This window comes from Chaetodon trifascialis, chromosome 17 (assembly GCF_039877785.1).
Source record: "Chaetodon trifascialis isolate fChaTrf1 chromosome 17, fChaTrf1.hap1, whole genome shotgun sequence".
Lineage (NCBI taxonomy): Eukaryota > Metazoa > Chordata > Actinopteri > Chaetodontiformes > Chaetodontidae > Chaetodon > Chaetodon trifascialis.
Window position 1 is genome coordinate 6,019,088 of NC_092072.1, and position 286,254 is coordinate 6,305,341.

General features: G+C 44.8%; 3 protein-coding genes across 5 annotated transcripts in view; 2 read left to right on the forward strand and 1 right to left on the reverse strand.

Annotated features, from left to right (window-relative positions):
• Nucleotides 1-95,931: 95,931 nt before the first annotated feature.
• LOC139345414 (ephrin type-A receptor 7) lies at nucleotides 95,932-243,490 on the forward strand. 2 transcript variants are annotated; one of them, XM_070983967.1, is made up of 18 exons: nucleotides 95,932-96,156; nucleotides 133,971-134,035; nucleotides 135,585-136,257; nucleotides 191,012-191,167; nucleotides 195,779-196,108; nucleotides 212,974-213,098; nucleotides 215,753-216,053; nucleotides 217,678-217,786; nucleotides 227,279-227,334; nucleotides 230,958-231,083; nucleotides 231,943-232,128; nucleotides 235,200-235,261; nucleotides 235,732-235,848; nucleotides 236,272-236,358; nucleotides 236,763-236,915; nucleotides 239,202-239,392; nucleotides 239,475-239,639; nucleotides 240,972-243,490. In XM_070983967.1, exons 1-18 carry the CDS (start codon nucleotides 96,078-96,080, stop codon nucleotides 241,084-241,086), a joined length of 3,096 nt encoding a protein of 1,031 aa, XP_070840068.1. In that variant the 5' UTR covers nucleotides 95,932-96,077; the 3' UTR covers nucleotides 241,087-243,490. The 2 variants fall into 2 exon arrangements, with proteins under 2 accessions (XP_070840068.1, XP_070840069.1); XM_070983968.1 differs by lacking the exons at nucleotides 227,279-227,334; nucleotides 230,958-231,083; nucleotides 231,943-232,128; ... (5 more) ...; nucleotides 239,475-239,639; nucleotides 240,972-243,490 and adding an exon at nucleotides 224,900-225,292.
• A 5,076-nt stretch (nucleotides 243,491-248,566) lies between these two features.
• LOC139345854 (prolyl endopeptidase-like) lies at nucleotides 248,567-262,590 on the reverse strand. The gene is made up of 15 exons (XM_070984715.1): nucleotides 262,344-262,590; nucleotides 258,567-258,641; nucleotides 257,007-257,140; nucleotides 256,742-256,872; nucleotides 256,441-256,650; nucleotides 256,206-256,327; nucleotides 255,256-255,361; nucleotides 254,523-254,714; nucleotides 252,680-252,877; nucleotides 252,452-252,555; nucleotides 252,073-252,209; nucleotides 251,192-251,286; nucleotides 250,966-251,097; nucleotides 250,143-250,299; nucleotides 248,567-249,209 (listed from the first exon to the last, which is right to left on the reverse strand). The coding sequence occupies exons 1-15, from the start codon at nucleotides 262,383-262,385 to the stop codon at nucleotides 248,915-248,917; spliced, it is 2,130 nt and encodes a 709-aa protein (XP_070840816.1). The 5' UTR covers nucleotides 262,386-262,590; the 3' UTR covers nucleotides 248,567-248,914.
• Nucleotides 262,591-275,703: 13,113 nt separating this feature from the next.
• prdm1b (PR domain containing 1b, with ZNF domain) overlaps nucleotides 275,704-286,254 on the forward strand; it is an 11,329-nt gene continuing 778 nt past the window's right edge. The window contains exons 1-7 of one of the 2 annotated variants that reach the window (XM_070985459.1): nucleotides 275,704-275,771; nucleotides 276,235-276,559; nucleotides 280,066-280,185; nucleotides 281,590-281,830; nucleotides 283,515-284,446; nucleotides 284,562-284,690; nucleotides 285,141-286,254. The exon at nucleotides 285,141-286,254 is cut by the window's right edge and continues 778 nt beyond it. In XM_070985459.1, coding sequence (XP_070841560.1) covers nucleotides 276,389-276,559; nucleotides 280,066-280,185; nucleotides 281,590-281,830; nucleotides 283,515-284,446; nucleotides 284,562-284,690; nucleotides 285,141-285,716 — 2,169 coding nt within the window. In that variant the 5' untranslated portion in view covers nucleotides 275,704-275,771; nucleotides 276,235-276,388 and the 3' untranslated portion in view covers nucleotides 285,717-286,254. Of the gene's footprint in view, nucleotides 275,772-276,234; nucleotides 276,560-280,065; nucleotides 280,186-281,225; nucleotides 281,312-281,589; nucleotides 281,831-283,514; nucleotides 284,447-284,561; nucleotides 284,691-285,140 lie in introns of those variants that run through there. The other variant, XM_070985460.1, reaches the window with a different exon arrangement.

Consider the following 286,254-nt stretch of genomic DNA (forward strand, 5'->3'; position numbering starts at 1 on the left):
ACAAATTCACAAATCATCTCGCTTGTTGTACTTTCTGCCAATTTCCTCACTGTCTGTCATTTCCTCAGAGCTACAACCCTCAAAACAAAACACTATTGCCTCCCTTTTGTCTGTCTGTTTGAATGGTTTTATTCATCGTGTTTGTGCTTGTTTTTTTTATGTTGTTTGCTCTGTTTTATCAAGAGAGAAACAGGGGAAACGAGCTGAATCTTTGTGTGGAAATCTGAGCGTGTGTGTGCGCATGCAGCGAGAGAGACAGGCAGAGGAGGACAGACAATAACACTCAGGAAAAAAAAGACGAGCTGTGAGTGAAAAAGAGACGTGTGAGGGAGAGGGAGGGAGAGGCATAAACGGCACAAGTAGTTGAGGAGGGGAAATTAAAAAGGCAGGGGAGAGCTATCAGAGAGCCTTTTAATTAGCTATCCTGTTTATCACCGTCGGCAAACCAAGCCGAGGTACTGTCTGTTGTCGTGTCAGGAGAAAGTCGGAAAAGCACTTTTCTCTGAGGCGGCAGGCATGAAGGAGAGAGGAGATGAAAGAGGACGATATGTGAGAGAGAGGGAGAGAGAGAGAGAGAGAGGGAGAGAGAGAGAGAGAGAGAGAGAGAGAGAGAGAGAGAGAGAGAGAGGGAGAGAGGGGGAGAGAGAGGGGGAAGTGAAGAGAGATTCAAAGATCTAACGTAGAGCTTGTTTCACATTCACAGTGAATATGTCACTGTATATGGACACAGTATTCATAAGTTTAGTGTCAGTGAGCACATGAGGTGTGTGTGTCCCAGCATGCATTTACAGTACAGTGTGTTCTTTAAGTTGAAAGTAGGAACAACGGTTCTGTATTATGATACTGGGTGAAATAGTTTAATGTGCTTTTGACACTCCGAATCTTGACACCAAACTAAACCCTAACCCTAACCGTAACCCTAGAAGTGTAGGACATAGGACCCTTGATAGGACTGGGGAATATAGGACCCTGGGAGCATAGAAATGATCATCACTGCATCTGAAAATCAGATGTTGCTGAAACCAGCAGTTGCTGCACGAAATTCAAAGCTTTTACCAAAACTGTGTACTGATCTGATCTTTCCAGATCCTGCCTGAGGTGTCCTGTCTGTTGAGGCACCTTCATCTTATGACACCTTGGTGGCATTCAGACCCCCAACTGCAGAATCACTGAACTAGAGGTAAGGAACAGGGAGGAGAAATGCAACTTCCATCTTTTTTCAAAGCATGCGTACTTGATGATGCAACACCACAGAGTGGTGAAACACTTACTTACATCACATCCCTCCTTGTAAGGAGAGAAAATTAGCTTGGTTGAAGCTTAATGTCTTCTGGACAGCTTAGTGTACAAGTGCAGCCTCAGTTTTTTACTATGCAGAGCTCTTGAGGCAGTGAGTTGCCTTAACCAGTGCACGCCATCCTCCTGGTAAACACCGCACACGGCAACAAGCAGCACATGAAAGCACCAATGAGCAAACGCACCGGCCTCTTTGACAGCTATTAGCTCACATACATGTTTGTGTCTGTTATTGTATTGGATGAGAGTGCGTGTGTGTGCGGTGTATGCTTGCCTATCCATGTTTTTTTTTATGGGCATTCATGCATGCACTGAAAGTACATGTGGGATGTTGGGACTTCATAATATACCCTGTGGTGCCAGAGCATCCATTCTCACTGTCCTCCAGTAAAGCTAGCTAGATCTAATTGAATCTAATTGGGACAATTAAAGTGAAATTGGACCACAAGAATTTATTGAACCAGTTATCTGTAGTAATTAGGCAGTAATTGGCCTATTGTTATCTTTACAAGTCTCCTGGAAGGGGTGACAAAGACCCAGCACACAGACCTTTAAGTGAGATTGGCACATAGTGCATAAAGAGACACAGTCTTCCTGTTGGTATTTTCCCCCTTTCTACATATACACGTTAACTTTGCCTTGATCTACACGTGCCGACAGTATACGGACATGTGCATGTTTGTCTTATACTTATTTCCTTTAGAGTGTGTGTTTGTATTTCAGTGCATCTTTACTTCATAGGAGTGTACCTATTGATGTCAGGCTTGCTGAAAGTCGTCTATGTGCAGCAAACTCAACGAGGGCCCACTTGCACATAGAGGATGATGATATTCTTTTTTCAATCATACTCTTTCATCTTCTTTCAATTTTTTGTCATCCCTCTTCTTTCATCCCTGATCTCATGCGGCACATTTAAATATCCTTATTGCTCTCATTTCGATTCAAAAATAATGCTTAAGATAATACAGTAGAGTAAGAATAAGAGGGAACAAGGAAAGGAGAAACTGAGTGAGAGGAAACAAGACTGGAGAGGTTGATGAAGAGCAGGAGAGAAATTAGATGAGTGGCTGTTCCTGGTAAAGTCCTGATTTACATCAGAAAATGCATCTTGACTTCTTGGCTGTAATGATCTTTTGTTCATTACTGAAGCCAGTGCATGAGAGACACTTTACGAGTGATTCTGCACATAATGCGATTCAACATGGTCGGTAGCAAATAAAGCCAGATCATATATATCCATGATTTTTGGTGTGATTGTTTGATACCATGCCATTATTCTGATGGCCCATCGTTCCCTGCGTTTTTTTTAGTTGACCTTCAGTTTGGGTGCCCCTCTCCAACTACCTTGAAGATTAACCCCAACCCTTTGATCCCCTCAACTAATGGTTCGCCCTCACCTCAATCATTTCTTCCTTTACTCGTCGCCCCATTTTGTAGTATCAGGTTAGCTGGAGCTGCTTTTATTCCTCTCTGTTTCAAGGGATTCCAGATGAAAGGGAAAATCTTAAGTGACAGACATCAGCCCATGCTTTGCCTGTGGCTCTAAACTGCCTCACCAATGGATTCAGAGTATGTGTCATTGAGGAAAATAATCTCACCAAATCCAGCTTTACATCACATTACCGCACAAAGACACTGATTATCTATAAATTCCTTTTCACGCTATCATAAAAACACCTCAGCAGATATTTATGGGCAGTCTTGAGTTTTGGCCCTGCACCACCTGAAACTGTTTGTTTTGCACAGTTTGTACTTTGTAGCCTGGTGCATATTGAATTTGATTTGAATGCATGAAAGTTGTCACTAAGACATCACTTAATGACTTCCATGTTAATTACAGCTGATTGAAATAATGTAGATGAAGAATATGTATATATGACTCCAAGGCTCAGAGAGAGAACACGCTGGGAATATAAAGGTGGCGCATTAGTATGCTTTCTTAAACTAGAAATTCAAATCAAATGCAAAATATTCCATTAAAATACCTAATGAGCTGAAAACAATACTGAATGTCTTCCTGGGGAAATGACTTACCTCCACTGCAATCCCAGAATAGTGCAGCGCAGCGCACAGGGAGCGCTGCTCCTTCAAACAATAGAAGACAAAGTGATGACATGTTATCGTGGTATCGTACCTGTGAGGATGAAATGAAAGAGCACACACATCCATGAGACCGTCGCCATTAATGAAACTTTTAAAAGGAATATCCTCTCTAAAATGAATGTGGAAACAAACAGTGATTACCCGTGTTTGGTGTTCCTTTGTTTTATTCCACAGCTGCTTTGCTGCTCTTATGCAGAGGGTGAATGATAACAATAACTACGTGGAATAGCTCTTTCACTGCACATAAGGGCTTGTGAGTATTTATTGAGACAGACTTGAAAAAATCCAAATCTACCCTTTTCGTTTGAACTCTGTCAGCCCAGTTGTTGTGTCTTTAAACCTGCCGCACATGTGGAGGCAGGGGGTCTTTTCCAAACTCACTGTATCTGCATGGGGCCACCTCTGCAGCACACAGGCACAGCTGGATGACAGACTCACAGTGATGCCTGAAGTGTGTTGAGGACCGTAGAAACTCCCCACCAACTTCACTGCTTCCCCCTTTTCCACTCAGTTCTCCCTCCCCACGTTGCCATATTGTCTTCCTCGTTGTGGCTAAAGGTACATCCCCTGCCACCCTCCGCTCCCACCTTTTGCCTTTTATATTTGTCAGCGGGGGCCCGTCCCTTCTGTCCTGTTGCTCTCCTTCTCCCACGTCTTCCCGGCGACAGAAACACTCCTAACCCACATTTCTTTCTTCCTTTTGACTCCTGTTTCGCTCACTCTGTTCTTCCCTGAGGATTCTGTGTAAGGAGCTGCCTGAGGTAGCTTCCTCATCAGGGTGCCCCCTACCTCCTTCTTTGCCTCCTCTCCTTTCTCCCCTCCCCTCCTCCCTCCATTTTCCTTACTATTCCATCTTATCCCCATGGGATTCCCAGGCCTTAATTATTCATTGTAATTTGTAGATTAATTCTGCATGGCTACCTCCGTCATCTCACACACACACACACACACACACACACACACACACACACACACACACACACACACACACACACACACACACACACACTCTCATTCCTCCGCCTCTCTGTCTCTTTATTTCTCTACCTTGCCCCACCTCAGGCACCCCTCTGCTACTTACCTCCTCCTCCTCTTCATCTTGCCTTTCTTGTCTCTCTATCTCTTTTCCTTTCTTTTTCTCCCCCCGTCTCCTCCATCTTTCTCCTCCCCCTCTGCCGCGTACTTCATCTCTTTTGTTCTCTTTGCATCTCTTTCTCAGTCTCCTTCCTCTTCTCTCCACCCTCCCTTCTGGGTCTATACTAGCCTCTGGTTCTCTCTGCCTAACTCTACCTATACATACTTTACTCCACACTCGCTCCCTCCCTCGTTCTCTCCCCTCTCCCTCCCAGTGACAGGTTCCATTATCATGTTTCTCACGGCTCGCCTGCTCTCCTCCTGATGGATGACCTCACGCGAATATTAATTTACTGTAGCATTAACAATATCACATCTTATTCTACACTTACCTCTCCTCCCCCCACTTCCTTCTCCTTCCCCCTCCCTCTCTACCTGCTCTATCCTCCAAACACCCTTCAGCTAGTTCTCTCATTTTCTTTTGTCACTTCGCTCGCTCTCTCTCTCACTCCTCTCAGGTCTTCATCTCTCTCTGCACTTTTGGCTAAAGTTAGCTCCCCTCATTCAAAGTAAATTTCTTCACATCATTGCATATGCATTCAAAAAGACAATGAAATATGTCTACCAATGGAGCAGTTCTATTAACTGATTGTAGCTTATCATCTTTCCATTTTGAATGCCAGTGTTATCTTCACACAAACACAAACCTGTACTGTATGTACACTGCAGGAAAACAATAGTAAATGAAGTGGCATTTAGCGAGGCACCGTGAAGTCGCTCTTTCTGAAGCCAAATGTTGAGGCAATCTACATAATTCATGTTGCGCATCATGACTCGCGATGCATAATGGAAACGCAGAGTGAAAGGTGCTTGCACGTTATATAGATCGGCGGTGTGAGCGGAAAAACTGTTGACATGAGAGGAGATGGAGGGGGGAGAGGAGGAAAGATGTGGAAAAGATGAGCGCTGATGAATGCGAGCAGAACGGGCTGTTGGCGCCAGCACTCGTTGCTCATACACTCTTTATCTTTTGCCTTTTCTCATGCTATCTCGTCTCTTTTCCACCTCCTTCCCCCTCTTTCTTTCTCTACTTTCCCTCCTCGCATTACACCCATTTCTCACTCCCTTCCTCTCACCCTGTTCTCTAAATCCCACTTTTTATCCTATCATCTCTCCACCTGTCTTGAGAGGCTCATGTTCACAGTATTTATCATCCCCTGTCTAAGTTCATTTGATCAAGAGGACCCATTTCAGGACTTGGCTGCTGCTGCTGCTGCTCTGAATCAAGCCAGATCTATCTAAACTCACAGAGGCTGATAAATACAATCTATTTTTTTCAGATTAGATGTGTTCTCTGTTCAGAGTTGGGTGGAGCCGTGCTGGGAATTTGCTGAGGTCACCAAACTCCTTATAAGAGTAATGTAGGTGTAAATTGTCCCACCCATACAGGTGCAATAAAATGAGCAGGAGAGCCGGGGAGATGTCAGTCAAGCGTAGTCTGTGCACGCCCACACAGCTCTTAGAGGGGCTCGAGTTCAGGTGCTGAAATAGACATCCAGTGCACAGTATAAGATGGATACTTTTGCAGTATCTGTGCACTGGTCTACATCAGGCCTGTACAGTGTGACAATTTCCGTCGCATTTGCTACTAAAAATCATTCTGTGCGAAGAGAAATATGCATCCACTAGCACAAGTGCCACGGTGTTGCGCTGGTATCATGTCTAAAAAAATTGTGGGGAAAACTAGGCTATATTACTGTCCTTGTCCTATTCATCAGTTGTTGGAACAATGCTTCATGGGAGTTGCAGTTCTGAGTGTGTACTGTCAATCCGAATACAAAAGAACTACATTTCCGGGTAAACGTTCCCACCCTCGCTGATCTGTGCTGGGAAACCGTAACTTTTGTATCATTTTTGTGACAAACCAGCCGCAACAACTAAGAATAACAAGAAGACTCAAGTAAAATGAAGAGGTATTTTTCTCTAGTTTCTACCTCGGTAGGTCACAGCAATGAGGATAAAAGACGCCGTTTGGAGGAAAATAGTACTGCTACAGCATTTACGGAGTCTGAATCTTCGTCACTCGTCGCTTCTTCATCGGACCTGCCTGTCTCCTCAGATACAAAAATGAATTGCTTCAACCCTCAGTGGTTAAAAGATTTTACCAGGCTTGTATATATTGTATGGCGGCAGGCGAACGGATGGCCAGCACAGACAGTTCACTGATGCGCATTGAAAATATAACACTGTCGATTTTTCATGTTTAAAAATGTTTAAGCTCATCCTGTTGTGTTCAGGTGGAGGAAAAATGAAGGTTAAAGAATCAGTTTAATTGTTCAACATTGTTAGAATTTCTTGTCAGTATCAAATGAATTTAGCCAATAAACACGTTAATCAACTTTCCAACTGTGTGTGCTACTAAATTTTTCTTTGTGCTACTAAAATTTTTAACTTGCTAGCACCAGTGCTGCCACCTAAAAAAGTACGCGTACAGCCCTGGTCTACATGCTTCTGCACCTGTCTATGGTCTGAATGATAATGCACACAAGGTTGACTTTAAATCCCTGCCTGGCAGATTAATCCTTGCTCTAAAATAATTTACATTAGGTATTTAGATGATACAATGAGTACACATCTGCCACAAAGTAAAATACCCAAACAGATGGACCACTCACACGTGCAAACAAATTGATATTGAATACTTGTAGGGAAATGAGGAATAATTCACCTCTTATTTACTGCATCTGTCAATGTGTGTGACAGTTTTAGTGATGACCTTTCAAGCCAGTGAAGTAACTGTGGAAGATAACAAAGGATCAGCAGACTACAAAGATAACGAACATGGCAGTTTGATGGGAAAGAATAGTCACAAATGGGTTATTAGTGAAAAATAGGACTAAGTAGTGTCTGTGTATTTGTTCGTGTGTGCACAAGAGATGTAAGAGAGATGGAAAAAGCCTGACAGATGAGAGGGCCATCATGTGAGAACAACAAAAGCTTTCTGCATGAATACTATAGTGAAAGGTACAGTATAGTGTGTGGTGTATAGGAGCCGAAAGGAAAAGAGGCGTGAAAAGGAGCAGAGACACTGAGAATGATGCGTATAGAGCATATTGCTGAATATCAGAGGAGTTAATGTGCACAACAGGCAAAGTGTCCATTAGGCACTGGCGAAGATGATTGGACAGAGAGGCATAACTAGACGTCAGTCAGCTTGAGTCAGAACTGACATATCGTGGGTCCAGTTCTCGGCAGTTTGTCTAATATGAAACCTGAAAGCAAGACTGCATCACAGAGCGGCACAGCAGAATTCATCCATGCATCTTCACATGGTTCAGTGATTTAGAGATGTAAGCGTATCTGGTCCTATGTTCTCCAGTCAATATTGTGTTCACCTTAAACCCAAACCTAGAGCTGGGGAACATAGAGCCGTCGGAGAGCACATATGTAGATCTGCAACATAAGATTCTGTGAATATGAGACCCTTTGTCATGTTCCCATTGTGTGCCGTGTAAATCTGAGGAATGACTTCGTAGAGGCTTCTGAAAGGAAACTGCTGGAGGTACCACGCTAACACACCAGCAAGCATGCTAATGCTAGTTAGTCACAGTAGTACTCAGAGCTTTTGTCCTGTTAACTGTACTTCCCCTCACATTTTGTACATCATTTTAAGCCATCCAGCTCGTTAACTATCAGGTAGCAAACTCATGAACTTGGTCTCCACTAGTGTCAAAACTGTCGATTTTTCAACATGCTGAGCTGGATGAAATATATGGTTTATCATCTATTGTGATGCTGTGCATTCATATTTCAGTAGATTGTCATGTTATTTGGTAGTTAGTTAGAGTTTGCTCTCTTGTGTTTGTCAGCACCTAAAATAACAATCATGCAGCAAGTTCTTTGGAGGACTCTTACTTTGATAATGTGCACTTCTTATGGTCTGCTGTACGAAGCCAAGGATAGTGTCTGATGCAGGATAAATGACTGAATACCTCTTCAATAGCTACTGTATCACCTTTGTCCTCCATGTGAAAAAGTTTCTTCATCCTTGAGCAACTATTCTCCTGCTGAGTTAAGTGTCACTTTGCCGCAGTGTCTGTTAGTCTACCTGCCAGCCTTAATGTTCTGGAGGTAGTGCACTGTATCGTAATTTATGACCGAAGTGCAAACAAAGCTCGGTGCTGTTGTGAAGCCACACTGAGCCTTAGCAAAGAGAGGATTTGTGCAAGAAACTTGATTAAAGGTAAATAAGGTATGCTTTCCTAAAAATGTTCAAATGAATGCGCCACCTGTGCTAAGTGTCTGCGCTTCTGTTAAGCTGTTTCCTATCAGTACATTTGATTATTGCTTTTCTTTCATCTTGTCAGTCCACTGAAGGGAGTTCATCGTGAAAACTAATTTTGCTCTTGTGGTGTTTAATTTCTGAGTGCACTGACTTCACCATCGTGCTTAAGTGAAAGCAGGTGCAATGGGCACAGATGAGTGAGAGCAATTTCAGAGATACATTTAAGCCGCTGGGTTGTCAGCTGAGATTCTGTGCTGCTGCTTCTTCAGACTGTTGGCTCAGACAGCAGACAGACTGACACACACGCAGCCGAAGCCGCTCGAACACAGTCATATGCAAAGGCAACACTCACTGACTTGCTCCCTTGTTTGCGTGCTCTGACTCAGAGGAATAGTTTAAAATAAGACGGCAGTACAAATTCATCATGTGTTTGAGCTTGTGCAACATCAGACGTGTACCTCTTGACACATGCATGTAAAATATCTCCACTTGACACACACCCAGCTCCAGACTGGGAGTTAACAGCTTTGGCCTCAAGCAAAAGCCTTTCACCTCTCCTTCCTCCCTGAGCACTCTGGATAGAGACTCTCCTCCACTCCTGCTCACTCTGTCTGACAGATTCAGACTGGGGAGACCAACTTAAAGCTACACTTACACACTCTGCTGGGTAAAACACACTTCAGTTGTGAGGAAAGACTGCGTGCCTGCTGGGAAACGTTTCATTTCAGTCGTCTCCAGAAGAAAGGAAGTGCTGTAGCATGTTCCTGATAGCACAGGGATCTTGGCCTGACTGAGGCCTCAGATGTTACAAATATTTAAGCTGCTTCCCTAAAATAACTGTCTTTAAAACATGTGTTCAACAGGTGCACAACCCCCAAACAGCCCGTTGTTTTATAGTAGTCTTCTGGTGGTCTTGCTTAAAAACGTTAGCGTGTTGCGTCAGACGGTGACCTTTCTCAGCTCCAGCACCAACATCAACCTTCTTTCTCTTCGCCATGTTTACAGTTGTGCATGGAGGAGTGCTCTGTGCTCCTATTGGTCAACATATGGAACAAAAAAATTCATGCAAATGTGCATGTTTCTGTCATTTCCTGTGGCGTCCACTGTGATACACGCACAGGATTCAAACGATCAATTTTTGTACCCGTTCCTAACGCTCTACGTCTGTGGGGTCGGGCGATTACTGGGCTGATATCTGGTAGCTTAATGACTTAAAACTGGATTTGAAAGATTGAAGATTGGGCTGTATGTTTGTAGTTGACAATAAGATTCATGACCAAAGCCAGCAAGGTGCCAGTCCATCTTTCTGACTTCCCTACCTTCTGTGATGCTCAGCTGCAAGCCCATTCATTCTTACTGAGGATGGAAATCTTACATGAGGAGTCACAAATATACTTTAATTTTCCAAAAATAATTGTGTAGAACATCAGGTTTTTAGAAAACCAGTGTTGGAGTTCTGCTGTCAACTCAAACAGGAGTAAATTATGAACGGTGTGTGTGAATTGAGTAAAAATGAACTTCAGTGCCTGAGTTCACTGTAATAAAGAAACATGTCCCCCAGTGCAGAGGTTTGGCTGTTTGATGTATCTGAGTTTTTGGACAACAGTGAGGAATGAGCTGTTTGAGGCTTTGACTACAAAAGCAGGACTCTTTAATACGTCTTTAATTTGTTGTTGGTTTTGGTCTCGTCATGGGATTTATTGATGACAAGAAAAACATGAAACAATCCATTTTATCTTTTGTTAAACACTAATACAAAAAAAAATCTACTCGCATTGTCAAAACAAAGCATTTTTATGTTTTTGATGGACTCTAGCTGTACATCATATATCCTGTTTTTTTATCTTCACTTTTTGTAATTGCGAGATTTTCTGAGCTGCGTTCATTCAAGATTATCAAGCACACCTTGTTTGCTGTTAACTAACCAAACACATTTTAAGACCTGCTGGAATCGGGGTTGCACTTAAGTAAAATGTTTTTTCCAGCATGTCATGGGATGGTAATGCTGCAACAGGTCATGAAGCTGGCACATTTTGAACGTTGCCAACCTTTCTTTCTTAGGCCTCAGATGTCGACAAAAGCACCCCCACAAACCAAGTCTCAACCTTCAATCAGCCCTTTGACGCTCTGCCTGGAAGTGAAGACCAGCCAAATGTCCTCACTCCCAAGGTCTAAAACTCCAATTTGTTCTCACTAAGATAGCTGTACAAGTAAACACACACACACACACACACACACACACACACACACACACACACACACACACACACACACACACACACACACACACACACACACACACACACACAGCACTTCTTTTGGCTGACAAGATCACCCAGGACTGACACAGCTGTAATGGCCACTCCAGGCCATTACTTCACTAAACCCCGGGGAGAGCAAACCGACTGATAAAAACATAAGAGCAATAGAAAACCTAAGTGAGCGTGGGAAGAAAGAGAGAATGTAATACTGATATATTTTCTAAATCGATTGATGACTGAGTAAATGTCCAATTAATCTGCTTTATGATAGCAGGATGAGCTCTGCAGGATGAAATATGTATGAGGGTCCTTCAGACAGTTCTGTGTTTAAAAATTCTTTTCATCCTGCACCCTGAGGAAGTGTGTCAGATTAGTCCCTCTGTGTGTGTGTGTGTGTGTGTGTGTGTGTGTGTGTGTGTGTGTGTGTGTGTGTGTGTGTGTGTGTGTGTGTGTGTGTGTGTGTGTGTGTGTGTGTGTGTGTGTGTACTCCATACCTCCTGCTCAGACCTCTAGGAAACTCTCACTCAGGGGTACAAACACAGAGGGGAGTGGGCTTTATTTCCGGATAAACACGTAAACATAACAATAAATATGCATAAATGGGCAAATCACGTGGATCGTCCATCTTCAGAAACAAACACATGCAATAAATGTAGAGATACAAACATACACACCCAGAACATGTACTCAGGTTCCTCAAACACTTCTGCAAACAGGGACGGTGCAACCTGTAATACACACCACACAACGCCACTGCCTCCACGCCAAAGCAAACACACACACACAGCTGAGCAGGAGCAGAGACTCAGGCTGAGTGATCAATCGATCTTGATTTCATCTAAAGCCAATAATGGGAGACGATCCAGAGGCTGTGTGGGCAGGGTAATCAGTGTGTTTAGTTACACCACACCGGTATGTCCCCTGGGCCCACTACTGCTGCACACACTTGTTTCTGTGTTTGTGTGTGTGTGTGTGTGTGTGTGTGTGTGTGTGTGTGTGTGTGTGTGTGTGTGTGTGTGTGTGTGTGTGTGTGTGTGTGTGTGTGTGTGTGTGTGTGTGTGTGTTGAGAGTAATCCTGTTTCTATTAGAGCAGTACAGCTGTTGATGGTGTGCACTGTGTGTGGCGCCCATATAGACTATGTGTTTGTCTGTGTGTCACTGTACACGATCGGGTTTCTAGTTCAGCTTGTCCTCCAGCCTTTTACAATACAACTCTGTTCTGCAGCAGCACAGCACGCTTCCAGTCACCTCGTAGCTGCTGTGGTAACTGAAGCTGTAAATGTTGTGATATGAAGCAAAAATCAGGATCTACTTTTCCTTTTCTTCTTCTGTAGATGCAGCATTGTTATATTGCTGCTCCACTGTTTCATGCCTCCGCTGCACCAGAAATCCTCAGATTTCAAAATCATCACGTGTGTCTAGAGGATGGTGGCACAGTGGTAACACTGTCGCCTCACAGCTAGAAGGTCCCGGGTTCGATTACCGCCCGGGACACTGTGGGCGCTGGGGGGCGTGTCCTTCACCATGCCTTCGGTGCCTCTTATCTTATCTTGAGGAGACAAACAAAGTCATTACGACAACATAAGTGCCATCTTACGTGAGAGGCAGTTATGGAACGACGTAACGTTCCACGAGTACAGTGCTACTTTTACTTGTAATCTTGTTACACCCTCTTTAAAAAAATAATTCAATCATCATGATTTTTTATCAGAATATTTAACATTTACACTGTAACTCTGCACGACCCTGCTGGATGTACTGCATTTTTTTTGTACATAATGTGTGACTTAAAATAGAAATTGAATGTGATTAAAAACACAATTGTGAAGCCTGCCAGAAATGTCCTTAATCTTTTCTGACACAGAGACTGTCATCTACTCTCAGATAAATAGAGATGCATGTCAGTAGAAGTGCTGCTGAAAAGGCTGATCTTTCAATGAGTGAACAAAACAGTGAAGCTTTTGTGTGACGTTCATGCACAAATTGTAATTCTGTTTTTTTTTTTTTTTTTTTTAAATATATATATATTTGTTCTTTTTGTCTCTCAAAAGCAACCTTCAAGCCATAGTAGGGGTGTGTTTTACTGCATGTCTCATATTAAAAGCACGTAATTCCAATTTATTCACGCCACTGGCTTATTTACCAGTTTATTTGATCGCAGCAGATTTTGAGAATATTAAAAACCCTTATCGTACCTGATTGAATTTACATTCCCTTCCCCTGTCCCGCTGTGTTTCAGCTGAATTAAGTCCATCATTGTGCGATTGTACAACATGGTGAGAGTTCTGATCAGCGAGCCAGAAAGGCTCTGATTCTCTGATCCTCTTATCTTCCCTCCATATTTATAAATCCGAGATCTATCTCTGTTTTTTATTCCCCGAGTTCTGCTCTGTAAACTTCCACATGCTCCAGTATTTCCTTTGAGCGCGTGTGTCTCTGTGTGTGTCCGAAGTGGAAAAGCCATGATGTCTGGCATTAAGCTTTAATTTCCATGGAAATAGGTTGCGGGAGAGTGCCCGGAATGAGATGGGAATTTCAGAGGCCCCTGCACACACCATTTGGAATTTACCAGCCGGCTTTTTGGTACACAACATGCACGCAGACACAGACAGACCCCTCAGACTGCTGCATTCATGCTATAATGCAGGATGGCAACATTAAAATCAGTACGCCGTATGAGACGCATCTACATGTCATGAAATTATTAAAAATGCACCCAGTTGTTACTGATAAGAAAAGAACAGGCTTTCGTATTTCTAAACACCTCCCAAAGAAATGCTGCAGATGGAACGGTCAAGGCAAAATACAGTCTCTTAAAGTGTGCCTAATTTGAACTGGCTCAATAAGATCCTTTTCCAATATCTTCCCCACACCTGGGGCCTCTGCTGCTCTCAGACACTGCCTAGAAGGCATGCAAAGCACCCCGTTTCAGAGACTCACACAGTCACAGAGGCAAACATACAGACATCTGTGCATAGAGGGTGTAAAGAAAAAAGTTTTAATATTCCCAAATAGCACATGCTGCCATTGGGAGAGTGTAGCTCAGTGAGGTAGAGGGAGAGGATCATATATGATACAATGTGGGGGTATTAATAAACAGGTGAATAGATGCAGTGAGGGTGAAAGGTGGAGGACGCAAGAAGGGTTGAGGAGGAGGAGGAGCAAGGGGAAAAAAAGGGCATAAACAAAAGTAAAGAAGCGGGACTTAAATATTCATAAGCCGGAACCAGACAGGCCTGTCGCTTTCATGTGCGCAAGGAAACAAGAGAAGAAAGCAGGGAGGGAGGGATGAGGGAGAGATGAGAGGGAAAGCGATAAAGGCAGTAAATGAGAAATGAGGAGGGGAATAAAAGTTTGCCGTTAAGTTTGAATATAGGGCGATTTCAAGCTCAATTACAGAACACATGAAAGCTTGAGCCTTTCACGTCCTCGCTCCTCTCCTCTTTCTCTTCGTCCTTCAGTTTTTTTCTTTATCACTCCATCCCTGTCATCTTTAACAGCCGCTTCCCTCTCCCTCTGCCTTAAACTCATGCCCTCTGTCTTTTCCTTGACTTCCTCATGTTTCATCTTTTCTCTCTGTTTTCTTGCTTCTCCTCCGGAGGGCATCTCTGTGACTACGAACCTTTAAGTAAGCAACAGTCTGGCTGATTTCAGTACATTTTCAGAGTGTGGGCACAGCCAAACCCAGGCAACAATATCTTTGAATATCAGAGTCAGAATCAGCTTTGGTGGCCATGTGTACACAAACAGGGAATATGACTCAGTTTATTACATCGCTCTCAATGCACGTACACAGGAATAGACATTACGGTTGAGAAGAAGGACAACAACAGTGAACAAATAACATATATCCAGTAATGAGATGTGCTTTATTTGGCTTGCAGACACGTCAGGTAACTTGCAAAGGAAAGTTAAATCCACCGCTCTTCATATGAGAGGTCCCGACTTTTCTGGTGGTATTATAACAGTGAAGGCCTGCGAACCAGCCTCGGGCCGGGAGAGGAAGAGGAATGAAGGGGAAAATGGATGACAGGGTTTGAACTGAGTGGAAGAGAAGGTTAGAGAAATGACTGAGTAGGAAAGGAAGAAATAAGAGTCCCTGGTTGAAATAAGAAAATACATTTACTTGTCCATATGGGAATTGAGGAAAATACTATATGTTTGAAGTTAGAGGCCCGTGTCTGTCATTTAACCCACAGTACTGGCTCCATTAATTAACTGTCATTTCCAAATGTTAACAAATGCCTCATTCCAGTGTGGCAGCTGACAATAAAAATGATTTGTTTGATCTGTCTCCTCTAACACAAAACCACCGTCCACACCTAGCGCACCGAGTTAATAACCATGCAGTATCATTGCCAAAGATTAATAGGGCTATTAATATAGTCATTAAACTCCAGCCTGAAAAATAGATGACAGTTGTCAGCCCAGATAGTATTCTATTCCATTTCAGGGTGCTTTGAAGCTCCTTGGGGTGCCAGAGTTATAGGTGCCGCTGGTGCTATCAAGAGCTAACAACATCCTTTGGCATTTACACTTCACTGGTTTCCAAACTATGAGCGCTGAACACATCTGCACGGTGGCAACCTATCAGGCGTGCAATGTCCTTATCACAGCGTTTTGAAAAGCAGCTTTTGAAAGATAAAAAAAACACCCTTAATACAACCAGAATATCAATTTGAGGTCACTCGAATGGATGAAGTATGTTATGCATTGATGCCCTTATTTGGTTGAGAACAGCTGACAGGAAATGAGGTGGGGGTGACCTGCAGCAGAGTTTTCCAGCTGGACTTGAAACAGGCTTCGTCGTCAGAATCTTAAACCCCAAGACAACTGGGTCACACCTGTTTTAGGTTGCTTTTTATTTTGTTATTTTGTTTTATTATGTCAGCACAGCGACAAGTAGGACAAGTGGTGATGTTTTTGCTTAATGTAGACAATAGAAAAGCTGATATTGTAGTTATGAGCATGTCTGATTATGATTTTGTAACTAACCGTTGGTTTGAACCCTGTTCCTCTGCAGTGTATCGTTTCTGGAGATCTTTTATAAAATAGAGGCTGGGAAAGTCTAGGCTGGCAGTTTTGTCCAGCTCCCTCAAGTGAAGACTTCCATTTTGCTGATTTTGATTCTTAAAAAAAGCAAAGCAAGTCCTGCACGTGGTGTGGTTTCTCATAGCCGGGTCCACTTTAGATCCAAAATACTCTGATTTGTAAAGCTCTGATGCTAACAAGACTCTTACCAATCCTTTCATCACTTCTCAGGCTTGTTATTAGCAAAGAGCAATGTGCAAAACACTTGTTGGGAAGTGTCTCATCTTAGCCGGGACCATCACTTTGGGTAAAATGATGTCTGATGATATAAATGCAGCTATTGCGTCTGTTGTCTGGTTAATATACTCTCTGCAAGCTGGTGCCTGCGCTCAAAGATTGTTTGTGAGGGAAAAAACATCACTCTGTAACGTCTGACTGTGTCCAGCAAGACCAGCAGAGTGGTGAAAATCTGTCAGTTGAATTTCAGACATTATATCAATACTTTAAGCAGATCAGCTTAATAGTTCTGAATCAGGGTCTGCGGGATCTGTGGTTGTTGTAGCCCACACCTGTCATTTCATTGTGTCATATACATTTATATGTAATGCTGCTCATCTCATTTTCAGATAGCTATGGGTTATGAACATTAATTAAACTGCTGTCTGCCTTCTCAGCCAACAAAAGGAAATTACAGATTTACTTATCTATTACTTTAATTACTTGCAAATGTTGATGGTTGAACATAATTTGACTTTGATTTGGCATGATCAGAACGATCAGCGTCAGGATAAATAGCTCCCCCACAACCATGTTGGACTCACTCAGAGAAAACTGCACTTCAGAGAGACACAAAGTATTTTTTGACCTTTATATAACAAAGAAAGTTGACTAAGAACATATTCTTATCTATAGCAACAGCCCGGGGGAGCAGTATGTGGTCAGACAATTACTATTTAAATCATTTCACAGTTGTATGAAGATGGAGTTGAGTGCTTGAAGGCTCTCTGCCTGATTCACTCCTGACCTCAGCTAAAAACAGCACAACCAGTGTGATGATAGAGCTGCCATTTCATAATGTTCCTGTCAGTACATGAAAAGATTGTTGCCACAGCTTTAGCTTTTCCTTAAGTGAACAAAAGAGTTGCTTTAGTACCAAATCCCCTCAGCAGCAATCATAACTGTAGTACTTGTGGATCTCAAAGCACCTCTGAACATTTTGACCCTTTGGGTTTTCAGGTTTGTGTTTGTCACATACGATAAAAGAGCATATGTCTTTAGATTGGAAAACAAAACCTAGAGATATTTCAGAAATGAACATCTGTATGCAGAAAATTTAGTTTTGGATCCAGATCAAATCATCTTAATCTCCCTGAGTGTTCCTCAAATGTACGTTTAATAAACAGGCGTTACGCCACTCCAGCAGTGAATTAGTCGCAACAAGAAAGCTAGATTCACAAAAAAGACTTGTTACGCTGTCCTTCGTGCCTAGTGTCACCAGTGAAAGAGCAACATTTATGATCAATGTTAGTGCAACACAGCAGTTAAAGAAGTAACCGTACACGTAGAGTCCACATGAGTACAAAGAGTCAACATGTAACAGTTAGTCCAGCAGTAAATGAACATTTTCTCAGACAGGTGCACTGCTCATTAGCTTCAGGCAGCTAGTATAATGCCTACCTTGGTTAGCAATTCAAGGGTAATTACACCCTCAAGTTTTGCTAAAACCCTCCATCCCAGCATATTTATGAAATGCGACAGAAGACTGGGGGAGCAGTGTTCACACTACGTACTGTAGCAGTGATGAAGAGCTGGTAGTCAGAGCTAACCAGCCACAGGAAGCTGCTGTGAGACTCTCTGTGTCTCTGATGGAAAGACTGCTGGAACGACAGTCACCAGGAGCACATGTGTAACCGTTTGAGAGACTTTCTGTGCGGGTAACTGTTGAAGCTCAGATAGCAGCTCTGCTAGCAGAAGCTCTCTGGTGTGTGAGTCTGTGGGGGAGCATCAGAACGCAGCTGCGGCCATGCTGTTTATCACAGTTAACGTTGCTGCTCGTCAGCCCTAAATAACTTGTTAAGCTGTGAATGTAGCACTGTTATCAGCGGGGCCATGTGTTGTGTTTACTGCCGCTGAAGAGGAATATTTCGAAAGAGGGGAAATGTACCTCCAAGTCTTACCTATTACATCACAGTGAGGAGGAGCCAGAGATGTTGGCTTTCAAATCACACACATACAAGCTCATTTTCAGCAGAAGGTGCAGATTTTACACGCAATACTTGTACTGTAGAAAAGAAATCTATGTATTAACACCATAATAAGACATCAATCTTTGTTATTATGCGCACAGTTAAAGAGAATGTGCCGTTTCCTCCTCTAATTAATCACAAAAACCTAAATCACAAGTCAACAATCACAAAACAGCTGTATTAAAGAGTAGCTACCCATAATGCAACAACAGGGGCATTTGGAGAGAAGATAAAAATCAATATTTGCTAGGACACAGAGGCTGCATGTGACTGTCAGTGTCAGTTAAACTGTAAATGCACCAGTCGTGTTTGCTGCTGAATGTTCAGTTGAAACTAACTGCAGGTGGCAGAAAAACTCCTGTTTTACTAGTTCAACCTCAGTTTTCTGCATATGCACAAAAGGGTTAAAAGATGCACGGTGTGAAAATCTGAAAAAGATGAGCAAAGGTCTCATTTAAGAAGTACAAACTCAGAAATACTGGTTAAACAGTCCAGACTGTGCTTAGCATGCTGCTAATGGCGCTGTCTTTATCAGGTTACATACTGTATTGCACATAGGATGTAATCTTGTTGCTTTGCTCCACATGAACAGAATGATAAAGCACTGGATTATAGTCTTTTATGGTATATCTCATATCTCATCCGCTTGATGTGGGCGATAATGCCTACATCCCTTCACTCTGGGATTTAATGTGTCATTGTCTTGTTCGTATAGACTTGATGGGATTGCCTGTCCTCAGGTTGATGTCAAAACATGCAGAAATCTATTCAGGCTCCCTGCTATCACCTAATGATCATGAGTCTTATCTTGATCCCTCTGCGCTGACTGTTAATTCACTTCATGTGTGCATGCTGCACTTCACTTCCTTTTAATGTCTAATTTCATTGTCACTGCCACCACTAATCATGTGTCATGGTGGTAGGGTCAGTGCCAGCAGCTTTTTTTTTTCTTTCTTTTTTTTTTATATCTACAGTGAATTTTGTGTTGCACTAACACTAATCAAGTTTGTGGAGCAGTCGTACAGTGCATTAATGTGATAGACAGTACATATGCTCTAGTATAAACTGTATGTATAATGTACACACATGTGGAAGCTTTCCTGAGACAAATTGTGGGGGGCAGGATAGTCTTTGGTAGTAATGCATTACTTAGTAGGTATTGCAATTTGAAAACTAGTAATGACAGTGCAGTACTCTGCTATTTCAACTTTGGGGGGAGAAGAAATGCATGTTTTGTTAATGCTTGTTTACATGTTGTATATTCCTAGCTGGATTGCTAACATTAGCTACGGGTTAGCCTACATTTGGGAATCACTTGGTTGTTTTTTTTTTTTTTTTTTTTTGCTGCACTGTGAGGACAGGACTTCTGCAGCGCTGCATTAGTCACTGAGGATAATGTTAAGCTTGCTGTTAACTGTCAGTAAATCCCTCCAACCCGTATGCTTGTTAAAGAACAACGTCTCGTTTTCTATTTCGTTGTGTACTAAATACAGAGGATGTGATGTGTGAATGAGAGAACCTCAAGCAAGTCCAGTGACCATTGTAAAGCACTTACAAGTACCATGACCCGGTCGTGCTGTCGAGCAATTTGTTCAGTAATCTAATTGCTTTTTTAAAAATAGATTTTTCAAGTAACTTTTCCAACAGTTACAGCAAGTCACAGATATATTGCAGACAATTAGTCTGAATACCAATGCAAAAATCACTGAGCCCCACAAAATATACAGTTGTATTGCAAGACAACATCCTATTGTTCTGGTTTCCAGTAAGTATCCTGAACAGAGACTCCATCCCTCTCTTTCAGGTGTGCTATTTGGCTGAAATTAAACCCAGTCTCCCCCCACAACTGAGATTACAGAGAAATAGCTGACACAGTATAACTGATGACCTCTATCTACCTGTCTGTCTTTCTGTCTCCCCTCTCCGTCTCTCTTCCTGTCGCAGCTGTGATTGGATGAAAACCACTGACATCATGAACCACTTTCTCATTGTCTCCTCCAGGCCTCAGAGCTCAATAACAGCGCCCCTCGACTTTGTACGCAATCAATCATTCTATCGATCAACCAAACAACCAATCACTCTTACATTATTCAGGACACTTCTCGTTCAAACAACTGACAAACAGTACACTTCACAATCAGTGACAGACAAGCCAGTTGGGATTCAGAGTTTCACGCAGAGCACCCCGCAGAGGCCCGACTTAACGGGACAGCCTCTGTAACAGCAGGGGGTGGCGGATTTTCCACGAAATAGAAGGTGTGCAGGATTGTGGATTGGCTGCTGGATTTTGGTTTTGGCTCATTACAGCATGCATGCAAAGACGTGGCGGTGAAGCCCTGGCTTTTTACATGTTGATCCCTTGTTTTTCTCCTTTTTATTCCAGCAACAAAAGAGGCAAATGCATAAACTCTTACAAATAATGTGTAATAATGGCTGCCCTCATTTGTAGAAGATGTAGACGTAGTAAATGACTACAGCAAAGAAACATGTTCATGTTACTAAATATTGATTGATTTTAAGATTTTAAGGTTTTCTTGCTGTGTAGCTGCGGTACCTTGGACTTTGGGGAGGTCACAAAAAGTGAAAACATGTTTCAACTCCACACATTTATACTGATAATCATACATTATGTGGAAGTAATGGAAGTCCGCTGCCCTGAGGCTCTTCTGAAATGATTTAGTAAAAATTACCTGAACAGGGAAAATAAAAATAATTTGTGTTCGTACGTCCTTGCAGCACGAGGTCAGGCGTGGGTGTTACTTCGTCTGTGGTCACCTGTTAAGGAGGTTAAAATCCATTTAAATAAGACAGGAAATAGTGCACGGGAACTTTCTTTTCACTGTTTGAACACCCTGAGGGTTGTTTTTTCTTTCTTCTCGGCAAAAGAAGAAAAACATTCTGACATCTCTCATGAAAATTTTTGACTTATAACTTCAACTAACTACGCACAAACAACAGGAAATCTTGCTGGGGGATGTATGATTCTGGATTTCAATACCAACCCCTGAATTACTTTTTCTTCTGGTGTCACATGAATCTACAACTTTGAATAAAGCACACAGGCATCAAACATGCCTACAGGCACACATTCATGCGCACACACACACACCTAACCTCGTCATATATAGACACTGTGACTCGTGGTTTTAATGAGGACTTGAGGCGGCTCAGTTACATTGTCTGAGGTCTTCTAGAGAGCTGATTAGTGTTTCACTCTACCTACAGTTGAATTAATTCAATGATAGTCTGAATTATTTCATTCTTTTCCAGTCTCACAATCGCATAACAAAAAAGCTTTGCATTTATGCCGAAGAAATTCTCACCTCCAAACAGAAGGCTCATCCATTTTACATGTAGCACAAGGAAAGATGTGTAAAATAGAGGCTCGAGATGTTGGAAGACTAAAGCCAGAATCTGTTTAATGAATAGGGGAGGCAGGGGAAATGCTTTTGTCACACACACTCAGCTCATTTGCAACTAAAATGTTTTTCAGTTTAATTGATTTCTTAGGTTTTTCTCCAACTTTGCTCACAAAAATGATTGTTTTCAATTAATTAGATGTTTCAGTCATACCTGTGCAACCAAAATCAAATATTCATTGTAAGAGCTGAGTGTGTCTGCACCATTTTCAAGTCTTAGTTTTGTAGAGCAAACACTTTGGGTTTAAACAATAGAGTGGCCTTCTGGGGGAATGTGTGTGCATGCATCGATGTTAACTGTGTCCCTTTAACTCAGTTCTTGCTTTCACACCCTGCTGACTTGGTTGTGTCTGTTTGCTGTGTGAATTCACGGTTCTACAGGTGTAACTGTACCCGGTTTCAACCTGAAATACCAGAAGTGGAGGATCCTTCCCTGACATTTATATCCACTATATGGCAGCCTTAACTTTCCTGGTTAGTTACAGTTAATACAGACACAGGTTGGTGTCAAACTATATGCCTGCTGACACTGTTCAGCTGAGTCCACGGACTTGAAAAATGTCATTTATGACAGCATCACCCGAAAGTGTTCATACACAGAACAAGGCACAAACAGACTTGAAGTCCCTCTCCCCACATCGCTCAAGCTGCCTCTCACTGCGCATTCAGACTGTGCCAAAGCAATGACTAACAATAGGAATGTTTAGTCCTGTAGATATGTGACCATCCTCACATGTAGAAAACGAAGAATTTAAGCAAATGAAGCCACGCTACAATGTGCCATCAGGAATTATCAGCTGCACCAGCAGTTTTTGCACATAACTGATGGATTGTCGTCCAGGGCTGCAGAGGGCTACTTAACAGCGATGGCCCACTACATCACTCCCAGGTGGGAAATGGAAAGCCTGGTCCTGCAAACTTGCCCTGTTAATGCAGAGTATACAGCATGCGTACGGCAGAGAAACTAAAGCAAGTCGTATCACAGTGGATTATTTATTGTATACTTGAGAGTATACAGGTCAGCACTCTCACAATGGAGCATTATTGAAATTTGTGTTATTTATCTTTAGTTTTCCATATTGATAATATGCCAGTATTTGAGTGCCTTAGCTGTAAGAGTAAGAATTATGGCCAATGAGCAACTGCTGAATGTTTACATATTCAGAATAAATGACAGAAATGTTGTTTGCTGCATTTTCTCTTCTGCACCGTAAACATACGAACCGTGGCTTCAGAAGCAGGCTGCATGTGAACCCCTCAACAAGGTTACTAACCATGGGGCCTTTATATAAACCATAATGATTGTGACACTGTGAATGATAAGGTGAATAAAACATGACTCTGCTGCCTTAGATATTTTGCAATTATATTTATTGATTGTAAGGGTTCATTTGAGAGTAGATCAATACAAAATGACAGTGTGCATCACTGTGTGCTGCCTTCATAAAGGTAATACTGAGTTAATGCAGGTTGGTGCTCACACAGCTGAAGTCAGGTCACCAGATCTACTGACTGTTTAATGAGAATTCAATTCTGAACAGCTGAATTCATCCCTAAACACATAAGAACCAGTCTCTTACAGCTCATTTGTGTCTGCAACATAGGGGAGATTGTGTTCCCATATCCCGGTGTTGCACTGGTTTCGGTGAGTCCTCCTAAATTAGCAAACCTGTATAAGGTGTGTTTGTGTGTGTTTATGTGCTTTGTGAGGATTTCTAAAGGAATAAATGAACAAAATGATAGTTTGCATTAATGATGTGCACAGCCTTTATGACTGCATGGGGCCCTCGGCTTTGGTGAGGCTCATCAATAGCAATTTCCTTGAACACAGAACGACAGGAAGGACTCAAACCTTTTTGGTACAAAACATGCACACTTACACACACACACATACACGCACACAAACCATTAGCATTGATCAAGACACTCTGTTGTTCTTGGCAAACATGATGACAGAAAAAATGGATGATCCCTTCACACACACGCACACACACAAAATGACAGACTCCCAGTCTCCATGGAGCCCCACTGGAAATAATTCATGATTGGCTCCTATTGTTAAAGGCTATGTCAAGCACCAGCCTGTGAGCTGCAAGGTGATGAATAGCAAAATAAACAGATATTTACCCCCTGACAGCTCCTTTTCAATTAAAGGGAAACACTCATGATTTTCAACATTATCAGCACCAATAATTGTTTGGTTAACGCTCCATTAGCAGGCATGGTGCTGTGCTGCTGCAGCAGCAGCTAGAAATTCATTGTTGTCACATCGGAGGAACTTGTTAGCCTCATAAATACTGCAGACTAAAGAGATTCAATTATAGTTTGACAAAACAATCACGACTTAAGGCTCGCTCACTGGCTATTTTGTGCAGCTTTCAATCATGTTGCATGGCCTTCATTCACTCAGTTACCATGGAGATGGTCTGTTGTCACATGTGTTAAGTATTACTTCTTGTACATCTTGCCATATTTGTTTAAAAGTTAAATCCTTTCTTGACCTTTGAATGCCCCAGGATTTCAATTATACCACATGATGTTCACCACGATGATTCATCATAACTGCTACTGAACTGGCATGTCAGCACCTCTACCTGCAAGGCAGTGTGGGATTGTTAAAAGCTCCAGATAAAACTATAAGTTGGCCTTGAATTGGGTTTGTTTTGTCAGAGTTGTTTAGGTCAAGAATGAAATCCAGTTGAAATTCAACCCCACATCACAGTAGACCTCCTCTGTGTAGACTCTGCCAGTTTTTTTCTTTGATTGCACATGAGTTAGAGAAATGACGGCAATGTCATTAGTTATAGAAATGTCGTCCATTAAAAATGATGCTATACTTACCTCCGTCACACAGTTTGAAATGAAACATGCATCTTGGCTGAAAGCATCTTCGCTACAGTTACACTTGAAAAGAGTAAAATAAGTTAAAAAAAATCCTTTTTTTTCCCCTTTTTATTTTATCTCTTGCAGTAATCCTGTATTTATAGACGTGGAGGCCAATTTGCATTATTGGTTCAATCAATTCTTTGCTTTAATCTGTGCATTTTTCACCCAGAATCCCATGTTATGCTATGCTTTCAGCCATCGTAAAGGCTACTATTAAGCTAAAATGCTAAAATGTTAGGAATGTTTGCTGCTTGTGTTATGGAGTCCAGTTTTTAGAAACATAATGGTATGAACATTAAAAGCACTGCTGCGACTGCTGTAGCCTGGTAATTACTCAGTCTATGACCTGTACAGCTGTATCCATCCATTGGCAGTGTACCACTCTGTAGGTTGCGAGGTCTGCAGTATGAAAGGTGGGTCCAAAGGTTTTTCTCACAGAAGGCATTTTAATTTGTCGAACACAAGTGTAAGTAATAAAATTAATAATGGCCATATTCCATTAAAGCGGTCTTATTCATCGCACGGCTCGCCGAGCTTTAATCAACGGCATGCATGGCAGCAAATAATTACATGATAACACAGCCAATGCACAAAATTCCTAAAACACTCGAATCAGCTGCATTATTCATACACAAGATGGTAGCATAGGCTGCAAACACAGGATCTACCCTAATCACTGCTGGGTTGCCAGGTTTGGCAGCTCTCTGGGGCACCACAACAGCAAATGATCTGTACAAAACACTGCACTATAAGCATGCAGCCTGAGATATATATATATTTCACAGTGTTGTTCAAGTATATATCTGGCACCAATCTGACAACAGTGCTCACTCATGAAGAAGCGTTAGTAGTTCAGTCGTTGAAGGGTCTCACATTAGCTCACATGTAGTGTACAAACAATACAAATGGATCAGCTTCTAATTAAAGCCCCACACCGGATGTGCAGTAGATTTTGGTCTTATGACTGTTTATTATTGTGCGGTGAAACAGGTCTGTTGTGTGTGTCGTGGCTCATTGGCATGTCGTCTTCAAATGTAATGGAGCCATCAGTGATGTTATTAGTTACACCTGTGCTTTTCCTGCCAGTGAAAATATCGGTGACACATAAAGCGAAAGAGATCACTTAACACATCTCCGTCCCACTCGATCATTTTAGACACCATGCTTCTTTGTCTTCAAACTCACAGTCCAGTGAGACCTTCTCATTCCTGTGGCTTTTGTGCAGAGACATGTCCAGCAAAGGCAAAACATCTGGAAACTGTTGTATTGTATTCTCAACCTATGCGTGTGACAGTGTGCATTAATGGAAAAGTGGGAATACAGTAGCTGCATTTAAACAATAATTAACTACCTAATTAGTAAAAACTGCAATACGTGCACTGATCAGCATGATATATTACATTAGCCAAGGCAGCGGTGTGGGTGCAAGCTGTTTTTAATGGATTTTTGAAAACAACGTGCGCAAACCTCTACGAGGTAGAGCGAAGCTGCAGCAGAGCAGCAAATTGAAGACTTTTCATTAGCAATAATGACAATAGGAAATAAGTTAAATTACAGCAGCTGTTATCCTTTAAATCCTTTAAATAAACACTGACAGGATGCTCTGAAGACAGTGAGGCACATGATGAAGGCGGAGACGATAGGTGAGTGTGGGGGTCCACTTTAAATGCCCATGATGGTGTCGGTCACATGTGAAACCTTGTTAATAGTATTCAGCCCAGTGATCAGCCACAGCAGGACCCCCGCCTCTGTGTGTGTGTGTGTCTTTTTTCAAGCTGTCGTCCCAGCTAACTCCTGAATAATTTATGATATACCTCAGAAAATCACATCTTTAGAATCACACATTAACACACCGGGGGCTCAGGGTGATGGGACAGAAAAAAAAAAAGAAAAAAAAAAGCGTAAGAGAAGAAGACAGGAGCGAGCACCTGATCACCCACCTGTGTGTGCGTCTTTTGATATGTACAATTTATGCTACCGCCTTTAAATCTCCTTTCTTCAGCCCTTGAGCCATCAGATGGTGAAATGAGTACTGCAGTAGTAGGGAGTAACACATACATGGTGCTGGATCCAGCACAGGTCTCTGAATCACTGCACATTAACACATAAAGAGGATTAGCACTTGCTATGCGGATTCTCCTCCAATCGCAGGGATGATGCAGAGTCTGACCACTGTTTCTGCTGGCTATGTAAACATTGTATTCAGCAAAGTGATTGCTGAGATCTTTGAATGTTGCCTCATTGCTAAAAACCTCTCCAACAGGGCAACATACATGAGCAGTCAGACACGTTTTAAACAAACTCCCAGGTTAGACAAATTTGACTGGAAGAGAAAATTAAATAAAACTGTCCATTGTGAACGTCCACCACAGCTTACGGCCCAGCTTCTGGTTCCACTCTGCCATAGTTATGTGCATAAAGGTTTATTCGACATGACAGGCTTGCTTACTTGTAGTTTTACCTCCAAGTACAGTGGTAGCTTATTTTGCCAAAAGTGCTTGTTTTCTACCTCTGTGCTTGTCTGCCCACTCCTGTTCGTTCTGCTTTTATCTTTACGTGACTAAGAGAACTGATGGTTGCAATCAACCGTATTTTTCCTTTAAACAAGTCTGTCGGCTCGTTATATTTAAGTAACTTTGTGTGCAATATTTTGTGCTTCACAAGCCAGTTTGCAAAAATGTGTGTAACCTAGTGATTACTACAAGAAGTGACTCACATTCGGACGCATTAGCGAGCATCCAGAGCACTTTTCTTACTGCCTGCCATCCTCTCCGGCTTTTTTCCCTCCGCTCCGATCGACCTCGGCCCTGCTGAATAAATCAATACATTTATGTGCTTGAATTTATCGGCGAAAGCGGGAACTCTGCTTATTTGAAATTGGGGTGAAAGTAAATTCTGTGACAGCTGCGTATTTATAGTACATTTCAACAACCCCGTCACATCCAACTCTTGCTCTCTCTCGCTATTTGTGCCCTCATCGTGCCAGTTAGTGCTTTCTCTATGGCCTGCTTCCATGGTGCCATCAGCGCAAAGATGCTGCTTGCGTGCGAGCGCAGATGTGCCCATCATTTGAGGAATGGCTGTTAGGTACATCCTTTCATGAAACACTTTTTCATGACAGTTTTTTTTTTTTTTACGATGCTGACATTCATGGAGGTAACAGCTGGCAGGCACCACGCAGTCACAGACCGTATTCCAGGAGGGATTTAAAGGGAGATTAAAGTTAGTTGGCATCCAGTGATTGTACCATGTATTATCCACACGATTCCCCTTGTTAATGAGATGTGTAAAAAAAGAAAAAAAAAAGTGTTTGCCGCACAATTTAGCTGAACAGTGGATGTAAACATTTTTAACACCCTGCTTGTTAACTGTAAGTGATTAAGTGTAAAATGCTCTGTTTTTCACTAAGAGGATCTTTCCTTCATTACAGCTAAACAAGGTATAGGAACTGATACCTTTCCTTAAAGCGACAATGACAAAACACAATACGCACAGTCATAAAATACGTTAAGAAACTTAAGAAATGTGAATGCATTTGGGCTCCAGGTACTGCAGACAACTGTGAGGGAAGCTCTTTGAGTTTAATGAAGCTTCTGTTGTTTGTCACCCTCCTCAGTCTGCTGTGAGTCTGAGTGAACTGAATAGGATAATGCAGCACATCTGTTCGGAGGGAGCTGCTAATGTAGAGTAAACAAATCTCTGACAAATTGATCCTTGCTACAGTTATATGATAATTTTTGTTTTCTCGTGCTTTGTTTCTTTGCTTCTCCATCCTCACCGTGTTTCACAGGCTGAGAATGTATTTGCGGTGGTGGCCGGGGAACAGCTGACAGTTTGCACCAGCGTTGCATTTATAGCAAACTTCTAAGCGAAGTGGAGTCGTTTTTTCCCCTCCAAGCCTCTTTAGCCACACACATTAAGCTGTTAGCTGACATTTAAATCAGTCTGCAGGTTTGTGGTTTTCCAAGACTTTGATAGACTGACAACAAATCTAAAATTCTAAAAAGGTGCGGGTGAATATATTTAGGTGAGCTCATTAGTGGAGCAGCTTTTTCAGTTTTAGAATTGCTGAAGCCTTTTGAGTGTGATTTTATGAAATGATTGCTGTTGCATCAAAAAACATTTTCCAATATGCCAGCTATACTTAAAGCAGATGAAAACTTGGATTAAGGTTAGCGACGGAGAGAAGGTGAGGCACAAGTAGTGCTTATATTTTAGTAAGATTTGATTTGGCGCACTGGTCTCAAAATTCTCAAAAACCCCAACATAGTGTTTGATGGGCGTTGATTTATGCCTCCCTAACAGCTCTCTTTACTTTCACTCTGGTCTGATGCAACATGCTGATAAAGCATTTAACAGAAGGAAAATCCAGAACTTTTCTCAACTAAACTTCGATGTACAGATCCTGTTTGGGAAATGATTGATGATGATTGAGGTTGTAGATAATTTCCGTAGATAAGTATTAGTATTAAAAAGGCTACAAAACTGGGTCTACCCCTTGTCGAGCTACCTTTGCATAATAGTCTGCCTAATATCAACATCAAGTCACTTTTTGGCCTGTTTCCCAAAACCGCACCTGCTGAGAGGCCACTTCATTAACATTACAAACTTGAGAACAAATATGGCAGCAAATTATTCAATAGCAAATGTCTGTATTTCTTCCCCTGCCCCCCTAGTGACCCCTCTGCTGTAGATTTACGTATCACTGACAGCCCCTCTCCCCTCACTGCGACAACAAACTGACGAGGCATCAATCTCTGCTCCCCAGCTGAACGCTGCGGCACAGAACACCCACGGAGATGCCAGACGATCGATATTCAGAATAAATTCTACCTTCCACTTCCTACTGGCGCCGTGGGAGAGAAGGGATGGAGAGCAGACACGCTCACACTGGTGTGTGCACGCACAGTTACACACACACACACACACACACACACACACACACACACACACACACACACACACACACACACACACACACACACACACACACACACACACACACACATCACACCGGTGTTAGGGAGGGCAGTGCAGTGGGCATGTCAGCGTGCTGCAGGCAGGCAGGCAGTGAGCAAAACCCCCTGTGGTGAAACCTTAAAGTGTCATTAGCTTCCTCTGTTGCAGACACCACCTGCCTGGCTGCCATTCAGCATCTTACATACATGCAGCGTGCCCTTGAATGAAGTAGAAAGCAAGCACATCCTAAGAGTACGAAATGAACTTAGACTGCACCGCTTTGTTCTCCCCTTTTTCAAATCAGTCAAATCTGTGTGTTATTAAGAGCACACTTTGTGTGTTTGCAGGCTTTTCCTGCTGGGCTGCTGTTCAGCTCTGTTTAAAAAATGGAAAAACATGACTCAACACATAACAGGTATCCTAAAAGCATGCTGGGTAACAGTGGTGCTTTGACGTGTGCACGTGCACACCAAAACTGGTGTTTTTGTTGACGTGACTCACTCGTTCTCCAGTCTGCAGACTTCTGCAGCTCGCCCAGCTGCATGCAGGGCGTATGTAATCGAAGTGCACTCTCGTTCAGCCCTCCACTGTCACTGTTAGGTCTTAAAAAACCAATTGACGACAGCTATCAGCACCCCACTTTTTCTCCCCCTCACATAGTTGTTCAAGTTGAATTTCTGCAGAGGACTTGAACGCTGCGTCAAAACAGACGGGGAAGCTCACTCCAGCGAACTGACATCTTTCTCAACTGAGCACCAGCTCATAAATGTTTCTGTTGTGCTCTATCTGTGTGTGTGTGTGTGTGTGTGTGTGTGTGTGTGTGTGTGTGTGTGTGTGTGTGTCTGTGTCTGTGTCTGTGTTTGGGGGGGGTCCATGCAGGCCCTAACCCTAAACCCTGAAGGTTTGTGATGTTGAAATGGAAGCAGCATCAACACGTGCTACCTGAAATGATGCTATAATTAAACAGTCTGCCAGCTGTTGGGATGAAGGACCTGTCGTAGCGTTCTGTCTTACGCACTGGATGCAGCAGTCTGTTACTGAAGGAGCTGCTTAAGCCCCGCACCGTCTCATGCAGGGGGTGGGATGGACTGTCCATGATTGATGGCAGCCTGGCTATCATCCTCCTCTCACCCACCTCCTCGACGGTGTCCAGAGGGTAGTCCAGGACAGAGCCAGCTCTCCTCACCAGTTTTAGTCTTTTCCTGTCCCTCTCAGAGCTCCCACAACCCCAGCAGACCACTGCATACGATGCCACCACAGGATGAACAACAGTGTCCTCCATCCTGCAAAGGAACTCAGTCTTCTTAGCAGGTGGAGACGACTTTGGTCCTTCCTGTACAGGGAATCTGTTGTTTGTCCAGTCCAGTTTATGGTTGAGGTGAACACTCAGGTATTTGTACTCACTGACAATCTCAATGTCCAAACCCCGGATGTTCACCGGTGTGATCCCTGTACTGTTACATTCTACCATAAGTGGTTGTAATTGAAAAGGTAATAGTTAAAAAGAAATGATGTGCAGTGTAATTGAGAAGCAGCCACTCTAAACCAAACAATGATGTGGCATGACTGTTCTCTCTCTCTCTCTTAGTTTTCTAATCTCTCCCTCTCTCTGTCTCTCTCTTCCTCGGCTTCCTCTTCCCCCCAAAGCGCTAGAGATCATCTTTTCTCTCCCTTTGATCCTAACAAACCACATCTGGAACAATTCCCATGACAGGAAGGCGCAGAAGCCAGAGTGACGCCACCATACACTCGTCTCTGAAGAATTTGCTGAGCAAATGTCACCCTGGGCACATACATACACATGAGCACAAACACAGTCTGCCTCAGCATTACCTCTCTGTCACCTTCCTTAATAACAACCACAGTACATGACGGTCTTAGAAATGCTCCAGAGTGTGAGCCGGAGGAATAATCCTGGCATTAATCCAGACAGTGCAGACAGACACGTAGGTGGAAAGTGAGGCTCCCTCGTCACTGCTGGCTGCAAGAGGACAGTTCGTCTTGAGATGCTTTTGGTTTAAGGGCGCAGGACAATTTAAACCACAGAGGTCAGACGCAGGCCAGATAAATGCTCACACTCCCAGTCTCTGCGGCTGTGAAGGTGCTTCCTGCATCACACAAGGACATGAGAGCACTGATCAAATTCCAGCAAGGTCAAGAGGATTGAGCGCTGAGCGAAGGGCAAGTTAACACACGACTGTAATCCGAAAAACTGGCGAAAAACTGAAAAACAATGTTTCATGCGAATAACGACTGATAAGGCTGAACCAGTAAGAATATATAAAGTTGCCCACAGCAGAAAATGTACCTAAACACAACACCACCACCAACAGAAATACGTGTTTCTCATAAAAGAATTCCAACCAAGGATCGATCAACAACACTAAAATCAACACTAAAATCAAGAAATGACTTGATGGTGCTGCTGCTCAGGTAGGTGGCTGAAGTATAATGTCTGTTTTCAGGCAAATACAATAAAAACAACAAAAAAGAACAACAAAAGTATCTCTCATATTGAATGAATCTAACAAGATGATATAAAATATGCACAACACCAAAGTTCCTGAAACCATAAAACTTTATTTCTTTGATATTTCTCTACGTTTTCCTAAACCGTTAGTTCTTTTTCAGATTCAACCACGATGATCATGGGACTAACTTTCCCCTCCAACCATCAAAAGTAAAATTCAGCCTCAGATTGCACAGATAACATTCTGGTGATGTTCTTTGGAAAGCTGGAATTCAGGTGCAGATTTTCACCGACCTGAAAACCCGTTCGGTCGAGTTGTTGTCTCGTTCTTGCTCTCAGGTGAACACACGAAAACTCTCGGTTCTGGCTTGTTGACCATCCTAGCGAGAACTCCTGAGGTGCTTCGTGACTTTCTGATACTTTGTGGAACTTTTCAGAGCGAGAGAGGAAGAGGAAGCGTTACAGAGAGGAAGAGGGAGCGTGGGTGTGTTTGTGCACGTCTCAGCTTGGGCAGTAGGAAAATGAAGTGGTATTATATATATGAACACAAGGCTGTAATATAAGCTGCGGTACACAACTTGCTTTATTCCTGTTGCATCAGCCAGCGTAGGCTGTCCTCTCCCGCTCTGTGTTTATGCAACCGGTTATCAGATATGAGCCAGCCTTCTTATCATATTGTATGTCTCCAGGCTGTGAGTGGGTTCGCTCAAACTTTCCCCAAACTAAACGATTGAAACGGAGCAGAAACTTTAAGTCCTCAAGACTCGTTGCCCGCCGTGTGAACCCCAAATGCTCAAATCCCATTTCTGCAGTGTGGAGAAATGGAAAAAAATGGAGGGAAGCAGATGAGCATAGGGGAAGAGGGGGAAGAAAAGATGTTGGGGGAGGCAGGGGAGGGGGTTGGCATGCTCAGTTGTCTTAGTAGATAAGAAATAAGCTCATATAGCTTGAAATCTCCCTGGATGTGCTTTCAACAAGGTGCATAAGCAGATATAAATATATTAATGGCAGCAGCATCCACATTTATTAAAGAGGGAATCCGCCATATTTCCATGGTGCAGAGGATGGCACCCTGAGGGGTAATGAATGACACAGTGATTCATCTGTTGTGTGTGTGTGTGTGTTTGTGTGTGTTCCGTATGACTCTTTAAGGCACGTACACATCTGTGAGCTGTCATGGAGTTTGTGTGTCAGTCAGAGGAGGGCCAGATGTTTTGCTGCTGTCATGCTATCTGTCTGGTCTTAACAGTAGTTCGTTCTCTCGCCGTCACGTCACGATCCCATTGCGCCTGTTTAAGTAATACCCAGAATTCACTGGCAAGCAGAGTCAAAGTCAAGCACGTCAGTTTACTGAGAGTCACCGGTGTTTCGTCTCTTCATTATTTGCTTTCAGTTTCTCACCTCGCCATCCTCACACAGGTTTTCATTTGTCTTTTGTAGCCTGCCTATGGGCTCTTTTATTATTCATGACCTCCATATTGTTTTTGGCTGATGCAGAATGCATGTTTCTCTCTGATGGTACCTATAATGTCCATATGTTCTCCTCTCCAAAGCCTCATCTTCAGTTTAGCAGGGCTGAACTTCAGGATTACTGGAGTTTACTGCATTCATAATTAATGTCCACTTTAGTCTCATCATATAGTTGGTTTATGCTCGGAGACAAAGGGGGATGGGGTACAAAGGTCGTGAGCCGATCTCAGCTGACACTGGCGCCCTCTGTTTATTCACTGCTGTTCTCTTTTACAGGTATTTTCCCGCTGACCCAGACTGCGAAACTCAAGCACACAGCAGGCTTTCTCTCTGGTTTTAGAGGTGGGGCTAAAAAACATAGAAATGCTTCATTAAATGCAATGTTATCCACTCAAAATTTCACTCTCGTAAAAGTTAACAATTACATTAAAATATCCTCATTCTCATATTGGATGGATTAATCCAATTAAATCCCCCAAATTGGATTTAATGAAATAATAAAATCCCCCAAAAGAAGCTAAATTAAGTAACAGATACCCATGTAAGGCTTTTCAGTCCCCATTAGAAAGTCCTGTGCTATGTCCAGACTTCCAGGTTGAGACGTTATATCTTTAAATTATATCTGAAATATATTGTTTCATTAAGTAACTTTTGAAGATCTAATGTTTTAACCTGTCTCCTGTTGAGTTTAAAATCCTAATCTGCAAAGTACCTGACAACCAGCAACTGGAAGAAATACAACATTTGAGGTAACAATAAATGCCCCGAGACAACGCGCAGCCGTGGGAGTGTTGACTCGTCCTTTGGGATCAAAAGAAGAAATGTGACCGACGGTTCACAACACCTCAGTTTGACACAGGAGACTCGAGTTTCTTCCTGTTTCCCACCAGCAGTTAAGGATGGCTTCTTTTAGCCATGACCACAACCTTTCCGTGCCCAAAGAAGTTGATATTGAGCCTAAATTTAACTCATTTCTAAACAGATATGATATCTAAGACTATCTAAGATTTTGGTATCTGAAGCTTTCCGTTTGTAGTCCAAATAGTTCTGTCTGTAACATCTTAATTTCCCCAGCTTGGGATCAATAAAGTTATATCTTCTCCTTTCGTAACTTATCTTATCCAAATAGTACTGACTGATCATGTTTCAGCGGGCTTTGGTTGCATGCAGGTGAACAGTCCTTGTGGAGAGCAGAGGAGGTGAACACGCTGCCTGAAATGCTGCGGTGGAATTATCTTATCATTAGCTTTTATTTCACACATTCATCTGCTTCATTCGCAGGTATCTGTTTATAGAGATTAGCCACAAATGTCGTGTTTGTGTCTCTAGTTGCTAATCGAACTGTAAGCGATGTGTGGCGCGTTGAAGAGCAAGCCTTGGGCCAGATATCTGTTATTTGTTATCCGGATATCGGACGTGTTTGTTTGTGAAGGGAGATTACAGATGATGCATTTGTGGTTTAATTAGTAGAGTTTGTTAAGCGTTTCCCCCTGAAATCCCCAACAAAGAAACTACAGCACTGAAAAGAAATCGTAGCGCCTCCAGCCTGTGCTTACAGTCGCTACATGGCTTGAGTAAATGTAAACTTCCACTTATCTGTAGAGGTCACTGAAGACTTTTCTGCTTAAACAAACACATATATGCACCGGTAGTGCTTAAGAAGTACAGTCAGCACTCATAAACAAGTGGTGCTGCTGTCATGTACTCTGTTGGTTTCAAGTCCCTTTATTTATCAGCTTCCTTTCAGTAGAAACGTCTAGAAACAGGCACACGACAAGCTAACAGGAACACATCTTTTCTGTAGAAACGAATAATTGGAAAGGGCGTCTGTAAATGGGAACAGTGTGTGCACAGTGTTACCTCGTTTTACCTCTGTACATTATGTATCCTGGTGAGAATCCTTCCTCTCGATATGGATTTGTTTTGTCTTGCCTTAATTTACTGTGATTGACAATACTGACCCCCCCTCGCAGTGACCTTCTCTATCTTCTCTGACTTTGCTTCAGAGTGACGGCAGGATGATTGTCCTGCTCGTCTTTGAGAAGTTTAAGTCTGCTTTTCTTCTTTCTGGTCCTCCCCTCTGCTGTTTTCTCGCAGCTGCCTTTCTGCCGGCCCCTTCCCCTCTCTCTGGCTCTTGCCATCACCCACCCTGATATTATAAGTCACAGAATTCTCTGCCAAGTAATCTACCTCATCAAATGTGATGATATGCAAATGACTTGATTATAACATGACAGCAATCAGCGGGGGTCTTTTTAGCCATCATACTGGATCTAAAAATGGCTGCCAACCTTCGTGCGCGCTGCAGAAACGACACCAAAGCCAGGCGTTAGTGAAATAAGGTGACTCATTATGCGTCAAGTGTGATTATGCCTCGACAGTCAGCATGTAAGATGTGTATAATCCTTATCATCTTTGCTCTGAAAAAACCTTGTATTTCTGCATGGCTGCCTCGACATCAGGAAAATGGACTTTACTGTAGAGGCACGCTAATTTTTGTTACTTTTTTAAAATAAATCCTCAGATTAACATTAGAAACGACAACAAAACCACGGAGAAGTGAGCTTCTCAGCCACCAAACATCTCATTAAAGTACCATTTATGCAGAGTTCATGCGTGAATCATTCTCTATTAATCACCGACGATGTCTCACTGATACACTCTTTGTGAGCGGGGTCAAGGTCAGTTCCAGGGGTCAAGTTAATTATCCTGCACTCGCGGCCTGATTGTCATCCATCCTTAACCTTTGACTTCCCCCTTGACCTTGAGGACCTCTTATGCGTCCCGCATTTTGTGTGTGCGTGTTTGTGTGTGTTTGTACTCATGAGCCCATATCTGTGTGTTTCGGCGTGGGTGTGTGCGTGCTAAAGACCTGTCTGCACACCAGACACCGAAGCGGTTTCATTAGGAGTGCCGGTTCCCAGGAGGGGGGCATGTGAATAATTACCAATTAGACAGTTGTCAAGAGCCAGTTGTGGTGCAGCGCTGTGGCAGCCATGGAGGGTTAGGGTGGGTGTGTGCAAGCCTACGTACTTGTTTTACATGAGTATGAGTGTGTGTGTGTGTGTGTGTATATATTTTTTCTTTTGTGTGTGTGCGTGCGTGAGCTTCTCTGATTGAACTCCTCGAGCACTGGAGCGTGCGGTCGTGGCTGTTAAATACAGAACGTTGTTTAATCTAATGCTTCAGTCACTTGCAGGGGTTCTTGTCAGCTTTGTCAGCTAATTATAAAGTAGCCACGTGGATTACACACTCTTTGTCTCTCTCTTTCTTTTGGTATCACATCCTTGTCTCCCTCTCCTCTCCTCTTCTTAAGTTTTCTGTGCGACACGAGCGGCCTGAAAGACATGTTGACGTCTTGTTAAATAGCTATGAGTGGTTTCAGGGTGGGGCGCAGTGCGTCGTCTAAGTGACCTTGTTTTTCTTGTGATTTAAAAGCTTATTTGCCTGCCATGCCTGCGCAGAACCCGCGACGATAAACAGCCTGACCTTTCTCAATAAATACCCAACTCTGTGAGATGCGTTGCCGTTTTATGTGTTTCTGAAAACATTCTGCTAAGCGTCGCCCTGGTCTGTTTTGGCCGGAGCTGAAGGTTTATATACTTAAAAAGACTATTAAAACTTATTTTATGATTTGAGAAAGATGCACATTTCGACCTGAAAATTGAGCGTTTCAGCTCTTAATTCCTGGAAAAGCTTGATTTGCTCTTACATTTTACTGTTTAGTCACATTTTATTGTTGGCCTCTGCCTCTGTTTTATTCTCTCTACCTGTATTTGCTGTTTTATTTGATGTCTTATTAAATGTGTCTCTTATAGTTTAATTTTATTGAAAAGCGCATTGCAATGCTATTAAGAACGGTGCTATAAAAGTAAATTTTACTGTCGGTGGTATTACTTTTTGGAGGTTTTTATGATGTAAATAGTGTTGCAGTGTGAATCAGATAAACTATAATCATAAAACCAATCTCACAGTCGCAGAGAGGAGCAAAAACAGATACCTTGCATTTCTGTTCCTTATCTGTATATATATATCTGTCTGTATCTGGACAGTCAGGCTGCAAAGGCCTCTACATCAAGCGCTGTGTGCTTATATTGTCCACTTTCTGTATGAATGATTTATTAGAAAAAAGACAATGAAGTGGCAGAAAAGGCTTCTCTAACAAACAGCTTGATGAAAGAGGCCGATGTCGTCTTATTCTCCCAGAATTCACCCGCGTCAGACTCACCTCATCCACCCTCTTCATCCTTTGTTTCTCATATTTCCCTCGGTTTTTCATTACGCCTGGCTCGTTCCTCGACAGGGCGAGATGGGATAGGAGTTAGTTGCGTGATACGTTGCCTCTTTTTTTTCCCCCCTTCGCTTCTTCCTTCTCTCACCTTATTCAGCTTACCTTTTTCTTGATCTCTCCACTCCTTTCGCCCTCCTCTTCATCTTTTTTTTTTTTTTCACCTACAGCAACACTTTCCCACTTCTGTCTCATTCTTCTGTTGCTCTTCCTACATTTTTCACTGTTCGCCCCGAGAGATGAGGAGTATTTCAAAGAGCTGGGACGTAGAGAGAGGAAAAAGAGAAGTGTCAGACAGCGTGCTCTGGCTTGGACTATCATAACACGTTACAATATTTCTCAATTTCCTGCTCTATTTTTAATTTTCTCTGCTTCTCGCCTTTGTGTGTCTGCTTTTGATGCTGTTGTCCAGGAAAACAAAAGCCTTCAGTTTCACAAGCCGCTCTCCTCGTTTTACTGGTTCATCTCTTTTTTTTATTGCTCCTGTTGTCTCTCCTGCACATCTTTATGTACCACCTCCTATCTCTACCTCCCACGCCAGGAAATAAAAAAAGTGAGGAGTGCACCCACCTTTTCTGTCTTTTCTGCTGTTCTCTGTCTGTCGTAATGTTTCGCTCTTTGTTTGCCACCACAGCTGCATATAAAGCCCGGGGCAACAAACAAGACCCTGTCAGGGGGTCAAATACAATGCTGAGAAGAGGTCTGGCTGTCATTTGAAATACGTAGCCATGCTGGCTGCTGTTATCTGGTCAGTTTCAGTCCACATTTAAACTAGTGTATGGTTTGCCACAATTTTTTTTTCATGTTCCTCACATATCAGGTCTTGAGACTAACGCCATCTCAAGACTTCTTCCCTGCAACTCCTGAAAGTTTTTTTTTTATATATATGTATGTAGAACTACATGCTCATGAAAAATATGATGATTCAGACCAAAAATGCAATGCCAGCTCTTCATACTTGGCCGTCTTCAGTTTCGATACTCAGCGCTACCTGATACAAAAAGCGGAGACATGGAGACAAACAGCGAGACACAAGAGAGATACTGCCAGGGACATCTTGAGATAACCAAATGAAAAGTGTTATTTTAATTTGATGAGCACGCTCCCTGAAGCTCTCGAACAATTACAAAGAAATCTCCCCGCGAGAAACGCCGTCCGTCTCAATCTTCATCGCGTGTTGTCAGTCGGCGTGTGTGTGGAGCACCCATATGTTCAAAATGGTACATCGCTAAGGTGTTGCTCAACAGGATGTGAAATTGTGTTTGAGAGAAAATTATGAGTTTGCTGTGTGTGTGTGTGTGTGTGTGTGTGTGTGTGTGTGTGTGTGTGTGTGTGTGTGTGTGTGTGTGTGTGTGTGTGTGTGTGTGTGTGTGTGTGTGTGTGTGTGTGTGTGTGTGTGTGTGTGTGAGAGAGAGAGTACAAGATTTCCCCTGCTGGCTGAGCATGTCAGCCCTGTCAGAAAATGAACTCGTCTCCCAGCCTCACGCCACCGGCTGCTGCTGCTGTTCTCTCCTCTTCCAACTCCTCCCTTCACCTCCTCCACACCTCTAATACGTCCATCAAACACACAGAGAGAGAGAAGAAGAAGCTCAGACATCCTCACATATAAACTTACCCTCTCACACACAAACACACATTGCATGACACTCAACACCCACAATCCTTTTTCATCCTACAAATCGAACACAAGCACGGCAAGTCTGCGTCAGTTTGTGTGGTTGAGATGAAATGCGGTTCTTGAATTCTCATCAGGAGATTTGCAAAGTGGTTCAGGGGATTGCAGATTAACATTTCCCAGATTAGAGTGGTGCAGTGGGTTACTGTGACTTAAGTGCAAACCCCATCGTGACTCGCTACCAGCACACTGAGCAGACCCAGTGACCCGGTCCCCTGCTGCTGTTTCACTCTCTTGCTTCTCTTTTTCTGCTGTATAAGAAACGGGATATGCTCAGATGTATGCAGCAGATCTGAGCTCGCAGGTGACTGAAATTACTTCTTAGCGTGACATCATCCAGAGCTGATTTAATAATAAAAAGCTGTTGGTATATTTATGTCAGATGACCTAACCAGGACATATCAAAAATTCAATACCGTTGACATGGTAATGGCTATTTTTGGAAGGCTTTCAGCAGACAAACACACATCCAGCCCCAGTGCGCCTCATTCGTTTCCATTAAAAACACGAGAGTCATTAGAGGACAGGGCCTCGGCTCCCATCGAGGACGCTGAGGTCATGTCAGTGTATTTACTCTGGGAATTTATATCCTTTGTTTTAAATATCTAAGTTGTGGTTATTTATTGCCAGATTCAATTTATTTTATACTGCATGTATCTAACTTTGATTACATTTAGTTTTAAACAGAAAGAAAGAATTCAGTATTTCCCCGCCAGACGTTTATTCAAAGCAGATACATTAGATTTTCATCTTAAGAAATGAAACGTAAAACATAATCAGTTAACTGAATGAGATTTGAAAAATCCAAATAATTGAAAGGATGTAATGTTTTTATTTTTGCCATCTGACCTCGGTTACAGAGAGAGAAAAATACCTGTTTATAGTCAAGAGCAGTCTGCTAATTATTCCAACCTGAGCTGTAGCTCAAAGCCCACTGTCACTGTAGCTTTAATGTAAAGTAATACTTCATAACGGCATTGATCATTTCAAGTTAAAAGTGATATTTATAGTTTGGGCTAAAACCTGATCCAAATCCACAGTGCACACTTAAAAATGTGCTGGTAATTCAAAAGGTTTGACAGAAAGCCCACCACCCACCACCAACATGTCGACTGCCAAGCAGAATAGCACACAAGGTACACAGAGAGGAGATCATCCTCCCCAAAACTTGACATGTTCCTTTAAAAGCCAGTCAGAGCGGTGCCAGGTGGCCAACATCCAGATGTCGGTGCGCTCAGTCCTGTTATTTTATATTATATCTGTGTGCGTCTTTGTCTGCATGAGTAATTGTAATAAGTGAAAGTGTGCTTCAGTGTTAGGCCTGGACCGGGCAGAAAAACAAATTTGACTGAACCCGATGACCGTCCCAAAGTCCTCTTTCATTTAACGATTCCTCTACTGGATTTAGGGGCTGTCACCATCAATTAACTTCCCTCACATCAGTCACAGCTGGAGAGGAGCAAAAGGTTGGCAGCGGGGAGGGCGGGGGGACCGATAGATCATGTGGTTGAGAATGAGGCACGAAAACAGAGGAGGAAAGCGAGGGGAGAGGAAAAGACAGTGATATACACACACATGCGCGCACTCCAGGCTGACTGCTACAGTACTGTGGATGAATGATGGTGGTGGTGGTGGCAGCGGGGGGCGGGTTGTATAATTTGATTTGGATTTAGTGTTGCTTGGAAGAATGACACAAATTCTACAGGGATTAATCCGGCTTTAATTCAATCTGGCCGCCGCAGCCTGAAATAGCCCCGCTCCGGTCCTGCTGTTCCTCTGTGAAAGCACAGCTGCACCTGGCATGGGGTCCAGAGGCCGCACATGTAGGTGTGTGTGTGCGTGTGCGCGTGCGTGCAGCTCTATGTGTGTGAGCATGAGCTAGAATATGATTGTGCTGAAGTGTGTTTAATCATGTATGGATTAGTCTGTGTTTGCAACTACTGGGTCTGGTTGAAGAAGAGTCAGAACAGTGAGATACAGACATACAGCTGCATGATGTCTGCACTTAAACGCTATGTGCAGAGACTTTCCAAATCTCAGGGTGGCAGTTCAGCCTTATCTGGTTACAAGATTATTCCAGTTAGAAAGATCTGCGACTGGTATTAATGATATTCAGAGAAAACATGCGACAAGTCACTGTTTGTGTATTCCCACTGCATTTCCTGGACTAGTTTCCTGTTGTCTGTCTTTCAACGGGCTCTCCTCCGAGGTTCTGCAGCTACAAGTGCAGCTTGTTTTTTGGCTATGATAAAACATGTTTGCAAACTCGTCACAGTGTCTGAGGCACGAAGCTTAATTAATTGCAGAAGAAGGAACTGTGTGTGTCTGTAGGCATCAGTGTACGTATGTCATTTTGGGATTAGAGTGTGTGTTTGTCTTACATTTGTTTGGTAGGCCTCTTTCCAATGTCATGTTCAGCCAGCAGGGAACATATAATACTTTTTTCCTCAAACACACACACACACACACACACACACACACACACACACGCACACACACACACACACACACACGCAGTCATCCGCATTATTTGGCTCGCTGCCTACTGTACAAGCAAACAGTTCGCCACAGTTTCCTCCTAAAGGGCTGCTTTTCTGGTGATTTGGATCCCACATCTGATGTTAAAACATTCCTAATCACAACTTCTGTGGTCTCTTTACATCTGCACCTTTACTCAAAAGGCCTGTGGACATAATGACTGAGAGTTTATGCTGATATCAAAGCAGTACCGTTCTCAGTCCAGACCATTTAATGTTCCAACGAGGATAAACTGGATAAAAATAATGTTACGTGGGTCCTGAGACTTATTAAACAAAGCATTAAAAGCTTAAAACAACAGTGCTGGCCCACTGTGTGTTTGCAGCAGTGGACAGAACAATAATAATAATAATAATAATAATAATAATAATAATAATAATAATAATAATAATAATAATAATAATAATAATAATAATAATGCATGGAAGGATCCTGCTATTTGTACAGCCTTCAAAGTAAGAGTATTACTGTTTGTGCCTAAACATTAAATTCAGGATGATCCTGGAGAAATAAAGATGTGCCACAGTGCTGATCCATAGAAATAATAGGAGAAACTTCATCTGACTTATCAATGTGCACCTTTCCCCTTTTCATTTAGAAGTCTACCCATAACCAGACAGTTCTTATCGTATTGTATCTCAATGGCAAAGTTGGCATTTTGGCTTGAAGAAAGTGTGGTGTCAGAGTAAAATGGAACATTCTCGGCTTCTCTGTGAAATAAAGGAAAAAGTCATAATGAGAATCCTTTTCTAGTCAAAAACCTATGCAAGACATTTGTCACCGTGTGCCCGATGGTCAGCCAGGGAGTAGCGGCCTTTGTAGAGCGCATCAGGTGACTTCTCGATAATAAATCAGCAACAGATGCTTTCAGTATGATGACATGTGACAAGTACAGTATGATACATAGTCTGGATACTACTGCTTAGAGATAGATGGATAAGGACAGAGAGGAAAAGGATAGAACAGAAGATGTGACTGGAAACAGATATGAGCAGTACTGAAACGTACATTTTAAATACATCTGAGCCGGCAGATAAGGGTACAGGGTTTGGGTTAAAGGTACCCTGTGGAGTTTTTGACCACTAGTGGTGCTGCAGACGTATGCTCATATCTTGTACTCTGCTAGCATATATGAAGATAATAATTTCCCAACACTAGCATGCAGGTGAAGCTCTGCACATGGCTGCTGACTGCAGAGGTTGATTATGCAAATCTTTACTTCATGTATGCTACAAAACACAAAGACGAACAGCTGTAATATATTAGGGACAAAAATAGATCATTGCTTTCAATAATGACAATGAAATCTTCCAGGATGTTCTGGATGAAACCCCAGAATTCTACGTTTAATATCATAGAAGACAAAACAATTGAGCAAATATGCATGTTTGAGAAGCAGGAACCAGTTATTTACTGTTTACCGACTAATTGACATCCAATTTTACATAAACCTCAAATATGTATATATTACATTATGTGATATTATAGACATATATATAGTTTTAAACCATTGCAATTTGGAGTTGGTAGTAATAACAGTGAAAAGTATTATTACATTTTTATATAATTTATATATATACTAAACAATATTTTATATATATATATATACTAAACACCTGTTTTTGGAAATCATTTATGATTAAATGCATTCAACACTGTTGTGTTGCCTCAATGATACACATAAGAAATTTTGACAAGAAACACTAAATGTAAACAAAACTTTACTGTTTGTTTACAAGGAAACCCCACAGGGTGCCTTTAATGTTCAGGCTAGGGGTGAGGATGAGGGTAAAGGTAATTGGCCTCTGGAGTTTAACTTCACTGAAAACACTGTGAGGCAAACATCTTTGTAGAAAAACAAAAATAATCTTAACACAACATGCTTAATGATAACAAAATGTACCTTATGCACCGCCATGAAAGACTCTTAAATACCAACTACTGTTTCATTTTTTGCTTCTATCTCAGATCAAAAGGATTCACATGGAAAGCAAACACTGACCCACATTTTTACCAGTCCTTTTTATTCCCGTTGGGGCTGCGTTCATGCTAAAAAATATTTACACTCTCTGTAATGCAAGGTGCTTTGGATGAAAGCCTCCACTAAATAGCTGATATTATGTTGTGTTACTCACGTTTGGATTCACCACTGCAGCCACCAATTAGGACACTCATTATGACTCATTAGGAATGAGCCTCACACTCGGGCGCCAGAGGCTTCGTTTCTAAAGATGAGCCTTATGATAAAATTTCATCATACCAATATTTGTCTACAGGAATTCATGGCAAAGAACTTATTTATGAGTCCCGGCCTTGATGATTCATTTTCGATGCTGTGTTTCAGAGGCAGGCTTGAAATATTTTTCCTCACTTTCCCTCTTGCCAATGCTGCGGTGTTGCCGAGGTGAGCTGAGTGCAGATCAACATTTTGCTCTTGCACAGTTTATCACACCAGTAAAGTTGAGACGCTGGACGACTTTGAGTTTGAAGTAACTTTGCCAGCTGAAGTTCAGGGAATTACCCAGGCAGCATTTCTCCAGGCAGCCATGGATCCGAACATCAACCTTTCATTCACCTGCTGACTGCTTTTATCATTTTCCTTCACGCTGATTGACTTAGAACAAAATTTTTGTCTAGCTTTGATGTCTTTCCAGAGATCTCTTCAGTGTAGTCCCACATCTTACAAATCAAACACACAGGCACAAAAGAAAATACCCTTTTGAATATATCCACACTCACTGCATAACGTGGGCTCTTTCCATTTTTAGTTTAGACTTTTCATCTCACACCATCAACAGGTCAAAGTTTACATTATTCCAATATTTTGCTTTATGACTAAATGCCCTTAGCTTCAGCTGCACTTGCATGTGAAGGTTAGCATTTAGCTCAAAGCACCACTGTACCAAAAAGAACAGTCTTGTTTTGCCTATAATAATAATAAGAAGAAGAAAATGTACACACATAAGATCAGAAACTCACACAATCAACACTCACGTTACATAAAATCAATTCTAAAACACACAGGAAGCCAAAGCAGAGACTTTAAAATCGGTGTAATATGAGCTCTCTTTCTGGTCTCCATCAGCATTTGAGTGGCTGAGTTTTGAAGTAATTGTAATTGGAAAATACTCTTTTTAGGGAGACCAGAAAGAAGAGCATTGCAGTAATCAATCCTGCAGGTAATAAAAACATGAATAAGTGTCTCTGCATTGGCTTGAGAGAGAAACTGGCATACTTTGGCAATGTTTTTTAAATGATAAAATGCCTTTCTTGTGACATCCTTTATATGAGCCTCAAAATTCATTTCTGCGTCAAATGTTATGCCAAGATTTGTGACTTGTTGACATGGGCTTAAAGAGACGGCTTGTAGTTTGTTAGCCAGTTCTGGTCTCCTGTACCAATAATAATCCTGGTTGAGCTGTAGAAAGTTCTTTGCCATCCAAGATTTAATGTCTGAAATACAGTTAAAAAGGACATCAAGTGGCCCTGTGTCATCAGGAGACAAGGCGATGTAAAGCTGTGTGTCATCTGCATAGCTGCGAAAGTTGATGCCGTGCCGTCCTGATGACATTTCCAAGTGGTAACATGTTTAGGTTAAAAAGGGTTGGACCTAGAGTTGGCCCCTGGGGAACACCGCATTTCATTTGATAAAAACTAGATGCGTGTTCACCCATGCTGACACAGGATTTCCTGTTCTTCATGATAACATTTACCTCATCATCTTCAGCTTTCAAAAGCACTTCATTTTAAAAGAAATCACCATTTTGAAGCAGATGAGTTGTAGAAGTAGATGCAGAGCAGACTATCTTGGAATTGCTTGTACTTGTTGTAGCAAACCACACAGCAGTTGCAGAGCTGTTAGCCACATTTTGAATTTTTCCACAGTGGAGATAGTGAGTAAAATGTTATTAGAGCAAATACTTATAGTGGACAAAAAGTGTAAATAGGACCCTGTTTGACAGACTGTCCTTCAATATCATTGAACATCTGGAGAAATTGTGAATGCATAAATCAGAATCAGAATCATAATTCCTTTGTTGATCCCCAAGAGGAAATTGTTTTTGTTGCAGGTGCTCCTTACAAGAATAAAATTAGAAGAGAAAAATAAAAAAATATATATAAAGAAAACTAACTATAAAAGACAAATATACTGAGAAACTATAAGTATACACATAGACAAAGCAAAAAATAAAAAGAGTATTGGGAAAGAGTATATACAGAAGAATGTGCTTTGTATATTGAATTAGGTCAACAGTGAACTGCAGTATAAATATGTGTGATCTAACAGGGAGTGGAAAAGTCCATGGGCCATTCAGAGGGAGGAGTTGTACAGTTTGATGGCCACAGGCAGGAATGATTTCCTGTGGCGTTCAGTCTTACATCTTGGTGGGATGAAACATGATGCATTGAGTTATTGCGGGGCGTTCAGCTTGGAATATTTAGATAAAGTAGTCCCAGACTCAGACACACCCAGATTCACTCTCCTCCGTCCTGCTGCAGACCATCCTGCTGCTGCCCTCTGCTCTCATATCCACTCACACACTGGCAGGCGGGCCTGGCCTCACCTCGGTGAGGTTCTGTCCTCTGGCCTGAAGCCTGCTGGACTGCTGCAGTTCATCACAACACACACATATGCACACACATAGAGAAACGCATGCACAAGCGCTGGCCTCGCCTCAAAGTATTTTATTCTCTTGTGCTCGCGGCCCTTGTATCTCTGTAGGCAACGCTTATCCAAAATCTCTGTGAGCTTGTGTGTGTGTGTGACTTTAGATGAAAAGTTAATACCTGCACACATGCAGTAAGTGTTTAAATGCCCTTTTGTTGTGGATAGATGTACGTCAGAGCAGTGTTAGTTCTGCATGGTTAGCTAGGTGACTTGGCATTTAGGCTGCTGCTGATAGCAGCACCCTCTGGTAAGGAGTGTGTGTTTTTTTGTTTGTGTGTGAACGCGTGTGTGCTTGCTAATCATGTCCCATGGTAGCAAAAGAAAGACAGCTTGTAGAGGAGACTGAGGACGCCCATTAGCTTTATCTCCCAGGGACTGTATGATTATAAGCGTGTGTGTGTCCTCATGTAAAAGTGGGTTGTAATTTGTTTGTTTCCATGTGCTTCTGAGCATGTGTGTATGTGTTCGCATGTGTTTTTTTTTTTTAACTTTGTAAGCTGTTAGACAGCTCCGAACAGCCAATGCACCGCTTGAGAGCTCAGTTTTTATTACAAGATTTAATTCTGAAAACAACTTTTTGAGAATTAGATCGACTTGATGAGCAAACGCCTTACCATAACGTGACTCGCTGCCTTTCTCAGACTTTAAACTAAACTTTAAACTTAAACTTTGTTCAAACTTAGCATCGTCAGTACGAATGAAATCATGATTGTGCAACAGCACAGCTTATTTTCCTGCTCAAAATTTATTCAGACACTGATTTTGATGAATAGTTTTGGGAAGATTTGATGCTTCAGAACAGCGGTCGTGCTTTTCCGCAGTGAAAATCATAAACAGAGTCTAAGTGGTGTGTTCAGCCAGTTATTTTATTACCATTTATTATTCTGTGCGCATAGATCAGCATGTTTAAACGTCCCACTGTTTGAAAAATGGCTTCTCTTCAAGCTGTTCCTTGATCAGATGCTGAATTAGCCATTTATATTCAGAATAAAACAGACAGCATGGAAAATCAAAACATGAAGGCTGCTAAACAACTAGCTGAAGTAAACCTGCCCCTCGAGGCAGATTGTCATTTGTGATTCTATAAGTAAAACTTACTTGACATATAAAGCAGGAAATCGTCATGGCAACATCTTCATCATAATACACTTTGGCACTTTTCTACCCATTATCCAAGCCTGCCAGCTCCACCATTCCCTCCTGCCCAGCAGTGGTCCTCCACTGTTCCCGCTGCTTCCCAGTCACATGAACATCACTTGCTCGCCCACCTGCCCCTCGTTCCCTTGAATTAATGCACGTCTCTTCCCTCTACCTCCACCCTCTCGCAGACCATCCACTCGCTCATCATCCACTGTAAGTTACTCTGTTACTTCATGATCTGCGCTTGTTTTGCTTTTTCTGCTCGTGTAACTGCAGCATCACTCGTTAGGTTTCTCATGCCATCTCCTGTTTCTCTTCTTATGTTTCCAGTCTGTCTCTGACTGCTGTCACTACAGCACCAACGGCTAGAAGTCCTGTTGTGTCGGTCGCATTTTATTTAAATGTAACAATGCCTGCACAATGTATCATCCCTGTCAAATAAATGAATAGAAATGTAATTTTTCCACAATAAATATCAACTACTTAGGCCCCGTTTACACAACAACGCTCGCGGGTGAAAACAATAAAATATTTTATCGGATGTGCCTTTCGTTTAGATGGCGACTGCATTTTTGGAGCTTAAAAACGTAAAAAAGTCAAACCACCCTCCAGAGTGGAAATCTTAAAAACGCTGCGTTCCCGTCTAAAGGGTAAAAACGCAAACATGTGCTTCGATCTGCCAGAGCCCATCCCTTACATTCTCTGATTCCACACCCTTTTACGTCACTGTATGTATGAAGATTTCCCCCCCAGAAAACGCTCGTCTAAACGCAGAATAAAAAGTGAGAATTCCACGCCACCTTTGTGTTTTCTGTTCAGAGCGTTTCCGTGTAAACGTAGCCTTAGTTAACAATAGTTGGAGTCGCATCTGTTTCTCCCCCTTTAAGAAGTTCAGTCTGCGGCTGCACTGAACAGTCTATACTCGCATCTCATCTTGAACTGACTTCTAAGGTAAACACAGAGACACTTGAACGCAGCCCTGTGGACTCACATTCTGCAGAGTGAAGGTGAAACATCAAAGTGAGGTAAGAACACATTTCTGAGTGAAGAAACAACAGAAAGAAAAAGAAATAAAACATAAACAAGAACCATGAAAATTAGACAGCCCAGGAAAGCAGTTTAAGTATGACAGCATAGTCGTTGATGTGTGTAAAATAATGTCAATCCACACCCAAACTGAAATGGCATCTGTCCTCATTCCACCTGCCAGACCACACTGAGGGAAGCAAATATTTCAATATGGCTTTTCCGGGCTGGTAGCTGCGTTACACGGTAAATATTATCCAACCATTGTGAGTTCCCGCGTGGCCCATGGGACACGCGAATGTCTGGCCGTGTGGGTGCGTGTGTGTGGCTGAATGTGTGGCCTGTGGGATGTGGTATCATGTAAATGTTTGGCTGTTTGGTTCCAGGAGGAGCCAGGCTCTTTCTGTAATGGCTATCGACAGCTTTAATTGTAGCTGTGCTGACAAACAACCACAATCCATCCTCCTCTTCATTTCCTTCAGTTAGCCCGCGCTCCCCTGCCGCCATAGTGCGTGTGTGCGTATGTGTGTGTGTGTGTGTGTGTGTGTGTGTGTGTGTGTGTGTGTGTGTGTGTGTGTGTGTGTGTGTGTGTGTGTGTGTGTGTGTTAGTGGAGAGGAGCAGTTTGTTTCTAACAGGCAGTTACTTGTCTGATATGGTTGGAGGTCAGAGGAGCAGTTGTGTGTGTTGTAGATATATACAGAGAGCACGTTGTGTGTTTGCTCTTTCCAAGTCTTTGTTACAGATGTTTTGACAGGTTGGAGGATGAGACAGGAAGACAATAAAATTGTTTTGAGCGAAGGGAAAAATGTTTAAAATTCTTTTTGAACTCCGCAGTGAGTGTCAGAAAAGAGCTGATCTAATCCCGCATGACTGTGCCAGCCTGCCCGTCTGCTTCATTTCTCAGTCTCTGTGTCTCTGCATCTGTCTGTCTGTCTGTCTGTGGTTCACAGAGAGGTCATGAAGTCATGTCCTGTCTTTCTCCGAGTCTGTTTGTGTGTGCGTGCCGCTCACGCTTCAGTGAGTCCTCATTACAGGTGTTTGGATAAGATAGGAAGGAAAAGAGGGAGACAAAAAGAGAAGATGCAAAACAGTTTGAGGCGTCGAGGAGAACTCTTTTTGAAATTCGGGTCCCGAGAGGTGGATGTTCAAAACACAGTGACGCAGCCTCAGTACTGTCAGGGTTCACGTGGAGTTCAGCCATACTCGTGCTGATTTCAGCTAATTTCTTGCTCCTCTTCCTCAGCCAGAAGACATTGGCAGTTTCAATCACTGTCTCTGTATCTTTATCTCTGATAGCTGTGGAGCCATCCAATTATTTTTGGGAAATTGTTGAGCACGAGATGAGTGGAAATTAAAAAGTTTTCACTCTCTTTTGAAGGAATTTGTGCTTCAGAAATGATCAAGAAATCATTAGAAATGTGGATGAAATCAGGTTTGTGTGATGAGCGATGCTGCACCTGTAGGAATGCTATGATAAATTCCTAGCGTGCAGTTTGAACCAGCTCAAAAGTGGTTTTGATGTCCTTGAAATGCCTTTGAAACGTCCGCGAGAGCCTCAAAGCAGCATTGCACACGCTGTCACTGCTTTTTAAACCCTGGATTTCCTGCTGAAGACGATCTTTTAAAGGAGTCACTTTCAGTTTTTTTGTTTTTGTTTTTTCACATAAATCTAAGAGACGTTCGGAGACGCAACAGCGTGCTAACCGGGGGTGTGCATAACGCTTTTAGTCAGGAACTCAGGTGATTACTGGGAGATGGTGTTCGCTGCTCACACCATACAAGACAACATAGTCTTTCTTGCTGTCCTCCTCAGTGTCTCCCTCACTGTCCTCTGCTTCAGCTTCTGATCCATCAAAGAGGAGCCTTCAGTCTGAGCTCCCTGCTGATAGTTCGTGCAATGTTCTGCATTATCTGTGTTCCCCCTTCATGTGAATGATATGCTCCTCTGACATTCACTCCTGCACCTGTGACACTCCTCCGCTTCGATAGGTTGCTTGCAGTCACGTGACGTTAAATCCACGTAGAGGACAGGAAGTGCGGCGCTCAGCTGCAGCTTGTGCCACATTCACGTGCTCCTTACTCATCTCTGTTTATGACTTAACAGCTGATTGAAATTCTGTCAGTATAAAACACACCTTTTTTGTCTGCTAGATTTGGATATGAACAGTATTTGTTGCACCACATTTCGGTGCACTCATCATTAGCTTCACGCCATGGCACATCTTGGAGTCACTTTTCAGCGAGAAGTCTTCTGCTCTGGTTTGGTTTTGCGTTTCCTTGTAGGCGTCGGGACACCAAAGCAGATGCTTAATGTCTGTTGTTCTTTGTACATTGATGGCCGCTGACAGTTGCTACCTGGTACGCGTAGGTGCGTTTTGAAACAACTGGATGCCTCACATTTCTGATTTTCTTGCAAATGCATACCTCTTAGCTGTGTTCGTCCCTGAATGCTAATGCATTTAAAATAAACAGTGTCATTCAAAAAAAACCTTCTTGAACCTCACTTAAACTCCAATCGAATTTTGTGGTTTGCAAATTTCAAAGCTTTGCATGGGATTCCCTTGACAGATAAACACTGTAGCTCATGTCTCCGTCTCTCCGTCCCTTTCTCCCTCTTTTTCCACGCTGACTTTCCCAAAACGCCGGCTTCCCTCTGTCTTCTTGACCTCTCCTTCTCTCTCTCTTTCACTGCCTAAATTCCTATGCACCTCGCATCACCAGCCGCCACAGTTTGATGCTCCTGTCCTCCCTCTGTTCGTCTTTATCCCGCCTTCATCTCCCTCTCTGTCTCTTCCATCCGTCCATCTATTCAGCTCCTCAGGGGGAGAGCTTTGAGGCTCTCCATCCGCTCTCCTCTCCCTCCGCCAATCCTGTGTAAAGGAGAATCATATGGAGCCTTTGAACGGGATTCTGCACTGCTCTGGGTGCTATATGTTATCTCTTTCCTGTGTTGTGTGCGTGCGTGCGTGTGTGCGTGCATGTGTGTGTGTGTGTGAGAGAGACTAGGAATGCATTCCCCCTGGAGCTCACTAAAATTCCTGCGCTCAGCCATAAGGTAGCGGTGCACCACCGCTGACGAGCGACAAAGAAAAAGAGGCACCCTTGGGAGAATTTGTGATAAAACACCTTCCTCTCCTTAACACGTCCACTCATTTTCATTCAAATCCTCCCCCATCCCTCACCCTCCTCACCTCCACTCCCCACTGCTGCTTTGTTGCCATCTTAAAGGGAATGAAACACTGGAACATGAAAAGCACTTTCTCATCCTGAAATTGGACTCAATCTATTTTTCTCCTCCATCTCTCTCAACTCAAGTCTGTTTACTGTCACTGTTTTTTTTTTTTTTTTTATTATTCCCACCATCCTATTCTCCGTGTCCCCTTCACACATTCTCTTCCTCTTATACTTGGACGCTCACACACACCTCCTCTCATGTTAGACGCTGTGTGAAAACCAGTGGCGGCTCAAAAACAGGGAGGTTATTTTAATTTTTCATTTAGTGGAACAAAGGAGGCTCTATTCATTTTTCTTACCTCAGATTTGTATGGATTTTGGTGCTTATAGTGAAAATTCTAATTTCATTTACACATTGCTTTGTAGTTATCAATGCGAAAACAATGTGCACCAATTCAATAAGAATAAGTAAAGGGGAGAAAACATTGCTCAAGCCACAGGGAGGGCCTTACATATACAGCTGCATGCCACAAAATTTAATCCCTGACACAATTATCCTGCTAAATTCAGTCATCTAAATGTTGTGTCATGCTGTTTTTGTTAACGTCGGGGTAAATACAAGTTAGTTTTGTTAATTTTCAAAGCTGTTTACACATGATAAGAAGCCTGAGCTGCACTTGCTGCTGGGTTAGACACAGTCAGCGTTGGCAGCTCAGCTCAGTGCTAATAAAACGTCCAAACAAACTTATTCTTTATGAGATCCCTCCCCCCTCCCCAAAAAAAGGTTCAAAGGTTAGACTTGTACTTTGCTTCGTGATCAATAAGTCATAGCCAAAAAATATGAATGCACGCTGCTTTTCTAAATTTTCACTGCCCTGATGAAGCCTGAGAGCTGACACGTGTAGGCGCTGAGCGCATTTATTAAAGCTTTTTAATTTTTGCAAAGCAGTGCCCCTCAGTGTTTCTTTGTTTATGACTTATTGATCACAAAGCAAAGTACAACAAAGCAAAGTACAACTCAAACCTTCTTTTTTCGGTCTCGTGATGCATGTTTTTCATAACTGTAGCACTCCTCAGCCAGTTATCTGGCATTGCTCTCTGCAGAAACCCGTTTTTTAATCTGACTGTTGCAGGTAGATATTCAGAGATGCTGCCTCTGAATATCTCTTGTTTGACCTTCTTGGTCAGCTGAAATCTTAAGACAAACTTTTAAAGCTCAGCAGAAAACAACGCTAAAGGTCAAATACGGTAATTTGTATTTGTGCACATGGTTTAAAATCTGTCGTGAGCAGCAGTTCAGGTCTCCTTCCTGTGCAGTTTGATGCCGGTGACTTCTCCATAACACTCAGGTGCGTTTGGTCCAGATGTGCCACAACTGGAACAGGAACATAATAGCTGTGAGTGAACATAATGAACCATTCTGCTGATTGTTATTTCTGTTTGTTTGGCAAAAAGCCACCGCAGTCCACATTTCAAGGACTTAACACCACTCCAAACTGCGTTGATGATTATGGTTTTCAAACATGTGCACTGAAGTGTTGCACAAGTCTTTTATGTCAGCGTTGCCTCCAGGCTGAGATTGGTGGGAACTTTCTCCCGACTGAGTGGCTGCAGAGCTGTTGTCTTTTTGACAACCGCAGTCCCATGAGGGCATAATTCAGCTGTACTGAAACATGACCTAGTTAAATCAGGCAGCGTTTGTTGGGAAGAAAAGAAGCCAGTGAAGATCCTCACAGTGATGCGGAGCATCTGAAAGCAGAGGTCTTGGGACTTCTGTAAAAGCAGCTTTATTCGCCGCTGTGTGTGAACAGACGCCGCAGCCTGACTATGCTCCTCTCCTCGAACTCACAGCCGCCGGCCGCAACAATGCAACTCTCAGCGGGCAGCGACGATGGAGATGGCAGGCAAGGTGAGGAGAAAGGCAGGTGGAGGTAGAGGAAGTGAGAAAGATACAGCAAACGTGAGGACCAGCAAGAGCCACGGAAACAAAGAGGAAGAGCGTTAGAGGGAGAGAACCAAGGTAACGAAAGTGTCAGAAATGAGCAGCTTAAGAGCTTAGCTGGCATTAGAGACGCCTAATTTTCCAGTGAAACCATCTCAGCCTCGGCTGCACAGCGTCAGGAGGCAAGAGCCTTGTTCCCACAGAATAATAAAGCACTATTTCATCATTTGTTTCTCACTCCGCTGACGCTTATTCATTTATTTGTTAATCTTAGCCACTTCGTCATTACTGGAGCCTCTGAGGCATTGAGAGATAAACAATAAAAGTGCTCAGAACGTCCGACAGCAACAGCAACAGTAGTGAACTGGTACCGAGGTGCTGCTGATCAGAGGCGGCTCTGTCAAGTCTTCAAAACATTAAAGCATCAGAGGGATAGCTTCTGAGCATCGAGGGAGCGGATCTGCCTGCACACGTCAGTGAAAATCTTCACAATGAGGCGAATTTAAAGAAGCCCCCCCCCCACCACCACCACCACTACCACCGCCACACTGGTTGTCTCCTCAGCTGGTGAAGCTGTAGAAACAGAGACGTTAACCTGGAGGCATATCTCTCAGGCGATCAACTCTGCTTTTCCCACATATCAGTGGCTCAGGGGTATTTGAGGTATATCTGTGGAAGTTAAAACACTGCTATCATTATTTTGCTCTTTGACTTTCACTGCTCCCAAATCTACAAGCAAAAGATGTCTAGACTTAATAATAAAATATTGAAATCGCTGTTTGGGTTCAAGTCTGCTCTTGCAAAAGCAGGGGCTTTTCTTACATCATCTCCTTTCCAGGCGTATTTTCCGAGTGTGAAAGTGAGCGATGAGAGCAGAAAGTGAGGGAAAATGAGAGGAAATGAGCGGATGGAGAAGAAGGAGGGAAGTAAATGGCGATAAGGGGTGAAATGAGTAAAGAGGGGAGGGCAGGAGAGGAGGGGATCACAGATTAGAAGTCCACCGATGAGGCAAAGTGAGCTCGGCCTGCGAGGTTCAGAGGATGAGAAAAGAATCAGAAAAGACCACGAGAGGGTCTGAAAGACTTATTTTCTTCTCTTTTCCCCAAAATGCACAGTCCTCGCTCTCACGAGAAGGGAGGGAGGAGAGAGAGTTCACCAAAAAGTCAGAGAGAGGAAGAAAAAGTAGGGGGAGAAGCTGCCGAGACAGATGAGAGGAAACCCTTACCTGCATGGATGCTCTTCAAACTCATCCCTCCCTTAGCAATTAGCTCATTTTTATCTGCCGAGAACTTCTTTGGTAACCTCGTCTTTACCTCTTCCTCTTTATTTAGCCCCAAGCAACACAGTGAGGATTAAGTCAAACATGATGTTCCCTCATAAACGCTGTTTATGAGGGAACAAAGGATGGACACACATGCCACGAGGGCACACACGCACACAGACGCACATTTTCGTGGTTTGTTTTGACCTCACTCCAACTCAGATTATTATATTGTCTTTTCAGGTTAGCTTCACCTGACGCAGTCTTTTAATACCCCAGCGACAGCCACGGCCGCAGGCATGATGTTTTCGGGTTGTCCGTCTGTCCGTGTGTACGTCTCATCCTCATGAACACGATACCTCAGGAACACCTTCAGAGAATGTCTTCAAATTTGGCACAAATGGTTATTTGGACTCAACCGTGAACTTTTTGACCATAACTCAAGAATTCATGGGCTAATTATGAGACATGCCTAAAAGGATAAAATGATGACTTAATGATGTTTTATATCCAAATGGTCAAAGGTCAGCTTCACTGTGACATCTTGATCACGTTTTTAGTGTTGTGTTTTTGTGGAGGATCCCCCAGGTGAACACGGGGAGAACATGCAAACTCCACACAGAGAGGCCCCTTTCCTCGAGATAAAGGGCAGCAGGCACCGAAGGCATGGTGGAGGACACGCCCCCCAGCGCCCACAGTGCCCCTGGTGGGAATCGAACCCGGGACCTGCTGTGAGGCAACAGTGTTACCACTCTCCCACCGTGGTGATTGTACAGATCATCTGTGCTGCCGCGTTTTACATTTTGTAGCTTCTCTGCAGCAGCATCCATATTTGAAGCATTGTCATCCACCACAAGCTCATTGGTTCTGCTGATATTGAGCTTCAGGTCAGTGTCGTTGCACCATGTGATGAAGCTCTCTTCCGTTCCTCTGTGCTCCTCTAAGCGAGGACAGGAGACATGAAACTGTGAGGTGGTTTTCAGTTATATTTCTTGGTGATTTATAGATCTTTGCCACACGTGCTGCTGCACTGTTTCTTCACCTCTGAGGGGATCTGTTTCATTTTGGGTCAGCTTGAAATGATTCGATGGGACACTGTGAAAGGAAACGGTAGCAAGTGTCAAACAGAAGGTCAGATGTGTAATGGGTGCAGACAGATAAGTGAAAACTGTCAGTCAGTTGATTTCAATCATTTCTGTTCAGTTTAAAGATTCAAACTGAGCTACTGCTGGTGATGCTGAAGCACTGCGCAGGATGCTGTTGAAACTGTTGTTCATCAGGAAATAGTTACAGCTCCCAAAACCATTAAGTGTATTATACTGTTATACTATTGGTTCCTTTTTAGTGATTGGTAGGTGAATTTTTGGGAGAGCAAGGTTTGCAGTTCCACCCTGCTTCCAGTCTTTATGCTAAGTAAGGCTCTTCGCCTCCAAGCTCCAGCTCTGTACTTAACGCACAGACGTGAGAGTGGTATTGATCTTTTCAAATCACAGCTTGTCTGCGCAGGAGGGTTTCAGTTGTCCAATATAATGCAGGTCTCTCATGCATCTCACAGAACACCTGTGCAACAATTTTAATCAATGTAGCTGTCTGTACAGTCAGTGCTACCCACACTATATATGCAACCCGAAATGTATTTTTGTACTTCACGTCTATTTTCATCCTAATTATATAACTCCAGTGGTTGCGTGTTGGGCTCGTGGGTGACCTGCAGCCTGTGCCTGAATGCCATGTCGACACAATGGACGACTGAAGCTGCTGCTGTGCTAACGTGCTCCTTTTGCTATGATGATGCTGCTCTGACACCTAATCTTAGATATTTTGATGTTATGCAACCCTTCTGTGTCTACGCAACTTAGTTTCTGATATGTCTGACCTTGGGAAAGAATGATGCAATCGTCGGCCCGTGGGAAGGTTTATCTGGTCCACATCTGTTGAGTCAGACTGCAGGTTCTGGCCTCCTGACAGCATGATGCGAACACACAGCGATCAGATCACATGCATCAAGCGTGTTTGTCCTTTTGCTGTCCACAACATTCGCTCCTTTAGGCCTTGCACCTGGCCTCAGTATGCAACCCCCCACCCACACGACACACACACACACACACACACACACACACACACAGCCCTGCTCTTTAACTGAAAATATTTTCATCTTGTCTGCTCTGCGACATGCCTTATAGGGATTCGAGACTGTGCTACAGGTATGGTATTACTCAGTTGACATGTCTTCAGCTGGCATGTGTGTAGGTGTGTGTGTGTAAGTGTGTTTTGTCTGCCTGGCCGACTGTACCCGGGGCCCCCGCACTCGTTTCGCTGTTTCGTTCTGTCGCCCGCTGCAGTCCCGGCTCTGTTTTCATGGCGACCTGTCAGATTTGCACTAATCCTCAGGATGAGGATGCCATGTAGCCTGTGGCGCTCCCCCTCTTTTTTCCCCTCTTCTCTTTTCACTCCTCCCTCTCTGTCTTCCCCTTTCTCGCCTTGACTTTGTCTCTGCTTCTCCGTAAGTCGGATCCCTTTCTCACTCTCTGTCCCTGTAATCGTGTTTTCCTGACAAATGGAGGCTGTGTTGTAAAGAGTGTGTCAGCCTGTATGTGTGCGTACAGTGTTTGTGGATGAATTATGTGTGTTTGTAGGTGAAAAAATAAAAATAGTGAAAAAGTGCGAGTGTGATTCCATCAAAATGTGCGTGTTAAGTGATGAACTTGTCAAAGCACACGCTCGTGCTTGAGCGTGTTTGTGTATATGTGACCTGCCACCTGGCTGACTCTGCTTTCAGGTGCTTTCAGGGCCAATTAACACTTCCCCTGTATAGTGTTGTTCCTCACAGTTTAATTCATTAACAAATTCACTGTCTGTGCTGCTACATCAGTTTTGGCAGAGAATAATTCGTTCCAAAAATAGACATACCTGTATAAACCCAAGGGATAAAAAAAAAAGATTGTTTCCTTGAAAATTCAGCGCAGAGGTAATCGAGCTTGGCGGTCGTTCATAGAATTGTGCAGTAAGATTAAGATTTCAGTCCGTGTTGAGTTGGTGATGGTTACCATATGTCTCCTGTGCAGCTAGACAAACTCAGGTGTTTAAATAATCAAAAATAAGTGATGTGGTTTTACGCCGCACATGGAGCGAGTGGTTCTCCACACATCAGCCAGTAAACTGCCTGACTGAGGAACAACAGCTCCATGGTGGCTTCTTCACGTTCCTTTACTCCCTGCAGTGTTTAAACCTGATCCACTGACAAGAACTTGCAGATTGAAGCCAGTTTCGCCAGTTGAATGCTTTTAATGTGAAGCAGTATGGGTAGCATGGTGGCACAAGTGGTAACACTGTCGCCTCACAGCTAGAAGGTCCCCGGTTCGAATCCCGCTGTGGGTGCTGGTGGCGTGTCCTCCACCATGTCTCAGTGCCTGCTGCTCGAGGAAAAAGGGGCCTTTCTGTGTGGAGTTTGCATGTTCTCCCCGTGTTGACCCGGGGTTTCCTCCGTAATAACCCCCACTAAAAACATGCAAGAAGATCACCACCTGACCAATGGTGACGAGAAGGGATGGGTCCCCGGGCGCGGGCACCGGCATCGGCTGGCAGCCCACCGCTCCTGGTCTGCCGCGGAGGATTGGTCAAATGCGGAAAAATAATTTCCGCATTTATAATAATTTCACAGAAGCATGGCGTGTGTGCAACTAACTATGTGTGATAAATGAAAGTACATTTCCTCTTCTTCAGTAACATGCTATCAATTAGATAACATAGCACTGGATCACATACATGCACAATACAATGCTTTCCAGTGTTTAGGAAGGCGGCTCTACCAATAAAAACACTGTATACAAAGATAATTACTGAGTTTAAATACATCCGGTTGTTATTGGAGAAAAATGCATGCACTGGATGAAATATGTGGTTTGATTACATGACAGTCAGCTGATTGAGCGTGTTCTCACTTTTCTCTTCAACCAATCAGATTTAGCTGTGGCCTCCTCAAGCCAATCACCTCATTGCTGTCAAGCTTTGAATCCCCTCTCTGCTGCTGTCAGCTGAGAGCTCGTTCAGTTCCATCAGGATCAGCAGTCCAGCTGAACTTGATAGTAATCCGGCTCCAGATCGCATCCATCCACATCCTCAGCTATTGGTCTTCACTCTTTCACCACCACCTACAGTCCAGATTCCTGGACATCTTAAAAATTGACTGTCTCAGGAAAATGATGACGTCTTGATGGGATCTAATTGATAACTGTGATTGATAACTCTAATTGATACTGTTCACTGACTCTGTGAGCCTGCTAGCTGAAGCCAATATGTTTTCATTTACTTTCATTTGATTTTTCATATTTGGATCCATGCAAAGAGGCTCTGCACATAAGAAAAAATCAGTAAAAGTAATATTGCAAACATCAAATCAACCTCCAGCTAAGATTTGATTAAAGAGCAACACCTCCCTTGATGTTCATCTTCCTCTGTGAGCGCCAGTCTCTTCTTCAACTCTCCCACCCTCTTCTCTGTCCTTCTCCCTCATGTACATTTGTTTGTTCTTTTTTTCCGGTTGTTTTCCCATTTTCAGCCTGTCATCAGTCGCCATCAGAATGGAGGGAGGAGAGCGCCGTACCTGACGGAGGAATGGAAGTGAAATCACAGGAAAAGTATTTGCATTAGTCTCAGGGGAGGATGGAGGGTGGGGGGGAAAGGAGGCGGGGTCGATAGCGGGATAAGGAGGATGTTCTATTTCTGTCGACTCTGGGCTGGGATCAGTGGTAGAGCGGGGCTCAACACATCACTCAGCCACTACAAAGATAAATATATAATTGAAAGGGGAACAGGAACAGAGACGAGTGGGATGACAGATGTGCGCTTCAGACTAGAGTCCAAAGCTTTGAGGCGATCTCATGCACATCATTAGCCGATGTTGTCTTTTCGCCCGTGTGTACCTGCATTTATGTGTAATCAGTGTGTGTATGTGTGTGTGTCGGTGTACTACAAAGGACTGTGTGGACAGAGTATTTGACGAAGGCCGTGCAAATGTGTTTTCATCATCTATGCATGTTTGTTTTGGATTTCGAGCAAACAAATTTGTGGACAATTGTGCTGATATGTGATTGCAAGCGTCTTTCACGATTAAGTAGCATTTGTTTGTGTGTGTGCAGGATCTCTGTTTTTGGGCATGCGTGGATGTGTGTCCACACTGAGTAGCGTGGACAGAATAGCACTTATTTATGTGTAATCATGGTACAGATTGCACGCTCCCTGGCTGAAGGAACTAGAGGAAGAAGAAAGGGATATAAACAAGGCTGAATGGGAATTGCATGAGGAGAAGGGACTCCCCTGTGGCCAATAAACTTGCTTAATTGCGGGAGGCCTTGTTAATTTAGTCTCTGGCAATGCAGAAGATCTCTGTCTTGCCAAGGAAACACAGCAGCAGCTGCAGCAGCTGACTCCTCCGTGAACTCTACATGGCCTCGTCCCAGTCAGCACAGCGCAGGCAGGAGGACGTCTATGTATGCTACATGCTTTTTTGTGGTAATATTTTGTGAAGGTTACGGTGGCGGCGTGTGTCTACAGCTCTGCTTGTAGCCGGCTAATTTTTGAGTCAGAGTTGCACAAAATGCACTTACAGTAGTTGTGTTTTCCATGAAATGTGGCACAAGTTTTAAGATAAATCCTGAAATAAAATGCAGAACAAACCTCAGTTATGCAGATGCATTCAGGAGGAATTGTCAGTATTCTTTAATGCAAGCGGGAATTAAGGTAACGATGAACCGAGCAGACATTACATCAGTAGAGGAAACAGAAATAAATATTTTAACATCAAAGCTGTCAAATATTTTAATGACATTTTGGATTTGGATTTCTCCGGCCTGTAATTAAGGAATTTTTAGGGCAAAATGCAAATTTATTGGGGCCATTGTGGCTAAAGTGTAGAACACCAAGGCCAAATCCAAGGGTGCAACAACAATAAATGATAATTATACATTATGAAAACAAAACAGTATACTGTAACCTGAATGCTTGCCTTTTCCACAAAATGCTGTCGGATCATTTATTTTTAAATGTGAAAAATGCATTCTATTAATTGTTTAAGTTATATTTTAATGATAAAATAAAGCCTATGGAGGGGCTAAGGGTGTTCAAGGTTAATCTGAGCAATTTTCAGCACCCATGAAACATTAACATTTGAGTCAGAGACCTTAAGAGCATCACAAAAAGGACTTAAAACACTCTTTTAACCATCAAACCGAGACTACTCATCTCTTCTCACCACTAGATAAACTGCAGACATATAAGATGTTTCTGGATAAATAATTGTTACTTATAAAAGGGAAGCTAAGAAGAGGTCAAAGAGCATGCTGAGCTCTCAAGCTTCAGTGGTTGTTTTACCATTGTTGTGTAATGTTGGAGGTCTCAGTCTGTCGTGCACTGAGCACCGTTTGAAGGTGGTAAACTCAGGAGATTTTCTGGAGTATGACATGTTGTCCAAACACCTTGGAAGGTAAAAGTGTTTGTAGTTGTTCTAAACACAGGCTTGAAGGTGGAGTGAAAAGCCTGCTGTCGCAGACGGGGGCAGGACGTCATAAACGTACATGGCGATAATTGCGCAACTCTTTGGACTGTCTCTCATGGAAACTTAGGGACGCAGCCCCCAAGTCTGAGGTCAGAAAGGAGTCGGGGGAGATGGTTTCTGAAAGGGGCAGTTCTGATGAAGCATTCTCAAAAAGCAGAATAATAAAATTCCTCTTCTGATTGCAGTCCTAACGCTGTGGAAAACACCTCCTCTTTTCTCACTTTGTCACTGTGTTTGTTATTGGTACGATCTGAACATTTGTCACCTTTTGTCATGTGGTTGACATTTAATGCTACAGAAGGCAGGGCAGCTTATTTTGGAAATCAAAGAACTTTATTACTTTAAACCAATCCCAGTCCCAGGTTTGACGCGTGAGATAAACTGAGGTGTAAATCCTCAGTTTTGTTGCTGGTCTTTGATAGTATAATACTGCTTTCCTGATGAAAACTGCTTTGCACATCACTGCTTTCCCTTCCTTTTCATCCTTGAGGGCAAATACCTGCTGATGGTGCTGGGAGATGAATTCTCCTGCACCATTTTGGTAACACGTCACTGTCTTTACAAAGCAGGAGCACCACAATAAAGAAACCTGATCAGGTGAAAAAATAAGACCGCATAGTTGAATGATCCGGTCTCGGGGGGCGCAAGTTGCGGTGGAAAGGAGAGGAGAGAGTTGTGCCTCAGGATTTTAAAGGAGCAGAAACTCATCTCTCAGAGTTACAAGTTGAGGCGTTATTGCCTCGTCCCCTTCTCTCTCAAAACCAGTGTGAGTTTGTATACATCTCTATGTGTGTGTAGCAGCCATATTACAGCATATTGCTACACAAATGACCCCGCTGCGAAATGAAAACCGCTATAGAGGAGGTAAGGGCGGGGGGGGGGGGGGGGGTTAAAATATAGAGGGAGAGTCATTGATTAAATGCTGCAAAGTGAGAGTAATTCTGCGAGCGGTGGGAATACACACACCACACTCCCTCCATTATTCATGCCTCTGCATTTCTCCCTTCACCTCCCTCTCCCTCTCTCAGTCTCTCTCTCCCCCTCTCCACCCTCTCCCTGTGAGCTGGCTGTCGATGAGCGATGATAAATTGTGGCCAGTGTGGAACTTGCGCTTAGTTCTGTCATTATTCAATAACAGGTGCAGCAAAAATCAAGGCAGTCTGGCAGTTATTGTGCTGCTGTTGGCGCCATGTGATTATTGGCCGTAATTTACTTTAGTGCCTCGTCCTGTAGAACCGACGATAACTTGAGGTGTTTGTCTAACTGGGAGAGGAGAGAGCTGTGGGTGTCCACCAGTTTGAATAGGCTCTTCAGTTTCGTAAGAGACGAAGTTGTCGATAATGAAAATGCCGGCGGGGCTTTATCAGGCATTTAACTTTGGCAGCTTGAGTTCACGCAGCATGGATGCTGCACAAAGTGCACTTGAGATTCATAAAAGAACAGACAGAAAGCTTGTGTATCAAAAAGTGAAAATGTTTCTCACAATTTCCCAGAGTTCAAGATGATGCCTTCACATTGTTTTGTTTGACAAAAAGTCCAAAACCCAACTAGAAAAAGCAGGTCTCTTATTTCTTGCTGACGGCTTGCCTTCTTGTTAGCTTGCTTGTAGCTTGAGATGCTAAAATCATTGCCTCTTCCTGACTTTTTTAGAGTAAGAATCAAGTAAAAATGGTCTAAAATATGCGCTTGACGAAACACTGTCTTGAATGAGTGTGGCTGGAGTAAAATTTCCAAAATCCAATGAGGAGCAGGACAAAGATGCTAATATTAGCTTAAACTCTAATAGCATCCAGGACCAGATTCACCATCAGGCGTCCTAAACTACATTTGGGGGCTGAACTTTCAATAATTATGTTATTTAGACCTAATTATTGTTTAATTATTTCTCATTCTTACTAATTGTTTATGTTGATGAGCCTGTATCAGGTTTAACAGACTCCTGAAAAACATGGAAAATCCCTGATGATACAGAGACGTTGAACCAGAAAACACTATCACACTTCTGTCAAGCAGGCAGTCAGTGCTCAATACAATACTCACAGTTCAGCTATGAATAAATGAGTCCTTACTTCAACAATAAACTTCTCTTCAAGATCCCAGGAAGCAGAATACTCAGTTTGAGACTCAATACAAGAATTGACCATTTGCGTCTTAGAGACAAGCTTCATGATTCCCTGACAGTTACCTCCTGTAGTTCGGCCAGTGCTGCTGTCGGCTCCTGGGACTGGACGTCCTGGGAGCTGGGCTGGGTTTGATGGTGGGTCCACGGAGTAGAGCATGGAGTTGGAGAATAATCCATTTCTGTAGAGTGGGGGGGACTATGAATTATGGACTCTTTGGCTCATTTCCAGGGGTTTGCCAGCTGATCGACAGCCACTCTCAGTCTGGACTGACCTCTTCACTGGTGAGCAATGGTAGATGAATCTCCTAATATTCTGTAGACGGGCCGGGAAACATTTGAATGGGGCATTTTATACCATAATCTGTAACCCCAAACCCCAAATTTAGTGAATTAATGATGTGCTCCTTGGCTTTGGAATCAACTCTTAGTCACTACTGCAGCTAATGCTAATCATATCAGGCTTTATTAATGCAGCTAAAAACACTTTAGTCCCCTCCTTACAGTTGTGCTGTTTCTAAACTGTGACTGGACAATTGCTGTTTTGGCCTGAGCGCCTGAGAATGTATCATGTGTATCATGACTCCTGTGTTAGTAGTCTTGACTGTCCCAGCTGGCACCCCGCCATCCCAGCCTGACCCCCCGCAGAGGTAGCAGATATATCAGCCTGCTCAGCTTAAACAACATTGATATGTGGGGGATTTATTCCATGTTAAGACCGCAGGCCTGCAGCCTGCTGACTTGTATTGGAGCCGGCCACAGCAATGGCCTGTGGGTTAATGGGTTGGCAGTGGGAGCTGAGGACACAGGAATTAGGCCTCTGCTACTAATTGCACAAGGGAAAGATTTGTTTAAATTGGGAGGGAATAAGCCTGCAGGGCTACGGTGGGGGGTACTCAGCTGAATATCCGATCGAGGCAGTGGAGAAGTAGGGCTGCGTCTGAGGAGCTTCATTGACAAATGCAAGGACAGGGACAGCCGCTCACTTTATGGAATTAACAATTGGTTCAATTTGCAGTGATCTCTTTTCTGCTGGCCAGCTGCTGTAGCTCAGGTGTTTCTTGTTCTTTGGGTTCAGGGTTTGCTGAGAGTTTAGTGTATGATTTGTTTTTATGTAAGTTGAAATAACTCACTGGTGTGCTCACTGGCCAAAGCCTTCATTCAAAATTTATACCACCACAGTTTGAGCATTTTTTTTTTAAATCACACTCTCAGAATAAGGCTTTTTTCAGACGTTTTAAGACTTCATAATCTGTCTGTATGTGGTCCGCTTCAGCAGTGATGTAATCAACACTCTGAGGAGCTGCTATTTACAACTAAATGCTTTCATTCCCACAATTTTCTTTCCTTAACACACACACTATATATTAATATCTTCATACGAGCCTTCATGCTCACAAAACACTAAAATCAAACCCACAGGACTCTCACTGTGCTTTGTGCGTCCACCCAACCATCCACCAATCACCTGTCTGCTTTTTTGCTATCACACCTGGCTGTGTGTATATACATATATTAGTTATAGCTGATGACTGGGAAGCTCACATGATCACGAATGATGTTCCAATGAATTCTCATTGATCGGCTGAAGGACAGATGCAGAGGGGCAGTCATGCGGTCAGACAGGATTGTGTGTGTGTGTTTGTGTGTGTGGCTCATCTGATGTCCTGCATGTGTGTGCATCGTCAGCAGGCTTCTCTCCTCATCTTCTCTGCTCTGCTTTCCTGCTTGACCCACTACTTACAAATTATTTGGCCGCCTGAGAGTAGTACCAACAGCAATTATTGCATGTTATTCCCAAACTCTGCACCCCCTCCCTCCCTCCGGCCTAACGGTCTCTAATCATGTTCATGTGTCTCCCAGCGGCGCTCCATGAGTCGCTGTTTGAAGCTGGGGGTCCCACCCTCCACTACAAACTGCCTGTAAAGCGTGCAGCCGAGGATAACAAGGCTCTTCAAGCATATTTTTATTTAGCAACAGATGCGTTCATGTCTATCTCTTCATAAGCTCCTTTTGCTCTTTTTCACTCCCCCTTTTTGGATGTCCTCCCTCTCTCCACCCCGCCTCTCTGACGCTCTGTTAAGCCTGCTATCTGATGTGTTAATGAGGCACTAATGAGACAAGGTCCGTCTTAATCTCAGGCAGAGAAACGGAGCCGGACGATTTTAAACAGTCCGTGGGATTAGCAGAGGGAAGGGCGCTCTGTGAGGTGGGGGGCGTGAGAGAAACAAACAGGAGGAGAGAGCGAGAGACAAAGGTGAAAGGCGGAGTTGTATGTATGCGTCTGTGGTGTAAATTTGTTAGACGTAGTGTAATGTTCTGTGCTAATGACTATAGAACATGAGTGGGTGGAAGCAGTCAGTGTCAGTAGAAGAAAGTTGTGACCCTGATGGGAAACAAATAATGAGGCAGTTGTTGTGCACGCACTTAACGCCCACACACTCGTTTTAAAATGAAACCGGACAGAAAGTGCAGCCTTCATCCCTGGCGAAGGCTCTTTACTGCCTTTAAAGTCTCAGCTTCTTTCATCCTCTCTCTCAGGTCCGGCTGTCCTGTGGCCGTCTCTCTCTCCCCCCGTCTTTCTGAAAGATGAAGGGATGTCCTCGATTTCTCTTGATGAAAAAACCGGAGAGCTCCGCTGCAGATGTTCTGTCGCCTCCACCTCGTTCACCAGTGGGATCCCTCTAATCAATCAAGTCAATTACCACTGAAGTCTCATCATTTGCTCCCACCAGAGATCGATTTGGGTTTGATTTACTTGAAAGTTCGCCAGAGTGACTTTATCCTGACTCACCAGAACTTATGTTGAGTAGAAATGTGGGATTTTCTTTTGCCTAAACTTGGAAGCATAAATGAACCCAGAAGCAGTGAATTCCTTTCTTTTAGATTGTCGCTGCTGGCTTTGCTATGAGTCAGGGGTTTGAGAACTTTTGACTTGTGGCAGACTTGTAAAGCTGACAGCTGATTTCAGCCGTCCCAGTCTGAGCTGCGGCTGTGAAGTTGCCCTCCTGCTTGCCTTCACACTTTTTGTCTGACGCCATATGTTGCTTTTTTGACCGAGATTCTGCCCGAGGGATTATCTCGGATTATCCAAAAGTCTCGTCTTCGAGCTCCAATCCCACTTCTGGCGTCTTCCTCTGACTTCTGATTCCCCTCTGCGACCAGAAACTTGTCTCTTGATGACACATGCAGAATTGTCCAACATCTAGTTACCATTGTAATAAAATGCAGAATACTCTGAGCAGAGATGGGTGGAAATACTCTGAGCTGGGTGGATTCGCATGATTACACAGATGAGAAGTCACTGTTTCCTGCAGAATAGCAAAGGTGGAATTTTACTGCGTTCATTCAAGCATGCGTTTCAACTCCACAAACTATATAATGTATATAATATGGAACGACACAGTCTGTTTACTTTTTTTAAATTGAAGTTCGAATGACGCTTTGAGTGTCTTCACCCGATAATAAACAAACAAATTTTTGCCTACTTGCACAAATTGGACCGCCGGATCATTCGCGCTTTTTCGCCCCAAACGGTCAGAATACTGTACATTAGCTGTAAGCTAACGTGCACCTGCTTGTACTGAGGGTGTGTGTGTGCGTTTGTTTTCAGCCCAGCCTCTGACTGAACTCAACACTCACCAGACTCGCGCTCTTTCAGTTATTTCCTTCCATCCTCGTTTCTTTCTCCCCTCTCTTTTCTGCACGTTCATGAAATAAAGTGCACTTCCCCTCCAGTAAGCACTCAACAAACAGAGACTAATTACAGTATTGTTCTGCACCTCCGCGGCTCACTGCCGCAGAAAGGTTGAAGTGAAGATAAATCCACTTTTTAGTCCCAAAAGTTTTCAAAAATCAGCCCTTTGCTCTCCTGCTGGTAAGCGTGTCCGGATCACAGCAGAATCCGGTGAGACTCTGGGTGTTGATGCCTCCAGGAGCTCCGGTCTGCCCCCCGCTCTTTCCTCCAGAGCCCCCCAGTTCCCAGCAGCTGTCTGCCGGCGTCTGTCCCTCTGCTCTGCCTGGTCCTCCCCATCCCCATCTATTTAGTACAGCCCTTGTAGTTACATAAATGTGCTGAATATTTTTTATATCAAGGTCCACTAACTAACTTTTTCTACTGAGTGGATCACTTGTTGTGGTCTCTTCAGTATGTACAGTTTACTCAGTTCGTTCAGGTAAACAAAGAATGAAACTCTTTTGATATCATGGAGGGAGGCTCAGCCTTGTCTCAGTTGATCTCTGGTGTCTGATCTCTGGCTTTTCATTTACTCCCAGATGATAAATTTTGACCTTTTCCCAGCTGATGAAAGTTTCAGAAAAAGCTGGTAAGTGGTTTTCCCATTTAAATATCTCCCCATAAATCTCCCATATTTTTAACCTTTCTTAAAAAAAAGAAAAAAAAAGTTGGCTCTAACATTGATGGGAGGCATGACCGCCTGTTTGATGTGCCCCCCTCTGGTACAGCGGGTGGCAGCGTGTAGAACATTAGCTGTAACGTCGAGTGACGAGGAGTGAGTCACTCAAAGGGCACCCGCCAATAAACAAGAAGAAGAGGTGAGAGGGATGGAGAGCCTGCCAAGAAAGCTAAAACTTTGTGCAGGATCTCATCAAATGGGAGGAAGCTTCCCCGGACTGAACAAAGTGCAACATCAGTCAAAGTTGCGCTTTTTGTAAAGCGTGCCACATGGATTTTAGTGTATCTCTGACGAAAAGACGATGTGAGAGAGCGTGACCAATCTGCTAAGCATCCTCCAAGTATCTGTCTTTCAGCTGATACATAAATGATCTAAGTGCTGAGTTGATATGCCCTTTTGTGATTTCATTTACATAATGCAGGGATGTTCACAGCATTTCACTTTCAACCTGCTTCTGACTGCCTAATCGTAGTCACTTAACAAAGGAACTAGTTGACCCAGCCTTTAGTTTAAAACTAGTGGCTGCCTCGTGATGATTTCAGGGTTCATTGCGTGTACCCTTCTCTAAATGTAAGGGGTATGTGGCCAATGATCAGCGTGGTGGGACGGCCCAGAGCAATGTTGACACGTGTGAAAATGAGCTTCCACACAAGTGCACTTTTCATTTGTGTCTGTTGCAGCGCACTTCTCTTAAATGATGATGGATTTCAGAAGAGCTAAAGTGAAAACTTAATTAAGGTTATTTACTTTCTGTAATTCATTATTTTCACCCAAGTATAGCAGTCAGCGTTAAACATTGTCATACTGCTTTATGGGGTCAGCATGGCAGCCACATCACAGAGTTAAAGTAGCAAATTACAAGCAGATTAAAACCATAATTTAAAAATCGATTAAACAATGGACTTTATCACAAATTGCTTAACCACAGCTATGGATATGGTTGCAGCCACATGGTTAAAATTGAGTTTTTAAATTGGCCCGCAATGTGTAGTAAGACGTCATCTGAGAGGTGCAGAGGTTACTTCATGTAACACCAAAAAAGGCAGGAACGGCTTCATAAGGGTGAACAACATGAAGGTAGGACACAGCTGAGGCCTGTTTCCCTCCGATGTGATGTCCACGTACCTGTGTGCCTCTTTATTTTTGACATGTAGTGTCAGACCTTGCAGGGTCGAGTATAAATTTAGATCAGGTTGGATGGTTGATTTGGATGTCGTTGGCTAGGTGTCAGCCAATTCCTGATGCCTTGTAGCTGTTATATTATCTATTATTATATATGTCCATGAATTGATGACCTTAAAAACTGATTTGAGTCCATGAATTTAAAGTTGTCTGTGCCCATGGGCTGTGCTATAACTCACTAGAGCTTTAACTGTTATTCAGGCTTTACTGCTACAAATACACTTCATTTCCATCCTTCACCTTTACAAATATGGACATTGTCCAACTTCATGAAGAGACGTGCAGCAGAATGCATATGAGGACACACGTGATAACATGCAGGACTTGTCTTACTGTAAGTGACAGTGGGATTATGGGAAGTGGAACTGCCGCAATCTTTCTCCTCGCTAACAGAACTGGGTCTCACGACACATCAGGCCACATGGGGAAAGTGTCAGAGAAGTGATCTCTTTTTAAGGATTTGTTACTTTAATATTGAGGACACACACGCACACACACTCACACACGTACCACACACACGGGTTGTAAGGTTTGTGCATGCATGCAAGCAGTGAGATACTCACACATGCGCTGTGTGCGAATGGTTTATGTACATTATGCACAGATGCTTTGTGAATGCGCGCACACACCCACACACAAACAAACACTGCAGATCTGCTTCAGGCAGGCATCCATGTGCACACACAGGCAACCAGAGGCAGCTCCTGTTTGCATGCCAAATGTAACACACTTGAATTGTGTGAACTCGAATCCACTCGAGTGATTTATGCAGGAAATGTACAAAACAGTGGTCTGACAGCAAGGGTGTGTGTGTGCGTGTGCGTGTGTGTGTGTAGGGATGCTGCCCCACTTGAAAACTGAATATTTATGGCACCATGACACAATGCACTTCCATTAAGGCCTCCTCTCTCTTTCTGTCTCTCTCCTGTTTAAGTGATAAATCTGTTTTCCAAGGTTGTTATTACTTAGCATTGTTTCATTTCTCACCTCTGCCTATCCCTGTGCAAATAAACTGAACTAAGCAAAAACTAAACTGCATTTTAAATGAACAGACCCAAAGTCACAGAAAAGTAAAATGAATCGAAGCTGAGCTAATATTTCCTCTACCTTTTCTTTTCACGTCTCTTGGTCGAGAAACAACAAGCATTCCAGGCTGTCAGGGTTTCTACCTCCGAGCTGACTAATACGTGTGTGTGTGTGTGTGTGTGTGTGTGTGTGTGTGTGTGTGTGTGTGTGTGTGTGTGTGTGTGTGTGTGTGTGTGTGTGTGTGTGTGTGCGCAGGCCTGCTGTGTATGGCTATTTCATCATTCCCTCCCATATGAGAAACGAGTCATACAGGCTGTACACATGGTAATAATATGCCAGCCGCAGAGGCTGATAGCATAACCTAATACACTAATGCATAATGATATGTGGAACTATAAGGAGATTGGTCATGCTCTGATACACACGGTAATATGTTCTTATACATATGTATACACACATAACACCATTTACTCTTTCCATTCGGAGCAGCTGACCGACACACACTGTAAAGAGTCAGGTTGTGTAAAAGTATGAATACTATGAATTTATTAATATGACATTTTTGTGACCATAATTTTATTAAAGACTTTTGCACCTTAAATTCCTTTTTCACTCTCCCAAATATTAAATTATAATAACAGTTTAACCTTTTTTGATTAGCTTTTGTTGCCAGATTTGAACATGGGGAAGGTGTTGGATGCTTCAGATAGAAAATATTTTATTTTTGGATAAACTCTCGCATAAAATGCTCCGATTTTGTTCTGCCTGTCGATCCCGCATGACACTGATGCATCTGCTAAATTACATACCAAATCTGAATTTATGAGAACCCAGATATTAAGTGTCAAGAGTACATGAGCAGCAATTAAGATCTTCTGTGTCGCAGACAAAGCACTGACTGGTTGTTCGACGAGCTCCCAGCAGACAGTATTAATAATGTTCAGTGGCATGCACTGAACAAAAACACACACACACGTGCACACAGGGCACTGTACATGGCTCATATATAGAGTATAATCCAGCATAACTAATCACATTCAACAACACACTAGACTCATTAGAAAACATGCTCCCACACGCAGACTGAGGCGACAGTCACCATCTGTATCCAAAGCATTTTGTTGTGTGTGACAGTTGAAGGCAGAGGTCGCTTTACACCTTATGTGGGATGTATGATTTGATTTTTTATGGTGATTAAAAAGTACATAATGGACATTTGCATATAGATGCTGGAATGTGAGAGGAAAGTTTACTTCGGTGTATAAACACAAAGCAAACACACTAATGAAAATAATGAGAATATATGTGCTCTTGTGCACAGTGTACAGTATCTTTATGCAGTAAATGAAGCAGGGACACTGACAGACTCTGAGGGAGACACTCAGTTCTTGTAAACCTGACTGAAATCAACCCATTCAGATACGACAGACCTGCAATAAATGCATGAATGTTTCATTTTTGCTCAAACTGTCTGAGAGCGATTCAATTTCATGGTCGTTTTGAAATGTTTCTGCTGCTTTTGAGTTTTATTGCATCGCGCTAAAAAGTGTTTAAACATTTTGATCAACATCAGACTAAATATTAGAAACACGTCTCATTATAGTCCGATTCAATTCAGCAGCGCTGCAGAATGACCATGAACAGCTCTCCAAAGCAGTGTGAACATGATGAAGGCAGGATGTGCTGCAGGACTGGTGGAGTCTTAGCTGCTGTACGTGTACCTAATAAACTGGCCGCTTTATGTTCCAGCTTCTCCTTTGTGAGGAGTTTCAGTGTCAGGTCATTGTAAAGCAAGCATCTTTGTTTTTTGCAATGTTGATCAAACAAAAGAGATTTTAACAAACCATCAGAAACTTACTGGCAGATTAATTGACATATGGACTGTAGTCTTGGACTGAAAGATATCCAAATATAGAAATGATTGACTAGGCTATACCAACTCCATAAGAACGGTAACTTTAAATCCTTTTTAAAAGAGGAATTTATGCTCCCAAATCCAGATTTCTTCTGATACTTACAACGAAGGAGTTGTCTAACAAAGCATAGAGAATGGGATAAAGTGATGGATCCCAATCCGGTCAAGGTGTTTTTAATGAAAGTTCAAACAGGAGATGCCGGGAGGAATGTTATAAGTAGTTTTTATCAGATATTTCTAAACATCACTCCGAACAACACATATCACATGGAGAGTAAATGGGAAACTGAAATGAACAGGGACATTCTTCAGGAAGAATGGGATGAAATATGTAATGAGGCACATGCAGTCACCAACTCAAATACATGGAGGGAATTTAAGTGATTTTTCCAAACCCCTGAAACAGTGGCCAAGATGAGCCAAGTATTCTCAAACCTATGCTGGAGAAAATGTGGTACACAAACTGGCAACCGCGCCCATTTTTTTTGGACTTGCCCCAAACAGTACATTTTGGAAAGAGGTCGTAGCACGTGTAAAGGTTACTGCAGCATCGTCGTTCTTTGAGTTGTAAGTTATAGAAAATGCAACTACTGCATGATGTTCCAGCTTTTAGGTTCAAAAGTGTACATTGAAAATAATTGATAATAGGCTCAAAGAAGTTTTCCCAGCTATTCGCTGTGTTGTGGAGAAATACTCCCACAACAGAACAGAAGGAAGAAACAGTTTTCACCTTCCTGCTCTGCTCTGAACATTCATTTAGTCATGATGAGTGATGAATTCAGAGTAAATGCCTCTGAAAATCACTGCGCAGTAATTGTTCTCTCAAACCTTGTTTTCTCTGCTCCAGACTTTACCTCTCATCTTGCGAGCCTGCCACGATTAATACAACAGACATTCTGTTGTATTCTAGAGGACATCTGCATCGTCAGTCTCTTTCATTGGACAACTTTTGAATTCAGGAGATCCTCGAAACTTCAGAGCTTGTCAGAGCTGTGCTTTGTGGAGTTATGTTGCTCAGCCTCGCTCCGTGTCAGGTGAAAAACTGGCCTCCCACTTTTAAAAGCGGGCAGATTAAATGCAGCCGTGAATCCTTCACCGAGCGAGCTGCAGACACTTGCCGGGCCCCGTGTGTACCGATGTGTTTTTCAAGACGGCTAATTAAATACCTGTCTTATGACCTGTCCTGATTATGATAATCGACTGCCAAGCGGACGGGTCTCTGCAGATCAGGCAGTGGATGTCCTTGCGATTAGAAGTCTAGCAGAGCAGGGTGGGACCAGCGAGCGGATCATTAGTCGGCCTAAATGTGGTAGCACCACTCGGGGGGCCCCATGATCGCTCCTGAGAGAGCGGGAGGCGCAGAGAGGGGAGGAAGATTGAAGATTGTGTTTGTGTGAAGGCCTGTTTCCACCCAGTTTTTTTTTTTTTTTTTCCATGAGCCAAGGTAGGGTGAACACGGAGTTAGGGGTAGATTAAACATCAAGGAGATAAGAGATGATAGATATCTTCACTTGAGCACCTGAGTCTTACCTGATCCGATTCCAAACGGAGTTACTTTGATGTAGCTGGGAGCTCAGGTTGAGGCGTGAACGGGCTGGTTTTAGCTGAATTTTTATCCGTCCTGGTGTTGAATTTCACATTTTAATTGAAGAGGAACGCTGGTTGACCACCCAACAACCAGCCCTCCATGTTCCCATACAGGCTCAGCTCACACATACAAAGCTGAAACGTGGAGTTTTCTGTGTTTTGACCTTTCATCCTCACATAACCTTTTGGAAAACTGCCTCCCAGATGGATCAGAAACTTATGTTGACAGGTTTGCAGTGTTGACATGTAGACAGCGAAAACAGTTTTGCTTGTTCTTGGCTGGCTTGCTAACCTTGCTAACAGCACTTTTTACAGGTTTGCACATAAATGTACAGTTACTCTTGTGTACAGAGGTCACTGCTACATAATCCAACACTCCCATGATAGTGAGACCCAGTCGGACCCTTAGTTGCCTGTGGCCTACCTGTAATAGCTTATCTCAGGCTTCTGATTGGCCGTCATGGCTTTAGAGTTCAGGTTATATCGTCAGCTGTTGGTTCGGCATGCTCCTGACAGCACCTCAGCTGTGTTTTTTAAGTGTGGACGAGGTTACAGTGTACACAGAAAAGTCTGCACAGCAGCTTCACTGAATAACCTCAGACCCAAAAATCAAACATTACTCCAGGAATCACGAGTTTGTGGAGTGATTCAACACCTTTAATTAAGAAAATGCACCGTCTCAGTCAAACGTAACCTGAAATAATGAAGGTTTTGACGCAGGAAGCTTTTACATAATAATGCTTAATTGATGTTGTACTTTAGTTGTACAAATTCCCTAACAAATGCACCATTAATCACATTAAAAAACACACAAAGAAGCTGTCACGTCGGGATGAAAAGATGTGGGAAATAGCAGTTTTTCGATGTTTTGCATGTTTTTTTTTTTGTTTTTTTTTGAGAACTCAGATACAGTGTGGGCATGCACATTTTAAATGGATATTGTTTCTGCTCTTTTTCCACATTATCTGGCAGTTTTCTTTGTCTGCTGATGTTGTCTGTATTGTGTTTATCATCCTGCTTTTATGCTGCCTTCTCTCTTAAATGAGAGATGGTAATCTGTAGGACATGTTTACCTGGTTAAATAAAGGGAAACAAAGGAGGGAAAGACGGGGATGAAATATGGTGCAACGAGAAAAATGCTTTCACCTCAATTGAAATACAGAACAATCTCACACATAAAAGACTTTCTACAAACCCAAATATTAGGGATCCCTCTCCCAGGACAGACATGCAATAGATGTCATGTTTATCTAGATTTTGATGACAAAAATACATCTATACCATATGTAGATGGTAAAACATAAGTGAAGAGTATGAAGGAAGATGCTGAAGCAGCCAGAGTGGCATCAGACATGGTTTGATTAAAATGGAGTAAAGCTAATTGGTGTTGGTGATGTTACGACTGTCTGCATACCAAACGTAGGGATGCTGGGAGTAGAGATTACATGACGGCGAATGTGAGCTGAACACTGTTTCTCTGATTAGGTCTGCACCGGGAAGTGTGATGAGATTAACTGTGCTGCCATGGTAACGCCATTTGACCTTAATATGTATGGAATATATATGGTCATAGCAGTAATACCTAAATGCTGAAATGTGTGTGCGCATCAGATTCTCAATGCACAGCAACTGTCTGTCCTCGGCCCTCTCCATCTGTCTCCACGCGCACACGTATGCGCGTCCAGCTTCTAGACCTGCCGCCAGCGCCGTGCACGCTCAGCGGAGTGCGTGCTTTGTGTGCGCTCGGAGACCGCTGTGCTCTATTTGACATCATATTGAATTTGGTGGGGTTGAAGACAGGGTGTTTGCTGAGCCTAATTTACCTGGGCTAGACCTCACAGAGGGCCTGGGAGGGGCTGATAATTAAAATGGCTTGCTGCTGCTGGGATGGAATATTCATGGGAGATTACTTCCACCCTCAAACATCCCTGCACTTCACTGAGGTGTGTGTGTGTGCGCAAACATCTTTGTGTGTGCGGCGTTGTGTCTGCGAGTGACTGTTGTCCCAGGCATTTGTGTGTGTGTTTTTGTTTTATTAGTCAGTGTGATTTGGGGGGTGTGTGTGTGTGTGTTTCGTACACCCCTCTGTGACCTTCCTCCCTCCCCGTAATGTAAAGTCATCAGCGCTCTGCAGAAGATATTTAGGTGAGTGTGAGACACCGCACACGCGACGAGATGAAAGACAGGCGGCGCGAGAGACGGACAGAGAGAGAAATAATGAAATTGACGGGTCCCAGGAGGTGATGACAGCAGGCTGTCCTCGCTCGTTGATGGATGACAAATGCTCAGTGTCCATGTCTGTCAGAGTCCCTGCACGTCTCTGTCAGCGCAGCACCGGTTAAACAGAAAATCTGGCCTTTTGGCTTTAATTAACTTTGTCACTGACATTTTCTCCCACAGTTAATGTTTTTGTGACACGTGCATCAGTGATGCTACAATAGAAAATGTCATAAACTCAACTTCACCAGTGGGAAAAAAATGAGCTTTTAAGCATAAATACGTGAGACGAGCCCTTGCTGCATCATAACTGTGAATTTTTGCAATTTCCTCGTTAATGCCTCTCAACCTGGACACTGGAGGACAAGCTTGATTTTCAGAAAGCGCTCCTTGACTGACTCTTTCTTATCCAAGCAGCCTATGATAACTCTTTTCTTTGTGTCGAGTCCTTACGTGCCTGTGAGTGACCCAGTGTGTCCTCTGCGAGCAGGTACGCAGCCTGGAAAAGCCTTGACCTTTTATCCGAGCTGCGAATGGACTCCTCACCTCCTCTCAAGTTCTCTTTCCCCCCCTCCTCTCCTCCTCCTCCTCGCCTCATTAGGGTGAATTGGAATCTGAGGCCATTAAGGAGCGCGACGCGAGAGTCTGAAATGAGATGAAAACAGTAGGAAGGCAATAAAAAAAGCCTTGTTAGAAGAATTTTATTACCGTTTACTCCGCTCAGAGTCTGGAGAACAGCCTGCGTCACACCAGGCACTGGATCTATATCCGTCATTAAGGGCTGAAAAAAGACCTTTGCTTTTTTAATTTTGCTCATATTTAATACAGACAATGTAAGAAGACATTCTGGGCCATTTTCACTCATTCTAAAAACCAACAGCAGTGAATTTCTCCCCTGCTGACATCTAAAAATATACTCTTCTGTCTCATCCTTTGTTAAAGTTTCTTAGAGGGAGTGCATGACCTCGCTGTGGTGCTTCGTATGAGGCTCTAAATTGGAGCATGTTTCACATACCTGAGCAGATACAGGCCTCTGCTCCAGCCATTAATCATAATTCTGCGGCTTTGTGTGTGAGAGAGACATAGAACAGCAGATGAAGACACAGAGCAGATTGAGCTATTTGTTATCACAGCTTATCCCAACACCGGGATGCCTGCTATTATCCTGCCAACACTGGGAATGGCAGGTGGAAAATGGGATTCCTCCCTCTGCTCTGTTATTTTATTGGATTTTTTTTTCTACCCTTATTTTTTTTACTGCTTTGTCTGAAGGATTGAGAATAATTTTCCTGCGTGCATTCATGGAGGTCACGGAGGCGAGGGTGAAAAAACAGGGAAGAAGGTGGCGGAGGGCGAGGTGGGAGAGGGGATGAGGGTGGCTGATCATGAGAGATAAACATTTTTCTGCAGTTGTTATCCTAGGTGAGGCTACGACCTCGCTGGCTTGTTCGTTGGCATGTTTGGCCGAGGCATTATCTCTCTACCGCAGAGAGCAGCTGATACAGTCTGGAATATTAGCCGGGCAAAAACACTGGGACGCCCAAGCTTTGCTCTCCGCAGGAGTACATGCACATTTGTGTATTTCTAAGCATGCAGGTGAGCAGATACACCCGGTGCTGCAGGTATGGCGCTGCATGTTGTGCAGCTTGTGTCCTAAAGACCTGCGCGTGAGAGAGAAAACACAAATCTTCGGCGCCTCAGCGTGAAGGAGCAAGAGGAAGATATGAGGTATATATTTAGCTCGGACCGGTGTGCGTGCCTTTACTTCCTGAGGTCGACTCACAGGGGAGTTGCAGGGATTAAAGATAGCGTTCAAGTAGATTCATTATTTATTCATCCACTTCCACCCACCTCCACCACACCACTTACATCCCTGTGGGTGAGTGCAGTGCAATTAGATCTCTGCAAATGAAGACGCACCTTATCTGGAGCTAACTGCGGCCGAGCTGCGTGAGGGGATGAAACGCGGGCTACAAAGCAGTTTCTGCGTGTGTGTTTGACGGTCACGGAAGATGTTTTACAGGTTGTAGCGTGATGCTGTGCTGCTGCAAACCGAGTGAAAATGAATCAGGCAGCGGAGGATTAAGCTGCGATGATGCACAGCGAAGCCGAAGACCAAGTTTAGCATTTCTGCGTGATGCGATGGCATGTGAGAGAAGCAGAAAATGGGGGGGGGGGTGGAGAGGATGGTATGACTTCTTGTGGATTTGTGTCAGTGGGTGATTTCATGTGCGAGTGGCCTGTGATCCTGTGACGATGGTTGTGTGTGGCAGAAAATGAGGGCATGCGTGCATTATTGCATGCGGCGGTGGCGTGAGCGTTTGTGTATGCATGTGTGTGACCATCTCAATACCCTCCGGTCGAGTAGTAGCACTTGAGATTGGGTCAACTTACCCCTGCTGAACAGATGGGGGTCAATTGGATGCGCCCATGCAGAGCCAGCCTAACCTTGAACACTGGCACTGGGTGCAGGTTACCTTTCCAATTTACCCATGGCTCCCCCTGCCAAGTGGAAGAGCCATGCCAGCCATAACCAGCTCCCTCCTCCTCCTGTCCAATCTACTGCGCTCGCAGCTGCCAACTACCCCCTAAGCTACCAGTCAGAGAGAGAGATGAAGTGGGGGAGGGAACGTTGAGCGTGTGACAGAGACAACAAAAAAAGAGGGATTGACAATAATGAGGATTTACAGAGAAAATGAAAGGAGAAAAGAGAGATGGCGGTGGTGGAAATGAAAGAGGGGAGATTGAGACAAAAACAGAGGATTGATGGAGAAAATAGGTTAAATCAGGGAGGATGTGTTTTAGCAAGAGGGGCCAATGGGGAGGGAAAGGGCGAGCTTCAGCCCCGGTGGCTTTCTGGTAAGCGTGCATGCAGAGGCCCTTGTGATTGTTGCATCTCATTGGCGGCGAGGATCCTTCATGTGTGCTAATTGTCAGCTGAAAAGATGCAGAGAATGGATTGTCTCAAATATTACACTGGTCGTGATGTGCTGCAGGCGGAAAACAGTAGAGGAAGACAAAGAAGCCGAATGCAAAGCTCCCCCTCGGCCAATCACAATAAGCTGAGAAGACACTGTACGGCGGCAGAAACAGAAATGACTCCCCCAAACTGTTCTTTCTGTTCCTGTTGAAATGTAGAAATGACGATTTAATAATCGTTCTTGGTATGCAAAACACTAAAGGAATGTGTTTTGTTAGCAAAACTGATCCCATTTTCTGCAAGAAAACAGGAAATGGACTTTTGACAAATACAGTTCAGCCTCCAAAGACAGTCAATCATTTCTACTACACCAACTGTAATTGGATGTGTGTGTGTTTACCACGTGTGACCAATACAGATTTTTAATGGCTGTCGGAATAACCATCCAAATGAAATAAGAAGGTTGCAAAGATGCCCCCCCCCCATGCTGTTGTTTACAAGGACTGAGTCTGCATTGGTCAGCTCTGTCGATGGGTCAGATAAAGTGGCGCCCTATTGATGAGCTGAATTACTTGAGCTGAGTTCAATCAAGTCAAATGCCAAAGGCAGCCACTAATGCATTAATACAGTATCCAGTCGAGTTAGTTCTGTTGCACACAGCTAAAGTTATTAGGAAGTAGTTCAGACAGGAAAACAGGGCATGTACACAAAATGTCATAAATATAACCGATGAGCTAAGAAAAAAATATACATTAAAGTGCAAGAAGTTTCCAATTTAATTTCTAATTTTAATACAGTTTCAGAAAAAGGTTTATCGTTCAAGGTGTCTAATAACTTCAGGGAATGTTCTTCTTGTGAGCTCATCACATTTAAAATGTATTTAAAAGCTGTCCAAACCTCCCTTTAAAGGGCTTTTCCTAAACGAAGCGAGTTGCAGGGTGAGACTCATCTCTAATGATATTTACAGCTGAAGCCAAACTTTCTAAATTGAAGAGAAAGATAGCAGGGAGTGGCCAGAAATTTGCATCAGTCTTAAAACTGTGATTGAGATCTTCTGCACACTTTACACAACTGATAAAAAAAACAGCAAAGCTTCCCTTAAAACTCCAAATTAAAGTATGGAAGATGTAGGAAACACTGAGGGGCTTAGCAGCAGCTGTAAAATAACTGTCCCTTTTCCCAGAGATACACACTACATGAACACACACACACACACACACACACACACACACACAGTGATAGCTGTTGTGTGTGATAATACAAAGGCTATCTGATGCAGACAGATTTATGTGTGTGTGTCTCTGTCTTTGTGTGTAAGAGAGAGAAATGAGAGCATATACAGCAAACGCTGTCCAGTCCATTCAATTCCTTCAGACACACACAAACTGGGAGGTAAACGCGCCTCCTCCCCCTGACATCTTCCCAGTCGTCACGTTCGTGAATCCAGTATTCCCTGGTCCGCTGTGACAGATTGCAGACGGGCCGAGCACTTCCTGGTTTCCGCTCTGCTCCTCCTATCAGAGGCCACCATCTCCTCTGACACGGCCGGCCGAAGCCCGACTTGTAATCACATCAGAGGGAGAGCAGAGGGAGTGACAAATCACATTACAAGCACTGACTCACTGCAGTCATTGTGCAGCCTCGATCCCGTCCTCCGTCTTTGTCCGTATCTCTCTGAATGAAGATTCATGGTTTGGCCTGTGGGAGGACGAGTAATGTGATAGAGAGGCAGGCTGTGAGTAAGACAGAACGAGTGCGTTTGTGTGTTTGTAGGTGTGTGCAGTCTATAAAGCTGACAGTCGCCAGCCCACAGGCCGGTGGGATGCATGCTTCTGAGCTAGAGTCAGCAACGTGTTTAGCCTAGCTTAGCATAAAGACGAAAGAGAAAACAGCCAGCTCGGCTTTGTCCACTGTTAAAGACGCCCACCAGCACCTCTAAAGGCTGTGTAACATGATGTGTCCTCTTTGTTCAACCTGCACAGAAAGAGAAATGTAAAAAACAAACAAACTGAGGTTTGAAAGTCAAACACACGTCCTTTAAAGGAAGACTGCATTTTAACTGTGGATTTGAAACTTTATTGCCAGACATTGCTTGAGATGATGCCTCTTGTTTCCTTCTTTTGCGTTTCACACTCCTCGGTTTAAAAGCTGAAGGATGTCTCTTTCGTACAATACAATGCAGCAATAATTTGAGTGGAATAAGCAACGCACCATGAATGAAGCCAATCAGGTTCAAATCACTGGGGTTATAGATAACCCTATTAGTGCGGTGCCTTTGGAACATAATTACAGGGATTTTTATGCTTATGAGGCCCAAAGTGAGGGATAGCATCCTTCATAAAACAATCGGGGAGCTCGGTAAAAAGAGAGCTTTTTCGGTGTGATTTGCATAATTAGGATGTAGACCAGCAGTAGATATCCAGGTAAGTAGGTGAGTGGGATCGTACGAAAGTGACATTTAGAAAATGAGACAGCTGTTTTGTCTGTGCCGTGTTATGTCTGTATTCCTGCTACAGTAGAACGGCGAAGGTTTTGGTGGCGCTTAACTCTGATCAGACACACTGCTGGTGTTATATGTTTTGGCCCATCCTGAAGAGGGCCTAAATTGCAGACTGCAGGGGATTTTCTGGCTCTAATTTGTGATGGTTTTACCCTCTCCTCTCCTCTCCTCTCCTCTCCTCTCCTCTCCTCTCCTCTCCTCTCCTCTCCTCTCCTCTCCTCTCCTCTCAGCTCCTCTCAGCATATTGATCCATTACCAGTAGAGCAGTGGGACACACATGTATTGCTAGCACCCTCCTGCCTGGGAATCCAATACCAGAACACACAACCTGCACTGTAATGCTGTAATACAAAGGCACGACACAATGAGAAGCACCTGGTTAAATCAATGTGGACCAGGTACAGACAGACGCACGCACGCACGCACGCACGCACGCACGCACGCACGCACGCACGCACGCACGCGAGACAGAGCAGAGGCTGCATGAAGAATGGGCTCACTAGTATGTTACAGGAGACTGAGGGGGTTAGTCAGATATTGGTGGAAAGATATCTATAAGTGAAGAGAATTTAAAGTACTCAGGGCTTTAACAGCATCACTTGAAGATGTGTGATTTCCTCTGATGTCCTAAGCCAGGAGTTTTACTGGGTTTACTGTACATACTTGCATTGTGTGTACATTGGGTGTCTGTGTGTGTGTGCAAGTACCTCTGAGCTCAGACAGACACCTGCAGTTAGAGCTTATTGTCTGGATGTGAGCTTAATTATAGCGACAGTAGCACTGATGCAGGACATGTTACTGTACTTCTCAGGGGTCACATTAGGTTAAGCTGTTTTGTCAGTGGGTCAGTTTCACACTCAGGTCAGATTAAATGCTTCTTGTACAAAATGTGTGTATTCACGAGGCTTAGTGTGAGTAAGCATGTGCCCTGTATGCTTTTTGTTGTGTACAAACAGCAGATGTTTATGCATGCATGTGACTGTGTGTGTATGCATGAATAATACAGAGTATTTCTGTCTACTTGAAGGCATAATTAGAGAGACTGTTATAGCAAAGTGTCAACAGTGTGTCAGCCGATATTTCCATAAGCGTTTTCTCTATGATCACAGCATTTCAATCAGGAGCTTCACTCGGTGCAGTGTGAGTTGTGTGATGTCAGCACAGTCGGGGTACAGTAGGAGAACAAAGTGGTTCGATACCTTAGCCTTCAGCCTGTGAGTGATGTATAAAGCATCTCGACTATGGCAGTACTTCAGCGCTGTGAGTGCTTTCTACGCAAGTTTAGAGGGGCCGGAGTTGGATGAAATGTGTACTTGTGTACTTACCGTGCACTTTCTGTGTGGATCAAAGTCTTGGTTTACACATACTGACTTTAACTCTGCCGCAACTTGATGAAGTTGCAAAGTGTGCCGATCCTTTGGTCAAAGCAATGAGGGCATCAGTTTTCGGGGTCCAATTAATTCGCCACCAACCATCTCCTCAGTGCGATGTAATTCCCAGAGGCCTCAGGTGCCCATATTTGGCCTTTCATCTCATCATTTGGAGCTGAGAAGGAGGGAATCGTTTACCTGATCTGCACACTAACACCCTTCTTCACTCACATTTCCCAATTTATGCGTTTAGAGGTGACTTTTAGGCAGCTTCTAAAGCAACTGTTAAAAATGTCATTGCATTTCACGCCAATGCAAAAGGCACACGCAAAGCAATTTGAAAACCAGATGTAATCTCAAAGCATACGCACGCACTGAAATGCATATGTGCACGCAGCCGTGCACGCACACACACAACGCAAAAATAGGATCTTGGAGCCAGATGAAAAGAAGCACTGGCGAGTACAAGCACATGCCGCACAAGCAAATAGAAACAAAACAATGTGCCAAAATGTGGCAGCTCATGAAAACTCATGAAAAGAAAAACTGCTGATTTTTATGTGCCTACACAACCCAAATTTAGTTCCATGCAACACAGTATTACATAATTAATGCCAGTGGAGGGTAAACAAAGTTCAGCTAAAGTTTGAGGAACCATTTTTCATTCAGACGCCTGAAGAAATCCCGGAGAGGGGGCCCGCAATCGGAAAGCATGAATATTCTGCTTTGAATTTGCATATGCTTAGCTCCTCATCCTTTGGCCTGCTTGTACCTTACTCCGTAAGCTGTAGGTGTAATCAATTATGCAAATGGCGCTGTTGTCCTAGCAAAATTGAGCAGCATCAGCGCACGTTGGATACGTTGGGGAGAGGAGCTGAAGGATGTTGACACACCCTCTTATCTTGTAGTTGTAAATAAAGCAACGCTTCAAGTACCCATGCATGTTTGGAAGTTGTTGGATAATGTCAACACAATAATGTCGTGACTGAACAGCTTTCTTTAAAGGATTGACAACAGCCCAGAACGTGATGCACAAGCTGCTGTTTGCTGAGGTGTCGGTCTTTATACGAGCAGTTTAAGTTTCTCAGAGTTAGAAAATTCATGGTTCATTTTGGATTCTCTAAATTGGTCATGTTAAGAAGAAGAGGAAGAAGAATCAGAGGGGCAATCCCCTTTATTTGTCACACATTATATGCATCGTTTTATGGAGGATCCCCCAGGTGAACACGGGGAGAATATGCAAACTCCACACAGAAAGGCCCTTTTTTCCTTGAGCAGCAGACACCGAAGGCATGGTGGAGGACACACCCACAGCGGGAATCGAACCCGGGACCTTCTAGCTGTGAGGCGACAGTGTTACCCGTGCCATATGTTGATATTGATCACAGAGGGGGAACACTGAAGCCATGTTTCATTCAACATACTTTTGAAGTATTGCATCAGAAAAGGTTAATGTAAACAGCAGAATTTGATTAAAAAACAATTTTGCCCCCAAAAAGTTTTTACACTTACTTGAGGTGGATTTTGCCTTTTTCAAAAAGGAATTAAGAAGCTAAGTTGGAGCTCTTGCTGAATGGAAGTCATACATGGACATGGACCATATGATGTTGCAGGAGAGTGAAACATTGGCACAAGCCAGTCAGAGAAGTGCGAAAACTTTTCCACCAGGAGAAACCTTTGTTGCTGTTCTCTCAGTGAAGAAATACTCTGCTCTGATATACCCGAGCCGATAGCACCATGCTAACTTCTTTAGCAGCAACCATTGTTGTTTTCCAACAAACAGTAGCTTCCCCCGCTGTCGACACGACAGCTGTGATTTCGGAGCTCCTGTAATTTCAGAGTGAAAGCAAAATCAATGTTTCTGACACATAACAGCATCCAGCAGAACAATGCACAACAAGCAAACAATGGCTACTTTTTGTGTATGAAAGTTATACTAGCAATTTTCACCATAGTCATAGCCACAGCAAACAACATGTTACTATTTAACATGGCCATATGCAAACATGGATTTAAGTTACATAAAGGTGGCATGGGTGGAGCTAGAAAGGCCGGGGCGGCGGTTGAAGCACTGAGCGGCCATGACATTTAGATTAAACTGCAACAGCCAGTGCAGGTTAGCCTGCACAGATACAATGATAAGACTGTGTCAAGCCAGCAAGTATCTGCTGCTAGGCTAAGATTCAAAGGCGCTTTAAAGGTATACTGGTCTCATTAGAATTCCCACCCAACATTTGGCACATTTTACTGTTTGGATAACTTCATTTAACATTTTGCGTTTTCTCTTATTTGCACTCTTTGAATCTGCCGTCCTGTTCTTATACTGGAGCATCATTCTCAGAAAGAAGAAGACTATCCAAAGTCTCTCTGCAATCATAAACAGCCCTCACCGAGAGGCTTTTTTTCTGCGCCGAGCTATCAACTGTAATCTACCTCTGGTGATTCTTTTTCTGAGAGTGGCCAGAAAAAGAGAGAGAAGACGATACGCCATCTGTTAAGCTTCAAGATAACAGCGATGAATGCCTCAGCTCTTGCCGCAGCCCAATCTATGGCAGTGTATTGATATGAGATTGGTTTGTACTGTAAGTAGACCTCTTGGACCGGTGTTATTGCCGGCATCCAACCATAATATTCATATTCATTTTTTTTGTAAGATCCAATCTTAGTGCAATTTGAAGTCCTCATCATCCGGCACCAAGGAATAAACACGGGTGATAAAACCAGCTTGACCCTGGTCAGAGACCTCTATTATGCCTCACATCTCTGCAGGAGTCTGTCTGTGGTTGTCTCCTCCTCTTCTCCTGGCCATGCATATTTCTCTCTCTTTATTGTCCCCTCTCTTGGCCTCACAGTAACCTGATACCTGCCAACAGCCCAGCCGCTGCTGGACCCCTGAGCTGGACCCTTTTCCAGTATGTAAATGTACAATCTCTCTCCATATTTCTTTCACCTTCTTGTATTTAAAATGTTTTTTTCTGCAGTTTGTACATCCCCATATTTAAACTCTTTTAATATTTGTACTTGCAGTTACATTTCTCTTGCTAAATACACATGTGCTAGCTGGGTACTTTCAGCAGATAACACACAGATGTTAGCAGTGCAGTGTCACACTCACACATTACACAAATCTAATGAAGACATACTAAAAAGAATACAACATATATTTTTATCTTGCTCACCATTAATCTAAAGTATTTGTCTCCCCAAATTGGCTTTTTCATTCTTCCTCCTGATATGCAAGCAGCGCCTTGTGGTGTGTGTCTGTGCGTGCGCATTACTTTCCATTGAAGCCCATAATGAGGAGCAGTAGGAGGGCGAAGAGCCGATTTCTTGCATGTTTCTATGACTACAGAAAGCACAGAGATGTATGTCGTAATTGCTACAGTGGCGGTATTATTAAACTATTTCTGCTTTTTGCAGCTCTAATCTAATTTATACACCCTGTGCCCCGCTGCTTAATTACACAGCGTAATGACACTACATGTTATTTATTTGTGCACTGAGGCTGAGCCCTGCATGTCAAAGCCATGATGAGGTGTCACCTGCAAAATCACATATCTCAAAATATCTTACAGTGGGCTACGTTCTGCAGCTAATACCACAGCGCCATTTAGGTTATATGACATAAAGATGAAGCTGTGCCCTGTAGTATGAATACGGGAGACGCCGATAACAAAATTCAAACCTTGGATCTACAAAACCAAACCAATGGGACAAGCATTAATCTGCACACACTGTACACATCCATCCATGCTGCCTTTTATGCTACCACATACAAAATGTATAGGTTACACAATCAATAACGTAATTACTGTCATTGTGCAGCGCGCGCCCGGAGCTGACCCTGTATGACCTGGTCCACATGCTAAAGAGTTTTCACACCCGAAATAACCTGCGATGCACATGCGTGAACACACGCTATGTGCTTTTCCTGCAACCCACCATACACACATGCAAGGGAAAAGAGGGATGCCACTGCTATATAATTTGTCTCTCGTGATGAATCCCCTTCGGTGTCTCCCGCGACATCCAGCCCATGCTGACAAACCAGCACATTTTTCACTCTCAGTCTTCCGCTCCCTCTCTCCCCCGTTTTCTCTCTATTTCCCTCATACTTAAATCAATTGATTTTCCATGCCCTTCTCTCTCACCTTTTCTCCATGAGGATAAGAAAATGTACATGGCCCAAAAATGTGGTTGCTGGGATCACTCTCGTTATGAAGAGCCAAATTTGATGTCGTGGGTTCGACTCTTGCAGGACGCATCGCGGCGCGCTGTGCCTCTTTTTCTCAGCTGGAGCCGACAAAATTGGTTTTGCATGTTTGGCTATGTTGGTTTCCCAACATGGCCCCCCGCTGTTTTGCAGTAAAGATGAAACACGCTTTCTTTTTTTTTTTCTATAGTCATCCTGAAATATCTTTTTTTGCTGTTCCATTTTTAATGATGAGACTTTAGTTTAACGCTTTGTCTTTGTAAAAAGCCAAAAAGAGAGTCAGCATTTTGCGTCACTGAATTTTCACCACAGGAGACACAGAAACAACGGCCGAGCAGAGAGCTGCAAAAGCAGGCGGGCAGAGGGAGGAAAAAGAAGTGAGACGGAGACGAGAAATGACTGCGAGGACGAAGGGTGTGCGGAGGGAGAAGAGGAGGGACAGGGAGGAAAAAAAGGTGGTTATGGGAACTGAAATAGAGGTGGAAAAAAAGCAAAAGAAGTCACAGTTGTTCCATTTTCCTGGCTGTCTGAACTCGGCTCTAAAAATTGGAAACAGTGGCGTTCCCTAATCTCCCATCACCTGCACAGAGTGTATTCAGCGTCTGATAAACCGCCCTGCAACCCTGAACTGCCACACACACGCACACACACACACACACACACACACACACACACATTTGAATATAAAAGGATCATCCCTCTAAAGAAGAACACACACAAAGCTCCATACGAACCAAGGCCGTTTGTGTAAACTGTATAATTGAACTTTATCTAAAGTCACGATAGGTTTGTGCTATCTGTGTTGATATTTAAAAATACCGGCGCAGTGGCAGTGGCGGCTGGAATAACAATCCTTTGGAGAGAGCGATATCGGATTCAGTTCCTGCCGAGTGAGTCGCCTCAGAACCGGCCTGCTGTGGTCGAGAAATGAGGCCGCTGGGCAGATGTCATATCCGGGAATGTGTCGGCGAGCAGTAGATCACACTGTATATTCCTGATTACTTAGTCATGGGCCTTATCTGCAAACTGCCACATGGCTACTTGACAGTTGGCTTGGCCCTGCCGTTGCTGCGTCCTCCTTTCTACCTCAACATCCCCCTCTTTCTCTTGCTCTTTTTAAGCCTTATTTAAATTTACATTTTGCTCCACACCTTTTCTTTCTCTGTGTCCATCTCCCCTCTGTCGCTTCTGTTCCACTCTCTCTCTCTCTTTTCACCCTCTGGTAACAAAATTAAAAGATGAGTTTCACAGAGGAAAGATAAAAAGTTGGTGAATAACAACAGAGCAGGATTTGTTTCTCATGTTTATCTTTTCTGCCCAAAGCTATCTAATACTTTTCAGGATGACTTAATACTCAATATAATCTCTTTTTCAAATGTCTGAGTCCTCTTAACTTCAGGAAATTGGAACCAAGAACAGTGTAAGCGAGATCTTGTTTGTGACTAGCATTAAAAATTGAGCCCCGCTGTGCTACCTTGTTATTCCAATTGCCTAAGTGCTCAGCCGGAAATGTCAGGTCAGACGTAAAAATGCAAAAACCCCGCCTGGAAACAGCCCCACTTCAAAAAGCAACATCACCTCAATTACATGAGATCCTTTATTTTTGGCCGCAGCATCCGCGAGCAGTCGAGCTAATTGAAGAGTCTAATTCCAAAGTGAGGTATGAGAGAATTAATTTCATCCAACCATAACAAAGTCCAGAGAACAGGACTGAGTAAGCTAAGCTGCTTAATCATCAATCACATTTTGAAATGACTGTTTAAAGTATCTGGAACACTTAAATGTTCAGGTGGATTCAGTGCGTTTAAGACTGGAGCTTCTACACTGCGAACATGAGGTACTTCTGCTTGAGAATATACATTTTATTCTACTTTAAGCTGCTACATTTTCTACTTTTTATTCCACTTAATAGCTAATATTACATGTTGCTAAGATTTTACATTTAAAAACACGTGATACGCTTATATAATACAACAAATGGTTCAAGGTTAAAGCAGCGGTTTCCAACTTTTGTGTCAATGAAATATCCGACGTTTCACCAGAGTAATTTTCTCTGTTCACCTCTCAGATGGTGTAATTACCTCCACCTATGGGGTCATGTGTCTGGTCCGGTTTGTTTGTCTGTTTGTCAGCGGGATTACGGAAAAACTACTGGCCCAGTTTTCGTGAAACGTGCCTGAAGCGTGTAGCGTGGGCCAAGGAAGATTTTCACGTTTCGGAGCGGATGTGAGTCACAGGACAGATGAATTTTTCGGTAACATTGCGAGATGTTGGTGGAATAAATGCTATACATCTTAAAATCCAGTGCGTGGTTGTTATGTTCAATGACAGAACAGAGCCGGTTCTAGAAATAAGATGACTCCACATTCACAGGTACCAGGAGCCCCCCTGGGAAGCCGACACATGTAGCTGCTCAGACCTCATAGTCGTTACGCAGCACTCGATGACAGAACAGCTGTAACATCACCACAGCTGTGACTGCTTACTCGCTTACTCACATCCAAATGTGAGTCGTCTGCAGTGAACTCACGTGTTAGTCACAGGGGAGATTTTTCTGCAGTATTTTTACTTTTGATACTTTACGTACATTTTTAGCTTAAGTAGGATTTTGAATGCAGTACTTTTACTTGTAATGAAGTACTTTTACATGGTTGTATTGGTACTTTTACTGAAGTAAAGACTCTGAGGTCGTCTTCCACCATCCCGTCGTGATGATGACCTTGATGACACCATATACTCTTTTAGGCGGAACTAATTGCGACACGAGGACTCATTAGCCAATGACAGCAGTCCTCCCATGGGCGGCTTTACCCATCAATCCCAGGACGAGCCACCACGACACCAGCGTGACCTACTTCTTAAATGAGACTGATGTAAAGATTTTTTTTAAAAGTGACTCATCCTGCTTACAAGTTTGATTCCAGTTTCTGAGGTGAGACCTTTCCCCCTCTGATCTCACTTTGACGCCACTCGTGATGTTTAAAGTCTGATTTACAGTCGAAGCACACGTAAAGGTTATTATCTCATTGGCATTAATAAAAGGAAAGTATGATTGTAATAAATCCACTAACAAATCACAAACAGGCTATTATAGGAATACTAATGAAAGCGATAAAAACAATCCGTCCAGACGTATCATTAGAGCATATCTGTAATCTAATTTCATTATGACGTGTTGGTGTGATTAACGCGTGGCAGCTAATCATCTCATAAAGGGAATGACGATTCTCTGCACACCCGTCTGAATGAAGCAGAGAGTGACGCCTGCTCCCCCTGTGCGCATTTAAAACACTCCGTGTCTGTTATTGTCACCACTGCTTTGTGTGTGGGCACGGGGATGTGTGTGTGTGTAAGTGTTCTGTATATGTGTGTAGGCGTATATCTCTTTCAAAGACACATTAACACCTTTTCACTTGGCAGCGTTTACAGGGTCCCGTCTTGGGAATAACACCGCTATGGTACAATACATCTGGGACTTGTAGCCCACTGTTATCAAACACCCGCTCTCTCCATCGCCCCATTTACTCGCCTCTCCTCCTCCTTCCCTCCCTTTCTCCCTTCTCACCTCCCACCACAACCCCTCTTCACTCCTCCTACGCTTCTCTTGAATCCCAAAGGGTGTCAAAAAAAATTGCTGTGACATTATGCAGAAGGAGGAAGAAGAAGAGGGGACGGCGGGGGTGCCAAACCTGCACCATGGCCACCTTTTGCACCAGTGCCCCAGTATGACACGGGCACTGGACCTGCGTTAGGGTCGCTGTGATGAACTGATAAGCCAGAGAATTACACAAAATTAAGCCTATAAACACCAAATAATAGTTCAACTTCAGTCTTCCTTTGTTCAGCCACGCATGCACACTTTCTCTTCTCTTTCTCCTCCCTCCTTTCCTCTTTCTTTCTCTTTTCAGGGAGTTAAATGACACAAAACTGTGTTGAAAATCAGGATATTAAATAAATTTTCATGAGTGATATCAAGGTCAGTGGTGTGTATAGATCAGCTCAGCCTCTGTGTTTCTCTGTTTTGGTCCTCTGTCCACACCAGGTTGCTGTTTTTCACATATGAAAGGTGAGCTTTTGAAAAGCCTGCAGATCAGATGCATCTGGAGATGCCGGCCTCATGTTTAAGCGGGGACGGTGAAAACCGAGCTTTTGGAAAACAGTTATGTAAGCCTGCTGAGCCACGGTCAGTGTGTCATTAAACGCCCAACGCAGCTGCTGTTATTTATCTCTATTAGTGTTTCTTTATGTGACGACTTTACCATCATATTGAAACACAGTGTGCAGTCAGTGATCGGGGAGGATGGGGGGGGGTAGAGTGGATGAAGAGGAAAATTATTTGGACCTTTTTTCCTTTTCCTGATGCATCGCAGAGAGGTGAGCAGGAAATGTGGAGAGAGAGAGAGAAGGTGGAGGCATGTGACCAAGATCCTGAGCTGGAATCAAACATCGTGGTTTACGTGGTACACGTCTGAGCCCCGAGGCCATCTTGACCCCCCCAGAGCAGAAGCCCAGAGAAGAAACATAGCTTTGTTTGTTCGATGTTTCAGTGGGAATGGAAATCTTTACACAAACGCCTTCGGTTTCAGGCAGTTTTTGTAAGCAGCATCTTCATCGTCAGCCAGCTGAGTGTGGATGATGTGGAGCGCTCGTATGACTGAGAGTGTACCAACATATTCACGCACACCTCCTCTCCCAGTTTCTCTTTGTTCCTCCCTCGTTCTGCTTGGTTGACTGGGGAAACAGCCGGGGAACAGAAAAGGTCAAGTGACTCTGCTCCCTCCTCTCCTCCTCCTCCTCTTCCTCTTCCTCCTCTCTCTCTAATATGTATGTGAGGAGGAGCAGAGAGGGCGGGGCCAGCGGAGAGCATCACCATGAAATTGTCGCATAGTAATAAACCGACAAAACTGAGCTGCACGTACACGTACGAGTGCTGGAATTGACATTTATTTACTGCTTCAACACCACCCACCCACCCCCACCCCCACCCCCTCTGTACGCTAACAGCTCGTGATTTACATCCTTTCTTTTTTTTTTTTTTTTCCCCGGTGATTGTTCTCCTGATCAATAATGCAAACACATGGTTGGGGTTGGGGGCGTTGCGGTGGATTCATTCATTGTGTGTTGGCACGTGTGGACGGAGGGCAAAAGGGAAAAGTATTGTATGTGCTCAAAGCAATCAAGCAAAATGGAGCCGGAGACTTTCTTGGACGCTCGAGGCTGTCGATATTCTGGATTGTCAACAATATCCTTGATGAGACTGACAAGTAGCCTGTTTGTGTGTCGCTAAAGTGACCCCCACTCTGATGACACGCTCGTTCTGGACCACAAATGTGGGCGTTGTAGTTCTTTTTCTGCTGTTTTCTTATTGTCCTGCTGCCAAAAATACTCATTAAAGTGTATCAAGATTTGAAGTTTTGCACAATTTTGTCCACACAGGCTTATTTATTATATATTTATTCTGCCACTTGCCACAGTTGTGTTGGCCTATCTGTCCATCTTATGAATATTATCTTGTAAAACTTAAAACATGGGAGTGTAAGAAACTGTAAGATACTGTAATGTTGATGTAATGTGATGAAAGTAGGCAGTGGTGACAGAAATGGTAAATGAATGCCACCCATGCACAAGTCCATGCCAGACTTGGGTCAGTCCCATCAAAAAAGTCTGGACATGCCGCTTCAGTGGGTGCTTAATGTTGTGGTAAAAACACACTAAAGGTGACGCGTTTTAACATTTCCTTTTGAAACCCAGCCGATGTGGTCGTGGCGGATATGCGATGTGAGACGGAGAGCATGAAAGAGAGCGTTGTGTGCATGTAGGTAATGGACTGCGAGGGGAGACGGTGAGTGAGCGGGGCTGTTGGCCTCTGTCCTCGGTGAGTAATGACCACAGAGGAGGACAGATGATCATGTTCATCAGCTCCCAGAACTGAGGATACCAGCCCCCTGCTGGGGAGGATCAGTCAGGCTGATGGCCCGTAATCTGTGTGTGTGTGCGCGTGCACATGTGCGCGTGTGTGTGAGCCTGTGGTTTGTGCAGAGAAAGCAGGGATGGAGGAAGAGGGGGCTGGGTGAAAACTGTGATAATGACTCTTACTGTTGATTATGGAGCATATAGGAGGGAGCGTGTGTGTGTGTGTGTGTGTGTGTGTGTGTGTGTGTGTGTGTGTGTGTGTGTGTGTGTGTGTGTGTGTGTGTGTGTGTGTGTGTGTGTGTGTGTGTGTGTGTGTGTGTGTGTGTGCAGACCATTGTACACAGAGGAGGAGTTTGAGTGTGTGCGGTATTAAAAGAACTTATTACATTTATTACGGAGCTGTTTTATGTCCGGCAGTTGCAGGGCTTGCTTAAGGGGAAAATTAGGTGTGCTGACTAGCCTTTTCATTAGCATGTCATTAAAGTTTGAAAAGTAGCTAAATAGCCAGGGCTGGCTGTACACACTGAAGAGCTGCCAAGTGGAGGCTCGCTATCGTTAAGGCCGGTTTATGTTTCTGAGGAAGTTTCAGCTTTGAGCTCGGCTCTGATGAAAACCTGAGCTCTGCATTCAGTTTTCGTTCAGGAAGCCGTACACCTCAGTGTACACTGAGTGAAAATACAACAGACAGACACATGAGCGACCTTTTGGGGGTAATTGTGAGTTGCAGAGCCACATTGTTCTTCAGACAGAAGAGTAAGTAGACTTTCTCACTGAATTCAGTTAACAGAAATGCATTTTTATGTTCTCGATGAGCTTTGTTGACGAGCTCCGCACTCCGTTTGAGATTCTTTCAATGAACCATGTGATGATTTTTTTTTCTTAATGAATACAGAGTAGAGAGCGCTGTTGAATCCAGTGCAGCCCTCTCCGTTCAGCACTCAGAAAAACTGATTGGAGATTCAACCTGTGTTCACATCACTAGTTTTCTCTTTGCCAACAACAAAAAAAACTGTATCTTGCATGTCAATCAGCAGCAAGCCGTATTGCTTTCCAAGCTAAACTGTGAGAGCGATCAATTCAGCGCAGTATCTGTGCATGTGCACACGCTCTGTGTGTGTGCACGTGTGTGTGTGTGTGTGTGTGTGTGTGTGTACTGTATATGTGTGTGGCTACGACAATGAGAGACAGAGCACGGGACTGTTAAGTGCAGTCTGTGTGTTACAATGATGCAAACCCTTGAAACAGAACCTCCATGTTTCAGTTCATCTTGCTCTCGTTGTGTCTGAAGAAGCGCACACACACATACACACACACACAAACCCTGTGGAAAAGCTCGATAATGTTTTCTCGGTGCAGAATACTATGATCATGTCTGCTCACTTTAAGGCGCATCAAATCAATGGTCCCCCGAGAAAGGAAGTGATTTCCATTACAGAAATTATCTCAAGTCAATTTGTGGACTGTGTGTGGAGAAAAGTGTCAAATGTTCAGCCACGTCAGTTCAGTTCTGCTGTTCGACAGTCGATGTTCAGTCATGTCAGTGGATTTGGGAACAGTGACACAGACTTACGGGATTTGTCATATTTTCACTTTTGTTCTGGTTTTATTTGTTCTGATATGGTTCTGCATGCATAATAAGGAAAAATACATTGGAGGATTTTTCTTAAAGACACCATTTAATTTGTCTTTAGCGCCTCCTCTAATTATTATAATCACATAAGTGTCTGTGAATAGAAAAAAAAAGGCAATCCTGCTGAAAATGAGTGCAATCCTGCATATGTGTGTTGCTTTTAAAGGTCCAGGATTTAAGGGGATCAACTGGCAGAAATGGAATTTAATATTCAGAAGTAATATTTTCGTTAGTGTATAATCAGCTGAAAATAAGAATGCCATGTTTCTACAGCAGCCAAGAACGGAAAAACCAAACACTTGCTCTAGGGATTCACCTTTTTTTTAGACCACCATACGGGAGGATGAGGCAGGGTATTTTCAGCTGGTTGCAGTCTGCAACCTCACCACTACATGCCACCACATCCTCCACATGCTTTAAAGACATGCAGTGAAGGATGAGTAACTGTATGATGCACTTAGAAGGACCATGACCTGCATGATGGAGAGCGTTCGATAGCCTCAAACGCTCTAGTGTCTGGTGTTTGTATGTACATGTCCTTTAAAAAATGTGGATTAAACAAAGAAATGTTCCCAGGTCAGATCCCAGAGGGCGTAGCTTTGTCACTGCGAGGCTCCAAAGTCTACACTTAATGGCTTCAGAGTCTCTTTCTACGTTTTTGTCCATATAAACTACACATGCACTTAAGTTCACATGTTTAACTGAGAAGTTTATCAAGTGATCATAATTAAAAAAGACTGTTTTACTAGATCTGATTCTTGTCTCACGTGTGTTTTGAGTTTTGGTTGTGGCTGAAAACCTCTTCATTGAAATAGTAACACAAACAGAGGGGCACCTGAGGACCCCTATCTGCAGAACAAAGATACTGAGATCCTTCAACAGTGCAGGATTCTGAACAGAGGAAAATAATCCGCACTAAACTCTGCACCACATCCACAAACCCAGGTCCTAACTTACCGAGCCCCCCTCTGCTCTCTATAAAAAGACCGGCACTGCCGCGCGGTTCACTCTGTTGACTGTACGGGAAACACCTGGCGCCGAGATTTCAGGTTGCGGCTCCTCGATAGGTCGACCCTCCCGTACCCTCGACTCCACGTCCCACTTCATTGCGCTCGCCCGATGTCAATCTCGCGCGTAAAGCCCTCCCCCGAGATATCAAATAGGCCGCGTGGCTCTCTGAATCCTGCACTGTTTGCCCAGACGGCGTCCGCTCCATCCAAACACTGAGTGCGTCTCTGCTGCGGTGCGTTGCGCGCAGGCTGGAGAGAGATGACAAGAGCCCCGCGGAACTGGCCAGACAAACATGGATCTCCATAAAACGCTGATTTCGCTGCTTTGGATATTATTGCTGAACCTAGAAGAAGACTGTCACGCCGAGGAAGGTATGTTAAAACGTGTTTTGTGTTCTTTAAGCCAAACCGGTGTCCGCAGCGGGCGGCGTTAATCGACAGACAGATGTCCGCGGCGGAGATAGTTTGGCGTTTGCGCTTGTCCTGTGAGGACAAGCAGGTGCATCTAATGATGAGAGGGCGCGAGGAGACGTGAGTTTACACGGTCTTTAAATGGCTCAAACCGAACATGTGAAAGAGGAAGGTTTTTTCCCCCGGTCTCAAACGCTGTAGCCTCCAGTGACAGATTTACGCATCTGAGCTCCGCGAACTAAACGCGTTTCCCCCACGAATAAACCCAATATGCAAACAAATACGCTTTATTTAGATTGTTAGATTCTTTTTAATTTTACTTTCCCCTCAATTTCTAATAAATCAAACTAGATAAATGCCATTCAGTAGATATAATAGCTTATCAAAAACCCGCACAGTTTGATTATTCACAGCATTCCGTCCGGCTCTGCAGACTGGGAACTATAGTGGCTGATGTGGTCAAGCTGTTTAATGATTTTTGTCTAAAAGTCAGAAAACTGAGTAGAATTCATCCATTTTTAAGCCACACTGTAGCGCCACTGTCTGCTCCAACATCCAGTTTCTGATTTATTCATAAAGGAAAAGTCCGTTTGGTTAAGCAACCCGTTCCCGTTACGAGAGAGAGGTCCCCGGTCTGGTGTCACAAAGATCACGATTGTGTGCTGGGCTTTTTTGTCACGGCATCTTTTGTGCAACTGGTCTCTTTGTCTTGTCCTCCTCCAGCAGCCGCCGACGCTGTGGCGCGGACGACAGGACGCATTAGGCTGACGCGTTGCTGCTTATCCCACTGCGCGCAGCTCTCCTCCGTTTTCCAGCACGGCTCTTCTCTGATAACTGTTCCCTCTGTCAGATCTGAACAGCAGGACAGCTGCTTCACTCCCTTTGTCTTTCCATCTGTATTAAACCGAGAGTCATGATCAGAACAGGAATGCTGGGGAGCAGTGTAGGACTCACTGAGTACTTCATCAAGATTTGATGCTGATGTGGGATCGGGATTTGGATTGCTGGCTTGTTTAATTGCCCCCCCGCATCTGCACTGAAGTGTGTCAGAGAGTGAGGCAGAGCTGTGGTCCAGCAGTTTACCGGCAGCCTGGCTGGTTGCCACAGATAAATACTTTCTGCACTCAAGTTAGCCAAGATATTGTAAACCTGTATGACTTGTATCGGCTCACACTCGCACACAGAGCTGACTGAATGTGTGTGTTTCTTACCGGCCGGCTCAGGTGAAGCCGGGGAAGTGATCCTAATCAGTTCCGAGATTGTGAAGTGGAAAAGAACATAATGGCTTCAGACCCCCAGGCTCTTTTTAAAGAAGCACTTTATTGGCAAAGTATAGCTGAGTGGATTCAGATACACACTCATGCATGGGCCAAACACACACTCGCATACATCTACAGTATATGGGCTCTAGAAAAGAACATCTGGCACGCTCACACACTTCACAGCCATACATCACTGACACACTTAAATGCACTGCTGGCACACGCGACTGCGGATCAAATGCACACACTCACTTGACACGGACATGTTGCTTGCATGCGAGCCTTCTCATGAAATATTCCACACATGCGTGGAGTACCATTTCCCTGTACTTAAGGGCCTCTTTAGCGCATGCAGATACAAACACGCGCGCACACACATTTGTGCACCCTGCCACACACACGCACGCACTTCCTCTCGAGCATTGGATGCAACACTCGCAGACTCATTGCCAGATTGATTTGGTTCCCTGGAATGCTGGGTAGCCAGATTTGGATGCTAGCTTTTGTTTAATTGATGTTGTGACAGCGATTAATTGCTGTGAAAGCAATGTGCTCCTGAAGGCTGCTATTGGCAGCGATTCTTCTCGCTGTTCGGGAGGATTTGGGGAGATAGAGGGAGCACTGGGGAGAATTCTCCCCTCTTTTGAATTCTCGGCCATTATAACCATGTTAATTGAGGCAACTTATCTACCTGTCTACTTGTATTCAGTTACAGTGTGAAACTCTGCCACGAGAGCTGTGTTTTAACAAAGGAAGCGAGCCCGTGAATCTCACCTGTATTAGGGATTTTGAGAGTGTCTCTTAAAACCTCCTATTAAATTATAGTACAATATTTGCAGTATGTGGCTCTTTGATCACTATTCATGAAATTTCTCTTTTGCACACTGCCCTGGTGCTTACTTTAATGCTCAAGTAGCTTTTGTTCAGTTTTACAAGTCCCCTCGTGTTTGTCTTTGCTCTTATTCCATTTCCGATGTGCCAGCAGCATTTTCCTGTGTTGCAGATATGCAAGGCAGCATTTTTTCTGTTGTAGTTCCCGGCTCTCCTCTTCTTTCTGCCCTCCGTTCTTCCCACTGTCCCCTCATCTGTCATCCTCCTCTTCTTCCTCTCCTCTACTCCCTCTCCCATACATGCCTCCTGCATCCAGAGCTGACTTAGCAAACACTAATACGACCGGGTGTCCACGCCATCCCACGCCGGCACCTCACACGCAGTCAATCCAGCCACTCCCCCTCCCTTCAGGCCGCTTTTCTCATTCCCCGCGCCTCACCGCTAACACACCTTGGCATCTCATCGGGATCTCATTTACTTCCCTTCTCCTCCCTCTCCTCCCCGCTGCATCCATCCATTCCGCAGCAAGCTGAGAGGGAGCGAGAGAGGGCACAGGCTGGGTACAGAACAATAGCGGCAGAGTGATGGCGGGGAGTGGAGTGATTGAGAGCGAGGGGGTCTCAGCGTAACCCGCGGGATCATCCTGTGCGTGCGTCCGGAGCTTTGTTTGATGCCTTGTCTTGTCAGAATGGCCGGGGCGACTTGACTGCGCTGTGTTCTCGGCAGGTACTCAGCCTGTTGTTTACCTGCAGCCTTATTACTCCGGCGTGCTTCTAGAACCTGTCGTGTCAAGCGTAATTTCAAATATACAGCTGACATTTTCCACCATGACGCTTTGTGATGTGAGGGTAGTTACGGATGAAGTCACAGTATGGATACTATTAAACATGTCAGACATACACACCAGTCCATCAGCTGAAAAGTCTGCTAATTTAGGAAACTTTCACAATGTTCTAGTCCTACAAGTCCGTTTTGAAGGGTTAGACGTGCTGTGAAGGACTTTCAGAGAGTGTTTTGTGCCTTTATGATTGTAATTCAGCATAGTTTGATTCTGTATTGCGCAATTTATATCCACCGCCAGTGCTGAGTGCCGGCGCTGGAAGTCTTTTATGTAGAAAAGCGAAAAGTGAAGTGGAGTTTTAAGTCGGTGGAAGGATTTGCAAAGTCTCCAACTTTTACGCTGGAGACTGCAGCTTTAATTCCGTCTCGGTGCACCCATTGACCCTGTGCGCGGAGTGTGTTTGTGCGTGCGTGCGTGGAGTGCGTTTGCGCGGCAGCTCGGCGTACGACTGATCTCCGAACTCGCCGGGAACTCTCGAATCATTTGTTTTTCTCCCGTTTCTCTCCTCTTCTTCTCGTCTCTGCAGTGAAGTCATAAGGTCTTGGCAGAAGCGCAATTTTTTTTTTTCAACCTGCTCGGTCAAATCTTCACCTCAGTTTGCGCAGCCCAGGAGGATTTTTGCTTCCTCTGGCATTTTTTCTTAGAGTTTATATGCAAGCCTTCACCTCTAAAATCATCTAGTAATGGCTTTTTTTTCCCTTTATTTCCCATGATCTTTCCTGAAGCATAACCAGGCGTTTTGATTGTCTTAGACACAGTTGCACTTTCCGCAACCAGCATCTTGAATGTTAATAAAGTAGTTTTAGTAAACTTTCCAAAGTCAGCCTAAAAAATTACCACTGATACTTTTAGGACTTTAAGTAAATATTTAAAAATGTTGCCAAGGTTTTTGCGGACTCGTCCATTATGAATGAACTGTAGATTGAAATGAAAAGCCAGAACTTATCAGACCTACTGCTTATTTTACTGTTATTTCCTGAACAGTAACAGCGATATTACATTTATTTTAAAATCCTGCGACATTAGGATGCAAGGCCTTGGTACTTCTGTTTACCGCTGATTTGAACACATCATAATCAAAGTAACTATCATTATTAAACTCCACTCATATGTCATATGATTACTGAATCATATAATTAGTACTTAGAAGCAATCTGATTGACTAATATTGGGTTTACCAGCAATTGCCAGACTAGCAGTGGAGTAGCTCTCCACCCTCCCAGGCATCAATTGGGACTAATTGCCTGTGATTGATGCAGGCTTATTTCTGCTCTGCTGCCACTGCCGGGCCCAGTGCATCGGTCCATCCTTGGCTGGCAAGGACAGCCTTGGACCTGTGCGTGCTGGAGCAGATGACTGTGACCTCCGCGAGTATGAAAGGTCAGAGTGATTTGTGAAGATGGCAGGCGTAGCGACATTCTCTCGTCGAGGCCTCGGGGACGCTGTCATTTACGGGAGAGGGGGGAGGAGGGCTGAAGACGGGAGGTACAGGTGCGGTGAAATGAATGGAGGCGGAGGAGAGAGTGAGAGAGGGAGAGGAGTCTCATCTAAAAATATGATGCATTGCAAGCAGAGAAAGGAGACGGGGTGTGTCGGGTCGAGGGGTGACGAATATGGGAGGCTGAGCCGGAGCCAAAGCGAGGAACAGTGGATGAGGGAGTGACGGAGGGAAAATTAGAGGCGAGCAAAGGCGAGTGGGAGGGAGCGGGTGATGAGGGAATTGTAAGCTGCCACCGCTGCTTTGTTCCACAGCTCTGGTATGTTACATGTAATCAAACAGACCAAGGGTTCCTGTAACAAGTCAATGCTTCAGCTCAGCCACATCCTCATTTACCTCCCACTCCACTGGAGCACATTGACTTAGACTGATAAATGAGTTGTGTATGTATGAGAGAGTATGCATGTCCATTGGATCCCAATAGGGTCACCTGATTTCTTTTGTACAGGGTAAGGACAGTAAGTACAGCATCGGGGCTATTCTGCTGGATCGGCAAGAACGAGGAAAGGGTGGGAATGTGTGTGTGTGGGAGGGATGGTGGAGGAGGGAGAAAGAGCAGTCTTTGTGTGTGTGTGCATGTGGGAGGAAGGATGGGGGTTTAGCAGGTGTTTCAGCCATGTTGGACAGTGAGGAAGGGGCCCTGTGCAGCTGCCTGTGATAGATGGAGGAGCTACGCGCTGTGCATCATTTTATTGATGAATCTATGCTCTAACATCTTCTTGTGCTGCTATCTGTGTGTGTGTGTGTGTGTGTGTGTGTGTGTGTGTGTGTGTGTGTGTGTGTGTGTGTGTGTGTGTGTGTGTGTGTGTGTGTGTGTGTGTGTGTGTGTGCACTTCTAACACATCTTTGCTTGCCTCTAAGAACGCGGAAGAAATTTTCTGCACCTTTTTTTTTTCATTTGTCTTCCCTTTTGGCTGCTGTCTTTTCTGAGAAGCATCCTCACGACGTGCGGCTCTGGGAAGAGTTAAATCAGCGCAAACAAACTGCTTCCTGTCCGGGTGATTTCAAAGCATCTCAAGCAACTCGTCCTTGTTATGGTGAATTATATTGAAATATGATAAAATGTTATTAATTTGTGCGGGTGATAATTAAATCATTGCAGCAGCAAAAGTAATTTAACAGTGAAAAGGAAGCTGAGAATATGGGCTGAAATCAGCAACGGCAGTAAGAGAGAGAGAGAGAAACAGCATTCATTCATAAAGTAGGATGATGCTCAGCTAGTTGATTAAACAACACTAAATGAACAATTTTTCTTTGAAATCCTTTGTCAAGCAAAAATGTCAACATTTTTTCTGTCTTATATCATTATAAATAGAATATGTTTATAGACATATGCAGAGCATGGGGATGAATGTGTGTGTGAACGGGTGAATATGGCTTGTGTTGTAAAGCCTTCGGAGTGGTTGTTAAGACTAGAAAAGTGCTATGTAAATGTTTCCTTCTACATCTTAAGTGGGCTGATTCAGTGTTGGTATAACTCAACTTTTTTTGCTTGGATTGTGACTGAAACAATTAATCAATTCAATTCATTCAATCAACATAGTCGCTGATCATTTTCTGTTGATTGATCTATTCATGAATTGAGCAAAAATTCTGCTTTGCAAGTAGAACCCTTGTTAGCCACGTGTTTTTATTTAAGGTTCCTGGGTGTCCGGTGGCACAGGTAGCGTGAAGGTTGCCGGTTTGATCCCCGGGTCGGGCAGGGCCTTTCTGTATGAAGTTCTGCATGTTCTTCCCGTGCATGCGTGGGTTCTCTCCGGGCACTCTGGCTTCCTCCCACAGACCAAAAACATGCTCATTAGGTTGATTGGTGACTCTAAATTGCCCTTAGGTGTGAGTGTGAGCGTGAATGGTTGTTCGTCTGTATATGTTGCCCTGCGATCGGCTGGCGCCCTCGCCCTATGACAGCTGGGATAGGCTCCAGCCCCCCCGCAACCCCGAAAGGGATAGTCAGGATGGATGGTTCCTGGGTATCCACCACATGCATCAAGGTAACCAGGCGGTCGAGCTCAGCGACATTATCTCTTATCATATAACACAGAAGATCAGTACAAGTGTGTAGCTGGAGGTGTGTATGAGTACATTTATTCATATAAGACAGAGTGAACATGATCATCTGATGCTGCGTACTGTATGTGAAAAGTAGAAGGAGAGGAGCTCACAATGACTCATCAACCAGAGCTGCTTCAGCAAATGTACTTGTGCTTTCATGCCAGAGCCTTATGTAAACATCTCGAGGGTCTGTTCTCAGAAAGGTTCCTCAAAGGTCATATGCAGAAAAGTCTAATAAAAAACACAACTGGAGAAAATTAAATTGAAAATGTCTCGCACCACCCACACCGCCAGCATCCTGGAGTTAAGACATATTTTTTTGCCTGATTTTTGTACGGATGCCTCAAACCCATTATTCATCTTAGCTGCTTTTGTTGGGATACTAATGGATTAGAGGAGTTTTTTTGTTGGCAGGCTTTTCAGTCCTGAGGTGTCTGAAGTTGATGAATGTCACTGGTGTGTATTTGTGTGGAGCTGGAGCTGTGCTCTTGGCAGAAATTTCTGCTCGGGGTGTTTTGCATTGAGAGTAAACACTAACCGCATTAATGCGAGGCTTGATGTGGGTGGGCATGTTGGGAATTGCACTGACAACTCAGCGGAGCTCAGTCCGTCTAACACCCTCACGCTCCCAGCTTTTCATTTCATTTGCTTGTTTTCCGATAGTGAAAACATCATCAGCCGCTCATTTAGACCTTGGTATGAAAAACAGTTTCATTAGGATGTATTGAGGCAAGCAGATTTCTGTTTTATAAGACTTGGTTCAGTCTCGACCAAATACGCTCTGATAAACACACCTGAAAACTCCACTGCCTTAACAGCTCTGGTGGAAAATTTGTCTCCCCACATCCTGCTTCAGTTGGCCAGTTTTTCTTACTCCTTTGTTCACCTGATCCTGGATCAGTTATTGCAAATTTCAAGTGCTGAATGACCCTACGTGACTCCAAAGTGGACTCAGATTTGCTTGCTGTTACACAATTTTGACCATGCACGCTCTAATGCATCAATTTCTTTTTAATCAAGAGCCGGCTTTGGGGCTTTGTGAGTAAAATGCTGGGAAAGGAATCGTAACCTGTGTGTGTGTGTGTGTGTGTGTGTGTGTGTGTGTGTGTGTGTGTGTGTGTGTGTGTGAGTGTGAGTGTGAGTGTGAGTGTGAGGAGGCAGTGTTCTACCAGAGGTTAAATGTGTTGCCCTCCCTCTCAGATGTTGGCTTAGAGACCATCAGCCTCAATTGAGCCTGGTTTAGGCAGTCCCATCACACTGTCATGGAGGTGACAGAGGTCCTGCAACGAACAGCAAGACAAACACACACTCTCACAGTTTGTACGTGCACGGTTGTCCATGCTTCTCTAAACAGTAACACACTTTTAGATGTTCGCATTGTCTTCTGGCGAGCCTGAAATGACATGCGTTACCTGCACATATTTAATGCAGAACACCTTTTTGGGGTGAGTGGGTTGCTGGAATTTGGGTGAACATCTTTCATATTTTTCATTTTGAGCTACTATTTTGGGCTTTTTTTTGCCTTAATTGGATAGTGATGGCTATAAAGGGGCTCCAAATTTGCCTTGACAAAGGACAAACAAACCAAATTCTAAATTAACTTCGTCACTTAAACCTAAACATCAGTTTGTGACACTTGGAGGAGACTGTTGCTGTCTTAATGATATTTTCCCATTTCACTATGTTCACATCCATCTTGGAGAAATGCTGTTTGGAGCACGAGGTCATCCCACATGCTTTGAACGTTTGGGATTGGCTACAGCTGAGGCGATATTGTCCAGCAGTCCATATCCAGTTATGTAACAGTTATGTGAGCAGACAAGAGCGGGTTCTCGTCTTATTAAAACATGAGGCGCACTCCTTTTCACGCGTCCATGTACCAGGCTGGCACATGTTTTAAAGACACACCTGAAACAGCATCTACTCAGACTCCCAGCTTCAGGCACATGCTCCCTTTCCAGCCAACACACACACACACACCCACACACACACACGTGGCGTACTTGGAGACCCCACACACCTCTACAGCTGAACTCCACCATTAGCTGCCCCTGTTCATCTCTGCTCTGCTGTGTCAGTGTCCGCCTCGCTGGCTCCGGCTGAGGACGGCTGGCCCGTGAACGCTGTTTCTTAATGTGCTTTTCATGTCCGCTTGTCTTCCTCGGCCATGTCTGACCCGATGACACATGTTAGGAGAACTTTTATTGTGTGTGTGCGGGTTGAAGAGGGGGAGAAAGGCTGCAGCTTACATCAAACATGTTTATACATGTACATCCTCCTGCGCTCTTCTTTGCACTTTGATTATAAATGCTACATCATGCTTCTCCAGTTGCTCCTGACCATCTCCAACCGCTTCTCATATATGTAGATACAGGAGACATCGTAATGAAAGTTTAATTCTTTTCTGTGCCTTTTACACGTGCATTTTCCAAAGCTGTGTTATGCAACATTCGCGCATATGGACTGTGAAGAATGGCTCTTCACACATGCTCAGATACAATTGCGTGCGCTCGCCAATATTCAGAAACGCGCCAGCCATAAAGATACTGAGTCCTTCTCTAATGGCAGCCGTATGACAACTTTGGCAATTACTTACTTCGCTGAGCTGAATCAAGCTGCAGCACTTGTTAACAGACACGGAGAGAAACAGAGAGACTGAACACAGGCTGCTCTGTGTATGCGTGGTGCATTCAGGTGCTGGTTGTGGACATCTGAAAGCTGGCCGCCGCACAGCGTCGCATTAAAAAATGTCCTCCACCAATTTAGCTTTGCACACCATTGTCAGAGAGATATGTTCTGTTTTGTGTCATTTATTCCTACCAACTACATTACCCAAGATGCAACCCTAGCTTCCAGCATTTCAGAGAGATTCTGCTGTGTTATGCTAGTAGTGGCTAATGCAGCTAAGCTCCCTTCATTCTAACTCCACTCCCCCAGATTTTTGTCCATTTTCATGTGGCCTCAATTCCAGTTTCTTAAAATTCAAACGTGCACATTGTGATATTGTGAACTTCTCCACCATCCAGAAGGCCTCTGCTCCTCAGCTGACTGTTAAGCCTCGTCATATGGAGACTCCCACGGTACCTGAAAGCAGCACAGCACACCAAGTCTCAGCTGTGCACAGAGAGCAGCCTGCAGCAGACTTTTCAAACCGAATCAGATAAAACTGGTCTTGATCACAGCAGGGGGGATGGCCACACACTGACTAGACGACCAGACCTACATACCAGCTTGTTTTAATAAATGAAGGGATCTGATATTTATGCTTTTTAAGGACTTTCCAATGGTTATATTTATTCTTACAGCAAATGGTTTTCTTGTCATTTCCATTATGTTCTTTAGTCAAAACTACAAAACTCGAACAAAAGGTTGTTGTAGCTAAATGTATTTAGAATGAAGCCATAGTCCGCCTATGCATGAGAACACACACACACTCTCACACACACACACACACACACAGACACAGACACACACACACACACACACACACACACACACAGTTCTCTACCCACTGCCTGCTGCCCAGGAGCTCTGTGTCGTCCTTGTCTTTGCTCGCGATCCCTCCTTCCGTCTCTGCTCCGCGGCGGTAATGACCGTCATGTTAGAAATGTGTCCGGCTGGGCCTCGTAAACCATTACCCCCGTGCCTAGGAAACCCCATTAATCTTTCTGAGAGGCGTTTGACCTTTCAAACTCATTAACCACAGCCGGTGTGCAGACAGACGTGAACGCACACACAAACCGCAGACGCACCCTCCTCCTCTCTCTCTCTCTCCCACACAAACAAACAGCATGGGCACACATGCAGGAGTGCTTTGGCAAGCCCGGCTCATGCACGCACACACAGACAGGTGAGGTTTGAACGCACCGATGTGTGTCCGACTGCCAATATCGCCTTCACCAGCTTGCCATCGTGGCCTCTCTCTCCCCCTTTTGTCTCTCCCCTCCTGTCCTCTCCTTCCCCTCGCTTCCTCGCCGTGTGGGTTTGGTCAGTGACCTGGAAAATTGCCCGACCTTTTAATGCGCAGCTTCCTTGGTGATGAATAAATACATAAATCGCACAGCAGCTCCAGCTCAGTCACTTTAATGATAACCCCTCCCTACCCCGGGCCTTACCTCCCGTACACCTCATCACACCCCGTCATCTGCACCCTCTCCACACCAACACGGAAGAGGGAAGCAGGGTGTCTTTGAAGTGATAGCCCCCCGTGGAGAAGACTATCCATAATGAAAGGGTGTTAGTGACTGGGTTGAGGGCGAGAGCATGTGAGTGTGAGCGGCGTAGATGGCAAAGGCTGTAATGGGGTGAGTGGGCGAGGCAGGTTAACATGCCAGCATGGGACCTGCTCTTCTCAGTTTATCAGAAGGCGAGGGCGGGAGGGAGAGAGCTTTGTAGGTGCCAGAGGATGTAATGTGACGAGTGGCGAGGAAGGTTAACATAGCAGCATGGGACCTGATCTGCTCAGTTTATCAAAAGTGCAAAGGAGAGCGAAACAGGCTGTAAAAGGCTAAGTGGCGGGGTGGGAATGGATGAAACTTATTCTGCTCAGTTTACTGTAGGTCCAAATGAGGGAGGCAACGAGGAAATGAGGCATGGAGAGACTATGGGGGTAGTTGAGAGGGAAAAAAGAGAAAAGGACACGGTGAGAAAAATGTATTAGAGAGTATGCAGAGGTGGGGAGGAAGGCAGTGCAATGGCCTGCAATTTTGGCACAAGCCTCACGTGTTCGGATTCGTTTAACAGAATTCTTCAGTGCTAACCCGAAGCACAGAGCCTGTGTTTTAACGTCAGGAGATAGATTTGGAATATCTGAATAGAAAAGTGGACGTTCTTGAAACATTAAAGGTGCCCTGTGGAGTTTTCCTCTCACCGCGCATAACCAAATGAGTCGAGTGCATTTTATTCCTCACAGTGCATCTGCGTCCGTGCGAGCCTTCGTGATGCAGACAAAACGGGGACCTTGTGAAAACACTGCTTTAGAGCGTAACTAATGGTCAACAGCCCCACGGGGGACCTCGCCAACCAGAACTATCACCCCATTTTAACTGTCGCACAGTCACCCTGTTAATTAAAGCCACGCGCAGCAGAAAGCAGTGTATACAACAAGCTCAGAGCAGGAAGCTCAAATGAAATATACCCATCCCTGTGGCATAGTGCCTCACCTTCTTCATCAGTAACCTCTTCATTTTGCTTCTTTTGATTGTAATGACAGTTGTGTTAATTGGAACTGTGCAGGCCAACGTGTGCCACTTGCTTTTGTCCTCACCTGTAAGTGTATGCTATGTAAGTGTATACGCTGCTCCTGTCGGCTGTGTGTGTTTGCACTCTTGTCTGCTTGCCATGCATGTACATATCCAGACCATAAGTACATTTCTGTGCGTGTTTCTTTGTGTGCCTGGTCGTGATTGCAATCAGAGTGTCATCAGTGCAGGATGGTTGGGTGGAGTGTGCTCCTGTTGTTTCCCAGCTTCCCCCTCAGCTATAAATGTAAATGAAAAAGTCAATTAGACTGGCAGCCAATCAGTGCGCCAGCCAGTCAATCAGTTAGGCAGTTAACCAGCTGGCTGGACAACCAGCCATTTAGTCAAGTGATCTGGCAACCAAGCAACCACTAAGACAGCCAGGAGGCCATTAAGTCAGGCAGCCAGCAGTTAATCAGAAAACCATTCCAGAGTTTCCCACTTATAGACTTTACTTGGCGGGCCACGCAGGAATCTGAAGAAAAGTGTGTTTGAAGGCCCACCGTACCGTGTTTGGATTTTTATTATTTTTATCCATCCACTATCAATTCAATAAGGGACAGTCTCCCCCCTCAACATGACATCCCTCCTGTCAATGCAGTGATTGTGGTGCGACCTCTCCTGTTTAATGTGGGCCTTCTAATTCCATTGTTGCTGATGTCATTCAGCGCCACATTTGTTTTGATGGGCTGTTATTCTGCTGCAAACGCTGCATTCAGCTGGTAATCAAGTCAGCCAGATGCCCATTGCCATTTTGTCTTCTGGTCTGTCAGCCAGCCAGCCCAATCAAAGAGCATGGTATTTGATTAATCGGTCGTATGCGAGAGCAGCCAGTGATTGTCTGTCAACAAAACAGCGAGACCACCAAAGGCATTTGTTCCTGTGTTGTCTACAATAGGTTAATACAGTGAGATCTCGCTGAACTCTAATCTTGTCACTCTGAACCAACACGATGCATAATCATGCCTAAAGCATCAATCATTCTCACTGGCACATCAGAGGAGGAAAACACTCCTCAGGCAAAATACAGATTCAGCACAGCAAGTCAATCTTGCTTGTTTTGCACCACAGGTGCCAGAACCAGGACTACAGTAAGACTGCAGAGGCTTTATTTGCTAAGAAAATATGCAAATCGGGTGTAGCACCAACAGCCATCGAAAGAGCACTGCACAAGCAAAACAGAAAGGGGAAAAAAAAGGAAAAATCTTCACCAACTGTTGCAAGTAGAAATTGTGTGCCTCAGCTGGAAGACTGATCCACATTCTGGCATCCAGCACCCCAAAGCACCCTCTCTAACTGGGGCACTCTGTGATCTGATTTGAGATTCTTGGATGGAAAACCCTCTCTGCTCATTGGTTCATGTCTCATAGAAAACGTTGCAGCCATTCTGCAAAATAGACAATACAAATGAAATCAGATCTGACCTTTGGCATCAGAAATCTAAGATCTGATGGAAAAATCACACTTTACTGAGAATTCTGGGAGAAGTCAAATTGAAGCCTTGAGCATGAGCAGCAGTATCATCCTGACGAATATGGTTAGGGTTAGGGTATTTGTCTTTAAGGTCTGTTTAATGTTCACCAAGCCCTGAGAAAAGACCTGGGTCCTTCACTTTTTGTCCCTAACGGCTACAGTTTTGCGAATATGTGGTGGTGGATCAGCTCAAGCTGCAAGCATACAGTGTGTCTGCCAGCCGGAAAACCAAAGCAGTTTGTTGAAACAGGTTAAAAGCTAAGAGCGGCGTAGCTGGGTGTTATTTCTCTGCAGGTATTTTCACTTTCCACGGAGCAATTTAAGTCGACCTTAATAACAAAATGATCTCTGAAAGCAGCTTACATTCTAGTTTCGCTGGATTACTCACATCCCTTCCTTGCTCTCTCCCTCTCTGCCGGCTTTTTCTCTCTGTGTCCGTCTTTTTTGACAGGGAGGCATTTACATTAATATAATTTGAAAGTCAATAACATGAAACAAAATTGCCTTTTATACTCCCCATCTCACCTGTAATTCATGCATGCGGGCCTGCATTAATGTTCATTTGCCCTTGTGCGTTCTGCAAACACGCACTGAGCGAATTACAATGTCATGTTGTGCTGTACCTGCACGCTTTGTGACACACACATACATTAACACCGTGAGCACATACTCAGTGTAAATGCGACATGCAATAATAAGAAAAATGAATGTTTGATATAAAATATTGAAAAGCTTTTCTTTTCCTCTGCAGCTTAAGGTCTATTACACGGTTTCTTCTGTATCTCCCCTTGGTCCAGCCTGTAGCTAAATGCTAGCTATGGTTATTACAGCTCTGCTGAGAAGGACTGAGTGTACGAAGGGATGTGTGTGTATGTGTGTGTGTGTTTTAGCAAGAATTGGTCTATGCTGTGTAATTGGTTTGCCCTCACATTTAATACATTTGTCATGTGTGGCTGGTGTTTCTGAGCTCCCGTTCTGTGTGTATAGATGGGTGTGTGTGTGTGTGTGTGTGTGTGTGTGTGTGTGTGTGTGTGTGTGTGTGTGTGTGTGTGTGTGTGTGTGTTGGGTGCACCTTGTGTGGATGAATTGATTTTAATGGGGTTACCGAAGGTTATTATGAGGCCGATAGTGATGCAGGCAGTTCCTCCTGGTTCTGTTGTGCGTTTGAGTGGCGTTCTTGTTTGTGTGCTCGCTGCCTGAAACGTGCAGTGTTTGCACTCGAATTAGCATGTGAACACATCACAAGGAAAGCGTTTTGTGTCGTTTGCTCTGTGAAGTCGTTCACTTCTGTGCGTGGCTTTTCTTTTTCCCGTCTTTTCAGAGGGGATTATGTGTGCATTAATTAATGTCTGTGCAGCCGAGTCGTCTCCACGTGCATACATCTCTGTGGCGATGCATGCTGGAGTGGTCAGATGGTCCGACTGGTATGGAGCTGAGGTGACTGGGATGCTCTCTCCAGGGCAGATGGGAAGGGATGCTTTTGCGCAGGAAGTGGCAGAATAAAGTGCCTTCCTGCCTCTCGTCCTTTTTCTCACTCGCTCTGTCACTCTCTCTCAATTGCTCTTTCCATCTGTCTCTCCCTCCCTCTTTCTCTCGTTCTCTTTCGCATTCTCCATCTATCTCACTCACACAATTGAACTTGGCAGTGTTTCAGGGATTGAGTGGCTCCAGTTAATGGCGAATTACCTGCCTCTCTGAAGTCTTGAGTGTGTGTGTGTGTGTGTGTGTCTGTGTGTGTTTGGAAGCGGGGTAAAGTAATGGACTTTGCTGGAAGGTCATTTGAAGGAGCCTGCCACTAAATCACTAAACGCCACTAAAGCATTCAATGAAGCCTATTCATTGGCCGGGATTGTGTGGATTTACATGTGAATGTAAATTGGTTACCGGTTCGTGGAATGTAATTGTTCTCCAGCACGTAGACCGCAGCGCTGGCGCTCGGCTCTCACTGCTGAAGCCAAGAGCAACCTTCAACCTCCATACATTTTGTTTGTTTGCACAGTGCAGTCGAGGCGTGTGATGTGTGTCCTTGTGGGAACTCTTGTGGGGGGGGGGGCAGGGCGCTGGCGGATGTTGATAATGATGCAAAGCGGCGGCACCACTCAAACATCTGACTCAGATCGCAGCACACAAGACTTGAGTCAGTTTAAAAGCTGGCCGTCATTTGTTGAGCAAAGAAGAGAAGTAGTATAAGTAGAAGTAGTTGCAAAGACATCATTTTTTAAAGATGCAGGAAGTCCAGCACGGATTAAAGACAGCAGGTGGTGATGGAAGAGTCGGGCGTGAGCTGGTTTGGCCTCAGGATTTCAGCTCGTAGCCATGTTGTAACCAGTGCAGTTTGTCAATGTGAAGAGCAGTCTGACCACTGCTTCACTGACATCCATCTGTGTAAACAAGGAGTGCAAATCACGCACTTCCTGTTTAGACCGCCATAATAAAATCTGATAATCTTACCTCAAACAACCCTTTCGACTTTCCCCTTCCTCTACTGTCCCTTTTTCAGCTCTTCTTCTCCACTTTTATTCTCTTTGCATCCCACCAAAGCCTGCTCTGAGGCTGAAAAGTAGCCTTGAGCTCTGAAAACGCCCAACAGCGGAGAGTCAAAGCTAATAGTGAATAAATTACCGTGTCCTTGTTAACTGACACAAGTCCTCCATTTCTGCCTCTCTTTCCCATATTCTGACAATCTGTGCGAGGGCAAAAGGAAGTCACATATCCTCGTTTACTGTACGCGTGTGACTCGCCTACTGATGCACGCTCGCCACCTCAGCGGTCGCTCGTTTTCTCTTTTCCACTCTTCCTACGTACGTGCACACACGGACATGTACACAGCATGAGGGCACGGAGAAGGCTCGCTTTTAGCCGCCCACCCCCCGAGAGCGGAGGCTGATGAAAAATTCAGCTCAGTTAGTCAAAGAGTGGCTTAAAGGAAAGACCGTTAGGTTTAGTCCTCTTTCCTGCTTTTTCTGTCCGCCTGTCTATCATTTTCTGTCTGGTTGTCACTCACTCGGCTCTCGTTTTCTCTTCTTTTTTCCGTTTCCGCTCTTATTTTCTCCGTCCATTCCTGCCTCTTCCTGTCCTCGCATGCTTAAAACACTTATAGCTGGGAATGGCTTGTGAGTCTGCCACGATTCAAACAGTGTGAGCATTGGTCAGTGGGCAGCGCTTTGTGGTCGACATTTGCCCTTCGCTTGGCTTGAACTGCAAACCTTCTGCTCACTGAGACCATGTGACCACAGCGGTTGAATATGTTTCTGACCCGTGACTTGGAAAGGTTTGAATTCATATGGTGAAGCGGTGGCTTTGTAGCAATTAACAGGCTGAAGCTGAATGTGTCAGCACTTAAATCTCTGAACCCAAAGCAGTTTTTGGGCCTTTTTTCACAACAACATGGAAGTCCTGCACCTCTGCTGAAACAGCACAGTTTATTTATACAATATTTGAAGACACTGGAATAACTGGGGCCTCCACGTGCTTTACATATATCGACTTTTTGCTGAATTGTTGCGATGCGAGGCTTTCCAGTTGCACAGAGGAGTGCAGACTTTAATGTTTTTACAGGATCAGACATTTATTTCTGGCAACATGTTAAATAACACGTGGAATAAAGTGATCCTTACAGTTTCTGCTGATGATAAAAGGTGTAATTTTGGCAATTTGTTAAAAGAAAACCCGCCGGTGAGGTGTGGGGTTCGGAGGGTTAAACACTTTGTGCTCAAAAAAGCTTATTTATGCCAGTTTGTGGAATTGTAAAATGGCTCATAATGCTTCTAAATTCCCTCTCTGTGATCAGCTTTTTGATGCGGCGAGCAGAGACGAATCTTTGACTCTTGTGGGTGGACTTCTCTGTCGCGGCTCATCGAATATAAAAAAACTCTAATCAGCGCTCTGCTTGAAATTGTTTTCCTGGTATCCTGTTTTAAAAAAATGTTTTGGTATTCTTTCGTAACGTTCATCAGGTCGAAGCCTGTTGAAGGTCTGGCGAAATCGCAGGCGGACAAGGGTGCAAGGAAAGGCGGCGAGGATGACGATTGAAATGCAGCTTGGAGAGGACAAAACTGAATCTAATCTGTTTATACAACCTCACCTCCAGTCTCCCTCCTGTCTCCTCTCATTTCAAACTCGACAAACAAACAAATATACACACTTGTGCATAAGCGCACACAAACACACAAGTCGCGCACGCACCCGCGCACACTTCCACTTTATGAAAGAAACAGAGGTCCTTCGCTTATCTCGCAGGTGAAATCTGGAAAAATGGAAGTGTTGCATTTGCATTTTAATTTGCCCTCAATCAGGCATTGTGTTTGGTGTTGCAGCGAAATTGCCTGGTGTTTGCTCCTCTTCCCTATTTATAGGGGCTCCATGAGAGACGGGCCCTAAATTCAAATCTGCCTGCCATCACAGCGTATGGAGATGAGGCTTCCTCTCTCTCTCTCTCTCTCTCTCTTTTCCTTTGTCTTCTGCTCTCTCTTCCTCTGTCACTCACTCTCTGCGCGTCTGCCTGTCTCCATCTTCCTTCATTTTTTCATCACTCTACCTCCGTCTTTAATTATTTCTCCCTGCTTCTTTTGCATACACTTCTTTTTTTTCCTCCTTCCTCCACCTTTCACCCCGCCCGTTTCTCACTGCTTGGCGAGCGAATGCACAGATTTCATTAGCGATGCCGTGTGCCACGCTGCTCGCCTCTGAAGGGCTCCGGCAGCATGGAATCACGACCCTGCTCTGCCCTCATCATCTGTCATCCCATCCTGCTTTCCCCCCACAGACACCTCTGTCCCCCCTTTTGATATTTTCTGCCCTCCCTCCATCCGTTCTTTCCGCTCCAGCCGCCCATAACATGGCCATAAGCTGTCTGTGGCGGATGAAGGACCTCCTTCACATGGCTAAATGTTCCCTGGAGTCCAGAGCAGTGGAACTTTAACCCAGTAGTGACTGCAAACTCTGATGCAGGCTTGCAGTAAATGGTGTTTCCACAGGTTATCATACAGTAATTTGATAGCAAATACAACGTACAGCAGAGTAAAGCTTGTTTGTAAAATTGCTGCTGTGAATGATCTCAAACCTTGCGGCGTTCTGGATTCGCCCTCATACGTTTCTCTGTAAAATCTCATACATGAACATCAGATGGCGCCTGAGGTTTTCTCCCTGTATCAAAAGCCTTTATAGCCTCAGTGTAAGGCGCTAAAAGCACCTCACGATCAAAAGCCTCAATCAATCCATCACCCATGATTTGCACATGAGGGTACAAAACGCCTGAAGGCGTTCGGCTTGTAAAATGAAGCGTGCATACATCTGATCAAATCCCCCTACAAGCCTCTCCTGGTGCTCTGATTGGTTCCTGTGCCACTTGAAGCGTCCCCTCAGCATATAGGCCGAGACCTCTGGGGACGTGACCTTTGAGCTCTGCACTGGACACTGCGATCGTTTGGACAGATGACTTTTCCCCTTTAACCCTCAGGGATCAGGAAGTCAGCTGTGGGGCTCTGCGCTGTTGGTATGGAAGTGCGGCGTGTGCGTGCGTGTGTGTGAGGGGTCATTCATGGTGAGGAAAAGTGTGTGTTTAGAGCGCAGTGGGGCAGAAAGAAATAAATGTGCCGGTGACTTTAGCCTGCAGTTTGTGGGCCTGTTTGCTGCTGCTGTGCTGATCAGGGTTCGTTAACCATTCCCATTTAAACGTCTAAGACTTAAGTGGTGTTAGATGTTAAGCGACAAGAATTTTTACCCACAGGTCCTCAAGCTTAAATGAGAAAATACCCACGTCCTCTGGGGTGACTGAAAAATGGGCTAGGTTGTGTTTTGGGTCAGAATAAGGACTTTGTTAAGGTGAAAGCACCATCATGGTCGAGGTGAAATGACAGCACTTGCTAATGGGCTGAGAGGAGACCTCAAACACTTGACTTCACACAAATAAATGTCACTTTTATTTGTTAAATGTAAAATAAAGTCTAAAAATCTTCTTCAAAGCTCAGTATCTCTCAGCAGCTACAATGCTCTCTAGGGAAAAGCTGACCAATTAACGTCAAATAAAACATGCAAATTTAGTTTATTAATGGTGTCCCACATTATTCCTTTTGAATATCCTGTAAAACTGTTGATGGCAGAATTAAGGGCTGCGTGTTTCTTCCAACAGGCCAACATCTCTGCCCTATTAGTCAAGGCTAATTATGAAAATGCTGTTTTTCAGGCAATAGTGTAGACGTGTGTGTGTGTGTGTGTGTGTGTGTGTGTGTATTAACAGCCTGATCAGTGTGAGCTGAGTCGTGTTGATGAACTATAATTACCTAAGACCCCATCTGCACCTTTTATCACTCAACATGTTGCTTCTCTTGCTCACTACACGTCCGTCTTGAGGATGCGGCGTTGGCTCGATTCCCACGCGTTTGTGAGCGAACACATGCGTGCCGATGCGCAGTCACGCATCTGTCCTCCGGCATGTGTGCGTGACACATGTTTCCGCGGTGACTGGATGTCAACGGCGGCTGAGTCCTGCAGCAGAGATGTCAGGGAACATGTGAGTCTGTGTGTGAGCAGATTGCTGCGTATGTATTGTAGTGACATAACAGATTAGTATTGGTAATCAAGAAGGCGTTGGTGCGAGTTAGTCATTTTCTGTCAAAGTGAGCTCGCTCTAATCATCTCCGACATAACGAGCTTTGTTCTCCGACGTTCTCGGCTCTCTCGCCTTCGTCGGGAGAGGATGCGAGGTTGTTTCTGGTTGTCTTCTGCATCGATTAGTCACAGCAGATTCAAAAGGCACAGGACAAAATCACAACCCGCTTTTTCAAAACACGGAGCTGCAGCTAAGGATTATTTTTGTTCTCAACTGATCTGCCAATCATTTTCTTGAATAACTGATTAATCACTCGCTCTGTGAAGAAGAAGAAAACGGCTCATCTCTGTATTCCAGAGTCGTCACATGTCTCGATTTGTGTGCTCCGTCAGTCCATGCTCCAGAGATATTAACGTTCATGAGATGTAAAACCAAGAAAAGCAGAACCCGCAACCTTCAGCTGTTTGGCATCTCGGCCTTCACGGTTCATCAATTATCAAAACTTTGATAAATTTTGATTTTATTGCAGCCAATCCAACAAATAAACATTTTTACTTGAGGTATTTGATATGTTTGCAGAAAAGTGGAGACACTGAATGACAGTGAATGACATGTCTTAATAAGGGGTTATGATTGTTAGCTTTTCTGCCTTCATTGGACCGTATGAAGGATCAGACAGGAAGTGAGAGTGAGAAGAGGTCCCCAGCTGGATTTGAACCACAGATGTCGAAGTCACGCGGCGTCTGTCCTGGACAGCCGGGCCATCGGTGTCTGTGACACACTCTGTTTTGTCAGAGCCAGACACAAATGAATACCTGCCCTCACAGCAAAGTCCCAAACCCACACTCTGACGGACGACAAACCGATCATTTAAAATGACAAGCTGAGAAAAGGCGGCTTTGTTTCCTGTGGTGTTCTCTCACCGCCCGGTCCTTCCCAGGAAACCGGCCGCCTCGGGCGTTAGCACCCAGGGAAGTGTAGTAGCGGCGGCAGTGGCAGCCCTGTGTTAACTGTCGGAGGAAAACAAGTAATTAGCCTTGATAATTAAATCCTCCAGTCAGCCAGCCGGCCAGCCCGGGCTGTAGAAGCAGCCCTGCTTTTCTGCCCATTTACATAAACAGCACAATTGGTCTGTTAAAAAATGAGGAATTAGCAGATTAATTCTGTTGTATTATCTGCCCGCCGATAAACAAATAAACAACTGGCCGTGGAGAAATGAAATGAGATAATGGCTGGTGGGAGGAAGAGGAAGAGGAGGAGGGTGGGGAGGAGTGGGACAAATGAGGATCATAAGCTGGCTGCGGCCTCTCGCAGGGCCGGAAAGATTTTGTTAATTTGTGTTCTCGTCTCTCCCCCCGCGTGTTTGCAACCTCGCTGTTTACAAGGTGTGTCGGCTCATCTGCGCGTGTGTGTGCACATAAACATATTTCAAACCCAAACTATCAGTGTGTCATCGGCTGTTTTTGTATTCTGTCCGATTGGGTTCCTGTTTACCCGGGGGAGGGGCTGGGGGTCACCAGTGAGGGAAGTGCTCTTTGTCTCTCATTAGAGCAGCTCTTTGATTTCATTAATTACTGACCTACTGCTGCTGCTGCTGCTGCCGTTTGGAACAATCTGGCATTCTAACCACTCGCAGCGTACCACCGCTGCTCCACTCCGTATTATTTATTTATCGCCTTGGCTTGATAATTAATAACCATGATTTCCCAAGGAGTCCTCCTCGGTGTGTCTGTGTGTGTGCGCATCGGTGTGCTCATCAACAATGGATCGCTTATTCGGGAGCTTCGCCCTTTCTGCGCATTCTGCCGCTTCCTCCGCAGCGCCGTGCAGTTTTTCGGCTTCTTCTTGTGTCTTTTGTGTCAGAGTGAGTGCAACGGGTCTCTTGCGGAGCAGCCGTGTCGATTTTTCTGATGAGCTCCCTTCTGATATGAATCAAATATCACCAGCTGCACAACCAGATCATTAAGGGCTTGAAACGAGCTCTTGTACTACAGAAACTTTTTAAAAAAACCAGTTGTGCCCACTTGGAGAAATCTCCTCACGCACACCCTTTGACAGGTGAACTCAACTTCTAACTCACTTTTCTTGGATTTTTTTTGGTCTTACCTCCACATTTCTTATCATTCTCCTACTGGCACGTACAGAAGTGAAGATCAACATCTGTATCAGCCCTCCATAACGACACGTGTAGTTTAATCCCTTCCTGATCCGGCGCCCCCACTGGCAGGACGACCTCATTCATTAGTGGCTTCTTCCGTGGTTCAGGTCTGGTCGGGTTTAGGATCGGTCTTGATCCTGGCTAAAGGTGGTTTTAGCAACATGAGATCTCCTCTTTCATTATCTCATGTGTCATCCGTCCGTTTGTTCTGACCATGTTCTCTTTCTGCCTCCATCACTCTTCGCTCCTCTTCATTGTTTTTTGTGCCGGACTTGTCAGAGCTGACAGGCGGCCTGTTTTTGTGGCCTATTGACTGTTATGACCAGGCCTTCTTTTCTTCTCCGGCTCTCCTCCCCGTCCTTGCCCAGCAGAGCTAGTTATGGAGCCTATTGACTGATCGGCTGTCGGCCCCATCGATCCCCAAGGTCGCACTGCTGGCTATTGACGAATGGTCCTAAGATGCCCTCCCTCCCTCCGTCCATCATCCTATCCCTCTGCTCTTTACCTCTCTTGTATTTTCTCTCCTCTCTCTCTGCCTTGCTTAATTTGTCACTCACCTCATTTCATCTCCACCCCCCCATCCGCATTCATTCACCCCATCCGTCTGTCCATTCTTCCTTCCTCTTCTGCGTCCGTTGTCGCGATCGTTCATCGATGCAGCAGAGATCGATGCAGAGGATAATGGGCGCTGGGCCCGCGGGGAGCCAGCTGAGGCTGCATGGGTCCACAGACGCGGTGCTGACACGGCTCGGATGACGGGAAGAGGGTGGAAAGATGAATAGATGGCGGGCGAAGTGAGGTGGTGGTGTCGCTCAAGATAAAGGAAGAGGGAGAGAGGCGAACGGAGAGACAGAGTCAAAGAGGAGAGGTGGCATGAGGAGTGTATGCCTGAGGGCAGCCGTGAGACGAGAGAGAAAGCAGAGCTCTGACTTTATTTTGTGAACTTTGTCCCTGAATTACATAGAAATGGTTAATATAACTTTGTCCAGATCTGGAATATATCACTCGTTTTAATATATATTGAGGATTTCTGAAGGATTATCGAGCACTTTTATAAAGCTTAAAGGATTAATTCACCTAAATCACAAAAAGCCATTATTCTCCCTTATCTCTGTGGGTATCTAGCCATTCACTTAGGTTTGGCTTTTATCTGTTGAGATTCAGATATTATATGTTCTTTCTAGGATCCTTTTCGCTGCCACCCCAGTACAGTGGAGGTGAAAAGGGAATTCATATGAGGAAAGCTGGCAGGATCACCCACAGCTTACAGGCTGGACGGTTTTTATTGGAACTCTGCAGAAATGGCCTCAGTGATAACATTATGTGAACCGAGCCTTAAAATATTCAGATTGTGTGCTGTTAATAAAGACTCTGTTAAATTGAAGCAATGAAGAGTCAGTCTCAGATTCACTGCTGCAGAATTTGGGGATTTGCTCAGATTTTCCTGCATTTAAAAGTTCCGCATTGAGAAAGGTGCCATCAGTGGTGCGCACATCCTGAAAATAGTCTTAGGCATGAAGTTAAGTGGGCTTTAAGATGAGGTGATCATCTCATTCTTGAATGTGAAATAATCCACTCTTACTGACATACTGACCAGATGGCTAATGCATATGTATTAACCTAGTTTAACTGCTGCTCTTTCAAAACATTATACTGATGTCATGGCCGAAAGATAGAGGTTATTTGAAATGAGGTGATGTGAGATTATTAGAGGATGGAAGGCAGCCCAGCAGACTGCCCATAGAAGCAAATGCCTTTTACATTATTGCCCATGGAGGGAGAGCAGAGTAAGGGTGAGACATGATATGAGTTTGAGAGCAAAATAATGATGCACAGTGAGTGCATGTGTGTGTGCGCGCTGTCTATATGCATGCAAATATCTACCTATGGTCCCCCCCCAGGGAAACTGTCAATCACGGCGCTAAACGCCTCAGATTGAAGAGGTGACTCAAATAACGATCACACTCAGGGAGGTTTTCTGAGTGGAGCACGGCTGGGTGGTTGGTGTGATTTCACAGGAGTTCACCCAGCAGCACGACCAAGCCGGGGACATGGGGACACATGGGGATGGACGGATGAGTGTCTGAGGTGTCAGATGTGAAACAGGTCTGGAAGAGGAAGGAATCAACATTGGGTGATGAATATCTGCATTTTTATATGGGTTGCTTGCATAATTGCTTTCTGCTGCACATGTTGCTTTGGAAAAGGTAAATACCTTGAGCAGAAAGGAGGGTTAAGAAACATTTACAATTGGTATAAAGTAGATGAGCAAACATCGCCCTCTCTCCTCCTCTGGCAGTGTATGTTCCCTGCCTATATTTAGCAAAGGTTCTGTCAGACCAGACTAGTATTCCTGTCTGCCTGTGTGTCATCTGCCAACTATAATTTCCCTTATAAAACTATATATCATCGTTTCCTGCAGCCTTTTCTGCCTCGGCTGAAATAAAGAGCTCTGCTCAACAAAAGAAATTATTACATCCATGAGAAATATGATATTAGGCTTATTAAGCTTTAGGGGAAAGGAGCCGTGGGGTCACATCACTTATTTACGGGCTGCGTGTTTGATGAGAGAGGTGATTGTTTAAACGTCGGGTAGAGATTCTTCAGGTTCCGTCTGAATCAGCTCAGCGGGCGACTGATCACATCATGCGTTCACCTTGCAGTAATTAATCAGAGCAGCACGTCATCATGTCAGAGGAGAGGAAAAAAAACTTGGGAAAAGTGGAGACAAACAGCCCAATCAGGCACAATCAGGTGCTGATGCGTGAGGAAGGAAAAACTCACCGCCGCTCTGCGAGGCTGACACCACGCTGAGGTTGGTTTTGATAATCACTGGTTGGACACACATTTTTGCTAATTTCAGAGCAGGGCTGGGGAACCTCCTTCCTGTCAAGGCCAATTTCAATTTTATAACATTTCCTTTGAGGGCCGTGCTAAATTATCGAACATATATATTGCACTAACCTCTAATGAGATGGCTGGAACTGCTTCTCTATGGGGAGGCGTGTGATGATAGCGATGATGATGATGATGATGATGCTCGCAGCTGGTTTTCCAGGTTTGGGTCAGTCAGGCTTGAGCAGAGTCTTTGCAAGAGTCATTTTTGAAAAGCTTGTAGCTGTCCCGAACAGAGACGCAGATTTCATTGCATGTCCCCTCAGAATGGGAAATCCTGAGGAAGCACATGCAGTTTGTAGAACTTGAGCGGAGGGAGGTTGTCGGGAACATCAGTCGGTTCTACATCAAACGGGGTGACAAATATTCACTTCCTTTTGTTCCTTTTCATGTCCTGAAACCTCTCCAAATGCCTGAAGGTTGCTAGCAGCGACATCCAAGTGCATTTATCCTTAGAACTCATCCAGTGTAACGTTCGTGGCTGTAATGACTCTCGAGATTGGCCTTCTTCATTCTGCCAGTGCGTCCCCACAAACGCACAACAGTGGCTTACCTTTTACTTCAACAAAGACAATAATGGCTCGTTAATTTCTCCACATCAATCCACATCTGCTTCTCTTGATTCCACGATGCATGTTGATGTGACGTCAGTGTATCTGCTATGAGCGTGTTGTGTTCAGGGACCGAGGACGCGTTAATCTGCTGTTTCATGTCATTTTCTTTTATTGCAGAAAAAATTGTTGTCTTGAGTTTTCTTTTGTATTTCTGAGATGCTTTTTGTGTATTTTTGGATTGCCTCGTGGGCTGCATCAGACCACATATGGCCCTAGAGACCGGCTGTTTGCCACATCTGTTTTGGAGTTTGCATCGGGGTCAACATGGTAGCACTTAGCAATCAGTATCCAGTAGGAAACTCAAATATCATGAGGTTTTAGTCAGTTCAGAGGGCGGGTCAAACTAGTATTCTTGCTGCAGACACAGCCACCACGTCCAGAGATGATTCACAGTGATAGCTGAAGCTGAGACCTCGCGATGTTGTTGCCGTTTGTTCGGTTGTTCAGAGTCTTGCATTTCGTTAGTCCTCAGTTGCATCTGACAGACCTGACACAACACCTCTTATCACTTTGGGATCAATTTATGTGTCCTGAATGACACAGTTTTCTGAAAGGAATCGAATGTTCCAGTTGCACTAGAATTGCTCCGTAAGCAGGGGCGCTGTGTCACTGCAGGACTGCAGATTCAGGGTTTGCTGGTTCACCCAAGGCTTCACACCGAGGTCTTTATACGATACATGATTTTTAAGGCATCTCTCTCAAAATCTGTTTCTCAGGCCTAATTTTCTGTGAAACAATGTTGGTGCGTCTGCTTCTGCACAGTGGGATGTTTGCTTTGCAGTGCACTGTGGGATGATGGGAGAGAAAATGAATACTGTTATGTCTGTGTAAGTGTCTGTGTGCTGTATGTATGCAAGAGGAAACAGCCTGAGAGGAAAACCGTAAAGGATATGTTTGAGATGAAACATGGACTTTATTGTATGTGCATCCAGTGATTCAGGGTGCACAGGCCTTTTTTCTGCTTATGGTTTTATATGCATGTTGACCCCCAGTCAGCCCTGTGTACATCAGCACTGCTGCAGGTACTTCTCATTCTTTCAGCTGTCAGTGAATAAAAGAAATAGGGGCCGGAATAGAGCAAAGCGGGGAGGGGGAGAATGAAAGAGACGAGGAGAGGTGAATGTAGAAAGAAGACGACCTAATTTAATCTAAAGTGGTTCTCAAATTGAACCAGAGGGAAAACAAAGTCAGCACAAAACCTTGGAGCTCCTCTGCACTTATGTAACGGCACTGCCCTCCCCTCTCCTCCCTCGCTGATGAATAAGAGAGAGGGAGGAGAGGAGGGAGCAAGGGAGGGTAAATGGAAAAAGAGGAGGGCAGAAAGAAGTGTGAAGGCAGGTGAGTGGAGGGAACTGGAGAGCAGAAAGAGTTGTGGAGAGGAGAGGACCAAACAGATGGAAGGATGAACATGTCAGGAGGAGACGACAAAAACTTTGGCTTCCCTTTGTCACGCTCACTACTGGCCTCTCTCTTCATCTCCCCCATCCCGCCATGTTTTCTTTCGCTCTCTGTTGCGCTGACATCAAACCATAAGGCCCCGACAGGCTCTATTCAAGACAGTGGCCTGAATGAGTGTCTGGTTAAATAATGCAGTCTGCTGGCTGCCTCGCTGGCTGGACTGAGGAGAGACGAAAGGAGGAGATGGGGAAGTAGTGGCACAGTGCAAAGATACAGACTTGTATTATTTAACAGTGCTCTGAAAGGCTTGCAAGTGAGGCATTCCCAGAATTAAAACCAGGGATCCGTGTATATGTGGCTATATTAAAGCAGCAGTTCACCCCAAAATCAAAAAGACACTTTACTCTTACCTGCCTTTCCTCTGATATTTTGGAGCTAGGTGGAAAACTCAACAGCAGTGAAATCAGGAAGCAGGAATCATGAGGCAGTAACTCGAGGTAATCCACAGACCTCGTTTCATGCAGGAGCTGTATGTTTCTATACCTGTCAACCATATCACTGCACAGAAGGAGGCCTGAAGCTACTCATGGAAAAGAGGCTGGTGCTCGTGGCACAGCGGGATGTAAGCATTAATGGCGTCCTCCTCGGCTGAGCTGTAACGTTAGCAAGCAGAACCTGTTAGCTCCACAAGCTAACAATGGCAGACCAGGGTTAGGGGAGTAGACGCATGCTCTGTTGTGCTCACACCAGAAAAATCCAACGATTTGGGGGTGATCTGTCCCTTTTAAACTGTGGAAGTGCATGTAACAACATAAAAGGTGTGTGTGTGTGCGCAGACAGGAATGCCACGCTTGCCACTTTAGCTTTACGCTCTGTGTTTTTACGGCATTTGAAACAGTCCTCTGCACTCAAAAAGGTTAACGTTGGAGCTTGTCACCGCAGCAGGGGAGTGTAATTATGTGTTTGTGAGTGTCATTGTGAGAGAAGCTGTTTTGGGAAAGTTTGCTCCTCTACTAAATCTGCCTTCAGTGACATTTTCTGTCTAGTTTTTCAGAACCGTTTGCGATTTACTTGCAAACGAGCCTGATACATTCCATTTGGCGTGGACTGTAATAAAGCAGGTCGTGCAGCATTATGTAACAGTTTCTGCTTTACATGCTGTACCAACGCAGCGTGTGTGTCTACACATGCAGACCCCATGTTGGGTTTGTATGAATAAGCTTTAATTCAGCTTGTTTCCATCTTCAGACATGTCTGCAGTAATCTGTAACATGCAGTCAGCTTGCGCTCTTCATTCATCATGTGTGACCTAGAACTCAATGAGCCCGTACATTATGCAAGCACATTTAAAGCTGGCTGACGGAGCACCACACATATGTACGCTCACTGCTGATTGCCTCAACATTGGAGAGTTTCTATAAGCTGTAGCTCTGTAAATAGGGCTAAGCATAGCATAGCATGACATCACATGTGGATATCTGGTTGCATAAGATCCTGAGGAAATCAAAGTCGCGCTGTTATTTAGTGGAAACACATTGGAAATGGTTGCTTCTTTTAAAAGTTCCACTCTTAAGTGTCTGTTTTTCTTTTCAGGCAAAGACGCGAAGCATCCCTTGTTTTGTTTACTAAGCTCGATTCAAGGCCTATTGTTTTTCCAAAAGCCTCTTTCCGCTGACCTTGTCTGTCACGTAGCGGAATGAAAACATTTTGTCACTAATATGCTCTTGATTTGGGGAAAAAAAAGTGGAAGATTTTGAATTGTTCGCTTTGAGGAAGCAAGGCTGCACTTTTGGGATGGAGGGTTGTGGAGATAGCAGATGCGTTCACTGTACTGTGTTGTGTGAGCGGCGTGTGCTCGGAGCAGAGCCTTTAAACTGAACGTACACTGAAGTAATGTCTTAAAATTTCATTTGAGTGCTGCAGGTGAGCCGTTTAGTGCTGTGGAGGATATCTCACAGGAGCAGGCTATCTGTGAATGGAGCCCCGCTGGAGCTCTGTATTGCTTGTTCCATTACAACTACTGATGCTGCACAAATTCTTATTTCAGAACTTAATTATTTGCGTCACGTTTAATGCCTTAAATGCTAATGAGCCAAAGAAATGAATGAACTGTCACTCCCTCTTCCATCCCGGCTGTTTAAACGGACCAAAACATGTTTATTGGGCAGAGATTCAGCCTATTTCTGCAGCCGTCGTCTTGCAGAGCCCTGCAGACTCTTGTGGCCAATTTTGCACTCATTAGGCTCTATTGGCATGGCAACAAGGCCACGAACCCAAAAACAGAGAGCTGAGTCACTCCGGCAGCATCTCTCAGTCTATATTTGACTGTGACATATCTCTTTCGTCATCTGTCATCCTCTCGCTCTTCTCTTTTTATGCCCGTGTCTGCCAGAGTCCCTTTCAGCAGCATGTTTGCCTGGTTGGCCTCTGCGATGGAATATTCCAGCGTTTTATTTCCAGCACTTTGCTTTTAGTGCTGCGACTGTTCCTGAAGTGGTTTCTACATTTGTCTCTCGGCTTACCGCTCTGTCTGTCCTTTAAATAGTTCTGCTTGCATGGTCCGCTCGCTGCTTTAAACGGCTCACCCCTTTGCTAAAAACCTGGCTCACAGCGGTTCGCCTGAGCCTGAGCCAACAAGTCGCAGAAGACAAGAAGGTATTTTGGATTTCTGTGTCCTAAATGTAACCTGATATGTTATTTCCTAAGTGCGGTTGCTTTAGGGGTACAACCCGGTTCCCAAAAAAGTTGGCTTGCTGTCTAAAACGTAATAATAAAGCAAAATGATGTTACGAAGTGTTCATAATCATGTGTTTCACAAAGTGGTGACCCTCTGTTTTATTTAGATTTTATTTAGATTTTGTTGTGAATGTGACATGAATGGGTCATGCCATCTTTTCCATCCATCCATCCATTGTCTATACCCAACTATCCCTTTCCGGGGTTGCGGGGGGGCTGGAGCCTATCCCAGCTGTCAGCAGGCGAGAGGCGGGGTACACCCTGAACCGGTCGCCAGCTGATCGCAGGGCAACATATACAGACAAACAACCATTCACGCTCACATGCACACCTAAGGACAATTTAGAGTCAATTAACCTAATGAGCATGTTTTTGGTCTGTGGGAGGAAGCCGGAGTGCCCGAAGAGAACCCAGAGAACATGCAAACTTCACACAGAAAGGCCCCGCCCGACCCGGGGATCGAACCGGCGACCTTCTTGCAGTGAGGCACGCGCACCACCTGCTGCACCACCATGCCGCCCTGCCATCTTTTCATCATTTCTTAATAAGTCAGCTCTCTGCTGTGTACGTCGACTTTCTGCTTAGTTGCCGGTGAGGCATGTTCGCAGTCCTGTACCTGGGAGCTACTCTGTCGCAACAATAAGACCTGACAGCGCTCTCACTGCTCTCACTGTATCAACCCAGACAGCCAATTACAAGCCTTTACAAGAGCCTACAAATGAAAATAAGTTCCTGTGGCCTCCTCTGTTTGGCTCTTTCTCTCGCTCTCGTTCTGTCGGCGTGTTTCTTCCTTCAGTTCCTGATCTTTCCATCGTCATCACTCCATTTCCTGCGTCTTTGTGGGAAATAAAAAGGAAGGGATGTCGGCGCCTTGGAGCTCGGGAGCATATTGTAATAAAAACGCCTTGCAGGTGTGTCTTTATTCAGTAGCAGCAGGTTTAACTTTAATAGCGTCTCTCTTCCTCAGGTGTCTGACTCAACCTGTCGCTCTCCTGTTTTCTTTTTACAGTCAGCCCTCACTCTGTGCCTGAATTTTGCTTTTTCCTCCCCTCCTCTCCACTTTTTTTTTTTTTTCTTAAACACACACTCTTTGCTTTCGCTGCCTCTCTGACTCACTCAATGACTCTTTTCTTTCATGCCCTCAAGCACACACAAACATGCATACGCACACACACACACACACAGTTGCTTTATTCCCCCTGGAGGCGATTTGTCTTAACAGGTGGTCATTCAGATTCATGACTGGCACTGCGAGAGAGGTAGGGAGAGGGGGAGGCGGGGGGTGGGGGGGACTGAGAATTACAGGAGGACGAGATGAGGAAGGCAAGGTGGGAAAGATTGAAAGTGATTGCAATGAGAAATTATGTGATGGGGACATAGAGGGACATTAAGGACCATGTGATGTGCTGTACCTTGCCTCTAAGGTTGAAATCATCAAGGTTGTCAGTGTCATCACGCTAACAGCAGCAGTGATGTATGTACTGTTCCACACTGTCGTCCCTGATGTCGAAACTCGGAGCGTTTTCCTGCTCTTCTCTATCATCGCAGCCTCTCTTTTTTCGGGTCAGTCCAAGTCGGCCACAGAAAATCTTCATTTTGAAACTAAAAAAGAGGAATTATGACCATAAACCACCTGCTCTGACATTTGTACTCTACTGCAAGCAAGCTCGAATTTCAGGATGCTACCTTACCATAGAAAGCTGTGAGAGGATTAGCACCTTGATACCTATCATCAGCCCACAGGATACACCTCCTCACAGATGAAGCTAAACCCAGCTCTGCTGACTTTATTACAGGCCAACAAGCTGCCAGGCTCAAGAGTTTTCGTCCAGTTAGGGTCATATTTCGCTATAGTCACATGTTTTTAATGGCATTATTAGTTTTATGGCACATGTTTTTCATTGTGATGCTCCTGACACTGCCCATCATTTGTCTCCCTTTGTTTCTCCACGCAGGACCATCAATCAATTATTGATCGACAGAAAATTAACCGCCTCCATTTTCATCATCGATTAACGTTATTCATTAAGCAAAAGCCAGAAATATTCACTAATTACGGGCGTTTGTCTTTAAGTGCTCGTGGATGCATTATTCCGTTGTGGTTCAAGTGTGAAAATTGGAAATGTGATGGATAAACAGCTGAATGGCTTTCTACTTAAGTGTGCTGACGTGACTGCGTTACAGTCAACACTTCAGCTTAAAGTGTAGGGGAGCTGCTGAACAGGAGCAAACATAACAATAGCATATTTCTTCTCCTAAAATGGTCTGAAACAGTCAGAATATCCACAACAACATGCAGTGCCGCATGTGCAGCCCCCACTAACACTGTGCAAAAATCCCTGCATGCTTATTTTCAATAATTAATTAATCAGCCCTGCTTTAGACTAATAGACTGATAATCAGCTGTATTAAACTTCATACTGTTTGCAGCCTATTCTGGCACACTGTACAGATTAGAGACACATGCACTGTAGCATGATAGCATTTAACTGCTCAGCCCTTTGTCATGCATGATGTTGGTAATTGCGTGGTGGGCCTCAGAAAGCAGACAGCCGAGTCTCTTTACGGTTTGAAGTTGAAAGTTTAATGACTCTGTTAAAAGGAGAGCCCAGTTTGCAGTTAATGGACTGCTGTTAGGACTGCTATTATGGTACCACTGGCTGCTGGCTGGCTAGTGTGTGTGTGTGTGTGTGTGTGTGTGTGTGTGTGTGTGTGTGTGTGTGTGTGTGTGTGTGTGTGTGTGTGTGTGTGTGTGTGTGTGTGTGTGTGTGTGTGTGTGTGTGTGTGTGTGTCAGGGACAAAGTGAGCTCCCTGACACCATTTATCTCAGAAGTTTGCGTGCGCATGTGTGTGTTTGTTCCTGATTTGTGTGTGTGTGTGTGCGTTTATACACAGCATTTATCTTTTATGTGCCTGTTTGTGTTTTTATGTGACACTTGATATCCAGACCCATTTATCCTTCTTTATCTGTTCTACAGCAGTATTACTGTATTGCCTCAGTCAAACCATACATTATCTTCCCTCCCACGTCTCTGAGCAGCGGGGCGCTGTAGCCAAGGAAGGTCATTCTTCATAGGAAGTGCTGTCATTCAGGCCCTGAAGTCCCATGTTCCCACCCTGCTCTAGAGTCCTCGAGCAAGACTGTAAATCCCAGACGGCCTCGAGGGTGCCTCTACTTCACTGTTTCGGGGTAGAAGTGAAGAACAAGTCTCCCCCCGAGGGTTCGACAAGTCCAGGTCATGTTGGTCAAAGTAAATCACAAGTCATTTAGACGGGTCTGAGACGAGTCATTCAGTCATAAATCATACAAACAAGTCAAGTCTACTGAAGTCTGAAGTCACTGGGGCAAGTCTCAGTCAAGTCTTAATTCAAGACAAGTGCTAGTCGAGTCGCTCTAAGCGAGTCTCATGTTTGACAAGTATCAAGTCCTTGAGTTCAGTCTCAAGTTTTTGAGGGCAAAGTCACGTCTTTATTGGCAAAATGCAGGTCAAGTCTGTGTTAAAACATTTTCTTATCAAGTCATTTTAGTGCATAAGACAGTCCAGGTGCACGGTGCTGCAAGGCGTACCCGTCACTGTCTCACTTATTTTTATTGAGATTGACACTTGAATATTTTTACCTTCAAGTTTAAGTATTTATGGAGTCGACTCTCATATTCGTTAAGTCTGACAGCAGTCAAGTCTCCATTTTTGTGACTGTCTCACTGGAGGCTCGTGCTTACGGCTCTGTTACTGTATGTCTTGTTCTTTCCCTTCTCATGCCTTTCATCTTAGTTCCGGCCTGTTTAAAGTTTAATTTCCTCCTCCACTTTCCTGTTGTATATGAAGGATAATGGCCGGACAATAGTCGTCCCAGCGGAGCCTGTGCTTACTCTTATCTCTGTGCCCTCTTTTGGCAGGTTGAGCTGCCGGAGCCCCGTGGTCTGCCTTGGTGTAGGCTGGCCGATAAGCAGCCTGCAGGTCATAGTGAGGACAGCCAATGCCAGAGTTAATCCTGCCATGAAACTATAGAACATTACCGAGGCGAATTATGAAATGAGTCTTTCACTGGGAGGGATTTAAGTCGTCTTTGTTGGTGAGAATATACTCGTGTGCCACATTGTATATTTGCGAGCTGCGTCTCAGCAGAGACTGCTGTCTTTGAGACAGAATGTCTCAGGTAAGACGTGCGCTCTTTATGCTTTGTTTTCTGAGGAATGTAGAGCATTGCGCCCGGTTTCCTTTTGTTCTCTCTGCTCTTTCTCCTCTCCTGTCAGATTTAACACTCGGCCGTGGAAGTCGTCCTTTGTTCTCAGGTCAAGAGTTGCGCGTACTTAGTTCTAGCAGAGAAAATGAGAACTCTTAACACTGGAAGCCCTTGAAATTGGCCTGTGACAGAGCTGCCTTCATGTTGCAGTCTACCATTATAAAGGAGAAAGCAGCCACGTGAGAGCTGACTGCACACTTGACAAAGGCGTAATGTTTGTCTCCTCCTGAGTGCTATTGGGGCACCAATACTTGACCTGAGTGCTGCGGTGAACGTCTCTCCTACAGCTGTCTCTTCCCTCAGTCCTCGGCCTGAATCCGTCGCTGTCTCATTCTTGTGCGTCAGCAAGGCTGAACAACTCGATTAATAGATCGCACAAACCAGAGAACGATGAAAGAGTGGGTGAGGCGAGGGAGGGAGGGAGGGAGGGAGGGCGGGTGACAGAGACGTTACTCTTCAGATTCACTTTTAATGAAACTGTGAGACAAAGAAGAAAACAACAACACAACAATCCCCTCAGAACTCAAGCACATGCATGAAGCAACAGCACTCATGATATTAACATTTACAATTTCAAGTCAGACTCCACTTTTCCCAAAAGCCTGGAAACCTTCATAAAGCTCTCATTTCTAAGAGCAGCACACAGAAGATGTTTTCATCTCTGAAGCGCACAGAAAATATCTTCCTTTCAGCCGATCAGGACAGCCTTCGCTCCATCACCGGGGCACTTTCTGTGCCTTTTCCTGATAATTGATCAACCCCCCTCCTCAGCTCTTTCAGACTTTCAGCTAAAAGCTCTTTGATGCTCTTCTGCTCTGTCTCTCTCTCTCGTCTTCTCATTTTTAATTTCACATCCAAACATAAGCAACCTGAAGATCAATTCCTCCTCTCTTTGCTCGAGCTCTCTTTGTAACGTGGATAAAGCAGCCTGTTCCTCTATGCGTCTGTCTGTTTGTCTGTCCGTCCGTCATCCGGCTGCGACTGTGTTTTTTTATCTATTGGAGAGACGGCCTTGTCCGTCCTGAATAAGGCTGAGGCTAAATGGACAAAAAAAATAAAGGCAAAATTGGCTCACAGATCCACATTGTCCCCGTAATGATGGGCAATTACTTATGAAACAACCATTGAAATTAGTGTTTAGAAGCTAATGTGTCACGGCTATTAGAGCTATGTGCGACAGAGAGGCAGAGCTTTTGTTTCTTCGTCACATGTTCTTCCTCCAACTTTTTCCCCTCTCCCCTTCTCTCAGCGACCCTTCCCCTGCTTTGCTTTTCTTTGCTAAACTTTTTTGTCTTCCTCTCCGCGTCGCTCCCACTTATCTGTCTCTCTCTGGCCCTCTCTCGCCCTCCTGCCCCTGAAGGCCCATTAGTCTGTCTAACTAGACTGTGATTACAGGACTTATGTATTCAGTGTGTGATCATAGTGCCAACTTTGTCCTCTGAGTCCCTCTCTGACTGACTGACTGACTGACTGCTCACTAAGGCACACTGATCCCTCTGTGTATTTCCCAGAGTATTCATTTATTTGCGCTTCATGTTCTCCTTTGCCTCTTTTTCTTTTTCCATCTCTCTTGCAGACCCCTTTTTTTTTGTCTCTCTCTCTTTCATGTCGGCTCCCCTTTCTCGCTCCTCCTCACCCTCCTCTGCTGATTATTTTCTCGTCTCTCCTCGCCTCAGCCTTCCTCTGCGTCTCTCCGCCACCCTTGGCCTCTCCCGCTCTAATCTTCTCCAAATGCCTCTATGTTATCAGCTCACTCCAGAACCACGCTTTGGGCACCCAGCAGTGTTAACCCAAAAACAATAAAGTTAAGTGTTTAGTAAAGGATCTCTCGTGGTCCAGCATGGCTTCCCTGCGCTCTTGCCAAGGCGCCAGTGTCTCCTTTTCAAGCAAGCCCAGAGAAGAAGAAAGAAATATTCGCTCTGATTGGCCTGTAAGGGATTTGACTACCCAACTGTGGTGACGCTGAAGAGTATGTCTGCTTTTTTTTTTTTTTTTTTTTGAATCTCAAATGGCATTTATGTAACCTTGCATTAATATTCTTCCCCTGAGCGGATGGAGTCATGGCCCGAAGATTAAAAAATGAACACCTCTTAGAAAAAGGTTTTCTCACTTGACGGGTGTATTTTGACACTTCCTGCTCTGTCTCAACACACCTTCGTCTTAGAGTCCACGGCCTCCTTGCCAGAGCATGACTCAGTAAGATTAGCAGTCTTGAGTTGCCACATCTTAGAGGACCTACAGCATGAGTCAGGGTGTGTAGGTTTCTACTCTTTGCTCATGGAGCAGCAGGTATGAGATTAAATTCATCTCAAGAATTTCTTTGGATGAGTAGAGGAGTCAACTGCCTTCTCCAGACTGTGCCGCGCAGGTTATGTTTGATAGCCCTCACGATGATCCTGGAGTGGTTGAAAGTTGAAGCAGAAAACAAAATTCAAAGTCAAGTAACACGCCGAAGTACAAGAGGGAAACTTTTCAAGGATGAAAAATAGCAGGCTTTGCACAGGGTGGCTTTGTCTGCTTGTCAGAGCTCACATCGCCTCAAGGCTGTAGGTGATGGGAAGACTGCGAGAGAGCCTGAATCAGTGTGCGTGTGGTGGTGGTGGGGGTCTTTTTTAAGCAGACAGGCTTAAAGCATGGGTAACTTTAATATCAGCAAAATCCTCTAAAAACGAGGCTATAATGCAGCTCGCCATATGCCACTACAGATGTTGATATTACATTATAGATTAAGATAAATGTGCTGATGATGGCTTTCGTGTACGCCTGCTGCATACCACTGAGTGTGAATCACCGCCAGCCTCACTGTGACGGCTCAGAGACTCCATGACTAGTGAACTGTGGAGTCTTGGTTGCTGTGCCAGCCTTGGTTTGAACAGGGTGTTGTAGTACTTTGGTTTTCTGATACCTGAACTGTAATCTCAGACACGTCTCTGCTGGTGGGTGTATGCAGATCTTGTACTTAAGTAAAAGTAGCAGTGCTGCAATATGACCGCAGCCTTTTCATTTATTGATTAAACTGATATATTTCTCAGTTAATCACTTCATGTTTTGTCTATAAAACGTCGCTAAAATGATGGAAAATGCCCAATATAATTTCCTCAAGTCTTATCGGTCTTACGGACCAAAAACGTGTTACATACACAACATCACAGAGACGCGCCAAGTGGAACCTCAGGTTAGTTTCTATGTATTGTAAGTAAAATCAGAGATGTTATAGCAGCAAAATGTACTAAAGAATATTTTCATCTGAAGAAGCACAACAAGGAAATACTGAAAGTTATGTTCCTCTGCTAATATAAAGTTTCGCTTTTTGGACACTTGGCCTTGCTGTGGGTCTTTTATTTGAGCAGCTGATGCTGAATAATCCAGAGTTCTCCGTGGCCTCACACAGCTTTCTGTCTTGCGTCGCTGTCCGTGGTCCTGAAAACAGACTCAAAGCTCTCCTGCTCGCTGTCCGTGGTCCTGAAAGCAAACTCAGAGCTCTCCTGCTCACTGTCCGTGGTCCTGAAAGCAAACTCAGAGCTCTCCTGCTCACTGTCCGTGGTCCTGAAAGCAAACTCAGCGCTCTCCTGCTCGCTGTCCGTGGTCCTGAAAGGAAAACGCACACTTTTAAGCGCCGCGTGTTCTCTGCTGCAGTGGTGAAAGCTTCCGGAGGGCACTCTTTGTCCCGCGGCTTGTTTTGAAAGCTGCAGCTTAAGTCCTCAACAGTTATTAATGGACTTATCAAAGGATCCGTTCACCCTCGGCAGATTTTGACAAGGCCGCTTCGGTGTTAATGGCTATCTTTCATTATTCCAAATGCAACGTGTCATGCTGCACTTACACTGTTAGACCTGTAAATTTGAGACCACTCTTCCTCGGCCTTTATGTTGTTGCTCTGCACTCATGGCAGGCACACTGTTGACAAACTTATTGATACTGACAAGATAAAATAAAAGGCTCTATAATCCCTCTGTCTGTCTTTCCTCTTTATTTCCTGCAGTGGTGCTGCTGAATTCTAAAGAGACTCAGGCGGAGCTGGGCTGGACGTCATATCCCCCCAACGGAGTAAGTGTGCTTATGTGCATTTTTCATTGCCTGGATGTTTTTTTTATTTAAATGTTCACTTCCTGGGCTCCACAACACAGCTGCTGGTTTCACAGCAGGCGCAGACCACCACTTTTCACCCCCTCCGTTCTCTCTGCTCATGCTCTTTCCTCTGCTCATCATTCGCTCTCTTTCTCACACCTTGCGTTCTGCCAGTACAGAGCTCATCATTACCATGAATCGATGGCGCTAATCCTGGCTAGCATACTGCAGTGTCCAAAGCAGCCACGCAGATACGCCTCCGCAGAGTAATGTCCCCCCTCCGAATCGATCGATCGGCTTGTAAAAACCTTAGTGCTAAGTTATGACTGCAAGACAAATGCAGGAGCCCTTTTTACAGAATGTGCCACTGCCAGAGCAGTTTGTCACCCGGGTCCCACCTGGAGGTTGGCCTTTCCACGAGCAACACACCCGACATGTCTATTATATAAGCAGCATGTGTTGGGAATTGAGCGCGTATTGACATATAAAGCACAGTGTACACACTGTACTGTTCAGTGGAGCGTGGTGAATCACAGACACCTTGGAGTGGCCCAGTGGACCACATGCAAAGCTAAATCTAAGATTAATGGACCTGTGTGACTCCACCAGCCCCAATAGAAGCGAGAGAGAACGCTGCATCCACTTTGATTTAGTCATCCCGGCAGTCGTGCAGTAGATCACAGTACCATCACAGATAATCTGTTTTCACTGTCTGGTCTGCTGTGTGTGTGTGTGTGTGTGTGTGCAAGGTGAAGTGATGGATCCACATTCGGTGCTCAGTTTACTTTCCATTCTGTCAAGTCAGAGTGCCTCTCTAATTCAGATCATGACGTTACAATCATTCATCCACTGGACTAATAATTTATCTGATGAAAAGTTTTTCTCACTTCTGCGTAATGCTGCAAACTGAGAGGCTGTGTGAACACATTTGGAGTGAAGAGGTGTGGCGGCAAGCTGTTTCATTTTATTAAAGAGCAAGGCCTTCTCCATCATTAACGCAGCTTTTTGGGAGCATTCACTCATTGACACTCACAGCCCTCCCCACCTCTGAGCCCCTCACCTCCTAATAATGTTCGTACAGCCCCTTAACTGACGGTTTATCTGACAGGACAGCTGCAAGGGTTGGGAGTGACGCAGCAGAGTGTAGGCAGAAATGTTGAGGAAGCGACTGAGGTCTGACCACTCAAGGCCGATGCAGCGACTTCTTTGAAAGTGCAGTTTGTCATTTCCTCTGTGACGTTATTAAAGAATCTGAGTGGCAGTGCTTTTTCAGACATCCACACGCCCACCATCAGATTATGTCATTAGACGGTTAACCTGCGCTGACTGTGTTCTCTCTTCCTCTGTCCTTTGTCTTGATTTTTCATCATCTCTGCTGCCTCCTGCCCACCTCGCTTTCATTTGTTTTCTTTCTTTTCACTCCCTCTCATTATCACTTCCCTCCCACCTGTTTCCTCTGTTCTTTTAACTACACTGTTGTCTCTCTTCCCATCTTCCTTCTCCTTCTCACCTGCCTCCGTCTCTCCAGTGGGAGGAGATAAGCGGCGTGGATGAGAAGTACAAGCCAATCCGGACGTACCAGGTGTGCAACGTGATGGAGCCCACGCAGCAGAACAACTGGCTGCAGACGGGCTGGGTGGCGCGCCGAGGCGGCCAGCGCATTTTCGTGGAGCTCCAGTTCACCCTGCGCGACTGCAACAGCATCCCCGGCGTGGCGGGCACCTGCAAGGAGACCTTCAACCTCCTCTACGTTGAGTCCGACAGGGACCTCGGAGGCGTGACCCGAGAGGACCGCTACACCAAGATCGACACCATCGCCGCCGACGAGAGCTTCACACAGGGCGACCTGGGTGAGAGAAAGATGAAGCTGAACACGGAGGTGCGTGAGATCGGCCACCTCAACCGCAAGGGCTTCCACCTGGCTTTCCAGGACGTCGGCGCCTGCGTCGCCCTAGTGGCTGTGCGGGTGTACTACAAACGCTGCCTAGCAACTGTCCAGAACCTGGCCGTGTTCCCCGACACGGTGGCCGAGGCGGCCTTCGCCACGCTGGTAGAGGTGCGCGGCACCTGCGTCAACAACTCGGAGGTTGACACTGACAGCCCTCCCAGGATGCATTGCAGCGCCGAGGGGGAATGGCTGGTGCCCATCGGGAAGTGCAGCTGCAGCGCCGGCTACGAGGAGGGACACAGCAGCTGTGAAGGTAGGGAATGAATAAATAGATGGTGCGATGCATGGACAGATGAGGGACGGCAGGAGACAAAGAGGGACAAGAGAGTGTGAGGAAAGCAAATAAAAGAACAAGGCAAAGAGATGTTTGCAGCGCAGATGTGAGGGTAGGAGAAATTCAAGCACTGCTGATGCTTTTCAGTTCTTTGGCAGAGCAAGTGAACATTTCCTCAGGGAAGACAAAGAAACAGGAAATCAGATCGCTACCAGAAAACCCAGCCTTGAAATGAACTTTTGTGTTTTTTGGAGCTATAAAAGTTGCATTTTCTTGAAAACTTCACAAGAATCTTCCAGCACAGGATGATTATTTCTACCTGTATCCAGTTTCCGATTTAACTTGCTTCAAGAAACTGGTTGGCATTGGTTGAAATTATGTCATCTCACTGACACACTGACGTTTTCATGTGTTAGCATTGCACTCCTATAACACTGCTGGACTCACAGTGGACTGTTCCCAAAAAAAAAAAAGGTCAAAGTTGGTGCAGCAGAACCAGATAATACACATATTCTTCTTCCTTATCAAAAGCTACTGCCTACATCACCCACAATGCAACTCAACCGGCAAACAATCCACTCAGAGGTTCGGGCATGTTGTGCTAGTAGCCGCTAATGTAGCCTTTGGGCTGTTAGCCTCAAGCAGACACGAGGAGGGGGCTGCAGAGGTCTGGTAAACTTCTTTCTAACGCCACACCTCCAGATGTTTTTCATTCTCAAATATTTTCAAGCATCTTCTGCTTCAAGTGACTTCACGCAGCTCCCACGGGAGCCCTGAAAAGCTTTACGCAGTTTCACAAATGCAACAGTGCTCCCCAAACCTGTAAGCAGACTTTGATGTGTGAAATCAATGGAGCTCGCCTTTAAGGAAATAAGACTTTTAAGACTCAATAATAAATGAAAATGACTTGGTGAGATGAAGATTTCTGCAGTGAAACAGAAGAGAGGACGGCAGGCGAGGAGAGACGGGAGAGCAGAAGAATTCAGAGATGAGAAGCGAGGCTGCTCATATTGTAGAGAAGAGGAGGACAGATTAGAAGAACAGAAGGAGGATGAGAGAGAGGCGAGGTTGATCCATATGAAAAGAGACACATGAGCTGGCAAGATATTGTAAGAGTGAAGGAGAATAGTAGAAATAATTGCACATGAGCGCGGAAGGCAAGGAGAAATCAAAAAGGAAGTGCTGTTAACAAGTGCTGAGACAAAGAGACGGATACAGAGTGGACGTTAGTTTTCACAGCCAGACAAAAGAGGCGCAGAGACGCCTTTCTCGCTCCATTTCGATCCACGCCTGCTTCTGTTCAACACTGACAACGAGCAGCGACGTTACCTTGTTTCAAGTGTGCGTCCATATCGGCACGTGTGGCGTGCTACGTGAAGCGTAAGGCCGAGCGGTCCGGCCGGCTTTGTGTGTGTTTCTGTGCGAGTGTGAGCACAATGATTAATGCACTCTTTCTTCAGGTGGCCGTGCCCTATGCAGTTTGACCCCACAGGCTCGCCTCTAACATTTGCATGCAGCCTAAATGCCTAAACACGTCCGCGAAGCATTGTCATTGTGGGTGGCGTGGGGGGGGGGTCGCACTCTGACGTAAACACAGAGGGACAGTATTGGAGTCTTTTGTCACAACCCATTGCTCATACAGCAGCAGCAGTTTGATTGCCTGACTGTTGCTGTTAGCTTTCACACCACATCTTGCATTGTTGTGCAATGCCACGTGGGTGTTGTAGTCACCGGACAGCAGAATGCCTGCAATGTAACGGAGGGACAGTTTAGTAGGAGGGCCGAACTCTTCGCAGTGAGCCGATGTCGCTGCATCTGATCGCTATTATTGGAAATGGACTTCTTCTGCTTTGTTTTCTTTTTTTTCTTTTGGATTCTGTGGGTGTGACATACAGGACTGACTCACAGCTGTGTCATTTATCAAAGGTGAGACACTGATCACGTTTTCCGACACGAGCTGATTGTGTAAGTATATGTAAAACGATGAAATCACCTAAAGAGGGACAAGGAAACAATCTGAACGATTGCTCCAGTTCTCCCGTTGATGCACGCATTAAAAACAGGAAAAAGGAGCGTAGACGACAGAAAATGAACAGGTTAGAGTGAAAAGAAGACCGCTTGTGTAGAGGCAGTGTATGAAGTACCATTCAGTGTTGGAGGTGGATGGATGCGATAACGGAGGAAAGGAGGTTTGGTGGAAGGTTAATAGCAGATGTAGAGCAATAAAGACGAGGGGTCAGATGTATAAATGATGCACAAACCATCTCCATACACCGCTCATAAATGAGCATTCATATAAGAAAATCCTGCAGTGAGAGCACGCACAGCTAATGCAGTTTGGACAATTAATCACACTAATCCTTTCATTTCTTTTCATTGAACCTTTGCATTGGAGTCTCTTCATACAGTCTGCTCTGATAATGGTGCCAAAACTAAGTATTTCATTTCATTCTTGACTTTTCATGATGAATTGGAATATCATTGCAGACGATATGCTTTATAGATACATACGATGAAATAATGATAAAGCGTAAATGGACACAGCCGTGTGCAATGACAGCTAGTCTGGCTTTGTTAGAGAACACTGAATGATGTGGAACAATTGCGCCTCTTCTTTGCCGTTCCTTCCATTGACAGGTCTAATGGGTGGTGGAGAAGGCAGCACCATTGATATAAAATGCATGTCCATCCTTTTATGGCCGCCACGGGAGTTGAACTGAGGCTGGTTCTCATGCGCCCAGTTCTTTGGAGATTTACCTAAGAGAGCGATGCATACCCACAACTTTAAATCTGACAGATGTAATGAAAAGAATGTGTATGCATTAGTTTGTACATGCGCAGAGTTTAAGTCAAACACAGAGATTTCTGCATGAGGTCCAAGACGTTGTGGGACTGTGGTGTTTAATACAACAAAGGCGAAAAAGAGGCCGACAGAAGCAAACCTGCAAATTTAGGGGAAGGTTTTTTTAACTGTGTTTTTTTAACATCGGGCAAAGTTAATGAGGAGCTCCTCCAGTGTTAACAGCACGTTTGCTTCTCCCAGCATGCTGCACCTCTTCTTGTTTTATGCAGATCTGCATATTTTCTAAAGAACACAGCCGTGTTTTTAGAGGGACCGACAGCTGATCACAAAAGTAAAAAGTATTAGTAATAAAGTTGGTGGAAGTAGCTATGCCAGTTCTAAATCATGCAGAACTTTGGCTGCGGTGCAGAATTTCTGGTTCTACAGTAAGTGTTTGACAGTTGGAGATGAGCACTGCTCACTGATATTGGCAGTCGGTCTGCGTGCAAACAAAGTATGTGTTGCTTGACCTGTTTTTTGTAATTACCAACAATGCTTTGGTTTTTTTTCTTTTTTATAACAAAAGCCGAGCTGAGGACAATAAAATGTGCCGCACAGACAAACCCACAGACACTGAGAGCAGAGAAGTGAGGAGCAAAGTCAGGAGACACCAGACAGGAAGGTGAGGAGAGAGAGAGAGATGTGGGCTTTCTAACAGTGACTGGAGGAGAAAAACTTTTGAAGGAGAAGCAGGAGTAAAGGGAGAACAGGACAAGCCAGGCGTGTTGCCAAAGGAGCGAGCAGACAAGGATGGTGAAGCCCAGTGACAGCACCAATGAAGACGGGAGATACTGTATCTTTGGTGCTCGACCTTCCCTGGCTGCAGTTTAGCAAGTAACAGTGTGGTCTGCGAGGTGACAGGGCCTGTCTCTGCCCATACACACACACGCGCACACACACTCTTCCCTGTAGTGCCTAATTTCTCAGTTCAGCTGTAATGGTATGAATATGCAGCCCCAACCTCGACATCTCCCACTGCACCAGAGCTATTGATCAGCCGTAATGCTCCACTAAACTGAGGAATTGCGCTGGGACTGCTCGTACACACATACAGTAAGGACGCACACACATTCAGCAGCACGCTGCGGTACGTGCACAGCAGACACACACACACACACACTTGGGCTGATGTCATTCTGTGTGGAAGAAAGACACTGAGCCTGTGTGTGATAGAAATGGATAGCGTGATTACAGCGTGTGCGGCGGGGAGTTTATGTGTTTTTGTGTCACAATCACGCTAATGTGCGTGCGCTCGGAGGACGTGCATTACTGACTGCCGCGAAACAGAACGTAACGAATGCAAAGCAGGCAATCACATAAGCATGATGTTCTGCTAATTTCTCTGTGTGCTTTTCCACAGTTAGCGCAGCTTCTGATCTATGTCTTGTTTCCTCCCGGCTCCATTCGTGTGACTGAGTGAGTGCAAATGCACTGAGCGTCTCGGTGCAGGTCAATAATATTGAATAGCCTGTGAGCAGCTACTGATAATGGTGCAAGCAGATAGTGTTGTGCAGTAGAGAAGAGGATTATTACCACACGCAATCAAACAGTCACGTCAGACTACACTGGATTACTGGATTACTGCGTAATGTTCCTCCTTTAACCTCTTCTGATAGGGCCAAACTTTAAGAAACTGCAGATTGACTGGAGATAATTTAACAAAAGACGAAGGCTGTAAACATGAGATGGTGGTTTTAATCTTACTTACTTTTTGGTTAATCATGTATACTAGTTTTCGCGCTGCTTCTATAAACTGTGGTGAGCTCAGATTCACACCAAAGAATAATTCAGCGAAGATTTTGAAACAGCGAGAGGCACCGCACACAAATTCACTCATAACAACAGATTAAATGTGGAACAGTCCGTTGCCCTGGTGCATGCTGGGATGCTTTCCCACATGCCTAGCAGTGTTTGTTATTTCCTTCATAAAACAGCAACACGAAACAGTCGTATTAGATTAAGAAACAGGCGCAGGAAACTGCCGAAATGTCAACATGGAGCCAAATCAAAAAAAAGCGTGAACGGGCATTTAATTATCACATTGTGTGATTTGGAATTCAGTTGCAAATGATTTAAAAGACGCAGTTAAGTGGAAAGCAGACAAACACAGTCAGCTTTGGAAATATTAGCATCCACTAAATTAGCCCCTCAGATTCTCACTTCTCCTGCTTTGTGCAGAATATCTAATTGTAGAAAAGCTGAAACAAGACAACACATGTGGTGTTAGAAGCCTATTATTCCCAGCTCTCCCTGTTTCATCTGTAAAAATCCAAAATAAACTATAGAAAGAAGGAACGAGTGGAGAAATCCTGGCATCTGAAGTGAATGAGAAAGGCTTAATCCCCTGTTGCTCCGAAGGCTGCGAGACTGCGGTGGCACTTGACCAGCTCGGAGTTGTGACTGAAGAGGAGTGTAAATGTGAAGGAGGATGTTATTGAAAATCAGCATATGTGCCCAGTCAGCTTGCTCTTGTGTAATAAGAGGGAATTAAAAACAGAGCCATTAGAAGTGGTCTACTGTCGCTGTACGTCTCGACCCCGCGTGAATTTGCGCCGCACGTAGCCGCGGTGATGAGCTCACGCGCGCTCTCCGCTCTCATTATGAAATGCCGCCAGCAGGAACAGACCGAGGGGAAAGATAAATTATGTAATAATTCACCTCGCAAATGCTGCGTTTCATGTGTATTTGTGTGTTTTTCTGTCACACTCACGCGCTCCATCCTGTTCTAATTAAGGCAGGCTGCTCTTTCTATATAATTACTGAGTGTGGCGCATGCCTTCAGCAGATTCTCTGATTATCTCTGTTGTTTGCTGCTCCACAATCCGGCTGCAGGCGCATTCACCACCCTGCTATTCCTTCCTATTGCCCCCCTTCCCTCTGTAATTTACTTCACGCCTTCCCTCCCCTCCCCTTTCCCCCTCTCTCGCGTCTTTACTCCCCTCACCCATATACCCCCCATGCACTCCCTATGCTGCCACAGAAGTGTGCACTTAATTTCTACCCCACTGATCTCAGCGGTGCTTCGCCACTTCCTCTGCAGCCTCTGTTAGTTTGCTTTCTTTCTCTCGTCCTCTACCTCCTCATCCCCCCCCTTTTATTTTCCTCCCTCCCCTTGCTCCTCTCTCTTTCCCCCCCACCCTTCTTTTCAATATACCCTCGCACATGCTGTTTCTGTCTCTCCAAACCTCTCTCCCCTTGCACCCTGTGGGGACCATGTGGCAGGGGGAGACGGGGTGAGGCAGGGTGAGTCAGGTTAACAGGCTGAAATCTGCTGGAGAAGCTCGGAGATTTATCTGATGTGTGTGTGTGCGGAGAGAGAGACTGAGTGTGTGTGTGTGCATTGGTGTGTGCTCAAAGTTTGGCACCAGTGCCCGATCATATGTTTCTGAAGTCGCTCCCTCTGTTCCGCTCATCTTCCCCTCTGTCTGTTGTCACTTCTTGTCATGTCCTCCCTAACTCTTCTCGTCTCAGACAGAAGTCGCCTCGTATTTTCTCTCTTTGACTTTTATTTTCTTGAGCCTTCCCTTTTCCCTCGTTTCCCTTCAATTGATTTGTGCCTTTATACAGACACCCCCCCCCCCCAAAAGCCACTATCACTTACCGTCCCCGCGCTCCCTCTCGAGCGCCTGACTCCTCTCCTCATTGGCCTTTCTCTCTTTTAACACACTTTTTTGTTCCACCCCTCGTCTTTATACCAGCTCTCCCTGGCTCGGTGCCACCCTTGCCCATCTGGTCCTCCCTCCGTCCCTCTCCATCTTTCTCCTCTCCAGCCACGTCACCAGCTACTGTTAGTCATCTCTCTCCCCGGCTTTCATGTTAAATAATTTACATTCTCCTGGGAGACAGACGAATGTGTTCTTCTGAGCTCAGCATCTGATGTATTTATTTAGTCGGCCTGCCATACAACAAGTGGGCAGGCAGCATAAATACACGCTCGGTCCAGCAAACACTTGCACACGCTGATATAAATGCAGAAACATTCCCACATAGACACACACATGCCTATGTGTGCGTGCTCTCTTGCAGAAGGAGCATTAAAATGTCCCTTGGTTATTGAAAACGTGAGCTGGAGGGAGGCCAAGCATTCACCAGTCATCCTTCCCCTTCACCCAGGGAGAATGATGCAAGGAAAGAAAGAAAGGAAGCAAAGGGAAAAAGGAAGCAGAGGACATTAAAAGAAAAAATATAGGAAGGGATGCGCAGGGTTGCAGGAAAGGGCGTCTGTTAGCTGTTCTGCATAAGAACCGAATGCATAAAATATGAGCTGTTAAAGCTGAGGATGATTTCAAAGGTGTGCAGCGGCAGTGTGGGGAGATGGGAAGAAAGAGGGGAGGACAATGGGGGGAAAACACAGGAGGAGAGGAGTGTTGGATGAGAGTAAAGAGTGGCTGGGAGCGAAAAATGGGAAAAGTTAAGAGAACAAAGTGGACATGGAAGAGAGAAAGAAGCGCGGGTCTCGGTGCGTAATGCGAGTGGAAGAGACCGAAGAGGATGGAAATAAGACAGGAAGGGAAGAAGACGAGGTAACCGTGGCCACAGGCGGAATCAGTGACAAGGGATAAACCCGCAGATTCCAACGTACCTCCCTCCTCCTCCTCCCTCCTCTCTGCCTCGTCTTACCGCTTTCAATCTTCCGCACCGGACTCATGAATTAAACACAGCCGACATGAATGCATCAAAGTTAGAAAAGGTTGGCATTCAGCTTAATCATGTTGCTAACTCAACCGACATGACAGCCTCATTTCTCTCTGCCTCACTCGTGACCGCTGAGCTGAATCAAACATTCGGTTAAGGAGAGAAATGCCCCGCACGAGAAACTCCGGGACACGAGGAAACGACAGCTTTGAGGTTCGTAAGGCATAAAAGGAGATTATTGAGACAAATAAGGCAGCTTTGTTCCTCGTCATCCCTTTGCTCCTCTGCTTGCTTTAGTTTCCAGGAGTTTTACACGTCGATAGCCACAGTAGGACCACCAGAACATCACCAGGCACAGCACCTGTGGTTGCGTATAATATGACTCACTCCAGGAGCTGAAATTAGTTGCTCTCATTTTAGTCGCTCATGATTAAATCATAAAGCAAAAACCAAGTATAGTGAGAAATGTAATGTATCCCTGTGGGAAACTTGTGTTATTCGTCAGCCAGTAGAGATGACACACAATAGAAATCAAAAAGGAGCAGTGAGGGAAGATTAACAGCACAGGCGATAATTGCAGCACCAGTTTTCCCTCCTCCTGGGGGACGCACTTAGCCGATGGTGCAAGAAGTGCGTTACTTCTGCATAATGATATTGTGCATGTTTCCAAAACCATCTATCTCCGAATTTGGTGATTTTAAATTTATACTCGTGTGGGTTGAGAACATTTCTCCTGCTTCTTAAGCTAAATAAACAGTTTAAAAACCTGTCATCTAAAAAAATACATCGCCACAAGGCTGAAAACAGAGTTTTCTCCGCTTAGCTCATAACAAAATGGCTGTTTTGGAGATGAGACGGTGACCAAAATCGAGAAAAAAACATCAATATGTGACATAACACCTGTTGTTAAGTTAATGGAAAAATGTGCGTTGCTGTAAATACGAAGCCTGCACATGATTATTTCTTTACAAAGACAGAAAATAACGACTGTCTTTTTAACCCATGTTTTAGCATCCAGTCACATGACCTCTACCCCCCGAGGGTCATTCACACTCGTGACTTTGGCCCACAGTCGCTGACAGAAAGCCCAGTCTGTGAATCCTGGGTAAAACCGCTCTTGACACACAAAAGGTTGGGCGAGGACAAGCTGCCGTCTTAGCCTGACGATAAGTCTGATTATGTCAGACTGTGTAATTCTTTGTGTCCTGAAGCGACGCAGCAGAGGAACGCTGGTGCCCAAGACAGCTTACGAGTGTTTCCAAGTGTGTCATGCAGGGACAATGTTTAGAAGCAGTCACACAGTTCTCTCTCTTGGGCTCCAGGGAGCAGAGTAGGGAGACTGGGAATGACACAAAACCTGTCACAGATGCACACATGCATGCGACATGGCTGCCGTTCACATGCATCAGCCCTCCTCTGTTACATATAATGTACTGCAGGTGAGAAGGCGCTGTTGAGCAATTGCCCTGCTGTCCCACAATCACCTCTCTCCATCCCCATTCAGCCTCCACTAATAACTTTCCACCTGTTCAAAATTGATGTGGGATCAGTCCATAGATCTGTCTGCCCCCATTTAACCTCGGCGAAGCGTGCTCGTTCCGTCAGAATGGTCGAAAGGCATCGAGCGCGGCGGCGTGCACGCACGTGCTTATTCAAAAGCAGGTCTTAACAGGAGTGGCATTAAAGCGGTAATTATTTTAGGCGTGCAGGTCTCACTGTGGTCGCAGGAGCCAAATGAAAAATTATCTTAAATGTATGAAAGAGTGTGAAGTCAAAGGTAACTGGATTTGCCAAATTCATCTTGATGTTTTGTAATTTGAATTCGCTCCATCTGTTCTCTTTATTAGCGGGGATTTAAATATTTTTACATCATCAGTGCAGTCCTGCAGACATCCCACCATGGATGTGTTAAGAGACCTGGACCTGGCACAAGATTGGGGTCCATTGATTCCAGTAAAAGTTGCTCAGGTGCGGACAGTGAAAAAGGTCATTAGCCTTTTATGACGTGAAGCCTGTAGATGATGTGCATTAGCCCCCATCTACAGCCACTTCATGCATCTCGGACGGATTGGAGAGCTGTCCAATATTAATAACAGACCAAAGCGCGTCTGAGTAAGTGCTCTTGTCCTTTATTAGAAATATCACTGGCATTGTGCGTTTGCACAGTGTAGGTGTGTGTTTGCATGTGACAGGCTGCGATGCCATCACTGTTTGTTGCTATGCTGCGTATGGAGCTGTGTGTGTGTGTGCGCGCCGGCTGTTGTCTCTGTATTCACAGCTCTGCTGAGGGGCCTGCGGTGAGGGCAGAGTGTCCGCCCCCCTGGCTGCACAGGGAGCTTGGCATGTCAGCCTGTGCCAGCTTGGTTTTCCATCCCCCTGCCCTCCTCATCTTGTTGTCATTTGTCATCACCTTCCCCATCACGCCGCCTCCATCGTACACACCGATAATGCATTCAAAGGCACATCCCGGTGAAAATGGATGGCATTTCCAGGGACACCTGCGCCTTGGTGCTCCAAATCCTCCTCCCCCTTACATGCAAGCACGTAAATGCACACGCCCACGCATATGCACGTAAGTGTACACCGGGATTTCTTGGACACGTGCATTTGCATATCCACACGCTCGTATGCAGGACATGCATGCCCACGTGCACGTGCAGAAGCAAACAACACCACATATGCGTGCTCAGATACGGGCTTACTCCCACTCTCTGACAGGCTCATGTGCGTTATTTGTCCATAACCCGCTCCATCTGTTTCTGTCTTCTCGCCGAACCAAAGCCTGCCTACTGCTCAACACACACATACACACACACACACACACACACAAACACATGCACACATGTTTGTCCCTCTATCCTTGTGAGAACACTCATCGACATTATGCGTCCCTCAGCCCTTCCCTTAACCATCACAGCTACATGCTTACCTAAACCTAATTCTAAGCTAATCCTTAAAACCAAGTCTGAACCCTCAAACAGCCCTGTGAGGGTCTGTCCTCACATCCCAAAAATATCCTCACTCCCAGAGTCTAAAACTCAATTTTTTTCTCACAAAGATAGCTGTACAAGTACACACACTCACACACACAGACACGTGCACACTCGCGTTGTTTTGATGCATCATCATGCGTAGCTCCACAAACATCTGTAGTCCTCATATTGACTAGACAACCCATAATCCCCTTGGATGGACAAGCTCATTAGCACTCAGAGGCTCACACATCACCGAGCAAAAACATAAATCTAGCCATGCACTTTGGCTGAATCTCTTTTTATATTCTGGTGGAGAAGTGAGGGATTTAGTGTACGCGCTATATCAATAATTGTAGCGTGCTTTCTTTACACACATGGCCGTATCGCAGGTCTCTGGTGCTTTCTCTCCCCCCTCTCTCTCTCTCACACACACACACACACACACACACACACACAGTGGGGAGCAGTGTGAAGTGATTGGCATCCTGAGGCGAGTGTTATGGGTGACATTTCCACTGTGCTGTGGTGTAGAGGTGGCCTGCAGAGCCTCTGGTCCACCGGCACACTGAGAGATTGAGTGTGAGGTGGGTGGAGGGAGAGAGAGAGAGAGGATGGCAGACGTGGGTTATTGCATATACATGCATGTGCAAAGAGACAGTCTGATACACACACCTAAACCCTTAAACCCGTTTCATGTTTAGCCGAAAGTACTACCCTAAAATGATCCTCACCTCAGCGCGGCCACCCAAGACACAACTCTTCACTCACAGGAGACTTGAAACTCAAACGGGTCCTCTCAAGAGTAGCAAAGCAGGACTGCCCAAAACACACGGGCAGAAATTGAGAGATGGCAGCTTGAACGTTTCAGAGCTTTCTTGTCTTGGCTTGATGAGGTTTAATTTCCTGTGATGTCCAAACACCGCTGAGCAACAAAGAGGAAAACTGGCCACGCGATCTGAATAGAAAGTCTTTTCTGAAAATCTTTTCAGAAGTGTCTCTAAAGGATACAAAAAAAAACTCCCAGCGCTTCAGTGTGTGTTTCTCTGTCCTCCTTTGCTTCTCCTGCTCCCGTCTTACTTTTTGCTTTTGTCTGTATTCTACACGATCTTAGTTAAACACTTGCAAAAATGCTCGCATGCTCTGCTGAAACAGCCCAGACAGATTCCTCCCTCCCTGCAGAATCACACCATCCTCGTCCCCTCGCATCTTTTGCAACAAGTGGATGCAAACATTTGTGTATGCAGGCAGCCTCCATGGGCTGGGCGGGTGTGCGTGTGTGTGTGAGGCAACCTTGCCCACTTAGCATACAGGAAGTGTGTACTATTTCATAGCACTGATGCAGCTTGTAATGCATCATCTTTTATTATAGCGCATACTTGGTGACGCTAATGCTAAAGTGCTTTAAGCTGCACTTCCTCATATAGCCACTAGATGGTGGATCCAAGAAAACTTGGAATGTAGGAAACTAATTTAGCCTCTTTTGTAATTGTTTCCAAGGTTTTAAATTGAGCTTATTTAGCATGAGCTGACTGGTGCCCACAGCTGATAACACTGGGATTGCGGTAAATGCTAAAACAAAGTGTAACGTCAGAGAGGACTCATAAAGGCTGCGAGCTGATTCACTGATGTTCATTATGCAGCAAAGTTTTCTAACATTAGCCAAATGAATCTACTGGTCACACCAGACCAAGTGAGACCCGGGCTTTAAGACCCTTGAGTGTGCTGAAGTGAGGAAGAGTAGTTTTATTGCTTGTGAATTAAACTTTTCATTTGCTAGAGGAATATTGAAAGTGCTTTTGAAAAGTTCCACTGTTCCACACTTTGAGGTTTAAAGAGAAGTCTGCGCATCAGCCGTGTGCGCTTGACTGACAGATGCCTCAGCCTATCACGGTCAGTCATGGTGGTTGTCACAGCTTGGCTCCACCCAGGTTTGCTGCTCTTTGGCCAAATTTGGATCCTCTGCATCCGCCAGTTCAAAACATGCCCTCAGACACCTCTGGATGATGCAAAAGTCTTATTTTCACCTCTTTTCATCCATCAGTGATCAAGCGATGCCCGTGCACAAATAATGACCAACATGAAACCGCTGGCCGGGTCGAGTTTGCGCGATGTGCAAAGAGCTTGACTTTCCCTCTTCCCTCGCTCTCTATCTCACTGCGCGTCCCTCTGTGTGTTGCGTTGCTCGCCATCCAGAACAATGTAAATCTACTGTTGAATTAGTTATTTTCCCTCCCTATCATCCATCGCGCAGGACACACTGAGAGGGCGGAGTGCGGAACAGTGAGCCTGTGCGGTGCAGTGAACCGTCGCCGTGTTTGCACAGATTGAAAAATCAGACACAGGAAAACACGGGTTCACACATGCCTGCTCATGCACATTTCTGCCAGGCAACACACACACACACGGGACGGCACTCATATGCATGCAGAGAATCTTGAGTTATCGCTCGACCTGCTCATGCACAACATACATGCGTACACACACGCATGTGTAATATCTACCTGGAAAAGCACAAACACACACGTATGTTTGTCAACAGAGACGCTCGGCGTTCCTCCTCGTTACGCATGGACACTCGTTCAAACGACGTGTTATAGCTTATATCTTATCTTTTCCCTGGCTCTACTGTATACTGTGCGTTTGTGTTGACTTGGCACCGAGAAGACTCACACACTCAATCGATGGCGTGTGTGTCATGTGGTTTTAACTGGCCTTGCCAGCAGTGATGGATGGCGTATTTATGAAGCCCCTTTCCGCGCTCTGGATCAAGGACTGCAGGCATCATCCAGTCGGACTGTGAGAGAGAGAGAGTGAGAGAGGGTGGATCAAGGGATGACGGAGGCAAGGGTGGAGGGAAGGAGGAAGGATGGAAGGCTGGAGGGAAGGAGGAGACGGCAGAACAGAGGGATTTGGGGATGGAAAGAGAGTCGGGTGGGTGGGGAATGAGAGAAACAGGGCCGCCTGCTTGGAGGGAAGGTCATAGTCAGCAGGGAGGGCTGGAGTCCTGCTGAGCTAGGGACACGTAGCATAGACACACACACACACACACACACACACACACACACACACACACACACACACACACACATCATTTTTAAAACAGTCCCACATCTTGTGCGTCGCTCGCTGACAAGCATTAGTTACCTTTTCAACATTTTTTTTTTAACATGAAACACACAATAAAGCTGAAGACGTGAGCTGTCAGCTTGTTATGAAGGTGTGTGATGGATATTTATTGTCTCGCCAATTAACTCGACAGCTCATACCTTCAGTCGTAACGCAGGCGCGTGCTCGCACACACGCACACATGCAAGCAGCCTCGCCCCGCACTGTTTTTTATTTGCCCTTCCCCGCCTTATCTCATCTAGCCAGCCTCATCTATGCTGTGTCGTTACTCTCATTTGGCACAAGGATAAATCTCATCCCAGTTTATGAGGCAGCAATTGTAAGGCAGATAGAGGTAGATAGACCAGCCAGTGAACTATTAGACGGAAAGACAGATGGGCAGAGGAGGGACAGACGGCGAAAACAAGCAGACTAGCAGCTAAATAGCAAGATGAATAAGCAGGCAGGGGGACTGTAAGACAGACAAGACACACATTTGCTTGCCGTTAGAGAGAAAGACAAACATTTTGCATGACAGGATGGAAGCAGATCTGAGTTTTGGTTACTCAACCTTATCTCAGAGTGGAGTTCCTCTGGAGGCTGAAATGATCGCAGCGGCTCAGTTGGAGCTCAAAGAACTGGTTATTAAACTGGAAATAGACAGTTTTTGTCTTCCACTTACTGTTAGGAAGTAATGTTGATTGCTCAGCATTTAGGTTGGTCACCTATGAGCCTCGCTCTCTGTCCATCAGGTACAATCTGCCTGGAAGAGGAAGGCTCTGTTTGTGGCACAAAGCAAGTGTGTGAACTATAGTTAGTAGATCTCTACAAGCTAAAGAATGACTCGACCTGATTATCTATAGTTTAAGTTCTGACTTTTATAACATTTTGTATTGGCTCCAGTTCTTTCCCTTTACCTGCTGCCTGTTACCCCTTAGCTTCAGGGGAGGAAAAATGTGTATTTTAGCTCAATCAAGCCAAAGCTTTAACTCCAAATTCATTTGCAAAATTAATTTTGCCTCTAAAGCTGCTATTTACAGCTTGGAAGGCCATGACTGAAAACCTGCATATGCAATAGTGCCCTGTCCCTGGCCACCAGTGTGAGCGTTTGCAGCCAGAGAGCTGTGCGTGTGGGAGGCCAGCTCCAAAGCCACTCTGGCAGGCAGCGACAAAAGGCAGAGCTTGCTCTTGATTTCCTGAACGACACACCTGCTAGCTGTACAGTTACAGTTTCCTCTGCCTTTAAAAGGCTGCCGCTCTGCATGTGGTATCTGTAAGTGTGCTGGACGGGGGGGGGGGGTCTGTGTCGCAGCTGTAAGCGGCAGTAAATGAACTGCAGGCTCCTATTTCCTCCTCTTCATTCATCCTTCATCCTGTAGGTGCCCATCTCCTCTGGGATGAAAGTGACGCAGTGGGATCAACTGTGCGACTAGCAGAAACGAAAGGAGTGGCACATTGTTCGAATTTTTCTCAAAATGTTCTGTTCTCTTAAAGATAAATGCCCTCTCTCGTCAGTTCTCACAATTAAATTGAAATGCTGAGCTGGCTGAACTAATTGAGCCTTTTATACTGTAGCTTTTCCATTTTTTGTGTTTTAAATGATTATCCTGTGTACCCTTAGGGACTGGTAATTTTTCAGAATAAAGTGGATTTAAAGTGGTATACCCCTTAGTATTAGAAATTGTTTTAAGTAAGCCTCATATTTACGCAGTATTTGATAGTGCTATTAAAGAAAAGTGCCTCCGATGCCCTCAGTCCCACTGGTTTATTTTAAAGAATTTGACCACTGTGCCAGGAATTAGTCTGTGCCGGCGCAGCAGATGACTTTCTCTCTGTCTGCCAACCTGCCGGCTGTCATGGAGGTGATGTCCTCTATCACGACAGGACAAATTGACCTGGCCCCCGGGCCTGCCCGAGGGGACACTGCTGACTGTTCCTGTACCGTCTTCAGGGGCTGTCATCTGCGGAAAAAGCTCTGCCAGCACATCTCACTCAACCAACAAGGGAGAGCACACTCGAGCATAGTTTACAGTGAAATGTCAGGGAGGAGTATTCAGCATGTGGTTTATTTCCACAGAAATTTGAAAGCAGGTAGCTTATTTATAGTTTCTTTCTTCATGACAAAATGATTTCCTGGAAACATTTATGTTCTTATAGGGAGCAGCGTTCTTAGAGAGTATTCTTTTTTTAAGACACACCCAGAAAACCACAGTATTTATGTAAATACATTTAGTTTGTTGGTAGTTGCTGACTTCTAGTTGAGCTTTGTTGAAGAACAGTCACGCTCTTAATGACTTGGCAAAGAGACTTTCAGCTATGCTGGATTGTTGTAATGCTGAAACGAGCATGTTTAGCTGCTGCATGCTGGGTAAAGGTGCTTTCACACCTGCAGTTTGGTACATCTGGTCGTTCCTGCTCACACTGACTTTTTACAAACAACAAAGAGGGCTAAACATGAAGTTACGCAGACTAACAGGTTGATAGGAGAGCTTTAACGATTGGTGGGGAAATCAAACTCTGGTGACTGAGAGAAGTTTATGCAGCGTGTTAATGCTTTGGATGTGTACGTTCTTTGGTGCCACAGAGAGCTCAGGAAGAAATAACTGATCATAAGTCGTGTCATGAGACTGCAGATCGACCACATGTTACGAATAATGACTAACAGGTAGAGACAGGACGACAGAGAGGTGTCTTATACAGTAATGATACACAGCTTATTACTGTTAGATTATTGTAAAACAAGACCTGACAAAGAGCACGTAGTCAGATACAATTACAGCTGTTTTAACTGCTTTTTCTGGGACATGACTCACTGACATGCACACGTTACATCAATTACACAAATCAGTTATAGTTTCATTTCTCGAACAGATTTCATAATCAGCAGATGGATTTATTAGCAGTTTAGCTTCTGAAATCATGCTATCGCATGTCTCCTGTCGTAAAATCCTTTGTTTGCACCTGGAAGCGGGCCAAGACCCACCTTTTTCAAGCTGTCTCGGTGCAATTGTTTGTTCCATTTTGGTTTGATTGACAGCTTTCACACCAGCCCAAATGAAGCTCACTAACCGGGCAAACGCAGCAGGGTCTGTTTTAACTGAATCTAACTGGTCTGACATGAAAGCATCCAAAATGACTCTGGTGTTATAATTAGCACCAAATTACATAGCCAAATTATACATTTCCAGAGACCTTCCTAAAACAATTTGGCAATCTGTCCACTTCTAGGAAATTGCTGGGACCATGACATCAAGCAGAGTCAAAAAATCTTTTCTTTTTTTTTTTTTTTGTATTTCAGTCCAGCTTTATCCTCGGCCCTGGCTGAATTTTGACTAGTGGCTCTGGTAGTTCTGCTAAAAGCAGGCTGTATTTAGTAAATATGTGTCTCAAAGCGCAGACAGCTTTAGTGTCATAGTTATATGTGTATTTGTGCGTGTGTCTTGAGGGAGTCGTGTTTAGCGGCGGGCCTGCTTTGGCGTCCCCTCCATCTGTGTGCTTTGTGCTATGGTTCCCCAGAGGCCCTTACACACTCTCCGATGGAACATCAGAAGCCTCCACCTGTAAACACTAGCATCAATAATCTCTCTCTCTTTTCTCTCTCTCTCTCTCTGCTGGCTGACTGTTGTTTATGTGCCTGTAAAATTCAATTAGGCTGCAGGGGAGCGGGCCGGCCTGCATTACTGCCTGCCAGGGTGACATTTCATTTGCAATGAATCATGGGCCAGAGGAGGACCGGGCCGGCGAGCAAAACAACCCTTCTCCTCCTATCTGTCCCCTTCTCCTCTTTCCTTTTTTTCCAACTCTGTGCGTCTTCACTTACTTTACACCCTCTCCCCGTTCCTCCGGTGCATAAAACCTTCTCCCCCTTTATGTCCCATCGGAGGCCCGGCGCTGAGAAAACCTCCAGGGCTCACTCTTCTTTACTGTCTGCTGTCCATGAGAATGTAGTCGTGTATTCAGCGACGCTTTTATTTTGTCAGTCTTTGTTTGTCTGCTTCTCTTCCTGCTCCTGAACTATCACTTTTCTTACAATGGTCACCTCATTTTTCCTCTCTTCTCCACCCTCTCCACCTTATGATACAATTTCTGCATCACCTTCCTTCCTTTCTTCTCCAGTCCTCTTTCTTCAGCTTCAGTCAACATGTGGTAGACCTTCCTCCTTTTACCTTGTTTGATTGAGACCAGGACCTCCACATTTCAAGCCCTCTTCAGCTCTCAGCAAACCCCTGGTTATTAGCATGATCTCTTTGCCCTGCAGGAGTTTCTAAGAGCAGGAGCTTGTAAATCAGGAAATGATGGATGAGAGTTTCCCACTCAGCATGTAAGCCTTCTGACTGCATTATTTCAGAATAGGTTAAAAGAAAAAACCTGCTTTAAACCACAGAGAGAACTGTTAGATGTGCTCATTAAAGCGATGTAAACAGGGAAGAATGAATGGGGTGGCATTGTGAAAAGCATGCAGTAATGCTCTAAATTAATGCACAAACTGTCTCTCTGATTACACAGCGAAGGGATTCAACATAAATCAAGGATAAACTGCGAATAATCTTATGCAACGCCATCCTCGCTGAGGAGGTATTAGTGTCACCCCTGGAAGCGTGCTCATGAAAACACACCAGCGCTCTTGTAGTTTTGAATTCAATCTACGAGAAACAGGCCTGCGACTCATCTTGGGTCCCGTCCTGGAATTTCGGGGAAACCCAGTGTGGACTATTAATAATGCATGTTAAGTGCTCTGATTTTAGCCCTGGTTTGCTCTTTTGTTCTTTCCCTGAGTACAAAGTTTGGGTTTTATTTTTGCTTGTTTGTGTTAGTCGGGATAGGAGCGTTTTTGGCATTTCTATGAGGTGCTGTCTTTTGTTTAAAGTCCCTTTAAATCTGAGTTTTAAGTGCATATGATTTTGTGATGCTGCAAATCATGGTCCAGTATTCAGCTTACACGTGCGACATGCACAGCGTAGATATCCTGGGAATGGACTTTTCAGTAGGAGACATCTTGTGTCTCGTTAGAATTTTAATATGTTTGCAGAGTGTTTTCCTTTTTAAAAATGTGTCTGTGATCTTTAAACAGGCCGTGGTCACATACATGTACCACGTAGCCTGTTGACGAGCTGCTCTTTGCTGATCTACACACGCTTGTTCTCACTTTTGATGAATTTGTCGACTAACTTCTTTCCAGTGAAGAAAACCACGATTCCCCAGAGCTCAAGGCTCAGACTTTTCAAATCTTTTATTTTGTCTGAAAAACAGTCCAAACCCCCAAAATATTGCGTGTACGGTTACATAAAGCAGAGAAACCTTTGTGAGTCCAAGCTGAAGAAATATTTGGCTTCTTTGTTCGTGACAGATGATGGAGCAGTTATCTGAAGCGTCCTGATGATTGATTCATCGCTCAACATTGTTGTCCAGCGTGTATCTCTCAGTGCGTTCTGAGATGTCTTTTATCCACGCCGCAGTATCTGACAGTATCTCAACATTATTTACTGGATTAGCGACAGGCCTGCTGAGTCCCTTCAGTCTTCTGATACTGTACCAGACACTGTGATCGCAGAGCGTCTGTGTTTGCGAACAAATGCATTGATTGCCATACGCTTGAATCTTGGGCGCATGAGTTGTGTGTATGCTGATGATCAGTTCCTATAAGATACTGAGTGCAGTCATGAGCACTTTATGCTCCTATGAAACTGTCCAGCGCCCAGTTTAGCAGCCAGGTGACAGCCATGTAACACAAGAACGGCTGCGTTAAGGTTGTTGGGTGAGGCGGTGAATTTGCAGAGTGAAAGCGGTATTGCCGGTGTGGGGTGGGGGGGTTACTCCATGTGACACCTCCGATAAGGGCAGCTCAGGGAACAAACAGTAAATTCTCCCAGAATGCATTACATTTCAGCAGGAGACCGCAGCTGACCTTCAGGTGTCAGTATTTGCATGTTATCGGGCAGGTCTCCGCCTGTGATGGTGCACGTGTGATTGTTCCCTGAACTCCACCAGCTTAAAATAAAATCACATTTTATATTCCAGGTGAGATGCTCCATGCAGATTGCTTTTATAATGCATTTATCGCCATTACACACACACACGTGCATACACAGAAATACACACTTGCACACATACAGTTTTACTCTCTCTCTGAACACACACACACGCGAGCACGCTAAACGTCCACAGCGAGTCCGTCCCCGCTCGCAGTTTAGGGATGAGCCCCGCAGGGAAGGTGATCTTTATTTAAATCCAGTTGTCTGCGCTCACTCCTAATCTCCTCCCTCAGAAAGAGCGGATTTCTCTGCTCTCCTCCGCTCGCTGATGTGATTTACACCAGGAGGGGGAGGGAAGAGATGGAGGGATGAGGGAGCGGTGGTAAAAGTGAGTGATGGGAGATGGATGGGATGCGGGGAAATGTTATCCGTCTTTAAAAGGCTGTGAACATGAAGGAGAAGGACTGCAAATGAGAGATCAGGGGATCGTGTGAATCCACTGGGAGAGAATACCACGTGTTTGTGCGTTTGTGTTGCTGTTGTGTGCGTGATGTTGTGAACTGCCATTAAGCATGCAGTGGGGACGGCATCCCCATTAATTCATATCATGCCATTGATGCATTGCACATTAAAAATCACTTCCTTATGAATCATAACTGGAATGCAGAAGCGTCTCGTCCATTGAGGACAAATCTCTGCAGATCTCGTCCTATAGACATCACATTTGGAGGTTTAGTATCAAAATAATCCAGGTGATTATTGTCTGTGCATCCATGGTTACAGTGCAATTTAATGTAATTGTAGCATATAGCACGTACCTCTGCGGGAGGTGGAGCAGGCCGTCCGTTAATTGCAGGGTTGGTGGTCCGATCCCCAGCTCCTTCTGGCCACACGTCCACGCGTCCTTGAGTACTAACCGCTTAACTCCAAGGTGCCTCACAGTGTGTGTGTGTGTGTGTGTGTGTGTGTGTGTGTATGTGTGTGTGTGTGTGTGTGTGTGTGTGACTCTGTGTGTGAGTGGGTGAATGAAAGTTTAAAAAATGGCGTTTAATGTCAAGCCTGTCTTTAAACGATGCTCACACGTCCATGTGTGTGTTTCCCAGGACAGCACACTAAAAGGACTAACTCTGATTGGTTTGTCTGGCTCTCAGAGAGTGTGATGGATTTTTGCTCTTAATGAGGATTATGGATATTTCCCCCCATCATTTATACAGGGAGCACATGAGGAAGAATTACAGAAAAAGCTGTTTCAGCGTACGTACAGGCTTTTGGCTGTTGTGTTAACAGACACTGTGAACCCATCCAGGGCTATTTTGGTGAGTTTTTCCTTATCTGAATCGAGGGTCTGAGGATAACGGGCGACGTTTGCTGTACAGATTGTAAAGCCCCCTGTGGCGACTTGTGATTTCTGATCTTATCACGGGAAATAAAATGACTCAACTGCTTTTAGTCTTTATACAGATATTTGCTGAAAATGTTTGGGAAAAAAAAAAACATTTCCAATTATAGAAAACTTTTTTTAAGATGCTGCCCTGCCACACGTGCCACACATTTGCTCTGTTTGTGCAATCATGACTGTATGGAAATATGGATCGGATCAGTCAGTCGTTTCCACCTAGAGGGTTATTCCTGCGTGCGTTACTCCACAGCTCTAATTAAAGTTTGACGGGCACTCTGGGTGACGCGCTCAGCGTGCGCTCCGCTCTGCGTTGCCCAGGCATTCTGCATGGCCAAACAGCATTACAGAGATAATTCCTATTACTCCTTCCACCAGGACTGTTCTCCCCCTCGAGTTTCCTTTCGACCGTTTTGTCTCTCTCTCTTCTCGTTCGCCTGCTCGCTCGCTCGCTCCTGCCCCAACTTTCTCTCCGTCTCCGCCAGTTTTCTTCACCCTTCAGCCGTTCTTTCTCAAAGACAAAAAGTTTTCCACCCCTGTCTGAGGGATTGGATCGATCCATCCTCAGACCTCCCACCGGTGTCCTCGACCGCTGGGCTGAACCATTAAACTCCACATGGGGGGATTACGCCTTGTTCCTCTCTGTCTTCCCCTTGACTTGTCTTCCTGTGCTTCCCCACAGCTCCCCCATCCCTCCACCCGACACTCTGATACCGCCTGATCCTCTCCGTCCTGCTCTCCATCATTCACGCCTGCTCCTTCTCTTTGATCGATACCTTTGCTTCCTCTCCACTTTTCTTCCCGCTTGTCTGGTCTTCTCCCATGCCCCCGCGTCCTTCAGCTGCGGTGTGTGTTACGTCTGTGTGTTTGTCCGTGCCCCCCCCCCCCCCCCCCCGCCTCTGCATCTCACAGGGGGGAGATGCCAATTAGTGCATGCGCACGGCATACTTCAGCTGCTGCGTCTGTGCGCGCCATATGACTTTGTTTCTGTTTCATCAGCTCCTCATGGTCAACCGCAGCAACATACATGCACACAAGTTAGAGAAGATTAGCGTGTGTGTGTGTGTGTGTGTGTGTGTGTGTGTGTGTGTGTGTGTGTGTGTGTGTGTGTGTATTCGACACTGCGACCCAGAAAAGCCCGCCCCCCCGATAGGGTGAGTCAATACACAGTGTGAAAAAGGCAATAACCCCTGGTGGCAAACCTCTTATCTCTTATCTCTTCTCCCCCTCTTTATCTCCCTCTTTCTGTCTCTCCATCTCTCTCTCTCTCTCGCTGTCGCACTGCCTCTTTCTGCCTCTCTCTCTCCACCCCCCCACACTTCCACTCGTGCGTGTCTTTGACCCAGAGGACGGCTTGTAAACACCCCTGGTAAGAAGAACCAAACAAAACACACAAAGTGAGAGAAAAGAAGAAAAAAGAACAAATCGATAAAGGAGTGAACACAGTAGGTTGACATGGTCGAGCTCTCAGGAGAGTGTGTGCGTGTGTGCACGCACGCGTGTGTGGATGAGAGCAGCTTGTCAGATGCTGTTTGAGTCCAGAGTGACGTGTGCTGTCGCCTCTCGATCACAGCCACTGACATGTCTGACAGATGATGACAAATGTAGATCAGACGCACATACTGTACAGACAGATAAAGGATATTCATTCCGTATGCGTGACCGGTCACTTCGCCCTGACATCACTCTCTCTGTGTCTTCGCACACTCTGTCGACTTCCTCGTCCGTCCGTGTGCATGAGGTGTGGTGTTGTGGGATTTGTGTTTTCCTCTAACCCTGCAGAACTCTCCATTCCTGCTGCCCTGCTCCCTGAGGACACATTTGTCACTTTGTCATTTGTCATCCTGGAGTCCCCACGGCTGGCCGGCCTCAGTGTGTGTGTTTGTGGGTGTGCGTGTGTTTTCTGTGTGTTCTGCTGGACACGACACAGCTGCAGCCCTCATCCTGGCCTCATTACTTCACACTTCACCCCTCTCCTCCACATAATGTCCGTCTCCCCAGCTTCCCCTCGTCACTCTTGGCTGCTTCTCTGGACTGCTCTTCTTCCCCGTCCATACCTTTCTCCCTCTCGAGATGTTTCCTTCGCGTGGCTTTCTTTTCAAGCTCTTGTCATGTCCAAAATGTAACCTGGAGCAGGCACACAGAGTCCATGAGGTTGAAAATAAGGGGAGTGAAATGCATCAGTTAGCCCAACAGTAAATTTATAATTATGAACTTCAGATTGTTGGTTTAGCAGCACATTAGCATCAGACAGCTACAGCGACTGTCCTGACATCTGTGCCAATGTGTTTTCTGGTCTTTTCTGAGGGTTTGCTTCAGGTGTTCAACGTCGACCTGTAACCATGTTTAATTTCACATGTGTACATGAAGATTCATATGTCTAATTATTAAAAGAAAGTGAGTGTGATTAGAGAAAGCAGTAAGAGCAGTCACAGTTGGGCGACGCTCTTTCCCCCTTAAAAGCGTGTGTGTGTTTTCACTGCGCTGCTGCAGCCTTTACTGCGTCATCTGGAGCTGCTGAAGCCTGTTGTCTCATTGTGAAGCAGCGCAAACCCAGCAGGGAGGAGATCAAGGTGTCCTGTTGCAGGACGAGCCTCGCACACGGCTAAATCACCAGTGATAGCATCCTTTCATTGACAGTGCTTACATAGCCATCGTGTTCTGTCCTGCTCAGTATCACCTAACCCAACATATAAAAACCGAAACAATGCGCCACCATGTCAGCGCAGATTTGTCTGTATTTGTGTCAAACAATCATTGTGTCGTTGTCCAGGCCGTTGGAAGCCAATGAGTCACAGGCAAGCGTCATAAGCTGTGACGCCAGCGGCTCTTTCTGACAGAACCCGTCAGTATGCTAACGGTTAGCTGTCATGCTGAAGGGAAAGTCTCTCAAAAGAACTCCAGGAGGCTTACTCGCTCCTTTGTGAAGTACTTAACGACGGAAATGCTGCGTGCACTCAGTGGCTGTGCTATAAGTCCTCATAAAACGCCTGTGGTGTGTGCATAAGTGCATACGTGTGCTGGTTTGGGGGTTTGAAAACAATGGTCACCTTGTGTTACTGGCCTATGATGGCTAGCTTGGATAGTGATAAACTAGCTGCTGTCAGTGGCAGAGCAGCTGAAATCTCCAGAGGTAAGTGAGAAAGCTTTTTTTTGTGATTTGGGTGAACCAACCCTTTCGTTCTCCCCTCATTCACCTCTTTTTTCATTTGTCTCTCTGTCTTTCACTGTCTTTGGACATAATTTATTCAATCCAACCCTTTGCCCCCACGAGAGTGGATGACATATTTAATTCATCACTGCATGTTTGTGTGTGTGTGAGAGCTCATAGAGCATTTATTGCATTCGTATTATGATGAGGTAGATGTGTGTGTGTGCGTGCGTGCGTATGTGTGTGCATGCGTGTGCATGCCGCTTTAGGCTACCAGGAGTGGAAGAGGGAATTGGGGGGATTGTGATAGAAGAAGAAAGGCCCTGGCAACCCTAAAGAACAGAGTCCCCAGTGGACACACACGCAAACATCTAATGTCTTCCCATCTCCTCCTATAGCATCACGCTGCCCCGAGGCACAGAGTCAAAAACTGTACGTACAAACCACAGACATGTCCACACGCTATGTAGAAGCTTTCACAGACACACAGAACGGCATGGGGCGTATATGCTGCACACACGCTATAGATTAGCATTCATGCATGCACGGGGAGTCACCCCACCTCCTCCACATATAGCCTCGGATCCTCCAATTACCCAGCCATACACAAACGCTCATACACATCCCAGTTTTACACATGTAGTCCCAAGATAGTCATTGTGTATTCTCAGCGTCGTCATGCTGTCTTTATCTCAGCTGAAGCCTCTTCAGTGCCGTGCATGGTGCCTGTCACAATCCCTTCACCTCAGCGCCAGTGAAATCTTCCCAGGAAAAACACCATCATTAGCTCCTCCTTAAGGGGAGCGCTCCGCGGGGGGAAAATAAGCGGGTTTTTACATTTGTTAGCCAGTGCGCGAGCTGGAATTCCTATTCCACTCAATTTGAGGAGTGAAAACAAGCATCAAAGCTTATCGCTGGGCTCGAGCTGTGGCCGGAGGGCTCTATTCTGTGCTCGTAACTCTCGCTGATCTTCTCTCAATTGATTAAAGAAGCGGCATTAGCATCCTCTGAGCTTCCATTCTCAGCTGTGAGACAACAAAAGAGTCGTCGTCTTTGTGATTCATTTTACAGCCGTGACTGGCCGTGCATTTTATCATGACCAAGAAGCGGCTGGCCGATTGCATCAAGCTGTCATAATGACAGTGGTGCCATTAGCGCTGGCTCCATACATGAATAAGCTTGGCTGTGTGTACGTGTGAGTGTGAGCACAAGGTTTATAGACCATGCTAAATGTCCCTGGGATGTGAGCCATGTCATATGGCCTCTGTCTGTCTGTCTGTCTGTCTGTCTGTCTGTCTGTCTGTCTGTCTGTCTGTCTGTCTGATAAAGCGTGAAGATAACAGTGGCACTAGTCAAGGACGCACTCCTCTCTCTGTCTGTCTTCCTCCTGCTGTACACATTTCTGTCGTCCTCTCCTCATGCTTCGTCTCTCGTCTTTGTCTCTCTCCGCACCCATCTGTCATCTTTTGATCCCCCTCTCTCGGTTTTTATTGGTTCTGTCTCCCTCTCTTTAGCCCTAATCTTTCCTCTGGTTTCCCACTGCTCTTGCTATTTTACTTGGCTCATTCACCGTCTTTCTCTTACTTTTTATCTCCCGTCTTTTGCTCATTTTCTCTCTTATTCCACACACTTAGGTGTACTTTTGGTCTGGGGCGGTTTTTTATGGTTCGGGCTGAGACCCTCTGTTCCACTTAAAGGGAGACTATGTTACTTTGAAAGAGGAAATAACCCAATTTTACTCTTAAAAATGAGAAGTTGACTTCATAGGCAATAAAATTCAGCTTTACCCAATGCATTACGCAGGAGTTTTCCTTCCACAGCCTGAACACAGTTGCTTCTATTCTGCAAGTTTATGGAGTCAGGCTTCAAGGGAAATTTTAATTTTATAGCAAACAACAATATCTTAGACAAAAATGTGCATCCAGTTCTTGACCAGAGCCAGACTTTACCGCCCAACATCAGTGGACAGCCTCACTCTGAAGGGCCAAAGTAGAGACAAATGGTCATGTTTTTGGGTGTCTACTGTGAATAGTTTGTTTGGATGTCCACATACTTTTGGCAGTGCAGCGTATGTTCATATACATGCATGCATTCATTAGATGTTTGTACATTAGGACGCCTCGTATATGCAGTTATGAATTTCACGGCAGCAGCAGTTTAGCATGGGCCGTCAGTGATAATCCTAATGTGAGACTTCATTGATCCTTTAAGGGGAAATTCTATCTCAAAGGTCAGGGTCAGCCACACACCAGCAGAAGGGCATTTTGGTGTGAGGGTCAGTCCACTTCCACTTAGGTTGGGTTTTGGGAGAGTATTGACAGATTGATCGATTCGTGCATGTGTGTGTTTTATTGTCCACGCCTTTCCCTGTGAGTGCTCTCAGTTAAATTGAAGTGTGTTTTCCCCCACAGAGGCCCCCTGCTGACTAAAACAGCCTCTTTAAGCGTGCGCCCCTTCTGCCTCTTTCGTCACTGAACACATGTACACCTTTTTGAGCGCGGGCTGCACATGAAATGAACCCTTTATCACGTGCTTGTTGCTAAAAAAGCGGGGCGGACAGATGAAAGAGAGGAACATGAGTGCCCGTGTAGCACTCTGAGATGAAGGGCGTGAGGAAGGAGAACAGGGGACGAGCGGTCCTTTGGAAGTTGTCATCTGACTTTTAAGTAGCTGTCAGACTGTGAAATATGTGTCCAAGCGGATCTCAGAGCATCTGACCGAGCCAGGGTCGCTCGCTGTCATGTGGGCCGAAAGAAGATGAAAGATTCTCTTTCAATTTCAGCGCTTCCTATTAGCATACTAGCAGATTTACTGGCGGTTAGCGATGGACAACACAACTTCAGTGAAACACTCGCATCCTCAGGGACTGATGTTCGGCTCCTAACATGTGCGTTACAAGTAGTACCCTGAAGTTCAGACAAAAGCCTGTTTGCACGCCATCAAAACAATCCCGCCGCCTCCTCCTCATCTTTCTTTTTAGTGTGAAAAGGAAAACCAGGAAACATCAGAAGGTGATTTAGAGGGCAGGGAAGCTGCAAATCAACACTCTCAGACTGAGAAAGGAGACGGGGAAGAAAACAAGGGCTGCATGGAGATGATGGCGGGAGACGGCCACAGCTGACGAACCGCTTGCCCTTTGCAGAGGGTTTTCCTCACTTCCTTCACCTCCCTTCTCTCTCTTGCACCTCGCTTTCCTTCCTTCTGCCTCTTCTGCTCTGCCTCAGGCTCTTCCTCTGGATCAGATCTGACTTGTCACGAGAGTACAGTAATCCCTCCATTACAAGTGACCTGCACGGAGTGTGTGTGTGTTAAAGTCCGTGTCTCTAGGGCTATGGCCTAGATTGATGAATTATTCATGAGGCATGTTTATTCCCTGTCCTTTACTCCCGCTCTCTCTCATTTGCCGCTCGCCATCCCTGCACCACCCCTCAATTCCCGCGTGTTCAGCCGCCCTCTCCTTGCCTGACCCTGCTGCCGGGCGCTAACCGACAATCAGCCTCACGCCATGTCAGCATGTTTCGTGCACACATTATACACTGCATCTATACAGTCCAGTATAGGCTTTTGTGTGTGTGTGTGTGTGTGTGTGTGTGTGTGTGTGTGTGTGTGTGTGTGTGTGTGTGTGTGTGTGTGTGTGTGTGTGTGTGTGTGTGTGTGTGTGTGTGTGTGTGTGCATGCTTGGACATGCGGGGGAGGTTGAGGACAGAAATCTTTATCTCTTGCTCTCAGTGTGAGAGTAAGTCTAACAGACAGATATGTCAGCAGGGTGGCTCGCTAACTACAGCTCTGCCTACGCTCACAAAATGACATTAATGTGATGCAGATGTACAGAACGCACGCACACACACTCGCACACACACGCACACAAAGTAGGATGGACTTAGCAGAGCCAAGGGTTCATTCAAGTTACAGTCTGTGATTCAGCTTCTTTTTCACATCACCTTTTCCATCTTGGATTTTTCCAAATTCTCAGACTGAATCCTCATCTCACCTTGTCCAGCACTGAAGTGATGAGTTGACTGACGGAAAACAAGCAACAACAATTTTGACGAGCCGTCATTTTGCGTCATTCTTCAACCCAAAACAGTTTGTGGTTTCAGCCTCTTACAGATGAGCTGCTGGTGCTTTTTTCTCTGTTTTATAGGACTGTAAATTGAATAACTTTGGATTTTGGACTGGTGGTCAAACAAAGAAAGCGACTCTGAAGAATTGAGCTCAGGCTCTGGTAAATTGTGACGGATGATTTCTGACAGAGAAGAAGAAGAAGAAGAAGAAGAAGAAGAAGAAGAAGAAGAAGAAGAAGAAGCAGAAGAAGATTAAGATCTATGCAGCACTTTTCAAAGTCTCAAAAAGCTTTACGTGGTTGAACCAGGAATAAAACATTAATGCAAAAAGAATAAGGAATGACATAAATAAGAATAAGACAGATTGGAAATGAAAGAGTGAGCCAGCATCAATAAAAAGCTTTTTGGAAAATATGTTTTGAAGCCATTTAAAAGATCCCACATGCAGCAGCCTCAGATCATCAGCTCCAGAGCTGACAGGCCCCGGTCACCCTTAGTCTTGAAGCAGGACTTTGGAGCAGCCAGCAGAGCCCTGCCTGCAGATCTGAGGCTGCGCTCTGGCTCATAGCGGAGCAGCGACTGCAGTTTTACCTGGGAGCTAAGCCTGAAGTGCTTCAAAGGTGATCAATAAATCTTTTTTCATTCTCGTGAACAATTCTGAAACTTGCCAGTGAAGATGTTATCCGGTCTTCCAGCTGAACAGATGAAGGGTTGATGGTGAATACAAAGAATGACAATGATCTCCTTTTGCTTGACCACTTGGTTAATTGATTAATAAAAAAAAACCTCCTTGCTTATCTCAATAACAGGTGTCGTCTAAGTAAAGTAATATTTATCATGTGTGTGTTTGTGTGTATAAACACGTTTGGCTGGCGTCTGCTTTTATTGATCCGCAGCGACCTGCGATCAAACACAATTAGGTGTGAATTCTCCAGATTGTATATCGACATGTCTCCTTCTACTGCCGCTGCTGCCGCTGCGCGTTTGTGTGTGCATACTGAATCGATAGGCGCGCAGACACTTCACACACACTTTAGAGGTGTAATCACACTGAACTGACACTCTGTACAGTAGTGAGAGCTCACAAGTTAGATGCAGGTGCTTGATATAGTGACGGGCTGCTTTCCCCATTTAAAAAAAAAAAAGTGTGTATGCCTCATGCTGACATAAACATGTGTGTGTGCGTGTGTGTGTCCTTGCATCAGTCTGTATCTGCAGACCTGACCTCTGCTCTCTGTGTGGGCTTTGGCTGTTGCTCTTGTCTCAGCATTGATCAGAATAGTCTGCATCTCAATCCGTTATTGATTCACCGGTCGGTGTGTGTGTGTCCTCGTTCCTCGACCCAGAGTCAAAAAGACAGAACACATTCATTGGTGCCCCCCCCCCCCCCCCCCCCAACTCCCCTTTGCAGCCTCTCCTGCATTGTTTGCCCATCATTCCCAGATCAATCTAATTGGTCAGCTCTGACCCCCCACCCCCCTTCCCCTCGTTTCTGCTCTCTCGTACCACCCGCCACCAGCAGCCAATCACATTCACCCGATGAGAGACAGGTATAACTAAAAGGAAGGATGGATGGAGGGATGAATGGCTTCTGTCATTTATTGACCACCGTGTGATCTCTCAGCATGTTTCAGTGTTTTGTCTCACTGCTTTCATTTAGGTGTGTTTTTCTGTAAGTGTGTGTGCATGGGGTGGGGGGGTGTCGGGGGGGGGGGGGGGGCTCAGCAAAGGGCATGCATTATTTGTCTATGCTGGTGAGCATATACACTGTGATGTCCTTTTTTTTTTCCACGGTGGACTTCTTTGTGTTTGGCGCTCGTTGGTTTATCTGTATTTTATGCATGAGAGCAAGGAGCAGTGCGAAGGCTCGGCTCTGTGTCTGCCGCAAAGCCAGCAGACTAATTCAGACAAAGGTACCATGCTTCTGTACGCGATCACAGGCATGCCGTCTCTTTGTTCAAAAACTTCCCAGCAGGCTTTGTGGCCATTTAGCTCAGTAACTATGAGTGCGGGGCCCATTTAGAGTCATCAGATCCCATTCTAGTCCAATTATACCGGCTCTCAGTGCTAGATATCATAGTAACACAACAAGTGTCTTGAGGAAATACTAATGAGGACTCTTCATAGACACAGTGGGGTGCACACACTCGAACACAGGCCCAAATGCAAACCAACCAAGCAGAAAGAAATATTTTAGTACATAGAGTGGCATAGCTGGGCAAGCCTGGCAAAGCTAATGCATTAAATTGAATTAGCAACTCCCGTTAACAACTCATTACAGAGCGACAGCAGTTGTGGAATTTATTCATCCAATAAAAAAACAATGAAACCTCAACGTAAGAATATTAACTGTTAAGAGCTGTTTAATCATGCACAAAGGGAGATTATGTACATTTTTATGGTTGGAGGTCTCCTCTGTGGGCGTTTTTGAAGAGTTGGACTATAATCAGAATGTGCCGCCAGTAATCAGCCCACATCAGTTGCGTTGTCTAAAGTAATTTACCGCAACATGTTTTGCTAGCAACGACGCTCATGCTAATTGTTTGTGTTAGTTGCCAGCTTCATTTACGGCCTCGACTGTGATATGATACGCTGGAGCTGGAGGAAAGCGTTCCTGCTGTGTCACTCACTTTCCTTCAGTCCCTCTGCTGTCTGCCTGTAGCTGCTCAGAGCCAATTCAAAACGCTGCTGCTGGTGTTCAAGGCAGCTCCAGGCCTGTGGTCCAGACCTGAGCACCAGCCTTTGATCCCTGCTCTGCCCCTACCAGCTGCCTCTGCTCCTTCCCAAGATGTCTGACTCCCAGCTCTGAACCCCATGCATTCTTGTAATAGAATGACCCCCATCCACCCTCTGAGAACTGCTGAGTCAACCCCACTTCCCATCATGGGTTGAAAACTCATCTTTTAGAGAGTAACCTTTCTTTGTCTTGATATTTGTGGTGCTTCGTGGCCATTCCTGTTGCACAGCCATGTTTCTGCGCTTAGACACCTTCCTTTGTCTACATACATTAGAAGACATGATTGCTAAATGGAAATGTTATTATTAGCTACGCCGTTGTAGCTAACAAGCATTATAGTATTAAACCCGCACTGACTTTCTGGCCACTTGGTGGCAGCACCACTGTAAGCACAACTTTGACATATCATCACCTTAGAAAGTTGTTATTTCGGGCATGTTAGCAAACTGTTGCCTATTCACGCATCCAGTTAACAGGAAACAGAAGTTGCATGAATTTATATCAGAGTTTTTATCCACCTGAAAGTCCAACATTCACTCGCTCCAGCTTGGTCTTTACCAAATCCTGAGGGAAATATGCAGCTGCTAAGTGTTCTCTATGTTCATCATCTCGACGTTATGTTTGTGTGTCTGCCATATGTTGCTGGGCAGGTAGTGTACGGTGGGCAAATCAGAGCTTTTTCCTGTGAAACAGCTGCCCGCTGTGTCTGGAAATGACTCGGGCCCAAACAATGAGCTGAAAGACACTAAATCGCTCCTTAGAGCAGAAGGAAGCTGCAGTCGGGTGAACGTCCTCTGTTTGTCACTACGAGTGACGCCTTTCACGTAACATGTGGTCATTTTACCTGTTAGAATAAAAATATTGATTAGCCTGAAGCGTAGTAAAGCCACACATAGAAATGTCACTGATTGATGCTGCGCGATAAGGCTGGAGACAGCTGAGGTGGAATGACTTGTGAAAAGACGGATTTCCAAACAGGTTTAAGATACTGAAGACGTTTAAATGTTTCATACACTGGAAAACTGTCATACGGACACACTCTCCATCTGTGTGGACGCACGAATCCCTGAAGTCCGACTCTGTGTGTGTCTGTGTGTTAGTGGTGTGACAAAGCTGACATCTGCATCTCCTGAAGAGCTCTGTGCACGTGTGTGTGCGTGCGTGCGTGCGTGCGTGCGTGCGTGCGTGCGTGCGTGCGTGCGTGCGTGCGTGTGTGTGTTGTGCTTTGAGCAGAAGTGGACTTGGCTGTGTATGTGATGTCGGCACTGTTTCCTGTCTTGCTCGTGTCACTTCCTCTCTAATAAACTGTCATACCGTCTAATCTGCCCAGCTGGCACTGTCAGAACATGTGTCTGGGTGAGTAGGACAGCGATGGCGTGTGTGTGTCTGTGTGTGCGCGTGTGTGTGCGCGTGTGTGTGCGCTTGTTTGCATGTGGGGATATGTTGAATTCATTTTTTTTCTGTTTGTCTGAGGACAGCGATGGATAAGAATCGCATGCATAACACTAAATTTAGAAAAAAGCTTAAGGGTTGTAGTAATTTTTAAATGCCAAAAATAAACAATGAAGGCTACATTAGTGTCCAGTTCAATTTCTGCTCCCCATGGACTTCATTAAGAGCAACGCTAACAGAAACAGTGGATGCTGAGAAGGCCCTTCATCAGGCTCCTGTGGCGCTGGATGCTGAACTGATCACGTGACGCCGGGCTGTTACCAAGAGCTCGATTTCACGTTCAGTATTTGCTGGCATCTTGTTCCCTCACTCCTCAAAGCCCACACAGGCTATTTAGCTCAATTACAGTCTGTCTTTGTCAATACTTTGTCATTCATCATCATCTGAGTCTCGGTCCAAGTTTTGAAAAACTTGCTGGGAATGCGACCAACTCTTCGCCAGTCGAGACAAACTACAAGCTGGTTCCTTTGTGACCCTTTCTCTGTAGATCAGTAACTTCAGTCTCGCTCGTTTAACATCTGGCAGCTGATTTATTTGTATGTGCAGATCAGTTTATTAGTTAGAAGACAAACAACAACAAAAACAACAAAATTGCATTCAGTCAAGGGACAAACCTGCAGTTCTTCAGCTCAGTCGAAGCACTTATTTTGTGTGTCACGGTCACAGATTGTGGTTCGCAGCATTAATGCGTGTGCGTGTAAACAGCAGAAAACCTGAAGCCAGCTGATGGATGTATGTGTGGGTGTGTGTTATGTAAATGGCGACAGCTGAGGTCTGAAAAGTCCAATTTTCCAAGAGAATTTCGAATGCGGTATCATTTTACTTAAACCTCTTTCAGTTCTGGAGTTTCACAAGTTTTTTTTTTAATCTTTTCATCACAGTATTTGAGTTTTCTCAAATCCATTTTTCTTTCGCAGCTGTAATTATCTGCAGGAGTAAACAAGTACGTGTGGCTGCAGCTTTTGCAGTCTTTTCGGCTCTGTCGGCGGGACGCATGCAGCTGCATCTAACGGGGACTCCCAAAGAGGACAACAGGAAGACATGGACAGGGAAGAGAAAGCTGGGAGACATTGATTTTGTGTGGATGTCTGTTGGAGCTCCTGCTCAGCTTTCCCGTGGGCTGCCATGCATCTCTTTGCCTCCGCTCTCACATCGCTGTTGTAGGTTTCAGTTTGTCCTCTGACACGCAGCGGGACGTCTGCAAAAAGTCTGTGTGCCGACAACCCACCTGAATACTGCATCAAGTGCTGTGTGTTTCTGTGCCTGTGTGTACCTCTGTGTGTGTGTGTGTGTGTGTGTGTGTGTGTGTGTGTGTGTTATGTGCCCGGAAAGCCACAGAACAACACTCGGTGACAAAACTGCTATCTTACACTTGGCAGGGAGGGAACTAGACCTTCGTATGAAAGTTGGCATTGTCCTTGCAGGAGGTATACTTGTCTCTGTGTCTCTACTTCCACTGCTCCGTGTCACTAAGAGAGAAAAAAAAATCAAGGGGGCGAGACTGGCAGAGAGAGAAAGGGAACATTAAATGCCATAAACCCTGCAAGCAAAACAATAAAGCCGTCCAGAGGGACTCATGTTGTGCATCCTCACATCACCTCCCTGAGCCCCCTTATTTTACCTCCTTCTTCCTGTTCTGTATTCCTCTCCAGCCACCCACCTTCGCCCCTCCCCGTCCCCCACCACCTCATTTCTACAAGTGGCTGAACTCGCCAGGGGATTCGGTCCAGACAGGCTTGATTCCCTTTGGTCGTGTTGCGGTCAAGTCGCATCAAGCTCCAACAACTTGTGCGTCTGTGTCCCTCGGCGTCCCTCTTTGAATTGTTGACAGCGTTCAGCCTCCAGTCCGCACACAACTGCCTCTATTACAACTGTTTATTCGCTTGCTATGGGTATCTGTGTGGGCCGGTGTGCTGGATCGTGTATTTCTATGTGTTGTGTTTGCCAGCAGCTTGTCCTTGAGACTCCAGATGGTTTGTCCCTAAATGGTGCGGATACACTTTGTTAAAGCACAAAGTCAGGAGGTAAAAACTTTTGCTCCACGACACTGAAGGTGGAGACTTGCTACGCACAACTGAGGTTTATTCCAGAGGTGGTAAATTGTATTATTGTAGATAAGGTCATCAGTGTTTTAGCTACAGCTTGTTTGGACTGTTGAATTCTCCAAACATCCTGCCAGTTTATGTCAAAAGTCACCTGTGTCAGGCTACGGCAGCCAAATGGTGCCAAATAAGAGACCAAATGTATTTAATTTTAGCAGCTATCCAGTGTTTTTCAGCTAGATAGAATTAATGCTGAGGCCTGTTAATCACTGATCCCCAGAGTAGCTAATTGAGGAAAGTGCAGCCCTTTTTCGAAGAGTCATGACTTATTCGTTTTAGCTCTTTAATGGTGCAGATTCACCACAATGTAAACATGATGGAGAAAACGCAAGGCTCACGTGTAGCGCACAGCTAACTCCCTCGCTCCATGGCAACATTCTACTTCATGCTTACCTCACCCAAAGCATGATGGCCAATTTGGCTGAACTCTCAAAACAAAGATAAAAATCAAAGATAACACAAAGGAAAATCCATGAAAATAGTCCTATGATTCTTTTATTCTGCTAACATTTCTAGTTGAACCTATCCTGGAAATACCAATATCTGGCATTGCTAGCTGATACCTGCAGCGATCCTGTCATGCAGCTGCAAATAAAGGCGGTGAAAACCAGTAAAACTGCCTGCGGTTCAAAGCGTTAATGTCAAGTGATGTTACTCACTGATCACTGATGGTTAAGGCAGATAATTCCTGGTGCTCAAGAGTTCTTTGGGCCCTCAAAATGATCTCCGCTTAGGGCTTGTAATCATCATTTTCTCGCAGTTTCAGCCATAACACTGCGATTGATTCCCTCATTACCATGCTTGCTGCACTCTGTATAGAATCCCCAAAGGTTCATTATTATTTTGCAACGTGTAAAAGTCACATCCTCCCTTGCAGTTTCATCAAAGTATATACGTTGTGTGACACCGAAGCATGGCATGCGTATACTTATCTCAACTAAAGGAATAGACGGGCTGCGAGTTAGCGAAAGGGAAATTACATTCAGCAAACTGCCAACTCTGTGAATTTCCAGCATTGCCAACAAGAAAGCTAGAAGCATATTTGGAGAAAGCCTGCAGATTATTAAGTAGTCGAAGGGAATGGTGGTGGGTGTTTCTGCTTCTGGCTTTCTGGATGATTGCGTGCATGTGTGCGTTGGGTCTCGACTCAGTGTGCGTGCGCGGATGTTTTCATTTTCGACTTGGATCGCGGCCGCTCCTCGCAGAGTCTGAGAGATCCCACTTGCTCCCCGCTCTGTCCGCGGGGCACGGAGATAGTGAGAGGTGTTAATGGAGAGAGTGGTGGGAGGAAAGAGAGCGAGCGAGGGAGCGAGCGAGCGGGAGGAAACATGTTGGAGCGGGAGGGGAGGGGGGGGTTGGACAGAGGTGGTGAAGGGAGGGGGTGAAAGAGCGAGATGGATGGATGGAGAGTGGGCGGATGAGGTCAGCGAAGAGAGCGATGCAGATCAACAGTGGGCAAGAGGAGGAGCAGAGAAGGTGGAGGGGAGGAGAGGCTCGGATCCAGATGGGATGGTATTTTGGCAAGCAACCCCCCCGACTGGCCTGCAACAGAAGCTGCCTGCAATGACCCATCCAGCCCCGCCAGGAAGCAATCATAGTTTCATCTCCTCTAATAAAACTGCTCTCTCTCTCTCTCTCACTCTCTCTGCAGCGTCTTTGTTTCTCTCCTCCTTCCTGACATGTGGAGTAGTTTCAAATACTCCTCTCTCCGATGCACTCCTCTTTTTTTTTTCTTCTTCACTTTTAATCAGCATGATCTGACCAACTGTTTAGGCCTTACACAACCCCTCCAAGGACCCATATCTGAGCTGCATGTGCTGAAAGCAGGGAACCCTGAAGAATCGCGCTCGCTCCTGTCCCGTTCTGAGTATCCTTTCCTTCTGCACAAGCTGGAGCTGTCGTGCACCCGAGTCGACCCTGTTGTGTGCGAGGACAACTGGCCGATGAGCCAAAGGCGGGATTGTAACAAGGACACGGCACAACAGAGGGCAGGGAGCCGGCAGAATAAGTGCGTGTTAGTGACAGAGGTGGAGAGTGTGTGTTTGTGTAGAGTTACAAGGTTTCTAAATAGGCTTAGTCAACCATACAGAGGCCTCTGCTATGCATAACCAGGACCCTTTTCTCCAGACTTTTGTTCCAAGAAAGGGCCGGGCTATACTCTATAAATATAGAGTTTGTTAGTTGAGTGCATGGGGGCAGCTGGGGACAGACCAGCTAAACATCCCACACATGCTGACTATATCTACAAACAGACATCTTTTAGTCAGGAAGGAGCTGATGCTAAAAGACAGACAGCTCGCCGGTTTGAGCTGTAGGTGAGCTGCAGCTCTGCACTGAATCCTTGATGACATTCTATATTTTTCTTATTGTCAGCAACAAAGAGTATAAAAAGAAGAAAATCAACCCTGATGTAAGTTATTCCTCTGTGCCTTTTACCTCCATTGTTGTCCGCTATCCAGCTATGCTGCGCTAACCTCGTATGCACCAGGCTGCTTGTAGTTTGAGTAACTACATTGCCTGGCTGTAGTGTATGTATGTTCGTTACCAAAGATTTGCGACTTGAATGGGAGTAAACGGGCTAGCAGCCACAGACAGGATGGGAAAACCTGGAGGGTGCAAGCGGCAGGCTAACACATCGTTAGCTTTGGCAACAGGCAGCAGTTTGAGCAGAATGCAGATGTTTAGGATTATTAAACACTACATAATCTATGATTTTCACTGAGAAGAAAACAATTTGAAGAATTCTTAAAATGTTTATTTTCCCTGCCTGAATACTTGAATAGCCTTTTTGTTTGGTCGCAACATTTTACAATATAGAAAAACTCACTAATGAGATTCTGTACTACATTTATGATCCGGTTCCTTTGTACTGAGTACAGGAATATCCAGAAGTAAATCACTGGCAAGCACGGCGTTGGATCAATACTGCATACAGTTTTGGGTGTATGGAGAACAAGGGCTTGAACTGTATAGTAATCAGTGAAGCCTTTTCTTAGAGCAGTGCCCCCACAGTGAGGCTTAGTTATAAATACAGAGAGAGGTGGTTATATTGAACGTCTCTGCTCACACACACACACACACACACACACACACACACAGACACACCTACACTCACAGCCCACTTCGGCTCGCCTCCCAGCAATAGAGAGCTCCGAGTGAGGAGGGTGTCAGCCAACAGGAAAGCAGGGATTGAGCGAAAAGAAAGCACAACAAATGCAAAGGGAGGGATGGTTCTCCAGCGCTGCAGGGGAAGGAAAAATCGATACGCTCGCACACATAACACTCCCACGCAACGGCTAAATAATGCTACTAGTTTGTCTTGCCTTCTCCCTCCATGACCTCTGTCATCTTTACGTGCCGTGTGGAAGAGTTTGTTCTTGTTTTGCAAGATTACGGTTTTAAACAATAGTTTCTGCAGATTTGTTTCAAACTCTACCCGTCGGCTTCCGCGCTATTAAAAAGCTTTTTTTATTAGCTTGCAAGGCTCTTTGAATTTTATCCTTCCTCCAAAGCCTCCGTTGTCCCAAATTGACACTTTCAATCTGTTCGCTGTGCCAGCGGTTTGCTTGGAGAAACAGATCCTTGGTTACGATACGATTTTTCAGTCATTAGCACTCGAATATGTCGAGATCAAACAGCAGGTCAGACTGAAGCATGGCATCGATTCCATCCAGCCGTCAGCGGTGCCGCGGCGCATACTGGTGTGAGTATCATAAAAATAGATGTACATGCTTAAGTATTGCACAGTTTTAGCTCCAGCCGTGGCCAGAGGCTTGTTGCTAAGTAACTTGACTCCATGCCAGTGTTTATTTTGATAATTGGCCTTTTCCCTCACAGCGCCGGTAGCAAGACAGCCAGAGAGGAACTTTGATTCTTTCAGCAACTGCGTCTGAATCTTTCCAAGTCTGCAGAAAGAATGGGTTTACAACGCTGTAGCACTCCAAAAGCCCTCTTCAGATGGAGCCTTGTTTTGCCCAAAAATAGTGCACACCTGGTGTATCCTCCGAAGCCCTCAGTGTCCCGCTGGTAATTGCTTTAATGATGCCTTTACTCAGCCCTCATCAATTTATGAAGTTGGGAAATGTGCAGAATTTTCCAGTTGAATGCTTTCAGTCATTTTCTTCATAAATGAATATGTTACATGAGCCAATACAAATGATTATTTGCTTCGCTGCAGGCTTTTAACAAACCTGGCATAAACCTGGCTGCTTGTTAGAAGCCTTGACACTGAAATAATACAGTTACACGGTAATGGAAGTTAAATGAACACTGACCATTAATCAGACATATTGCTCTTTTAAGTCACAGCTCACGCTGAAAACCCAGATATCATTCTAGTTTCCTGACTCTGGTGTAATAATCATTCTCCTTGCCTCTCAGTGAAGGCAGTTTCATTTAGCATTACTCGCAGCCATGATAGACGACACATCACTTTGTAATGAAGTGGAGCAGAGGCAGCGGAGGAACACTTGACCAGCTAAGCCGTAGCAGCGGCGCTGGTGATGTGCAGCAGTGTGAAGCCGGCCAGTTTAACTTGTGTCAGTGTTTGATTGTAAACGGTGCTGATGGGCGCCGTGGTGTGAATGTCTGCCTGTTCTACCCGAATTATGACGAGCTCTGTGGCTGTCTGCTCTGTAGATTTTAACATCAGCCAGTGCCATTATGCCTCTGGAAGGTCTGACAAGTCTTATTTACCAGCAATTTCTGTTTGGCTCCTCTTTGATACAGTAGGATAAACAGTATGTCAGTGTGTTTATTCACCGTCATGCTTTAAGTGCACTAGAAATGCACACCTCCCACTTCTAACCACAGCTACCAGAATAGACAAAGCCCAGTGTACCACCCCCAGCATCACATACCGCTATCTGCATGAGTGATGAGCAGCAAAATCTTGCAAATAATGTGTTTATTGTCTGTTAATGGCGTTATCTGTGTATATGCATGAACAGCTGCGTTAATAGTATACTAAAGGATTACTGGCTCTTAATTAGCCAGCAAGTTTAGCCTTCCTCAGGCTAGCTCGCTAATAGGTATAATAGTAGACAGTAATTAGTCCCAACCTCACCTGTGTGCTGTTGTTGGCTGGGGGCTGCACACCCACTGCCCACGGGTTACAGCCCAGAAACTTCCTGAACGCAGCAAAATAAGAAGAAAACACATCTGAGGCAAAGTACGCAGATAAATGCACCACCACACATTTCCGGTGATGATTGTTTTTGTCTGTACATTGTTTTTTTTAGGAAAATCTTGCAGAGTTTCCCTTTAAGGATTTGTGGGCCTTAATTAGAAGCTGATGAGTCATATAGTGTTTGTCCATATTTATCATGCTTCACCCTCAGGTTTTGCACTGGCTCAATGACAGAAGTGCCCAAAAAAAAAAAGGAAAAAAAGCCTTTTATGCTTGTTCTCACTGTGCCCGATGGCAGCTCTGTCCAAACGTACTTTCCTGTCGACTGTTCACCCCCATTTTTAGGTACAGTCTGACTGTGCAGCGAGCTTCCAGCCACCTGTTTGTCTGCTTCTCCTACCTGCTTCATGCTGAAACTCACCACAGCCCTCTGCCTGTATTAGGCGATGGCTGTTGACAACAGGAAGCGAGGCAGTAAATAGCGCAGTAAAGTGGGTCTTGGAACGTCTGTCGCGTCTGCTTGTGCAGCACGATTCTTTTCAGTTGCTCTCTGCTCTGTTTGAACAGTTGGTTCGAGGCAGTCGGCCTCCTTTAAGCACAGATTGTTAGCGTCGCTCTGCTCTGCGGATAGGTTGCTGTGTCGGATGCACTCTGCCCGCCTGAGACCCTCGTGAACGAGGGTCCACACAAGTAAACAGACACCCACACACACACACACAGTGGGACCTGAACACACATGCACCATTGCATTCATACAGAAATGCACACATGTGATATGATGCTTCTTGAGTCACTGTACTGGATGACTCACTGTCTGCTTCAGTCTGTCTCCACATGCTACAGCGTCTGGCCCATAATTCCCAGCTAAGACCTTGATAGAGTATTCTGAAAGTTGTGTGCATGTGTGTGTGCGTGCTTGCCTCTGTGCCAGGAGAAAGGTGGCACTGAGCAGCAACAAACAGTCATTCACATCATAGATGACCTTTCTCTGTAAACCTTTGTGGTTGGAGGGCTCAGAGCAGAGGGCGCCGTGGCGGATGTGTTCGGTGAACAGTTGCATGGACAAGATGCAAAGAGCATTTCTGAGGAGAAAACATACAAACAAACAAAAAGTGAATGTGGTAAAAAGAGGAAAAAGAGGGGAGGAGCAGAGACTTCACTCTCCTCTTCACATCTCTTGTCTCGCCTCCCTCCCTTCACCCCTTCTTTTCTCCTTCTCTTAATTGCTCGACTCCTGTCCCCCGACTCCTCGTGACGCCATCTTGCATGTCTTAATTAAACGGCTGCTTAGATGAAGGAAGGCGCCGAGCGAACAAGGGGATGTTGGGGGGGGGGGGGGTGTTGGGGGGGGATGTTGGGGGGGGAGTGGAGGGGATTAATGAAAGAAGAGTCCGTTAATTACACAACAAGGTCAAGGCCGCTTTACCTTCACAGCTTAATTGCGGCCCCTGATTGTGTTGCAAGGCCTCATTTTTAATTCAGACACAGGCGGACTAAACTATGTTAATTGCTGGTGTAGTGTGTGTGTGTGTGTGTGTGTGTGTGTGTGTGTGTGTGTGTGTGTGTGTGTGTGTGTGTGTGTACATATATATGTATATATTTGTTCATGTGTATTTGTTTTGGTAGGTGTATGTTATAGGCGATCCATCAGCTCACCTTTAACAGTGATGTCAGGTGGGCGCAGTAATGCCTGGTGTGTGTTTTATATGTGCATTTCTGTGTTTATGTACAAGCAGTCTTATACAAAACCCAATTATGACGAAATTCTGGGGGAAATCGGATTTTAGTGCAACTATTTGCAGTGCAAGCATCTTTTAAAAAATCTTTCTTAAAGGGATTCTGGTGCATAATCAGTGGCTGATTTCCATTACCCCCCTCCTTTCCGTTTTTTTTTCCTCCTCACTTTTATTACGGAAGCAATTTCTGAGCTGTGATTGTCACAGGAAGACCTTGTTGACTGTAAACTGCGGTGATTACTGTGCTTTTGTAGCAGGACGCAGTCATTTTTGGATGCAGGGAGACATAAAATCCTGGTGAAAATCTGCTTTAAACCTGGTTTTAAATTGATGCTGTGTTTAAACGAGGCCTTTTCTTCACCAGAAGAGCTGAAAACAATGAGCCGCACGCATGCTTAATGCCTGCCGTCCATGTTTATGCATGTGTGTTTTGATCCCTGACGTAGAGCTCAGCCGTTAAACCCCGGTGGGGGGTGGGAGGGGTTGGAGGATCGGCCCATCTCATCCATCTCCTGGATAGACCAACTGTTCCTCATCACATGGGGTCTTGCGCGCACACACACACACACATATGCACACATACACACGCACTACCCAAAATCATTTTAACTGTGACCACGACTCCCCCCGCCAGAGAAAACACTTAATCAGCCTTATGGTCCAAGTTACCCCCTACCACTATCTCCATCCATCTCTGCAGCCGTTCAGGTTTTTAATAACTCTGGATCAGGATGATGAACACGGATTAGGTTTGCCTTTGATGGTCAGCTGAACACAGGACTTCACAGTGTCATGGACACCTGGTGCAGCAGGAGAGACGTGTGCATGGAGCTAAAATGAACAGTTAGCATTTATTTAAAGCGCTCTGTTCTGCCTTTTTGGCCTTGTTTTAGACAGGCTGGGGAAAAGAAGGATCTTTATTACGACTGGGACAAGCTTCCAGAAACGTCAGCACACATTATCAAGAATTGTGTTTCCTTCCCTCAACCACTTTACTCTTGTACTGAACCAGATAAAAGGCCCAGCATTCTTTTTGATTTGCAGATTATATTGGATAAGACTCACGGTGGCACGGTGGAAACACTGTCGCCTCACAGCTAGAAGGTCCCGGGTTCGATTCCCGCTGTGGGCACCGGGGCCGTGTCCTCCAACAGTGCCTGCTGCTCAAGGAAAGGGGTCTTTCTGTGTGTTTGCATGTTCTCCCCATGTTCACCTGGGGTATCCTATTAAAGAAAACCCACTAAAAACATGCAAGAAGATCACCACCTGACCAAAGGTGACAAAGGAAACTGGGTCCCTGGGCGCCAGTCGGCTGGCGGCCCACCGCTCCTGGTCTGCCGTGGAGGAAGGACGACCAGGATGGGTCAAACGCGGAGGACAAATTTCACCAATTGCGTGGCGTGTAGCGTGTATGTAATGTGTTGTCCCTCTGATTAAGAAATGGGAGTCTACATTCAGGATCAATATATTCCTGTAATGCTTTTTGACACCAATACATCAAAACCAGCATTTTGGGAAACCAAGCACAATACCTGCCAAAATGACTTGTTTGTGCATGCAAGAAAAGTAAAAAGTATTGATTGCCCTGGAGACTGACCTGTGAGATTTGACCTCACGGCCCTCAGTTCATACGTACAGGTTAGATGTTAATTGAGGGTCGTGCAGCAGAATCAGTGGGGCTTTCATTGTGTTTGCAAGTGCATGCACGTGGGGAGAAATCGACAGGCGAGGCCGATCGAAGTGAGTTGAATGCTCGCATCGTCGAGCAGACGTAGAATAAATGATGAGAAAAATAAACTGTATGATGTAACACAATGCAACAGAACTGCCGCGCGATGCTCTGCATTAGATACTTCCTTACGTAAAACGGTTTTTCTCGACGCCCCTTGTTTTGTCTTGACTGGTGCATTTTGAATCAGCACTCTGTGCTCTGGGATGATTTGGCCGGCGTCATGCTGAAAGGTGTTTCTCATATTTTGTCTGCTTCATTTGCATATTTGGAAGAGCAAAAATCACAGAAACACCTTACAAACCAGTAGAACAACACGATGGGCCAACATGTGACCGCAGAGGTGCATCAACACCTCCCTTGGACAGTATCAAAAAGTACAGTTTGTACAACAAGTTTGTATTTATTGCAGGACTGCTGTGTTGGAGTGGATTACAATGTACAGTGGTTTCTATGATAAGCAGATGGTTGTTCAGTCTCAATAGAGTCTGTCAGGAGACTCATGTTTGCAACTAGAGCATGCACCTGTAATCCTGGTGCTGCAATGCAGGCGCACACTTTCCGTCTTCACACACATAGGCACTAATATGTTGAAGAAGATGCACAGCACCCTCATATAGGCACTCATATCCATAATTACCCTGCCTAAGCACACACAGATATGCACCTCTCTCCAGCCTGGTCCCCTCTAAATGACTCTAATAGGTGAGTCTTCCAGGGTTGAGGAGCTCTCTGATTACCCTTGACCTCACTCATTTAACTATTGGACAAAATACTTTTGAATGAGCAGTTTTTTTCCCCCTCCGTTCTCCGCTGTACTTAAGGATATGCGGCAGCGCTCATCTCTCCGCGCTCTTGGGAATCAAATTTATCAGGCCGATTTGTCCATATCTGGGTCACAGTCTTTATGAAAATGGCTGATTCGGAAGAGGCAAATGAAAATGGAATGTCATTAGCAGGCGACGCTCATTCAAGTTCACATCCCAGATTTGAATAGCTGATTCAAAGGAATCAAATGAAATCGGCGTGTCACAACAGACTGCAGGCTGAAGATTATGCCTGTTAATTTCCATAACCAGGCCATATTCAACGCTCACATACACGCAAACGCAGGAAAACAAAAGCCCTCTTCTGCTTTCCATATCCTCCCTAAAGCTCCCGCCAGCGAATGTGATAGCTTCCAGTTGCATATATTATTAAATGTTTAGGAAATGTAAGATCTGGGCGTATGTGTCACAGTGAGTTACGATGAGAAATGATTGCAGCAAGCGATTTTTTCAGGTTTACGCTCTGTTTTCTTTGTGTGAGGCTTCTAGTTTTTCTTTCAGCCTCTTACAAAAACACACAAATATTGACAGCATTTCCACTCAAGACTTTTCCCTGACTCTGTGGTTGTTGTGTACAGCATAATCAGAGTCCAGACGTACTGCAGACGTGCACTTGATGCATTTTTATACATGGAAAATTGGAAGTAGTGAAGAATGACATTACATATTGCCATTGCAAATGGCGAGAGATGTAAGTGTCTAAAATGCTGCTGTGTGTATAACCTTCGGCAGCATTACCAATCAATATAACTTCTCTTACCTCAGCTTATCTTCGCTCTCAGTTTGAAGGTGGAATTGTGTTTTGGTGAGGTATGACAGGCAGGAGAGGCGGCGCGCACGCTCGCACGCAGCGCAGCAGCGTGACTGCTGTAAAAGAGCAGAACATTGAATCTCATTCTGCGGGCGCTCGACCTGAAATTGCCTGACATTCACATGCAAACATGTTTGCTGACTTGCTGATATGGTTATAATGTAAATGACCGGGACGCTCCCTGCAATTGCTCAGATGCACACATCCAAACATACACACATAATGCAATATATTACCCTAACATTAACTGAACCCGTCTTCTGCTGCGAGCTGCCGCCCATGCAGGCTGAGTGTGTGCAGCAAGGAGTGCGGCGGCGTGTGTGGCGCCGTCCATCTGGATGTGACGGCGGATGATGGTGATGATAATAGATATCAGTGGGACGTGAAGGCTGAGAGCCTGCGGGCCACCTTGCGAGGCTCGACCTGTTCGTTTCTGTGGACGTCAGACGAGCCATTTCCTGTCAGTCCACTTCGCAGCGTGACTTTGGATCCTTGGACAGCGGTGGTTCTGTGTGTGCACATTAGCATTTTAAGAAATGTGCCTCCTTGTGTGCGCATGCAGGTGCTGTGTTTCTAGGATAAGCAGGGACACAGATAAAACGCCTGTGTGGCTGACCCAAATGGAAGCCATCAATCACACACGCTGAAACAAAAGCAGCGCTTAAACGACGCCGTGACTGCTGGACGAGGCTGCGATCCCACAGTCGCTGCCTCACGGTTCAGGATGAGCCTCGATGATGTTGAAGTTAGACTGTGAACGCAGCATGGCAGTTTGGTGATGTCACTGTGAGGGTCTAAGGCTTGAGGTTAAAGCTGATTGTGACACAATAAGGCTGTTTTTTGTTTATCTTCATTTAATAGTTGACAGTAGAGCGCATGAGAAAAGAGAGTGAGGGGGAGGCCGTGCAACAAAGGCCCCATAGCCAAAGCAGGGACGCAGTCATCACATGGTGTGCACCCCCTCAAACCACAGCTAAGTAAGGCAGTGACGGCCTCTAGCCAGGTCAAAGGTTCTGCACCATATTTGCCGCCTGCCATTTTATTTGAGTGTTTGAACTCTGTGTGACATTTCTGCATTGTCTGCCCTCAAAAATTCCCACGTGTTGCCTGTGATAGATGCAAAAATGAGTCATGTGCCACAGCAGTCACACGTGTCTGAGGGAAATGATGAATAAGTGAACGAGGCAGAGATTCGGGCCAGCGTCACAGCGAGGCTGCTTTACTTCAGGGTTGATGACGATGCAATGATCCTTCGACACTGCTGATGGTCAGGGGTGGAATTTGAAACCTAACCTGTGATGTCGCAACTGAGCTGTGAAGCCTGAACCTAAATTGATTCAGACCTAAGTTGCTTTTCCAACGAGGAAAAGATTTAATGATAGGATCAGTTCAAACAAATTTATTTTTAGCCTTATCCCTGCTGCTATCATGCAGATATCTCTCCCCGAGGTTTCAGCCTCAGAGCTGATACAAAGGACTGACTGGAATTTCATTTGTACTGCTCAAAGCCTTCAGCAGCCATATTTGTAGAGGATTACCTGAGTGTGAAGGTTATTCCAGGTGGTCTCAGCTAACATGGTATGTGAGTGTCTGTAAAATGCATGCATTTGATGAACAGAGAGCAGGTTAATGGGCAGGAGGCGTACAGCGAAAGAACAAAATCCAGCCCAGTCACAGCAGCTCACTTAGGATAAGAACAACAGCCAAATATCTGAAATGTAAATGAACAGTGCATGTGTCTGTCTGTGAGATGGGTACGGCAGAGGAGGAGGCGATGATATCCTCAAATTGTTCCCTCTCAGTCTTTTGTTCCACCGGCTCTGATAAATCTGGTGAAAATGATAGCTGGAGCCAAAGTAGGGACGGCGAATAATAGACAGAAAGGGGGGGAGGGTGGGAGAGAGCAAACATGATAGAGGGAGGGCAGGGGGACGGGCGGGGGGCGTTTGGCAGGGAGCAGAGCTGATAGCAGTCAAGAGCTATTTGAGAAGATGAGATGGAGAGAGGTAAATGTCACAGTGACTTGGGTATTAGAGGGAACGGTGAAAACATTGGAGGAGGAGAAGAGGCTCTGTCAACAGCCCGTGATTGACGTCTGTGTGCACGTGCTGGTGTGTGTGTTGCATTTCGTATCGCGTCAGAGCCTCAGCCTAGTGAGTCAATGTGTGTTCACGAAATGCAAATATGCATCCGTCCATCTGTCTGCTCGAATTACGCATAAGAGAAAACACGTTTGGTTATTTTTATATTCATGTAACACATACTGTGATTATAGTACACCATAGTACCACCAATGACACTATATATGAATAAGGCTTCTGGAAATTGACATTCATCTTTAAAAGGACAAATTGTTTCATACCAATTATATTCATCAACAAAATAAAGTAAAACATGATTTCAACATAGAGACCTGCAATGAAAAGCTGCCTTTACTACACATTTTTAGCCATGCTAGCAGCACAGCTGTGCAGACGGCAGTGTTGATCTCAGACTTAAATATCTCAACTACTGGATGGATTGCGTTGAATGTTTGCACAGATATTCCTGTTTCCCAGAGGATGAATCCTACTGACTTTGGTGATCCTCTGACTTTTCCTCCAGTGCCGCCATGAAGTCGACATCTGAGGTTTTGGGACAGATGTCTTAATGCAGCTATACTGTAGGATGGACTGTAATAACATTTGGTTCAAACATTCATGTTAGGCTCAAGATCAATTGGTTTCTGATCAAATACCTGCAAATTCCCATCAGCCTCAGCTGTACTTAGCAAAGTGAGGGGAATTAGCATTGCTAGCAGGCTTAATTGTGAACATTTAAGTGTGTTGGCATTGTCATTGTGAATATGTTAACATGCTGATGTTAGCACTTAGCACCAATGTACTCAAGTGCAGCCTCACAGCGAGCATGGCTGACTGTTGTTTCCAAGGCCTTGGTCAGACTGCCAGTCCAAATCCATGTTGGATAGCCGCGTTGCCAGCGTATGTAGTTACTGATGCCTACATGTTACTGCAGTAAGCTCCACAGATAGGTCCGTGATGTCTGGACACAACTCTGATGTGATCACTTGTAACAAAAGCGGTGCAGACAGTCTGTCTTAAAGATCTGATTGGAGAAATAAATCTGATTTGCCAGCAGTCTGAGCTGAGCCTTGATATCTGTGAGTTGTCCAAATAATCCAGTAACACGAAGTATTTTCCTTCTTTTAAAATTCTCCTCTACAATCTTCTTCTCAAGTCATGAAATAAAAGCTGGAGCTCCTTTCATTTGACTCCCAGTCGTTGTATAACACATGTAAATGCTGAATCTCTGTTGGGTCGTGCTACATTTTTCCTGTGCCCTCAGTGTCTTGCTCGTTTGTGTGTGTCTACATGCGTTTGATGTATGCCCATACACTGTATCTGGCTGATTATTATGTTTGATCGTCTCCTGGCTCAGGTGTATTTGTGTTTGTCTGTCTGGATGCTTGCCCGTCATTTCCTCCCCGCACTTCCTGTCCGATGCAGACGGTACAGACCTGGCGCCTCTGCGCTGTGATGTAACGCAGCAGCTCTTTGTTGTGTCCACTTTGTGATGTAACCACTCCGGTGCTGCGTTCAGGTGCATGCAGCGTGAGAAAGCCACTGAATTAATCTGAGTGTTTGCATTCAAACAAGTGCGTGTACGTGTGTTTGTCGGCGTGAATTCTCCAGTGTGAAGCTCGCATGCAGCACCGCTGACATTAATACCCCTGGCGGCGTTGTTGGCTAGTTATCCTCCTGTGTTCTCTGTGTGATGTCAGTCTGTGGTAACCAGGGCAGAACAGAGAATAAAACGATAAAGCAAAGCGTTGACCTGAATGGCATGGCTCAGAGCTTTCTCTGCGATTACACTGCGAGGCAGCAGCCAGTCAGTGGGTAGACTTGAATGAGGTCTTTACTTTGAGCTGATAACAGGGATTTATGCTGTAATTCAGGGCTTGGTCATATCTTCAAAGCAGCTAGACGCACAGACAGGTTATGACACTGCATGTAGCGCAGGACAAAATTGTTGTCTCCAAAAAGCAGACCGTGGAAAGTGTCACGAAATTGCTTTTTTCATCAGTCACTTAGCGTCAGCACTAGAAAACCAAAGTCTGATTCTGAAAGATGCGATATTTAACCACCATTAAACGACACTGACTTGAATAGCATCCACCTTTTTCTACAGAGCCCAGAGGTGTCAAATAATTCTTTGCTCCCAAATTAGTTTAATACTTTGTGCACATGGATTTCTTCATTAGTGCTCTTGATTTAATATTGTTTTTGGCGTGACGCAGCCAGTTTCAAGCTCTGTCTCTCCCTCTCCCGCTGTCTGACACAAAGCTTCTCCTTAATAAAAAATATTCATTAGTTGTCTAGGTTAGCTTCTGCTTCTGGACACAATAAAATGTCTGAACATAATTCTTTTCTCACGTTCCTCTTGATCCTTATTCATAATTAAGCAGTTCACCTACACAGCTGCTGTACATTTTTCATTAAGCAGTGGCTCTTGCTTGATAGAGTGCTACAGAAAGTAGGTCCTGCACTGGCATGAGAGAACTGAAACATCAAGTTTTTGATGCTCTTCCTACTGGAGAACATTTCGTAGAGACGCAGCATCATCTTTTTAGGCTCACTTTTAGCGATGATGTTCATGGTCCCCAGAGGATGAAGTCTCCAGATTTGAGTGATCTAGTGCCACCGTGACAGTTCGCTCTATGAAATGTAGAAACATTGATTTTTCTCAGGTCAAAATTGTAACTTCATATGAGTCATCTGGAGATTGTCCTGAACTAATTCCCATCAGCATCAGCTGTACTTTAGCTTTCATGCTAATTAGCAAATGTTAGAATGCTACGTCATATCAGCCAAACATCAGCATAATGGAATCGTCATTGTGAGCGTGTTAGCATGCAGTTAGCTTTTTTCCCATAAGCTTCACAGACACACATTCTGCCGCTCTTTTCCACTGGCGTTTGCTTAATCAATAGAGGGAACAACGTGTCTTGACCAGAGTGCTTTCCCAGTTGTTTCTGGAGGAAAGGGAGAACATTTTCCATTCATTGTTTGACTCGACTTCAAGTGAGGGGATTCACACTGGCAACCCTCTAAGCTCATTTCCCTAAGCTCCAGGATAGTCTAAATCTACTCTACATGTGGGCCGGAGTTAATGTCTTTAAACATTTTGTTCTGGTTCAGCGTTGTCCAAATCCAATTCCCTTCAGCCCAAGCCCCATTATTTAGTAAACACCGGCTTTTTGGAGGGAGACTGGTTCCATCCTGTTGAGTCCAATTTCATGTGGTCCACTTCAGGCAGACTCACCTGGGTACCATTACATCATTTCACAATTTTAGAACTTGATCCAACCTGAAACACTTAAACGTACCAAGCGGTCATTTCTCTCCCGCCCGCCTACCTGTCTGACCTGGAGTTTTTTTTTTCGTGTGCGTAGACGAGACCTTCGAAACTGTTTGATGGTAATGAGAATTCATTTTGTGGGTGTTAAAGCTGCCTCCGAGCTGAGAGAATTAGCATCAGAATCAGCACCAGCCACGCAGAGGCCACTGATCTGAATTAAAGCTCTTTGAATTATTGATTCACACCTGCTGCAATCACGTCCCGGCTACCTTGCGTCCCTCCCTCGTGCCGTCACCTCCTTTCTTTCTTCTTTCTTTTTGTTCCATGCCTCGTATAATTTCAAAATGACTAAAACTGTAGCCAGAAACCAGTGACAGTGTCATCTGTCCTCTGTGTGTTATGATTCTCTATATATGCAAAAGTCAGGTTTAAAGTTTCGGATGCATATTTTTGTTTACTCCTCAGTGCGTGTGTGTGCACAACAGTGGGGGTTAAGCTGCGTGTGCGCATCTAAAACAAACCTCTTTTAGCGTCATTAATATTAATTAATGCATGCTGTCAGGGAGGCAGAGAAACAATTCATTGCTCGCATTTATAGTATTAAGTGCTCCATGATTTATTAATGGCCGTGTTTAAGGTTAGAGAAAAGAAAGGGAAGAGGAAAATAAGAGCGAAGGGCGAAGTATGAATCGATCCCTCCCACAAAGACAAAAGTCAAGTAATCTGTGAGCTCATTGAAATCTTTGGCCTTTTAGTTTCTAATTATCAGATGCAGAAACTGTCTGCAGATCTCAGAGGTGTGTAAAACTTTATTTTCATTTATCGTCCCGCCCACAGGCTCTCAGCAGGCTTACTGCACGTGCAGAACAATGCTGCTGTTACATGTACAACGCTGATTTCTGAACTCGATGCAGCAACTTGCTTCCAACAAGTTGGGACAGGAGCAACTAAAGACTGGGAAAGGGGCGTCCCTGAGAGGCTCAGCGAGCTTCACCACTTTGTGAACGTATGATTGGACGAAGGATGTTACCGCAGGAGCTCAGGGACAGTTTGGAAAACTGTTGTCTGTAAACACAGTTTGTCTGCAGATGATTGAATTCTGATTTATTTCCATTTCAAACAGCGTTTTTGGACTCGCCGTTGCGTCCTCCCACTATAGATAACCTCAGTGTCGCTGCTTGTGTCTCGTCTGTATGCGTTACATGTCTGCGCTCATCTGTTTTCTCCCCCCCTCGGTCTATTTGTCGAGCCACTCTCCCTCCCTGTTTAACGTCCGTCCTTTGCACAGCGTGCAGTCCCGTCTTTCTGTCTCTCACACGCCATCTGTCTGTCTGTTGGTGTCTCCTGTCTCTCTCAACCATCTCTCACAGCAGTTGGTCTCCTGCCCCGTCCCCCCCGCCCCCCTCTCTGTTATAGGACTTGGCATGTCGCTGCATATCTATATTATTACACCTTGAAGAAATATGTCTGTATGTGCGCGTGTGTGCGCGTGTGTGCGTACAAATGCTACCATGTTCCATTTAATCGAGGCTCCCCATTGGCACAAAGGACAAATTGATCAGTTGGTTTGCCAGCTGTCCTGGCAGATCTCTCCTTCTGTCTCTCTATTTCTCTAACCACCCCCCCTCTCCCTTTCCCTCCCCAGTGCTCTCATTTCCAGTTTAGCTTGTATACCTTGGCAATGAAAAAAGCATGTCTTCTAATGATTGGACTGTTCTTCCTTACAAGCATCTTCTTTTTTTTTCCCGCTGTTGGACGCGTTTTAGAGATTCCGCATTCTACCGTTGGCAGATGGCGGCCGGCCCATTTTGACTGATGTGACCTTTCCTGGCATCGGCCGTTGGCGTGCCTTCGAATCATGCCTCGCCGTGGAGAATGACGGGCCGCGTGCAACGCCAGCTCCTTTTGTTATCTGAGCTGCACATATTGTCTTGATACACCCCTATCATTAGCCACACATTTCCAAGGTGGGCTGGCGAAATGTGTGTTCACGCTGAATTGAGGAGATAAGTCGGAATTGCAGCCAGCCACGAATACGGCTAGCCTGCTTTTAAGCGTGATAGCTAGAAAACGCGAAACCCATTTCTGCTCTCATAGATCTATGCATAATTTTGCCTTGATTCCGGCGCTATTCACGCTTGATGTCCTTGGCGTGGTGAGGGAAGGATAGTGGCGGCGTGGTCAGGAACAAAGAGAGTCTACTCCAGAGCTGCTTGACAGGGTGTGTGTGTGTGTGTGTGTGTGTGTGTGTGTGTGTGTGTGTTTCTGTTATGTCCCCATGCTTGGCTGTGCTGTGAGCTGAAAGCGAGAGGCTTTTCTCTGTGTAATGACAGATATTAGAAAGTCGATTACAAGGTTCTTACAGCCTCGGATACGCAACTCGCAGGCGTGCACACACTGTACACAGGCGCAAAACACGCCCGCGTGCACACTCGCTCTGATCTGAGCCGGGAGAGGCCGACGAGGCCCGCTAATCGATGTGTGATGGCAGGCCTTTTGTGCGCGTGTGTGTTTTGTTAGAGTGGCTGAGTAAAAGAGGTGGGATAACACAGGCCCCTTTCGTTATTGTGCTTGTGTCTTGATGAGCGTCTGTAAGCCAAAAGCATTCTGGGACGGCAGCTATTGTGCGGGTGTCTTTGCACCTGCCGCGTGCGCCTCAGCCTGCCCGTCTCGCGGACCCGCCATCCACTCTCTGCCTAATTGACTGTATTTGAGTGTGACACGGTGCCAGAGCTGCGAGAGATCCCCCAGCATCCCTCTCCACAAAACGCCACTCACTGTTCAGCCTGGTTCCAGACCTCGAAATCTCGGCCCATTCCTCAAATTTTCTGACTCTAACGGGTCTGCTGTTGCTCTCTTGAGTGGCTGCCAGTCGTGACCTTTACGAGTGGTGGCTTCACATAGATGTGAGTCAGACAGATGAAGATATCTTAAACGTGGTTAATTATGATGCTGTTCATGATCTGTTAAACCACACATGACCACAGAATACAGATTCAGCATGTTTGTGATCTAATGACTTAAATATATGCTTTCTGTTTAAAAAGAAAGCGTGTAGCTGACTTGTATTGCTAACGTTAATCATTTATTCAGCTTATTTGGCTAGCTTGCTAATGTTAGCCATTCAGTAGGCACAGCCTTGAGTTAATCTTCCTCATAGCCTCAAAATTATTTGTCTTGATACTCGAACCGAGCCTGTCGGGTCGTGTTCGGACAAAAGTTCACGTCGGCTGGTGCTTTCAAGCTCTTTGAGTGACGATACAGGCAGGAATAATTTGCAGGGAAATCGACAGCAGTGAGGCGTTTTGACTTAGTCATCAATGCACATGATAATGAAGCAGTTGGTTATGTCAAATGTCAAACTGTTGGAATTCAGCCTTGCAGTGACATGTGGACAGAGGCTGCAGGATGCAGGCTGACTAACAACAATTGGATGACAGCGTAACACAAACTCAGTGCTGGAGCTTATACGTTAACTGCGCTGGACATAAAAAACAGAGTCCCGGTCAGGTTCCTTTACTCCTCTCTCAAGTCCTCAAGCAGGAAAACAAAGGATTTTGTGTTGTGGAAGCGTTCGACTCTGCTGAGAGCGTTCAATGGAGGGAATAAGACAAGAGGGGCAGATGAGAGACAGACAAGGAGGGGAGAGAGGCAAAGCAGGGAAGTAAAGAGTGTGACAGGGATAAGAAAGACAGATGTATTAGGAGAGCAGAAAGAGGAGAGAAAAGGAAAAAAAGAGAGAGCACAGCAGAGCTGTTAAAGAAGACCCGCTGTTTAGAATACAGTCTCAGAAGAGAGGAGAGCGGAGCATCGAGCGGTAGCTGGCGCCCTGATTTCACACCCATTATCACCTGCTACAAAGGCACGGCAAGTGGAAAATGAAACTGCATAGAGGGAGAGTGTAAAATAACCTGTTTTATTCTGTGTGTCTGCGAGCCGCCTGTTGTCACACGCATTGATAAGCCTCCGTTACGTGGTGTGTGTGCGCTCTTGTGTGCTGCGCATGTAAGGTCATGGGTGCTTATCACCCTCGCCCACATTCTCACCTTTCGTAGTCTCTCTTGTGTGCGGCAGTCGGGTGTCACCGAGTGTTGAGGAAGGAGAAAAAAAAAAACTAGCAAATAAATTGGGAAACGTGGAGGCTGAAATGGAGTTTTGGAGTTTTGCGGCCGTGTCTCTGCACTCTGCCGCCGCTTGCTTTCATTTGCCGTGCTGGTTCGCTCCAGCAGCAGCCTTTGATGCCATTCGCCAAGGCCACTGATCACACGCGATGTGAGAATCGTGTTTGTCAGATGGATTAAGCCGAAGTCTCCTCTACTTTTCTCCCTTAATCATATCTTTTATCTCGTCTGTACTTCCCTGCGGATTCACTCGCTTTCTGTTTTTTCTCCGTTCATTCTTAATTTCCTCTCTAGTGAATTATGAGGGAGATTAGAGCTTTTTTTTCCGAGGCTTTAAAGTGCTGCTTTGCTTAGAGTTTCCATGCAAAGACGCGAAATTGCTGAAGTGATTATGAAACGGCTTTAAATTATTAGAAAGAGCTGAAGAATTCATATTATCCTCTCTGCAGCAATGTGTGATTTACGCTATCCTTAAAATGTGCCTTTCAATGAGATTCCCCTTGTTAAGACAAAGGAAAGCAGGAATTTTCTCTTGAGCTCAGATTTCCTGGACGTGTCTTAAAGTGCTGCCTCTCCGTGTGCTCTCTTCCAGCGTGCCCCCCTGGCTCCTACAAGATGTCCTCCAGGCAGCAGGAGTGTTTCCCCTGCCCTGCCAACAGCGTCGCAGAGGAGGAGGGATCTGTGGTGTGTGTGTGTGAGGAGGACCACTTCAGAACCCCCCTGGACACGCCCTCGGCCCCATGCACAAGTAATAAGATTGTTATATTTGCGTGTGTGTGTGTGCTCTTAGATGCACCTTTTCCTTCCATCGTTTTGCTTTAAGACAGCAGCTTCGTGTTCGTAAGCCACTCGTTATCACGCCCGCCCATTCAGCCGTTCATACGTTTGCCTCTTCATCCTTAAAGACCACTCTGCCCCTGTGCTTTAACCCGTCCTTCACCCTGCATCCTTTCATCCACCTCCCCTTTCCCATCTCACCGCCTCTCCCCGGTGTCCGTCCCGCCATCCATCCTCATTCTCCCGTCTGCAGCTCCTGCTCATCACCCCCATTTTCACGTCTCATCCACCTCACGCCCCTCCTCCACCTCACGCCCCTCCTCCAGCATCACATTCCTGTCACGTAGAAAAATTCGCCCAAAGCTGTGTCCAATTTTTCTTTTAATCACTCCATCGTTGACCGGCAGTGTCCAAAAACTAGAGGCAGGGTCCAGGTTTTCAGCTGCTTTACTGATCACGAAGTCGTGAGGCCGGCAAAGAGCTACGAGCGGAAAGGATGTGCGAGCTCAGGCAAACCACTTCTTTCTTTCTACCTTTCATCTTTCCCCTCGATAGCGCCAGTAAACATTGAACATTTGCCATCTTGTTTGCCAGAGAGTTGAAAAGTAGACATTTATTTTGACAGTTTTAGATGTGGCGCATTTTAAAGGTGTCACATAAATCCGGGCTTTGACCAGTTTTGTAGACTGGATGGTCCTCAGAGATAACAGCCTCATGATCATGCACTCTGTTTTACGTTTTAAGGTGGACCTTCCACCCGTGCTCACACCCCCCACATTGCATCTAATAGTACACACTCATTATATCCATTTCCTCTGCCTCTTAACCTTCATCCCTTTTATCACCCATCCATCCTCCGTCCCTCGTCCTCACATCAGGCCCACATTATGTATCCGTCTAAAAACCCATCACCTCGTTCTCTCCATCTTTTTGCTTAACCTTGTACATTCTCTCCATATTCCTCCACCTTTTCTCCGGACATTACAAATCCATTTTCTGCCATACATCCATTACCCCCCCCCCCCCCCTCACCCGACCGCCCCATCTTTTTCCACCCGCTTCTTTTTGACCCCGGAACGTATATTTTCCCCTCTTTCCTCTCTCTCTCCGTAACTCGGCCACTCATCACTCTTCTCTCTGCCGACTGCCTCCCCGCGTTTTCCTTCCTCTTCATCCTTTCATCCGTGTGTGTTATCACCCCATCCTTCTTCCCTCTGTCAAACTGAAACCCCATCCCTCTATCCTCAAGCGACACACTCTATAATCTCATCCCCACTGTCCAGCCGTTATCCCATCATCCCTCACCTCTTACCTTCTCTCACCTCGTCCCGCATACCGAATGCCTTTCTTCTCCAATAAAGATGCACTATAAGGCCAAGAAGACAAAGACCATACAGGGTAGGCCTATTGATTCGTGCACGGAGAACAGCTTATTGATATAGCTTAGTAATTAGATGCAGGAATAATGGGCTCTATATCCTGGGAGTACTCAGAGCAGTAAAACCTCGGGGTCACGAGGTCTGTATGTGTTTGTGCGCACACACAGTCGCTTGTGTGTACGTATATATGTGTGAGTGTGTGGTCATACTGGCTTTTATGCTAACTGCGATGGAGGGATGTAATTACAATATTGATCGCTGAGCTCTGTGATCCTTGTGTGATAACATTTAGAGCAGCCTAATGACCACATTAATTATACTATTGATTCGGTAATTATGATCATCCTTGGATTCGGCTAATCCGCCGCGTGGTTCTGATGGAGAAAGAGAGAATGATGAGAATAAAGGAAAATGGAGATTAGGTACCAGTGTTGTTTTATTCTTTTCCTTTTGCCGTTAATGCCTGTGAAGTACCTAAACGCTCATGTTTACCTCAGTTAGAAGAGACTGAAATCTCTATGAAAGAACAGCCTCTTCGATGTTTTAACAGTCCTTTTCGAACAGGTGAAAGAACACACAGCTACATCATTTCAGATGAGATGCTTCTTGTACTTCTGACATGGCTAATTACCACCGTTAATGACGACTGTTTACACATTTTCCTTCACAGCACGCTGTTGAGTATTTCCTGGCGAAGTGAAACTTTGGACGCGGTGAAAGGAAATGTTTCGTGTTTCTTTGTGTTCAGTTCTGGCAGAGTGGAACTGCTGCTGACAGGACTGCAATGGCAATGATTGGAGCATAATAACTATAATAAAAACAGACACGGTAAAGTAATGCATAATATTTGCCAATGTGCGTTTCAGCAAAATGGATTTTTGAACACAGTGCGAGCCCATGACTTCCAGGTGGAAGGATGAAGTTCCAGCCTAACAGTTTTAACTTCTGACGCAGGCAAATAAATGCAGCTTTTCACAGACCTTAAAGGCAGCAGTGGAAAAAAACTGGTTAGATTTGCTCCAGAACTTTTTAAACTTAGCTGAAATCGACGTGCACTGCAAACCTAAATCTCCATTCATGATGCTTTTATTTTGATAGAATGAAAGTCTTGTGTATTCATATACAGCCAGCAGATGCAGACTACTGAAGACAATCTGCTTGTCCTCACTGGCTAACTTCTGCTAGCTAACTATGCAAGCCAACATTTTACCCACAATTATATTTCTGCATTTGTCCCAACGTTTTGTCTGAATGAATGCATCTTGAAGGTTAAACTCTAAAACATTGTATAATGCATAATGGAGCAGTTGTGACTAATAATTTAACTTTAGCTAGAGCACTCAGGTCTCCTTGATGGATTATTTATCTTTACTTAATTTACATGTTTCCCTATTTTAGGTATTTTATTCATATTTTGATTGATGGAAATCTTCTTAGTCTTAGCCTCTGGCTCAGGGAAACACATGAATGCACACTCTTCATAAGCTTTAATGGCAGTATTTTAAAAACAACATCAGGAACAAGCTTTGATTTGCTACAGTGCAGTAAGTTGAGCAGTCGTGGAGAGGGAGTTAGTCATTTATGTGGAGGGGGAAAAGGGGATGGAAGATGCAAACAGATGGAGAGTAAAAGAGGCCAAAAGGAGGGAACGAGAGGAGCAAGAGAGTCGCAGAGGTCAAGTTTTAATAAGCTGCACTTAGATTCAAAGATGAAAAGGGAAACTTCAAGAGAAAGGCGGGAGCGCAAGGCCGAGAAAGCGCGAAAGTAGAGAGAGATGCGAATAAAAGGCCCAGCTGTGTCTGCATCAGATGTGTGCGTGCGTGTGTGCGTTCACACTCTGAATGCTCTCTGGGCTTACGTAACACGTGTGTCTGGGAGCGGGACGCAGCTGCGGTGTGTGACGTGTTGGACAGCACGCACAGAGCAGCACACCTTCACTTATTCATCGCACAGCACATGCACACACATACAGGGACGCACACATGTAAAATTCATGGCCTTTAATGGACCGAAGCTCTGTTCAGCCTCAGTGCGCAAGGAGCTGCAGGAAAAGGCACAGGTCAGTCAGGACACTGACTTAGTGATGAGGTACAGTCCTCTGGCCTGGCATTTTACAGCTATTTAAATACTGGACTGTATGTTTTATATTTAGCTTTTTTTGGTCACATGTTGTCTTAAAAGGCTCGAGGCTCCACCCAAAGCGCTGTGCACCAGGCGAAGGTCTAAAGGCAGATGATGTCTACAGATACATTTCACCTCATGTCCCACCATACGTTTGGACAGACACAGTTTCCTAACAGGCAGCTCAGACTCTTACGAAGCATCTGTTATATCTGAACCTTCATTTCAAATCACGTTCGTGGAGAGTTAAAGGCCTTCTCCATGGCGGCTCACCTGTATTCACTGATGGTAAGTGGAGGATTTGTTCCATGCAGCGCTGTTGACTGCAGTGCACAATGGACAAACCTGTTAGCCATGTTCACACACACACACACACACACACACACATTGACAAAAAGATGATGCCCTTGACAAGCCAGTAAACCACGCGCTGCAAAGTTTTTTGTCTGTCTTCATAATAATCTCTCCTCCAGTTCAATCCAATAAAATTTCTTTTTTTCGGACTCCCACCTCCAAACCATTATAATTCCACATATATTAGTGTATCCCAGCAGCAACTCCCTCAATGGTCAGACGGTTGCCGTCAAACCAATTTCTTAACGGCGAATCCTGGATAAAACAGGATTATTGTAGCATGATGTGCAAACTGAGCTCATGCAATTGCACCATAATACCAATGCACTCAGTCCATCAGTTGTGTTAAGTGTTTCAGGCTTCAGCAGCGTGACGTTCAGGCTGTCTCTTTAAGCCGTGCAGGTAGCGCACTACAGTCAAACATGTTGCTGCTTTTACTGATCCAGGGAGGTTTTTCCAGAAATGCCCAACTTCACATTTACAGTAACAGAAGCTCTGATGCCGCTGCTGTGTGTGTAATAAGCCTGACTTGGTGTTTCTTGGTATGCAGTGACATAATTAGACATATTTGCATAACAAATGCCAAAGCGAGGATGCATGTGATTAAGTATTTATGTTTACAAAAGAGGGAAAACATATTGTCAAGTCCCCTTTTTGCTAGGCTAATCAATTCTTTAAGGCTGTAACAGTAAACCAAAATTAAAAATTTCTTACTCTTGTCTTTCCAGGGCCCCCTTCCCCGCCTCGAGACCTGGTCTACACCCTGAAGCAGTCCACGCTGATCTTAGAGTGGGCCCCACCATCCGACACGGGAGGCCGGGCTGATCTGACCTACAGCGTCGGGTGCCGGAGGTGCGTCGGGCGGCAGTGCGAGCCGTGCGGCGCGAGTGTCGGCTTTGTGCCTCAGCAGGTGGGCCTGACGGAGAGAACGGTGACTGTGGTCAACCTTCTCCCCAACACCAACTACACGTTCACCGTCGAAGCCTTGAACGGAGTGTCAGAGCTGCTCCCCAACAAGAGATTCTACACACAGGTCAACGTGTCAACCAGCCTGCCCGGTGAGTCCCAGTTTCTTCCTGAATCACCGCACGCACTGCACCGAGTCACACGCCTGACAGCTTTGTACATTTTAAATCACAGCGCACAAGTTTGCAGGTAACAAACAACAGCTGAGCGAGAATGAGGTCAGACTAAAACAAAGACGTAGCAAATGTGCTCAAGTGAGACAAACTGGCACACTCTGAAATGCTTTGTGCGTTTAGACTACATTACGTGTCAGCTCAGGATGAAATTTTAATCAGTCCGCACTGCGTGTGTTTCTCAATTTGAATGTCTTGCAGTGGGCCACATTTTAAGGAAGTCGAAGAGGAGCTCTTCTAAAAGTTAATATTTGTTGAAGTTTGCTATAGATTGTGCTAATGTTTAAAACCCTGGCTGCAGGGAAGAAATTATCTTCACGAGTATAGGATGTAATCTTTTAGGCTGTGTTTACTACAAGGCAGCATAAAAAATAGCCTCAGACACTCTGTGGCTTCTGCTATGTGAAAAAGCACCTCTGACTTTTAAAGTTTTGCTTCATAAAGACACATTAAATTCTTACATTAGTGGAGGCAGTTGTCAGTTCAGCAGGGTTATGCCTACACACACATACTAAGTGCATGCATATACTTTCACACACAAGTGCACATTTGCAGGTGCTGTCTGTGTCTCTAAATAGATTCATGTACACGCTGAGACACAGTGACCTTTGAATGTGTTTGCAGTGTATGTGGACTCTATGCAGAAGCATACAGTACACAGAGGCATTCCAAATCATGCAGTGATTTTCATTCGAGTGTGTACAGCACAGACCCTCTCCTCATGCTGATAGTGTGCCCGCCACTGCAGGCAGAGCGAAAAGTCTCGCTGGTGGAGGTGATCTCATTTTCATCAGCGGCAGAAGACTTCAGCAGGCCATTAGCCAGGAGCTTGAAAAAGCACTTTGCCAAGTAGCCCTGTCAACCAGCTCTGCAACGGCACTATTTGGAGGAGCTCAAGTGTGAAGAGACCAAACACACTGAAGGAACGTACAGAAACACAGTCGACAAACATAAATGTACACATTTACCCGTCATACCGACTGCATGTTTTTTAAAAAAACAGCTTGTTTGCTATGTTTGTTTGCAAATCCTTTATTTGCAAATGCTGAAACAAATATTATTGTGAAGTGTAATGAAGGCAGAAAGACGGAAAGGTGCTGCAGAAGGAAGCAGGTGATAGAGAAACATTTGAGCGAGAATGTCAGGTTGGGTTTTTTTTGCCTCTAATTGGAAATTAGAGTAGAGAAATTTGCTGCATAATGAATGGGGGACTGTTAGTCATATGTGAGTGCTGAGATGGCAGCAGCACTCAGCATGGGTCTCTGTTCAGTTTCAAGTGAGCTATAACAGTTTGCTTGTGATAGCAAAAGTACTCTCGCTTCACTGACGAGGGAAGTAAGAGGCTTGCTATGGGAATAAAAACACGCATTGAGTCTTTTAGTCCATGTGTGTTACTAGGGTCTCTTGGGGCTCCAAGCAAGAAATCCCAGGGGCCCCCAACCCACCCGTGCATACCGCAAAAATTTAGTTTTTGTACACATAAATGCAGAATTTCCAGGACATTTGAGATAAAAACTGGAAAAAATAGATTAGTGGTTCTCAAAGTGAGGTCCAGGGACCAACAGAGGTCCCTGAAAGCCCAGGCCTATCAATAATCACTGTAGCAAATAAGTGGCTGGGCCCCCCTAGTGGCCGGGGGCTCCAAGCAACTGCCTAGCTTGCCTGTCCGCAAGCCCCCCTGGGTTCATGGCTGAGATGGTGCCTCTGTGTGGACAAAGACGGGTGGCTTTAAGCAGATTGACGTTGCAAGAATTTGTAATGAATGTGGCCCAGATTCTCTTGTTGACCAACTGTAAATGTTATGTAAGACTAACATCTGGACATCTGGACCACACAGGGTGAATCCGAGGCTAACGCACAGCTTTGTGCGCATGTGTTGTACACCAGAGCTCTGTATCTGTTGCCCTCCTTAGTTTGAGACTGAAGTGTTTTTCAAAAAATTTCATCACAATAGTGTTTTTGTCCTTTTTATCCTCATAAAAGTCACCTTTTTCAGCCTGCTTGCATTCCACTAATGGTATTCCTAAACTTGAAGCTGCATTAAGCAAATATTTGACCACAAGGGGTCACAAAGACAAATTAAAAGCTCAGAAATGCAGGTTGTTATTGCTAACCTTTTAGCAAACATTCGCCCTCCTACACATCCAGCCTACACAGAACATCATTACTTTATTACTTTATTTTAGCTAATTTCTGTCCACCTGAAAAACTAAATTCAGCATTCACTGTCTATTTGACTCCTGTTTGGTGCAACATTGCCCGAGAAAAAATATCTTTCTTTGACTCTAGTTTGCTTTGAATCTCTGCATTTTTTTTTAGATTGCATACTGTTAGCTTGTCTAAGCTTATTTGCTGATGGGCTGGTGAGAGCCATAAGACTCAACCATACAGTGTAAATGTTGGAATACCAAAATAATGAGATAAACGGCACCCTGTTGTTAAAAAAAAAAGTCTGATTTACATGCTTTTGGTGATTGTTTTATGAGAATACTCACACCAGACCCCTTGATCTGACATCAGTTGGAATCTCTGATAGCACGCTAACATGGCTAACAAGCTACAGCTGTCTTCAGCTCCCTAAGGGGATTTAGCTAGCCAAAAAAACCCCAAGCTGCAAGGTTAGCCACATGATATCAGAAAAGGACAAACGTGCAGTGATTATTTTTCCTGTCCCAACGGCTCTTTCAACCTTTCTCCCTTTTATCCCCCCTTCCCTGTCTGTCTGTCTTGTCAGCAGTTGCCATGGCGTTGATTTGTGGTTATTATGGGGTATGCGGGTGTGAGTTGTCCTGCTAACCGTGTCATCCAGAGGGATTGGACATGGGGTTAGGAGAGTGTGTTTGCAGGGGTTTCAGAAGACTTTGTGTGTCAGGGAGGATTTAGAGTGACATTTGGTGTGGGGTGTTTAATGCTGCTTGCCTGCCTGCCCGCCTGTGTGTGTGTGCGTGTGTGTGAGAGAAAGAGCTTTTAAAAAAAAAAAAAAAAAAAAAAAGGGTATTTGATTTTGAAATGTGCTTTAGAATTACTCCCCGTGTGTCTTGTCTTACCTCTCCTGACTTCAACAGCTGCATGTCAGCTTTTGTTCAAAGACCTGCGGTTTCCACACATGGCCAGCAGAGCACGGCTCAGACCAACAGCTAACCAACTGCGGATCACCTAAACCCCCTTACCTGCTCTCCCCAGTGGGTTGGAGCTGCGTGAACGCCTACGTGCACATGCATTTGTGTGAGAGGGCCTCAGTGGGATTGGGAACCTGCTCAGTTGTATCAGGCATGGATCTGTTTTCGGTAATGCTGATGGAAATCAGCATCGTCAACGCAAGACAAACTTGAGATAGATTAAACTTGATAAGAATTTAAATGCATTGTCTTCCAGTATCACAGAGAAGATGGTACTCAATTACATTTCAGTGCCAGTTTAGTGAATCTTGCTGTCTTTCTCGTGCAGCCTCTCTGTCTCTGTCAGATAATCAGTTTACTTTCCCCGTTTCCTCGCTCATATCTGACCACAACCTTTAGCACTACTTCTGCTCTGAAGTCTGATGTGCAGCATTTGCTATCTGTTGCCATGGCAGACAACCAAAGCTATCAGAGGAACAAGGACAAACCCGTAATGTCTGCTTTCAGCATCTACTGCCTCAAACTAAATCCATAAGGAACCTGTGCGTCTTCATCTTGGCCACAGGATTCGCCCGACAGTGGAAAACGTTGCCGGAGTGATCAGGGTCTCTGTGCATTGTGAGGCGAGGTGCCTCATCTGCAGGAGCAGGCGGCCATGGTCAGAAAATCCTGTGCAGCCAGGTCAGGTACAAAATTGGAAGGAAAGAAAGAAAAAAATAAAACCGTTGCTGCACAGACCTCGACCTTGTGTCTGTACATGTGTGTGCGCCTCCACACCGAGACTTTACACCATCAAAACTCACTGACCTTTATGAATACTGCAGCAGGGATTTGGAACAAAGCTAACACATACCAGCACACTCACACACACACACACACACACACGCACGCACACAGACACACTCTCTGCCACCTCATCATCTCTTTATTACTTTATGCTTTTTTTCCCTCCTCCTCCCCTCTGTATCTCCATCTCTCCTTTTTTTTACCCTCTATTTCCTTCCTCATTTCCCCTACCTTATCCTTTCCTGCTCCTCCCATAAACTCACTATTCTTAGATGGTAATTTCTCTCCCACCTCCTCCTGCCTCTCCATCCGCAACCACTCTTTCCGCTATCTTCTCCTTCTCTGGCCTCCTGTCTTGACATAATCACCGCTGCCCTCTCCCTCCTCACCTCTCTGCTTCTCTCTCCGCCCTCTCTGCAACTCTTTTCCCTGTCCTCTCCCACTGTACCATATTTGTTTTTCTGGGCACGGTAAGCTTGTTAGCAGCGGGTGGTGTAGTTTAGCTGGCAGCTGCGGGCCAAGAAAGCCTGAGGATTTAAGGGCATGGTCTGAGATTGGGAGAGAAGGTGCTAACGGGTGTTAGAAAAAAAAGCCAACCACACACATACAGGCACAATTTACATTTATGCATATGCTAAGATTTTCTTTTTTAGTGCATGAAAAAGCATCCACACAGCATTTTGAATCTAGTGACTTTAAAACCAAATACAAATTGAATTCTTTAAAGCATCTCCTGGAAACGGATTCTTGCACATGCACAGTGGAGGAGTGGATTTCTCCCAGAAATTGGGTTTTATCAGGAGTCTCCAGGCCGCCAAGGGGAAGAGGGGAGTTTTGCATGGTGTGTCAAGGATGGATGGATGGATAAAGCGGAGAGCGGGGGGATAGGGACATGACTGGGGTTGCGTGAGGAGATGGGGCATGGCCTGTGTAAATGGGGGATCAGTTTTGCCCAGGGCTCATGGGGCCCCTTATCCAGCTGTGGATTAGGGACGTATATATGTGTGTGTGTGTGTGTGTGTGTGTGTGTGTGTGTGTGTGTGTGTGTGTGTGTGTGTGTGTGTGTGTGTGTGTGTGCGCGCGCACTCTGTGTGCACCAGGCCATACACACATTTTCATGTGTGTGCTTTGTGCTCGCATGCCATACGCCCTGTGCACTGCTCCATGCCTGATTTGTGTATGTGCAAAAAAGGGATGCAGTAATGACATCCTGCCTCGGCATTGTTCAGTGTTTGTGTGTGTGTGTGTGTGTGTGTGTGTGTGTGTGTGTGTGTGTGTGTGTGTGTGTGTGTGTGTGTGTGTGTGTGTGTGTGTGTGTGTGTGTGTGTGTGTGTGTGTGTGTGTGTGTGTGTGTGTGTGCGCGCGCGCGATCAAAACACACTTGGGTGGAATGTCTTGGCCCCCAGTGGTACATCCAAAGCGCTTTAGCTGAGGCAGGGAAGAAGAGAGGGATGCAGGAAGGCTGGAGAGATGGGGTGGAGGTGCGGGTCAGGGAGGAGGAGGAGGGTTTGGCATTTCAATATCCTGAGAGGATTACTGGCCAGGCTTTAGATGGTCGGTCCCCGCAGAGTTACATGGGCCTGAGAGATGGCCGCATAAAGAGAGGAGAGGAGAGTGGGATGAATATAGAAGTGGAGGGATGGGGAGAGGTGAGCGGTGTGGTATTGTGATGGGATGTCTTCTGGGTGCAGGGGGAAGGAGGAATGGGGCGAAGAGCGAAAGCAAGAGTGCATGCATTTCCTCAAAAACAGTCGAAACTTTCTCTGCCTGAACTGTTTGGTGCTATAAACAAGTACGTGCGGGAAAAAAAACTGCTCAAGGAGTACATTTACAAGTGTGTAGATACAAGTCAGGAGATGAGAGGAGGACAATAAGGTCTAGAGATGAAAAGGAGGAACATAGAAGAGTGAAAGACGACTAGGAGCAAGCGAGGAGCAGTGAGACGAGCAGCAGAGGATGTCAAGTGAAGCAGAAATCGGAGGGAAGGCGGTAGAGTCGTGGTGTCAACGGTGGAAGAAGTTCACACATCGTTTACTTCAGTGAAAGTACCAGAAGCACAATGTGGAAATCCTCCATTACTGCACCCCAGTAACAGTACTGCAAAGACTAAATGTCCTCAAAAGTAATAAACTACTGCTCATTCTGCAGAAAGTCTTTATGTTATTGTATTAAGGGAGATGTGAATTGTTGTGAAGTATTAAAGTAGATTAAATTGGAAATACTCAGGTTGAGTACTTGTACCACAGGCTGGTGTGTCACTTCCTGAACGTCTGATGTTTGAATGATGGAAGGAAAATAAGAGGAGTCTAGACGGAGCGACGGCGTTGTCTCTGACCCTCCTGATGCAGCACCTGTCATGACTGTCAAAGAGCTCCGGCTTCTGAGTCCACGTTTCACTTTGAAGGTCTGAATATTTATGAGCTTGAACCTGAATTAATTTGGCCTCGCGCCTCCCCTGCATCATCCCGACAGAAGAAAAGTGCCAACTAATGTTTTGTTTGTTTGTTTGTTTTCCTTCCACTGAACGAGCGCTCCTCTGCTTCTTTGTCATTTAGTTTCCAATAGCCTCTTCTTTTTTTTTTCCCGCCTTCACACCTCTCCACCGTCGCTCCCCTCATCCCCGCCTCCAGCCCTCTGCATGGAGGCGTTTGGATCCTTTTTGCCTCCTTAATTAGAAGTGATGGGAAGGTGAGGCTTCAGCAGGCACCAAATGAATAGAGTCATCAAGCTACTTTTCAGGACTATAGCCCAGCCACTTAAGATGCTTTTTCACTCTGTGATGGGAATTTTAATTGCCTACCGCTTGGCTTATAATTGGAGTCTATGAAGAGGCACTCTCGGGGTCTTTAGTATGTGTTCTCTGTACGTGGATTTCACAGGCTGTTTCTTGTTGTTTGGGGAATTTTAATGTTCGCTCAGGAACAAAAACAAAGCTTGGTGACAGTTGATGACACTCACACGCAATGTTATCCTCGTAATCTAAGCATTATCCGCGGCTTGAGGGCTGTCTGTGATGCACGTCTGTTGTCAAGCCCCCCCCCTTCAGGAGGGGAGAGAAACAGGTGAGAGAAAAACACAAACTCTCATTGAGACTAGAAAGAAAAGTTCAAAATCATTCTCCTCTCTCATTTTCCCCGTCTAATACCTTGTGAGCTCTTCCTCGTGCGGCTGTTGAGAGAGCTCAGGGGTGTTTGTGCGTTCCCTCTTTGTTTTTGTTTTTTTTTTCTGGGTGGGTTTTGCTGCTGCAGGGGAGGGGAGGTTGGTGGCACCCTGCTGTGCCAGAGAGAGAGAAAGTTATCTAGAGATGCAGCTGTCTGTGTGAATGACAGCGTGCTCTGACACAAGAGTACGTGGGTAACAGACAGTTCAAGTCATCAGACCAACGCTGCGCGCACACACACACACACACACACACACACGCGCACAAACCATCTCTGCCTGGCATTAAATGCGTCTCATGTCCAGCTTGTGTCTCGATAGTTACACCTGCTATGAACTTGCGTCTCCAGTGTCCACGTTGAGATCCGATCGCTCTGTGCCACCACAGTCCAGAGGACGATCTGGATGCGGGAACGCAGTCAAGACAGGCCAGAGAAGGCAGCGACGGCGACCTTTACGGATAAAGATTGGGTGTCAAACCTGCGTACGCGCCGTCAAACTTGATTTTACTTGCAGAAAAGTGCCTCCGGTGTTATCCGGAAGAGGCGCACGTACGCGCTCAGCCATGCGGTCAGAGCAGAGGTGATGGTGACAGTTCGGTAATATGTGGACTGAAAACACAATTGCGTTCACACTTATGTTCGATGAGGTCGCAGCGCGTCCCCGACCCCCTGCGGAGGGACGGGGGACCGAGTCTCTTCTACTGCATTTTCAGAAAATATCGAAGAAGAAGAAGAAGAATCAGGGGACAATCCCCTTTATTTGTCACATTTTACAGACATGCTAAACACGCCATGCAAATTGGTGAAATTTGTCTTCCGCTTTTAACCCATCCTGGTCCATCCTTCCTCCACGGCAGACCAGGAGCGGTGGGCTGCCATCTGGCCGGCGCCCAGGGACCCAGTTTCCTTTGTCACCATTGGACCTCTTGCATGTTTTTAGTAGGGTTTTTTTTAAGGAGGATGCCCCAGGTGAACACGGGGAGAACATGCAAACTCCACACAGAAAGGCCCTTTTTCCTCGAGCAGGCACTGAAGGCATGGTGGAGGACACGCCCCCAGCGCCCACAGCGGGATTCAAACCGGGACCTTCTAGCTGTGAGGCGACAGTGTTACCACTTGTTCCACCATGCCACCGACTTTTTGTTCAAGCCTGTGTGTATTTATTCTTTTTCCCAACATCTTAAACACATTAAAACAAAAATCTAAATGATGCAGGTCTGTCCCTGCTGTCCCTCGCTCCCTCTCCTGCTGGTCGAGTGTGACTAAGCACATTTACTCAAGTGCTGTACTCAAGCACAAATTTAAGATAATTATACTCACTTGTGCATGTATTTCCATGCCAGTCGAAGTATTTCAGGCAAATATTACTTATTTTTACTCCTTACTCTGCCAGCTTTATTTACTAGTTTACAAATTAAGACATGACATACAGAATATATGTTTACCTCAAAAAATGTCTTTCATTGTTACAAATAACAAAATGAATTCTGAGTGCTTCTATTTTTACTAAGTGACACTTTCATTGAAGGAGATTTTGCAGTGTTCCTTCTTAAATTTACTGACTGAACACTTCCTCCAGCTCTGCAGTTTCTGTCACGTCATTCTGTGTCAGCCGTGAAGGAAAGAGGACGCGGAGATGTGAGCGTATGTGTGCATGCATTCACTCCCCTGCGAGTCTGTCGGGGCAGATAGAGCTTCCTTCGCCTTCTCAGCCAGTCTCCTGCAGCAGGCTTGGGTCAGCCACTCGGCGTGTGTGTGGCCCATGTTTTTATTTGTTTGAGGCTCCGGGCTGAGCCTGTCTGGCTTGATGGACGTGTCGTGATCAGACCTCGCCTCTGCCTTTAGGCTAACGCACACTGGGCCCGAAGAGTGTTCAGAATCAGTCGGTGTGCAGCTGTCAAGAGCAGTTTAAGCAAGTCGGCCCCAGCCGCTCCCCCCTGGTGGGGGTGTGGGATGCCAGATTTGACAGTTTTCTAAGCTCTGTAAAGGCTGAGCCAACAGGTAATAGGGGGTTTTTGACATACAGCAGGTCTTCATGCTTTATTTTCTGCCCAGACAGATCACTAATGGCAAACTATTATCAGTCTTTCATTGCATGTATGTGCAGATGTTTCTCCATTGTAAGATTATATTCAGAACCTGGTGTTTTTGCACAGCTGGATTATGTTAAAAGGGCCTTTTGAATGCATCATGCAGCGAGGCAGCCTTTGTTCCGCTTGCTCGTTCGATCGCTGTTCAGGTCTTTCTCTCGCCCACCCACCTGCTGACTGACACATTTAATCATTCCATCACCGAGACTCTCCCTCACACAAACACATGCATTCAGACACACACACACACACACACACACACACACACACCATGGTAGATCAGGTCCCTGCAACATATAATCTTGTAGTTTAGCCGAAAATGTGCCCTATCCAGGTGTCTTCCCCGAGCCATTCCTCCTCCTCTCAGACAAAAATATCCAAATGTGTGTGTGTGTGTGTGTGTGTGTGTGTGTGTGTGTGTGTGTGTGTGTGTGTGTGTGTGTGTGTGTGTGTGTGTGTGTTAATGTTAGGCAAGACTCCCTCTAAACACCTCCCCTCCCCTTTTCTTCCTGTGCTGATACGAATGGTAATAACCGCAGATAATACCTGTTTCTGACTGCATCTGCACACCTCGCCTTTGAGGCAGGATCCATAATAATATCATTTTCCTCTTCCTACTGTTGCTCTTTCTTACAGTACGCTCCTACTTTGGTTATTTGGAGCAGCGCAGGATAATTGTGTCTATGCGTATTGGGGATGAGGCGTCCAGGTGTTTGGATGCTGATAGGGCAGATTAGACTGAGAGGTGAGCGCGGACAGGTTGCCAGATAGCGCTCCACTGCTGGGGCAGGCTGATAGCCACACATTAAAGCAGCAAGACCCGCTGCAAGATAGTGAGACTTGGGCAGGGGGAGCTGCTCTTACATACAGCACCATTAGATTAGGACGCATCCACAGGCGTGCACATACTGCGCAACCACCTGGTGAGCTTTAGAATAAAGACATCGTAAGAATAGCGCGGAGTTGTCTTCATTCATTCAAAGTAGTGAATAATGAATTTAAATTATTTAAAGATGCCATGTGCCCACTTACTTCAGTTAGATATGTGTGTGTTTATACAAAAATATTATAAAAGCTCTACTTGAAAGCCTTGAAAGCCTTGAAAGCTTTAAAGAGGACGCTTTAAAGCTATAAAAATGTGTCCTTGTTTTGCTGCCCACATAATTATTATGATATTTCATGCTTTTGAATGTTGTTGGATGTGGTTTAACTCTGCAGAAGCAGTGTTGCCGAATTGTCAGCGACCTCATTGCAACAGCTAGAAGTAATTCAGCAATGTCTCACCTTTTTTTTTTTTTAATAGCAAAGAGCTGCTGAAAACCTCCTCTGGCTACTTACTTTTAATTGAATCAGTACACAATGCATTGCTTTAAGGGTGCTACACTTTTTCTCCGTGCATTCAGATAGTCGAGTGTCTGTCGGCAGGATATTTGAATAGTTAAAATCTGAGTCAAACATTCTTCATTGTCTGATACAGTTTCACACTGACAAAAAGTTTAGCTTGCAGATGAACGCTACGGTAAAGTTAAAGGCAGGGAAAATACTGGATGAACCACACAGCAACCTGGCCGTCTGAAACTTTGATGACTTTATTAAAGAAACGCATTTGCAAATGCAGACTCCTCTGGGATTTTGGAACCACTGACGGAAATGCTTGTGGCAGTATGAAAAGCCCCAGGGAGAGCTGAAGCAAAAGAAAGTAATGTTCCCACTCCTCTGCTGTCAGTCACATAAATCGCTGCACAGTTTAACCCCAGGTAGAAGCCAGTGGTGCTGTGCCCAGAGGGAACGACGCTCTTGCTTCCCATTAACCCTTTGAACATGAACAGGCCTGACAGATGCAGCTCTCTCGATCAGTCCTGCCTGAGACTTGTAGCTTCGCTCGCTACGATGCTAACACGCACGCAGTCACTCGCTCTTTAATATGCGTGGGCACACAGGAGCGTAAAAGTTGCGAGAAGTAGAACAATGAAACCCCCTCCTGACAAGATGGATGTCATCTCAGCAGAGGCACAAACAGGCCTGCGGGGAGCAGCGGATTCCCCCGAGAACAGAGATGGAGACGGAGCTGTGCTGGGGAAATGGGAGCGATAAGGAGATGGAGAGACGGTGTGAGAGAGAGAGAGAGAGAGAGAGAGAGAGAGAGAGGGAGGAGGAAGAGAAAGAGGAGGAAGAGAAAGAGGAGGAAAGTAAGAATGACTGCGAGATGTTCAGCCGTGCTTGTGCCGTCGCCCCTGGGGAGAGCAGCTCCTCTGCCTGTCTCCTTTGATAACGACACACAGATGCCAGTTGCACCTCAGCTGCCTCTGTGCACATGGATGCAAGAGCCTACAGCAGCGGCTGCCATTTTGTGCCAAAGTCTATTCATACATCTACCTGCCATAGAGACCTGAGTGTAGAGCCTGCCACGTAAACCCCGGTGTCTGCAGGAGTGGGTTGGATTTGGTTAGAAACATGCTTTTTGATTCGTGAAAAGTTAGGACCGCCTGTGCTTCTGTCTATATTGCTGCTTGTGCGTGCACCAGTGCATGTGCACACTGTTTACAATACTGAACCTGAAAGGATAAAATGACGTCACCGCAGGAACACAACAATGGGAGAAGCCCGTCTGACATAATTGAGGCATTCAGAGTGTAACGCAGCAGGCGATTTGAGGGGGGGATGCCATCCTCATTAGCAAAATGACCAAAATGCATCCCCCTCATTAACCCGCCACCCCCCCTCTCCAGCCTCCAGTAGCAGAGGGAGTGCAGGGCAGAGGGGTTATTTAATTGAACATGTCAGACTAGTCTGCCTGACGCATTGATCCTTTATCTGACTGAGGTTTGTGCACGTTAGAATCTATGGCCTGAAATATCAGCAGCCTGGCTGTGCTGCGTATCGATGAGTTGATGAATGAACCGCGCCGCTGAAGGAGCAGACAGATTTGTAATTGCACCTTTTCCTCTAAATCCTGCCTTTCTATCAGTTTTGTCTTGCCTTTATAATATTCTGTAACCTGAGAGCTCCACAGGGCGTGTGTCTGTAACATCGGATATGAAACGTGGATTTGCTCCGTCCTCCATGTTTCAGAAGAGGAGCGTTTTCCCGCCAGGATCTTTTCTGTGGACTTGTGGAAGGTCCCAGCAGTGATCATGATTAAAGATAATCAGCTAACTGTGCATCCAAAGTAAAAGTTAACAAATATTTAATGCATGCATGGTAGGATAAAAAAAATATTTTTCCTTTAACCAGAAAGAATCTTGACATCTCTGACATCTTTTACAGCAGCTGAAAATGAAAGCAGTTTGTGTTGATTTCTACATATTTTGATTTCTCGAACCACAACTCGCGCTTCGCTGCCTGGCTGTGAGTTTGTGACAAATGGCTCGAGGGTGTAGAAACGTACTCCCAGTTCAAATTCAACAACAATCAGAATCCATAAATCCTAAATGATGCCCGGCCCAGCTTGTCCTCGCCGCCTCTGGACGTTTCATCGCTGAGAGGAACAGCTGTGCGCTGCCTGTTTGCCATTTTGTGCCAAACTCTGTCTATTATACGTCCTCATGCCTCACTCTTCTCGCTCTCATCATAGCGTCCCTTGGAAGTGCGTAGACCATTATCTGTATCAGTGATTGGTATGTGTACAGCAAAGCCGGGTCTTATCAGAGGCTGTATATCTTTGTGACGAGTGCCCATCGGTGTGTCTGACGTGATTTCTGCAGGGTGATGAGGCTTTGAAAACGTCTGCCGTGTACTTCCGCAGCAGAGCTGGAGAGGCTTATTGCCCACAAGGCCATCACCTCCTCTATATTACTTGTGAAAATCATTGTGCAATTGTGTGTGTTTTTCTGTGTGTTTGTGTGTGTGCAGTCCATTCGAGACGGCATCGATTTCCTCCTCTCAAATACAGCGCCAAGCCCGACACCACCCACCATTTGCTGCCATATACTCGTGTGTGTGTGTGTGTGTGTGTGTGTGTGTGTGTGTGTGTGCTGTGGTGGGCGTACAGTATCTGCACTTATATTTGCATGAGCAGCTGAATGTGTGTGTGTGTGTGTGTGTTTGTGTGTGTCTTGGAAATTATTATATCTACATAGCAGCTCCATATTTCCAAGAGAAGTGTCCAAATCTCCCATAGATACACAAATATTATGGAAATTTGGAGCGTTAGAAGGCAAGTGCTGTAAGAAATGGACAAAAAAATGGAATTGTGGAGTTGACGGTCCCTAAAAGAGCGAACATTTCTCAAGATTCCTTGAGAATTCACAATAAAATATGTTTTTAGAAGCTACGAGGGAAGGTTTTTAAGCCTCAGGTCACTTCCATTTCAACATGAAAGTCTGATCATATGTGTTGCGTACATGTTGCTTCATATACGCTCCTATGTGCCGTCGTTCATAGCGGATGCCTCAGGGCTTTGGAAGCAGTTCGGACAGTCCTAGTTTGTCTGCCACAGAAGTTCGAGCACCTCCCTTTCAGCCGCACGGGCGGGAACGCCGCCTTGGCCGGCGTATCGCTTCTCCATCTGAGCCCGCAGGTGACTGCGACGCGCGTGTCGACGGAGAACTCGTGCACACCTGCTTTTTATGTGTCAGATTGAGCTGTGTGATCGGGGTGTGGAGGCAGGCAGCAGCGCTATGCATAATTCAGCACACAAGGAAGGAATAGCAAACAATAGCCTGCAGTTGTAGATGGGGAGAGCAGGTTGACACGGAGTTTGTCTTGGGTGGCAGGGACTTAGAGGAAGGAGACGGTGTCTGTTAGCACTTAATTTCACTCTTAACTGGCGTCTAACTACCAGCTCCCTTTCTTTTTCTCACTTCCTGTAGTGTTTGTCCTTTGCCACCTGCCCATCTCAGCTGTGCACTTTTATTTATTTATTTCCCTCCTTTTATAATGAGCGAGGCTACAGCCTATTTCCTCTTAGAATAAATGCCTGTAGAGATAAAGAATCATTTCTCTCCCAGTGTTTATTTACGTTCTTGTAAACTGTTCATTAGCATCTTTCCCGCTCCTGCTACACCCACCCTCTGCTGTACCGCCTGATGTAGTCTATATGTCTGTCGCTTACCATCCGTTCACACTATGTGGGGATATCTGTGCCTTGTTTTAAAATGCCATTAATTGGCAGGATTGAAATTTTCCGAACACTTTGAATGTTCCTGCTGAGTGTTTGTCTCAATCAGAGCCTGAATAGAGACGGTTCAATAACACCGAATCCATCAGATTTATTATTATTTTGAAAAAGATGTTGGAGTGTCAACCTGCTCGCTCAATTCCCCTTTATCATTCTGAAATCGTATCTCTACAGTTTATAATGAAAAGAAAAGCAGGATCAAATTCTCTTCTATTCAGCTTGATTCAGCGGACGTACAGTTTATTGACAGATTCAGCACTCCTGGGGGGGGGGCACACAGACACACACCCATCTTACCTCTGTGATACCAGCATTCACACACACAGGTTATCATGAATAATGGATAAATACCTGTCTTTCAGAGACATCAAAAACACACAGATGGAGATGGACAGTGAGAGAGAGATACAGACAGACCGGGAGTGTCTTTGATCCGCCACCTAAAATGACTGTAATATCCTGCTGTTTGAGTGGAAGAGCTGCACAGATGCTCTATGTGTCTGTTAATGACTCAGTTGTGGGGACATAAATCTGTTTACGCAGTCACATTGTGGGGATTCGGCTTCCTTTTGGGGACAAATCGTAAATCATTACATTTTAGGGTGAAGACTTGGGTTAAGGTTAGGTTCAGGGGTCAGTGGCTCAGGGGAAACAAAAGGGGGAAAGACAGTCTTGTTAAAAGGCCGTTTATAATAAAATCAAATGACAGTTAAAAGAGGTTCATGAACCTTCCGTTGAATAAAAGAATAAAATAAGTAAGATAAAATACAATTAAATGAGGTGAAATAAGGCGATGAACCATCAGGTAGGACTGCTGTATTTATTTAAGGGGTTGTCCAAGGTGCAGGTAGGGCAGCGAGAATATAATGTGACTGAGTTAAAACCCTGCTCCCCTTCTAGGATACAGTTTAAAAAGACGTTTTCAGCCCCAGGATTTTCACAAGAGTATGATAAAATAACTGTTTGTTGTCAGGAAGATATGCATGTAATAATTAATGGTAGACTATAAATAAATAAACAACATCATAAAATACTGGATTGATTAAAGAAATAGGCGCAGTAATAAGACGCACACACAGGAGTACACACACGTATATATCTATGTACATATTATTAAAAGTGATAAAAGATCATGCAAACACAGTCTCTGAGAAGTGAATATAAGTCAATGTAATGTCCTCCAAAGTGATGGAGTCCTGACTGTGAACGTGTGGAGTGTTTTGTGCGTTCACATAGTTTTGCTCGTGTGTGATCGACAGGCAGAACGCACGCGTTAGTCTGTCTGCTCCCACCGAGGAAAGAGCTGAACGGGTGGCCAAAGGTCGGTGACAGGATGAAAGAAAAACAGATGAGAAACTGCAAGAAAAATAAGGAAAGGGAGGTCTGTGCCATAGAGCATCCTGGGGATCACCTCTTTCTGAGGAGGGGTGGTGTTTAAATAAGTGAAAAACAGCAATAATCATCATCAGTATAAAAAAGATGACAGCGAACACCTCGTACCCTCCCCTGCTAACGCTAACCCTAATGGCCTTAATGGCACAGCTCCTCCCAAACATAATGGCCTTTTGACTACGCTAACTGCAGCCCTTTATTTTTCTGATATTTCTGAGTGACAGCCCACTTTGCTACTTCATTATACATGGAATAATTAGCACTTAAGCAGGAGTCGGTGGTGCTTGCTGATTATCATACTATGTGCCGCCTGTCATTTGTTGACAGAGAAACAAAAGAACTGGTCTTTCCTCAGTAATGAAATTGTTTGCTTAGCGAGCTGGCGCCATTACACACTGCGTCTAAATTTGGAAAAGCTCTGTCTGGATAATTCATCTTCTGTTTTTGTTCTCTATCGTGATCAATGCGAGATGAAATATCTGTCAGGATCGTTTTCGCCGAGCGTCTCCAGGATTGACTCCGAAAAAGTTCTGAGGTCTGTTTAATTGAGAGGCTCGGGGAGGAAACGGGGAGCTCGGATTAAGAGCGTCTCCATCCGTTAGTCTGGTGTCGATACAGAGTTGTCAGTCGATCCATATCTGTATTGATCTATTGCCAGTCCCCGTGTTGCATCCCAGGCACTTTTTCAATGCCACACACACACACACACACATACGAAGAAACATGCGCAGTTTGTCCACCCGTGGACTACAATGAAGTTGTCTGCTCTGTCTCAGCGTCAATAATTCATCTGTAACCTCTCTCCTCCCGACTTCTGTCCTCTTTCTCTCCAGTGTGTCCTTCACGATCCATATTTCTTCCGCTCTCTGCAGTAGAGGGGAGACAGTGTATAGATATATCAGTGCTCGTCCAGCCTGTGAGCGAACTCACTGTATTCCTGCCTTGACCTTTGCCTGCAGAGTCCAGCTTTGTGTAAAAACTGGAAATACAAGAGAGTAAAGACTCTTTCTGATGTCCTTGAGTAAACTCTTCAAGCTAGTGCATTCATATTGAATGAGGCTGGAATCCCCGAACTCATCCCTCTTCTTCCCCTCCTCCCTTTTCTCGCTCTTCGTAGCTCCATCGCTGATCAGCGAGCTGCGAGCAGAGAAGATCGAGCAGAAGAGCATAACCCTGGTGTGGAGGGAGCCCTCCTACCCGAACAGCAGCCGCACCGAATATGAAGTCAAGTACTACGAGAAGGTAAAATCCACTGTTCCTCTGCACCATCACCTGGCTGTCGCGGCTGTTTTTCTGTTCTCCACATCACTAATCAAGAGTTTCATATGTGCACCTCCACTTACTGTTCACCATGACTAGTAAATCACAGTTAAAGATGATTCGTCATGTTTGTTCTTGAGTAAGAAGAAGCAACCAGAACTTAAAGAAATGCCTAAGATGTGTTTGAGGTAAACAGGGAAACTAATACTAATAGCAAAAACTGAGGGATCTTAAGCAGAGGCCCGAGATCTGACTGTGGGGGGTCAGACTCCAACAGTGCTGCTTCCTACGTTTCCAATAATGCGGCTCAATAGTGTCTTTTATCAGACTGCCTCCTGAATGCTGGCAGACTGTTAAGGCTAAACCCATATAGCGTATTAGTACTTCTTTTTTTAGTACTCTCCCTTACAAATAAACTGAACTTCATGCGTAAAAATTGATGGAATGCTCCTTTAATCACACTTTTTCCTTAATGTTACACGTTTGTGTAAAAAAGCCAAACAGTTAACAGCCAATATATAATCATTTAACTTTGTTCAATCCCTCAAATAACTTCAGAATCCAGGACTTGACACCGAAATCTTCATCTTTGGTGCTTTTTCTTCACGATGAATGATGAAATGAAATGAAATATTTAAGGATAACACAAACTTACCACTCAGTCAGCTCAGCAATCTGTTGCCTGTAAGATTAAATGTTGTGTTGAACTGCTAACTGTTGACACATGTTCAAAAATCCTGTATTTTTCAGTGCATTTCAAGGGCCAATTATGCAGAAGCCTGTGTCCATATTACTGCCACATTTTCTTTCGCTTTTATGGATAACCACTGTAATTTCATCGGCCCTATCACGCTCATTTAACAGAACACTTAGTCAGATTGCGGCCGCCCCGTCAACAGTCATAGTCTTCACAGTAAATCTGTCATGCACGTAAACCACAGCTGTCACGCTCACGCCTCTCCATTTTCATACGCTGCATTTTCTGGCAACGCCAGGCCTTTGTGTTTGGCTCTGACACACTCTCACCCATTTTCACACCTCCTTCTCTTCTCTATGCTTCACCATATTTAATAAAGCCCTTGCTCCTCGCTGCTCGACTCCCACATCTTTGGAAAGAAAGAAAAAGAGGGGAGGGTCTGCAGCGGGGATGGGCAAGGAGAGACTCGGGGCGACGGGAAGAGATGACAGGCGGGATACAGCCGAGATGCCGGCGTGATAACCAGAGCAGAGAAAAGGTTAGAGAGGGTATTAGGGACAGATGAGGGGAAGAGGACTTGGTGGAAAGATGCTTGTGAGAGCACAGTAATAGAAAGAAATGAATGAAGGCGCTTTGTGAGCGAAGCAGATGAATTGTGGGAGTGTAAGGGAAAGGTGGAGAATAACTGAAATTGAGACGGGAAGATAGTTGACAGGCCACGAAATGAAAAGGCATCTAGGCTGCAGCAAAGAGCCCATTGGAGTAAAACATATGGCTTTTTGCTTCGACTGTGTACGAAGTCCTTTTTGTTATCAGCTGTACAGTACGGGCCCACGCAGCGCTCGCTGGTTTTCACCAAATCATTCGATAACGCTGTAATGTATGAGGTATTTAATTTAATCTGGAGCTTAGCAAACAACACATTGTCGCTGATAATAATGACTAACACTGGTAATGACAAATAATGATTAAATCACTGGTTATTCATAACTTGATATTACAAAGTGTCATCTCTGACTCGGTTATTTTTCTCCCACCCGTCTTTTCCTCTCCACCCTCCTCTGTTCTCTTCTCCATGTCACATACTGTATTAGCTCTCTCCACAGGAGTCACTCATTGTGCGCCGGCTGCCATTCTCAGTTAATCTCTTTATTTCACCCTGTCTGTGTCTGTCTTCTCTGACTTTCTGCTTTCTTTATTCCCTCTTCTCGCCTTGCTCGGACATCCATAAGAAAAGCAGCAAAGATCACGCATGCTGTTCCAAATCCTCATTACCGCACGCGAGGAGCATCCCACTCAAAAACTCACGTGCTTGATTTACCTCATTTTTCCGTCGCACGTAAATCGGATTTATCATCAAAGCTGTTACACAAGCTCATCCTCACTTTTAGCCGTCTTATTGCCATGCAGAGGCGTGACACGCAAAGATACAGAGACGGGAGACGGTTTGCGGCGAACGTGCAAAAACAAACATATCAGATGACAAGTGGACTAATTATGCTAATGTGTGTCACCCACTCGCTGCCCTCATTGTGCCCACTTTTGCAAGGTGTGAGTCACTCTCACAGAGAGAAACCGATGCTTGGGTTTGTTTTTCTAAAGGCCTCTCAGGAATCGAGTTGTGCTTTTGTTACCGTTACGGCAGTGATGCTTCTTTATTGGCGCATTTAACTCCTCAGCGAGGCCTCGCACACTGTCTGACTGAAACTTTGGGACCCGTTCCTCTCCCTCCATAAAGGAAACATTACCGGAGCCTTTGATTTGGTTACTAAATTGTCTCGCCCGCCGCGTCCCCCAGCATCACAAACTGCGCCTTGGAAATGAACAAGGCGTCTCGCAAATGGATTCCACCTACTCGTCTCACTCTTTCCTCTCCTTCTCCTCCTGCTTCGCCGTCTTTGTTTTGTCTGTCTCTCACTTTCGCTCTCTGCCTCCGCAGGAACAAAAGGATCAGAGCTATTCGACTGTGAAGACCGCCGCCACACGGATCAGTGTCAACAACCTCAAACCTGGCACCACATACGTCTTCCTCATCCGCCCGTTCTCCACGCCGGCCCCCTCCTCCTCCCTGTCCTCCTCCCCTCTCTCATCCTCCTCGTCCTCTGCTTCCTCCCCTTCATCCTCCTCTTCTTCTTCTTCTTCCTCTTCTTCATCGTCCTCCTCCTCGTCTTCCTCCTCTCCACCGCCCATCGACTACGGAGCGTACAGCGCTCCCCTGGAGCTGCAGACACTTGGCGAGTGTGAGTACCCGTTTTACGCCTCCTCCCCTCTTCTCCTCACTTTCTCCTCGCTCCCTCCTCTGAGCACCGGCAGGCAGATTGGGGTAGGGGGTTTGTGCAGGCACCTGGCCAGCCCACACAATGAAGTGTGCTGCTGGAGCGAGAGAGACCGAGAAGGGGATGTGACTGTGTCTCAGATTATGTGTGAAGATTCGAGATTTTAGCAGTAAGCTGTGAAATGGTTCCTCTTTGTGCGAGTTGATACCGTGTCCCTCGTGCCACCTCGGGGTCTGGTTGGGACTCTGTGTGTATTTCATGCCTTGTGCTTCTCATGAATTCTTTGTTTTGAAACCTTTCTAGTTCCAGGACAGGGATTTGTTGAGCTTTTCGTAGCCTGAGCTGCTTCACGCCGTTTATACAGCTGAAGACACCCGAGAGCTGCCCCGCTCTATCCTCCACAGTTGGCCAGAGACCAGCTCTGCCGAGCGATTATTTATTTATTTTGAAGCGGATGGGGTCTTAGTTTTGCTGTAGGGTGAGAGGTCTTCCAGCGGTTGAGTGCTAACTTTTCTGGACGATGCATATTCAGTTTCCTTCATTTGCCTCGGGCTGGATCAAGTGTCAAATAACCCGAGATCTCACAAGGCAGCCACGCAGCAGCCTCTAGTGGCCGTGTGCGAAACGCAGGCGCGCATAACGATTTTAGACCAAGATTATGACATTTATCTTTCAAGTCAGCAGTGCTTCAGGCAAGTATAGCTAATTGTAGATTGATGGTAAGCAAACAGGAAGAGTTGGCGGCTGCACAGCTACAGTTCAAAGAGGGGGAACTTTACAAGCTTGTGCACATTTGAATGCATTTTCTTGCTGAAGATTAGTGTTCAGTGTTGTGAAGTTGACTCCTGCGTGCTCTGCTCTGTCCCAGGACGAGAAGAACGTCTGCAGATCTGTTCAGCTTCTGAATTCATTCTTCCAAACTGCAGCCGACTGAATGATTCTTATAATAACTGCACAAGAGTTTATGAGGTCAATAACTCAGAGCCTCAACTTTTAAATCAGCATGGACGAGAAGCCTTTAAATTGAACGATTGCTCAGTTCTGTTACTGACTCCATCTGCTGATGAAGACCATGTGACCATTGTGATTGAAGGCTCCAGAACAGCTGCTAAATGGACCTTAAGACAAGACTGTTTTGTCTCTGACTGTAGTTCTGGTTTACTTCTACCATCATTTTTACTACAAAAAGCATATTGTGCGTACACAAACACGAGGCGTCCTTTTATTCCTGTTTAGTGAGGCAGAAAGAGAGTTAGCGCTTTTCAAAGAGTGCAGTATTGGAGGGTCAAGTGAGAGTGTTAATAATGTCGAGGAGGTCGTGGCTTTCTAAAATAGGAAAACGTCAGTTTACCCTGCACTCTAACCAACTTCTTATTAAATTAATTCGGCCTTTAAGGTCATTGCGTTATTATTAGCTCTCATCTCCTGCCCTTGTTCTGTTAATATCCAGTAATTGAATATATGTGCAATGCATGCGGGTGTGTTAAACGGTGTTGTTATGGGGAGATGATGAGTGTGTGCGGAGCATAAACGCGCCTGCACACGCGTTTTCTTCATGTGTGTAAAGAGTGTGTTTTGTCATTTCCAGTGGCACTGGCGTCCAGCGAACAGAGCCCGGTGGTGATCATCGTGGTCGTGTCCGTGGCCGCCCTGATCATGCTGCTCTCCATGGGGGTCGGGCTGCTGATCTGGAGGAGGTAGATATGTATATGCAGACACGCACGCCATTAATTAATTCACCATCCGCTCTACACTTCCTTTTTAATACCCTCAGCATGTCATACAAGCACGCTGACATGCACATGTGTGCAAACAATCAAAGACTCAATCACATATTCGAGTCTTCTGTCACACGCCACTCCATCATAATCCAGATTACAGTAATCCAGTGGTAGGAGGAGTCCCTCTTCGGAAGGACTGTGCAGCGAGAGAATGGCTCGATAAGCGGTGACACTCATCGTTTAATATGCGACATAAAGAAGTCGGTTTGATAATGGCGCTGTCTGTGTCAGGGAAACGCTGGCAGGGTCAGAAACTTCTTTGATCATTTTTATTTTTTCATAGTTCTTCGCTGTCTCATTAAAAAAGGCAAAGAGATGAGAGGGAGGTTAAAGCGGTGTCGCTTGCATAACACCTGAAACGTAGTTTACTCAGGCCAGCAGTTTCTAGAGAGATCAAAAGTCTTTCATGCTTTTTAGAATAAAAATGGACAGTCCATTGTTTCACTACATTTTCAAAAAAAAGGTCAATTCAAGTATTTAACTTGGAGTTGAGGGCGACCACGGTGACTTCCTCCACCACTACTGTGACCTGATTTTTCGTGGTAGCAGGAAGAGGCCATTCAGCAATCAGTGTAAGAAGCTTTATTTCTTTATTTCTATACTTTGAAGTGGCCGCCCGGTGCACATCAGCCCAAAGTCTGGGTCAGTTTTAGACTGAAGTGCATGAGTTGTGATGACCAGAGCAAAATTAGGTTACATGTTTTGATAGCGTGGCTTAAAAACAAAAAGAAAAGCCAGTAAAGTGGGACAGGTTAAAGATCCACCCTGACCACGTGAAATGATTTTTGATGAGGTGTTGAGCAGCCACACGTATCAAAATCCTAATGTGCTCACTTTTAGCGGCACTGAGCTGAGATTCATTAGTTAGTAAGCTTGCCACAGGATGGTACACTGATGTGTCTTTGGGTGTTCGCCACCTCAAACCTTTTAACCAAATACCGCCTTAATGGGCCCACTGGCAAGACGACGAAGAGCAAACGATGGGCTCTGTTTCTCTGACGGATACTACCCCTCCGCTTGAATGGAGGCTAGCATCCAACTCTGATTCGCTGCAAGTCTCCGTCCTCCCAGTGTCCCGCCAACCTATCCTGTTTCACCAGGAAATACATCACGATCCGAACACTAGATACTCTTGAAATGCCATTTTAAGAGTGATCATTTGCACCAAACAGCCAAGCAAAATTTTGCGTTTGGAGTTAACTTACCAGTCAGTGATTGGTTGTATCCAGGCAAATGTAAATGACTAGCAACCAATCGCAAAACCAGACTTGAGCCCCTTGACTGATTAACAGTCCGTTACAGCGGTTGAATCATCGTATGTATAACAGTTTCAGTCAACACTCAGTCAACCACCTACTCTATAGATTCCCAGTTTGAATTCATTACTGTTATTCTGTGTCATCTCAGGCATTTTAATGTATGTTTTATTGTCTTGTTTATTGTACTGAGCATAAATGTGCATGTTTTATTCAGCAGAGCAGAAAAGAGGTGGGGGTGGGGGGTGGTCGGTGGGGGTGGGGGTGGGCAGGGTGCATTTCTGCTTGCCGTTCCAACCACTTTACTCTTTGACTCCTGACCAATTCTATATTCTGCCAGCTCGCCTCACGCACGCCCACGCACAAACGCACACCCTCGCACACTTTACACCGTACACTCCATCACACATGCAAGCACATGAGCAGGGAGCACATATCCACTCCCACACAGTTACACACATGGCCAGAAAACTGTTTTTTTTGTTGTTGTTGTTTCAATTCATTTGGCTGCCATTCAATTGATATCTGTCCAGGGAGATTTTCAGATACATTGCAGCAGCATTTGTTTGCATAGTTCGGGAAGTTGGGACGCTGTAAAAAATGTTAACAAAAACGTAAAGCAGCCATTTACAAAAGAGCTTTGTTTACTGACTGCGGTTTTACGAAGCGTTCCTGAGCCCATCTAGTAAAATCCCTCGCTCCATCCTCACTTGTGAACGACTGAGCCTTTCCAGGATGCCTCTTTCAAACCCAATCATGACACTATCACCTGTTACCAATGCACCAAATTCAGAATAAGCAGATATTTACAAAAATCAATGAAGCTGATGAGCATTAAATATATGGCTTTTGTGCTGTTTTCAGTTGCGTTTATGTTTCACAGAGCGCCCCAACTTTTTTGGAATCTGGGTTGCACGTCTGTGCCACCTCTCAGCCTCATAAAGTGCCTTTTCCACGGGTACACCTACCTGTCTAAAGAGGGACTGTGATATGGAAACCACCAGACCAATTCGAGATACGCACAAAACAGTGCAATGATGGAGTCAGCCGGGTGTAGAAATGGGTTCTATTCACTCACAGCAGCCCCATACAAACTGCTGCTGTCAGTCAAACATCCATAAAGGAATATATGGGAATAGACGTACACACAGACTCACACATACAGTGTGAAGGCAACAGCGCCGCAGTAGAAAAACACAGAATATGCAAAAATGTGCCAACTCTCAGTGCGCACACATATACGCATTTAAATACATTGTTGCTTTGAGGGAAGGCAGCGTCATCCCCTCGTGCACAGCCCAGCGCTGAATAATAACGCTTATCTTTCTCTCCTTTATTCCCATCACTGCATTCACTGCAAGTGGTCTCCATTGTTCATCGCCGCTGGACCATTAACTTGCTCTTCATGTTTTGCATAGAGACAAAGAGGGAATGGCTTGATGCCTCAATTACCATGCTCTCGTGTTCGCAAAGACAGCCAGCCCCCGGCCACGGCTGGAGGGTCTCCGTTACATCGATCTGCCTGCTCACACGGACACATGCAAATGAGTCCCGCTGCACACACATGAAGGCATGGATACAGGCACACACGTTTAAGGCATGCGTGCACATTTATGGAAACCCACCTGATCTTTTAATCTAAGGTGTGTGCCGCCTCTGCCGTCTTTTGAGCTGTTTTCTCCCTGTAGTCTGAAACACACCAGCGGCTTACTGGCATATTGTTCTCAGTGTAAAGGGATGTACTGCATGCGTGGACTCACCACACTGCACCAGAATGCACCGCTGTCCTCTCAGTAGTTTTAGCCGGGTGATGTTTCAGAGAAGTACTAGTTTTCCAGATTTGCCTCGTCAACTGGTGCCTCCGGGCTGCTGTGCTGACTTCTCATCTTGTTTGGTGATTTCATGCTTGGGTTTTAAACTTGTGACAGTTGATGAGGTGAAAGTTGTTGAGGTATGACAACAAGGCACAGTCTTATCTTCCCTGTGACATGAAAAGGTTCGAGTACTCTTGGGCAAAGTTTCTCTTACTAAGAATAGCTAAGTGAGTAAAAGAGGACCTGATTTCCAAACAGCATTAAGTTAAAGACACATTCTTCAATATTTTAAGAAGATTACTTTTGGATTTCCATCTTTTACAGTTTCAAAATAACATAAAAGGAAAAAAGCCTGAAGCAAAGGTTTGGGCTCCCTGCATGGTCAGTACTTAGTAATACCCCCTTTGGCAAGTATCACAGCTTGTAAAGGCTTTGTGTAGCCAGCTAAGAGTCGTTCAGCTCTTGTTTGGGGGGATTTTTGCCCAGTTTTCCTTTCAAAAGGCTTCTATTTCTGTGAGACTCTTAGGCCATCTTACATGAACTGCTTTTTTGAGGTCTTTCCACAGATTTTCGATCACGTTTCGGTCAGGGGACTGTGAGGGCCACTGCAAAACCTTCAGCTTGGCCCTCTTGAGGTTGTCAGTTGTGGATTTTGTGGTGTGTTCAGGATCATTATCCTGTTGTAGAAACCGTCCTCTTTTTATCTTCAGCTTCTTTACAGACGGTGTGATGTTTGCTTGCAGAATTTGCTGCTATTTAATTGATCCCATTCTTCCCTCCACCAGCGAAACATTCCCCGTGCTGCAAGCAGGCTCAAAGCTGGATCGATCCACCGCCATGCTTCACAGTTGGAGAGGTGTTCTTTTCATGAACATACCTTTGCTCAGTGCAGCCAAACAGTTCTATTTTAGCTTCATCAGTCCACAGGACTGGTTTCCAACGTGCACCAGGTGTGTTTAGATGTGCCTTTGCAAACGTCTGATGCTGAATTTTGTGGTGAGGATGCAAAGGTTTTCTTCTGATGACTCTTCCATGAAGCTCATATTTCAGCACATTAGAGTCTGCTAAAGCTTCATGAAGGTCTTCTGCAGTCAAATGAGGGTTTGATTTGTCTTTCTAGCAATCCAACGAGCAGTTCTCTCTGAAGGTTTTCTCAGTCTTCCAGACCTCAACTTGACCTCCACTGTTCCCGTTAACTGTCATTTCTTAATTACATTATGAACCGAGGAAACGGCCACATGAAAATGCTTTGCTGTCTTCTCAAAGCCTTCTCCTGCTTTGTGGGCAGCAATTATTTCAACTTTCCGAGTTCTGGGCAGCTGCTTAGAGGAGCGCATGGCCGCTGACTGTTGGGACGAGATTTGAGGAGTCAGTACTTGAAAAGCTCTGAAATTTGCTTCACTTGGCCTTTCCTGACAATGATTGCAAACAAGCCATAGCCCTAACGAGCTAATTAAAGTCAGGGACCTTGGTATTATCTGAGAGCTCAAACCTCTTGGCGCGCCCAAACTTTTGTATGGCACTCCTTTCCTTTTGTTCCCTCTCAAATTGTACAAAACAAAAATAATGCTCTAATGTTGCTTAAAATGTTGAAGAGAATGTTTCTTCTTTAACTTTATGACTTTTGGAGCTCAGCCCATCTTCTGCTCACTGAACTATTCATAATTAGACAAATTTTGACCCAACTTTTGTATGACACTGACAGCTTGACTGATGGGCTCTTCAGGTGAAAGGTCAAGTGAAACACCAGCGAAAACATCCAGAGCAGCTTTCCAGTGTATTTTTATTCTGTGTTGTCCTTCATGCTGTGTTGTGTCTCGTTAAAGAGCCATGCAGTTGCACTTCTGGTGCTACAGGTGTCTAATAATGGCCGTCGTGTTACACGCTGCTGCACAGTTAGCAGTGCTTCTTTTTTCTCCTCTCCGTCAGTGTCCTTTGTACGAGTCATGCCTCATTACTGTGACGTACATGGAAAATTATTCACAACTCTCAGTAGGAATAATGTGGAGAATAATAATGGAGGAAAATACACACACACACACACACACACACACACACTCTCTCTCTCTTTCTCACACACACACACAGAGTCCATTGGTGCCTGACAGAGTTTGATAGAACCAGAGTTCCAGGACATTGCCCAGACATTCTCCGAGAAGCAGCCCAGGCTCGGCTGGTCAGTGCAGGGATTGTTTACCCTCCACTGGCCACATCAGCGTGCATGTGTGTGCCTCGTGATTCAGAGTGTGTGTGTGTGTGTGTGTGTGTGTGTGTGTGTGTGTGTGTGTGTGTGTGTGTGTGTGTGTGTGTGTGTGTGTGTGTCTGTGCCTTGAGAGTGAGAAACAAGTTATCCCGAGCGGGAGACGCAGAGATCAAGATGAGAGGAAGAAGCGGGAATTAAGGCGGAGGGTCATTTCATAGGGCCATTGACTCCTGGCGACACCGTGGCAGAAAGTGGGCTTCGAAGGGGGAAAAATGAGACGGGGGAGAGGAGGGGAGGTCGAGAGAAAAGGTCCCCGGCTCTGTAGTGGACTTTCCTTTGTGTCTTCTACAGATCAGTGCTTTCATGTCTCAGAAAGCCCCCCTACCACCAGACACAGACATCTTCTGTTTTAAATGCCATTAAATAGAGCTCTGTATCCAATTTGGAAATGTGCTTCCAGTTATTAGTCACAACCACAAATGAATAAATCATTACTGTATTTTGAAGCATGGACCTGTTCATGATTCTTAACCCAAACTGAAACTAGTCTTTAGCTTTGGCGCGAGAAGAGAGATGGTTTATGTAATCAGCAGGGTCGACTGGAGAGCACAAAACAATGGTGTCACGTGATTAAAACTTAATGATGGATAAAGGCTAAAAGGGGCTTTTTCAAAATCCCCAATTTTCCATGTGTGTGCCCTACATAAGTCTGTGCCGGCCTAAATTCCCTCTGCTTCCCTTCACCTGTCAGCGAGGATTCTATTCTGGTGCTTTCGCCTATTATTCATATTATTTCCATAACGGCACTTTATTTTAAAGGTCGAATTCAGGTATGGAGAGGAAAGAGCGGGCGGTGAATAGGCTTCATTTACATGGAAGCTGCTCCTTTTGCTTTGAAGTTCTGGCTGAAAACACGAGTGTGTGTGTGTGTGTGTGTGTGTGTGTGTGTGTGGGGGGGGGGGGGGGGGGGGGGGGGGGTTGGGGGGGGCTGCACCAATGATGATTCACTTTAAAATGAGCAAATGTTTAAATTTGCTTTCGAGATGAATATTGGTAAAGACTTAGTGGTAATTTTGTCATCCAAAATCACAATGATGAAAGTAGACAACATGCCGCGTTCCACTGGATCGAACGATGCAGCGATTAGCCGTCGTTCAGCAGCACAAGCCATCAGAAATAACGGCTTTCCCAGCGCAGTGGGGTCGGAACGTCCTTTTGTGTGATTTGTTGACCAAAAAAAAGGTTGAATTTAACCTTTAAGACAAAATCTTTAAGTTTTCAGTCATCACATTTGTTCATTTAAGGCGAAGCGCACGTTGAAAAATCTAAATCCAAGACGCAAATTCTTGCCAAAATCAACATTTGATGAGGCTGAGCCGGCGAGTTTGGACAGAATCTTCAGTGTTTTGGCATCGGCACATTTCTTTCTGCCATCTGGTTCTTCTGAAGCGTGAAATAAAAAAAAAAAATTGGTCCGGAATTCAAGCAAAAAAGCAAAAAATTGGAGCCAGCTTCAGGAGGGTTAAGTAGACTTTAGGCTGTATTTTCAAAATAAAGAGTATATGTTTTCATAGCAATGCCTATTTCTGATCATTTTATCATTTCTGCACGTTTTCTTGGCAGCATCCGCCATTTTCCAGCGATTAGATTTGGGAGAAAAGACTGTTCATCAAACCGAAGTTGTGTTTTAAAGTAATGAAAAGAGCCAGCACTGACATCGGCGCTCCCCCCTCCCCTCCCTTGTTTTTTTCCCCAGCAGCGTCTGCTCGAGCTCCTCCAATGTAACTCCTGCTAGCGTGGTGCTGCTCTCGACCTCCTTCTCCACTCTTCCTCCTCCTCCTCCTCTTCTTTCTCCTCTTCCTCCCTTCACACAGCTGATGCCCAGGTACACTGGCATGTCTGCACTCCCCCCCCACCTCTTTCTCCTCCTTTCATTTCCTCCCACTTCGTCCTGCCACCTCCTCTCTCTCCCTCCACGCTTCTTTTTCTTCCGTCTCCAGCTTTCTTCATACCAAGAGAATGATAATAAGCCAAAACCATTTCTCCTCTTTCTTCCCTTTTTGTCAAGCTGTTTGGCCCAATTCCATATTATATCCTCAGTACTGTATCTGAAATGAACTTAAAATTGTGATGGAGACTGTTACCGCTGAATTCACGCCCAAAAAGAAGCCAGCCTCCAAAAAGAGCTACTTTGCATCTGCTATTTCATTTTTGTCACATCTGTGACATTTCAAAAGAAGTAATGGAAATGGAATCAAGTCATGCGACTTTGCCTTCACGCAGCCCTGCCAATTCTTCTTCTTCTTCCTCCTTCCTTCCTTCCTTCCTTCAAGGCTTAGTTGCCTCCTTGTCTCCTCACTCAACTTGTCCCCTTAAATCTATGATTCCTGTACGTCTGCTTGCTGTTTCGCCTCCCATCACTCTGTTAACTCTCCCTGCTGACGTTTCCCATCACTGCCTCGCTTCCTTCATCTTCTACCATCCATCCTTTCTTTCTCCTTGCTCCTTCCTCTGCCCCTAACCATGTACTTTACAGGCTATATTGTACGCCTCTTCAACTCTTTCTCCTTCCTTGCATACCCTTCTGCCCAATTATCCTCTTACCCATAACCTCTTATTTTCTTGTCACTTCCTCTGCCTCTCCATCTCCCGACTTCCTCGCATTTTTTTCCTCAATGATTTATCCACAGCTTTGCCTTCATCCCCATGTCATGTTCTCCACTCTGCTCCCTCACCTCGTTTCCCCCTTACGTCTCTTGCATCTTGTTCTCTCGCTGCCGCCATGCCCTCCGTCCTCATCTCCCTCCCGCTCCCCAGCTCGCTCCCTTTTCCGCTGTGCTCCCTTATCTATTAATTCTCGTCTCCTCTCCCCTGTCTGGTATCTCTGTCCTGCCCTGAGGATCTGTGCTGCATGTGTCTGCTGGTGTGTTTTGACAGACGGGGTCCTGACCTTGTCTCAGACCCTGCCGCTACACGGGCTGAGAGACGCGTCAGCCTCGGCCTCCATCGCATCTCACAGGGACACGCACATGCAAAGAAAGCCTATAAATACAGGCAGGACTCTTTGCATGTATGCAATGTGAAGAATCGAGCACAAAGCACACACAGTCACGTATTTAAAACGCACAGTGTGGGTCTGTCTGAGCCTCTGTGAACTCCCCCTCGGCCGTGCTCCAGTTCTGTGTGAAGCTCTTATGCGTTCTGACGTTCACACTAACACACACAGCAGGTCTGCAGACACGTGCATGGACAGCCTCACTTCTGATGTGCAGACGGTGCACCTCAGTGTCATCAGTCCTCATCACTGCTGCGGATCCTCAGACCGTAGCCGGAGGGTTTTGATCTTGTATTTCCACACGTACCTGGGATGTATTTAAACTAGATTTCATTAGCATTGTTTGTTAGAAGAACCTCTGACGTACTGCAGGTCTTACCATCAGAACTCGCGCCAACTCCTTGGCCGAATCCCTCTTGTTTTTCATCCCTCGCTCTAATCCAAGTAAGGGGGAGCAGGCCATCCAGAATGTCTGCTCATCACTTGTTAATCTGTCACTTTACAGTACGTGTGTGTGTGTTTTTGTGGATTGTGTGCGTGTGAGCGCCGAGAGCCAAGTTCTCCTCTAAGCCGAAAAGCCATCAGCAGTCAGATCATAGAGAGCTCTCTCCTCTCTGGACCCCCTGTGGAGGCAGGGGATGAGAGATAACCGTGTGTGCACATATGTGTGGAAAGCACAGTTGCCTGTGCGCGCACGCGTGTGTGTGTGCGTGTGTGTGTTCAACTTTTTCATAAAAACTCCATCAGGGTGAAACAACAGCAGCGTATCAGTTCCAGACCTATCGGTGTGTGTCTGTGACTCGCTCAGTCAAATCAGGCAGGATTTCCACTTACTCGGCCGCAGATGTTTCGGCTGCTCATCAGCGCCGTCGCATCGGGGGTCTCTCCGAATGCCTCGCCGTATCCTTTCCATCTCCACTATCAATACTCTCGCCTTCGCTTTCCCTCATCTCACAGTTATTGCACATTCTGTGTAATCTACTACGTTGCAAGATAAACAGCGTCTGATGCTTGTATTTGTTTGTGTCTGCCAACTGGGATAAAGCACTGTCTGATACCTGACTTTGTTTCTCTTTGCAGACAATGCGGCTACAGCAAAGCTTCTCAAGAGGGAGACGAGGAACTTTACTTCCAGTGTAAGTGACAGCGGTGATCACTCTATTATATTGCATGTGTGTGTTTAACCGTAGGTGTTCAATCTCTGAGGACAGGAGGAGTTGTCCGTCCTATCCCAAGTACTGGAATGCATGCGCGCACACACTCGCGCCTGCATTACGGATGACTTTTGAGGCACTGGCGCCACGGCATTAATTCTTAATTCTGAGTGCATGCTTAGCCAACTCTGAGCACACTGACACAGTCCATTAGGTGGTGTGTGGGGCTGAGGTTGACGGAGAGAGATTGAAATCAGGAGGAGGGGAGAGATAAAGAGCTGGAGATCAGGGGGAGGGGAGAAGGAGAAGGAGGGTGAAAGCTCCAGAACGAGGAGGTTGCGCCTCCAAAACGGACGTTTTAATGTCGTCGTTGTTGTTGTATACGATGTTGTACAAGGTTGTAAATGCTGTTTTTGTTTTTTTTTTCCCCCCAAACTCTGCTCACCACGCTCTCAGTGGGCTTTTTGTTTGACAGTGACAGAATGGAAGTAGTTTGACATATCTTTCCCTGTTTGTGTGTGAGTCTGTGCGCCAGGGCTTTGCTAATGTGGCGTGTGTGCATGTGTGCATGTGCGCACGTGCGTGTGCGTGCTCATTTGCGTTGTTTAATCTCCTAGCATGCTGAGCCCTCTGGAGAGGTTTGGAGCACTATGCCTGATGAATAATGAGCCGGAGCCATGCGGCTGGGAATTAACTCTGCCCAAACAAAGACATGCCAACAGCTGACAAGCACGCAACACACACAGAAAACACACACACACGATTTTGGCCTGTTTTTCAAACACACACCTTCTTTTTTTTCTTGCAGGACACGGACACTCGCATAAATAGGCACAAAGACATGTTTTTGTTCTCTTTATCCGACACACACACACTCTCTCTTGAGTCCACTTCCTGTTCCGTGACTGTGGACTTGTTACAACATGCTGTCACGGTTCTGCAGGTCTGCGTGTGTGAGGGAGCGGGTGTCATGTATGCCCGATTTTAAGTTTTTTCCTCCCCTCCCATCTGTCCGCCTGCAAGGCTTGAAACACATTTCGTGACTGAAGTTTAACACGGGAGGACGGGGGGGAGAGCGGGACTGAGCAAATAAATGAGCGTGTGAGTAATAAAGTAGAGGAGGAAGGAGGGTGAATGAGTGAGTGGAGGGCTCGGTAAGAGGGGAAGAGGGATGGAGAGTGAAGAGGTGAGCTGGCAGAGATGGAGAGACTCATCATAAGTGACACTGCTCAGAACATTAGTTTTATGTCGGACTACGTGACCTAGAAACATGCGATGGAGGGGGATGGATGAAAGGCTCATCTGCGATCTCCATTAACGGACCAGTTTTAGATACCATCCAGAGTTTGATTGCATGGAAGAAGGAGACAGAGAGAAGGTGTCTGGGGAAATGAATGGAGAGAGATAGTAAGGCGAGTTATAAAGCGTTTGTGGCCTTTGGAATGAACATATTTGGGGCCCGGGCACGCTCCCTCGGTGGTCCGCTGGAGATTACGCAGCCGAGTGTGAACATGCTTAAGTTTCCCCTCAATCGCTCACGGCGGTGACACAGTTAACCCTGAAACTAATCAGCCACAGAGCCAATGAAGCGTGCATCTGTGTGTCATATATGTGGCCATTTTCAGCCGATATAATTCATTTCACGAGGCATGTGAGCGGCCCCTCTTCTGCGTGCCGCCCAGCTGGTCGGAGGCAGCGAGTTTCAAAACCCCAGAAAGAGTCTTCGATCCTCCGCTCGGCCCTGGCTTTGAATAGAAAAGGTTTCATCTGCTTCATAATTGGACTTTTGGCTTTATTTGTCGATGTGTGTGCGTGCGTGCGTGTACACAAACATATCTGTGAGCGCGTGTGTACACACAAGCAAGAATGCGCGTGTTGGATCAATAAGCCGTTATGAGGCAGCCGGTAAAGGATCCCTCAGGTCGATCTCGAGCTGTAATCACATTTCAGAGCCTCTGCCCGGATTTTGGGAAAACTACCAGGCCTTTTCCTGGAAGATTAGCCTTAACATGTAGTAACAAGGGTCAAAGGTCGTCTAATTGAGAACTACAGTCCCTTGATTAATGGTTATTGGCTATCTGCTGGCTAGTTTATTTGCTAGTTGTTAGCGTTGAGCAATAGGCAGCTGATAAATAAAACACGGGGCTCGATTGAGTGCTTTTGTTTTGCTGGAAACAGTCAAACAGTTGGGGGTCAATATCACTTGTGGTTTAAAGTGTCAGCAGGAATATTCAATCGTTGTGTCTCATTAGTGTCGCAGGAAGCGGTGGAAAGAAATTAGCCGAGATAATCGTTAGCGATAAACTTTTTTTTTTCTTTGAAGACTGAATAGGGCGAGATGAAATCATTTATCTGCTCTGACGTTGGAGTCCAGGTTTTATCTTGTTGTTGTACTGCATGTTAACAAGTTGTGTATCCCACAATACATCTCTTCTGTAAGTATGAAGGTGATGTGTAGTGGGCGAGGCTATTCATCAAATGCCACATTGCAGATAGAGAGTGCTGTTATTTCTGGGAGATCCCACGCAGCACCCAAACTTTAAAGGAAACGCCAAAGCAGCGAGTACTACAAGCAGCGTGGCACTTTCAGGTTTGTCTGCCTCAGCGCTTCACCGACTATTATGTCCTGTCCCAGTTTCTGACTGAAGATTATATTGTGTGTGTGTCTGCTGTTTTGCATATATGTGTGTGTGTGTGTGTTAGCGAGATAACATTTTCGAAGCAAGCCGAAAAGACAAAAAGCCCTCGTGGAGGAGGCCTGTGATCTGACTAAAGCTGTGCAGAGCAAACCCAGAGTCAGATTTGAGCGCTCGGAGCCTTTGATCTGGCTGCCTCTGGAGTTCGCAAGGTCAAAACAAACAAAAACGGAGAATTAGACAAGTTCTGAATACAGAAGCAGGAGCGTGTTGTATCAATTTAAATGAGGGAGAAAAAATAAAATCCTAAAGCTACTCGCAAAGTCTTTTGAATTTTTCGGGTTATTAATCCCACAGATGACTGGCGGAACTGTCAGACTGAGATATCCACTGTAGGTTTACAGTTAACGGTGAGGCTCGATGGCAGAGAATGTTGCAGCTATCTCAAACATCAATGGCAAAGCTGAGGTATTGATTTCAGTCCGCATCAAAGAGCAAGGGCTTTTTCCGAGACACAACATTTTGGTCTAATGCTCAACAATCACACAGAGAGAAAATCTTTGTTGAAGGAGGCAGAGATACCAATTTCTCCGCTGACTGTAGCCTCAGCAGAGCACAAAGTGATGCAGACACGAGAAATGCTTTGCTTTGTGTTACGAGAGAGGTACCGCCAGGGCCACAGACATCTCGCCATCCTAAATAAACAGTAGGCTAGCTATCTGTATTTATTTGCTCATACACAGTTTAATGGTCTCTGAATCGGAGAGAGGCTCCTTTCATCTACTCTGTGCCTCGTGTGGATGTTTTTGCTGGTGGGACTTTCAGCTGTTACATTTAGCAGACTAGCATGCGGACTGTAAATGATGTGTTGCTGTCCTGTTGATTTTATGGGCTGTGGAAAGTCTTGTCTCAGCAGCACACTTGATTCATTTCTCGCAAGGTCTTATGTTGTACGTTTGTGTGTTTCAGTTAAGATCCCGACACGGAGGACTTACATTGACCCAGAGACCTGCGAGGACCTGCTGCAGGCCGTGCACGCCTTTGCCAAGGAGCTGGACAACTCGAGCATCAAGATAGAGAGGATTGTGCACACAGGTACGTGGGATCAAAGCTGGATTGCTGCACTTTGGAGCTCTCTGAAGCAGCTTGTTTTTAAAGGAGCGAGGCAGCAAAGGCTGAGAAATCCTGACTTTTAGTCTTTAATATGGGCCAAACTTCTAAAACACTGGACTCTGCCTCTTGCAAACGCCACATGCCAAGTTCACAACAAAGGCTGCTGTTAGAAATTTCAAGTATCAAGCTGAGATAACCCCAGTCATGTGATCAGGGTTGTCTGGATGTGAGCATCGCGTTGGGTGCAGAAGGGCAATTATCAAATTCTGTCTTGCCAAACGGTACCAGAAGTGAAAGAATTCTTAACCTTGCTGCCATCCAGATTTCTATTGTGAGACATGCAAAGATAAATCACAGTATGAGCAGCTGCACTCATCTTGAGGCAGCTCAAGGTATTTTTGCCCTTTCCCTCAACGTGCCTGCAGACAAATTGAAGAAACCAGACATCTTACGGATCTTTGCCAAAATCGAGCTCTGCTCTTCTGGCTTGTTATATTTGCCCTACTCGATGTTCCACTGTTTCACCTGCGCCCTACCCCCTCTTTGATCTCTCTTTCATCCCTTTGTATTTCATGTCTCTCCTTCTCTCTCTCTTTGCTCTCAATAGTATCTGTTCATTTACTTCATCTCTCTTCCTCCTCAATAAGTTTGTATTTCTCGATCTGATTCTGCAGCAGCCTTTCCCCCCGTTCATTCCTCCACACTCTCTTTTCATCTGTGCACAGGTATGACTCCACATCATCGGGCTAACCTGCAACACTTTGCCCCGTTCTGTCTCCGTTCCATCTGATTGTTAACGATCAAGGGATCATGACCTCTGCTCGTCTGTCTCCCCCTACAGGCGACTTTGGGGAGGTGTGCCGTGGCTGCCTGAAGCTGCCCAGTAAGCGAGAGCTGCCGGTGGCCATAAAGACGTTAAGGGCCGGCTGCTCGGACAAACAGCGGCGCTCCTTTCTCAGCGAGGCCGGCATCCTGGGCCAGTTTGACCACTCCAACATCATCCGGCTGGAGGGCGTCATCACTACCGGTAAGGAGGGTGGGAGGGAGGTGAAGCAGAAAGCACAGGGTGAAAGGAGGTTTGGGAGGAGGGTGATACCACTGGGAAAAGAATGGGGAAACAAAAGGAGAGCAGGTGAAGATGAAAGGAAGCATGGGGGGGGATGTCCTGGATCCTGAGGATCAAAGGAGGATAGTTTGACCATTCATTACCTCCATCACCAAGGAAGAAGGGACAGGAGGCTGTAGAGAAGGCAGAATGGGGCAAAACAGGGAATTGGAATTTGACCATTTCAATATCACACGTGCGGAGGAGGTCATCACTCCTCGTAACTACGGAGAGAGATGGGAAGAAAACTGGAGGCGTAGCAAAGGCGACAGACAGGTGGAGAAGAGAGGATCGGGAGGAGCACTGCGATACTCCGACCACTTCAATATCACACGAGTGGAGGGGGTCAGCGCTCGCAGCGAAGAGGGCGGCACGGGAGGGCGGAAAAGAAGAGGAGGTTGAAGAGTAGAGAGCGGGGATGGCGGGATGGATGTCGTACGCCAGCAGCAGCTGAGCCACATCAAGGCCCATTTTCCGCTGACAGATAGCAATTGAGGTCCTGGAGCGAAAGCAGGATGGAAGGAGGAGGAGGGGAAAAAAAGTTGAAGAGACGAGACGGAGGAAAAAGACATGAGAGACAGAGAAGATGAGGTAGAGGTTAATGGGAATGGCAGGTGAAAGGAGAAGCTTTAAAGAGTTTGTGAAGTTTTTGTTACTGCCGCAGTGATGCTCAGTGTGGCGTGTGTGTGTGTGTGTGTGTGTGTGTGTGTGTGTGTGTGTGTGTGTGTGTGTGTGTGTGTGTGTGTGTGTGTGTGTGTGTGTGTGTGTGTGTGGGCATGGGCATGGTGCCCGAACACACTCTGTGCTCAGTAGGATGGCAGCAGATGTGCAGGGTAGTAATTGGTGCTAGAGACCCAGCGGGGCCCTGAGATCCACTCCAATCTCTCCTACCATCATGTGCGCGTGCACACACACAACTCACGTGCACGCTCCCTGACACACATACAGTCAGTCCCATATGCTCACTTTCTCTTTCACTATCACTGACACACACACACACACCTGCTTGCTTACCTCCTCACTTGGCATGAAATCACACATCCATGCACACAAACAGTACACACACACACCCCTACCGACTGTTAGAATACAAATCACCTGCTTTACATCACTTACCCCCCACCAGATCCACACTCAGCCCTCCTCCATCCTTCCACCACCTGCAATCAGCATCCGCCTCCTTACTAATCTTCCCACCCTTTCACCGTAATTCAAGACCGCGTGACATCACGGGTGTGTCCCATCAAAAAGCTTCCTCCTCTCCTCAATTGTTTATTATTGTTTATTCATTTAATAAACCGTTTACAGTTTAATAGATATCCCAACTTTTTTTGGAATCAGGGCTTTAGTATAAGTACTAATACCAGAATGTCTTTTGTGTACAGTTTAATACTGGTGCATTAACTCACAGATGTCCAGTTCCAGCCAATCAGAATCCAGCACGGTCAGTGGCCATGGTATCTGCATACATATATTAGAAGTTACTGTTTGCTTTCTTGCTTATTAGTGCACGTTTATGTATTCCCTCTCAAAACATGGAGATTTAGAGGAACAGAAGAAAGTCAGGCATCGATGTGACAGGAAGTGGCGGTCCTGATTCTGTATCAGTTTCTCGTTGAACTGTTGGTGAACTGTTTCATTTTACAGTCTGTACACCTTAAAGTGGCTTCAGTGGGCCCATAACCAGATTGTGTTATTGAAAATAATCTACTGATGGTTAATCCTGGCTCAGTTGGCATTTGTGGATTGAGTAGCATTTCCAATGACCTCGACACCTTTTGTCATGAAAGCCTCCGGATCCTCGGCAGCTTTACCGAGTTATGACGGGCTGTGATGATGTTTGCGCTCTATTCCTTTTCCTGCAAGAATATGTGATATTTGTTCCCTCAACAAGTGAATATTTCAGTTTTCATCAGCCGCTCCGGCAGCCTGATTGAGTCCACATATGAGAGTTTTGCCTCAGCCTGTTTGAACAGGAGGGTTCAGTAAAGTTCAAGGATTTGCTTTTTAATATGTATTCAAATTATGACTTGCAGGTAAGTGTGTATGACTGCATGAATTTGTGTTTGTGTGAGGCAGCACTTATAACTCCCATCCTTCCTCTGCAGTTCTGTCAGGATTTGCAAACTTAGGTGACATCCTGTGAAGTGTTTTTCGCAGGTAACCACGGGACGAAGGTGTTAGCTTCTGCTTTGTTTCCCTGCCTTCGCACCAACACACAGCTACACCCACTCCAATGAATTACATGATGGCTGGCATCGTATTATGGCAGCGTCTCTGTGCTGACTCACACTTGCAGAGTGTTGTTGGTCACCTTTCCAAATAGCTTCCTGAAAGCTCAGTATTACTGGCAAACCATGAATTGTGGATATTACAATGCCAAGTTATCATTTCTGTAATACGCCTGCAAGAACTGTCAGGACTGATGGCCTGTTATCGCAGATATGTATTTTTTTAGATATCACGTTGTTTATTTGTATATATCAAGGTTTATCTTACTGTCTCAACCTCCCATAATCCACTCCTTCTTTCTCCCTCTCTCCTCCAACTGCTGCAGTCTTATTTTCCTCTTCTGTGCACTTCATAGCACGGCTGGATCCCCGCCATCTGCGCCCGGGCGCAGTGTGTATGTTTGTGAGCATGCCTGTGGTGTATATGAACGTGCATACCTGGACCGTGTTGCTCTTTGTGTACGCTCGTGCACAGGTTGTGTGTGTGCGTGTGTGTGTGTTTGAGGGTCGTTAAACTTGCTGAGACAGCCAGGGCAGCTCACAGGTTCTCCTGACTTCACCACAGTTCAGTGGGTGAGGGATGGCTTTGCACAAAGCCTGCCGCGCTGCCAAGTGGACTAGACTCACTCTATTCTCTCCCTCCCTCTCCGTGCCTCTGTCTCTATTACCTCTCTCTCGTTTTTTCTCTGGATTCTCTCCATTTTTACCTCAGTTTCATTTAATCATACACTCGTCTGCCTTGCTCTCTTTGTCTTTCTCCAGGTAACACCATGATGATCATAGTGGAGAGCTTGTCTAACGGAGCCTTAGATTCCTTCCTTAGGGTAAGTTTTTCGTGCATTTATCTCAAACGTACACACGCCTGCTCATCGTTTAACAGCAAAATTAAGCCTCCTGATTTTGTTTTTGAACCCTGTCACAAAGCAGGCATTTTATTCTAATAAACCTAAATTCACTGTTATAACAGTGCAGGCCTCGGGGAGCAGTGCTCGTGCTTATTACAGTAAAAAGGAAAACGTAACATAATTAACTGCACAAATGGAGTGTTTTCTGCTTAAAGATGCTGTAAGCTGCTGTAAACAGTTATTGTGCCCCTCTGCTCTGTGAACCACTGCGCCGTGGTTTATAATGACATGAATTAATGGCCTGTTTGTTTTTATCCTGCAAATAAAGGGATTCAGCTCAGTGAGCGCAACATTGTACTGTAGTAACAGATGCGTCGCCTTTTTGGGACTCACCCTCCTCTTTGCTTTCCTTTCCTTTTCCTCCCTGTTTCTGCCTCCTGTGACCTCAGAAGCACGAGGGCCAGCTGAGTGTGATGCAGCTGATGGATATGCTGACCGGGGTGGCATCAGGGATGAAGTACCTCACTGAAATGGGCTTCGTCCACAAACGGCTCGCCGCACACAAGGTGAGGGAGCAGGTGGGAGGCGATGATAGGGGAGAGGGTGTAGGGTGATGTATGTCACAGTCTATTGCAGGTTTTCTCAGGTGGGTTACAGAAAACAATTTGTCCTTGTCTGCAAACATCTTTGACAATCACCCGCCTGCAGGTTTTCATTTGAGTGATACACGAAGCTGAACATGACAATACTCTAGTTTTGTCGCTTCCAGGTTTCGCCATGTGGCATTTTCCTAAAAGAGCCCGTCTGTCAGACTGCAAATGCAGTGGTCACATTGCAGAAAATGAAGAACAGGAGCATTTGTTCTTGTAAACAATCAATTGTCCCTGGTAGGATAAGAGCTCTGCCCACCGGGGCGGCGAGCTCCCACGCTGAGATTGTTTCTCCTCCAAATGTAACCAATGCTAATCAGTTTGTTTACTCAATCTCAGGTGCTGGTTAACTCCAACCTGGGCTGCAAGGTATCCGGCTTCAGACCTCTTCAGGAGGACAAGATCGAGGCCATCTACACCACGCTGGTAAGAGACAGTGAAAAGGGTAACTTTACTGGATATTTTAGATTCACTTTCACATTCCACTTTCCAATTAATGACCCTCAAAGAGGCACAAAGCCTGTCGGTAGGAAGTTCACACATGTAGGGGTGATACTTTTAATGAGCCTCGGACCAAAAGAGAGTTAACACGCGTCATGTGTGGTTCAGCTGAGGTCACGTAATTAAGCTGTCGGAGGAAAAATATTTCGGCGCTTGACTTCCCTGGATATTTTTGGGTTCCAGTGAAGGTGAACTCACTCCTCTAAAGATTCTTTTGATCTCCTGAAAATATGTTCAAAGCTCTTCAAAGAGAATATTAAAGCGTTACTTTTGTGAACTCTCCACATCCTTTTTACGCCGTGTCTTACCTCCCCGCTTGGCTCCCGCAGCACGGCGGGAAGAGCGTGGTGCTGTGGACCGCTCCGGAGGCCATCCAGTACCACCGCTTCTCCTCGGCCTCAGATGTCTGGAGCTTCGGCATCGTCATGTGGGAGGTCATGTCCTATGGAGAGAGACCCTACTGGGACATGGGCAACCAGGATGTAAGTGTGTGTGAGAGATAGGAGGGTGCTTTCCATTAATCTCTCCAGTCATTGACTTTATATCCCTTCACTCTCTCTTTCACCTCCCTCTATCAATGAATCCATGCCCTGCTTGGATCTTATTAAAAGAAAGCCAAGAAGCCACAGTACCTCTGAAAGCTTTTGCAGGGCCTAAGTCCCCCTCTTTAAGTCTGCATCAGCTCCATGACCAATCCTGTTTTCTCTTAAGGACGCATTGATCCCCTTCCAGTGGCCTCTGCCTGTCCCCGAGTGCCATCCCACTCTTAAAAGTGTTTAAAAAAACCCCTCTGGAAAAATTCTTTCAGGAAATGTAAAGCGCTTGCTGCTATTTGAGGGTTGAAGAGATTGTCCTGTCGATAGGACCCTGCTTGTCACAAGAAACGTATAATTTCCAAGTCAATGTGGGTGGGTGCTGTGTTTTGCTGTCGTCACTCCTTCCTCTTTGTCCTTCAAAAAGAAAAAAAAAAAAAGGTTGTTTTTATTCTTTTTTCTGGAGGAAGTCATGCATCTAAAGCGCGGCTGAAAGCATGACGCAAGCCTGCTAAAGAGACGAGAGAGCAGATTATTATTCTTTGTGGCTATTTTTATTGAAGGCGACAACATGCAGAGCACTGCAAAGTCTGAGAAGATGCTGATAATTTTAAGAATTATCATCATCAAGTCCAAAAGCTTAATCATGCTAATGCCCTCTCAAAATTACCGTCATCGTTAAATAATGCCGACGCTTTATGCAGGCAGGTGCATAGTTAAAAAGCAACGGATTATTAGCATGTTCCATTTTTGAACGTCCAAAATTAATATGCATGAGTTATTCAGGAGGCACAAGAATAGCCAGCTTTTTCCAGTCCTTTGTTCTCTCCTCTGGTGCCCTTTCACAAAGCAGGAGAAAGTTTCCCCTTAGCCGGGTTCATATTATCAAACTTTCCAATTGAGAGGGCAAAGGTCGAGCTTGTAGAGCGCCGGGGATATTAATCCACTTTAAATTGATACATTATATCATAACGAAAGTGTTGGTCGGCCTGTCCACCTGTGATCCACCGCGACCTTTACCCACCGACTTTGATTAAACGGAAAATGCCAAATGCTGAAAAGCGTTTTATGAATGCTCTTTAGTGAGATGGGAGCTTAAAGGGCTGAGAGGATGGGGGCGAGGGGGCGAGCAGGTAGACAGAAGAGAGAGCGTTTTAGGAAATAATGCCACTGATGGATAGCATTTCTTGTGATTATACTCTGGCTTTACTTCCTCCTTTCAGGAGATTGTAGTCCTCAGTGACTCGGGAGGAGGACGTATCGCCGTGTGCCTAAATATACTGAGAGGAGGTGTTACGGTTAGTTTGAGGGAGGAGCATTGAGGCAGTCTGGAGGGATGCTTTGGTGCTCTGCTGTTTGAAGACAGTGAGGTTTCACAGGAATAGGTGGAAAAATGAGCTGAATCATTTTATTTAGTGGCTTATCTTTTGCCTCTTATGGTCTTCTGGTTTCATCTCAGTATTGTCTCTAATATTTCAAGCCTGTGTGGGTGTTTTTATTGACGGGTCTAATACATATCGCATTATAGGAAATTAAAATGCTCTAATACAGTTTTCAGCCGATAGGAGCCCAACTGTTGTGATACCCCATCAAATATCCTCTGAAGTGACACGAAGACATACCGAATATCCTGTTAAGTGACCTTCCGAAGCTCAAAGTCAGTCAGTCGTGATGGATTTTGCATTGTTTTGTCTGTCTTCTCCTCAGATAATAGCTGCCTATTTGCTGTTCGCTTCTAGTTCTTTGTCTTAGTTTTTAGTCGAGCCACTCTGCAGATCTGTATTCAGCTCATATTGTTTAGGTTAGCAGTATCTCCCTCTGTTATGTTTGTTTTGCAGCTGATGCTGGTTTGTAAGGTGACCTTAAAGGAAGCCGCCTCAAAATAAGTTCAGTTACCAACAAGGAAAACAATGCAATGGAACATTATAGGTGGTGTTAGATAAGAAAGAGAAAATGAAAGCACCAGCACTTTTCTACTCTTATTCATCCAAGTAGGACCTGGTCTGTCCAAAAGCTTCTATTTTTGGCAACAAAGCAACTCCACTGTAAAGAAAAGCAAGTTTTCAATACCTTGCTTAACTTCTTTAAGTAGGACAAACACACCCTGCCCGATCGGTCACAAACATGCTCTTTTGGGAATGTATCCAGTTATAGTAGAAGTACTGAAAAATCACAACACTAATCCAAATCTTCTGACCTGATATCACCGTTTTCCTTCTTCCGCACATCCTGCAGGTGATCAAGGCCATCGAGGACGGTTTCAGGCTGCCGGCTCCGGTTAACTGTCCTCCACACCTCCATCAGCTGATGCTGGACTGCTGGCAGAAGGAGAGGACAGAGAGGCCCACCTTCAGCCAGATCCACTCGGCCCTCAGCAAGAGCATTCGCTCCCCTGATGGCATCGGTTCCTCCACACTGGCACGCAGGTAAGGTCGGGTAATATGTGCGCCGTATGCTTTCATTTCTACAAATTCCTCCAAGCTATCAACCCTATTCTCTGTCCTCTAGAACCCTGAGTTCATCCATCACGCTAGCAGAGAGGCCTCTTCCCTCCTTCCCGTCCTTTAACTCAGTGGGAGAGTGGCTGGATGCGGTCGACATGGGCCGATACAAGGACAACTTCACTGCTGCAGGATACTGCTACCTGGAGTCTGTGGCACGAATGACTGTACAGTAAGTAGCTTTATACCAGCCTGCATCAGTGACCCTTCATTTCCTGTTTGAGAGAGGCTGGCTGAGCGGGATAATAAGAGACCACATCATTAAACAGATAACTGCACGAGCAGATAGCTCTCTTTCCTCATATTGCTTCTTTTAATTCTTGACTATTAAGAGATAATATTTGTATAAATGACAGGTGCACTCAAAAAACGAATACATCAGAGCTGATACAATTAGTTTATTAACAGAAAGAGAATCAGCAGATATTCTGATAATCCATTAATCGTTAAATACATTTTTTAAGCTTAAATCCTAAACATTCGCTGCTTCTGAAATCTCAACGGTGAGGGTTTATTTAAGAAAATCAACTGGTTTGATGGACATTTTAGCTTGAGCTTTGGACATTAGAATGCAATTTCACCAAAGAAAGAAACTGATTAATCAATAATGTTTTGTATTAGCGTTTAAATGATAATTCAGGCTGGAGCTGCTACGGTGATAGGAAAATTCTTTTTTACACAAGGTACAAATCACTGCGTTCTTGTTAATAGTCCCATCTTTGTTCTTTTTATAAATAAACTTGCCGTTCAAAGGTCCAAGTAGGCTTGCCTCGCCCTCCGGTGTCGCATCCATGTCTGTTGTCACCCTGCTTTTGACTAGTGGCGCAGGTAAGATGCGACCTGCCGCTGCAGCCTACGGGTCACTCAAAGGGCCAAATTTAAAATGCTTGCGCATTGACTTGCCACTCATGTTCAACTGCGTTAATTTTGAAAGCGCGTTAATTTGCAGCGTAATTAATTAATCTAATTAACGCGTTAAACTGACAGCCCTAATATTAACATTTTTGAGGTGCACCTTAACACAGTTGAAAATCTTGCTTTTTCACACGTCCAATGGGTTTAACTTCCCGCCTTGTGATGCACTAATGCACTCCTGGGTGTGTCAGTACACTGTGACATCACGGTTGGGTGTGGTTGTCGGGTCAACAGGCTTGAAACTTGCAACTAAAACAAAATTTGATGCCAAATTTATGTCGATTTTGGTTGTTTTATTGCAGAAATTTCTGTTTTTGCAAGATTCTGTGATGGTTTGAAGTGGGTGGGGCTAAGGTGGTAAATAGTGATGTCACATATTGAGGAGCGCGAATCAGGATTTAGTAATATTTGTACCTAAGTATGATGACCTAATAAGATTCCACTTGCTTTAAAACAAACGTACAAATTAGAAACATGTTTTCCTCTTTGCTCATGGAGTCGCTCTCCACAGCCACAACTGTTCACTACATTTCTCATCTTTTTTTTTTTTTTTACTCCTCTTGGTAAATCCTGACCTCTGTGTCCACAGAGATGTACTGAGCCTCGGCATCACTTCCCTTGAGCACCAGAAGCTGATCCTGGCTGCCATCCAGACCCTCAGAGCCCAGGTCATCCAGATGCACGGCCGCGGCGTGCAGGTCTAACGAACAGTCGAGCCACCCGGCGCCACGCTGCTGCTGCAGACCCACGCGTTACATGCAGATGGATGATGGGCTGGAGAAGAGGAGAGGGAGCTCTCCCAAACTGAAGGAAAGGCGAGCAGATCTTTCAGCTAACTCCACTCCTCTATCTACTCCTCCTTCCCACACTTCCTCATGCCTTCCTTGATTCCTTACTTCCTTTTTTCTATGAGCCTCCCCAGAGACGAGCGCCGTTCTCGTCACGACTGGGGGACAGCAGAGGAGTGATGTCACGTGACCTTTTTGTTTTTGTGACCCCTATCTGCACTTTGACCTTCGATAACTGCGTCACTGGTTGTGGATCAGTGCGTGAGGACAAATGAAATACTGTGTGTAGCAGGACGGGCTGTCTGAGGCTGACCTCCGAGCTGCAGGAGGCGCGCAGATGTTCTACGCTGCAAACACGCCCCTTATGAACTGACACTCAAAGAAACATTTAGACTTTGGGTGGAATTTCCCTTTACCACAACATTGATTCACTGACAATATGTCGACCGAGCCAGGAACGACTTCACTGGCCTTGGATCAGATTAGCTTCTCCTCAGAACTGATTTCCCATCAAACAGGAACTGATTTACTGAGATAATCATGTCATTGTACGTCAGAGCTGATCTCATATCAGGTGGTAAAGGAGCGTTTCTGAAGAAAACATGGCTGGAATGTAACCTTGGGTTTCAGAGCAGCAGCTTAAGAAGACTGTGCTGTCCCATGTCGAGGGTCCAGCGGGCTCAGAGGAGCTGGATGAGGCCTCAAAGGCAAACCGTTGACGGATGAACAGAGCTGCAGTGTGTTATGGGTGATGAGACACTGTAGTTTCAGGAATATCCGCCTGCTTTTTCTTTTCTCTGGGGCCTCTGATGGTTAAACAAACGCTGCAGGATGCAATTGTAAAGCCAGCGGTTGGAAAGGTGTGTTTGATTGTTCATTAATTTGCTGTACGTCACCGTCTGCTTCACTTCTCTGGCTTCTATTTTCTTTATCTTTCTCTCCTCCTCCGTGCTTCTGAAGTTGTTTTCTCCGTGCGCTTAAAACATCTAATTTTCCCTTTTCGCCTGCTGGATGTCATCTCGGTAACGTAATCCTCCTCTCCAAAGCCTCCCTCACTACCATGTTTAATACTCTGTATAGAGCGCAGGCCAACTCTGGAAGATGGCCCGATTCAGATATTTATCCATATTTATTTATGTTTACAGACTGGAGCACAAATCTCTCCAGAGAAGAGGTTAGGAAGGTTTATTTATTCAACTAGTATTTAAAAAAAAAAGTTAAGCAAAGCGGTGTCTCCTCTTGTTTTGTTTCTGTTCTGTTGATTTATTATATGACTGAGTTTATACCTGAGCAGATGAGTTGTTTTGTACACAGGAAGTGAGAGGAACACTGGAGGATTTTTACTGTCAGCACACAGTATCTGTGTATTCTTGAACACTGGATTTGATACAGTTAACGTTACGTCCATTATCATTGGATTTGCTGTATACATTACAGTGTGTGTGTGTTGCAGTGTGATACAGTATTGAGGAATGTCATATGGACTTCTGTTTTTCTTTGTGGCTGTTTGTTTAGTTTCATGTTGCTGTTAATATCATGCTCTGCCATACGATGTGGTTGCACTTTTTTCCAGACAACTCCCAGAATCCTCTCTGTACAGTGATCGCCCTCCCCTTGCCTTTTCTGCCCTATTTCAGTACAGGAGACTTGAAGGAAGAAGTTTATCGGGGCATTATTTGGTTAGTTTCATGATAGATGGTACATATGTTTTTGGCGGGAATATTGTAACTGGTTTGTATTTGGTACAAAATGATTTTTTTTTTTTTTTTTTTGGTTTTTTCTCCTTGTGCTCTCCTTCTCCCTCTGTAACCGTTTTGTCAAATTAAATAAACTCATACGTCCTTATAGGTGTGATCACGCAGATGTCGACATATCTGAAGAAACACTGATGGTCCCTTTCTCACACACACACACATACGCACGGACACACACACACACGACGATGATGCACACACGCAGCCGCTAACGACCTTGACCTCATCACCACGATGAATGAAACTCGATCCGTCTCCCCTCTCCGTTACTGTGACCATTACGATCTATGTTTAATACTGTAAATATGTATTTGAAAATGCTAAATCTATTTTTATAATTTGTTTGAAGAACAATGTGTTGAATATAATATCTGCTCACTGTGTAAGGGTTTTATTTGTTTGAATTTTAGGGCCATAGCCAAGAAACTCTGGTGTTTGGAATATAAAACTGAAAAAAAAAAAGTTTCTTTTTTTCGTTAGTTTTTTGATGATTTTTACCTGTTAGAAGAAAATCTGATGGCTGTTGCAATATTGAAATGTGTTATTAAAAAATCTCCAATACAAGCAAATGTTTTTCGTCCTTGTCTCCTATTTTGGGATTGAATGTAAAAGCTAAAATCCACATCGCAGCCGGATCGACACGCGAGTTTCGAGGCCGATATCGATATTTGAGTTTAAACGCTCCACTAATTAAACATCAGCTGATAGAAATTTGCCGTAAACACGCAAAAATTTTAGTTAAAAATGAAAACTCATCAGTGCCCTCTGGTGGACAAACTATGTATGAACACAGATTACATCATAGTTAAAAAGCAAAATTTGACTTTTAATTTGAAATGCTGCCTTTGTGACAACCTTACTAAAATGCTTAATGAATTGCTAAATCTAACAAAATGACACCAAGATAAAGGCAGTAATTCCATGAAAAGTAGTAGTTAGTAGTAGTAGTAGTAGTAGTTGGAATTTACCAAAACATCTACCTTTGAAAAAAGGTTTTCTATCCGTATTTTTATTTGTAAATCTATCTGAATTTAAAAGGGTCTTTGTTAGTATCTAAAACTGTTTTTTTTGTCTTTGCTTCTATCCTAAAAACAAAAAAAGAAATGCACTCAACACATTCATTTGACCTCAAGGATACAAACAATGTGTTTGGGTGTGAAACACAAAGCATAAACACAAACATAACTTGTGTTTGTTCACAAGTAAATGCCAACCGAACACGACGGAAGGCGACAGAAATTCACGCGTGTTGCTCAAAGCTTTGCAAATTTACAATTACAAAAAAAATCCGACAGCAGCATCTCTTCCCAGAATCAGCTGACAGACCTGAGCTGCCATGAGCAGCTCTCATAGGGACGACTTCTTTGGTAGAAAGTAGTCCCAGTAAAGTGCTGTGAAAACTCAATTCAAACCATTTATCTCTCTGCTCTCCAACTTCACTTCTCTGGTGGAAACAAATGATCGGCCGGCCTTAAGAGCTCCATCATTCCTCCAACCTTACGGCCGCACGGGCCTCTTGTTCTACTTCGTACTTATCTATGATTTACGAGGTTAACGCCTTCTATCCACGTACGACGCCAACTTTCAGTTGCCTTCTCCAGCCGGTTCACGGCTTCTCTCTCTCCCCTCCACCGTGTGACCTTATTCAACCTCTCTCTCCGGGACTGTTTTTATATTATTTACTGCTTTATTACACAACACCACCTTTCCACTAGCACAGAGCATATGGGAAACGATTACGCATGCAAATGAACTTTGCGTGGCACTGCCGTGGGCAACTGTGTGGGTGGGTGGACGCGCCTGTGCTGCTCGCATGGGTCAGTGCACGTGCACAACACCGGACGCGCTGCATGTGTGTTGACAGTCCATGGGCATACATTTGAGAACGAGATCTTTTTATTTATCTCATACAATTGCAGCAGCGATCCATACTTTTTATATTACGGTCTTATTGGAGCTGAGGATTGGAGTTTGAGACTTAATGAGTTTCATCTCCGAGCCATCGCTGGCTGCAGCTTTCTAAACCTCCCACGCAATCAAACATCACCTCCTTCAGATGCTGCTCAGCAGACCCCGGCATCTGAACTCCCGCTGCAGTAACACTGGATTTGGATCATTCATTACAGGAGGCTTTTCGTAGATTTCTTGCTTGAATCCGAGATGTAACGTGATGAAGAAAACACAAAAAAGCTCATTTACATGCGAGGCTCATTAAGATTCTCTCTCAGAGCCTGAAACACCAAGAATGCAACTGATGGCTCTAAAGAAATATTATGCATTTATTTAGATTATAAGTGATTATACATAGAGATTTTTGCTTTAAAAGGGAAGTAATTGCAATGCTGCAACCTGCCAATCTGCGACATAAAATATAAAATGAAATCTGCATAATATAGATTATGAAACCGAAATAGTCTTGACATTTGACTCCTGCCTGCTCTGGGTCATGAGCCATCTTAGCAGCTGCACACATGCTAAATGAGCAGAACAGTGGGCCTAATCAACTGCTTTCTGCCTCCTATTCCCTTGCGGTGCGATATAATGAATGCTATTCATCTGAACGCGATGTCTTAGTATGCAAACATCATATCCCACAGTAACTCTCCTCAGCAGCGAGGGGGGGTTTGTGTTAGTTGGTATTTTATCAGGCTTCTCACGGTTTGAGAGTAAATCTTCAATCAGATTTGCCTGTTTATTCACTGTAAATGAGACTGGGACGGGGAGACGGGCAAGGATTCTTCCAAGAGATTATAGCAAATCGTGTTTCAAAATGCGAAATATAGATTGTTGTACCTGAAATCCATCATCTTTTCAAAACCAAGACCTCAGTCAAGACACGTTTAAGGCCTTCACGTAGCTTCAGACAGGCTACATATGATGGATTTCCTTTGAGAATCAAACTTGACAAAGAAATATTGAAACTACTAACAAGGCTGAAACGGTTAGTCAGTGAATCAATAACTACAATATAAAGAAGATTTTTGATAATCATGAACAGTTTTAGCCATCAAGCAGAAATAACAAGCGTCCTTTTGTTCCAGCTTCTCCAATGTGAGTTTTTCTGCTTTTCTGTTTTTTTTTGTTTTTTTTATGATTTTAAATTAAATATCTTTCTTTTGTGACTGCTGCTTGGACAAAATGAGACATCTGAAGAGGTTATTTAGAGCTCTGGAGAACTGGGACTGGCATTTTTTTTTTTAACCATTTCTACAGTTTTATAAATGAAACAATTCACTATTGTAAGAAAAATACTTGATAGGTTTATTACTAGTAAAATTAATCATAAGCTGCGACATTAGTTTGAAGGTTTTAGCTTCTAAAATCTAATGACTCCCTGCTTTTCTCTGTTATATATAAACATAAATATATTTTGACTTTGGATGGTTGTTTGGACAAAACATGCAACTTAAATACGATTCCTTTGCTTCTACTGCAGGAACCTGTAAGGAGAATTTTCCACTTTTTTGTAAACTAAAGAATAAATCAGTTAATTGTAAAAATAACTGTTAGATGGATTGATACTGAAGAGGCCATACACACCGAGCCGTGGGCCTTACACAGGTTTTAACCCAAACTAGACATCCTGCAATGAAAGAAACATTTGCAGCCGGAAAAGAAAAGACAAAAACACGTCCAGAAATCGAAGAGGACGAAATGCCGGAGAGGTAGCAGGAGGAATCAAAGGGGCACATGAGAAAGCAGACGACGCCTCTGTAAAGACATTAGTGATTCCCAGCTGTGTGTTGAGAGCCCTCTCCCCGCCCCCCCGTCGCTCCCTCTGCTCCGTGTGAAGATTAAAGCAAGCGGAATAAAGGGGAGAGCGGTCCACCTCTAAGCTAGTGTGAAGGGGAAACTTCCCCCAGCACAAAAGTTCTGCTCTCCGCTCTTTGCCGAAGCGTGCCGCAGCTCAAATCGGCTTTGAGAAATTAATCCCTGCATTATGGAGGGAGTAAAGTAAACAAACGGAGGACAGGATGGGACCTGTGAGTGTGAGACGGCGGGCGGGGGTGGGGGGGCTGTGAGGCTTTTGTAGGTAAAAGCTTGCGTTTCTCCAGAGAAAAGAGTGCGCTCGTACATGTGTGAGTACAGAGAGGAGGAAGAGTCAGCTCACGGGGTGACGAGGGGGTGAATGAAGGAAACGAAGCAGGACAAGCCTCCTGGATCCTCTGGGACGCTCCTGGGAGAAGAGCACCGCAGCCTTTATGCTGCATGATCTTAACCCCCCTCCTTCCTGTCTCTCATATGTCCGGCTTATTACTGGCTTTGTCTTTCCCGGCTTCATTCAAGCACTTCGCCCCTGTGGCAAAGAGTCATTGTCTGCAAATCCTCCTCCTGCAGCCTCCTCTGCTCCCCCCTCTCCTTTTCCCATCCTATCTCTCCACCGAGAGGGTACTGAGATAAGGCCCCGGGTTCAGCCCGACGAAATCAGAACTTCCCACTGAGCACAGATTAAACTCTGAGTGACCGAACGGACAACTTCGCTCGCTCTCTGCGGTCGGCTGGCAGAGTTTCCGTCTCTCTTTTTGACAGTTTAAACACCCGTCTGTCTGAGCGCCTCCCGAGACTCTCCATAAGTGCACTTATAGCCTCTCTCCACTCGTCTGCATGTTGCCTCTCGCTGTCTCGCCATATATCTGCCGTCCATCATCGCCGTCTCTCGACTTTGCCGCGCGAAAGATCTCTCTCCTCCATCTCCCTTCACAACTTCACAAGTCCGTCTCCCTTATAGAAGTCCTCATTCTTGTGTGTTCCACTTCTTCTGGCTTATACAGATGTTTCCCACTTGTCTCGATCTGTCAGCGATTTAATCCCCCCCCACCAGCTCTGGCAGACAGTGCAGCTGATCGACAATATAAAGGATTTAGCAGAGCGCATCCTGCTGTTTGTTCGCTCTTTCACTCCACAATCCTTCTCCGAGCAGAGTGACACTAAACTGACATTAAGCCTTTGACCTTGAGGTGTGAGGGGAGGGTCAGTCTTGCAGTCCCATACTGCCACTTGGTGGAATATATGAGAACTGCACCATGCTTCTAGGAAGTACATGCAGAGGTACTTGTCTCGTTACTAGTTACTTTGCACACGAAGGTTTCATAAACAAAACATGATCGTCTTCAAGGGGGGGTTTTGTGGGGGAACGAGGTAAGATCCTTTTAATTTTGGTTTTCGTACAGATCAGTCAACACGATATCCAGTAACGTGATGATTAGTGAGCTTTAGAGGTGCTGTCAGGCAGATGTTGGACAGTTTCCAGTCTTTATGCTAAGTTAATCACTTATTGGCTGTAGATTCATATTTGCTTTGAGTGATCTTAACAGTTTTTCTCAGAGTGTTTTTCCCAAAATGTCGTGTTTTTCCTTCCTTAAGAGATGCTGTAGTGAGCTCACCTCAACCAACTGCAACAATAAAACATCGCCTGTATGTGAATCCATCAGCAATAAAGTTTTGCCTTTTGAATCTTTTTGAAAAGCATGTTTTCTTTGTGTTTCTTGATTACAGTCCTTTAATGGATCATTTTTACGATGCGTTTTGCCACTTTTAGTCACTGAAATACTTCTTCTGTCATCAGAGCTGAACGTCTCAGTTCTATTTTAAATCTGCTTTAGATTTGGGACACTGTGGATTATAACGTATTAGACAGAAATCAAAGTACAAACAGAGATTTTATTTTAAAAAGTTCAAATTCAGTTCCAAAACTTACAGTATGCATTCAACACAAATACATTAACTTTATGTGCATTTGATTGGTTAAAATAATCTACAGTCAAGAGTTGCTTCAGGCATTATGAGCATCTCACATGTTTCACATAAATTGGCCCGAGTGGTGTTAATAAAGTTCTTTGTATTGTATTTATTGTAGTTGTTAGTTATTTTTCTTATGACATTTATTCATCCCACATTTTTCGTACACTCGTCTTTAACTGTTTGCTTTAAATTTCATGAAATAAAAAGAAATTATTCATCCCTTAAAAAATCCTCCCCTCCTGGTCTGCTCATTCCTTCCAGCTGAGCCCAAGTGTCTCGGCAATGAAGGAAAAGATGTGCGTGTCTTCTAAGATGGCCTTGGCGGTGGGTTTACCTGCACCGTGCCCGCTACGCGTGTCCACTCGGACCATCAGAGGCTGACGCTGCACCGAGCTGCTGCCCACGCCGTGCTGCAAGGCAGCACAATACTTCAGGGTGTGGAGAGGCACCACACGATCATCGTGATCGGCTGTCAGAAGCAGGACAGCAGGGAACGGGGGGCCAGAGTAAGGTGGCGGAGGCAGATTATGAAGAGGAGAATACCTGGAGAGAAGGTGAGAAAGACCGGTTGGAAGCAAAATGTGAGGGAACTCTCTGTATCAGAGAGAGGGAGTGAATATGGGGGTGATTCATCAACTTTAAACGTGTGATTCATTTGCTCTGCTGGTATTTTTTGGCACATGTGGGCGAGTGTAAAGCTGAGAACAGACCACAAGATTACTGAAACCAACAAAGACTAAACAGCTGACACGTAATAACGATTTACACCAACATGCACAGATTCTTACAGTCCTGTGATTCAGAGAGAAGAAAATACTGAACAACTGACTGAACACGACGGACAACACACCACGAAGACTACAAACAGAGACAGCCTCCAAACAATCCAGCAGGAGGACAAGGTCACATGTGGGACCAGAATAAAATCCATCAAAACAGCTGTCTCTGCTAATGTAAGCTTCAGTCAAAGCAGAAAAGGTAAAGAAATGTGTTGAAATGCTAAATCTAGACACGACGGCGGATGGAGAGACGGTAACCTGAAGGAAAGGTGAACCTCAGGCGAGCTGGAGCTCTGCACAGGAACCTGCATGAACCGCACGACAACACAGCTCTCGTCCCTGAATCCTGAGCACTATTTTAATATTAGCTTGCAGTTTTTTGGAGAGTTTTTTCTTTAATTTGTATTTTTCAACAGTCACACACACAAAATGAAAACGAGGTTTTATATATTAAACGAGAACATTGTCGCAAAAAGGAATTTTGTGGTTTTATCTTGACTATCTTGTTTTCACGATCGCTGGACGTCAAAACTGTAACTGAAAAGAAAACGCGATCAATTGTCCATATTAAGACCAGCTTGGTCTGATCAGTCACGACGGCAGAGAGACACGAGGATGTGATCATACAGTAAGCATGACGATTTCTCACGCTACAGCGCAGTGATTTGTCGCGTGTGTGCGCGTGTGTGTTTCGTACTTGATGAGCCACTTGAACTGCTCCGGGTCGTCTGAACAGCCGTAGTCGGTGGTCCAGGCGTGGCCGATGGTGAATTTGTGGAACTTCAGCATATCCATCACCCCCACCTCTGCCACAGCACAGCCGAACAGGTCTGGACGCTGGTTCACGCAAGCCCCTGTGTGCATATTCAAAATGTGTGTTAGAAATACACACACTGTAACACACACATGCGGCCCCTTTACTTCACAGGACACAATCACTCCTAAACAGCCTTTTACACACCAGGGAAGAAGGCATTAGTTGGGTTTGTGTGACGCCATATGGCAGCCAGCCTTGGGTAAATGATGTGACTAATCACTGTTTAATGTGCTGTTTAATAGATAAATTAATTGAAGCTAAGCAGCTAACTACTCTTAGATGAATTTGACATTCGCAATTATGCCAGAGATGCGGTAAAAAAACACAAAACATGGTGATGAGTCCAGCTGAGACCAGAGATGGATCAGTGAGCTCAGCTGGCTCAGTGGTGGCTTTGAAAAGCTGCAAGAACAACACAATGCCCCGTGTTGTTAGTCAGCAGCCTTAATGCTTAAATCGCATATCAAGTGGGAGCTGCTCCGCTAAACCGGGGAGGACATCGAGGTAAAGCTCCATCACCAGATCTCTGCTTTAAAAATAAAGAGCAGGTTTCCCCACTTTTAGTTACAGCTCCTCAATGCATCACGTCATGGACTGATGCTTTACAGCTTCCAGGGTATAACTTTAAAAAACCTCCACTTTCTCTGGTTTCTATGTCCTCACACTAAAATACACACACACGCAGAGTGGACCCTGCGCTTACCCACTAGCAGCCCTCCGTTCGAGGCGCCGTTGACAGCGATGCGACTGGGCGTGGTGTACTTCTCCTGGATGAGATACTCTGCCGCACACTGGAAGTCGTCAAAGCAATTCTGCTTGTTTCCTAACGAACCAGCTGCAAAGACACGGCAAAGCAGAAACTGTGTGAGCGCAGAATTAAGACGACAGCAAACTTACAATGTAGTGTTTTCTAACGCAGACGGGTGCACCTTTGTGCCAGGTGAGGCCGTACTCTCCGCCCCCTCTGATGTTGGCCACTGCCAGGACTCCTCCCAGGTGTCTCACAAACAGCAGGTAGGCAACACTGACAGAGGACAGACAGGAAATGAAGCCACATGAGTACAAACAGCAAACGGATGCTTTTGGATTAGAAATGGTAAATGTTGCTTATGTAGACACAGTTATGACAAACCTTCGAAAAGACTCATTTAAGGTCGCTTTTATGCATCGTATTTATTTGAGATTACATTTTTGTTGATGCTTTCTGCCTTTAAATTACATGATTCGTGCGATGATTCGTGGAGGCTTTTAAACTGCAGTGGTACAGCTGTGCCTCCTGTGTGGGCATGAAAAACAACAGTGACCTCTTCTTCTTCCAGGCACTGAGTATGCACACAGTGTTTCTCAAGCACCACTGATGTATGTATTTGCACCTACTCAAGAGAAATCAGACTCTGGTGTTTGTGATCTCTGTTTTGAAGTATCTGAGAATTGCTGGCGTGTTGGAAACAGCGACAACAAGCAGCAATCAGCTCACCCTCATGTGCCAGCCAATCAGAAATCTCCTTCCCAGTCCTCCAGGACCTCGCCTGTATGTTTCTAAAACGACGTCTGATTCCTGAATCATTTGCATTTTCATGATATCATGACTGCTGGATACATCGTACAGTGCATGGCAGTGAAAAGCGAGCGGAGACGATCAGTTTAAGAGCAGAGGATGGTTCTGCAGGACAAACACGGCAGCTCGTTTATGCTTTGTAGAAAGCCGGCACATCCTTTATTCCATTACTCCGACTCTTTGGACATTTTTGGAAATCATCTGTGTCTGCTTGGCTTTGTGCAACAAAGAGCAGAGTGGTCCTGTACTTACTTGTAGTAAGGTTGTATGGAGGCCTCAAAGCCTCCGTAGCCATAAAGGAAGACCGGATGAGTCCCGTCCTTCTTCAGGCCCTTGGCGTGAACTAAGAACATGGGGATCTTGGTTCCATCTTTACTGGGATAAAACACCTGCAAAAGTGTGAGAGAAGATGGATGAAATCAGTCTTTCAGCAGGTCTTATGTTATTAAATGGCGCAGCTTTCACATAAATGAGTTTTTAATAAGTCTAAACTGAGCTGCTCACACACCATTTCCTGCTGAGCATTCTGGGAAATCTGTTTTAAGATATGTAGCCAGTAGATGTGATAAGACAGCAGGAAGAAGAATAAAGAGGAAGATGAGAAAGAGTCATGGTGGAGACGTGCGGTCACCTGGCTGGTCTGATAGTCCTCTTGCTTGATGCCTTTCACCTCCACCTCCCTGAACACTCTGGGCTCGGGTTTCGACTCGCCCAAATCACAGTGGTAGATGATGCCTGTGCACCACAGAGCAAAGGTCATGTGAGTGTGAGGATACTGTGTGTAGTGAGATTTTATAGCATTTAGCTTTTATGGCATTTATTTTACTATTATGAGACAGCAGAGGAAAAAATGTATGACCTGGTGTAGTGAAGGACGTGAACTTGTAGAAGAAGTCGGAGTGTTTCTTCTTGCAGCTCACTCCACCCACTGTGCCGACATCCAGCGGCAGGTCCCTGACCAGCTGGCCTGTGGACAACTCGTACACCTGCAGGATGTCCTTCACGTCATGGAGGTAGTTGACCAGCAGGTGGTGCTGGTTCACACAGGCGACAAAGCCTGCAGACATAAATAAAGAGGAAGTTAGAGACAGTGAACATGACAGGGTGGAGCTGGTGTTATTAAAAACACTGTTGCCAAAGGAAACAGCATGCGTGTCATTAGTTTTCCTTTCTCTTGTTTCTGCCAAAAACCTCCTCTCTGCCAATCCTCCTCATTTATCTTGATAAGAAGGAGTCGTCTCATGATCCTGGGGTGCAGCCAGATGTAGAGACTATGGACTGAACATGACTGCACTGATTAGTGAGGTTACCTGAGATGTTACTGTACAGTTAATACAAGTGTGGGCCACGGATGGATTCACTGTAACATGATGATGTCTCATCGGCAGCCAGCAGGGGGCAGTCTAATACACTATAAGTGTGATAGATGTAGACTGCTCAGCAGGCGCCAGAGGCTGCCTTCTCCTGGTTACTGTTTATTACACACAGTAACTTCTCTTCCATGAGTGGCATTTTACCTTTGAGTGTCCTCGCTGACAAAGACAATACAGAGTGAGCTGATCACAGGCTTTTTACTGCATATCAATGACATTATGCTCAACAGCCTGACGCCCACAACCACCACCGTCATTACAAGGACCAACTTATGGTGTGAAGAATGGATATTGAACGTATTACTGACAGTGCTCTCAGTGTACCAGCTGCATAAGTGCTGTATTGTTAAATAAGCTGGTGAACACAGAAGTGGCTTTAAAAGCAATGGAATAACATGATATAATCAGACTCCTCGCTGTGGACTGCATGCTTTCAATGACCGTGTATAATACTCCACCTGGATGGGAAATGCATAATGTGAAAACATCACGAAGTGAAAAAACTAGTCTTAAAATATTGTAAAAACTTGCCTCAAACAGTAAAATCGGAGAAAGCTTAAGATAATGAACTTGGAGTGATAAAGCAGTATTACCATCATTGGCAGCATACAGACAATGAATGGCTTATAACACACTATCATGCAGTTCTATGCAGCTCTGAGGACATTTTAAGTTCACACTAAAGGACAATATTTGTCAGCACTTACAACTTCTCCTATGAGGACACGTTTCATAGGTTTACAGCTGTGTTTCATTACGCTGTCGATCCAGCATGGACGCCCACACGATCAGAAATAAAATGTTGCCCAATCATCAAATATTTTTTTCCATGTTTCTTTCATTCCAGTATCTGTTTATTTCTGTGTTTTGCACACAGAAGACATGTATATATGTTTAAGAAATCTCTAAGCAGAGTTACCGTCATTTGAATGACTCATGACTAAAAAAAAGTCATGTTGAAGTGCTTATGGGCGAAGTTTCACTTTTTGAGCAGACTTCCCTCTGACGAAGTCTTCGACCACGGACACACAACTTCCCCCTTGCTGCGGTGGGACAGTGATCGAAACATTTGGACAGATATTCTGCGAAAAATTGTTTTGTAAGACTCTCTGGGCTGAATTGTGGAACTGTGATTCCACGTATAAGCCCTTTACGTACTTCTAACGCTCAGTGGAGTTTTCACAGGCTCGAACAGAAGCCCACAGGTCTGTTTTACAAACTGCTGCAAGATCTTTCAGACGTATCACATTTCTTCTGTAGAGAACTGATACTACAAAGGTAGACGACATAGCTGACTCGTCTTCTATTGACATTTCCATTCGGTCTCACCCAGGACATCCTTGTCGTGCTGAGGAATGAGAGAAGTCCAGTGCTGCCGGTCTGGTTTCTGGATGTCTATGTTGAGGACACAGTACCGAGGGGCATCCAGGTTGGAGCGGAACGTGAATACGGTTCCCTCATTGGTGATATACGAGTACTGGGCGTCAAAGTTGTCCACAAGTTTGACCCACGGCAGCAGGCCTGGAGGAGAAAATGACAAAAACTCAGTCATTAAAGATGCATTATGTGACTTTCATTCATTCATTATTGACCAGTGAGAGATGCACTTAATTTAATGTCTGGCAGAGGAAAAAACACAGCCCTTCTCTGACCTGAATCATGGAGGCCTGTGAAGACCAATAACACTTTCGCAATAGGCTGGAGCTAGAAAGTGTAAAATTTCCTATGTGTGTGGGAAGATTTTCGAAGAGAAAACCGGCTGCAAAGTGAATTCTGACATCGCAGCGTCTGATGAAATAACCGTTGACTCACTGGCATTGTCAGCAACTACTGTAATTCAGGCAGATGTTATCTATTGAAAGTCTAACCTCTAGAAAAGCTGATGGGGGACAGTGAATGCAGCGCAGAACCCTCATTTCCCTGTAATGTCAGGTCTTGAGGTGGGAAACTGGTGGTACAGATTTCCCTAAATATCAATCCCTGCTCGCATTCACAAACAGGCCCATGCAGGAAATGTTCCTGAACATCTCAGGGACAGACTGCATGTGTGGACGACACAGACCTGTGATGCCATCGGGGAGCTGCTGAAGGTCACAGTACCACAGCTGGTTGACAGGCTCACAGCCTTCAGTGATGGACAGAACAGCATATCTGCCATCATCCGATATCTGGGAGGAGGAAAGAATTAAGAGAGGTAGGAAGAAGGCAAAGAAAGAAGGAGAGAAAGGCACGCGAGTATGTGAATAGAGTCTTTGCTCTAACAAATTGCTCACAGCTCCTATTGGACATGGCGCACCAAGCAGCCAGGTCATCAATACTTTCAAAATACCAAAGAGTATTAGAGAAAGTTTGCAGTACAGTTTGCATTTCACAACTTAATATTTTCTTCCTACATTGGGTGAGAAAGTACACACAAGTGACGACACAATTTCTAAGATGAGTTCTTGTTGATATGCAAATCAGAATATTAAATTAAGCTCTAATGCGCCCGTCCACGTGCAGCACTGCCACGTTTAAGTTTGTACTCACACCATAGACGGTTGGAAAACTAAGACTCATAACAGCAGATACAATCGACGGCAACAACAAACAAACAATTACAAGATTGAGGAAACTCACGGATGAAACCTCACAGCAATCTGCCGATGGATAACACTCAAACAAAAATGGTCTTGGTACGTTGGCAAAGATCCAATCTATGACACTCCACCAAAATATTTAGTCCAAACCACAATGATAATTAACAGAAAGCTTCAAACTGGCCAGGAGACATGCTAATCGCTCAGGTTTCAGTGCTCAGCAAGTACATGTGGGTGATATGTTGGTTTCAAAATGGCTTGAAATGATACAGTAAATGGCAAAAATATAAAGATATATAACCTAACTATGAGTATAAATACACATATAGGTTTCCTAAATAGAAATACTAAGATGGGTGTTTTAGGCTAACTGTATAGAAATGGTATGACGATGACCTGAATCACTAATGACTGAAGATTACTATGAACTTACAGTTACTGAACTGTGCCACTTCGGATGTTCAGGGAACTCTGCAACCAGGATGTCCTCTGACTGCTTGGTGCCGATGACGTGGAAGTACAGCTTCTGGTTGATGTTGCTGGTGGTCTCCGTGCCTTTAATGAAATACAGACGGGTTTAGTTTTCAATACATTCATACAGTCTTTGCACAATGAATGGTTTTGATTACAGCTGTCGTTTCTTTGTGTGCGTGGTGACTCTTCCTAACCATCGGTTTTGCCTTCCTGCCGTGGGTAGCAGTTATAAAAGACGCCCTTGGCATCATGAGTCCAGGCCAAGCAGCTGAATTTAACCCTCTCCAGCACATCAGGCAGTTTGGTGAGGTCATCAGCCTTCATGAAATGCACTGTCACCCAGTCCGAACCACTGCTGCTCAAACCATAAGCGAAATATTCACACTCCTCTGACAGACGGCCCACTGGATAGAGAGAGGGACAAAGCAAAGAAGGGGGATTCAAGAGTGTAAATCTTTTTATATAACAGTCTATGTGCTCTGCAGTTTGGCTCACTCTTCAGTGCCACAGTGCCATCTTCAGAGAGTTTATTCGGGTCAAAGAATACGGTGGACGGTCCATCCAGAGAGTCCTGCACATACAGCACATCCTGGTTCTGAAGCCCTTCGTTGTGAAAGTAGAAATACCTGGAAATAAAAACAGGAAATAGGGTAACAACCAGCATTTTTCTTTAATCTCAAACCTGCAGTTCACAGGCACTGCACAGGCTGAAAAACAGCTACGCTTATGAGAGGGACTATCTTCAAATTTCAGCGAGTACCTCTTCCCTCTTTTGTAAGGGCAGCTGTATTTGGGATAGTCGTAGAGCTCAGTGAGACGCTGGTGGAACTGAGCCTGGACAGCGCACTGCTCCAGGTACGGCATGGTCAGCTTGTTCTGCTCCTCAACAAAGGCCTGACAAAGAAAAGGAGGGGGGGGGGGGGGTGAAATTTGGAGTAAAGAAACAGCTTCAGCTGTCTGCAACAGGTCCACACCTGCTATTGTGTCTTTCAATAAACCCCCCAAATATGGAGCTCAACTTTTATTTGTATTTTTTATTTAACCTTTATTTAACCAGGCGAGTCATTAAGGACACATTCTTATTTACAATGGTGGCCTGGCAAAAGGCAAGAGCCTTTGAGGAGAAGGGGACAAAGTACATTACATAAAAGACAGTAGCATAAAACACAACCACGGGCAAGTGGCCAACAAATAGCAGCATCAGGTAGTACAGCAACAACAAAAGTAGCGCACACATGCAGCAGGATGGGAGAAGCAACATCAGCCAAAAATAAAAGTAGTAATGTAGTAAAAGTAATGCAACAAATATACAAAAAGACCAACAACAAATAGCAAGACTGGCAGAGCAACAAAAGCAGCAGAAGGGGAATTAAACATTTATCAGATGTAATTATTCATAACAAGGTTAAATTATTTCCAAATTCATATTATTTTTTTTTAGATATTTACAGCTAAAAATAACTGGTTTGCTCGATATTTATATTTACAAAGTGATTTGGAAGGAAAAGGAAAACAATGTAAACATTACTCACTGCAAAAGTTGTACGATAAGTGGAAGCCAACAGAAAACAGAGGCAATTCTTACACATATCTCTCTAACAGCATTGACACAAATGAAAATCTACAAGTAATACAATACAAATTGATGGCAAGAATAGACTAGAGTTAATATGTTTAAGTTTAATCCAGATTCCTGATCGGCGTATGAAGTGTCGCCTCCCTCGTGCACTCCTTCTAGTTTTGTACAAAAGTGAACAAAGTGTGGAATGAAATCCATCTATTACTTGTAAAACAATTCAGCTGTGTGTTTTTCCCAAGGAATAGCATATTATGTTTTCCTCCCCTGTAAAACACTTGAAAACAGAGAGCCCTATCTGACAGATTTGGAACGAACCGATGAGATCTCATTTGAGCATGGAAAAGACGTGTCTGAAAAAGACAATAAATCAGCTCAATGGGGTACAGAAGTACATTTGTGAGGGCCCAAAACACTTAATAATAACTTGGAGAATTCATCAAGTGTTGGATCGCTCGCTCACTGACAAGATGTGGGAGTAGCCCATTGTGAGACACCTTTGTGAAGTCTGCATGTATGTTTTATGTTTGCAGGCAGTAGGATTTGGGAGGTGACACGTAAGATGAATGAATGTTAATGTACGTGTGTCTCGCATATTGCATCTTATGAAAGTATTAATATTATACGTCAGCCTGACACCATCCAAGAATAAACTATTTTATACATCAAGGTATTATTATATCTGTTTATTGGTAAGAGATTGTGTAGTAAAAATACTGCAATTACAAAAAAACCCTGACATACCATTGTTTCTGCAGCATCAGGGTCTTCCAGCCATACATAGGGATCAGAGATCTTACTTCCATGGTACTCATCCACCTGTTGCAAAGAAAAAGACGTTAGACAGAAAGAAACACAAGAACATACACACGTGAATGACAAGTATGTTTAATCTTTAGTACTTTCTTTACAGAGAGGATTCTCCTGTGCAACACTATGGAAGTTCAAAAACACATTGCAGCTGCAAGGTTAAGTGTCAAATGCGTCTTTAATATTTGGCTTGTCAGTCGAGCCAAGTGATAAAATGATCTTGATACAGGGTGGTAATAAAATTTGTCGAGAACCCTGATGAACTTTGGAAAGTTTTTACCCGTTATGGGTAGATCTACCACCCTATCGCACATCAAAAATAAACAAAACCCAGTTGGCAGTTTCTGGATTGCAAGTCAAAGTACATGTTCGCACATTTCTTACACGCCTACGTTCTGGTTTCCATGAAGTCAGAAGACATTTGCCCACTATGAAACCTACGCGAAACCCACATATTGCAAAACAGCAATTGGATTGTGTCCATTACCGTATCAGCTTTTTCCTCAATTGAGCTCAGATGAAGAACATATTTTTTTCCTGTACTTCAAAATCAAATGAAAAAAATACAAAAAAGGTTGGGGTTTTTTATGTCGAACAAATTACCACGAAACTAATTACCTTTTTTTTCACCCCAGTTTTTCTTTACAGAGAGGATTCCCCTGTGCAATACTATGGACGTTCAAAAACATGTTGCAGCTGCAAGTTTAAGTGTCAAATGCATCTTTAATATTTGGCTTGTCAGTCGAGTTGAGTGATAAAATGATCTTGATACGGGGTGGTAATAAAATTTGTCGACAACCATGATGAACTTTGGAAAGTTTCTACCCGTTATGGGCAGATCTATCAGCCTATTGCACATCAAAAATAAACAAACAAAACCCAGTCTGCAGTTTCTGGATTGCAAGTCAAACTACACATTCGCACATTTCTTACTGCAAAACACTGTTTAAGCTACCGGTGAAGACAGTGGATGTGAAACTGATGACCTCTGGAAAAGAGGGAAAAAAAACGAGTGAAACCGAAATTCATGAAAGAGACGTGCAGGTTAGTCAGTCAGCTCCCAAAACAGGAATGTGAAACACAACAAATATTCACCTGAAAGGTACCATGCCAGTGATGCCCATTTTTTTTATGTTAATAAGCTATATGCTGAATTAAGTAGTGAATCCTCTGGTTTCTTCCAGCATCAGTCAATACGGAAAAAAATACTGTGATCATGCTTTTTTCCATTTTGCCCAGCCCTACTTGCTTGACAGCTTGATGTTAGTCAACACCGCAATCAATGATATCGGTGCCTTTGAAACACCGACTTTGATGCACCACTGAGCAAGTTCTCTTAAGACACACAAAAAAATGTGTCCACCCATTCCCAGTCGATGTTCTGGTTCTTGTTCCCAGTAATTGTTTTCTATTCACCTAAAATGACACGTGAACATCTTTTTAGGCTTAGAAGTGTTAACATTAGGTTTAGCTATTAACATGCTATAGAATCATTAACAGTGTTGGTATATTAGCACTTTGAAGGCAGGCGTGGAGTTGCCAGCTGCCACTCTGCTACTGGCTTGTGGTGGAGGAGGTTGAGTTTCTCTACCGATGAATGACATACCCTTAGGTCATTTGGATTATGATGACGAGCTGCGCCAAATTTCTGTCGCAATCTTTCCCCTGAAAATTTCACTTTAGCTTGGCATCATTTGAAAGACAACACAATGCAAGTGAAAGTGGGTATGCACAGGTTTGTTCCACCAGTTGAGTCAGATGTGTTGACTTGACACAGGAGCAACAGCAGCTCACCTACAAAGTGGTAGACCAAGCAAACTTACACAACAAGGCCAATGAGTGCTGAAGCCAGCCAATGGGTTTCCATGGCTGAGCAGCTGAATGCAAGCCTCAGATTGCCCTCAGCCAATTGGGAAAATAAGATGACGCTCACCAGTGGCAGACAACAAGTAACTATCGGTTGATATTCGCCTTGCATCCCTAGTACAAATGCTCACACGCTCCAAAATCAGGGAGAACATCTTCCCAGAAGAGTGGCGGCTGTTATAGCTGTAAATGGGAGTAAAACTCCATTATAATGTCCATGATTTCAAAATGGAGCGTCCAACAAGCTCACATAGGTGGGATGGTTCTCAGTCCACCGACTTTTGGCTATATATTGTATGTTTCAAACATATACTGTAGTAATGTTAAAGCAGCTTTATTTCACCAGATATGTGCAGCTTTTAACATGGAGTCAGTATCAGGAGGGAAAGGTCAGATGGGTGCATCTCCAACACTGAAAAGAGGACAAAATTAACTCTCTGCAGAGTTATCTGTCAGGAGGAACATCTGGTGCTTTCACACGCCTACATTCTGGTTCCTAAGAAGTCAGAGGACATTCGCCCAGTTCTGAACCTACGCAAGACCAGCATATTGCAAAACAGCGATTGGATTGCGTCCATTACCGTGCACAGATGTATCAGTTGCTTAATCTCTGAGAACAATCAAGTCAAATCAAGTTTATTTGTATTATCTGGTTTCATGTGCAGTGTCCACGTAGAAAAGTCTTTACAGGTTGGTAACAGTATGCATTTACAGCCAAGGGGCTGCCTCATCACATCACATCAACTTTTTCCTCAATTTTGAGCTCAGATGTAGAACTTATTTTTTTCTGTACTTCAAAATCAAATGAAAAAAATACAAAAAAGGTTTATATGCCGAACAAATTACCATGAAACTAATTACCTGTAAGTATCTATATGTTATAGTGAAAATGACCCTATGTGCATTTTTATTATTTTAAAATACTGAAGAAAGACTGTGGTTATTATCTTTGCAATGTAATGACATCTGGGTAAATGATGTTATTTATCAGATTTACTAGACTTTTCTGTTTGTTGTGTAACGCAAGTTTGTGGCGTCTGCATCTCATGCACCTGCAATCAAGGTGAGGCCTCCTTGGCCGTGCTGTGCTCGCACTGGTGGCTCAGTTGCAAACGCTGCAGAATCGTGCACAGCGGTACAGGAGCAAGCTTTAAACACAATGGAAAGCATAAAGCCAGGACTGCAGTTATCGTTGAGCACACTGAAAGGTCATAACCTCATTTGCAGATTCTAATCACCTTAAGAGGAGTTTACATTCCAGTCACACAGAAGTGACATATGGTGCGTTTAAAGGCTCATTCTGAGCATTCAGAATTATATTCCTGGTGCTATGAAACAGCCTTTAAACCACCTTGTCGGCTGAAAACATGACTAAACGGCCGAATGAATGAATAAAAATGGGAGGGAGGAGCTTGTTTTTACTTAGTACCGAATCAAAAGCATGTGTTTGGGGGGCTGGGGTTGTGTTGAAGGAGCACCAACCGCAGGGAATCTTCACCATCAGAGGAACAGTGCTCGTATCAAAACTTAAACCCTTGAGACACACCTCAGCTCTCAGCGGGACGAGCACCGTGAACGCATCGTTTCGTGTGTTCTGACAAAACTAACGTTTCTCAGCCAAACGAATGCAGCCAAAACTCCCCCTGCATGACTTTCTCAGCCGCTGTCAAACTTTTGTTTTTGTTTCTTCGTTCGCCATTTTCTTTTCTGACCCTCCACCCGTCACTGGCTGCGTGGCTTTTCTTGTCTCTTCCTGGTTCTAACTTTTTCTGGTCGTGTGCTTGAACCAGCGATTTTCACCGACTGACAGACAGAGAAAGCGCTCAGCGTGACTCCGACACTGACCTTAGATTCATCTCTTCTCGCTGCCGGATACTTAAACGCCATGGCGGGGTTTCCTAATGTGTCCCTCTGTTTCCCTGGCTCGCCTTTTTGTCGCTACTTTGTTCTTTTCTCTTATTTATTGTTCTGACAGGAGCCACTCGAACCAGTCAATGGAGCCTTGAAATGAAAGTGAAAGCATCATTTTTCGCGCACACTCAAACGTTTGTGCGAATCGCCTGTGTCTGTTCTCGAGACAGGAAATGGCGTCACCCAAGATGTGCCACGTCTTACGCACAGTGCGTATGTTCGCGCGCAGTTTCGATTTTTATAATATGCGCAGTTTACGACATCCCCGCCAGAAAGTACATTCGAGAGACTGAATAAGAGCTCGTTCCTCTTCTTATACTCTTCATAGTGCGTCACATACTAAGTGTCTAAACTCCCACACTGACAAACATACGAAAAATTATTTCGTCTTTGATGCTATAGAAAAGTATTTTTAGGCTCCTACGTTCGTAAGAGGTTACATACCTTCCGTCGTCACCGATGAACTGCGTTTATATATCTGATTAACAGCGATTTTCCACGTTTTTTCTTCTCTTTTGAAAAACCTTCACCGTACTTCTCAGTTTCAAAAACACTTAAAAACTCACACTGAATCTGCGTGTTCCCGCGAGATCAGTGCAGGCAGATGCGCATGCGCAGTCTGATTTGCGCAACGGTAGAAAACGGACAGAAAAAACCAAAGCAGCAATTATTTTTTAGTTTTCTCGTATATTAGATTGCCCATTTCAACAGGAAAACACAGTTCTCTCCCCTGTCTGATGCCCAGACAAAAGAAAAAATGTGAAATTCTGATGCATTTTTCTGTTTTGCTTTTGCCAGATCGAACAGAACAACTGAATCTTTGGATGATACACGTTGTTTTTATTTGTCAATTAATCATTTAGTCCATAACATGTCAGAATAAACGTGAAAATAAATACCCACCATAATTTTCCAGATATCAAGATGGCATTGTTCTTGTTTTGTCTAACCACCAGTCCGAAACCCAATGATATTACATTTACGATGCTGCCACCAGAGAAAAGAAGTAAAACCTTACATTGGAAAAGCAAGTGCTTGCAAACATTTTCCTTGACATTTGAGTTAAATGATATAGCCAATCAATTATCAAAATAGTACATTTTTTCAGTCCATTTTTTAAAGATTTCATCTCCAAAGCTTTTGCAATCAGCCGGTCTTATTACCTGCGGCAGAGAATGTTCTTCACCACACTTCAACCTGTAATGATTTTGAAACAATTAACTGAGGATTATATTATTCATCTGTCTTTCTTTTCTTCTGCCTGGCATATGTCCCGCAAATCAAATCACTAATGCAGTCATCTGAAAATTGGCCCAGTATGTGGCAACAACAACTGCATTGTGTAATTTGCCGTTAAACAGAAAATGACACACACCAAAACCACAAGAGTAACGTGTACATTGCCAAGAAAAATGTCTGTGTTTGAAGGCATTTCCATGTCATTCAATAAAAGCAAGTTTTATATAATTCATATTCCCGGAAAGACAGATTTTACAGTAGCCCAACAGGTAAATATTGTTAGCTTTGCCTTCGCCACCACCATAAACTCGTGTCATTCCATCACTTGAACTGGATCTGTTTGTTGTGTTGTGAGTTAAGCTGCGACAGGTTTGAAGGTAAAACATGTTGAGACAGTGTGCATCCTGGATTAAGAGCCCTCAAGATGGAGGGAAGGGGTCTGAAACAGAGCGCAAGAATAAAAACAAAAACATAGTCGCAGACATGTAATCTGTCTAATCCACAAAGCTGTGAAAACGACTGCCGAGAAACGGGGGAGGGAAGGACGGGAAAGATGGAGGATAGGGAGTTAGAAAGAGGGCTAATTTCAAACTAATTTAGCTAAGGTGATTAAGTGAGACTGGCTTGATGAGAAAATAAGCTGTTAGAAGGCCCCTGACCTTGTTTCATCGTACTTACCTCTCCGTCTCAATGTTTGTGGGCTATATAATAATATTTTAGACACCAGTTACAATAAGAGTTTACGTTCTATAGATTACGCAGTGATAAAGCAAGAACCATTCCTTTTATAAGTGAAAGCTATCAACAATGATTAGATCACATTACTTCTGCTTTATTTACAGAAAGAACGCTAAGAAGCTTCGATCTTGCCCAAGTGAAAAAATTAAAAGTACACTTTATGCTATTTTTGTCACCTTCAAGTATACTTATATTTACTCAAGTAGTTCCTTGAGGACTACTTGAGTATACTTGAAGTGTCAATAGTATGTCAAACTGGCACAAATTTCTACAAGCTTTAAGTGTACTGAAGTACACCGGTGAAAATCCTGATTCAAACCACACTTGCAGTATAGTTGTATTCACCAGTGTGTTGGAAAAACACTTAAATGTACTTAAACTAATGTTAGATAAAAGTATGCTTTAATCCTTTAATTATGTATGTTAGTAGTGTATTAGAAAGGACTTGAAAATAAGTATTCTTTTCATAAGTACACTTCTGACTACAATTTATAATACACTTACAATAAAGCACACTTTTTAGTACTTTGAAGTAGCATTTTAAGTTCTGCAGAATTACTATACATTTTTAATACATTTAAGTAGAACCACCTAATTTTTACGTTATGATTGAATAACTTATTTATGACCTTCTGCGGTCGTTATAAGAAAACTTACTGCTCTTTTGCTTTTTTCTGTGCTACATCTAACACTGCAAATGCTAAATAAAATCTACATTGTATCAAATTTCGTTTTATCTTACTTGCAGAAGCAATGATGATAAAGGGACAACACTTGGGAGCAAAGTAGCCAGCTTAAGCCAGCGGTGAATCATGGCTTTGGTGATTACCTAATAACTGTATGGCAACAAGTGCTTTAATTGGCAGTAAAGCCTGCAGAGGATCCATAATCTTTGGGGCCACTGGGGATGAAAGTGGACCAGGCCAAGCCAAAGGCAGATGGGCTGTTATGGAAGCAGATATTTGAGGTCCCAGACAGCCTGAGCCATCGCTGAGCCCTGCAGAGGCACGGCTAGGCTGGCTGGGCCCCTACGGTGGCTGGCTTTGGCCTGGCCTGCATGTCGTGCTGTGCAGATGGGCTAATTGGCTGGAGAGACCCAGGTAGTTTGCCAATCTGCGAAGACAGAGAGATTAGATTAGCCATGTCAGATTACAGTAGAGCCGAGTCAGACAGTGTCATCTGACTGCGATGCAGCTCCAGACTCACCCACCGAGAGAGGGGGACAGAGGAGAGGAGAGGGGGAGGCAGGGGCCGAGTTGTTGATGTGAGAGGGGAAGAAGGATGCTGATCACAAGAGTGTGTGAATAAATGTGTGTAAAGACGAAATAATAGAAACATATGTGCCATGGGGTGTGAAGAAGATGCAGAAGATGAAGTCATCAAGAAGTCCTGTGATTACAATGTCTTGAAATGCTTAAAATTGCAAAGTGACGAAGTAAAAACAACAAACGCCTCTATGTAAACACACACACATAAACACATACAGACACAAGTGAACAACATTATTCCCCCCCGCCCCACTCCTCAACAGATGGTGCAGAGTGCAGCCACTGAAACAGATAATCCGTTATTGTTCTGAATATTTTGATTATGGTTCTCCGGTTGTCATTTCAAAATCATACACAAATCACCGCCTAACCTTAGCTTGATCCTGGGTTTACCGCTGCGCTGAAGCTAATATGTTTGGCTCAGGGCCCAAAGCCGTATTGTAATATAACTGAGAGTGCTATTCCATAAGCTCCTCATTTCAGAAATTGACTATGTACAGATTTGTTTTATTTAGAGAGCATAACAAGAGGCTTGGGGGAGATTTGAAGAAGGTGTTTACAACTGCTGGCTGGTGCTGCTGCTTTCAAGTTGGACTTAATCCAGAGATGCGCAAAATGCTGATATTTTTTTCACATTTCCAAAGTGTGAAATACAATATCCTTCACCTCAGTTGGTACTGCTATTCGTCTTTTTTGATCAGATGTTGAAAAAAAAAACTGAATATCACCATAATGTCAGCTCTTCTCAATGAAATATGACACTCAAATGTTTCTTTGACAAACAACAAAGATTATTTTAAGCATGTCCTCCACACTGACGCCCCACCCTCTCTTTATTTTAATTAAACCCAATGCGGCCAGACCTTAAATTAGTGATAATCAATAGACCATGGTGGTAGTTGCGGCCTGATGCCGAGTATTGATTTGTAGTTAATGTTTTTGTTCTGCGGTGTGCACGACGCCCCGGGGACAATAAAAGACCAGTGAGATTAAGACAATTAGGGGGTTGATTGTTATCCAAAAGACGAGAAGAAGAAGAAGATTAAATGAGGAGATTTAGGTCAAAGTGGTGATGTCCAGAGGAAGGAAGGAGGAGGGGCAGGGAAAAGGAGGAGGGCAACGAAAAGGTGGGAGGAGGAGGAGGGATTGGGGTCAGAGAAACTGATCGCTGTAGCCTGGGAGGTTGCCTCTGAGAGAGTGACGGAGGGAGGGGGGGAGGGAGGGCTTGATGCCTGGTGAGACTACATTGGATTGACCTGAAGAGCAAGGTGAGGTGTCACCTGGTGAACTTCACCTGATTTCCACAGCAGGCACGCCTGTCTGCGCAATTTCCTCTCCTGTCTAGACTTTTGAATCAGCACTGGCTGCTGCGATGTGTTTCTTTCCTTTCTTCTCCCCCTCTCTCTCTGTCTCACTCTCATCCCACCCCCTCCTTCTCTGGACAGCCTAATTAGCAGACATTTTTATTGATCCGCTGGATTTGGTGCTGAAATCCCCCTCTCTGTCTGCCAGACAGATCTTGGCTAAAGTCCTTCTCTTTAGCTGGTGGTCTATGAGATTGTGGAGGGGGTGGTGGTGCAAGGGCCCACCTGTTGACCACAAGCCAAAAGCATGCAGACTTTGCTACACCCTTACATCACCCCTTTCTTATCCCCGTTCTCCCCATCACACCAGCTTTTAAGCCAACAGGCCCCCCCAGTGTCCCCCTCACTCTGCTGTTGTTGGAGCTCATGTGATCTGGGCCTGCTGGACATGAACTACATGTGCTGTAAGCGATGGCTAGAGTTAGCAATAATTAGGGTTTTAGGTTAGTGGGGTCTCATTAGTTGGGGGTTTGAGATAAACACCCTCTGATGATTGAGTGGCATGGGCAGATAATGGAAGCATTGGAAATCACAAATTAGCCACCGTGCACTGGTTAATGAACCCAAATCTGCTGGCTATTATATTTTAAGGTACATTTTAACTGTAGCAAACGCACACATATTTCTATTATCTACAACCATCCCGGCATGTCAGTGGAGGAAGTACATGCAATTTCTCCAATACTGTACTTTTAATTCTGAGGTACTTCAGAGTATACCTTTTACTACATTTATTTGACAGTCGTGGTCACTCGTTAATTTTCAGATTAAGATTTTACATTAAAAACAAACGAAGACACAATCCATTGTTAAAGACCAAACCAGTCACAGTAAGCCATGTCGGTTTGGAAACCTTTCTAAAAAAGCAGCGTGTGGTTGTGGCCCTGTCACGTTTCGGATGTCTTTGAGTTATTCGCAGCTCCACCAACGAGTGATTTAATCTCATGTGGTTTCTTATCTTTGATGTTAAACTCTCCAGCATGACATAAAGAAAGCAAACATTGGAGAATAGCCCCCATTGTTATTATTTCCTGCCCTCCTACACAGGTTTATACTTAAATTCTACTTTTTGAAGAATATACTGTGTACACTTTGTGCAATTTTTGTCGCCTTCTGGTATACTTAAGTGTACTCAAGCCATCTTTGAGTACCACTTGAGTAAAACTTAGGTACACTTGAAGTGTAAATAATATGCTAAATTGGCTTTTACAGACTTTACAGACGAAAAATATACATCTGATGAAGTGAAATTAAAGCACACTTTTATTAAGCATGCTAATAGACTATTACAAAGGACCTGAAAATAAGCATACCACAGTACACTTTATTGCTATTAAAGTACTCACAATTTAAAAGTACAGTTAAGGGCAATTTATAACACACTTACAATAAAGTACACTTTTTATATATACATTGGAATACCACTCTAAGTATTACAGAATTTGTATATTCATTTTTAATAGATTTAAGTAGAATTTAATCACTTCACAAGCCCTCAGATTTGTCTGTGACCCTTTGTTCTGTATATAAAGTGGTTAAACTAGCTCCGCCTGCATCAGCTGCAAAAACAAAGTGACACATAAGCCTTGATGTATCACTATTAACAATTTCATGGCGCACATAATAATATGTCATAGTTAAATCTGAAGGAGTACATTTATTTTTCAAAAATTTAAGTACATTTAACAGAGAATTCCTTATATGCTCAAGTGAGATTCTGAATGCAGTCGATTTTTTCTTTTAAGCGAGTATTTTTACATTGTGGTTCTGGTACTTTCACTTAAGTAAAGGAACTGAGTGCTTCCTCCAGCAGAGCTGCATGACACAGTTGTCTTTCTTTTCAGCCCCAACGCACGTCTCAAACTGCAAAAACCAAAAGCCAGTTGTCCGTTTTTGTGATCGAACAGGAGATTCCCGCCGTCCCGCAGGTTAAACGGGTTGTGTCTGTCAAAATATGATGAATCACAGAATGGGTCCCTATTACGTTTGGCCAGGGGTAATGTCATGCGCGCTGGCAGCATGTACCTGCATGTCCGACACTGAACGTCAAGCAGCGGAATGAACGCCATCTGTTTGTTTGCTGGAGTGTGTTGTAATATGTTTTGTGTGTGACTCATTTTTGAGCAACATAGCAAGAGATTACAATCTAAGCTAATGTAATAAAAGGAGGATCATTTGAATGTAGAGCAACGTTACAAAAACCAGGACAATCTGACCGGATTTGTTTTCACAGAGAAGAAACGGTTGAAAATAGTATAGAAATATACCCGACTGATGCCACGCCACACCATTCATCCATCACCATTCACATCACACGCTCTCCTTCTGCTGCTACCAGCTGATAGCTGCAAGTGTGAACACTCACACGTCTAAACTGAGAGAATCACAGCAGCAGCTCATGTATGTGCTTTTATTAAGCCTTTTTAGAAATACTTTTATCTCCCTTAATAAGTGCTAGAGGCAAGAATCAATAGGCTCGTCATGTTTTCTGAAAAAGAAGAAGACGCTGTTCCACTGAACGTCTACCACAGAGAGCTGGCGGTAAAAGCAGGATGAACGTCAACACTGAGAAAAAATGAGGTGCAAATGTTTGTGGTAGTGGCACTGACTGAACACTGAGCCTGTTTAAGTATACAGTCAAGTTTTCTTTAATCAACATTAGCATTTTGCTCATTGCTTCCTCAGGGAAAGATACAAGACTGAGCTTACAGCACAGTGTGGATTACATGCAGCCAACAAGACAAACCAGAGGCCAATGATTATGTGCATGATGTGAGTGACTAATAAGATAGCAAATCTCTCCAAAATACCAGACATACTCTGCCCTCAGATTAAATTAGAAGTGTTGAAAAGTCCCCTCTGCCAGGTTCAAAGTTGCTGTGTACAAGATAAAGAGATGTTGCAGATGAGGATGTTGTTTGTTGAGGTCTCTGGCTCGTCTCCTTCCTTCCTCTTCTGTGATGGCATGCAACCCAGAGAAGGTGTGAAAATGAGACGGGTTATTTTGGTCGGTCACGGTCCGCCTGCGAGAAACTCTGACTTACTGCCACAGTCGCTGGTGAGAAACTGTGGGGTCTCGCTTAATGAGCGCTCACACTTTCATATACGGATGCGCAGACATGCAAAAGGCTGAAAAAGTGACAGACATTTAACAGAAGATCATTTCAAGGCACCGCGTTCTGCTTTCAAATCTGTTCTGATTTCGACTGCAGTTCGGGCTCGTCCTGCGGCTGAGCCGTGTGCGCCCTGCACAGTTGCAGTCAATGGATGATAGCTTTGCAGCTGTCACTGCAACATTAAGTCACTGATAAGCTATTTCACAATGAAGCATAAAGACACAGGTAAAGGGCCCCGGCAGTGCGCCTGGTAGAGCGCTCCCAGGCTGCATTAAGGCGGTTTGTATGGAAAGTGCTGCATAAATAAAGATGACCTGAGCTGCAACAGAGTGATGCATGAGCTAATAATAGGCACGCTTTGTCTTGAGGATGAAAGTAGATTTTGTACCTTGCATCTCTTCATCACTACACCACAGAGTCAATATGTGGCAAGCAGTATAAAACAGCTGAAAGACGATTGTCTTCAGGTCATTTCCAGACCATAAACCTGTCCGGCATTTTCAGTAGCGCACTGAATGTGTTGGACTTTTCACATTAATCTATGTAATCTAGCAGTAATGTTAATGTTTAGAGGTTGTTTTTCCACGGAAATTGGCATAGCACCTCTGAAAGAGAAACAAAAAACAACAGAAAAGAGGAAGCGGCGGAATCTGGAGGCAGAAAACAATACCTGACACGTTACGCCAAAGCAAAGCAGGATTGTTGTTGTTTTTTTTTAACTTCTCATACACAAACATTTAACGATCTGAGGACACTGGAGCTGTCTGCTGTCGTGGATTGGCAAAGATTATACATCAAGATTAAAATTATGCTTTCATGTTTCAAATCATACCTGGATTATGTATGTTGAACTCCTTGACCTATAGATACCATATAGGATTTTTTTCCCCCATATGTAAACATGATTGCTCCCATAAGCTTTAAAGCGGCTCTTATCCATCATTTACTTGTCTTTGCCACACAGAGGCCTCTTCCAGTGAAGTAACAGCATCCCCTGAAGCATTATAACAGGTCAAACAAGTTCTCCACTGTCTGCACAAAGACGCCCTGTGCTTGAATATAAAGTTGAAATGAAGCACGTTTTCTTTAGAAGTTCTTCAGCAGAGCGAGGTGCGCCTCACTGTTGGCATTCAAACAATCCTTCCTCTGCTTGCATAATAGAGTTTAAAGAAACGTGACCCACTGATAACAGCGGGACTTCCAGCCAGCAAAGACCACTTATCCACCAAGAAAAAAAAAAATCCTCACAAAACAAAGATGCTTCCAGGAAAACAACGCATGTCAGAGATGAAATGCAATAACGTAATCTTACATATTTAAGGTTGAACTGGCAGGGATAATCCTCCTGGTTAAAGGGATCTGATGGAAAACTAAGCTGGTCAGGCTCAGTAAACAACAACCCCCCAAAAGTGATGCTTCTCTGGCCACTTCCTATAGGTCATCTACTTCCTGGAAACATGGACGCGGTTGTTGCTAGGGACAGCAACTGCAATACCTCCGTAACAATGCATTAATCCTCTTTTTGTTTCTCAGGATCTGCCGCTCAGCTGTTTACTGTTTACCAGAGCGGAGATGGAAAAACACAAAGGGAGGAACCAGCAGAAGAAGAAGAAGATGGAGTGGGAGCACCCAGAAACTGAGCGAGTCAGAGGGAGACATGTAAACATTGCCACTACCTATCCCTAAGTTTCATACATTCTGGGGAGTGGCACGTTTCCACTGCAGAAGGACCGTGTACGCAGATTGTGACTCATGTCCAACCAGCCAGCCATGATCAACATGAGCTGTCGTATTTCTTCCATGACTGAACCGCTATCACTTTCATTCTAGCTGAAAGAAAAACACTGATCTGACAACACAGCGACTGAGCAGTGCAGCAAAGCCTGAAGTTTCTATCGCCTCGTACTTCCTGATGTTCTGTGGGTGGATCTTGCCTCTCCCTACCAGCATTTTGCGGCCCTTTAAACAGCATCTTGGTGTTTAAAGGCCACAAAAAGCTAAAAGTGGACATGAGTTAGGGTTGGTTTGTTTTGTTACGAATATTCGCACTCATTGTTAATGTGCATGTGTGATACAAAATAAATATAGAGCCCTTGGTTAAAAAGTGAAATCACTCTTGTTGTTCCTGATGTTTTTGTTGATGAACACTATTTGTATGTGAGCGTATACAACAAAGCAGTATCATATATCTTTTATCTAAAATCAAACTCTATAGTAATCATATTTACTGTATAGATATGGTTTTGAAGTCAAGATTTTTTAGTTTTCCTAATCTTTTTATTTTCCTTATCATGATTAAATTGTGTCGAAAACGTCATCAAACTTGGATTGAATTGCTCAAAGGCACATCTTTCGTATGTTGGTTGCTTAATGGTTTGGGTGCGTGTGATGGGGCTTAGGGTGGTGCAAGTTGTTGGAATCAGTGGTTAGTGATGGGTAAACAATAGGATTATTTACTTTATACTCCTAATTACCCTATTTGTGTTCTTGCGGCACGTGGAGGCAGATGTACTACATCCTGCCAGGTTTTTAGACACCATCACAACACTGAGATTGTTCATTACAGTTACAAATGATCTGGTGAGCGCTCCATCCTTGTACTGCTTGACTGGGATGGTTAACCATAAAACTCTGATAGCGAAGCTGCAGCTCTGAAGTGGTTAGAGTCCCCCAGGGGTCGATACTGGGACCAGTTTAAGTTTCATTATGTATGCTCCCACTTGGCCACATTATACAGAGACTCAGCAATCTACATCTCCGTATCCAGTCCTCTTGGTCCCTTCAAGTTTCGTCAAACCATATGGCAGGTTCCTGGCATTAATACATCATGATACTATGAACCTGTATACCAATTAACCTTTACCTGTGGAATGTTCCAGGTGTTTCTGGAGCATTCCTCAACTTCCTCAGTCTTTGGTTCCTCCTGCCCCAACTTGTTTGAAACGTGCTGCTACATCAAATGCAGAAGAAGCAGATATTTTCAAAAATCAACGGAGCTGATGAGGTCAGAGGTTTATTGTTGATTTATAGAGGGGTTTTTTTGTTGGAGATGGAAATGTTACCAACTAAAACCTTTTATTGCTGTTTATCAAATGCACACTGCATTGGCAGTAGTCACAGTAGATTATAATTCAGTCTTGTTGGATAACCCAATCAAGTCTAGTGTCCCACTTCTCATACCTTGACTCTGATGTGATACTTCACAGTTTCTACTTCAGTTTAAACACCACAGCTATTTCAAAACTTTTACTACTATCACCACGTGTCTTTTTGGACGCAGTTGATTCAACGTGTAAAACCAACATTTGGTCGAGCAGGTGGCGGCTTTCTCTGCACTGTTACTGACACTAGAGAAGGACGCGCTTAGACTACTGCGCGGTAACAGGTGTGTGTTTGGACCAGACGATTACAAAACACTCAGGTTCAATCAACTTATCGTGTTTCAGGTCACATCACTTTGTCTAGTTTTCTCTCGTCTCAGACAGCTTCAATATAGCTGACCTCAGGTCTTTTCACCACTTATCCTTTTCGTCTCGTCTGGTGATCCCTCCCTCCCTCCCAGTTCCATTTGCCCAGCGAAGCTCAGAGAAGCTTCTCTCCCTGGAAAAAGTGCGCCTGGATCTATCTGATGTCCCGGATGTGATGTGTGTCGAGGAGTGAGATGAGTCGGCCAGCCTGCTGTCCTGGAGTGCCGGGTCTTTAGCCTCTGAGCCCTGAGCCTGAGCCCAGACTGTCTGCAAATTAGAGAAATTAGCCCAGCCGGGCGCAGGCCAGTGAAAGAGCCCAAATCCCTGCTTCCCCTCCCTCTCCAGCATACACACACTCCTACCAGCACCATTAACCCCCACGCCACACTGGACAGTAAAGCTCCACTCTTGCAATAGCAGTCTTGCCATATGGCAGCCAATTTACTATTTCACCAGCCAAGTTAGGAAAGAAAGGAGGAGTAAAAGATGGACACAAACATGTCAGAATTTTTGAAAAATAAAGATATTATATCCGTTGAGGGCACTTGATAATAATAATGGAAGCAGTATACTTTTTCCAGAATATGAAAATATGCATTTTATTCTTTGCAGTTTAATCTGTGAAATACATTTTCATCTGTTTCTCTTTAACTGTTATGTGAAGCCTGGAAATCAGATACTGTTTGATTCACATTATTTAAGCTTCTTCAGTCTTTTCTGGTGGCTTTTCTGGTATATTTTAAATTCTATAACAGGCACATACATTTTAATCAAAAACAGAACAGGAGTGCATCTTTATGGGAACAACCAATTTAGGAATTGAGTCCGGCTCCAGTAATTTTTACATTTTCAACATTTAGCCTGCAGGTTATGTAACATTTGGTAAATCAGGGTAAAGATACGTAATGTAAATGACAGCAATAAAATCTGACTGGAGGAATTTGTCATTGTCTGCACAGTTACGTGTGTCACCAGTGAAAAAGTAACAGCATAACGGATGTTTCAGTTGTGAAATGCAAGACGTCACAGGTGAAAACCTTAATTTCACAAACCTATGAGTTTTATCTAGAGGGGAAAAAAGGACATTTATTTCATGTGATAAATTGATGAATTCTCGAATGTGTTTCACACATGAAAACAGACATTTCACATGTGCTCTCTATGCACAGGCTGCATCTCCATACATAGAAAAGCCACCTTCTATTTTTTCACCCTCCATGCTGCTCTGGCTGCTCTCTCCCGTCCTGGCTATCTTTATGCAGGTCACCAGGTGAGGTCACCCAGAGCTCCATATAGACTGTGTGCATGCGTGTGTGTGTCTGAAAGTAAAGGGGATGCTCACCAGACAGGTGTCTAAGTCTCTTTCCTGCGTGCCGGGATGACCTGCCCTACATCTGAATGAGTGAAGAGTATCGCTGTGCAAGAAAGAGAGAAAATTAGCTTCATTTATTTATTCACATTTTTTCCCGATTGAGTGAAAAATTTAAATATAGAAGAAAAGTAATGCTTGTGCATGTGTGTGTGTGTGTGTGTGTGTGTGTGTGTGGCAGGGGTCTTAGGGGTCTTAGTTAAAGATGTTCTACAGTGAGATGTAGGTCAAGGAGATACAGTGGCAGCAGATTGCTCATTAAGTGCCAAACCAAGCAAAAGTATATGAGTGTGTTTTTCAGTGGCAACAGGCCAGCCATCTGCTCTTCCTTTATTCATTCATTAACATGTCTTCTTTGTGTGTGCATGGATGTGTGTGTGTGTGTGTGGGTGTGTGTGAGTGTGTGTGTGTGTGTGTGTGTGTGTGTGTGTGTGTGTGTGTGTGTGTGTGTGTGTGTGTGCAAGCATTCATCACAACAGCCACTCACTGGCCAAGTGTACAACGTCACTGATGTTGTTGTCCAAAACCAACAGTTGCGTGTCAGATGGCTCAGTCACATGACCACGGCGGCCCGTGATAGGCCGAGGCGTCGGGCTAAAAACGCTTGGCGCAATCCGGGCTCATGAGTTTCTGGTGACAGTGACAGAGTGGACACAGCGAGAGAGGATACCCAAAGGATCTAACTGAGAGGAATCCCTGAAGAAACGCTGGAGAAGGGCGAGAGTACGAAGAGGAGACGAACAATCGAGGGATGACATAGCCAAAGAAATGAGGATCCTACAGCTGAACGAATGTGTGAAAGTAAGTCATGTCTTTTTTCTTGCAGGGATGAGCTTGGATATATATAAAAGATGGATGCAGAATGAGCATAAAAAGGTCCAGCTGACTGATTGGCCTCATAAGAAATGGCTGGTTAAACTGATTGGCGAGTGCTGGGATGTTGGCCAAGAACAATGTCAATGAACTCTAGTCACTCATGAATGGAACTTGAATAATGAATGACTGCAGTTAGGGAAGGCGTGAGTCTTAGAAAAAGCGTGGAGGGATGTCAGTCGCAGACTTAATGACTCAGGTCAGGTCAACCCTCTGTACTAATGGTTTACTTTAATATGAATAAGAGGTATATCACTGAGTTTGCAGAGAGTCACATAAACAGGCATTAGAAGATGATTTCTTTCTGCACTGCATATCTTCTCTCTATCCAAACATGCATTTTAGCCCAAAGTTAATAACAATCTCTCTCTCTGCTGCTTTCCTTTTTCAGATCTTGAGCTTTAGCCAGCGTACCTAAGACAAGGGACCTACCCGACCAAACCAAAGCGCTTCTATACCAAAGCAGCCTAAACCAAACAGAACCAAACCAAACTAAAGGTCCTAAGCCTGAATCCACCATCTACAGCATATTCCATATTATCAACATGAAGCTGGATAGCACACAGGGAGACATGAGTGGGTGGAGGGAGATGGACTTTGCCCTCAACTGCACATACATTGTGCCAGACCAGGTGTCGGACCCCACCTTCAGCCTGCCCAAAGCCATGACCTCGATCCCACGCAACCTCACCTTCGAATACGGCACGGACAATGAGGTAAGAGCAGTTCATTTCCCTCAGTTTACCTGCTGAGATGAGGTGACATAAGTCGACGCCATGCATGAGCGACCAGGCAGCTCGCTGATGTTAGAACGCGTTAAAAAAGCAGATTTTAATCAAACCACAGCAACTTTTATTCAACTTTAAGTTAGCTGCAATCTCCGATGCTGTGTTTGAATAGTCAGTGTTGTCAGATTAAAGCTTTAGTGTTTACACCTCAAAATATTAATTCTTGTTACATAACATTCTGTTGGACCATCTGCATTGGGTTACTTGGAACAAAAGATCTGCTGACTAATGAGTTCTTCACACACAGTAGAGTGTACAGCGTGTGTGTGTGTGTGTGTGTGTGGGGGGGGGGGGGGCAGTGGATATCAGGCCACTGGCAGCTTGAGGTCAGGGGCCTTTTCAGGTCTTCTGGCCACCTTAACTTCCATTACGTCAGCCCTCATTTTTCAGCCACTGTGCAGCTTCTTTACACCTCCGTATAACACATATAATAATGTGTGCAGACGCTCAGGATGTAAACACACACGCGCGGAGTAAGATGTCACGGATCAGCTTGGCTTCCACCAGGTGATCTAATCGCATCAAGACTTCCCTCCTCTGTTTTTTTTCACCCGTCTTAACAACCATGCCTGTCCTCTTTACTTCATCAGTCCTCTCCCACTCAGGTGAGTCAGGAAGAGCAATATCCTTATTTCAGTCAGCTGACTGGTTGGCTCGCAGCGCAGTTAGATCAGACATGTGCCTGGGCATGTCTCCAAGCAAGATTTTAACTAAATACAACTGCAACTGAAGAGAAGACGAAGAAAGATGTCACACTTCTTTTGTATTTTCTCGTAATGCTCGATGGTGATGGTTGTGGTTGGCTTCGTTGTCCCCTTCCTCTTTCTCTGCTGAGCCAGGCAACACTTTCTGTCGTCGTTCCTCTTCTTTCGCACTCGTACTCTCATCTCTTCCTCCTCTCTGTGCAGCATTTACTGTTGCAGGATGAGAAAAGCATGCAAACAAAGGTGATAAAATCTCTTTGAGGGCTAATTTCAAATCCCCAGCCCTTGTTTACCCGGCCAGCACTTCTTAGAAAATGCTTCACACACTTGATGCAGCCAAACTTGATTTTGCCATTCGCTTGTGCTGACATGCAACAGTTCCAGCTGGCCATTCATAACTATGAAAAATAGGATTTTAATTTTGTGTTATAGGGACAACACTTACTGGCAGGTAGGTGGTCATGTGTGTGCATATTAGATCAGTGAGTAAAAACACACATCAGATAAGAGATGAGACATGAAAACAAGCACGAGCACACACTCACATGCTTGCCAGTAATCAGCTCTGCTTAAACCGGCCCTTGTTCATTGAGTGGTTCCCCTTCTCCTTGACTTGCTAAAGCTGGGAAATTCATTTCCTGCGACGAGCATAAAACACAGCTGCTCCTTTGTGTGGGTCTGTGGATACACGTGTCACCTTAAAGGCTAGAAACAGTTTCATACAGTTATCAGGAAGTCTCAGAGAGAAGGGATTTTTCACACAGGTGAGTGCACGACACGCTTGTGTCATTCTGATAGATGAGTCAGATTTCAGATAAAAACAACGAGAACGCGTTGAGCTTCACTGGTCGTCACGCAAATCAACGCATCATCCTGCTCACGGACTTAGTGGGCCCACTTATCTTCCGATTCCTCCATCTTGACACCTTTCTCTAAACTTCCTTTACATCCCATTTTTATTCCAAAGTGTGCCAAGAAATGCAAAGAAGGGTGGAAGGGGCACGTGGCAGATGGGGTGTTAGCAACGGGTGCCAGTGAGCTACAGAGGGGATGGACTGATAGGGAGAAGCTGGGGAGAGGAGGGGGTGTGTGCGGGGGGGGATTTAGGTTAAAACCAGATGATTAACTTTCGTTGGGGACAGGCAGCCGGCCGGGCAGCCAGCCGGGCAGCCGGCCAGGCATCAGGCCTCAACCTGGCGGACACATGAGCTATTTCAAGAGGGTTAAGGAGAGACAAGGGACTGGGGGAGGGCAGGAGAAAAGGAGGACGTTCAGGAGTGCGATAGCGTGGGGCCACTTAACAACGCCCACCCTCCTTTCTTCCGTTCTTCAGCACCCTTCCCTCCCCCCATGACCTCCCTCCCTCCCTCCCCCTTCCTCCCAACCTGGCCAAACCGAGCGGTTAAGCTGCAGCGGCAGTCACAGCGATTCGTTAGTCACGCAACGCCAACGAAGCACAATGTCGCTGTCACACTGGCTCATCGCATCCAGGAATCACCTCACTTGCCTGCACGGCTGCTTGACACACACACGCACACACACGCCCACACTCCTGCCGCCCTCAGTGACCTGTTGTTCTTTTAATTAACTGCCTATATTTACAGATGTCCACTCATAAGGTGTTCTTGGTGTTCGGCATTTTATGTTTTTTTACGGTTTGACCTCCACAAAGGAGGCCATGAAAATCCTTTTGGGGTCAGTTTGAATTCTAAATCCTCAATAGCAGGAAGAAAGAGTGTGTGTTTATATATGGGGGGGTGGTGGTGGTGGTGGTGGGTGGGTGAGTATTTAAGGATTGAACACAAAGCTCCTCAAGACACAGAGGCTGTGCGCCACAGATGCTGCTGCCTGATGGCGTGTGTGTGTGTTTGGGTGTGTTTTCAGGAGGGCTGACCCCAAGCCTGTGCACTTTCTATGAATACGTGAATCATAAAGCGGTTTTACACAACAAAGGGGACTCTGACATGTCCTCGCTATAGATTTATTATCCAACTCATTAGAAAACTACCTCAAAAGCACAGAATGAGTCAATAACACGCAGATCAGGACAGGTTTTGTTCTTACCACATACGTTACTGTATGGACACAAGGTACTTGCTCACGGTAAAAGAAAAAAAAATCCCACGCACTTGTCCCTTTTGCAATTCAAAATATATGTTCGGACAAGTGCTGAAGCACCTTTTCCTGGAAATCCCTTTACGGACAGAAGAGTGACTCATTCCAACATCTATAGGTAGAACATTTCGTAATCAGGGCCTTTAACCTTTGAAGCAACCAACCTAAAAAAGCAAGAAGGATCGGTGTTCTCTTTCAAACTGCTTCATCTGCTTTGTGGTTTTAGAAAAGGTTTTATCGTCTGTGAATTTCAGTAAACGAGAGGTCGGACAACAGGTGACGCCGCTCTCTCCGGTGTTTATGAGGACAGCAGGTCAGAGATCAGTGGAGTAGGTCAGAGAAAGTGTAATTCTCTTCATTCGTTTAGCTCATTAGTGTTGAAAAGTGTGTCACCTTGTGGGTTTTAGCGTGGCGCAGCGAGCCGTCTCCGTTGACATGGCAAAGCAACCACAACTGCAGCTCAGGCCGACAACCTGCTTCACATAAACAAACAAGCACTGGGCGATATAATATGTATCAGTCTACCTAACGTTTATGTGTTCGTGTGCTCTCTGTGAGTGTTAAGTTGCAAAACATGGACTCTAAAGCTAATGCTGTATTTGGTGTGTGTTCCAGGTGACAGGCGTGTTCAGCAAAGAATACATTCCTCAGGGGACCCGCTTTGGCCCCCTGCAAGGAGACATTTACACCAAAGACAACGTCCCCAAACAGGCCAACAGGAAATACTTCTGGAGGGTAAGGGAAACACAAACACATACAAATATATACATCCTCTATGCATGATCACATACAGGCATCGATATGGTGATCCAGCTCTGTGAAGGTCAAATATAGATGGAAGACAATGACCGTGTGAACAGTTGAGGAGCAAGTGGGGACGTTTTCATCTTCCTCTATTATTCATTAAAAAAAAAGTAGGTCTGTTGCTCGGATACAGAAGTTTCACATCAAGCCCATGTCAGTACGTCAATAAGGAAACAAAAACGCTTTCACACGGATTACACGGGCCCACAGGGGTTTTGCTCAAAATTTTAGAGGAAGTTGTCAACGCTGGTGGCACGTAACAATGGATTCGTGCTCACGCAGTCACCAGAGTCTTACTGGCACTCAGGTCCGATGCAACGTGTGTCACATACACACGGGAATGGACTATTGTTCACAAGACGCACACACACACACACAATCCCTGTCTTTCCTGTCCCCTTTCTTCTTCAGGTCCCATGCGTCTTGTCTCACTCCCATCCAGACATTGCTTATGTCACTTAGGAAATTTTCTATTCTGCTGAGTCAATTCCCTTAAGGACTTTTTGCTGCTTTTTTTTCTCCTTCCGGCTTTATTTCCTGTAACCCAAGGGGTGTTCCTGCCCCGGTGCAAGAGTGAAAGTCTGCCGCTCTCCTGGAGCAATTATCTTGTCAACCTCATGACGAGGTTGCAGGACGAATGCGGACGTGCTGCCAAAGGCATGCCTGCGTGCGTGCGTTTCTGGCTGCCTGCCAGCATCTGCCGGGCAGCTTTCCAGTTACATTTCCCTTTCATCTTGTTTGTTTTCATAAGCCAACGCATACATACGCATTCATATACAAGTGGTCAGAATTAAATGTGCTCCTGACATGTGATCCATAAAGGTATATGACTGGACAGAAACAATAATAAAAGTTACAGAAGTGAGAAAGAGAAACAGAGAAGGAGAGGGAAAGAGGGAGACCACGCCCCCAAGCCTAACACTCAAATACGGTGACAGCACAGGCGTAAACACACTGAGGACAGAGAGCAGAGCTGTACGCCACAGATCAGAGGAGCAAAACATACTAGAGCTGATAACTGAACAGGATAAAGGATATTTAACTGTACATGGCAGAGGTGATTATTCAGACTGTTTTCTTTTATTCGTGATCTATTTTAAAATGTTTTCTGCATATTGTTGTGATGACTTTATTTGGATTTTAATCAGCAGATTCTGTCAAATTGTATTTAAAATGATAAGAATTTGAGCATCACTCATCATCAATATAATAGTTGAACTATGTTGATTAATTTACTATATTATATATTAAACAATTTTATATGCAACAACAATTCATCTCCATGCTTAAACTTTCTGTGTACATGTTTTGAACCCGTCTCTTCTTCTCCTCCAGATTTACAGCGGTGGGCAGCTTCAAAACTTCATCGATGGCTATGACGTCCACAGGAGCAACTGGATGCGCTACGTCAACCCGGCCCGCTCTCTGGGCGAACAGAACCTGGTGGCGTGCCAGAACAACCGGGACATCTACTTCTACACCATCCGACCGGTGGAGCCCAATCAGGAGCTGCTGGTGTGGTACAGCCAGGAGTTTGCCCAGAGGCTCTGCGGCCAGCAGACTGACATCAAACAGAGTGAGTGCTGCAGGAGCAGAAACTTTTCTAGTGTAGTACAACAACAAATATCATGAGGCACAGGAGGGAACAGCTTGTGTGTGCAAACTGGCTGGTTTTAATGTGATGGAGGTACAGCATCTTGGCTCCAGAATAAAACTTAACTAGCAAACAGATTTGCTGTTTACACTGAACCAAAACAACCATCATATCTGACTCGATTCCCCTGTGGCATTCAATAAAATCGTCCTGAGGAATGATTCAGTGAGAGGGAGTGAAAGACAGCTGATCATTTGATGGTGAGGCAGCACAATGAAACACAAAGGCTATTTTTCAGACTAGATCTAATGAAACGATTGCATGATTTACATCTGCTGTGTCTGAACACGTAGCACAGAGTCTGCATCAGAAGACGACAGCTATTATCAGCAAAATTCTTTCACTTTAAAGCACACAGTATTCCCCTGCTGTGAATGCCTGATGTTATCTTTTACAAACAGTTAAGACAGTGGATGCTATTTCTTCCTGTCTGGTTTACCGAACGGAGCTAATGATTTATGTCAGCTTATGGAGAAAGTACACACGGGAAAAGGCCGAAGAAATCTCAGGAGTTCACGAGATGTGGTAATTCATCAGATTTTAAGGCGAGTGGGGAAAAGTAAGGGGAATAATGGCAGGTCAAAGTACCTTTGTGAGTCATTTGTTTTCAGCTATTAGTAGAACAGCAAGTCATAGCCTCATCATCCTGAATGATTCTCTGTTGCCACAAAGTCTGATGACTCATGCCAACTGGATACACCAGATGCGTCGCCATTCAACTCGGTGACTAACGCTAAGGCGGTATCATTGCATTGTTCCGTCATCTTAAGGGTTTTAAAAGCATTCACCTTCCTTTTTGTCAAAGTCCAGGTTTGCTCACGGCTTGATTGTTTCATTGTTTCTTCCGGCTTTGACTTTCGGATATTTTATTTCTAGTTCGGCAGCTTGGGTATCAATTGTTGAAGCGTCAGGGCAGCAGGGCTCGATTGCGTAAAAGGACATTTTTAATCCTTCTTGGCTTTCAAAGACATGACTGTGCACTTGTAATACTGTAACATAGACAAATCATGAAAATAAAATGGTTTCAAGTCTTTTAGATAACTTTCACACTAAGCTAAAGGAGAAATCAAACTAGTGGCTGCATTTTAGATCACAAATCATTTATACCAAATAGGCTAAAGCATGCAAAAACACTGATACCGCCCTTTAAATAACTGAAATTCACGAGATGAACAGTAGCTGACGCACAGTAGTGGTGACAAATTCGAGCAACCTGGCGAGCAAAGGCTTTCTCGAAGGAAAGGAAGGGGAAAAAAAGGAAGAGATGTTTCTCATTTTCTCGTGGCCAGTACGGTAAAACAGCCATACCTAGAAAAGGTTGTACAAATGAAACTCTTGGCATACAAACATGACATGACACATGGACTCCTACACACTTTACCACCAACCCACTCTCCCACACCAAAATCACTACTGCGACTGACAAACAGAAACCTGTATCGTATGATTTATGTGTCAAGTCAAAACTGAAACTACTATCATTTACCATAAGAGGGAGTGCCTTCTGTGGGCTGCAGTGTGTCTGCAGTGTGATGCATTTCAACTTAAATTTAGGAATTCAGCAGATGTAATGATGAGCAATACTCATGTGTTTTCTTTCCCGCAGAGTACACGGGTTCTGATGAAGACCGTGAGCTGGAGTACAGCAAACACCACCTACCTCGGCAGACATGGCTTACAGAAAGAGCAAAGGAGGAGGTGAAGGAAGAGAGGGATGAAGATGGAGAGGAGAAGATAGACGTGGAGATGCTGGAGAGAGACACTCCGCCGGACACGCCTGATGACCAGATCATGGACTTCAGCAAAAAGGTTGAGAAGGAGGAGAAGAGCGACAGAGATCCAGAAGACCGGGTGATCATTCCTTCCCCTCAGCACGAACACAGAGCGCCCAGCCTGGGCTTGAATCACGCATACTTACCAGATCACCACCCTGCTCTCCCATCTCCCCACCGAAATCTCCCTCTTCACCTCCACGGCCTCTACGGCCACAGGGAGGGGCTTGTCTCATCCTACCCCGTTTACCCCCAATCCAGACCCCTCCAGCCCACTTACCCGCTCCTTCCTCCCTACAGCCCACACTATCCTCGCCTCCTCCTCCCCTCGTACTCCCCTCCCTTCCCAGGGATGCTGCCCTCAAGGGGATCCCTCCGATACAGCGGCTATCTGGGCACAGACGGACTCCCGTACCCACCCATCGGCCAGCCTAATCTTCTTCCAGTCTCCCTCCCCTACCCTCCATCTCCAGAGGGCGGGCTGAAAGAACTAACACCAAATGTGTCGCCCCCACGAGGCGCCCCAGCCACCCCAGAGCTCTCCCCTCTCCCCAAGCCCAGCAGCCAGCATCAGTCTCCTGAGCAGTCTCCCTCTGATTGCGAGGAAGCCATGAATCTAAGCCTGGCTATGACCAAAAGCAGCACGGCGCCACGCAACGGCCCCGGCCACAAATCCCTGCCCTACCCACTGAAGAAGCAGAACGGAAAGATCAAATATGAATGTAATATCTGCTCCAAGACTTTTGGACAGCTGTCCAACCTCAAGGTAAAAGCTTCAACCTCTCTCTCTTACCATCATTTAATGCCATTTTTAGGACACAAAACTTTACTTTCCATTTGACAGCAATGCTCATGACTTTTTCTTTATGATCTGTGCACAGGTCCATCTCCGAGTGCACAGCGGCGAGAGACCGTTCCAGTGCAACCTTTGTAAAAAGAGTTTCACTCAGCTGGCCCACCTCCAGAAACATCACCTGGTCCACACGGGGGAGAAGCCACATGAATGTCAGGTATGTTGAAAAACCGTGTGTGTTTTCCTGCTTCTTTACAAGCTTTTCACTGCTCTCGAAGTGACGTTGATGTAAAAATCAAGAGTGTGACAGACACACAGCATGCACAATACACTGACATACCTTTCAGGTCTGTTTGATTTTCACTGAGCCACTACCCAGCTTGTTATGTAATAGCATCTTTTTGTTTGCTAGGGTGACTCTATGGGCGTGAGTGTGGATATAACTGGTCTTACAAAGAAAGAAAAGTAGTCCCTGCTGTTTTATGAAAGTGCTCCAGAGAACTGGAATAGCAATGGTCCACCCTGATGCCATACAATTAGTGCCATTAAAAGTGACGTCCAGGCTTTTCCAGAATGAAACTGAACACAATCCATTCAGTTTTCTTAAGTAATCTGTGATGGGAGCGTTGCTAACAGACGCCTTAACCTTTCATTTCATGCATTCCAGGTGTGTCACAAACGCTTCAGTAGCACCAGCAACTTGAAAACACACCTGCGGCTCCACTCTGGGGAGAAACCCTACCAGTGCAAGCTGTGCAACACCAAGTTCACCCAGTACATTCACCTGAAACTGCACCGCCGCCTCCACAGCAGCCGGGACCGCCCCTATCGCTGCCAACTCTGCACCCAGGCCTTCTTCCACCGCTTCTCCCTCCGCATCCACCAGCGCAGCTGCTGCCTGGCTAACTCCAACGCTCCCATCAACATCCACATGAAAGAGATGGTGGAGCGGTTCGACGCCAGCCAAGAGGCCGACACGCTGGCAGAGACGGCATCGGCACCGCAGGTGGAGGAAGCTGTAGAGCGCTGGTTGGCTCGTACCTTGGAAGGCGAAGGAAAGGAGGACAAGAAGGAGGCCACCATACTGCTGAAAGCTCTGACAGCAGCTATAAACGCACCATCGATGCCCATGGCCCAGTCAGCTTTACCTGCATCACACCACAGCACTCCACTGGTCCATCAAGAGAGGGCCAGCGTTGTTCATCTCCACAAGCGCCCAACAGTGAAGACAGAAGGACAGTGAGAAGGAACTGAAGGGGGGAAATATGAAAAAGGACATGCAGAATACCATCAACCAAGAAAACAGATGGGGCCAAACAAAACCTGTTTTGTCAATGAAGGGCATGACGGGGAATGTAAATGTGCATAATCCAATGAGCGCAGCACCAAAAGAAGAGCATCCCAAAGACTGAGGGTATTCAGTGATTGTACTTCCTCCCAGTTAAAAAAGCAAAAGTGGGGAGGACGTTGTGAAGCTGTGAAGTATTTAAAACTCCTTTCACTCAGGTAGCGAAGTGTTTGCTTTTTTGTGCTTTAACTTATTACTTTTTGAATTTGACTCGTCCATATTTATTTAGTTGTATCATAGTATGTTTTTTCTGGTAGCGTGTTGACATTTCCAGGGAGATTTGCTCTTTTAGGGAAACAGATTCAGGAACAATGTACGGACATGTCTTCACTTGTTATGTTGTGTGTTCTTTTACTTTGTGTGTCTGAGCTTTTGGGTGCGTGTGTGCAACAAGCGGAAGTTTTTATATTTACGAGAGGGCACAGTGAATGCA

Bases quoted from the DNA above. Each gene is read 5' to 3' on its own strand.
- LOC139345854 (XM_070984715.1), bottom strand. From the start codon at position 262,385: ATGGCGTTTAAGTATCCGGCAGCGAGAAGAGATGAATCTAAG. The intron at 257,141-258,566 runs GTATGTCAGGGT...TTTCTTTGTCAG, and splicing joins CTGATGCTGCAGAAACAATG to GCCTTTGTTGAGGAGCAGAA. The intron at 249,210-250,142 runs GTACGAAACACA...CCTTCTCTCCAG, and splicing joins CAGTTCAAGTGGCTCATCAA to GTATTCTCCTCTTCATAATC.
- LOC139345414 (XM_070983967.1), top strand. From the start codon at position 96,078: ATGGATCTCCATAAAACGCTGATTTCGCTGCTTTGGATATTATTGCTG. The intron at 227,335-230,957 runs GTAAGTGACAGC...TGTGTGTTTCAG, and splicing joins CGAGGAACTTTACTTCCAGT to TTAAGATCCCGACACGGAGG. The intron at 235,262-235,731 runs GTAAGTTTTTCG...CTGTGACCTCAG, and splicing joins CCTTAGATTCCTTCCTTAGG to AAGCACGAGGGCCAGCTGAG.